Source organism: Myotis yumanensis, unplaced genomic scaffold (assembly GCF_028538775.1).
Source record: "Myotis yumanensis isolate MYYU_CA2020_CCGP unplaced genomic scaffold, mMyoYum1.0.hap1 SCAF_12, whole genome shotgun sequence".
NCBI classification, from domain to species: Eukaryota; Metazoa; Chordata; class Mammalia; order Chiroptera; family Vespertilionidae; genus Myotis; species Myotis yumanensis.
Window position 1 is genome coordinate 43312271 of NW_027223763.1, and position 230005 is coordinate 43542275.

At 44.9% G+C, this 230005-nt stretch overlaps 2 protein-coding genes and 1 pseudogene across 10 annotated transcripts; all 3 read right to left on the reverse strand.

Annotated features, from left to right (window-relative positions):
* Positions 1-3353: 3353 nt before the first annotated feature.
* Positions 3354-64643, reverse strand: ENTREP1 (endosomal transmembrane epsin interactor 1). Of its 4 annotated transcripts, none has more exons than XM_070431533.1 (11): positions 64161-64643; positions 50947-51003; positions 31283-31393; positions 23792-23920; positions 21971-22078; positions 21709-21842; positions 14291-14420; positions 14040-14124; positions 11593-11745; positions 8925-9217; positions 3354-3770 (listed from the first exon to the last, which is right to left on the reverse strand). In XM_070431533.1, the coding sequence occupies exons 1-11, from the start codon at positions 64557-64559 to the stop codon at positions 3717-3719; spliced, it is 1653 nt and encodes a 550-aa protein (XP_070287634.1). In that variant the 5' UTR covers positions 64560-64643; the 3' UTR covers positions 3354-3716. The 4 variants fall into 4 exon arrangements, with proteins under 4 accessions (XP_070287634.1, XP_070287632.1, XP_070287631.1 ...); XM_070431531.1 differs by lacking the exon at positions 3354-3770 and adding an exon at positions 5277-6183 and having other exon boundaries at positions 14040-14118; XM_070431530.1 differs by lacking the exon at positions 3354-3770 and adding an exon at positions 5277-6183.
* A 38317-nt stretch (positions 64644-102960) lies between these two features.
* On the reverse strand, positions 102961-215766 carry TJP2 (tight junction protein 2). 6 transcript variants are annotated; one of them, XM_070431539.1, is made up of 24 exons: positions 215569-215766; positions 187341-187461; positions 140097-140150; positions 137635-137759; positions 136398-136500; positions 133979-134663; positions 131222-131325; positions 130439-130586; positions 128379-128487; positions 127664-127791; positions 127042-127108; positions 126121-126271; positions 121490-121598; positions 120139-120349; positions 119296-119483; positions 118510-118605; positions 117756-117835; positions 117155-117365; positions 111426-111526; positions 110031-110243; positions 108765-108875; positions 107314-107646; positions 105391-105476; positions 102961-103939 (listed from the first exon to the last, which is right to left on the reverse strand). In XM_070431539.1, exons 3-24 carry the CDS (start codon positions 140139-140141, stop codon positions 103780-103782), a joined length of 3564 nt encoding a protein of 1187 aa, XP_070287640.1. In that variant the 5' UTR covers positions 140142-140150; positions 187341-187461; positions 215569-215766; the 3' UTR covers positions 102961-103779. The 6 variants fall into 6 exon arrangements, with proteins under 6 accessions (XP_070287640.1, XP_070287638.1, XP_070287639.1 ...); XM_070431537.1 differs by lacking the exons at positions 187341-187461; positions 215569-215766 and adding an exon at positions 172097-172243; XM_070431538.1 differs by lacking the exons at positions 187341-187461; positions 215569-215766 and adding an exon at positions 153688-153708.
* LOC139021205 (probable ATP-dependent RNA helicase DDX5 pseudogene) lies at positions 208947-211285 on the reverse strand (annotated as a pseudogene).
* Positions 215767-230005: the final 14239 nt, after the last annotated feature.

Consider the following 230005-nt stretch of genomic DNA (forward strand, 5'->3'; position numbering starts at 1 on the left):
TCCTCATCTACAAAACAAGGAGACAGGCCTCCGTGCCTTATGATTATTGTTGAAAACCTCCACCAAGCAGATACGGTGCAGTGGGAGAGAGAGCTCCTCCCAGAGCAGACGGCTTCCAGCAACTCTCTTTGCTCGTCCTTTCCTGCCTGGCATGTCTTTCCACCCGCATCATGAAATGCTCCTTTGGGACCAGAATTTACGCACAGTATGTAAAGATGCTGGAAAAGCCTGCCCACACCTGGGACCTACAGCCACCCTGCAAGAGAGGAACGATGACTCATTCTGAATTTTGGCCCTGGCTCTTTTGTTAGAGCAAAACACAGGGAATCCCGCCAGCTGTTGCAATAAAAAGAGCTTTCCTGCTGAGACCGTGACATGCCTGAGGCCCGGGACACAGTGTGGCAAGGGGTCCCCAGAAGAGGAGACGTTGCTCAGATTCTGACAAAGACGCTCTCCTTGATCAAACTTGAGACTGGCCCCTCTGAGTCCCTTTCTGACCAGGCCCTGTCCTTGGTCTGCTCAGTTCGATTTTAGCAAGATTCCTGCTGGGGTCAGCTTAGTGACAATCCCCCACCCTTCGTATCTGGTCACTTTTGTTAAGGAGCAAAATTCAACCAGATAAATTTGAAGATCTAATTGGCTTTACTAAGTGACTCACGAATCGGGCAGCACCCCATCTAGCAATAGAAGCATGCTCCGAGGGGTTGTACAAAATGAAAGGTTTCCATAGGCAGGAGGGAGATGGGACAAGAAATTGAAGAGTAGCAAGATCGCCTCACCTTAGGGGAAGGCGGGGTCCATCAGGCAGATACCTCACTAGAGCTGGCCAGAAAATTTCACTTGTTGGTCGAAAATTCCACTCCTGGGAGAGGCTGAAACTACAGTTAGGCTAGTTGCAAAGTTTTCGTTTGGCGACATGGTTTAGTAGCAGTGACTCCATTTTGGCCTGTTGTTTCTTTTTTTAATACCTGCAATATCTGAGCAAATTCTTCATCCCCCCCCCACCCCCCCACCCTTGGCCTGCCTTCAGCAAGAGTCTTGTTGAGTTGGTGAAGCAAGAATCCCCCTAGCCCTGATGTCTCCTCTTCATGATTTGCCATCCACTGACCCCAGACCCTGCTTCTTGGCTATAAACGTTCACTCGACCTTGTTGCACTGAGTTGAGCGCACTCTCTCTTCCCTACTGCAAACCCCACTGCAGTACTTCCTTACAGTCTCGGACAGGTGCCATGCCTACTCCTTCTTTAACAATCCCCAAGGTGGGCACCACCTGCTGCCACAAACCCAGGTCCGCAGAGCTTCTCCTCGGGCATCCCCACCAGGGCCTGTTTCACAGTCGGGTGAGGGGATCCTTCAAAGCAGCCCAGGCCCTTTGGTCTTCAAAGTTATCCAACACAGGATCTGGCTGCTTCGCCTGCTTGGGGCCTGGGAGCAGTTCAGCAGCGGCAAGAGAAATGGGACTTCGCATTTAATGTTTGTGCGGTTTTTGTCTGCTCCCCTCTCCCCGCTCAGCATTCTCTCCTCAGCACCTGGCCCTCCGCCTACTACTCTGTAGCTCAGTAAATAGCCACTGAATGAGAGGGTGAAGGTTCCTGCAGAGACGGAGCTGGAAGAGTTGTGGTGCCTTTGGCCCCAGACCTGGCTTCCCTGGCGGAGGCCCCAGGGAGGAGAACCTGGTAAACAAAGATGGCCTTGTCTGGGCCCCTCGCCTCCCCGTCCCCCTCATTGTTCTGTCCTGCATCCTGCCGCCTGGGGGAGGTGGCCATGTGCTCCTTTGTTCTGCTTCCTGATTTCCTCTCTGCTGGGTGGAGGTGCAGGTGCCTCTTCCCCCGGCCATGCTCCTCATCCCAAGGGACTCGCCAGAAAAAGCCAGTGAGGAGAGCCGTGGGTGCAGAGGAAAGCGTGTCTGTCCGTCTGTCCCTTCTCCCTCTCCCAGTCCTCCTCTCCATGTCACCAGGCCTAGCACACACAACGGGCTCCAGTGAAACTGGGACGCTCAGGCCGGAGTAGGTCCCCGACCATCAGCACTCGGAGTGTGGGTCCCAGACCTGGCGAAGGCCAAGTTCAGAGTAGGACGGGGCTCTGCCACAGTAACTTGATAGAGTACTGTTGTACTGTTATGCCTGTTGAATCCAATAATTTTCAAAGGGGTTTGAATGAACAATCAAGTCATGAAAAGACCTGGAGGAAACTTAAATGCATACACATTACAAAGTGAAAGAAACCAAGCTGAAAAGGGCACGTACTGCATGATGCTCACTACCACGTGGCATTCTGGTACGTGCAATCCCATGGACGCAGCAACAAGTCCAGTGGTTGCCAAGAGCGAGGGGGAAGGGAGGGAGGAATAGGCAGAGCACAGAGGACTTGGGGGGCAAAAAACTACTCTGTAAGATACTACAAGGATGGACACAGAGTATATAATTGTCCAAACCACTAGAATGTGCAGCACCCAGAGTGAACCCTAATGTAAACTTTCAGTGATAATGACATGTCAATGCAGTTTATCAATAGTAACTAATGTACCACTGTGGTGGGGGATGTTGATAGATGTTGATAGTTGGGGAGACCGTGCATGTGTGGGGGGTATATGGGAAATTTCTATGCTTTGTTTTGCTCTGAACTTAAAACTGCTCTAAAAATAAAATCTCTTTAATAATTATTACTACTGATATTATTACTAATATTTCATTTTCCTGGTAAATCAGTGCTATGCACCGAATGTTTATATCCACTTAAAATCCATATGTTAAAGCCCTAATCCCCAATGTGATGGTATCTGGCCAGTAGCCATGACATGCACTGACCACCAGGGGGTAGATGCTCAATGCAGGAGTGGAAACCACAGGCATGGAAACATGGAACAGACTGATGAATCTCAGAGGCAAGGGGGAAGGGGGAGGGCGGGAAGAGATTAACCAAAGATCTTACATGCATACCAGAGGCCTGGTGCACAGATTCATGTACCAGTGGGGTCCCTTGGCCTGGCCTGCAGGGATCAGGCTGAAACGGTTCTCTGATATCCCCTGAGGGGTTCCGGATTGCAAGAGGGCACAGACCAGGCTGAGGGATCCCATCGGTGCACGAATCCATGCACCAGGCCTCTAGTTATAATATATTGTCATATATATATATTAGAGGCCTGTTGCACGAAAAGATTCATGCAATAGGCCTTCCCTTCCCCTGGCTGCCAGCACCGGTTTTCCTCTGGCACCCGGGACCCAGGCCTTCGCTCCAGCTGGAGCCGCCTTCAAGCCTTCACTGCTCCGCTGGAGCTGCCTTCAGTCTTCGCTCCACCACTTCACGCCTACATATGAAAATTAACCGCCATCTTTGTGGCGGTTAATTTGCATATCGTTCTGATTAGCCAATGGTGGGCATGGCGAAGGTACGGTCAATTTGCATCTTTGTCTATTATTAGATAAGATTTTTAATTTTAATATTCCTTAAAGTCTGAGAAGCAAGACAGAAGTCAGTTTTCTGACTTCACCAATACCTTCAGAGGCTGGAATTAAGTGGACCATTTCCCTGGCTGCGAGGTCGAATCTTCAAATCCTCTTGCTATGGCTCAGCCTTTATGTTCTTTCCTCTTCTGGTTGTTGCTGGAAATTTCCCTTTTCTCGGGATGGCTGAGACCACCTCCATGACAGGCGCCCACCTGTCTTCCCTGAGCCTTCACAGAAAGTGGTGAGGTCTGTGTGGCAGCTGGAAGTGAGCTATAGAAGCTCAGAGGGAAGGTGGAAAGAGATGCAGCTGGGGAAAATGTCCTCCTGCAGTAAGAAAAAAACAGAAGCCTGGAAAGACCCAGCCTGGGTGGAGGAAGGCCAGTCCTTGTCTCATCCCTGGGGGAGGAACAAATTGGTGGGCTGAGAATTCCTGGCTTGACCCTGAGACACTAGGTCGGGGGCAACGAAGCAGCCATAATGGAGAAAAGCAACCAGCCTGGCTATGTGGGTGGTCTCTGGGTGTCAGAGAGCCTGGGTGAGACATGGGCTTGTAACACTGGAGAACCTCAGAGAGGTGGGGGCTTACCTCAGGGAGTGGGCCAGCCCCCAGCGGGCAGCCATGGTGCTGACAGTGGGGACTTCTAAAGAAATGGAGAGACTGTTTGCTTACGTGGAGAATTCAGTATGTGAGGGTAAGGGGGTGAGCACAGAGAGACTGTCATTCTGGGAAACCCCTGGGAACCTCCACAAACACAGCTCAGCCAGGGAGGTGGGCCGACCATGGGTGGTTTGCAGGCCCCCAGTCCCCTCATTTGCACACCTGCCTCCACAATCCACTCTCCACCCCAGCTCAGTGCCTCCAAACAGTCCTTCCCTTCTCATTTCTCAGTCCCCTGACCTCATGCCAATTCCCACTCTGCAAAGTTCGTGGGCTTGGAGCCCAGGGTGTCTGTGCTTCCATGAGCCCAGATCGAAGTCTTAGCGACCACTTTCTCAGAAAAACAAGAAATGGCAAACAGCTACTATTTGGGAGCCGGGAACCAGAGTGGTTTCTGGAGATGGACTCCTGGGGTGTGAAGGGCATCACTGCCACAGACCTTCTGCGTGACCTTGGGCAAGTCACTGAGCCTCGATTTCCTCGTCTGTGAAATGGGACACTCACAGCTCCCCCCTCTCAGGCTGTTGTGAGGGTGACAGGAGACCGTGTAAAATCTCCAGCACAGGACCTGGAGCACAGGATTCTTGTTCAGCTCCTCGCCTCCTTTACTCCATATCCCGACCTAAACTAGCCTCCACTTTGCATGGTGATCTCTTGAGATGTAAATGGAATCTGTTATTCCTGTTGAAAACTCTCTCATGGAACCTCACAGTTAGCATCAAGCCCAGCCTGAGCTCCCCCTACCTCTCCCCTCACTCAGGGCTGCTTCCACAGCAGCCTCTAGTGCTGGAGGCCTTTGCCTTGGCTGTTCCCTCTGCCTGGAACACCCTTCCCTGCCCCTCATAGTCAAGTCCAGTTTAAATGTCATTTCCGCAAAGAAGCCTTCTCCAGCCGCCTCCTTCCTTCTTAGCACTAATGCCCGATCTGTAATCACATCACTGATTTATTGCTCACAGTTCCACTACAAGGCAGCGCCATGAAGCCTTTTGGCCAGGTGCCCGCTGCATGAATAAAAGGACACATTGTTATGCACGAGGATCAGGTGCTTTGGAGATGAAACTGGCCTGGTGGCCTGCCCGAACCTGACCACCACTGCTCCAAGTTCCAGCACCTCCGTAAGGTAAGGTGTGGCCCCGTCCGCGTACACAAACGTCGTACACCAAGGCCAGAGGTCCAAAGTAAACATTTTATTCTCAGTTCTGCCTTAGCCATCTCTAGTTTTGCAAGCATGAGTAAATGGAATCAACAAGAATACTCCCCCTGAATGTCTTTCATTACGATTTGTCAGTGAAAAAGTTCCCTGTTTTTCCTAAAGAGAGTGATTGCAGGGCGATCTATGCAGGGACGTGATGATTAGAGCATGGGGGTTGATCATCCATGCTTCATGCCAGCCCGGCTGGCATGGCTCAGTGGTTGAGCGTCAGCCTATGAACCAGGAGGTCACGGTTCGATTCCCAGTCAGGGCACATGCCTGGGTTGCGGCCCATCCCACTGGGTGGCGGCCCATCCCACTGGGTGGCATGCCAATTCCTCTCTCATGGAGCAGTGCGTGGCCACAGCATCTATCAACAGCAGCCCAGCAGACCTGCCCCCAGTGACAGGGCTGGACGAGGAAGAGAGCCACAAGGTGGTGTGTGGGCAAAGATTCATTAACCTACTCCGGGGCAGGGCCAGCAGAGGGGGAGAGGGATGCTGCCTTCACAGCCTCCAATCTGATGCATCCAAACCCAAATGAGCCCGGAAGAACCTTAGGCCAGCAGAAAGGTGAGCCATAGAGTGAAGGGCCCCCCTTTTAGAGCAGTTCCCAGAGGGGGACCCCCACCCCCACCCTGGACACTGCATGGTGAGGAGGGGATCTTTCCTTCCTGCTTCTGAGGTTCACAGGACAGTCTCTCGAATGACACCGATGAGGCTGTGTGGCCGCTCAGCCGCCCGCCGGGGCCTCCTCTCGACTCTTGGCCTCCCGGCTGCCACGAAGGTGCTCAGGTCCCCGCAGCTCCACAGGTGCAGCACGCCGGGCTGTCTCCTCGAGGGCAGCAGGTGATCCCTGGGGGGGCTGTGCTGCAAGGGGGCCATTATCTTTGGGAGAGGGAAGAGGGTGGGGAGAGGTTAAGCTTCACCAGAGGTCCTGGGTCTGCCTCCTACCTCCATCAATGTGATGTTTAGTTGCCTTGAGGAAGAAAAGAGGGCTTTCTCCCAAAGTGGAACCCACGTGGAATTCCAGAGAGACTTAACATAGTGCCTCTTTTCTCAAGTTTCTAACACATTCCCCAAATGTCCTGTGGTTTCACAGGTAGCCCTGCCTCACTTCCCTGGCTCATCTATTGCAATGTCCTGCTTTATCCTGAACATTGCTCATCACTTTCCCCAATTTCGCTGTGGCCTCACAGGAAGGGACGGGAGCCTGTCAGAGACGCGGGTTCCCAGCTCCCCGCACACGTGAGTGAGGAGTGGGGCGCAAGCGCCTGTACTTGCAACAAGAACCCAGGCGACACTAATGTTCTCAAACATTTGGTACCTGTTATTTGGCATTGTGACCAGGTAAGGAGTTTATAAAATGTCAACCAAAACCAGTGATGCTTCTAACCAATCAAATAGCCCTTCAATAAACAACATAACAACTAATCCAGTTTATTTGTAAAAACTCCTAAGAATGGTTCTACTGCTAGCTCTATTTTTGGCCATGTGCCACATACATAACGTTAAGGACATCATAATATGACTTATTTTGTAAAAATGACAAAAGCATGATAAATTCCTCACCCAACTGGGATGGATGAGGGGAGAGCTGTCCAGGGCACAGGAATCTGTTACACTGCACAGCCCCGTCTCTGACCTACAACACTGTCAGTGCTTGGTTACCACCTACGTCACAGAACAATCGTTGGGATGATGTTTTGTTTAGTTTGTACCATTCAGAATTGTTTTTTACCCTCACCCAAGGACATGATTTTTTTTTTAATTGACTTTGAGAGAGACGGGTGAGAGAGAACATCGATTGGTTGCCTTCCATATGGGGATCGAACCCACAACCTAGGTATATGCCCTGACTGGGAATCAAACCCACAGCCTTCTGGTGCAGGGGACAGCACTCCAACCAACTGAGCCATTCAGCCAGGGCCCATTGTGAGACGTTAAGGTCACTAAAAAGTTAATCCCCCCCAAAGAGATGAGATGTCAGATTTGCCAACACTCCATGATTTTGTCTGTCTTTAGGGCCTGTCCTTGTTTCCTGAGTAAGAAGAAAATCCCAATATTCATAGCTATTGACTGTTGTTACGTGTAAGTTAGGAGAAGTGGTTTTGAATTGGTGAAACTTGAAGAGGATCTACAAATGCATCTTAATAATATAGAGAAAGTGAAAATGTGCAAACACGGGGAGACTCCAGCAGATGGCCCAGGTCGACTGCACCAGTCCCAGCACCTGGACTGTGATCCAGGCCCAGTGAATGCTGGTGGCGACAGCACCTGTTGTCTTTTACCCACAGTGATTTCCCAGCAAGCAGGGCTTGGCAGAAGGTCCAGACCGCCTGCGTGGCGGGTGCTCCGGCTCTTACCTCACCAGAGCTCGGCAGCCTTTCAGTGACGCCAAATGCTCGTTCCTGTTTAGTGGCTACTGAGGCTTCACAGGGGAAAGGAGGCAGGAAGTGACGTTTTGCACAGACCAGGGACTCCCGGACGTAAATGTCTCCCAACGTGGGATACTACCTAGAGCCTGACCCAGGGCCATGGGCCAACCACTCTTTCAGAAAGCAGGCAAGAGGGTCCATGGCCCGTGCACCTCTTCATGCGAGGAATCGGACTGCTCTCGTGCTCCCCTGAGGGGCTGGGAGAGACTCTGGCTGTGGCTTCTGTTAGAAGCGACCGGGAGGTAGAAAAGGGGAACAGAAAGGACAGTGAGAAGGGGATCGGGTCAAACTGCCTTGAAATTTTACCCAGGATCTCGGTGCTGGTAACGACCTGAGAATCAGCCCATCTCAACTCAGGAAGTGCCTGCTGGGCACTGGCTGCACGCAGCCAGGTAGCACCGCGGCCTTCGCCACCACCCCACGCCCCTGGAGCAGTGGAGTCAACGCCCCCAAGGTGACCGCTTTTAAAAAGAGGTGGGTAAGCAAAGATGCGGCCCATCCCCAGTTCTCATCAGAAGGGAAGTCCCTTCATTCAGAAACACAGGTGCAGGACCACCTCGTGCAGCCCTCCACTGTAACAACGTGAGAGACCGGACCCCTAAGAGGATCATTCACGCGCCCACTTGTATCTTTTCCCCTGTGGCTTCCACTCCGGGGATCGCCTGGTATGATTTAACCTGGAAAGAAAGGGTGTGTGTTCCATCCAGGCCTATCAGCTTCGATATCTTGCCAAGCATTTCACGGGAATGGGAACAGCTCCCAGAATCTTGCCCATATTAAAACTCAGGCATGTCCGTCATTGTCAAAGAGCTGAGAAAACATGCCGCATCCAGGGACACTTTCAACACAGGTCACAGCTGCGGCACGTGACCCCCACTGCCCAGGCCCCTGCTTTTGGCCCCAAGCTGCACCCTTCGCTTTTTCCAGGCATCCACAGCCCGGAAAAACGGGTTCCTTTTCCTTTGGGCCAAGAAGGCTGGGGAAAGTCACCACGCCTGAAAAGAGAGTGCTCTGGCTTCCTCTCCACTCCCCACCCCACCCCCCTTCGCACCCCCACAACCTCCGAACCACACTTCCCCTGACACAGCGACCACGGACTTATGGCGCCTGAGACAGGAACTCGGAGAGGCCATTCTGGCTGCTGTGGAAACAAGGGCTCTGACTCACACCGGATAATAAAATTAAAACTACCTGTTCGAGGAAGCTGGCACTCGTGATGGCCTCCTCCATGTGCTCCTCGTCGGACTTCAGAACCGACTTGATGTTTTCCACCAGTTCGTGGATGTCCGGCGTCATGGCGCAGGAGGACTGCTCCAGGAACCTGGCCACCAGCAGCTTGGTGTCGATGTACGACTTGTAGTCTATGAGAGACTGCGGCCTGCACCTGGCAGCTCTGGGTCGCAAACCCCGCCTCAGGGTCACCGCGGCCAGATCCGGTCTCCCCTCCGTCTGCGTGGCAGCTTCGCAGCTGAGCACGGGAGCGGCTGCGGGCAGACAAACAGCGCGGACCCATTGGCCGTGCCCCCGCGAACACGCGCCGCGTGTGGAACAGCACGGACCGCTGGACTCGGCGCAGGAAGCACAGGACAAATGCCAACAGCCATGCGCGTCTTGCTTTTCATGTTGCACAAGGAACAAAACACACAAAACCAACAACTATGACATGAACTTATTTCCTGATGTCGTTCCAACAGGATATGTCCCCAACACGTTTTATGGTGCCACGGAAAACACTGCCCCCACAGTAAAGACAGATGATGGGGAAGGGCATCCCGCATACAAACCATAGCGGAGCAGCGGTGTCATGGGGCGATGACCCATGTCTGGGGACGGGTGGGCAAGCAGACAAGCGTGGCTGGCTGATGGAGACACGTTCAAGGGGGAGGGTGAAGGAGCCGCTGAGAGGCAGGGGCTAGGGAAAGACAGGACCCGTGGGATGAGGGGAAGGCTCTGTGCACTGGGACGGTACCTTTGTCCTAAACATCCGCGAGGGCACTGCACTGACATGCGATCAGTGCTCGCACCGGGGCTGCAGCAGCGCTACAGCTGACGATTACAGAAAGAGAAATCTAAGTGCAGGAACACTAGGTCGTTCCAGAAGTCAGCAGTGGGCCTGGGAAACCCACCGCAGGCTCTCACGTCCACAATGACCTGCTTTAGCGAGCGTGTAAGGGTGCAGGACACGGCTGCACCTCAGGCGGGTGAAGTGGGAGGCGGGCCTGGCTCCCGCGTGTTCGGAAGCCGGCCAGCAGCCTTCAGCGCACGCGGCCCTGGAGGTTTCAGTCTGTGAAGGCCTGACAAGCAGGATCTGAGATAGTCAATGAGGAAAGGAAGCAGCGGGTGGAAGAGCAGGTGGAGGGAGGGGAGCACCCTTTTCCTCTGGAGAACGTAGGCATGAGGATCTGCAAACAGTGGTGAGCCGGAACCTCGCAGGAGCACTCCCTACAGACACCCAGGTGTGAGGACAGGGGCCTCACCAGTCCCTTGAAGGCAACCTGGTCCCTTCCACAATGGAGGGCTCAACAGGTAAACACAGGCCGCCCACCCTCCTGCAGCACTGCAGCATGGGAAGGGGTTCTGGAAAGACCTCTCTGAGCTGTGCAGACAGCAACTTTCCGTTGAAGCCCGCAGGTGGCCAGCTCGAGTCCTCAGCTTGCCAGGTAGAGCAGAGACAGCAGTGAGAAAGGGTCTGGGAGCGGAGGGCCGGCTGCCCGCCTGCTGAGGTGGCAGAGGCACTCAGTCCCAGGGGTGAGGGGGGGTGGTGGGTGGGGGGGAGAGGAGGGAGAGAGAGGGAGGTGGTGGGCTCCTCCCCATGCAAGAGCCCTGGTGAGACAAGAGGTGAGGAGTGCTTTCTGGCTCCCACACTGTCAGTCGAGACTGGGGCCAACAACACAGGCTGTCAGAGGGACAGAACTAGAATGAAGGGGTGACCCAGGCCCCGGAGAAGGCAAGGGGAGAGGAGGAGAGCGAGGGCACTGGTGAGAACAGGTCACCGAGAGAAGCCGGTGCGCACAGGATTACAGAGGTTTTCATTTTCTTCCTTTCGTTCCTTTATTTCTTACAATTTTCTACACTGAAGACACATTTGGAGATGTTCAGGTATTCAGATATTCAGATAACATCTAGACACAAACAAACTCAAAACAGAGAGGGAGGGGGATGAAGCGTGGGTTTCGCTCTATCCAAAGTTCTTAAAACAAGGTGGGATTTAAATAATTCAGTCCATTCATACGCAGTAAAAAAAGACAACTGATATTAAATTATAGAAGAGGGGATAAAACCAAGGCCACCCTTTGACTTTTCCTTGAGAATGTGTATTCCCACACGATCGCAAGCATGTAGAGATCAGGACGAGATTTGCATTGTTTTCTTCATGTAGTACCTATCACAGCATCGTCTGCAACCAAGTGCTTTTGATGACAAAGACTTAAAAAGAAAAACACCCTTGCCCGCCAGTGTGGCTCAGTGGTTGAGCATTAACCTATGAACCAGGAGGTCAGGGTTTGATTCCCAGTCAGGGCACATGCCCGGATTGCGGGCTCGATGACCAGTAGGGGGCGTGCAGGAGGCAGCCAATCAATGATTCTCTCTCATCATTGATGTTTCTATCTCTCTCTCCCTCTCCTTTCCTCTCCCAAATCAATAAAAATATATTTAAAAAACCAAACAAAAATAAAATAAAAACACCCACCAGCCTTAAACGATGGGGCAGATGTATATCCCTAATGTGCACATAGAATATCTTATTTTCTCAAGGCATCTCTTGAACTGCAGGGCCCTGGGTGGCCGGAGCCACCTGCTTTCACGTGGCACCTGGAGGCAAGCAAGTGCTCTGCGGGAGCCTGGGGGACGGCCTCACCTCGCTCTGCGGAAGGATGGAACACAGGGTCACTCTTCGACCTTGTCATCGTGGGCTGGAGGGCCCTCCGGCTTCTCCCGGGATGTGGCTGGTCTGAGTTGGCAACTGAAGTGGATGCGCTTTCTTCCCCAGGTGTGTTAGGAATGTTCCCATCTAAGTTTTTTTTTTTAAGAGGAGAAACAAAAATTATTTTGCCAGCTGCAGCCCTCAAAAATGTGGGCAGGAAACACCTGTGAGCCCAAACCTGCTGGGGCCAGGGCCATACAGTTGACAACATTTGCTCAGGCGGCTGGCCCCAGCAACTTTTATTTCCCGGCACTGTGGGAAACGCTGCCTCTCCCAGCCACCGCTCCAGGCCTTGGACAAACAAAACCTTCACTTCCAAATAACGAAGCCCTGCCAAAATGTCAGTGTTTCCGAAAGGTGCTTAGTGTCTTCTCCAGTGAAGCATCCCGGCGAGAGAGGGGACGTGCATTACCGCACCATCGCCTCGGCACGGGGGAGCTTCGGGACGGGCTTGGCGGGTGGGAAATAATACCCGCACAGGTGAGGTGCTGCCCTGTGGGCTGCAGACCACGTGCAGGCAGGGGGTGTCTGCAGGCTGGGCCATGAAACTTCTGTTGAGCCAAGTTAAAGAGCCAGTAGCCACTGAACGCATCAGTGAAACCACTCTGGGATTGGGTGACTTCTGCTCGGGGAAATGAAAATCACATCCTTTGTGAGCCCGAGCTGTGGGCTGGGAAACTTTTTTTAAGAAGTGAAAGAATGGGAGAACGTATTTGACAATGATACTTCTGATAAGGGTTAATATCCAAAATATATAGGGCACTCATACAACTTAACAAAAGGAAGACAAGCAATCTAATTAAAAAATGGGCAAAGGACCTAAATAGACACTTCTCCAAAGGGGACAGACAGATGGCCAAGAGACATATGAAAACATGCTCAAAGTCACTGATCATCAGCAAAATACAAATTAAAACAACACGATTATCACCTCACACCTGTCAGAATGGCTACCATCAGCAAATCAACAAATGACAGGTGCTGGAGAGGATGTGAAGAAAAGGGAACCCTTGTGCACTGCTGGTGGGAATGCAGACTGGTGCAGCCACTGTGGAAAACAGTATGGAGTTTCCTCAAAAAATTAAATATGGAACTGCCATTTGACCCAGTGAGCCTACTTCTAGGAATACATCCTAAGAAGCCCAAAATACCAATCAGAAAGGATGTATGCATCCCTATGTTCATAGCAGCAGAATTTATAATAGCTAAGATGTGGAAACAGCCCAAGTGCCCACCAGTACATGAGTGGATAAAAAAGCTGTGGTACATCTACACCATGGAACACTAGCAGCAGTAAAAAAGAAGGATCTCTTACCCTCTGAGACAGCATGGAGGGACCTGGAGAGTATTATGCTAAGCGAAATAAGCCAGTCAGAGAAAGACAAGTATCACACGATCTCAGTTATGTGTGGAATCTAATGAACAAAATAAATTGAAGAACAAAATAGACCCAGAGACACAGAAGCATAGTACAGACTGTGGAATCTCAGAGGGAAGACGGGGGTGGGTGGGTGGGTGGGAAGAGATCAACCAAAGAACTTGTATGTATATATCATAAGACAACAGGGAGGCAAATGCCTGGGGCAGGGGGCAGGGGGCAGGGGTGGGCTAGAAGGGGTCAATGAAGGAAAGGGGGGGACATATGTAATACTTTCAACAATAAAGATTTTTAAAAAGAAAAAAGAAATGGAAGAATTACAAACATACTCAGGAAGCAGAGCGCACTGTGTAATTCTACGTAAGACCGAAGGTGAACGGGACAGAAACCCAACTCCAGTGGTGCTGCTGAAAAACCACCTCTGTCTATCACAGCTAAAAGTTGATCCATTATTTATCACCAAGTGCAATTTTGTCCTGGTGGGCAATTTTCTGGGACACTTAAAACCTCTCCAAAGAGAGAACGCTGCAGCAATGTCCCCTTAAATGGCAAAGATAAATGCAAACCGACTCTAGTATTTAATGCAGGACTGGAAATCAAAATTCACTGCATGTTAAGGCAGCATGGCCTGAGCATGATCTCACAGCAAATCACCCTTGTAAGAAATGAAATGCTTTTTTTTCCTCTCTTCAAAACAGCTCATCTTATTTTAACAGCAGAAGAAAAAATCTTAGGTTGGAAAACACAGGAATGCCAAATTAAACTCCAATCTATGTCATAGGTCCCTGAGAATAGTCTGGTAACTCATAACAGATTCTAGAATTATCTGTATTTCTGTTCAATGTTATCTCCCACTTGTACGCCCTAAACGTTGATAGTTTTGCACCTGCAAAGGCTGTAGCTCCAAGAATATCTGACCTCCACCAAAGTACCATGGAGATCGTTATTTTAACACGTTTTAACTTACTGCCTCACAGGGGTGGGCAGTGACCGTGTGCATTACCTTGAGTCACCGGCACGCCGATCGGTTCCATTGGGCTGGTGGCGGCTTCTGATCCCTCTGATATTTGGAATGAAGATGTCTGCATCTCAGGAAAAGAGAGGAATATTGGTTGATATTCAACTCAAGCATCATCTGGGCTCCGTGAACTTAAAAAGATCTGCAGAGCAAACGGTCTCCCATGGCTGTCTGTACCCAGCGCGGCTTTCCCTACTTGTGGTCAACATACCAGAGCGAACCTGCACGGACAGTACCTGCTCCCGTTCTGTCTCGTTCACCACAGCTTCGTACGGAGGCGGCGGGTCCAGAGGACAGAACACCTCCACGCCTTTGATTCTCGCTCCATAGATATGCGGCAGTGGGATCACGTCGGGACCGACCATCCTAGGAAAAGCATCTTGGCATCAGGAAGCACGTCCTACAGACAGGCCAGCGGACCTGGGCGGCTCTGCATGCTGGCCTTCGCCTCTAGATCAGCCGTGGGCAAACTACGGCCCGCGGGCCGGATCCGGCCCATTTGAAATGAATAAAACTAAAAAAAAAAAAAAAAAAAGACCGTACCCTTTTATGTAATGATGTTTACTTTGAATTTATATTAGTTCACACAAACACTCCATCCATGCTTTTGTTCCGGCCCTCCGGTCCAGTTGAAGAACCCATTGTGGCCCTCGAGTCAAAAAGTTTGCCCACCCCTGCTAGATGCTTATCCTTAGGCAAGTGGCAACGGCATCGTGTGTGTGATACCATCGTTCCTTTAAAACCCACGAGGCGAAAAGCAAACAAGAATCCCTGAGAGACAGAAAGCAGATGAGCGGTTGCCAGGGGCTGGGGGGAAGGATGGAGTGGGGAGTGGCCGACTGATGGTTACAGAACTCCCTGGAGGTGAAAAAAAATGCTTCAGAACTAGATGGAGGTGATGGTTGCACGTGAATGTACTAAATGCCAATGAATTGTACATTTTCAAATGGTTAACTTCACCTCAATTAAAGAAAAGACAAAATTGGGGACACAGAGAAACTCAATTATTTCTGACACGACAACGTTCTTATCTGCGTTTCCCTAATGTCTGATTTGTGGTAGAAACTCACTACTTGTTAAATATATTTGAAAGGATAAGTACATTTTTAAAATAAAGCAACCATATCAGAGCTCAGAGACAAAGCAGCATACAGCAGAGGGAGGAGAGGGCCCCTTCCCGAGGGTGGCCATTCACCAACACTGATGGGCGCTTGCCGCATGCCAGGCACTGTGCATTTTGTCCTGCGGGTGAGGGACCCTTGACAGCAGAAAACAAAAACAAAAAATGCACAAGATTTCCTGCCAGCGTCCACAGAAAATCACACACACACACACACACCCCTACGTAACAAAGAACCTAAATTTTAAAATAACAGTTAATAGTTAAAAAACTGAACTACCAAGCAAAATAGAGACAGACTCATAGAGAACAGGCAGACAGCTCTGGTTGGGGAGGGGGAAGGGAAGGAGGATTGAGCAAAAAAGAATAAAAAGAGAGAGAGAACTCAGGACATGGACAACACCATGGTGATGGCAGGGGTTGGGGGTGGGGGTGGAAGAGGGCATAAAGGGGATAAATAGTGATGAGGAAAATAAAATATTTAAAAAATTAATTAAATAATAGTTAAAAATATGTGGAATTTTGTAACTTTTAAAAAATACTTTTAGGTTGATTTCAGAGAGAGAGGGAGAGAAACATCAATGATGAGAGAGAATCATTGGTCGGCCGCCTCCTACACGCCCCACACTGGGGATCAAGCCCGCAACCCGGGCATGTGCCCTGACTGGGAATCAAACCTTGACCTCCTGGTTCATAAGTCAACGCTCAACCACTGAGCCACGCCAGCCGAGCGGGAGTTTGTACCTTTTAATGAAACTCCCAGTTATAAAATAAGTCCTGGGGATATAATGAACAGCATGGCGACTATAGTTAATAATACTGAATTGTATTGGAAACTTGCTAAGACAGAAGGTCTTAAAAATTCCCCAGGATGCATCAGCTAACCAGACCTATGTGGAGATCATTTGCTATATATACAAATGTCAAATCATTATGTCGCACACCTGAATTTGTATCCAATTTCAATTGTATCTCAATTTTTAAAAATACAGAGAAGACCCCAAAAAACTATATTCAATACACGGAGTATTGGAGGATGAAAGAAATAGCTAACAGCAAAGTTTAACGTGTGCTCTTGAAACACAAACACGGACACACACTGAGGGAGACGGAGGAGGAGACGGCTCTGGAGCCACGAGCGCAGGGCACTGCTGCTCTGGACAGGGGCTCTCTGGATGTGTGGCCGATCCATGTTATGCCCGGTGCCCACTTTCAAAAACGCAATGGGTGGAGGAAAGGAAGTTGAAAAAGATGTAATGTTCTTTATTCCTCACAGTAAAACTTCTGGAATTCTGGGATGTAGAAGAATGAGACTTCTGCAGCCTGGATAAAATAAAAGAAAACAAAGCACAAAGCTCTCCCCTTTTCCCCTTGATCTTTGTTCAGAAGGAAGACTGCCATCCCTGCTTGACCTGAGAGGGAAGGGAGAAGGTGATATTTGACACCTGGTTGCATGGATAGGCGCAGCTCAGTACACAGCACATACTATGTTTGAAGAGAGGTGGCAGCCTGGAGGGTCTCTCCCAGGGGAGGGAAGGGTCCTGGGAGTTACCAAGAAAGGGAGATTAGATTCTCCCTCTGAGCAGGACTTGCCTATGATTCCTGCCCAACGCTCCAATGCAGCCGAAGCTGTTCAACAGCTATAAACACCAAGTAACTCCAGCATCCAGATCCTTCCGGGACCTGCCTGCAGGCGCTTTCCGGACCAATGCACACGGTGACCTGTCTACTCCAGGAGCCCGGGACACCCCTCCTGTCCTCTCCTCACGCCCTAACCCTAACCTCGTGAGCCATCTTCTAGCCCTTACAAACGTCTCCCCCCAGCCAACTCCAGCATTTCTTCACTGCTGTGCCCCGGCCTGGAAAGTGAACCCCTGTCTGTCTGTCAGCTCTGGTGGTCCTTGTTTTATATTTCCAGCCCAGTGGCTACCAATATAGCACATTCACAGAGAAGAAAGGGCTTCCACTTTAGACCCTAAACTACAGAAATTTCTTTAAGAAGAAAACTGACAGAGAAGAGGGGATGTACTTTATCTAAACTGACAAAAAAAAAAAAAAAAAAAAAAAAAAAAACGGCCTCTCTGGTTGTTATTAAAACGACCAGGAAAGCCGTGTTTTGATGGGAGATGCTGCTACTGCTGATGCAGAAGGGAAGTCCCTTCCTCTCAGGAGGCTTTTCTGCATTTATTTCCTTTCCCTCTGTGGGTAAATAGGATCTGTTTGTGGGGAATGGGTCTGCTCTCTCCTGGCAGGTTTCTTCCTGATCCTTCCTGGTTTTCACTGGGAGAGGTTTCCAAACCGTGGCTGCCCAGGCCTCCCCTCTAGAAGTTCTGCTCTAACTGCCAGTGGCGGGGTGGGGGGTGGTGGTAGGTATCTACAGGCTGTCAGTGCCCTCGGGCGACTCCAGGGCACAGCAGGATTGAGACCACCACCAAAGGAAACGGTGCCTGGTGGCTGAAATGAAACCCGTTGTATCTGGGAAAGATGATCAGATTTTTACTAAGAATGAGTGTCTTTAGAAAACTGCTACCTGATAAGGCAGAGGTGAGATTAAGGGCTAAATGTTTCTTACGAGCAAGGAACATGCCAAGGACGTTTTAAACAGGGCAACGAACAGGGACAGAGCACAGTGGAAGCTGTGCACTTTTGGAAGCTTTTTTTATGGCCATATTCTTGTAACAAGCCTCTCCGCAGCCCTGGACCACGACGGTGGATGAGGAGACTGGAACTCAGAAATGGTAGAAGAGCCGCCCAGGGTCACCCCTTCAGGAGACTCCAGAGCCTGGGCTCTTTTAAGTTCATCCCAGAGTCTCAAGGAAACCTTCTCTGGTTCGTGCTCCTGGGCCCTGAAGGTGAACAGGAAACCCAAACAGATTGTGCAGAACATGATCCTACAAATAGGCCTGGAGAACTCATCCGAGGGGGGTTGATATGCCCTTGACAAAGCGTGATCGGCCTCTGTGCACTGGGAAAGCTGTGTGCGCCCTTCTTCTGGGCACATGGTGGTAGCGTTGCTGCCCCTAACCCTGCCCAGCAGCTGAGCACTGGGTCAGCCTGAGGGTGGGTTTGGAATCTCATTAAGAAAGCAAATGGCCCAGCTGGTGTAGCTCAGTAGTTGAGTGTTGACCTATGAACCAGGAAGTCATGGTTCGATTCCCGGGTTGTAGACTCTGTCTCTAGTAGGGGGTGTAGAGGAGGCAGCCAGTCAATGATTTTCATCACTGATGTTTCTCTCTCTCTCCCTCTCCCGTCCTCTCTCTGAAATCAATAAAAACATAGATATTTCTTCCCTTTTAAGAAATGCCCGGGTCCACCTGCCTCCCACCCACTTCTGTAATTTTCTACAGCAGGTGACATCCCATGGTACAACCATGTCCATGTTCACAAAATATAGGGTGTCACAAAAATGTATATTTACACTTTGAATAATTATAAAGTCAGTGTTTATTACACTACATCTCCTTTTCAAAACTGAGCCATCAGCTGTTAAAGCATGGACACATTTTGGGGGACACCCTGTCATTTAGAGAGTCTCCTTTCTGACTCCTGGCTCCAGCTCATTTCCGAGAATGGGGACTCCCCGGGGTGGTGGCGACGGTGCACAGCCCCCTCCCGGACGGCGAATCGATTCACTCTGTAGATAACCGGCGCTTGGACAGCAGCCGGGACTGCAATCGGGCCTCTGTTTATGACAGTAACTTGAGAAGCCCTTTCTCAAGGAGAGACCAATGCATGAAGCGGTTGTATTTATAGAAGTTAAATAAATAAACCTCTTCGGAGAGGTCACCATACCCAGCAGGAAATGGGAAGCCTCTATTGTGTGAAAACACTTAACACCACTGGTTATGGAAATTTTTAAATAACATTCATCAATATTTTGCCTGCCTGCTTACAAGGAAAAAAAGTTACCAATTGGGGTTAAACATCTAGTGTCTATAAAGCTGATTTATACCGAGAATCTAGCAAAGTTGGTCAAACTTAAAAATATCCTGGAAAGAGTATGTATAGAGAGGTGAATAAACCTAGCCATTTTAAAAAGACAGTGGGCTGCACGCCGAGACGGTGGAATTTCAGAAATGGGGGTGTTTGCCCATGGAGGTGTGCTCTCGGGCTCCAGGTACAGGGTTCAGGCCGAGCAGTGTCTTCTTCTTCTCCGGTTTTGCTTTAACACCCTCTCCCCACATTCCTTCCAGAAAATTCTGAATAGCAATGCCCTTGATGAGAAGCTTGCCTGTCTTCCTCCAACCTACATTGGGCTAGGGGCTGTCTCGGGACTAAGAGGGACAAATCCAGAGATGTACATATACCCTCCTGCTAACCGTGACTGTGGAGGAACAGGGGAGAGGAAGGGAAGAAAGGGAGGAGAAGAGAGGGGAAGTGGGGGGAAAGAAGGGGGGGGATGCCCCACAGGCACAACTCCAAACCCAGGCCCACATGAGTCACTCGCCCTTTCTGCTGCTACAGGAAACTAAATCTGTCTGTTGCCTCCTCTTGGGTCAACCAAGTGCTCACCCACGGCCTCAAGGGCCAAGGAAGTCAGTCTTCTTGTTGAAGGGCTTTTCTCTCCCGAACCAGGAAACGCCAGGCAGTTTACCGCCTTCCCAGGAGCCCTCTGCACGCAGCCTGAGATCGGGCTAAGGTTTTTAGCAAACGTCCTAACGTACACAAAGAATATGGGTTTTGTGGCTGTCTCTATGGCCCCTGTAATTCTGGGCTCATTTCCTAAGAGACTAAGGAGGCTGTCTTGGCCCCTGAAGCTTCAAGCATTGAGTTCCTCAGCCACCCCAGCCCAACCGACCCGCCAGCAGCCTCCCCCTCTGGCTCTGTGGTCATCTCTACCTCCACCTAGGGGGGTGGCCAGGCGGGGGCCTGGAGGTGGGGTTTAGATATGACTCCAACACAAGGAAGACAGCATTAATATCATCTGGCAGTAGCTCCCCCTGGCGACCTGTTCCAGGGTCACGTATGGCTGCCCCAAGCATTAGAAAACGGATTTCCGCCCTGGCCGGTTTGGCTCAGTGGATGGAGCGTCGGCCTGTGGACTGAAGGGTCCCAGGTTCGATTCCAGCCAAGGGCACATGCCTGGGTTGTGGGCTTGATCCCCAGTAGGGGGCGTGCAGGAGGCAGCCGATCAATGATTCTCTCTCATCATTGATGTTTCTATCTCTATCCCTCTCCCTTCCTCTCTAAAAATCAATAAAAATATTTTTTTAAAAAATGGATTTCCAAAAACCATGCCTGGCACCAAATTTGACAACCTTCCACCTGTACCCCAGAGATTAAAAATTAAAAATTCCTGGGCCTCTGAATATCAAGCTAAAGACACTCATCTTTCTGTAGAATTCAGAGATTCTCTTTGGAAGCTTAAGTATAGTTTTGTTTATCCTCTAAGTTCCGTTTAGGATCACCTTGTCCAGGACGCCAACCCTGACTCTTCCTTCAAGCTCCCTGCGGCCCACCCAGGGCAGGGTCCTCCTCGGTGCACGTAAGCCCTCTCCTCTGAGCACTACTTCCTGGGTCCTAACCACACTCACTCCACAGGGCCTGGGCTGTGAGCTCCTCCATATGCAGAGGGGGTGGGTCTCACTCATTTTGAATCTCAATAACCCAGCACAGTGATTAGTTAGTAAGCAGCAGTGAAGGGATTAAATGTTTGTTGAATGAATAAAGTCATTTCTTAGAGAGTTACAATTCTAGCGCTTGGTAACAATCAGAGGAAGGTTTGCAGCATTTCATTCTTCAAATAACAATTCCTGAGAGTTAAGAAACAGATAATCAGCCCTAGCTGGTTTGGCTCAGTGGATAGAGGGTCAGTCTGTGGACCGAAGTTTCCCAGGTCAAGGGCACATACCTGGGTTGCAGGCTTCTCCCCGACCCGGGCCCTGGTTGGGTTGCGTGCAAGAGGCAACCAGTGTGCTTCTCTCACATTGATATTTCTCTCTATCTTTCCCTCTCTCTTCCACTCTCTCTAAAAATCAATGGAAAAATATTCTCGGGTGAGGATTTAAAAATATATATATATAAAATAAAATACAAAAGAAACAATCAAATTTGGAGCTAGAATTTGAAAACGATAGTAAGCCTAGTGTCTACGTTTTCTAGACCAGAGAGAAGTAATTAATAATTCACCATTTTTTAATGGCTGGGAAGAACTGCATGATTTGGGGGCCTGCTGATGGTGTTATAATGAACATCAATTTGGCCTAACTGAGGGCGTTTCCAGGGCAACGCAGCTCTCAATCATGTCAAATTACAGCTGTTATCTCCCTGGGTGTCAGTTTTCCTGGGAAGCTAATTGAAATTGAAAAAGTATATCCTTAGGTCAAGGTCTGACTTTTCTTTGGTTTCATGCAGTTTATCAGAGAGAGAGAGAGAGAGAGAGAGAGAGAGAAGGAAAGAAATTTTAAAATCCCCCCAAATAACACAATCTGCCCAGATTTAGGAGAAAAGTCCAGAGCTCCAGTCCTCAAAACTAAGAGCACCCCTCAGCGAACTGGGGGGGTGGGGGGGGTGGGAGGGGATTAGAAATGGCACCTGCGGTTCATCCGGGGTGTGCACGAGTAGAACGTGGCGAAATAGGAAGGGGGCGGCACTGGCGGCACGAAGTCATCAGGGTCTGGGATGCGTCCCTGTTCTTCCACTTCCTCGGCAGAAATCTGGGATTCTTCCTAATGAAGCAACACCGCGTCAGTCAGCCGCCTGCACCCCTGAGGCTCGGGAGAAAAGCAACCCGCACAGAGAAGGCCCGGGCGGTTCCGCAGAATCACCGTGGCGGTGCCACCTCGCGGGGACTTACGCTGCAGGACCTCCTGGCGGCAAAGATCTGGACGTAGCGCAGGGCGGCGGCCACCAAGCAGACGGTGGTGGTCAGGGCGTTCAGGGCACACAGGGCAAAAAGGACTTTCTGGGACAAGGAAACAGAGGCGTCACTGAGCACTTTAAAGCAGGTGACCAGAGTGCAATATAAAAACTTTTAAACATAACTAATAACACTGTCCTGTCCCGGTAAGATAATTCTCATGAGAAAAGTCATGTAAAGGAATTACACGGTGAAGGCCCCCCCCAAAATGCTAGTGATGCCCAGCCAGGTGGCTCAGTTGTTTGGAGCATTGCACACCCAAAACATTCTGGGTTCGATTTCCCAGTCAGGGCACATACCTAGGTTGCGGGTTTTATCCCCAGTAGGGATGGGTCCAGAGGAAACCAATCGATGTTTCTCTCTCTCTTCCTCTCTCTCTTTTCCTCTCTCTAAAACCAGTAAACATATCCTCAGGTGAGGATTTTTTTAATGCTGGTAATTGTGATGATTCACGCAATGGTGTGTACTTCTTAGTTTAAAAACTTATCTGAGAAGCTTCCTGTCCCAGAAAGACCAGATGCTGCACTATTTCTCTCTGCAAGCATCAGGACACTGCCTGGAAACATTCCCTCCAGGAGAGCAGCGAGTTTCTCTTCTGAAGTTGGAGTTTCCCGTGACATCAGTTCCCAGCCTCCCCCTCCCACAGCCTTGTGCCAGGACAGCCTGCTGCTGCATCTGTGGCCACTGATTCTATTTCAGGAACTACTGGCAGAGCTGCCCCAGGCACACAACTGGGACAAGGGAGGGGGCAGGCCGCCCGAGTGTAAACAGGGCTTCTCTCCTCTAAACACACATCTCAGAATAGCAGCAAAGGCGATTCCAAGTTTCTGCTGCCACAGTCCTGGCTCCTTAGTGGGGCTTTCCCTAAGCTAAGTCCTGGCTCAGGAAGTTTGGGGGTGACTCAGCTACCAAAACTCCAGAAGCCAAAGAAAGGAGCCGTTTTTACATCCTGCATAATCCAGAGAGCTGGCAGCTTCTTCCTCTGCTGGGAGATTCCTCCTCCCCCTGAAATAAACTCCAAACAAAGGCCTAACTAAAGAAAGCCATGAGAGGCAGACTATCCAAAAGCTAGCACCTCCCACTTCACCAACTGATGTTGTCACTCCCTGGGCGGATGGGCCTTCAGTCAGGACACCATTTTTATCCAACTCCCTAATAAAGGTTAATTTTGTATTTGTCTTCAACTGGGATCATTTGGTTTTAATCTCTTTTGCTTATTATAGTTGTTGCCTATGAAACGAGAGGTAAAGTGCTTGAATCTCTCCTGTGTCTTCTGGCCGGTATCTCTCCTAAGTGTGTGTCCCAGAACGATAGCACTCAACAGCCCACAAGACTCACTTACACCGACCTAGGAGCATCAGAACAATGGCAAATGGGCAAGCAATTTTAAGGGCTTGCTAAAAGCTATATCATATGTGTATATGTATATGCATATGTATATGTATATGTGTGTGTATATATATGCGCATATATACATACATACATACATACACACACACACACACACACACACTCCTTTACATTTTTTTTTACTATTTTATAATTCTTGAACACAAAGGAAGCCGTCCATACACAATGTAAGAGACACACAATAATATGTGACTCTTTCTGTGTTCAATTCTGTCTCCGAGTCACCGATGAGGGGTTGTTCACATAGCTTTCAGCAGCATAGCTATTTGAGGGAGGTAACAAGGAACTTTGCTTTTTTGGGGCTCCATAGTGTTTTCATTGCTGGGCTATGGAATTCATTCAAAATACCTTAAGTAGAAGGTGAACCGCACTACAAGGCTGAACCGGGAAGAGTTTCAAGACATTTTCTTTGTCTGTGCATTTGGCTGGTTGAAATTCTTCACAACAGAAGCAAATCTTGCCTTCACCTAAGTCCACCTTCGGGGGGGAAAAGGCAGAATAATAATTTCATTATTAATAAAAAAATACACAGGCGACACCATGGAGCACCAATCCTACAGAATGAGATTAGGCAGGGTATAGGGTCAGGCAGAGTCTGTATCAGTCAGGACAGGCTCTGGTGTGCTGTGTTAACAACCAGCCCCCAATTTCCAGTGGCTTAACCAAACAAGGTTATTTCTTAAATATGCTACATGTCCATTTAGGTCATCAGGGGACTCTGCTCATCAAATTAACTTAGAGACCCAGGTTGGTAGAGTATCTACCATCTCAGGATTAATCACTGCTGTGTCAGAGAAATGGAGGACACAAGATAAATTGCACATTGGCACTTAAAGTAGGGTTGTCATATAAAATGCAAGACACCCAGTTAAAATAGACCATTTTTTAGTATAAGTATGTCCCAAATATTGCATGAAACATGTTTATAGCATAAGCTATTAGCTGTTTATTTTAAATTCAAATGTAATTAATGTTCTGTCCTGTATTTTTATTTGCTAAATCTGGCAACCCTAGCATAAATCTTCCTCTTGGCAATGACACTCAACCCTTTACCTAATTTTTCCCCACCAAACTCCAAGACAGCAAGGAAGCTCAGTCTACCGTGTGCCTATAACAAGCAGATGGCACATTTTGGTGAACAGTAGCCCTAAACCATGTGTACTTAAAGAGATCTCTTAGTTCACATCTTCAATATTTTATTTATTTGAAGTGATAACTTCAATGATCAGAAAACAAAATTTTCTTATTAAGATTTTTACCCTCTAGCCATAGTAATAAATTTCATGGTAGTTTTGAAAATTAGGAAAAATTTGACTAGGAAGCTAAAGGAAAAATTCCACTACTGGATTACATTGCATTTTTTTGATTTGGTTATACTTTTTCTTTTTTTGAAAATTTATGTACACACAAAATTTGCATACACAAATGTTAAGCATACCATTCAAGGAATTTTGAGCAATGCATACACCTGAGACACCCAAACCCTATCAACATAGAGAACATGACCATGAGAGTACACCCCTTCCCCATCAATCCCTGCCCACACCCTTCTAAAGGCAACCAAGGTTTTCATTTTTTGCTACATAGATTAGTTTTGCTTCTTCCAGAACTCCATGGATTCCTTGTCCTTAAACTACATGGAAAGGATGCATTATTATATCAAACACTGATGCCCAGATTTTAACGTAAATGCTGCCTGTGATAAAAAGAATTACAACCAAAGTTACCTTGATGGACTCCATCATCTGTCCATTCATTCCCATTTGGTTTCTTTCCTTTCCTAGTTTGTCCACAGAGATTATCTCAGCAATGCCCTCACACCCAAGTCCACACCGCACCACACTCTCTCTCTCTCTCTCTCACACACACACACACACACACACACACACACACACACACAAGGCACTAAGCTGTCTGTATTTGAATTCTTCTTCCATCTCACATTGTTGAAGATGCATCCTAGATTCTTGCCTTCAAAGGGAAAAACCACTGTGGCTCTTCGGACAGGATTTCTCTAGGCTGGGTCTAGGTGGGTTGGAACTTTCCTTTCCTCTTGAGGATCGCTGGCTGTCTCTTGGCCCCTCTCCCATAATTAAATTCTGCAGGTAAATATTACTTCTCAATGGTCTTCCTCCTTTAAAGTCTCCAGCTGGTAGCTTCCTGTTTCAGTGCAGGCAGCACTGTTTAGTAGTAATAAACAAGCAGCCAACAGAGATGATACATTCTGTGCGCGTCTCCACTCTGCCCACGTACACAAGGCCCTTTCCTCCCCAAGCAGGACCCAAGCTCACTTTTTCCAACATGACACAGTGCAATTTTCATTTCTTGTACTTCTGTAATTCTCAAGATCTTATCGAAGGATTCTGCCTCCCTCAGGTAAGACGAGGTGTCATTTTATCAAGTACTCCCTTCCCACAAGTCCATCCTTGATATAAGGCATTCCGTTAAGAGAGAAACCAGGCCTGTGTGGGCTACGCACACGGCTGCATTATTCACACAACGCCCGACATTCAAATATACAGAAACCTTTGGGGTGAGCCAGTGTGGATGGTAAAATTTTCCAGATGTATGAAGGTTAATCCCTTTAAACAAGACTATTTGAAAGTTTAATCGTTCTGCAAATAATAATGAACATCAATGACTGTGCCCAGCTGATACAAGAAGCCCGATGGCTCTGTGCAAAATGATTCCAGACAACTGTGCATTTTGTGTTCTGTGTTCTCTCTGGTCCTGATCCTTCACCTCCCCTCCTAATCCCATGTCTGCCCAAGGGTTCTAAAATCGTACTCTAACTTCTCCTCAATCTCTTTAACCTGCACACAAACCTGGTCAAGTCTCCCCAAGCCTCAGTGAACAGCATTCATCCTTCAACCTCGACACCGGCTGTTAGATCTACTCCTTCCTCCCGCCATCACCCAGTACTGTGGTTCTCAGCCCTCCTGCACATCAGCATCTTCTGGGAAGATGACTAAAAAGTGGCGATGCATCTTCAGCAACTAAGGGACTGCCAACGAAAGTAAGGAGGAGATCTACTTCAGTCCCAGGAGACTGGCGGAAAATGAAAGACACTTGTTGCTGGAGGAGGGCCACTGGAGAAATGGGAGCTGAAGCCCTTTATTTCAGGAACTGCTATATATTTTAAATTAAAAATATTTATTTAGGAAGTTTTTTATGAAGTTAGACATACATTTATTTCATAACCCAGCAGTTCTACCTCTGTTTGTATATATATATATATACTCAAGAGAAATAAAATCAGGTCCCCAAAAAAAAACAACTAGACAAAAATATTTATAATAGCTTTGTTCATAATGCTCCCAACTGGAAACAACCCAAAGGTCCATCAACGGGAGAGAGGATAAAATTAGTTGTAGTGTTTTTATACAATGACATACTGCTCTGGGAAAATAAAGGATAAATCTCAAAATTTTTCATACTGAGCAAAATAACTCAGACACAAAAAGGCACATATTGTATGACTCCACTTATAGTAAGTTCCAGAACAGGCAAAACTAATCTGTGGAAGACACTGGAGCAATGGTTGCCTAAGAGAGAGTAGAGGCTGCCTGAGGAGACCACAGGACTTCCTGGGGCACTAAAATAAATGTTCTGGATCCTGATGGGGTGTATACACGAGCGTGTTTGTTAAGATGAGTATGTTTGCACTGATCAAAACCCAATGAACTGCACACATAAGATCTGTGCATTTCACTGTCTGTAAATTGTACCTCAATTTTAAAAAAATAGTGAATAAAGTCATCAAATGGTCATATGTGTAACAAAATATAAGACAAGCAGAACAACCGCTGTCCTGGGAACCTGCCCCACTCAGGAAAAGCCCACGGGGACAGGCAACACCGCTCCTAGTGGCCGAAGCCAGACCACCACAGACAAGAAAACAGTGACCTAACCTGCTCCTCTCTCCGTCTCCTATATCTTTAAGTGAGAGAAAAACAATATGCAGGCGAGTAGATACAATATATCCCATTTTTGAAAAGTAAATTTTGAATAACCCCACCCCATACATATGTATGCAATGGGCATGAGAACATGAAAGGGAACTTCCTGGCTTGTTGCCATGGACTTGGGGTGGCAGGTGTGGGTGGGGAGGGAAGGAGGAAGGAGAGCACCTCCCTCCCGGCAAAGCCTTCATCTGTCAAGTAGCCTCACTAATGAAAAACAACTATAAGTCTCCACTGATGGAAATTTGTGTGTTTTATGCATAGAATGATGGCAAAATAAAGTTATCAAGTAGTTCATTGTTCTATCCCCAAATAGTAAGATTTCAAATAATTTTTTTACATTCTGTCCTATACTTTTATGGCTTGTTCAACTTTTTATCTACACTAATAAAAGACAAAGATGCTAATTGACCATACCTTCGCTATGCTCATCAGCCAATCAGAAGAGTATGCAAATTAACCCAACAAAGATGGCCATTAAATTTGCATACTGCAGGCAGATCTCCCTGTGCTGCCCCGCCTGGGGCTGGAAGCAGTGAGATCCCAAGCCGTTGCCCACCCCAGCGCGGGATCCAAGCCTGCTGCATGCGGCCCGGGGCGGGGGGCGGGGGGGGGGCAAGCGGCAGCGTGATCCCCAGCCACTGCCCGCCCCAGCATGGGATCCAGGCCTGTTGTGTGCGACTGGGGGAGACGGGACAGGCACCGCGGGATTGGGCCTGCCACCAGGGGAGCGGGCCTAAGCCAGCAGGTGGTTATCTCCCAAGGGGTCCCAGACTGTGAGAGGGCACAGGTTGGGCTAAGGGACCCCCCCCCCCCCCGCCCCAGCCAGTGCACAAATTTTTGTGCACCGGGCTTCTAGTAATTATATAATCAGAATCAATCACAGAGTTGGTTTCGTGGTGAGAAAAATGCTTCAAATTAAACATACACTGAAAAGCTTTAAAAAAATACTCATGCCCAGGCTCCCACTCCAGGGCAACTGAGAATCTCTGGATGTGGGATCCAAGTTTGGGTGGGATTTTTTTAAAGTTCCCCCAGGTTATTCTACTGGGCCAGGTTCAAGAACCACAAAACTTCTTAGGAAAGTCAACAATCTATACTCTTAACCCCTACAACCTGGCTTCTGTTTTCTCCAGAGCTACCAGTGATGGAACCATGAGGCTGACTTCTCACCACTGTCCTCTCAACCTGGTTTCTACCCACTCCCTCTGTTGGTTCATTGTTCAAGGTCCATCTCAAATGTCTATACTCGGGTGGCCCTCCCCATCTTCCCATGGGTGCAAGCCCTTCTTTTGCATCCCCTAGAACCATGGTCGGCAAACTGTGGCTCGCAAGCCACATGCGGCTCTTTGGCCCCTTGAGTGTGGCTCTTCCACAAAATACCACGTGCGGGCACGCACGTACAGTGCAACTGAAACTTCGTGGCCCATGCGCAGAAGTCGGTTTTCGGCCTGGGAGAGTCTATTTTGAAGAAGTGGCATTAGAAGAAGTGGGGGTACGTTTGCTGAGGTCGACCCCTCAGATTTAGGACGTTTTTAGTAAAGGCCAGCTTAGGAGTACCCTAATTAAGTTAATAACAATGTACCTACCTATATAGTTTAAGTTTAAAAAATCTGGCTCTCAAAAGAAATTTCAATCGTTGTACTGTTGATATTTGGCTCTGTTGACTAATGAGTTTGCCGACCACTGATCTAGAAAGGTGTCTCACTGATGGCTGAACATCTACCCTGCTCTGCAGTTGGGCGTCTATTCATTCCCTCCATTAACACTGATCAAGCATTTGCACGCGAATCCTACTCCTCTTGCTTGTGATTAAATTCTAGGTCAGAAGCGATGTCTGCCTTTTCTTTCTACTCTCTGCAGCCTCTAATATGGTGTTTGGCATGTAACAGATGCTACAATCTTGCCCAATTGTCTTTTTAGATATTATGACTTTCCACTTCCAGCTTGTATCCACTCTGTTTTCCCCTTCTAATTTGCTGTGTGATTGATAATGAGAAAATTTAAGCTTTGTTCAAAAAATTTTTTTCTGGGAACCCTCAGTATCTAGAGGAATGTTTAGGAGGCTGCTGAAAACTCCCAAGGAAATAGAAAACCATGGAAATTCCCACTGGAAAAAGAGAGGAGACACGTGTATGAATATCTTTATCCCCCAAAAAGAAAAGAATACAAGTCTAGGAGTGTACAGCTAGGACATTCTGGAAGATGATCTTGTGGGGGGACCAGGGACTATTTCCTGAAGGAGAAAATCTTCGAATGAGGCTTTAGAAGACTGATGACACTTGGATGAACGGGGAAGTAAGGGGTAGGGAATTTGAGGGGGAGAGGCAGCATAGCTAGAAACAGGAAGTAGGGCAGGAGCCTGGGTAATGACCTGCAGGCTCTGGCTCAAGTATAGGGACTGAGCGGCTGCAGGGAGCAGGAAGGATGAGGGTGAATCGCAGAGGGCCATCAAAATCAGAAAAGGTTGTGAGCCTGCGATCCCAAAACTTAAGGTTATTGAGTAATTACATGACAAAGATCCAAAGGGCTGTTCAGCGGGAGCAGCAGGCTTGCAGTAGTGCCCAAGGAGCTTTCCTGTTTAGGAAGGTCGTGAATTTCCCTGCGAGGGACTAAGCACAGCCTTTGGAGGATGTGGCCCTTCTTTGCTTGTATCTGGCTGGTTTCAAAAGCATGAGAGGGTGAGACTGCCTGGTAACCAAGTTCCAAATAGATGAGATTTAATACAACTTCTAAAAAAGTCCTTGTATTTGCTTTGCTTCATGTCACAGGGAGACATTTGTTACTACAAAGTCCTTTTGAAAAGTTCAGAGATGACGAGCAATTTCACTTGTGGGTATAGACGCCAAAGAATTGAAGGCAGGGTTTCATACATATATTTGTCATCCTTTTTCCATAGCAACATTATTCACAATAGCCAAAAGGAGGAAGCAACCAAGTCATCCATCGATTAATGAGTAGATAACCAAAACGTGTTATACACGTAGAGTGGAACATTATTCACACTTAAAAAGAAAGAAAATTCTGACACACAGTAAGTACAATATGGATAAACTTTAAGATTACTGTGTTAAGTGAAATAAGCCAATCAAAAAATACTGTATGATTCCACTCCTATGAGGTACCTGAAGTAGTTAAATTCATAGAAAGTAGAATGGTGACTGCCAGGGGCTGGGAGTGGGGGCCAAGAAGAACGGGGAGTTACTGTTTCATGGGAAAAGTGCTTCAGTCTTGCAAGATGAAAAGAGTTCTGGAGATTAGCGGAACAACAGTGTAAATGTGCATAATACTACTGAGTGGTTAGGATGGTAAATTTTATGTTATGTGTATTTTACCACAATTAAAAGTTATAAAAAAAAAATTCAGAGATGGTATAGTTCCACAAACTCTTATACTCAATTCTGAAACCTTAAAAGTTTCTAGTACAGCCGCTGTCCCAGATTCCACTGGGGCGCTACAGAATAAATAGTCTATACATCACATTTATCTTCTAAAAACTGGGAAAACTCTGAAATCTGAAACACACCTGGCCTCCAAAGGTTGTGGATAAAGGCCTGCTGACTTGTATTCTTATAATACCCATTTTTCCTCTTTGGATGAGAGCAGATAGATACTGACAGTAGATACCTAATCCACCAGTTAACTAACGATGCACTCTATTACTGGGGTTTGGGGTTCTGCTGGCTGGCCCCTGCCTAGAACAGAATAACTGACAACCTGAGTAAAATAATTAGCAGACAGCTTCCTTTTACCAACCTTGGGTTTCACTTTAGGAGGCTGCCTGGTGCATCCATGTTGCCAGCTATACACTGGCACTCAATGTGAGCCAGACAGGCGGGGTCAGCCCAGTGAACAGTGGCGTTTCGGGACTGCTTACCAAATCACACCTGGGCACGCTGGACACGAACTGGGCCCCTTGGCAGCCCAGGATAAACCCAGCGAGATTTAAGAGGACACACACCACAGAGAGCAGCACGAAGAGGTTGACCTGAAATGACAAGAACATAGGTAGTTAGAAAAAGATGACAGCTAAGTTCAGAGAGGGTTTTATCTGAAGAAAACAAACTCACATTCTCTTCCTAGAGGAAGCATTTTCTTTAAAGTCAGAACCATGGCTTTAGTTTCAAAAACTTCCCCCCACTTTTTAGAATGTTTGAAATGTGCTCAGGAATGCCAGTACCTTTCAAATGTTCTCAACAATTCCATGTCCCAATCCCCCCGCCCCCCACCCACTTGTCAGATAAGGAAGTTCTGCCTCTATCTTTTATCTATACAGTGCAATAAGCAATAGTGATTTTCCCCTTGAGCCGTTATTTTTCCTGAGGTTTGCAGAATCAATGATAAGTAGACAAATGGAGAATTCTAGAATATAAATGGAACCCAGGGAAATCAAGACGCTCAGAGCCATTACTGGCCAGAAATTGTAGTATACAAGTGACAATAAAGATGAGCCCTTTTGCAGTTCTGTGTGACAGGCTGAGCCTCTCCTGATAAGATTGGAATTTCCTTCGGTTGCCCCTCAAACCCTTCACCCAATCAGTGGTCAGACAGAGCGGCACCAGTAACCACTGCTGTATCTACCGCAACATCAGATGCTTTGAAAAGAAAGCACACCACTAATCTTCATAACTAAGGCTTAGCAGCAGCAGATGTAAAATGGGTCCATCACCCAACGCTAGACCCCAAACTTCATCATTAAAATCATAAGTCCAGCTCATCAAATGACTCCATTAAAAAATTCAACAGGCAAGCCCCAGACTGGAAGAAAATATATCATGCATATGTTGAACAAAGAAGCTTTTCCAGAATATACAAATTACTCCTCAGCTCAAAACAGAAAGCAGACAACCCAAAGGGAAAATTGGGCAGGTGCTCTACCTCCCTGGAGCATGCCTTCCCCTTCCCCTTCCCTTCTCCTTCCCTGCCCCAGGCACTTTACCATTAGCTAAAACAAACAAACAAACAAACAAAACTGGGCAAAAGACTGGAACATGTATTTGACATAAGAAGATACAGGACTGGCCAATAAGAGCATGAAAAGGTGTCAACATCATTAATGATCATGAATGCAAATTAAAACTATAATGAGATACCACTTTACACCAACAAGAATGGTTAAAATAAAAAAGACGGACAACAGTAAGTATCGGTGAGAATGAGGAGCTCGTGGACACTCAGACATCGCCTGTCCGGGTATAAAAGGTACCACCGCTTTAGAAAACTGTTTTTCAATTGCTTAAGAATTAAATATAAATCTCCCATGCAGAGGAATTCCAAATAATTTATGGGGATACTCCACCCTCAACTCCCTACATGTGGGCTGAAAAGGATCCAGGGGAAGTAACTTTCACGGGGAGAAACCCGACAAACACAGTATCAACCCGGTGACCAGGGTTAACATCACTAATACGTCCTGTTGATGGTATGCACCCTTCATCTGATATGATGAAAATGGCATTCTACCTCTATAGTCTTCCTGCCCAGCATTCATAATAACCTCAGTCTGTTCATGAGAAAAACAGCAGACAATCTCAACTGAGGCACGTTCTACAAAGTGCCTGACAAGGACTCCTCAAAGCAGCGGAGAACATCGAAATCAAGGAAAGTCTAAGAAACGGTTGCAGACATGACAACGAAATGTAACAAGGCGTCCTGGGTGGGATCCTGGACAGAGAAAGGACACTAGGTATAAGCTAAGGACACCTGGAGAGTAAACATTTTAGTTGACAATGACGTACCAATATTGGTTCATTAATTGTGACTAATGTACCTTTAGTTCATTAATTGTGTCAATAATAGGGAAAACTAAAAAAGGGGGGAACATCTGTAATACTCTCAACAGTAAAGATTTAAAAAATAATAGGGGAAACTGGGATGAGGTTATAGGACCTCTCTGTACTATCTTTACAAAATTTCTGTAAATCTAAAACTATTCTAAAATATAATTTTAATTTTTAAAAATTCTGAATATATATACCTACCATATGACCTGCAATTCCACTCCTAGAAATAGACCCAGAGAAAAATATGCAACTGCCCACAAAAGGACTTACAGAAGCTATTAACAGCAGCTTTACTCATATTAGACGAAAAAATAAAAAGAACTCAAATATCCAACAACAGGAGAACAAACTGATAGTGGAATACTTCCAGCAATAACTTGAACCATAAGTATTTTATGATACTTATATATCAGGCAGCTTGATGCAAAAGGTATTATGTTCTTCAAGTCAGTATTTGGAATTCATCTCAAATCTGACCTTTTGCAATTGTGCCTTCTGTTCATTCCAGATTTCAATTAAATGACCCAATAAAAGAATATTTGTGGGGAGGGGAAAGAATATTTGTGGAGCCTGAGGCTATCAAGAAGAAACAACATTTTCAATTTGCCTATTCCTACCTGCTAAAAGTCCCTCATAATCCCCATCACATAATAGCCTTAAATAATTATGCCTGTAACTGCTTGGTATTATTCAATGTCTTTTATGAGACAAGATTTCATTCTCTAAATAGGTTGACCTTTCCCACTGCCCAGCACTTTTATTTTGCTTATTTCCCTAGTGCTCCAAGTCCAAGATGCAACTGAAACTCAACTATGCATATTTAAATTAATAAATTAGTCCAGTAATCACACGAAGATAGAGTAGTTAAAAAATAAATAGCTTTAAAATGATGCATTGAACATAAGCATTTAGTCCTACTAATTCCTGAAAGCACATTAAAATGGCAGTAAAGGGAAAATTTTAAATGCAGAAATCCATAAAAACAGAGCAAATGGGAAAACAGCAACAACATTTTAGAAACTAGAAAGCCATGAGCAAGTGCGAACTGACTCAACAGTCCTGAGAAAAGTGAATCATACAATATCAATGAGAAAAGCCAGAACTTAACAGGATTTACTCCTCAGAATCTCCAAATGTTCTTACAGCTGCATATACTTCTGGAAAAGAAAGTGAGCCTAAAAATAGGATTGTTCAAGAGCCTAAGAAGCAATTAGAAAATGATACAACCACTGTGGAAAACTATTGGCAGTTTCTAATGAAGTTAAACATACACCACCCTATACTCAAGACAAATCAATGTATATGTCCACAAGAAGATGCACAAGAATGTTTGCAGCAGTGGATTGGTTCATACTAACCAAAACTTGGAAACAATGCAAAGATCCAAGAATAGAATGGATGAACAGATTATAGTATATTCATAAATTGAATAAAACTCTGTGCTATGGCCTGAATGTTTGTATCCCCCCAAATTCATATGTTGAAATCCTAACCCCCAAGATGATGGTATTAGGAGGTGGGGCCTTTGGGAGATGAATGGGATTAGTGAATTTTGTGTGTGTGTGTGTGTGTGTGTGTGTGTGTTTCTATTTAAATATCAAAAGCTCATCAAATTCCTCATGAGGAAAAACTCAAAGACTTTGAATTTTAAAAACTCTAATACTTATTTTTATTCTTGACACATCTTTTTAATTGATTGGAGAGGGGAGAGATAGAGGTAGAGATAGAGATAGAGATAGAGATAGATAGAGATAGAGATAGAGATAGAGATAGAGAGAACAGGGAAGGAAAGGAGAGCGAGAGGGGGAGGGAGGGAGGGAGGAAGGGAGGGAGGGAGAGAGAGAGAGAGATTTGTTCCACTTATTCATGCATTCATTGGTTGCTTCTTGAATGTGCGGAGATCCAACCTGAAACCTTGGCATATCAGGATGATGCTCTAACCAACTGAGCTATCCGGACAACAGTATGGTGATTGTGGGAGCGGGCAGGGGTGGAGGGAAGTGGAGGAGGGTAGAGGGTGAATAAATGGTGATGGGCTGAGACTTGACGTGGGGTGGTGAAAGCACAATACAATGTACAGGTGATGTGTTGTGGACTGTGCACGTGAAACTTGTATAATTTTGTTAGCCAGTGTCACTCCAATAAATTCAATAAAAATTAAAGAAATGCTGCCTCAGAATTATTTTCTTTCACAATGTCATTCATTTTTTTTGTAATTTCCTAAGAAAATATCACTGGTACTCATTTAATCACTATGCCTTCTGCGCCCCCCCCCCCCCCCCCCCCCCCCCCGCCATGCAGTCTTTCATACTACTCAAAACAAATGTAAAACAATATACACTTTCTCCAGTGGGGCACAAAGTTTGAACCAAGGACCCTAAAACATAAGTGGTCTTAAATAATACTGAATGAATGAATGAATGAATGAATGAATCCAACAATCACTCAGTGAACAAATGACAGAAAAATGGATACTTTATGGTAAGTACTACATGGGGGTATCATGCGTTCTTACTAACATTCTGGAACATACACAGACAGGCCCTGAAAGGCAAGCACCGAATCCACTACCACTGCTTGCATGAAAATGGTCGCCACCTTTGCTCTGGTGGGAACTCACCACTTCCTGAGGAAGGAAGATGGGAAGGGCTGCAGGAGGGGGGGGGGGGGGTGGAGGAGGGGGGGGGGGGTACAAAGCAGCCCGTGCTTAGAATTCAGGTTACATTTTCCCTTGAAAACAAGAACGCCATGTGGCCTGGCTGGCATTTTAACATCTAGGTTCTTGGAGACATAGAGTCCAAGCTCCAAACCACTGATTAGTCACTGATAAGACAAATTCCATAGAACCCATGACAGTTCATATAACTGCTTATTTGACTCTTAACATTTAAAATTTTAATTTGGTTTGGGGAAGTATTTTAATACAAAGATGTAGAACCCTGAACAAAGCTATCTGAGCACAACACAATGACACCAGGGGCGGGGAGGGGGGAATGAGGACAGGACACCAAACTCAAACTTTTCTGAAGTAGTTTAGCAAAATGAATGTTTCTGATTGACCCCCCAGCACCATGGAAACCAACAAAACATAATAAATCACAGTCGCTCAAAAGCCCAGACTCTGGCTCCTCCGAACCTGTTTGGGGAGCTCACACAGGCACTGACTTGGTTTGTCTGTGTGGCTTTAATCCTCAGATCCCAAGAGAACTTACTCCCGTGACACCCCTGAAACGTCTCCCAGAAACTTGGCAGGCATATCACTAACATTCAGACTGCTTCTCCTTGCCAGCAAGCCAAACACAGGCCCACTGCTGCGGACAGAACCAGCTGTCTCTCTTTCCTCTCAAAGATGCTCAGTGTCAGATGTACTCAGGTTGTGCCTGTCCTGAAATTAAAGTGTTTAAAATATAGTAACATTTATTTCCAATTGCTTTTTCAATGGGAGCAGAAGGCTTCTTCCCCTCTCCACCAAAGTACGACACAAATGATCATCAGTTGGAGAACAGTTTCGAGATGAGTCACTAATTCTGGTGAAAATGTATAGGTCTCGGGTTACTTTCCCGTCTCCTTATGTGTGAAAGGGGAACTCTGTCCTACCAGGACTCTTCGCCCCGATCTTTTGCACCTCTCCCATCTTCCAGGGCTCCCTTTCGGTTCATCACCCCTCATTTCTTAGGAAAGTGACTTTTCTCATGAGCTAAGCAATCGGGGCGTAAGAAAAAAGGGGAGGTCCTTAGCATGTGTCTGGCTCTATAATTCCCCAGTACAGCTTAGTTCTGCCATCCCTAAATTAACATGTTCTTGTCAGGAATGCGACTGTGACCAGGGGACAAACATCTGAATGAGAATCTCAAAAGAAATCATCAGAGGGTGACATGACACATCAGATCTGCTATACAAATCAGGTGAAAGGGTCAGGAATGCGCTGACAGAAGTAAAGTTGGATTTGGAGATAAGAAAACAGAAAGTTAGGTTTAAACAAAACTGCTGATCTATGATTCTTGATACTCTCTTTACTCCATTATTCTTTTTTCCCCCTTTTCTTTGTACTTCTCTAATTTGTGCTCTGTTCTTGCTCCTGGCCTCTCTTCTGTTGCAGTTAGCTTCTCAAGACTTGACAGGTTAGAGTCAGACCTTATGATTCCCCAACAATGAAGATCACTGCTCTCGAGAACAATCTGCTACCCAGAGTCAAGTCTCTGAGGATGTCTGCCATGAAGTCCTTCCCTCTCTGTACTCACAAGCTGTTCACATTGTATGTGAAGTCCAATACATACAATGGCATATTCTCCAGCCTTAAAAAGGAAGCACTGGCACATACTACATCAGGAATGAACCTTGGGAACAGTATGCTAAATGAAATAAGCCAGACACTAAAGGATGATTATACTTATACTAGAGGCCCGGTGCACAAAATTCGTGCACCCGGGGGCCGGGGGGTCCCTCAGCCCAGATTGCAAGAGGGCACAGGCCAGGCTGAGGGACCCACCAATGCACGATCAGGGCTGGGGAGGGATGTGGAAGGTTGGCCAGCTGGGGAGGGACTGTGGGAGCGCTCCAGGACGTGTCCGGCCCGTCTCACTCAGTCCCGATTGGTCGGACCCCAGCAGCAAGCTAATCTACCGGTCAGAGCGTCTGCCCCCTGGCTATCAGTGCACGTCATAGCAACTGGTCGGCCAGTCGACTGTCTGCCCCCTGGTGGTCAGTGCATGTCCTAGCTAGCGGTTGAGTGGTCTTAGCATATCATTGGCATATTACGCTTTGATTGGTTGAATAGACGACCAGACGCTTAGCATATTAGGCTTTTATTATATAGGACTAGAGGCCCGGTGCACAAAAATTTGTGCACTCGGGGGGAAAGGGGGTTCCTCAGCCCATCCTGTGCCCTCTCCCAGTCTGGGACCCCTCGGGAGATAATGACCTGCTGGCTTAGGCCTGCTCCCGGGTGGCAGAGGGCAGGCCCAATCTCTGGATGCAGCCCCTGGTCGGGCTAAGAGCAGGGCCGATTGGGGAGTTGGGGCGCTGCCCCCTGACATGCACAGAGCAGGGCCCATCAGCGGGGTTGGGGCTCCATACCCTGTCACACACAGAGCAGGTCCCAACAGGAGGTTGAGGAGCTCCCCCCTCTCACTCACAGAGTAGGGCCAATAGGGGAGTTGGGGCACCGTCCCCTGTCACACACAGAGCAGGGCGGATCAGAGGGTTGGGGCGCTGCCCCCTGTCATGCACAGAGCAGGGTCCATCAGGGGGGTTGGGGGGTCCATACCCTATCACCCACAGAGCAGGGCCCATCAGGGGGTTGGGGAGCTCCCCCCTGTCACACACAGAGCAGGGACCATCAGGGGGTTGAGGAGCTCCCCTCTGTCACTCACAGAGTAGGGCCGATAGGGGAGTTGGGGCACCACCCCCTGTCACACACACAGCAGGGCAGATCAGGGGGGGTTGGGGCGCCGCCACTGTCACACTCAGGGCAGGGCCGATGGGGAGGTTATGGTTCTACCCTGTCACACACAGAGCAGGGCCCATGGGGTGGGGGGTGGGGGGAGTTGGGGCGCCACACCCTGTCACACACGGAGCAGGACCCGTGGGGGGGTGGGAGTTGGGGTGCCGCCCCCTGTCACACACAGAGCAGGGCCGATCAGGGGGTTGGGGCGCAGCCACTGTCACACTCAGGGCAGGGCTGATGGGGAGGTTATGGCTCTACCCTGTCACACACAGAGCAGGGCCCGTGGGGGGGGGGGGGGGGCGGTGGGTTGGGGCGCCGCACCCTGTCATACACAGAGCAGGGCCGATCAGGGGGTTTGGGCGCTGCCCCCCATCACGCTGATCCCGGTGCTGGGAGGCATATTACCCTTTTACTATATAGGACAGAGGCCTGGGGGCCAGCTGGTTTGCCCTGAAGGGTGTCCTGGATCAGGGTGGGGGTCCCCACTGGGGTGCCTGGCCAGCCTGGATGAGGGGATGATGGCTGTTTGCAGCTGGTCACACACCCTTCAGGGTGGGGGTCCCCACTGGGGTGCCTGGCCAGTCTGGGTGAGGGGCTGAGGGCTTCTTTCAGGCTGGCGGTTGTTGATTGAAGCTCCCAACGGCTCCTTTTTTTTCTTTTATTCTGGGCCAGCTTTAGCTCTGGCTCTAGCTCTGAGAGCAGGTATCTGGTTTGTTTCGGTTCTATAATCGAAACAATGTATAACTTCAGCTTTGAGATCCTGGCCTATATTTGTTAGAATGTTTCAGACTGCCAGCTCAGAGGCCGGCAAGTGAGGCGGGGAATGTTGGAGTCTGCAGTCACTGCAGCAAGCAAGCCTCATGTTCGCTTCCAGCTGCCTGGCTACCGGCCGCCATCTTGGCTGACAGTTAATTTGCATAAGGATATGCTGATTAGCCAATGGGAAGGGTAGCGGTCGTACGCCAATTACCATGTTTCTCTTTTATTAGTGTAGATGAGGTCAAATTTATAGAGACAGACAGTAGAATGGTGGTCAGTTGCTGAATGGGGACAGATTTTATTGGAGATAATATAAAAATGGATAGTGGTGATAGTTGTACAGCATTGTGAATGCACATAATGCCATTGAACTGTACACTCAAAATGGTAAAAATGGTCATTTTTATTTTATGTATATTTTATCAAAAATTTTAAAAATCATACATAAGATTAAACAAAAAAGAAAAGAAAGGAAAAGAGATGAAGTCCAATTTCTGCTTCCCTTCCCCCTTGATTGTAAGCTGGACTTAGGAACTTGTTTGATCTACAGAAAATGGTGCAAGTGACATTCTGGGACACACAAAGCTAGACTGTAAGCAGCCTGGGCCACTTGGGCGACCTGGGTCTCCTGGGCCACCTGGGCCTCCTGGAACACTCTTCTGAGACACTCCCTCTCAGGTCCTAACCACCATGCTGGGGGAATTACATGGGCAGGTCACATGTTCATGTTTTAGTCAACAGCCCTTACTGAGCACCCTGACATATCTTTTATGCATATATATTAAAATATTTAAGGATGAAGTGTTGTGAAGGCTGGGTTTTAATTCAAAACAACCCAATGGCAAGGGAAAAGAGAAATGGTTAGGGGTGTAGATGAGACAAATCTGATGATTATGTTAATGATTATAGTAGCTGAACAATGGGTACAAGGTATTTATTATGTTTCTCTCTGATTAGGAGTGCATTTGAAATTTACCATATCAAAAGAAGAAGGAAGAGGAGAAAATGGAAGAGAAGAAGGAAAGAAATGAGGAGGAAGAGAAGAAAGAGAAGAAGAGGGAAAGGAAAGGAGAGAGCAGAAGAAGAAATAAACCGATTTGACTTATCTCTTCATAAAAAAAAAAGGCAGGAAGAGTATTTTAGAACACAAAAGACTAAAGACACAATAATCAATGGAAATGACTGAACCTTGACTGGATCCTAGGTGGGGTTTTTTTTTTGTTTTAATGGAACTAGGTTACACAGGTGTATTCACTTTTTGATGATACATCAATCTGTACAGGTATGCATACAGAAATGCACACAAATCATACTTCAGTTAAAAAGCTTTTTGATTAAGAAAAAGTTATACAACATTTTGGAGTGACGAGAAATTTAAATAAGAGCTGAATATTAAATGACACTAGGAAATTACTGATCATTTTCTTAGCTGTCACACTGTTATTATGGTGACATAAAAGAATGTCTTATTTTTAGGAGAGAATGCCTCCTTAAGAATATAGGGGTAATGGTGGTTAAATGGAACTGTTGAAACCATTTTATAGTTGTGACGCACAATGTAACTTAAATAAGTGCTTCTATCAAAGTATTCCTTCAGTAAAATGTTTAGTCTACTGCCCATGATGAGCAGAAAAATAAACATTTATCATTGGGCTTATATGAATGATTAGAATGAGATTCAATGCCCATATCTTAAGAGTTCAGTTATCTCCAGTGCCAATTTCACCCTTTTAGAGTGAGGCATACACAGGGAGTGTGAACATCAGGGGTGGTTTATTATCCATTCTGCCTTACCCTTAATCTGTTCACAGATATTTATTAATGATTTTTTTTTCATAAGAGTTATAGGATAGGAAAATTAAGTTGTTTTTTTTTTTAACCTTTTATAAAAGTAACTCACAGAGGGAAAAAATCACGGTCCTACAGCAGTCAGACTTCTTGATTATATTGTGAACAACAGAAACCAAGTTGTGCTATGTGAGCAGAAAAGGAATTTCTTGCAAGGCTATCAGGCAGCTCACAGAATCCACAGGAACCAGGCTCAGAAGCCCAGGAAGGAGCCAAGGGAAGCTGGGTGCTGGGACCTCTCCCAAGGTCCCTGGTGGCCAGCCTCGGGCACCGGTTGCCTCTTGTCCCTAATGAATTCTCAGCTGCCTGATTACTGTCCATCAGTGGCTCCAGCTTCAGAGTCCTGGACAGGAAGTTCAGTGGTTGGAGGTCACGGGCACCCTGACCGCCGGCATTTAGAAGTGTAAGCATCTGGCCTCAGAAGCATCCACAGCTGGAGGTGGGGCCCTGCCCCTCACCCAGACTCACACAAAGGCAGATAGATCAACCCCAAGAAGAGAGCTCAGACATTGCAGACACCAATGGCCAAACCCAACTAAAGCAAGAAACTAAAACAGCCTCCTCTTTAGACAACACGTGTGCTCTGCAGGTATAAAGCAGAAAGGCAAAGTCTGCCTTGTTCCCATTCCCACTGCACTCAACAGTGGTGCCTACTAGAAACAGTTTCCTGTACGTACATCTTTTCAGAAATTTCCTGTGTAACTACAAAATGTATGTATAATCCCCCAGGTTTTTCTCACACACATACACACACACACACACACACACACACACACACACACACACGTACCATACATATTATCCTGCAACGTTTCACATGACAATGCATCTATTTTAAAATGTTCCCCCCATTGAAAACAGTTTCCCTTCTTGCTCCAAAGCATTCATTCATGATTCATGCAGTTTTCTCATAGTGTTATTCAGAACTTGATCACTACAGTCTGCAGGGCCCTTCAGCGACCAGATATTCACATATTACCAGAGTGTATCTGTAATGCACTTTGAAATACTTCAATATAGATGCTGTGATATCATGTACATAGAGGTTGGTCCAAGCTACACCCTCAGGACAATGAATAACTCCTGTGCCAGGACAGTCCGATAGCATTTATGAGAAAGGCTGTGCCCAGAAGCTGCCTCCTTTATGTCGATCTCTCAACAACATCCAGGTGACTTTGCTAAGTTGGCATAGTGACTATAGAAATGAGTTGTCTAATTCATGGAATTATTAGTTTGTTTAATCAGCACAATGGATGCTTAATACGTGTTCTCTGTGAAGTTGGTGGTGAGAGCTAAAGTCAACACAATTTCCTGTCCCTGCATTAATCAATTCTGGGACCGGCCATATATTTCTGACCCTATAGTAAACAATACTGAGAACAAGCAAAGAGAATTTAGCTACTTGCTCCAGGAAATACTTGCTCCACAAAGGTAAGACTGTGGACCAACAAAATAGTTTATTAAATCTAACAGCTTACTCACCAAATCTTGCTTCTATGCCCTCCCTTCCATTCGCCCACCAATCCAAAGCTCTTATCTCAGAGGTTCTGCCCAAACCCAATAAATTTCCCTATTTTGAAGGACTCGCCTGAGTCTCTCTTTGACTCACCCTTTCTCAGAACTACTGGCAAGGAAGTGTTTTATCTTATAGCCGCAGGTCCAATAAACTTAGCTGTGCTTGATCGGTGGAATTTCAGGTTGTCAGCCATGGTATTCAAGACAAATGGATGCAACAACAAAAAAACTAGAAGTAAAAAATTGTTCATACTGTGTTCTGTAAGCTCGATAAAAATCCCAGCTCTCTATCCTTTAAGCGTGCAAATCAGAGTGCATGAACAATTTTTGTTTGTTGGCTACTAAGAGTTTGCATATGTAGCAAAATTTGGCTTGAGACTCACTTTTATTGTAAACATCAACTTGGCAGGAAGGTTATTTCAAAGCTAAGGCAATTACCTGTTGCTACCAAATGAAACCTGCTGAGAGCATACCAAAATTGCTTAGGTAAGTTTGTAAACAAGGTACTGCTTAGGCCTTAATTCTGCCCAGAGATGAACATACAAGTACTTCCTATTTCTGAGGGTGCCAGGTTCTTACCTAATGCATAGCTCCTGGGAGCAAGTTATCAAAGGACAGAAATGAAAGCTCTACTACCAATGGGCTAAACCCACTGTGGTCACAGGTAAGCCTAAACCAAGTTCAGGGTGACTTCACGATGCCTGAGTGCATTTTTTGTTGCCATGGGTTAGTCAATGACCCATCAAACTGACAGATCTGCCCTCTTGGGGATTTTCTCAGTGGATGATGAAAAATACAGCATAATGTGCTTGCCAAACCTTAGGTCCCATTTTACATTTACAGTTTCATGTGCATTCACATCTTTTGCTCCTCACTACAGTCCTGAAGGATGGGTGCATTCACATATCTATAATAATAAAAGGGTAATATGCTAATTAGACCGAATGTCCTTCTGGACATCCTTCCAGATGACCTTCCGGACGAAACCGGGGCTGCCAGGGAAGCCCAGGTCCCGGGTGCCAGAGGGAAGCCAATGCCAGCAGCCATGGGAAGGAAGGCCTACACTTGCACGAATTTCGTGCATTGGACCTCTAGTATACTAATAAAAGCCTAGGTGGCCCTCGCGCGCAACATCGTCACAAGATGGCTGCCGTAAGATGGCACTCACAGCGGAGGTGGGGCCCAGTGGCCGCTCTGCATGGTGAGGCCGGGGGGTCCAGCGGCTCTGCGCAGCACGGAGGAGGTGGGTCCCGGCATAGGAGGCGGTTGCAGCAGAGGAAGGCAGTTGGGGGCAATCGGGCTGGCAGGGGAGCAGTTAGGGAGCGATCAGGCAGGCAGGCAGGCGAGTGGTTAGGAGCCAGTGGTCCCAGATTGTGAGAGGGATGTCCGACTGCCGGTTTAGGCCCGATCCCTATGGACATCCCCTGAGGGGTCCCAGATTGGAGAGGGTGCAAGCTGGGCTGAAGGACACCCCCCGCGATGCACAAATTTTGTTCACCAGGCTACCAGTCTATATACATAAAAGCCTAAGCAACTGGCTGACCGGCCATTAGGTATGATGCACACTAACCACCATCGGGCAGACGTTCAGCGACAGCAACTTTGTAGAGTCCCCTCTCACACTCCAGGACCCCTCAGGGGATATTGGACTGCCGGTTTTGGCCCGATCCCCACAGGCCAGGCCGAGGTCTTTTCTTACGCTGAGTCTGTGATTTCTAAACATTTTATTAGAATAAAAGGGGAATAATATCTAGAAGAAATAAAAACATTCTTTTAAAAATGGAAAATATTTGCTCTTGATGGAAAATACACAACCTAGAATACTCTGCATGCATGCACACACTACACATGCATAAATGCATGCACATGCACAGACACCCTAGCTCAATCCCAGTCATATTAAAAAGTAGCTACAAATATTTACAGACTATTTTCCAACAATCTTAATTTTGTTCTGGTCACATGAGTACTTTATCATTATAAGGAAGTGAACCCAATGAATGAGAGCCACTAATTCTGAGTTTCCATGAAAACTTGAGTTTGAAGGAACTAGGTCAAACTGACCCTCGTTTATTCAAAGCAGTATGAAACCTGAGGAATCACTGAAACAATTACAAAAGAGGGAGCACAAAGGTAAGTGGTTCTCAAAAGGAAGTAAGGATTCAAGTGTCCTCAGCTGGTGTGCACCCAACAACTCACACTGAGGACAGCTTGCCTCCCAAAGGGGCCTGAGAACACCAGCCAGCCCCCTCCGAACCTCCACCACCAATGTACTCCCTAACCACCCTGAAGTTAAAAGGGAACAATACAAAGCTCTAGAGAACAAAAGCAAGTGAGAGAAATGTAAGACAAAAGAAAAAGAGAATCTTTGAGAACTCACCTAGGACCTAAATTTCTTACTGACTCCCAAATCAACTCCACGGCCAACAATAATGTGTACTGAGCACATTGATCCTGTGGATACAGGATGAAGAAGATAGACAAGACCTTTGTCCTCACAGAGCTGACTATTTACTGGGGGAGACATACGGCCACTAGCAGTCGGACAGCACACAGGCTAATGGACAGGCTGTGAGGACAATATGCAGGGCTGGGCCCTGGGGAGGGGCAGGGTGGTCAGGGAAGGTCTCTTTCAGGAAGTGATGCTGAGCTGAGCCCCACAACAAAAGAAGCCAGCCAGGCAAACAGCTAGAGGAAGAAAGGTCCCAGGCTTACGTAAGACAGTCTGGCTGCGTTAGAGTCAGAAGGTGCTCCTGTGGGCAGAGTGTGGGACACAAAGGGAAGTTAGGGCTGAACTCTGACCAGCCATGCATGGGTCTATGAGAACAAAGATTAGGTGCCCACTGGCTTTTCTCATGGAGCACGGCCTCTCACAGAAAATGACAACAACAAACAAACAGAAAACCATCCATTGGTGTAGTCCCTAAACTCAGGAATGGGTGGGGGTGGACAAACACAAAAAGTATAGTATCGACAAAGGGGGGTGGGGGTGGGGGTGGTAGAGCCACCCCTTGGTGTCACAAGACTATCCCGTCTGTTCAGAACAGAAGACTTACACTAGGGAAAAATAAGTGGTTTGCACAGAGTTATACAGCCTTTGGGGGATGAGCTAGGACTCAAATGAGGTGTGTGTGACTGACATGTCCAGTTTCTTTCATTATATCACACAATCTTTTCATTTTTTAACATAAAAGCATTTGGCACAGGTTATATTATTAAGATTCACGTGGACTGAGGATTTTTCCATTTATGATATTGACTAAGGCTCAGATGATGTGCTGATATCCTCAGAAAGTTTTCCTGGGTTGAATTCCCGTCAATTAATTTATCTTCATTATAAATTTATGCTAATTATCATTTCAAAACAATTTCTGCATGACCAACAGGCTCATAACTGATGGTAATACAGAAATATGACAGAATGCTACTTAACAATTTTAAGTGCTAGGCATTGTAGACTCTTCATATGTGAAAACAGTATTTACTGATATTAACTTAATTAACTTACTATCCTATCTAATAATAGACAAACATGGTAATTAACTGTACCTCCGACACGCTTCCCATTGGCTAATGAGGGCGATATGCAAATTAACTGCCAACCAAGATGGCGGCCGGCAGCCAGGCAGCTGAAGCGAACAGGAGGCTTGCTTGCTCCAGTGATGAAGGAAGCCAAGGTTCCCCGCCTGCCTCTGCCGGCCTCTGAGCTGCACTCTAAGAAACAACGTTGCAATTATAGAAGCTAAACAAACCCCAGAAACCTGCTTTCAGCCAGCTGGGCCTCAGAGCTGGAGCTGCAACATTGTTTCAATTATAGAAGCCAAACAAACCCAGATACTTGCTTTCAGCAGCCGAGGTCTCAGAGCTGGAGCCGAGTCTCAGAGCTAAAGCCGGCTCTCAGCTCCAGTGACAGCCACAGAAGGTAAATAAATCCCAGAATAAATTTTTAAAAAAAGAAAAAAAGGAGAGGTTGGGAACTTCAGTCACCCGTCAGCCTGAAAACGGCCCTCAGCCCCTCACCCAGACTGGCCAGGCACCCCAGTGGGGACCCCCACCCTGAATGGGGTGTGACCAGCTGCAAACAGCCATCATCCTCTCATCCAGGCTGGCCAGGCACCCCAGTGGGGACCCCCACCCTGATCCAGGACACCCTTCAGGGCAAACCAGCTGGCCTCCACCCGTGCACCAGGCCTCTATCCTATATAGTAAAAGGGTAATATGCAAACTGACCCTAACAGCAGAAGGACTGGGAATGACTGGTCACTATGACACACACTGACCACCAGGCGGCAGACGCTCAATGCAGGAGCTGCCCTCTGGTGATCAGGGTGCTCTCACATGGGGAGCTCTGCTCAGCCACAAGCCAGGCTGACGGCTGCCAGTACAGCGGTGGTGGTGGGAGCCTCTCCCACCTCCTCAGCAGCGCTAAGGATGTCTGACCGCAGCTTAGGTCTGCTCCCTGCTGGCAAATGGACATCCCCCAAGGGCTGCCGGGCTGCCAGAGGGATGTCTGATTGCCATCTTAGGCCCAATCCCCCGGGGAGTGGGCCTAAGCTGGTAGGTGGTCATCCCCTGAGGGGTCCCAAACTGTGAGAGGGCACAGGCCGGGCTGAGGGATCCCCCCTTCCCCCCGAGTGCACAAATTTTTGTGCACCGGGCCTCTAGTCTCTATATATAAAAGCCTAAGCAACCGAACGACCGGTCGATCGGTTGCACTAACCACCAGGGGGCAGACACTCAATGCAGGAGCTGTCCCCTGGTGGTCAGTGCGCTCCCACAGCCAACCTCCCATGGCCGGCCAACCTCCCGCAGTGCCCCCCCCCCCTCCCCGCCCCCAGCAGCCGGCCAACCTCCTGCGGTCCTTCCTCCCCTGGCCGGCCAGTTCCCTCACATAGGCCTTGATCATTGGCCAGGCCGAGGGACCCTGTCCATGCACGAATTCGTGCACCGGGCTTCTGGTTAAACAGAAAAAGCAGAGCACAATATGGGATGTACAAACTGGTTACAACTTTGTGACCAAGTACATATAATTACCAAAAAAAATGAGAAATAATGTTTTAAGATGTAATTAAGAGTCCTAGCTGGTTTGGCTCAGTGGATAGAGAGTTGGCCCATGGACTGGAAGGTCATGGGTTTGATTCTGATCAAGGGCATGTACCTCTGTGGGAGGCAACCAATCAATATGTCTCTCTCACATGGATGTTTCCCTCTCTCTCTGTCTCTCCCTGTCCACTCTCTATAAAAATCAATGGAAAAATATTCTTGAGTGAGAATAAATAAATAAAATGTAATAAAGATACAGGAGTATTAAGGTCATTTTTATTTAAAGTTGCTTGAGCTCATATAATAAATGTATAGGACATCTTTCAAAAAGAAAACATTTTGGAAAAATCAATGTATTTAAAGGAGAGCTTTTTTGTTTGTTTACTTATTCTTTATTGTTGAAAGGATTACATATGTCCCCCTTTTCCCCACAATGATCCCCCCTCCAGCCCGCCCCACACCCTATCCCAGCCCTGACTGCCCATTGTCTGTGTCCATGGGCCATGCCTATATGCATAAAAGGTCCTTGGTTGGTTACCTCCAACCCACCTACCCACCCTCCCCTACCTTCCCTCCGAGATTCTGTACCCTGTTCTATGCTTCATGTCTCTGGAGCCACTCCATTCATCAGATTATATTGTTACTTAGGTAAAAGGAGGGCTTTCTTAATATCTCTCTGGAACACATACTCATACTCTCTTCACCAGTTGGAATTTTTAAAGTATAAATAGCACTAGAGATTTTCTGATTTTAATTTAATTTAAATACCTGAAGTTTCTATTACTGAGTGTTTCAATACTGACCCAAAGGAAAAAATGTTTCCTATAACCAAATATTAGTATAAACATTGAACACCATCCAAAATTCTTGTGCAGAGACTGTAAACCTAGGGAGCTGTTGCAAAACAAGCCTCAGGCACTCGTAACATCTGCCACAGAACTAATCCACAGCCTCGTTTTCACCCATCCTGATGACATATTAAAATGATGCCTTAGTAATTTACTCCTTCCAGAAATATTAGCATAGTTTCACTAAATGCAATAATTGATGGGCTGGTAAAATGTTGCCTAAATTGTCTTGTGGGCCTGAAAACTCTTTTTTTTTTAAATCCTCACCTGGGGATAATTTTTTTTTTTTAAGAGGGAGTGGAAGGTAGGGGGAGAGACAGAGAAAAAGATCCATGTGAGAAAGACACATTGATTGGTTGCCTCCTGATATGCCCCAACCAGGCCTGGGGATTGAGCCTGCAATGGAGGTATGTGCCCTTGACTAGAATCAAACCCATGACCCTTCAGTGCAAGGGCCAATGCTCTAACCACTGAGCAAACCAGCTAGTGTGGCCTGAAAACTAATTTTTCAGGACCATCAACACAATATAGGAATACATTTTTCTTTTTTTGCTTTAAAAATGTTTTTATTAATTTGAGCGAGAGGGAGAGAGACATCGATCTGCTGTTCCAATTATTCATACATTCATCAGTTGACCCTTTCATGTATCTGAATGGGGATCAAACCCAAAACTTTGGTGTATTGGGACAAGGCTCTAACCAACTGAGCCACCCAGCCAGGGCACAATCTATTTTTCTGATTGTATTTTATATTGTGCTTCTTCTCCTTATAGTATTTAAGGAGAAGTTAAATTAGTTTTGACTTTATTAAAACTCCCCAATATATGTCCATCTATATATATAAAAGCCTAGGCAACCATTACGACCGGCCAACCGGCTGGTAGCTATGATGCACACTAACCACAGGGGCAGACGCTCAATGCAGGAGCTGCCCCCTGGTGGTCAGTGCGCTGCCATAGTGGGAGTGCTGTTCAGCCAGAAGCTGGGCTCACAGCTGGCAAGCACAGTGGCGGTGGCGGGAGCCTCTCCCACCTCCACTACAGGCGGGTGGAAAGGAGTGAGGGGTCCCGGACTGCGAGAGGAATGTCTGACTGCCAGCTTAGGTCCGATCCCTAAGCTGGCAGGCAGACATCCCCTGAGGGGTCCCAGACTGCAAGAGGGTACAGGCCAGGCTGAGGGACTCCCTCCTGTTCCCCCCTCCAGTGCACAAATTTCATGCACCGGGCCTCTAGTATTATCATAAAAATATATTTGTGTGATAGAGAAAGAATATAGAAAATCTAAGCGACAAAATTCTGAGGTTGTCCAAGCAGAGCATTATAACAATAAAAAATTATGTATTTATGGTTAATATTGAGATTTGCTTCAAAAGAATATGGAGGGTTGGGGGGATGGGTCAAGCTCAACAAGACTAGCTAGGAGTTAATATGCAATTATTAAAGCTGGATGATTGGTAGAGAGAGTTTATTATATTATTCCCTCCACTTTTATATCTGTTAAAAAATATTCATATTGCCCTAACCGGTTTGGCTCAGTGGGTAGAGCGTCGGCCTGTGGACTGAAGGGTCCCAGGTTCGATCCCGGTTAAGGGCATGTACGTTGGTTGCGGGCACATCCCCAGTAGGAGGTGTGCAGGAGGCAGCTGATCGATGTTTCTCTCTCATCGATGTTTCTCTCTATCCCTCTCCCTTCCTCTCTGTAAAAAATCAATAAAATATATTTTAAAATATATATATTCATATTAAATGTTTTTTAAAAATTATATCCTTACAGTAGGTCTAATCCTGAAACAAGAAACACTTATTTAGCATTGGATACATAAGAAACTTAAAGTCAATCAGAAAACTGGCAAAATACTTTATTGTTACGAGAACATCTGAGCTCTAATATTGTCCATCATTAACTATTTTTTGTTATTGTTAATCCTTACTAGACGATATTTTTTCCATTGCCTTTTAGAAAGAGTAGAAGGGAGGGAGGGGGAGAGGAGAGAGAGAGAGAGAGAGAGAGAGAGAGAGAGAGAGAGACAGACAGACATTGATGTGAGAGAGACACAGAGATTGGTTGTCTCCCGCACATGCCTAGACCAACCAGGCAAGGGATGAACCTGCAACCCAGGTACGTGCCCTTGACTGGGAATCAAACCTGAGACCCTCTGGTGCGCAGGCACAAACTAAGGCATCATTAACTTCTTCTATGATGCACAAGGGAGCTTTAGCATTTCTTCAATGGCTTATTTAATAGACTTCATAAAGAGCACCCTTTACAAAGGATAAACATTTATAAGAACAGTACATACCAGGAGTATCATAGGCCGTTTCCAAGTTGTTAATCCTATGATTCCAGAGAGTATCACCTACAAAGATAAACAATATCATAAATCTAGAAAAGGGACCAATTCCAATAAACGAATACCCAGTCTCTAAAAGTATATATTTTTTTAAATGCTGACATTTCAAAGCCTCCTAACTCAAATATTTAATATTCCTGCTGATTATATGAGCTCTCATAGACCTCTTTGGTCTATCCTTCACGTTCAAGGCCCTGGAGCTTTTTTATTGACTGTGTAATTTTTTCTTAAGGTCAATTAAGAACACAAAAATTGGTCTATCCTCTGGTTGGTGAAGGGATCAGTTTTTCTGATCCAAGCTCCCTGCCCACAGTGGCACCTAATCTGTTGCCAGAGTCAGCCTCAAACGATGCACATCTCACCGTCACCCACTGTTCAGGTGGGTACCCATCTTCACAGAACAAGCAAACTCCTCTAGTCAACCAGGCCTTCAGGATCTTCCCCTGCCTACCTCTCAAACGCGGTTCCCATGTACCCGTGCCCCTTCCACCACACACCTTCCTTCCAGGCACATCTATCATTACTCCGACTGGCTTGGCTCTAGACATTCCCGGGCTTTGTGCTTCTTTTTGCTGCAATGTCCTCTCCTCCCAACTCCCCTTCAAGCTGCCTGAGAACTCCTATGCATCCTGCAAGGCCCCAAATAACAGTTACTTCCTCTGAGAAGCTTTCACTAATCCCACCACCCCACACCTAGAAACCCTCTACATACAATATTTTTTTCCTGCAAAAACCTCTGTATTGCATTTCTGTCTTGCCTACTAACTGTGAATTCTATCTTGTCTCTCTGAATCCCCTGCTCCTAGCACAGTGCCTGGCACATGACTGGTGACTAATAAATGTTCCTGAGCATTTATTGCACAAAGAGGGGGGACTACAGTGAGAAAGAATCTCATGTTTAAAATGACACTTCAATAAATAAAATAAAATCCTCGGTAAAGAGCCAGCATTTTGCAAAAATGTAAACTGGAAACCAACATCAGCCCTTTAAGTAACACAGTTCACTAAACAGAAAAGAATAGCCAGAGTAATTATTCACCCAGGACATTCTGATGCCATTTGAGCACATTTACCTGTGTGCAATAAGGCACATTGGCTGAATGCAATCATGAGGGAATTTTCTTTCAAGTGCATTTTATACCCAAATCACTCAAATGCACCATTTCACAATTACTACAAATCAGGAAGGATTTGGCAATGTTGCTTCAAATTCAAAGCTCACAGGCCTGCTTGCAATACTCTCTAGTCTCCATTTACTGACTGGGAGTAACTCATTCCACAATATCAAGTCAACCCACTAGTATCAAGGACCAAAACCCACACATGGTCAGATAAGCAACAATTTCTTTGTATCCTATCAATGTTCAAAGCTACTATCAGCTGTCTGCCCACCAAGCACTATATCCTTGTAATCATCTGAAATCCAATAGCATATTTTCTCACTCTAAAGGATTTCTACCTGGAGACATGCAGGGTGTGTGCGGCTCACCGAGAGGGTGTGGGCTGCATCTACTTCATAAATTGGGATTTGGTATCCATGACCTGGGGGTCCAGGTTTCCCACATGGCTTCCAATTAACTATGTGGCCTTGCCCAAGTCGTTTCACTTTTCGGGCCCTCACTTGCATTTCCCTAGAAATATGGTGAGTGACGGAAACCATCTCCAGGTCTCTTCTAACTCAAAAGGTTGACCCCACTGCGATGACAGGGATTTCTCAGGAACCTGTGATCCAGCATGGGCCCCACCCTGCAGGCCACATGTGGGCATGCATACTTGCACATGTGCTGCATGTGTATATGTGCATGCATAATTCCCAGGGTGCATGCATGAGTGTGTGTGCCTCCACATGCACACATGCTCCCTCCCTGCCTGCCCGCCCTGCTGCTTACTGGACTTTGCTGAGAAAATGCACTATTTTTGTGAGAACATCACTGAAAATAGGACTGCCCTTGAGGGGAACACAAACTGCCCACTTCACAGAAATATAAATATGATTTGATTTGAATCATCAGTTAGTCTCCATTAATTCAGAGCCCTGTGGATCAGCTTTCTGGAACACATTTTTTCCATTAAAACAGTATTATCAAAGTGAGATGTCCAGCCCAGCCCAAAAAAGCCTGTAAAAATAATGGTATGTTTCAACTATATTTCTGACTCACCCCCACCACATTAACAATTTAGCATGTTTACATTTTTACACATGTACATGTTTTCCTCTAAATTTTTATTTTTAAAAAATATTTTTTATTGATTTTAGAGAGAGGAAGGGTGAGGGAGAGATAGAAACATCAATGATGAGACAGAATCATTGATTGGCTGCCTTCTGCAACTGATGCTGGGGATCGAGCCTGCAACCTAGGCATGTGCCCATGACCAGAAATGAACACAGGACCCTTCAGTCCACAGGTTGACGCTTTATCCATTGAGCCAAACCAGCTAGGGCCGTGGTCGGCAAACTGCGGCTCGCGAGCCACATGCGGCTCTTTGGCCCCTTGAGTGTGGCTCTTCCACAAAATACCACGTGCGGGCGCGCAGGTACAGTGTGATTGAAACAGGGGTCCTCCGACCCTGGTGAGGTTGAAACCGCCCCCGTGAGGTAGGGACGACCCTGGTCAGGTCGAAACGGCCCCGGTGTGGTAGGGACAACCCGGTCAGGTTGAAACAGCCCCGGTGTGGTAGGGACAACCCCGGTGAGGTTTAAACAGCCCCCGTGAGGTAGGGACGACCCCGGTGAGGTTGAAACGGCCCCCGTGAGGTAGGGACGACCCCGGTCAGGTCGAAACAGCCCCGGTGTGGTAGGGACGACCCCGGTGAGGTTGAAACGGCCCCCGTGAAGTAGGGACGACCCTGGTCAGGTCGAAACGGCCCCGGTGTGGTAGGGACGACCCCGGTGAGGTTGAAACGGCCCCCGTGAGGTAGGGACGACCCTGGTCAGGTCGAAACGGCCCCGGTGTGGTAGGGACAACCCCGGTCAGGTTGGAACGGCCCCCGTGAGGTAGGGACGACCCCAGTCAGGTCGAAACGGCCCCGGTGTGGTAGGGACAACCCCGGTCAGGTTGAAACAGCCCCGGTGTGGTAGGGACAACCCGGGTGAGGTTCAATCGGCCCCGGTGAAGTCGGGACGGCCCCGGTGAGGTTGAAATGGCCCCCGTGAGGTAGGAACGACCCCGGTGAGGTTGAAACAGCCCCCGTGAGGTAGGGACGACCCCGGTCTGTAGGGACAACCCCGGTCAGGTCGAAACGGCCCCAGTGTGGTAGGGACAACCCCGGTCAGGTTGAAACAGCCCTGGTGTGGTAGGGACGACCCCGGTGAGGTTGAAACGGCCCCCGTGAGGTAGGGACGGCCCCGGTGAGGTTGAAACGGCCCCCGTGAGGTAGGGACGACCCCGGTGAGGTTGAAACGGCCCCCGTGAGGTAGGGACGGCCCCGGTGAGGTTGAAACGGCCCTGGTGAGGCTCAAACGGCCCTGGTGAGGTTGAGACTACTCCAGTGAGGTTGGGACAAATAAAGGGGACCAGTATGGACTGATGAACAGGGGTAGATACAGAAGCAGAGCAACATTGAACAGAATGTTAAGCTACAGTGGGAAGCGTGGGGAGGGTTGGGGGGCGGATTAAGAGACCAACTGAAGGACTTATATGCATGCATATAAGATTAACCAATGGACACAAGACACGGGGCGGGGGGGGGCGGGGGGGTAGGGGCGGGGGGAATGTCAAGGGGGGGAAAAAAGGAGACATATGTAATACTCTTTGTAATACTTTAAGAAATTAAAAAAAAAAAAGAAAAAAAAATAATCTAATAACTAGGCGTGATGCTGGATGTATGCAGGATTTATTGGGATGATCACTTATTAAGTTATGTAATGTCTGGTCACTGGGGTGAATACCTGAAATTAACATAATGATGTATTTCAACTGTAATTGAAAATTAAAAAATGATAGAAACAAAAAAAAAAAAAAAGAAAAAAGAAACAGGGGTCCTCAAACTACGGCCCGCGGGCCACAAGCAAATACAAATATTGTATTTGTTCTCGTTTTGTTTTTTTACTTCAAAATAAGATATGTGCAGTGTGCATAGGAATTTGTTCATAGTTTTTTTTTTAAAAACTATAGTCCGGCCCTCCAACGGTCTGAGGGACAGTGAACTGGCCCCCTGTTTAAAAAGTTTGAGGACCCCTGGAAACTTCATGGCCCATGCGCATAAGTCGGTATTTTGTGGAAGAGCCGGTATTTTGTGGAAGAGCCACACTCAAGGGGCCAAAGAGCCTCATGTGGCTTGTGAGGCACGGTTTGCCGAGCCACAGTTTGCCGACCACTGAGCTAGAGCCTCTAAATTCTTAACTAGACACATATGGGTAATGTGTATATATACAAATGCACCATGGTATGATTTTTACCAAAAAGAAATGGATCATGAAAGATACTTTTCCTCCTCTTCTTTTTCCCTCTCAATAAATACTTCATGGAAATTCTTCATGTTCACAGGAATAGCTCTCATTCATTTCCATTTAATGGCTACATAATATTCCTTTGTATGGCTGTACCTAATGTATTCAATCACTTCCATATTCATGAGTATCTACTCTATTTCCAGTGTTTTGCCCTCACAAACAATGCTGCAGCCAACATCTATGAACATATATCCTTAAAAACAATGTTTTTTATTTCTGTTGGATAAAGTCCCAGGAGTAGGTTGCTAAGCTGGAAGGGAGATTATATACATAATAGCTCATGACAGATACAACTGTCATTTCAAATGAAGGATCTCTGGGACAAAAGAACTAAGCCATCTTTATTTCTTTATTATCCCCCCCCCTTTTTTTTGGAGGGGGAAGGTTGCATATACGAGCAACAAACTAAACTTAAAACACAATTTTAAAAATATGTATAAAATGTACTCGACAAATAAGAAATATCAATCATCTAAAGATACTTAAGACCTCAGTAGGGAGACATATAAAGCTTATTAAGCAAGAAGAAGACTTAAATGAAGATTGAAATAAATCAAGATAAACATCATGTTCATGAATTGGAAGATGCCATTTCCATCGGAACTGTTTTATAGAGTCAACACACACTCATGTTAAATCCCAGCCTGATTTCTGTAAACCACCTTTCAGGGAGGCTTTAAAAAACTGCATGCATTCCAGTTGAACGTGGGAATTGTAGTGGCATCCCCCTCAGTCCTGAACCCTGCAACAAAGGCACACACTGACTTTTACTCAATTGTTCCAACTGTTAGAGCCAAATTAAGCCCTAAAACACTTGGGGAACCCTGTGAGTGGTGAGGTGGAGAGAGGAAACTGAGGAAGTAGGACTGGAATGGAGTAGAGAGTGCTGCAGTTGGGGATGAATCTTCTTAGGGCTCAAGACTTAGGGAATAGATGCTCACATGTCATCTGGGGGTGGTGGCAGAATTCGTGAATGAGGAGAGAGGCTGGAGAAGGGAGCAAAGAAGGGGACAGACTGCAAATTGATGCCGACACTAAGGAAAACAGTATGGATACTGCTGAAAAAACAACTGAAAATAGAGATACCATACAACCCAGCAATTCAACTTCTGGGTACTTACCTGAAGAAAAATAAAACACTAATTTGAAAAAATATATGCCTTCCTATGTTCATTGCAGCACTATTTACAATAAACAAGATATGGAAGCAGCCTAGATGTCCATCAATAGATGAATGGATAAAGAAGATGTGGTACACGGACTATTTGAGATCTTGCTCCTTGGCATATGTCGTCAGTTTGGCCCAAATAAACTCTTATTTAAAAAAAGAAGAAAAAGATGATGTGGTACATATATATAATGAATATTACTTGGCAAAAAAATGAATGAAATATTTCCATCTGCAACAATGTGGATGAACCTAGACGCTATTATGCTAAGTGAAATAAGTCAGATAGAGAAAGACGAATACCATATGGCTTCACTCATATGTGGAATACTTAAAAAAAATGAACAAATAACAAGTAAAAAAAAAATAGATTCATAGAAACGCAGACCAATGGGATGGTTACCAGAGGGGAGGCGGCTAGGGAATGAGTGGAAAGGTGAAGGGGAATATAGTAGACATATTGTGATAAGTTTGCACAGTGAGAGATGATTACTAGAATTAGTGGCACGATTACAAGGTAACATATAAAAATGTTGAATCACTATATTGTACACCTAAAACTAATGTAATTAATATAATATTGTACACCAACTGTAATTAAATATTTTTTAAAGACTGGAAAGAAGATGTTTCAACTGGGATTATGGCTGTTTTAGATTCTCTCTGAATTTCCCAACATTTCTACAATAAACATATTTCACTTCTATTTTTAAAAAAGGCAGAGTATGCTTTACCTCTACCTCCCTTGGCAGCAGTAGCAGCTGGAGCTCCAGAAGGGAGTCAAAAAAATCCCTTAACAATAACCATCCATGGCGCCCATCTATAATAATAAAATCATAATATACTAATTAGACCGGATGTCCTTCCAGACAACCTTCCGGATGACCTTCTGGACAAAGCCAGGGCTGCAAGGGAAGCCCAGGTCCTGGGTACTAGAGGAAAGCCAGTGCTGGCAGCTGGGGGGAAGGAAGGCCTACTCTTGCATGTATTTCATGCATCAGGCCTCTAGTTACACAATAATACTATTACTTGTTTAATTGGGTTTTATGCTCACTGGCAATCTCATGAGGTCTTAGATCTGTGAATAGTCACTTAAATACGTAAAGGGTCCTCAAGGCACTCAGTTATGGCAAGAGTCATGAATAAATGAATGGCTGATGAACAAATAAATAAATAAAGGTCAAAAATAGGAGACAAGCTTACTCAAAAATGACCATGGAAGCCTAAACACATTATTCACTTCTGTGCTTCCTAAAAGAGTAAATCAACAGCAAAAGGCAACTCCATCAGCATTCTTTCCTTGCAATGCAAGATGCAACTTGCTCTGAATGAACAGGCAAGAACCTATTTTCTGACATCAGATTATCTCTATATTGTTAGAGTGAGATTTATTACAATTTTGGTTTTACTCACTTGCAACCCATTCCTTATAGCTTTTAGGAAAAAGCAGATGTCTTTCTCTCTCTCTTTTTCTCTCAATGATTTTTGCAAAGAAGGATTCTGAGATACTCCAGACAGGAATCACTATTACCTGACAGATATGATTAATGTGTCTTAGTTTTCCAACTTAAAAATCAAATCATTAATATCAAAAGCATATAATTCTACTTTCCTATTTTTCTTTGTTAATCCACTAGCATGCCTTCGGGCAAAAATGTTCTGGATTGCTTATCAAAATTGTATATAAATATAGAGATAAAAAGAGCCATGTTGTTAATGTCCCATGCTTACCTTATAAATGAGCACACAATAATCAAACCTCTCATAACCTATCTTGTTATGACGTTTACACTAGCAATTTTAAAGAATGTGTGTGTGTCATTCTTCCTTACCTGTCCAGCATGACTCATTAAAAAAAAATTAAAGAAGCCTGGCCACGGTGGCTCAGTGGTTGAGTGTCGACCTATGAACCAGGAGTATCAGTTCGATTCCTGGTCAGGTCACATGCCCAGGTTGCGGGCTTGGTCCCCAGTGAGGAGCGTGTAGGAGGCAGCCCATTAATGATTCTCTCTCATCATTGATGTTTCAATCTTTCTCTCCCTCTCCCTTCCTCTCTGAAATCAATAAAAATATTTTTTAAAAAAAGAAAAAATTAAGGAAGTATGCAACAGGATATTTTAATGTATACATGATGGTTAGCAGAATGCCCCACAAAAAAAAACAAGTCTGTTCATCTTACTTTAATGAAATATTGCCTTGAAGTTTAAAAAACATTGATAGAAGTTCTAGTATATGCCAGGCCTGGTGCCATGCCCAACAGGGAACCACTGTCTTAAATGTTTTCTAATTACACGCTTACATAATCAATTTTGAGGTAAAAGTCATCCCACCCATTTTATACATGAGTAACTGGGGCTAAGAAGCTCAATAACTTGCTCAAAAACTTATTATTATTTTTTTTTGCTCAAAAACGTATAAATGTAACTCTGCTGTCTTATAAAATAAAGGACTAAATAAATCAATAAAACTCATCAAAAAATTATATTTAAAATGCTTCCTAACAATTAAAGTAGTATTTGATAGTTATGATTGAAAAAATGTATTTACCATTGTCTAACCATTAGAGACTTCAGAACTTTTGCATTAATTTCTCCTTTGGATCATTCATTTGTTTTATGTTTTGTCATTTCAATTTTTTTAAAGAAAAGGTTAACCTGAAGATTCACCAATGACTGTTTCTTTATAAAGAACTGGAATCTCACCCAAGAATCACAGACTCAAGGAGTGGGTGACCATGAGTAGAGGTCAGTGACTCCAAGCAGGGAGACATGAATGTATGCAGACAGGAAAGGAAATTAGGGCTCCCAGAGAAGGATCAAAAACAATAACCAACTTCTTACCACTTGCCTAAAATATCTCCCAAGGATCAAATATGTCATCAGAGTCCAGAATTCTGCTTTTTGAAGGAGGAGATATAAACCAACGCAAATCTCTACTCTTTCATTAAATCTAACACAGTGTGGTAGGCTGTCTCCGCTAATCCCAGTGGGATCTAAGGTTAACTAAACACTCCCCCAAATCAGGTGCCTGGACAGCGTGGCCTGAGCATGGACATGGAGATCGTTTCTCTGCCACCCACATGGAGTCAAACTTCATATTGTTTTTACAAGTGGCTAATCTCTTAGCTTCATGAACTTTGGTAATAATAATAGATTGAGTCATTAACCAAGAATACCAGGAAGAATGAAATGATCACAGGATGTTCAAAAACAATGAGTACATGGAAAACACTCCCTTCAACCTGCTGAAATTTTGAAAAAGAGTCTTTATAGGAACTGTTTATTCTTTTTTTGAAGAAGAAGAAATTTTTTTAAATCCTCATTGAAGGATATGCTTAGAGAGAGAAGAAAGAGAGAGAAGAGAGAAACATCCATCAGTTGCATCTGTACACGCCCGGTTATATACGTGCCTGGACTGGGGATCAAACCCACAATCCAGGCACGTGCCCTGACCAGAAATAGAACTGGCAACCCTTTGGTGCACAGGACAACACTCAACCTACTGAGCCACTCTATCAGGCTAATTCTTAAGTATATATTAAAATAGATAAAATACACCTTCAAGGTTCAGACAAGTGAAGGAAGCCTCCAAATCTCAGGCTCAATGTGAGAACACTTACAGAGGTGTATATGGAGCAAATACTCTTGAACTATGCCATGTTTAACAAAATAGACCTTTTAAATAAATATATTTGATTTAATTTTGTATCAAATATGCAAGCAAAATTTTTACTGAAGCCGAGAGATTTGTCCATTGAGATTGATACAGCAGATTATGGCACATAATGGTCATCCACAGCTTGAAATATGAGGATATCCTTCTACTGTGTTCCTACGTGGGTCTGAAGTAATCTTAGACTTAAGTTGGCACTGCTACTCAACTACCAAGTTTCACAGGCCAAAAAAACTTCTTAGTGACAAACAAAATGTGGTATATCCATATAACAGAATCCCATTTGGCAATAATCAGGAATGAAGTACTGACACATGTCACAATATGGATGAACCTTGAAAATATTATGCTAAGTGAAAGAAGCCAGTCACAAAGGATCACATGTTGTATGATTCCCTTTATGTTAAATGTCCAGAATAAGAAATCCATAGAGACAGAACATGATTAAACCACAGTTCTCTAGGAATAAGGGTGTCAGGGGAAATGGGAAATGACTACTAATAGGTTCCAGCTTTCTTTTTTTTATTACTAATTTGAGAGAGAGACAGAGAGAGAGAGAGAGAGAGAGAGAGACCAGTTCATTGTTCAACTTATTTATGCATTCATTAGTTGCTTCTTGAATGTGCCCTGACCAGAAATTGAACTGGCAATCTTGGCATATCGGGACAACACTCTAACCAACTGAGCTGCCAGGGCAGGGTTTATTTTTGGGGTGATGAAAATTTTCTAAAATTGATTGTGATGATGGTTGTACGATTCTGTGAATTTACTAAAAATCACTGAATTGCATACATTAAGTGGGTGAATCATACAGAATATGAATTGTATCCCAATGAAGTTGTGAGTTAAAAAAAAAAAAAACTTCTACAGTCTTCAAGTCATCATTTTTAAGCTTTCTGTCATAAAAACCTTAGTTCAGCTCTCTTTAAATTAGTTACGCTTTACTATTAAGTCCCTTTCTTTTGGAAATACATACAGAAGTATTTAATGGCTGAAATTATACCTGGGATTTGCCTTAAAGTAACCCAGTGGGTGTTAAGAAAGGGAAAAGGGGGTGGACAGCTACTGAAGCTGTGGGTGGTGGGTAAATGGAAGCTCATTAAACTATTTTTTCTATATTTGTTGAGATCTTAAAATTTCATAATAAAAGATTAAAATTGAGAGAGGTTCTTAAGATTTCCTGGTCACTTCTAGGCTGTCTCTCTATTCTGTTTATGTTTTCTATTTTAAAATAAACACCTCTTGAAATATTTACAGTTGAAACAATGCAACATCTGAGACTTGCTTCAAAACAATATAGGGAGTTAATCTGACAAATGGACTAGGAAGCACGATGGAGATAATCCCTCCCCTGCTTGGAAGACCCAGTCCCTGCAGTTATCAGAACACACAGACCCAGCAGCAGGTCCAGGAAGAGGCCCAGACCAAACAAGTGTTGGACCTGGGTGAGGATATACGACGGTTCATTGTGTAGTGCTTGAATAAATATAAAATTTTCCATAATGCAGAGTTTAGAAAACACCACCACCTCTCTCACATACATAAATTCAAAAGGTATACTACCGGTGAGGGTGAGACTTCTTTCCTAAAACACCTAGAGAGTCACGGTGCCCAATACCGTCCTCAGGCCGCTGTTCCGGAGATGCAGTATCTGTTGGTTCTGTTGTCATTTTGCAAATTCTGAGGTCAACCTCAGAAACAGGCCATACAAAGTAAGAATAATGAACAGTTGCAAGTTTGCGTGTAGAGTTGAGAGATAGGGGGTGGAAAACGTCCATATAGAAGAGAATTTAGTTCCAAATAACTGATTCTTTCCCTGATCTGGTTTCCTGGGTCGTGGAGACAAGGACATGCACAGCCAGCAGGCCCAGGGAAGAGCCTTCATCTTCTGGTTGATGGCCTTTTTTTAAAATATTTTTTTCTTTATTGATAAAGGTATTACATATGTGTCCTTATTGCCCCATTGGCCCCCCACCATCCCCCCCTACTCATGCCCTCACCCCCCTGGTGTCTGTGTCCATTGGTTATGCTTAAATGCATGCATACAAGTCCTTTGGTTGATCTCTCTCCCTTACCCCCACCCTCCCCTGCCTTCCCTCTGAGGTTTGACGGTCTGATCGATGCTTCTCTGTCTCTGTTTCTGTTCATCAGGTTATGTTGTTCATTATATTCCATAAATGAGTGAGATCATGGCCCTTTTTTTTTTAATACTTCATCAACTCCAACTGTGGCTTGAGTGACATCTAAGTACATTTGCCTCTAGAATAATTCACAATAGCACACCTGACTTCAGGTTTTTATTTTAGAAGGGAAAAAATAGTTTCCAATAATCCTAAACTAGCTATCTGAGAGGACAAGCGATTATGATTTTACTAAGAGCAAATCCCTAAAAAAAAAAAAATGGATGGATGCAGGTTTCATTTCTGGCCCATGGTATTTAGAGAAATGAAATGCACCCACCATTTGGCTGAAGTTAGTCTGACACATGGACTAAAAAGCATAATGGACCTAATCCCTCCTCCTGGAGTTTAAAGAGCACTCAGCAAGGCGTGGGATACTTTCTACCTGATGCACAGACTGTGACCTCGTTACCACAGCATGGGCTGTGCCACATCAGAGCGCCTAGCATCCAAGTATTTCAAAGGAGAGCAAACTGGCATCGGTTTGAGTATAAAACGTCAGGCCAGGCTCCAGGTACACAAGGTTCTTAATGTCCTTTTCAAACAATTATTTTGGGTTTAATGAGTTCTTCCTATACTCTTGGAATTTGGTCTTGAATCTGGGTATGGGTGGACTGCAAAAGGACAATTTTTATGCATTCGGAACACACATTCATGGCAGATCTTAGGCAAAACTACAGGCACTGCCAGACTTTCACATTTAGTTCGTTCATAAAAGGGTCATTTACTTTAAAACACTCATCTTCCACCATCTTCCCATGAAGACCTGTTTCCAAGTCTCTCCACCCCAAGCGAAGCTCAAGAGGTCAGAGGTCCTGCAAGCTGTGAAACTGCTATGAGGCAGGGAAGAGTAGCCACCCAGTGTCTACAGACTATGGAGGCGGCACCTTTGCCCCAGATCAGCCTTTCCCAGGAGGCAGGGCCAGGCCCCTGAGGGGGCAGACATCTCCAGCTCCTATGCCGGCTCCTGGGGCTTTGGCGAGCTCATGCGTAATGATGGTTCGGGGTCTGGAGAATTAGATTCTGCACAGCAGCCTGTGTGGCTCCGGGAACCGAGTGGGGGCTTAGGGCCCTCCTTTAATGAGCAGGTGCAAGCACGAGTTTACACACCTTGTCATTACGTTTGCACTCATCCCAACATGTTTCACATGTATCCCTGTCTTAAAGGAGAATAAAATAAGTGACCTGCCTCAGCCAACCTGTTACTTCATCCACACTACAAACACACCTAGTATGTGCCAGGCAGGCACTGTTGATACCTCAGTGAACAAAATGTCAAAATCCCTCCCCTCCTCTCACAGATGTGATCCGTGAAGTAAACACTCAGTGGCCGAAGAAGTTTAACCATTTTCCTCCCGCCTTCCTACCACCCACTCCCATCCTTCCACTTTCCCAGAGAGCTGGGAGTCCTCTGGCCTGCGAGGAATAGACACTGTCCGGGTTCAACCCAATTCATCCCTGAACTCCACGCTCTTGTAGGCTTTTCCCCCCAAAACTTCAACTCGCCTGCAAGAGGGCTGTGCTCCCCACCTGCAGTCCTGGACAGGAGCCATACGGTTTCACTCGTGGGTGGAATATAAAACAGAAAGCAAGCGACAAACAATCCTGGGACAGCGGAAGGAACCGGGCAGAGCCCCTCCATCCCTAGGTGGGCCCTGCCTGCGGAGGGAGAGGGGCGCGCGGCACTCACCGAGGAGCCGGCCCAGAACGGGCACGAGTTCTTCACCTGCGGGGAGCTGCTCAGCGACAGCGCCCCGAAGCTGAGTGCCACCATGCAGCACCCCAGGATCAGCTGCAGCAGCCCGAGCGACAGCAGTGGACGGCCGGGGAGCAGCGCGGAGCTCGGGGCGACGGCGGCGGCCCGGCGGGAGGAGAGCGCGGGCGGCACGGCCAGCACCCCGGCGGCGCTGGCCGAGCAGCGAGACCGCACCGGGGGCTGCAGCGCGGCCCGGGGCCAGCGTGGCCGCAAGGGAGGCAGCGGTGGCTCCTGGGCAGCGGTGGCCGTGGCGCCCGGGCCCCCGGCCTGCGGCCCGCCCGAGAGCCCGGCCACCGGGCAGCAGGAGCCGGGGAGCACCACGGGCAGGGACATGGGCAGGCGGGCGGGGAAGGGAGCGGCCCGTGGCTGCGGGGAGGCGCGCAGGACCGAGGAGCCGCGGGCGCCGCGCACTGGGCACCGCGGGCGGGCCGGGCCAAGGGGGAGGGAAGGAAATGCGCAGCCCAACCACTTGCTGCTGCCGCCACTGCCGCCGCGGCTGCCCTGCCGCTGCCCGGGCACCCGCCGGCCGCACCCACCTGCCACCAAGTGGGTCCGCCTCTGACCGGCCCGGGCAGGGCGCGCTCTCACGCTCACGCTCACCCCACACACCCAGCGCGCCCTGCACTGGGGCCGCGGGGCTGCTGCAACCTTTGGGTCGCGACCTAACCCTGGGTGCCTGCTCCCTGGGGTCCAAGTAAGGTGCTCAGCTCCGTGATTTTAAAACAGGTCCCGCGGGCTAGGAGAGTGCCACCTTGCAGCAGCCCCGGACAGCGTGCATTGGAGCCAGCAGCCCACAACCTGAGAGTCTGTCCCCACCCGCAGAAGCGCAGTGGCCCCCCGCCCTGTTCCGGTTCGGCCCAGAGAAGGACCCCGGCAGCCTTTAATGGGAAAGGTGTCCGGTTTGAACTTTCCCCACCAGGAGGTGAATGGCCGGATGGGGCTATAGTGGACGTGGTGGGGGAAATCGAAGCCTCTGGGCTTTGGGGAAGGACTGAGTAAGCAGAGCGAAGTCAACAGAACAGGGCAGGAACCATACAATGAAACTCGCGTGTGGAATATAAAACAGAAAGCAAGAAACAAACAAACAAAACAAACGCATAGACACAGACAACGGTATGGTGGTTATGAGAGGGGAAGGGGGCTGAGGGGAGGATGAAGAGAGTCAAGGGAGTCAAATCTACAGTGATGGAAGGAGACCAGACTGCGTGGTTAAGCACACACTGCACGATACTGATGAGGTAGTATGGTGTTGTACACTTGAAAGTTATCTACTGTAATTAACCAATGTCACCCCAATGATTTTAATTTAAAAAACATTATGCTAAGTAAAAGAAGCCAGTCACAAACGACGACATATTATATAATTCCACCTATATGAAACCTCCAGAATAGACAAATCAATAGAGACAGAGAGTAGATTAATGATTGCTTATGGTTGGGAGGATGGGGAGATTAAACGGGGGAAGGGTGATTGTTAAAGGGTATAGGGTGCTTTTTGAGGTGATAAAATGTTCTAAAATTGACGGTGATGATTGCACAACTCTGTGAATATATTAAACACCACTGAGCCCTAGCCAGTTTGCTCAGTGGATAGCGCATCTGCCCTCGGACTGAAGGGTCTGGGGTCCGATTCCTGTCAAGGGCACATACCTGGGTTGCAGGCTCCATCCGGCCCTGGTCAGGGTGTGTGCAGGAGGCAATCAATCGATGTGTCTCTCTCACATCGATGTTTCTCTCGTCTCTCCCCCTCCCTTCCACACTCCGTGAAAGTCAATGGAAAAATAGCTCGGGTGAGGATTAACAAAAATAAAGAAATAAAAACCACTGAATTGGACACTGTAAATGAGTGAATTAGATCTCAGTAAAGATACATGTGAATTATACTTCCAGAAAGCCCTTCACATAAAGTGAGGGAGCATGTGTGGGAGAACTGGCCCACCCTTCATTAATGTAGGCGAAAGTCCAGGGAAATAATAATTGTTAATGTACTGTTTCATGGGACCCAGCTGCCAGCTTTCCTCAAGATCAAAGCCAAACGTCAAGGAAAAATGTCCACCAACTCTTCCCTTCCCTGTACTTCCTTTTCTACCCTTCCCAGACAAAGCCCTTACTGCTCAGGAGTGTAGGCGCTTTCGCTCAGGTTCCCTCGGACAGACACCCTCTAACAAGCTCCAGTTCCTCCCACCCTTCCTCAGAAACCCAGCCTGCCTGCTGGTACAGGAGGTTATTCCCTCTTACAGGGGGAGCTGCTGCTGCATCGCCTTAAAGCATGCTCCCTGACAACCTGCCTCTAGTTCTTACAGTTCAGAAAGAGAATTGCTCCGAGTAAGGCACAGTGGACTCATTTAATACGGTGGCTTTGGAGCAGCTTTTCAAAGTGTGGCCCACGGACCACAGAACCATTAGGGGAGAGTGTCAGAACGCAGGTTCGCTGACTTCCCCCACACCCACCCCGACGCTCTGGATAAGGGGCCTGGGAACCTGCATTTTAACAGATTGCCCAAAATATTAATGGATGGAACCATTCAGACTCCAGAATTTTTATGTGGGAGTTTGTATGTGCAAGACGGCTAAGGGCAGCAAATTAGCTGGAAGGGGAAGGCAGATGATCTGGCCAAAACCAAATTTAGATGTACTAGTAATATGCTGGGGGTAGGGGCTCTGCTGGTCCCCAGCCAGGCACTGCTGTCTAGGTGATTTTTATGCACAGGATGGATTTACCCACTGGATTCTAATGGGAAGGGCACCATATTAGGAGCCAGACATCCTGGTTGCAGCCCCTCTCCTCTGTGATCTTGAGCCAGTTCCAAGTGTCTCTAGCCTCCATGCTGTCAGGTCCAAACTTATGATACTTCATCTGCTTGAGGCTGGGCCATGTGATCAGCTGGAGTCCTCAAGGCCTGTGATTTTGAAGTTCAGCTATTCTCATTGCCATGGCTTCTCAGATGACCAGCAAGAGAGCAGGAACCAAGAAAAGTGGGTGAATTTGGGTGTGGAATCATTAAACATGCAGACCCAAAATAACCAGGAGAAAACCGAAAACTGAAGCTGCAGGTTCCATGGTCTCATGGTTTCCCCTGAGGGGCTGTGTTGTATGAGGACTGTGTTGGGGATATGCAGTGGCAGCTTCAATTTTAACATTTCATTTTGCAGAGAAAGGACTGTGGAACTTTTTTTTTTTTTAACTAAGAGAGAGAATAAAAGAAAGAAAGCAACCCTGAGCATAGCTGGACAAACCACACACTCCATTTTTCTGAAATAACAGTGCAGAGGGATTGTTAAGGATATTTAAGGCAACTGGTCCCAAGACAGATTTATTTGTTAAACAGAAGGGCTGTAGCCATCCTTTTTTTTCTCTCACTATTGAAATTATATACTTAAAATGTCTTATAATTCAAATCCCACAAAATACAATTCAAGCCAACTGCCCTAAAAATTATTTCTGGCTTATGAATTTCTGGGAGCTGTATATCTTCTAAGTAGGTGAGTGTGTGAGAGTGTGTGTGTGTGTGTGTGTGTGTGTGTGTGTGTGTAACTTGTAATATCAGAGCTCCCAGCAGGTTCAAGTTTCTGTAGAAGTCAAAGCTGTAATTCACCTTTGAGCAGAGACCATTCCTTTGTTCTGGGGCAATTGCTGGAACAGCCTTTTAGTTATGCAAATGTGAAGCCTAGACCCTTCGGAAACAATTATGTTTAGGAAAAAGCTGAGGGATAAGAGGCTGTCTGCCTGGAGCAGGCGACTCAATAAAGGGCTCTTGGTCTGGGGTGCTTGTCATTCTTTCCAGATATATTTAATAGAAGCTCCCCAGAGGTTGGTGATGTCCTGGGAAGCTAGGTCTCAGAGACCAATATACCTTTCTCTGTGTGTGTGTGTGTGTGTGTGTAATGTGTGTGTGTGTAACGTGTAGTGTGTGTGTGTAGTGTGTGTGTATGTGTGTGTTGTTCCTTCCAGCAACTTTTCATAGAGAAGAGGTCCTCAAGCCCCCAAAGAGAGTCAGAGGATGGGTAGTCCTGTCCATCAAGCTGAAGGAGAAACAATAAGGAGGAACTTGGTCTGGGCTGGGGACAGCCCACATAGACTGAGCTGGAGATGTCCCCATAAATTGAGTTTTTCAAGACAGACAAACTCTGTGGAAAATGTACAATTTACTGGATTTAAAATGTCTTAGCCATTGACCTACTGAAGACCACAAAGCCACTGAGGGAGAGACAGGTGGATTCTTCCCCGCCCCCCCCCCACCCCCCCAAAAAAGGAGAGGTCACAACTGCTGTCCTGCGACAGGTGGAGGTCCTTCCTGGGACAGGAAATGACAAGTGAGGAAAGGGGAGCTTAGGATGCAGGGAGTGGAGCAGGCCCGTCCTTTCTCGGAGCCTCCTGCTAATACTAGCCACGGGTTTTGACAGGCTGCTATCAGGCTTTCTGTACATTATTTCTAACACAACATCTCTACCAAGTGGATCCTTGACGTAACTGGGCCAGAAAGGAAGAGAAAGAAATGGAAGGAAAGTATTCATCTTTGTGCCTCTTACACTCATAGTCCCTATTTGCCTTTCTACAGTCCATAAGGGATAAAAGAAAAATAGAGTTGATCTCCTTGCGATGGTATGATACTAAATCACTCTCTCAGCTCTGTGATGCCCCCAGATGGCTGCCCTTGGTAGCGGCTGTGAGTTCTGTGCATTTGAAAGCCTTTTATACAGTCCTGCTCCCACTTCCTGGATAATAAACTGGCATCCTGATATAGATAGGTCTTTTGTGCCAGGTTCATCTTTACTTTGGGGCTTGTAAACATGCTGTTCCCTCTGTCAAGGACACTGTTCCATGCTTACTCCTTTGGTCCCCAAATCACATACAAATGTTTCCTGGGACACTCCCTACTCAACCCTCAAGTACGGATTGGAGCTCCTTCCCTACAGAAAGTCACCTTCGACATCCCCACCAGCGGCCCCAGAGACCAGGTAAGGTATCCATGCTTCGTGCTTCCCATCAGTCTCTACTTCCCATCATAGTTTTCTCCACGCCATATTGTTATTGCCTGGTTTCTCGTCTAGACGTCCAGAATCCTATCTAGACTCTGCATGCAGGAGACACTCCATAAATGGTAGCCAGTGTTTTCTGTGGCGTGATCAAGACAGGATTTCTTTTGACACACTGAAGGACTCCTGTTTCTGTTCAGCCCTGGAAGTGATTGCTGCTGAGAGCATGGACTTCGTCCTACCAAATAAAGACCTAGCCGTGCATGCCCTCCTTGCCAGTTTGAATGAATGAATGAATGAATGAATGCTCACTTGCTGTGTAATCTTAGGCAAGTCACATCACTTCAATGAGCTTCCATATTTTCCATTAACGAGGGGAGGGATGGGGTGTGGAGGGAGGGGTTTAGACTAGCTTATGTGCATGGTTCTAACATCAAATCTAAATGCCAGCATTTAGAAATGCTCTCTCCTCAAGGTGCCTGGATCTCCTTTGAATAGGAATATCCTGATTATGAATCATCTCAATGGGAAAGCACAAAGATGTGTGTGTGTGTGTGTGTGTGTGTGTGTGTGTGTGTGTAAATGAAGCTGAAAGAGAACCCAGGGCCCCAAAACCCTGGTGTCAGGCTACCTGCCACCCGAATATCAGGTGTCCCGCTCACAGTGGCTATGTTATCTGTCAGCCTCAGGACTTAGCCAGAGACCAGGAGCTGTGCCCCTCTACAACCCAGAGGCTTTGCAGCTTAGGCTGTGACGAAGGATGAGCTTTCCGTGACACACCTCCAAGGGGACTGATGCAACTAACAGCCAAACCATCTTTGCTGGGAGTGGGTGGGTGAGTGGAAATTGGGGGATGAGGGGCAGTGGTGTATGGTTTTCAGTGTACTTGGAAGTGGTGGATGGATGCAGTCTGGGAAAAACCTCTGAGGATCCTGGAGGCCACTAACCATGAGCCTTGTAAACAGAAACCCCAAGGTCAACATGAAGTGGAGGATTAGGCAGTGAAAAATGCTGAGTGCATTTGACCAGAGTTCAATCTGAACCGGCGCCAAAAAGCAGTGGGCTATGGAGCAACCAACCATGCAGGATATCCAGAATCAGAGACTGTGAAGACAGATAATAGACACTTATATGTTTCATAATGTTTGTATTCATCCTTCAGGCACACTCTCTCATATAATACCACCAACAGCTATGCCAAGTAGTTAATTTTTTACTAATTTAAAGATGAAGAACACGAGGTTCAGAGATATAGAGCGACTTCCTCAAAGTCAAACTACAAAGCCAAAAGAAAAACCTAGGGCTTCTGCCTTCTAATTCGGTTTCTTTCCCAGCATACCACAGCAACATTTTGCACAACGTTACTCATCATTCAGGAACACACGGGAAAGGGCCCTCAAATGGCTAAAATAAAGAAGACATCTTCAATTTTGTCTCCGTCCCCATTTCTAGGAACTAACTACTCTTTGCCTTCTCCCAGCCATGTAGTCCCAGTCAGGACCGCCATCTTCTTCCCTGACTCCACCCCGTGTCTGGAGATTGGGCTCCAGGCAGGTGTCTGACCTTGGGGCCCTCCCAGCACCTTTTCTCCGGACCACAACTGCTTGGTCCATGTCAATAGAATGACTTCATAATTGTGACTGCAAGTCAGACAAATTCGTGTGAGATGCCCAAATCAAAAATTAGGATACTTCCTAAAAAGATGTTTGATCAATTTCAGCATCTATTTCTCCAAGTGAAAGAAGCCAGTAGAAAAAGACCGCATAGCATATGATTCCATTTACAGTAAATATCCAGAAAAGGCCAATTTATAGAAACAGAAAGTAGACTACTGATTATTTAGGATTGGGGGAGATGGGGGTACAGCTAAAGGGTATGGGGTTTCTTTTTGAGGTGATGAAAATATTCTAAAACTGACCACAGTGATGGTTGCACATATCTGTGAATATACTAAAAATTATTGAATAGTAAGCTTTAAATGGGTAAATTTTATAGTATGTGAACTATTTCTCAATAAAGCTGTTAGAAATCCATTTCTGACTTTTAAAACCTCTTAATAAAACAAATGACAATTTCTTAAGATTATATCTATCTCAAATCATTATCAAGAGCATAGAAAATAACTTCATTACATTTAGGAATAAATTAAGAATATATGTGTTCTCCATTTGAAATGTCATTCTAGGCTTTCCTATTTAGCTAAGGAAAGATAAATATTGAAAAAGAGAAAAATTATTATAATTTCAAATACATGGCATAACTGGAAAAAAGTACCATAACCTTCAATATCCAGAACATGAGAGAAAAAAATGAATCTAATTCAAATCTCTTTAAAGTTAAATGAAAAAAAAAGATTTAAATACCACAGGCTCCCATCAGTTTTGAAGTTGTATGGAAAAAAAAAGATAATTTACAAGCACTACAATCAGACAAGTGCAAATTCAATCAAGTGACCAGCTCCGGTGGGACTTCTGGGTTTCAGAATCAGGTGGAGACTCAACTTTTTGGATAAATTGAATCCAACTATGATCTACAAGAGCCATACTTCTTTTTTAAGTTTTCAAGTCATGTCACAGAAACCAAAAAAAACAATCTCAACAAGACAGTGGTGTCAGTGAGAAGAAATGCGCTGGGTGTCTATAGCACAGGTGTCACACCCAGCCTTAATTTCCAGTGTTAAGTGATGCCGTTAGCTAAGATGGTATCATATCTCATCTAATTGAACCGAATTTAAGACAGCATTATTTTATGTATCACTAAGAAAGACTAACTGCTGCCAATCAAGGTGCCATGAACTGACAGGTACGGCCCAATTTCAGAGATGTTAAAATGTGGGGTGGGGTGGGGTGGGGTGGGGTGTGAGGAATACATCTTAGAACAGATGACATTTACTTAGTAAATGAGCATCTTTTAATCCTGGACATATTTAGAGTTAAATATTCTGAACTCTTATGAATTCTACTAGTATTCAGGTTATTAGTGAATAGCAGATTTTAATACTGGGAGGATTTAAAATTATTAAAAAAATTTTAAGGAGTCAAAACCATGTATTAATACTTCGGTATTTAGAAAGATCCTGTAAATATTAGATATCCCATGTGTTTGTGATATTGAAAAAATTGTTGTATTAGAGTGAGAGCTTTCTAACTCCAGTTTAGAATACACATTTGAATAACCCAGACTTATGGTACTGTGCTGAAATCCTACTAAGTTCATACACAGGAACACCTATGAGAACTTTAGCTTTCGCTTATTTATAAGGTTAATATATTATATTTATAAGAATGAAGTCCTCAGGAACATTTACTTGTTTGGTCAAGCATTTAAAATACTTAAGAAGCATATTAAATATCTTAAATTGATAAACAATATTTGAAATGTTGAAGCAGTTTGAGTTTTGAAAAACCAAACAATATTTAAATGTCCCTTAAAAAGTAATTGTAACAACTGCTAGATTTATAAATAGAATAAAAAGTTCTGTAAGAACAAGAGCTATAATAAATTGAAAACAACTTGTTTAAACCAAAAGTAAATTTCTGAAGAGTCTTTTCTGCAAATAAAACCCACCCTCAATGTGGATTAACAGTCCAGAGAGGCACATGACCCCAGGTAGCCTATCAGAGATCTTGCCTAGAATCTTTCAAACTGGAGATGGGAATAAAAGTCTCTCTGGTGCCCCAGCAGGCTTGGCTCAGTGGATAGAGCATCAGCCTGCGGACTGAAGGGTCCCAGGTTCAATTCCAGCCAAGGGCACATGCCTGGGTTGCGGGCTTGAACCCCAGTGGGGGGCATACAGGAGGCAGCCAATCAATGATTCTCTCTCATCATTGATGTTTCTATCTCTCTCTCCTTTTCCCTTCCTCTCTGAAATCAATAAAGAAATGTTTTTAAAAAAAAGTCTCCCTTGTGGTGAGAGCTTGGAGTCCAGGGTCTTGAGAGGTATTTATAGTGGTCTTTGGCTATGTGGAGGTAACCAGGTTTCAGCCTGCATGGAAAGTGAAGCTTATGGGCAAAGAGGAAAGGAGGCAAGACCCAGAGAAGTGAGAGAGACAGAGGGAAGAAGGAAGGGAAGGGAAGGGAAGGGAAGGGAAGGGAAGGGGAGGGGAGGGGAGGGGAGGGGAGGGGAGGGGAGGGGAGGGGAGGGGAGGGGAGGGGAGGGGAGGGGAGGGGAGGGAAGGGAAGGGGAGGGAAGAGAAGGGAAGGGAAGGGAAGGGAAGGGAAGGGAAGGGAAGGGAAGGGAAGGGAAGGGAAGGGAAGGGAAGGGGAGGGGAGGGGAGGGGAGGGGAGGGGAGGGGAGGGGAAGGGAGGGGAGGAGAGGGGAGGGGAGAGAGAATGTGTCCTGGTGGCCTTCAAGTCCTAGTTGCAGTTGTTCCTCAGGTCCAGCTATACCTCAACCTTCCTGCCATCAGGCTATTCAATTCTTTCCTCAATTACATGAGATACCTCAATCTTTCCAACAAAATCCATTTTTCTGACTACTTTGATTTGGGTTTCTGACTCTGTCAACACAAAGATTTCTATATTTTTAGGTACTCTGATAAATTCAGGGGGGAATCCCCAGCTTACAGAGGAAGAGTTGTGTCATAGTTGATATCACCAAGTTGTCAATAATGAACAGCCTTGGGAAATTCTATGATAAAAAAACATGTTTAAAATGTGTGGTATTTATGGGATATTAAACTTACACAATACACAAAAATTAACTCATGAATGTATGAGAGCTAAAACTATAAAATCCCTGAAAGAAAAAAATAGGAGTAAATCTTCATGACTTTGAGTGAGGTAACCGTTTCTTAGATATAACACCAAAAGTGCAAGCAACAAAAGAAAAATAAATGAATTAGACTTCATCAAAATTAAAAACTTTTATGCTTCAAAGGACACCATGTAGAAAATTTAAAAATCCACAGAATGGGAGAAAATTTTTGCAAATAATATGTCTGATAAAGGACTTATATGCTAAAGAACTCTTACAGGTGAATAATAAAAATATAACTAACCCAATTTAAAAATGGGCAAATAATCAAAATAGATACTTCTCCAAAGAAGATAAATAAATGGCCAGTCAGTACCTGAAAAGATGTTCAACCTCATTAGTCACTAGGGGAAAATACCACAATGAGATATAACTTCACACAGAACAGGATGGCTAGAATGAAAAGGACAGACCATCACAGAGTTGGAGAGAATGTGGGGAAATTAGTGCTGTCACCCATGGCTAGTGGAAACATAGAATGGTGCAGCCCATGGAGCATTCTCCAAGAAAGATCGTACTTTGCCGCACAAAACCAATCCTAACAAATTTAAAAAGACTGAAATCATATTAAGTATCTTTTTCAACCAAAATGATATGAACTGGGAATCAAAAACAGGAGGAAATGCACAAATATGTGGAAATTAAACACACCCCTGAACAACCAATGAATCAAAGACGAAGTCAAAGGGGAAATAAAAAAGTAGTTTGTGACAAATGAAAACAGAAAACTAGATATGCACATGCTGAAGAATGAAATTGGACCCTTATCTTATACCCTACACAAAAAAATTAATGCAACATGGATTGAAGACTTAAATGTAAGACCTAAAACCATAAACCTACTAGAAGAAAACCTAAGGGAAAAGCTACTTGACATTGGTCTGAACAATGATTTTTTTTTGATATGTCACCAAAAGCAGATGTAACAAATGCAAGAATAGACAAATAGGATCACATCTAACTAAAAAGCTTCTGCACAACAAAGGAAATAACAGAACAAACAGGCTACCTATGAAATGAGAGAAAATATTTGAAAACCAAATATCTGATAGGGGGTTAATATCCAAAATACGTAAGGAATTCAGATAACTCAATAGTAAATAAAAAAAAACCTGATTTTTAAGGGAACAAAGGACTTGAACAGACATTTTTCAAAAGAAGATATACAAATGGCCAAGAGCTATATGAAAAGGTGCTCATCATCACTACTCATCTGAGACATGCAAATCAAAACCACAACTGATATCACCTCATACTCGTTAGGATAGCTATTATCAAAAAGAAAAAAGGTAACAGTGTTGGCAAGGATGCAGAGAAAAGGGAAGCCTTATACACTGCTGGTAGGAATGGAAATTAGTACAGCCTTTATGGGAAACAGTATGGAGGTTCTTCAAAAAAATTAAGAATAGAGCTACTGCCAAAACCAGCTTGGCTCAGTGGATAGAGCGTCGGCCTGCGGACTGAAAGGTTCCGGGTTCGATTCCGGTCAAGGGCATGTACCTGGGTTGCAGGCACATCCCCAGTAGGAGATGTGCAGGAGGCAGCTGGTCGATGTTTCTCTCTCATCGATGTTTCTAACTCTCTATCTCTCTCCCTTCCTCTCTGTAAAAAGTCAAGAAAATATATTTAAAAAAAAAAAAAGAATAGAGCTACCATATGACTCAGCAATCCCCCTTCTGGGTATCTGCCTGAAAATTTTGAAAATTTCTTTGTAAAGATATATGAACCCCTATGTTCACTGCAGCATTATTTATGGTAGCCAAGACATGGAAACAACCTAAGTGTCCTTCAATAGTTGATTGAATAAAGATGATGTGATATATATATATATATATATACACTAATAAAAGAGAAACATGGTAATTAGCGTAAGACCGCTACCCTTCCCATTGGCTAATCAGTGAGTATATGCAAATTAACTGTCAGCCAAGATGGCGGCCGGCAGCCAGGCAGCTGGAAGGGAACCTGAGGCTTGCTTGCTGCAGTGAAGGAGGACTCCAACGTTCCCCGCCTGCCGCTGCCGGCCTCTGAGCTGGCAGTTCGAAACTTTGTAACAAATACAGAAGCTAAACAAAACCCCGGGATCTCAGAGCTGGAGTTATACATTGTTTCGATTATAGAATGCAAACAAACCAGCAGAAGCCTCAGAGCTAGAGCCAGAGTTAAAGCTGGCCCAGAATAAAATTAAAAAAAGAGAAAAAAAAGGAGTGGTTGGGAGCTTCAGTCAACAACCGCCAGCCTGAAAGCAGCCCTCAGCCCTTCACCCAGACTGGCCAGGCACCCCAGTGGGGACCCCCACCCTGAAGGGTGTGTGACCAGCTGCAAACAGCCATCATCCCCTCATCCAGGCTGGCCAGGCACCCCAGTGGGGACCCCCACCCTGATCCAGGACACCCTTCAGGGCAAACCAGCCGGCCCCCAGGCCTCTATCCTATATAGTAAAAGGGTAATATGCCTCCCAACACCGGGATCAGCGGAGCCTCGAGGCCTCCTGGCACCGGATCAGCATGACAGGGGGCAGCGCCCAAACCCCCTGATCGCCCTGCGACTCTGTGTGTGACAGGGTGCGGCGTCCCAACCCCCTGATCAGCCCTGCTCTGTGACAGGGTGCGGCGCCCCAACCCCCCCCCCCCCGCCCCCCCCCCCCCCCCCCACACACACACACAGGCCCTGCTCTGTGTGTGACAGGGTAGAGCCATAACCTCCCCATCATCCCTGCCCTGAGTGTGACAGTGGTGGTGCCCCAACCCCCTGATCCGCCCTGCTCTGTGTGTGACAGGGGGCAGTGCCCCAACCCCCCAATCGGCCCTACCCTGAGCGTGACTGAGGGTGGCATCACAACCTCCCAATCCGCCCTTCTCTGAGCCCGACCAGGGGCTGCACCTAGGGATTGGGCCTGCCCTCTGCCACCCAGGAGCAGGCCTAAGCCAGCAAGTCGTTATCTCCCGAGGGGTCCCAGACTGCGAGAAGGCACAGGATGGGCTGAGGGACCCCCCCTCCTTCCCCCCCGAGTGCACAAATTTTTGTGCACCGGGCCTCTAGTATATATATATTACTCAACCATAAGAATGGATGAGATACTGCCATTTGTGACAACATGAATAAATCTTGAGAGTATTATACTAAGTGAAATAAGCCAGATGGAAAAGAACAAGAGCCATACAATTTCATTCATATGTGGAAATAAAACAGAAAGCAACAAACAAACAAAACTAGCAAACAAACTCACAGATACAGATAACAGTATGGTGGTTACCACAGGGGAGTAGGGGTAGTGGGAGGATGAAGAAGGTAAAGGGGCCAAATACATGGTGACAGGAGGCTGGACTTTGGGTGCTGAGCACACAATGCAACATATAGATGATGTATTATGGAATTGTACACCTGAAACTTATATAATGCTATTAACCAATGTCACCTCAATAAATCTAAGTTAAAAAAGAAAAGAAAAGGAAAGCTATGAAAGAGGCACATGGATTGAATGTATGCTATAGGTGCCACCTGATCTGGCATATTAAGAAGACAGAAAATAAATCATCCTCATCACCATCTAAATAATCCCATCCTTCTCTCTTTTATGTGAATAGCTTGCCCTGGAAGAATCCCAGAGCTAATCAGTTAGCCAGGTTGCTCTTTCTTTTTCCTTTTTTTTAACAAAAATTTTCAAAGTGGGTTGTATTGCCCATCCTATTGTTTGCTCCTTCCCTATAAATGACAAAATGTTTAATCACAGTCTGCTCTAAATTCCACTACCACCACTAACAAAATGAACACACAGAATTCACTGTCAAAATATTTCCTTCCTTACAGCCTCACTCTTCTTGAATTCTACATGTCTATTCAAGAGAATTATCCAGAGTGCATATTTGCTGAAAACGAGCTAACGACCAATCACCTTGCTTATCCAAAGAAGCCAGGCCCTGTTTGGTTTTTCCATTCCAAAAATAACATAGAAATTTTTAGAGACAGTCTCGTGGCAGGGAACCAAGAATTGGAATGCGAAGCCTTCCTGTCTCTTGTGGAAGGCCTCTTGATCCTGAAGTAGTTACATTCCAACATCACAAGGAAGCTTAAGGGGCAAATGCAGTGAAGAGCGTGTTAGAGGCAGCCCCGGCATTCCTCTCCTGGGAGATACCAAGTTTGGTCATGCCCTAGAGAAGTTAGGGCACCCTGCAAGGGGTGGACACCTCTGTAGTCAGTGAGGCGACCTGGAGAAAAATGATGTCTTCCTCAATTTCCTATTTGCTGTGTATGACCTCCTCAAACACCCACCTGGATGCCACCCGTTTTCTCCTCACCTCCTCCTCACTTCTTAGAATTCATGACAGCCCACTGTTGCTACTTCACCTAGTGGCAAAGATGCGGATCAATTTCTTCCATTCTCTTTCCCACCAGTCCTTGTTCCCCTTAAAAATGGAAAATGCACAGGTCGAATGCCTCCCTATTTTCTAACAGCATTTAACTAATTCCTCCTTGGGCAATCCTTCCCTCTTACCTATCAACATTTTTGTTCCAGTGTCCCTAAACCTGCCACAGCATATGACAATTATGTCATTAAAATCAATCTCTCTTTCTCTCTCTCTCTCCTGCCCTCTCCCCACCTCACCCCCATTTGTGAATAAAAAATAAATAAAAGTAAAAGCCCTTTCAACAAATGGTGATGGAGCAATTGGATATCCATGGGTGGCGGGGGGGGGGTGGCGGGGGGAAGAACATTGATCTAAACTTCACACCTTATACAAAAATTAATTCAAAATGGACCACAGACTTAAATGTACTATTAAAATTATAAATCTTTTAGAAAAAAAGAGAAAATCTTTTGACTCTAAGGCTAGGCAAAGGGTTATTAATTTTGACACCAATCATACACTATATGTAAGAAGAAAGTGAATCTCATCAATATTAAACTTTTGCTCTGTAAAAGTCCTGTGGAGAGGAGGAGAAGGCAAGCTATGGACTGAGAAAAAATTTGCAAATCATATGTTTGATAGAAGATTAGTATCTAGAATATATAAACAACCCTCAAAACTCAAAAATAAAAAGACAACAACCCAACTAGAAAAAGGGCATAAGTGACACTTGACTGAGAAGGGCATATATGTGACCAATAAACACATGAAAAGAAGTTCAGCCTAATTATCCCTCAGGGAAATGCAAATATCACTTCACAACTGTCAGAATGACTAACAAATAATAGTAACAACACCAAATCCTAGCAAGGATGCAGTTAACTGGATCGCTTATCCATGACTGGTAAAATGTAGAACAGTATGGCCACTATGGACAACAGTTTGATAGTTTCTGGAAAAACTAAACATGCAACTATTGTGCAATCTAAGCCCCTTCCCTGCTCCCCCTCCCCGCAACCAACCAACAGAAATGAAAGCATTTCTTCACACAAAATCCTATACATGAATGTTGTAGCAGTTTAATTTGTTATCCCCAAACTGGAAACAATCTGAATTTCCTTTAAATTAAACAAACAGTTGTACATTGATATTATAGGTGTAAAATCAGCAATAAAAAGGAATGAACTATTGATACACACAACTTGAATGACTATCCAGGAAATGACAGTGAGTGAAACAAGCTAATCGAATGATTCTATTTATGTAGCATTCTTAAAATGATGAAAAAATATAAACAGAGGGAAGATTCATGGTTGCCAGGGTTTAGGGGTGGGGAAGAGAATAGGTGTAGTTACAAAAGGGTAACAAAAGAGACCCTTGTAGTAATGGAACTATTTTGTATCTTGGCTGTGGTGGTGGTCACCAGAGTCTATACATGGGGTAAAACTACACAGAATAAAATACATACACACACACACAGTGTGCATGTAAAATAGTGGGATAAGATCTCAAGAAAGTGTATCGGATTGTACCAATGACAATTTCTTGGTTGCGATCATGTACTATAGTTACGCATGATGTTAGTATTGGGAGAATCCACCTAAAGGGTGTATGAATTCTCTGTGTAATATTTCTTATAACTGCATATAAATCTTAATCATCTCAAACTTAATGTAAAAACAAAAAAAACACGAGCCTACTCATGGCTGATAAGCATAGTTCAGGGTTAAGGAAACACCTAGATTAATGAAAGACCCTACGTTTCTGAGGAAAAACCAGCCTCACTGGATGGAAGAAGCCGGGAAGAAATGTCCAGAATGACCTCTGCCCCATGGAACAGAGCCCAGAGTTACCCTGTCTGGAAGTCCCTAGATTCTCACTTACAAATTACCTGCTTGAGAACAGGTCTAATGGTTGGTAACTTGTTCTGTCCTCCCCCGGGGAAGAGGAAATAAGAAACCTGCTCTGGAAGGACAGGTGTCACCCCAACAAGGCCCAGGAGCCGAGGCTGCCTCTCCTTCCTTGGACGGTGGTTCTGCTCCGTCTTCCCCAGGTTCCCTTAGCTCTGTCCCCTCACTTAGCTCCTCCAGCTCTGGGAGCCTGCACAGCTCCATGTGCTTCACGCTACACTGGAAGGAGGACTATCCCCAAGCTGGGCAGCTGGCCCCATACGTTCTCTCTGCCTCCCATCTTCCACCCCAGAGGAACCAAGGTATCCACTGCTGATATGAGAGGGAAAAGGCGGTCCGTCTCTCAGCCAGGGAAGCCAACTACGCACAACTTCAAAGAATGTCCTATCAGGTATTTCAGTCAGGCTCAGGCAACATAATTCAACCAACGTGAGCTTCAAGGTGATGATGCCCCTTTCTATGCTTTAACCTTCAGAAGTGCCAGGCTCAAGGAATGGGATGGAAAGTGGTGGAAGGATAGACAAAATGACCACAATATAAATTCCTAGGAGGTGTTTTTGCATCAGGGGAATGGATGGATTGGGAAGAAAGTGTCACGATATCTTAGGAAATTAAGTCCCGTATCAAAGAGGTGACACCAATGAGATGGCAGACGAAGAGGTCTCAGTCCCCATTCCCCCAGCAAACAATGATTTAGCAGTTTTTGTATATGATTTAAGTTATCAATTTGGTAGTAACTACAAGATATTTTATGGAGACTTCAGGATAACCACAAAGAAAAAAATCTATAACAGATACATGCATAAAAGATAAAAAGGGAATTATCAAAGCAAATCACTGCAAAAAATAAATAATAAAGGAAGACAGCAAAAGAGGAAGGGGGGGGGGGAAACAACTACAAAACAGATAGAAAACAATGACTAAAATGACATTAGTAAGTCTTCATCTATTAATAATTACTGTTTTTTTTTAATCCTCAGCTGAGAATATGTTTTTATTGATTTTTAGAGAGAGAGGAAGGGAGAGAGGAAGAGAGAAACATCAATCAGTTGCCTCCCACATGCACCCCTACTGGGGATCGAACCTGCAATTGAGGTATATTCCCTGACGGGGAATCCAGCCCACAACCTTTTGGTGTACAAGATGACACTCGAACCAACTGAGCCACTCAGCCAGTGCTATTAGTAATTATTTTTAATGTAAATGAATTATACTCCCCAGTCAAAAGGAATGGAAGGGATGAATTAATTTTTTAAAAGATTTAGTGATATACTGTGTACAAGAGGTTCATTTTAGATTTAAGGACACACATAGGCTGAAAGTGAAGAGATGAAAAGAGATATTCCATGCAAATAGTAACCAAAAAAAGCAGAGATGGCTACACTAATATCAGACAAAACAGACTTTTAAGTCAAAAATTGTGTATAGAAACTATGTCGTTTATTATACAATGATAAAAAGGTCAATTCAGCAGAAAAATATAACAATTATAAATACATATGCACCCAACATTATAATACCTAAATGTATAAAGCAAATATTGATAGATCTGACAGGAGAAATTGACAGCTATGGAAAGATAAGTGTTGGCAAGAGTGTGAAGAAAAAGGAACCCTTGTAAACTGTTGATGGGAATGTAAATTGTTACTACGATTATGGAAAATACTACAGAGGTGCCTCAAAATATTAAAATAGAACTACTTTATGATGCAGCAATCCTACTTCTGGGTATGTATCTAAAGTAAATGAAATCAGTATCTTGAAGATTTATCTACACTCCCATGTTCATTGAAACATTATTCACAATAGCCAAGATATGGAAATAACCTAAGTGTCTACTGACTGATGAATGAACACACTGTATATGCATTATCCATACACTACATATGTGTGTATGTATATGTATGTATATAGATACATTTACACACAATGGGAATTATATATATGTGTGCATACACACACACACAATGGAATGTTATTCAGCCTCAAAAATGAAGGAAATCCTGCTTCTTGTAACATGATGAACCTAGAGGCTAACTCAAGCAAGTCAAACTCGCGGCCTGCAGGCTGCATGCCTTGTTTATTTGGCCCGTGTTAGCTTTTGAGTTTGACATGCTTGGGCTAAGTAGTAAAATAAACCAGATACAAAAGGACAAATACTGCATGATCTCACTTATACATAGAATCTAAAATAATCAAATTCATAGCAACAGAGAGTAGAATGATGGTTTCCAGGGGCTAATAGGAGGGAGGATGGGAAAAAGTTGGCCAAGGGGTTTCATTACTGCAAGATGATTAAGTTCTAGAGATCTAACGTGCAGCAATGTGACTACAGTTAATAATACTGTCTTGTATACTTGAAATTTGATAAGAGGAGAGATCTTAAGGGATGGGTGCATGCAGAGAGGTGAGGAAAGTCCTGTACAGACCCATCTGTATGCCTCCTTCTGACTACCCCATCCCTCCCTCCTGAAGGACAAGGGGCAGGCCTGCATATGCCACTACTGTGGGAAGTGGGCTGAGAGGGGACCACACTCCTTGTGAGGGACTCTAAGTGAGACTATCACATTTCCTGGTAGCCAGCTGTGTGTTCATCAAATAGATCCAATATCTGTTGTGGGGAGACACCGCTCCCCTTTGAGACCCTCCTTCCAACTTTTGGAAATCCCAAAGACAAATTAATGCCTACTGATGAGTCTTCTCTGGGCTGGGCGATTTAAGATCCAGGAGAGAGGTCTTTTCAAGCAGATGATCCACATAGGTTGTCCCTGGCACTCAAGATCCTCCGAGTGACTGATGACATCTGGTCATTCTCCTCCTGGCCACTCAGAGCCCACATGGGACATGCAGGATCAGGCCCATAAACCCAGCACGTATGCAGGGCAGAACAAAATGCCCAAACTTGGCCCCACACTGAGCTTTTGTTAACAACTACTGATCCGTAAAACACTGATTAAACCAAAACTGAAAACAAACAATTGTTTCTCATCTGGATTTCACATGAAAATATTTTTGTTTCACTCAATGAAAGTGGTAGGTGAAAAAATTGCCATAGTTTTTCACTCCCATAAATACATCTGCCCTCGTCCCAGAATGCTTTTCTTCTATCACTTCCACAGCCAGGAAGATAACAAAGCCATTTAGAGCCTAGGAGAGGAAGTAGATTTGACCTTGGCACAAAAACCTTTATGTCAAGTCAAAAGATACAGAGGCTGAGCATACTCTGGACAGTGTCTTTGAATATCTGGTGGATAGAAGACCAGAACATTACAAGAGCCAGCCCCCCAGCTCAGAGGGTTCAGGGCATAAGGTGTGGGTGGGCCTGTGCCAATACAGTGTGCCAGAAAAAGAACCAGGTCACAAAAGCTACATGTATTGCTTTTGATACCCAGGGGAAGGGTCCAGACAAGGAGTAGGGACGAGTTTCATAGACAAGTCCCTGAGGTAATCAGATAGGCCTCTTGTTTGTTGTCCAATTTTTTTGTTAAATCTTCACCTGAGGATATGTTTTTATTGACTTTTAGAGAGAAAGAGACAGGGAGAAAGAGAAAACTATCAATGTGAGAAACATTGATTGGTTGCCTCCTATATGCACTCCAACCAGGGATTGAACCCACAACCTAGGCATGTGCCCTGAGTGTAATGGAACCACAACCTTTTCTTGGTGAACAGGATGACGCTCCAACCAACCGAGCCACTCGGCCCGGGGCTGTTGTCTAATCTGTGTCAATAATATTGCTCTGCCCTAACCGGTTTGGCTCAGTGGATGGAGCGTCGGCCTGTGGACTCAAGGGTCCCAGGTTCGATTCCGGTCAGGGGCATATGCCTTGGTTGCGGGCACATCCCCAGTGGGGAGTGTGCAGGAGGCAGCTGATCGATGTTTCTCTCTCATCGATGTTTCTAACTCTCTTTCCCTCTCCTTTCCTCTCTGTAAAAAATCAATAAAATATATTTTAAAAAAATAATATTGCTCTGGTAATAGCAGTCATGTGGCATTACACTATTTTCAGTCCACCTGATGGTCCAAAACATGGTCTTTCAATTACGTCTGGCCATCAGAGAGCTGTGCACCTGGACTTATTTCTTCAGGCCACGGCTGGAGAGTCCTTAATGGCATCTACCACCCTCCTTTCTCACCTTGAATGACATTCAGAAAAGAGCTCCTTGAAATGACCTATTGTTTTGAAAGGGCGATTGTGAGGATATTGTCTCTTACATCCCACAGGGCCCCCTGGGAATTGTAGGAAAGGAAGTTCCAGGAAAAGTGCTGGTGCTCCTGAACAGCAGGCTTATTTTTAACAATTGTGTGATTGTTATTGACAGCACTGCCCACTTTGCTTTGACTGCCAAGAAGTTCAGAGTCAACCTGTGCGGGCAAAGAGCACAGGACCCTGCGGCACCGCCGTGTATCCGAGTCCCCCCTGTGCCAAGCTCTTCTCCGGCACCAGGCTGTCCTCACCCATTTTTAATTAATCCTATTTTACTCTCGCATCTCTGCGAGCCATTTTAAACACTCTGGGAGGAGAGCCATGGAAGACACAAGTGAACAAACCAATCAGGTGGGTAACTGACAGAAACTACTTGTTTTAAAATAGTTTTACCCCTGTCTTTTTTGTAAACTTGCCTCGTCCGTCTTTAAATGGCCGTGTTTACATCGTCTGCCATTTGGGGTGGAGAATGTATCTTTAAACGACCGTTGATATTTGTTACTTTGATAGATGTGTTCCCACCATTGGACTTCTTCCAAACAATGTGCCATAAAGAGCATCTACTGAATCCCGAGAGCATCCTGGGAGCCTTTCAAAGACAGTACAGACTTCTAGGTCGTTCGGGGAGCACCGCCACACCTGGCAGCGGTGAAAGTCGGCGAGCTGAGAAGAAGAGCCCGGAGGTGTGAACTAACACATGCAGAGAATAGGAGCTGGACACACTTGTCTTTCCCTTCCCACGGCCTCCTTACGCTGGCCACAGTCAATGACCCGCCCTCCTCCTCTGGGCCTCGGGTTTCTCCTCAGAAGAATGAGGAGTTGCTTGGTGGTTAGGCCTGGTTATCGGGAGAGACGGGCAGGAGGAGCATGGAGCACTCTGAGTGGGCAGGCTTGGGACTGGGACCCCTGGGGGCGGTGAGAGGCGGTGAGAAGCAGGGCCATGATGGGCTCTCCACGGTTGGTCTGTGACCGGCTCAGTGAGGCACATCAGCTCCTGACTCTGAAGCACAGGGACTTTGGGGGAAGAAGGTCCAGGCAAGAGGGGAAACCAGAGAATCTGTTTAAGGAAATGATGCTGTGTGTGAAGACGGAAAGGATTACCGCAGGTCTTACAGATCAAGCAGTGCTTACCACACTCACATACACTTTGAGTTTTCCTCTCTCTCCTCTCTTCCCAGTACCATTTTTAAAAACAAGTATATTTCCAAAAAAAAATTTATTGTGGTAAGCTATACATAACGCTTACCATTTTATCCATTTTTACATGTACAACTCGTTGCCACTAAGCACATTCCCATTGTTGGGCAACCATCTCCAGAGGTTTTCTTCTCTCCACCCATCAAACAAAACGCCATTCCCCTCCAGGCCCTGGCAACCACAAGTCTACTCTCTGTCTCTTTGATCTGACTACTCTAGATACCTCTAATAAGCAGAATCATACAATTTAGCCTTTTGTCTGTGGCTTATTTCACTTAGCGTAATGTCTTCAAGGTTCATCCATGTTATAGCATGTGTCAGAATTTCTTTCCTTTTTAAGGCTCAATAATATTCCATTGTACATATATGATATGGTTTGCGTATCCATTCAACCATGAATGGACAGGTAGGTTGCTTTCTCTTTTTGGCTACTGTGAACAAGGCTGCTATGAACATGATGTACAAACAGACCTCTGCCCTCCATTCTTCGAGAGCACACATCTAGAAGTGGATCTGCTGAACCATAGACATCTCTTTTTTAAAACTGTTTTCATTATGGAAGATGTCTAACATCCACAAAAGTGGGCAGGACAGTATAAATATCCCCAACCATTACTGACCCCTGGCCAACCTTGTTGCATCCAAAAGCTCTACTCCCTTCACCAGTAGAGTACTTTAAAGTAAACCACAGACACCACGTTGTAATTCATAAATATTTCAGTCTACTTCTAGCAGAAATGATCTATATATTTCTTAGGGAGTAATGTACATTGTGAGCACCAACAATATGGGTAAATGCTCATTGAATATTAATCATTATTTGGAATGTTGTTTAAAAGTGGCAGCCTTTTAAAGAAATGTTTTATTATAAAAAATTTTCAAACATACAACAAACTAGAGAAAACTGAACAATGACTCCCCCTATCACCACCACCACCATGTGCAGATCACCCAGCTTCAATGACTATCAAAGAAGTACTTATTTTATTTTTTAATATGTTTTTGTTGATTTCAGATAGGAAGGGAGAGGGAGAAAGAGATAGAAACATCAATGATGAGAGAGACTCATTGACCAGTTGTCTCCTGCACACCACACTCTAGGAATTGAGCCCACAACCCAGACATATGCCCTGACCAGGAACCAAACCATGACCTCCTGATTCATAAGTCAACGCTCTACCACTGAGCCACACCAGCTGGGCAGTAGTACTCATTTTAAAAATCTACACATTAACCCTGGCTGGTGTTGTTCAGTTAGTTGAAGCATCATCCCATTCACTGAAGGGTCACTGGTTCCATTCCCAGTTGGGGCACAGGCCTGGATCTACGGTCTCTGGTTGGGGTAGAGAGGTGATCGACACTTCTCTCTGTCTCTCTCTCCCTCCCACCCTCCCTCTCCTCTCTTTCCCCCTGTCCCCTCCCTCTTCTTCTCTCTCTAAAGTCAGTGAACATATCCTCGGATAAGGATTTATTAAAAAAATCTAGGCATTACTTTATTCTGACACTTCAGTCCTCTGAAGGAGAGAACCAGAATGGAATGGAGCTGACAGCAGGAAGAACCCTTTTAATTCTGGAAAGGTTTACTATTCGTCACTAAAAGCACATACTTTAAAATGTCTGAATCTTTGTGACAAATGCTCATAAATATCAGTCTGAGTTCCCAGCCATCATGTGATTTGTGGTTTGTCGGAGCTCACTTGTCTCTCCTGCCTGGCTTAATCTTGGTGGCTTTCAGCTTTCCTAACCTACATGGTTACTTATAAAAAGAACAAGTGGGCAGGACAGTATAAATAAAGGCAATGGCTAAGAAGTGAGTATTTCTCCTTGTATCTTAAGCACAGAAAATGTGTGGTCAAGAATTGATGCTGTACAGATGTCTAACTTATTTAATGAGGTATTTGTATAATCTTAGAAACAGATGCACTTCCTGGTTATTGTTATAAATGATTGTATCACTAAGTCTTTCTTGCATAACAAGTCACCTCCAAAATTTAGTGGCTTAAAAACAACAGCCATCAAGATGGAAGGGTTTTCCCTATTAAGTATCCAAACATATTGTCATTGATTCTAAGACATATTTTACCTTTGAAATTAGGCTGCGAAGGTTTAACAATCCATGACATTGTGTGATTCCTCTTCACCAGGCAGCAGTAGGGACCTATTTATTGTTGCCTTTACAAAACTGAACTTGATCATGGCTATTCATATTATCACACTTCAGTTGGGTAGTGTCAACGTTGTACGCATGTGCTGAATTAAGCAATCTTTAAAAAGATTACACTAACCCTAGCTGGTTTGGCTCAGTGCTTAGAGTGTAAGACCACAATCTGAAGGGTCGTGGGTTTAAATTCCGGTCAAGGGCACGTACCTTGGTTGCAAGCTCGATCCCCAGCCCCCAGTTGGGGCACATGCGGGAGGCAACCAATTGATGTGTCTCCCTCGCATCAATGTTTCTCTCTGTAAAAATCAATGGAAAAAATACCCTCAGGTGAGGGTTAACAACAACAACAACAAAAGATGACACTATAATTCAGTATGGAAATGGGAAGTTTCTATGTATATAGAAAAGTGTGGAAACAGGCCAGTTGGGTAGAAAATTGATTTTAGTGAAACACATTTTCATTGTTGAAAAATACGACCGAGATGAGAGAGATATTTCCTTGTAGAGCTGGGCTTCGTGAGACCTAAGAAAGGATTAGATTACACTCTGTTATATTTTGTAACTGAAATGCATGCTAGAGAATGGCCTCTCACATACTAAGAAACTTTGCAAAAGTGTTAAGCCACTAAATTTGGGGGTGTCAGAAGCAGGACCAAAAAAATCCTATAATCAATAGTTAAGCGCTCCCTTAAGAACTGCTGCATCTTTAAAGGTGCTGGTGGCCCACAGAAAACCTAAAACACCATGGACTCAACAAGTTTGTTTCTCTGAGATATAAAGGAATTCCAGAGGAAGCCTGTAGGATTGGTAGACAGCATCACAAAGTTATCGGGGACATAGGTTTGTTTAATCTAGTATTCTACTGCTTTCTGCGCATGTTTCTTGTCTCAGGGTCTAATATAGTTGCCTCATATGCAGACATCATGTCCATATTCCAGCTAGCTGGTTGGAGGAAGAAATGAAAAGGGGCCAAAGGCAAGTGCCGGGTGACTTTCTAGAGTTTCCCAAAAGTTGCCACACAAAATTTATTGTATTTCATTAATCAGAACATAGTCATAGAGCCACTCCTAAGAAGCCATCCTTACTAATTATAAGGAACGCTAGTAAATGTCTTTTTTATAGCCATGCATCCAATTAAAAATCAGAGGTTCACCCAGCCAGGTGGCTCAGTGGTTGAGTGTTGACCCATGAACCAAGAGGTCACCAGTTTGATTCCCAGTCAGGATTTCCAGGCTTGATCCCCAGTAGGGGGCGTGCACGAGGCAGCCAATTGATGATGTTTCTCACTCATCAATATTCTTGTCTCTCTAGCCCTCTCCCTACCTCTCTCTCTAAAAATCAACAGGAAGAAAATAATAAAAAATAAAAATAGGAGGTTCCATTATTGAGGAAGAAGAGAAGAATGAATTTGGACAACTGGCAGTCTCTACCCCATTAAAGTTTTCTAATTTATTGGTGTGAAACTGTTTATAGATTCTCTTTTTATTTTTAAAATCTCAATTGTGCAATTATTTTCACTATTTTGATCTTAATATTTTATATTTGTCTTCATATCCTTTCTTGATCAGCCATGCCAGAACTTTTCTTCATGTTTTTTGTCAAAGTACCACTCTTTGGTACTGTTTCCAATTTTACTGATATATATTATTTTCTTCATTATTTCCTTTCATGTGCTTACTTTAGGTTGCTCTGTTATTCTTTTTCTGACCTCCAAATCCCCAGAGCCTGTGATTCCATCATTACCGGCAGGTGTGTGCATGGTAGGTAGGAAGTATATTCCACTTGGGTCTGGGCATGAAAGAGTGGGTGTGAGCAAGGTGTTTGATCCAAGGATCGAGGTGAGAGGCCTGACCCAGGAGAATACCTGGAAGAAGCTTGAGGAATGCTCCAAACCAGGCAAGAGCCCTGAGCAATTTGAGACTCTATTCTGCAACGTTCTACTTCCAGCCCCTGTGTCTCCGGAGGGAGGATATGTTGTTAAAGGAAAGGAGGAGTCTGTAAGTAAAGTCTGGATTTTTAGGAGAGAAGCACCCCTCCCCAGCTGGCCACTCTCATCTACTTTTAGGCTCGGAGTGGTATCAGCAGAAAGTTACCCGCGAGTCAGTACTGGGAAGCCAGAGGGCACTTTGTGTGAACTCCTAAGGGGTAGCCCAAAAGTCCCAGTAAAAGGAAGGGAGCAGAAGCTTCAGTCTCACTCTCCTCTCTTCCCTCTTCCTCAGGTCACCTCTCCCAACCCTGCTTCTCTCTCCTTCTCCCTTCCTTTGGTGAGCATTTTCCCCTCCAATGCTAGAGCCTTTTCAGGCCATGGAGTCAGTAAGACACAATCTTACCAAGAGCCAACATCCGGTGCCTACAGCCACTCAATAAATTCACTCAGAGTACGTGCACCTATGCAATTAATCGTGCTCCCTCCCAGCAGGGACTGAATTTCTAGTGGCGTCACCTCCAACTTTCGGTCCCCTTCCTGAGGAAATAGGATGAGTGAAGTCTCAAGGGTCCTATGCAGAGAGCTCCCCAGAGGTTTGCAAACTTTGTTCCACCTTTGGAATGTCCGTATGTTGACAGCACAAGCCCTCACTTAGGACACTCGGAATGTAACCCTGCTGGTCAAGCTGGAGACTCAATCTTTACTCTCACATCTTTGCAGACACCTAGCCCTATCCTTGGCCCCCAGTCCACACATGTTGCTGACGCTCTTTGAACACATCTTAAAACAAGGCCAACTTGGTCCTTCAAGTTTGTCAGAAAATTGAACTGTTTAAATTTAAGATCCCTATCTTGGGGCAGGATGTTCTGACATACCTGGTGACTGTTTTTTATCTAGGATCCTTCCTTGGGCCCTCCTTCTTCTTGACTTTCTTTTAGGAATCTTGCAGGGAAACTCAACCAAGCATTATCCTTGTTTACCATGGTGGAGCCAACCATTGCTCCTTCTCAACACCATCACCTTTTTTTCCCTATTTCAACTTATAATTATCCAGAGTCTTAGAAGCACCTTAAAATATTCCTTTAGTGGCCTGTATGCAATGTGGACACCTGTGTTTTTCAAAAACAATCACATAAAAATTTCCAGTCCCATGCTCTTCTAGAACCTTGCCTCTCTCTATCAAGAGGCAGATTCTAGTTAGTCTCCCCTTGAACCTGAGTAGGACTTGAGCTGCTTCCATGAATAGAATGCGGTGGAAATAATGATGCACAACTTGCAAGGCAAGTTCATAGGAGACATCACTTCCTCCTGGCTCCCTCGCTGGGAGCACTTGCCTTTAGAACTCAGCTGCCATGCTACGAGGAAGTCCAAACCAACTCTGACAGAGAAACCACGTGGGAAAGTTTGAGTGGAGAAGAACTGGGTCTCTGGTCAACAGCCAGCATCAGCTGCCAGACATGGGGGTGTAGGAGTCCTCAGAGGATTCTAGCCCCCAGCTTTCAAGACCTCCAGCGGAGGTCCCAGACCTCATGGAACAGAGACAAGCTGTCCCTGCTGCACCCTGGCAAAATTCCTGGCCCCTGGAATCCGTGAGCATTACAAATGGCCGTTTCCACCATTCAACTTTAAGGTAATTTGTTAGACAGCCATAGTAACGAGAACAGAAAACTAAGCACAAAATGTGAACTTTGCAAGACCCCTTCATTACCTTGGCATCTGCAGACTTTTACTCACCCTCACTGTGTCACAGAAGCAATGCTCTGAGAGTGGAGGAATAGCCACAGGAAGGGTTCTGCTGCCGGAGCCAGCTCAGCCAGGAGGGAAGCAAAGAAATGGGAAACAGGAAGGAGACGGGCAGAAGCATAAGAATACTAGGGAACTGACCGTAGAGTGTATAGAGTGTAATTTGCCCAACACTGACTGTTTCTAACCCTGATGTTATATCTGCTGGGACTTGACTTGTGGCATTTTATAGTCCTCCCTGCTTTTTTTTAAGAAAGAAGAAAAGGTATGTGGGGAATGAGGGTTTGAATCAGTACCTCCCCCTAGGCCTTGCTTTCCAGCTTCCTTCAAGGCCTCTCTTTCATTCATGCACATCTGCTCCTTATTGCTTAGCTTGCTAAAACCAGAATTGGGGGAATTTAATATCTAATAGTAGTGGCACCATCAGCAACCCTCACCATAATCTCAAATCAGCATAATTATTATCAATACTTTTCTAAATTTTGATATGACCAAACGATACAACCAAACTTAATCTTATAAAGAGCGTAACTGCAAATCACTCCCAAATAGTCTGCTGCTTTTATTCATTTGTAGCTCATCTCAGCCTGGGCTCCCCCACGCAGGCCCAAGACAAGGACCTGTGTGCAGGTGGTCTATGTGAGAGGTGACCCTATTCCTGGCTTGGGGTTCTTGGGTTCCCCAAGATGGAAATCAAGAAGAAACCCCAGAGAAATTTCCAGACTGATTTTTATGTTCGAGCACAAGGGAGGCAGCCCAGAGGAGAGGAAGATCCTCTGAATGGCTTGGGGGCTGGCTCTGCTGGGTGCTTTAATGAGCTGGGGACAGAGTGGGCTTGCGTGAAAAAGGCGGGCTTTCGCAATTTTCCATGTCAGGGTGGGGTGACTTCCTGTCCCAGCTGCACTGCCTGGTGACTATGCTGCTGCCTGTGCTGTGGGGACAAGATGGCAGGCTGCTTGCTACTGCCACCCACACAGGTCGTATAGCCATCAAACCTTGGTCAACTGTGCGGGCAGGGCAGCAGTTTCAATGTGTCGGCAATTAGAAGGGGGATAAAATCAGACACCTCTGCATTTTTGAGCAGGGAGTGGAGGGGTGATGGTATTTTTTCTATCAGCTTATCCAAATTTCCTTCTGACCACCTGGTCTTAACTTGGCTTCCTGCCCGCCCGGTATTTTCTGTTACGGAGCCCATGCCTCTATGCTCTCTCGATTCCAGGGAGCCAGAGAAGAGAGAAGGGGGACCTGGACGGCAGATAAACCAATACAAGGGAGCAGTTTTGAGGTTGCTACTCCAGACAGTGGAGCGTGATTCCATAGGACTTCCTGAGGAGCATGTGGAATTCCTCCCCTATAGGATGATACTGGCTAGTGTTCGTTGGGCACTGAGGGGCTATGCATTTCCAAACACTCATTTAGTCACCACCACAACACTGGGAGGCGGGTTTAAATACTCCCTTCCCCACCCCCCCATTTTACAAATGACAAAGCTGAGGCCTTAAAAACAAACTGTCCAAGGCTACCGAATTAAGCAGAATAGAGCCCCACCCTCTACCTTCAAAATCTTTTTGCCACTTTACAAGGGCATCCATGGTGCAAAGAGGGCAGTGTCATTCGTTGCTCTCAGAAGCTCTTGGAAAATACAAAAATTTGCATTTGCTAAAAAAAAAAAAAATGCAAAAATCCTTTTGGCCTCAAATCAAAAGCCTCTGAGGAAAAAGTCCCCACATTCACAATAATGATCTGGCAAACTCAGACCCAGGGCTTCCAGCTGGAAGGCCGGCTGAGAAGGAACATTCTCGGCACCTGTGATAAGCATCTCCAGCCCATATAAAGTGTGTGATTACGCGGCGGACAAGATCTCACAGACACACATGGAACAGCAAAACCACAGACCAGTGGCAAACCTCGGTGCAAAGAACAAAACTAAGTTTTAGGTCTTTAAGAAAGAATTGGCCGAGAACAGGGCTCCCCGTGGCCCCATTGCTGTCGCCTTCCCTCATCACTCAGAGCCCTATTCTTAGTTCGAGGTATCTCAGTTGTCACTGAAAAGAACTCTCAACTGGCTGAATAATTACAGGGGCCCAGAATAGATCATTTGAAGCGGGTAAGAGCAAGCCAGCAGGCGCTGCTAAATTGTTAAGGGAAACTGGGCGGGTAGGAGGGAGGGTCTGAGTATTCCCTGAGGATCCCAGAAACGCCTGTAACAGGGCCTTTCCTTTTACTTAGGGAAAAGACCAGAATAGCTGGTTTTGTTGCAGGAACAATGCTTTATGAAGGAGAAGCAAATTCAAAGTACAGAGTTGTTGTAAGTTTTTTTTAAAAAATTGTCTTTGTTCATTTTGCCAGATTAGAAAATTAGAAATAGCTTTGTTGTTGTCTTGTACTTTTAAAATTAATATATTCTCACTAGAGGCCCAGTGCATGATATTCGTGCACAGAGGAGGGAGGGGCCCTCAGCCCAGCCTGCACCCTCCTCAATCTGGGACCCCTCAGGGGATGTCGACTTAAATCATCGTAATGGAGAAGGCATGGCCCCTCAACCGATTTCCAGACATGAGACAGTTCACACACCCAGAGCTGCTTGAATGAGGGGAAGGCTGGGCCTACTGAGAAGGGAACTTGCCACACCATCAGAAATTTATACCTCCCGGCCTCCCTCAAGGTACCTGATGCCATTTACAGGTGACTGCGGATTGAATGGAAAAGGGGAAATAATCAGAATTTGTGGGGACTCCTAGTTATTGGCTTTGAACTGATAATACTTTCAGTAGATCCAAAATGCCATTGTTGCCCACCTGTCAGAGAGGCCTTATTTAGGTCAAGTGATCATGGGGTTCAGGTCTATCACATGGTGTTCCTGAACTCACCTATAGCTTTAGTTATTTCCCCATTTGGGGAATCCATAATTGGAACTGATCTAAGCAGCACCTGGAAGAATCCCCAAAGGGCTGTATCTATCTATATCTACACATTTCTATCTACCTATCTGTCTATCAATCGATCTATCTTACTTCTACTGCTTCTACTACTATAATTAATAATCAGAAAATATCAATCAAACAAGGCACTAATAATAATAATAATAATAACTCCTACCATCAATTGAATACTACTTGACACCTAAAGCCTTTATCTGGATTTACTCACTTATTCCTCATGACACAGACGTCCCTAGGAACGTGATCTCATTTTGCTCACTTCTGTGGTTCAAGTAGCCCGGCATTCAAAGAGTGCATGTTACAGGAAGGACCTGGTTTGTCTGGTTGTTGATCACACTCATTTGTGATCACCACGGGCCTGCAGCAACCCAGTAACACCTTTGTTTCCCACTTCCCCCAAAGTACCTGACACCCAACATGCAGGGAAGGAAGCTGTACTTGTCCTACAAAAGCATTTTAATCATTAACTTATTATTATTATTATTATTATTTTATCTTCACTTCCAAAAAAGAATCTAATAATTCTGGAATGTTAGCCAGAGGCATTTAGAGAGTAGTAATAATCAAAACAATGGCTTTTAAACCTCAAAATATTACGCCAATTGAAAGAAGCCAGACACAAAAGGACACATTTATGATTCCATTTATAGGAAATATCCAGAATAAGCAAATTTATAGAGACAGAAAGCAGACTACTGGTGTCCAGGGGCTGGGGTGAGGTGTATGAGAATAACTGCTTCATGGGTTCAGGTTTTTCTCTTGGGGTAATGGAAATGTCTCAGATCTAGAGAGATGTGATGCTTGCCCAACATTATGAATGTACTAGATGCCACTGAACTGTACACTTTAAAATAGTTAATTGTTAATTTTACATTATGTGAATTTTACTTCAAATTTTAAAATAATGATAAACTTTTTACAACTAGTTAAAAAAAAAAGGCAGAGGAACATATGTAATACTTTCAACAATAAAGAACTATAAAAAAAAAAAAGGAGAAGAAGAAAGGCTTACATTTGTTGTGCATCTACTATAGTTGACCCCTGAAAAACATGGGTTTGAACTGCATGGAGCCACTCACGCTTGGATTTTTTCAAATATACAGTTGGCCCTCTGTATCCACAAGTTTTACATCTGCAGATTCAACCAACCATGGATGGAAAAGGGTATTTAAATCTGTGGTTGGGAATTTGCAGATGCAGAGGACTATATCCATTTCTTTAAATATATTTTTTATTGATTTTAGAAAGGAAGGGAGGGGGAGAGAGATAGAAATATCAATGATGAGAGAAACATTGACCGGCTCCCTCCTGCACACCCCCTCCCCACTGGGGATCGAACCTGCAACCCAGGCATGTGCCCTGGCTGGGAATGGAACCATGACCTCCTGGTTCATAGGTCAACGCTCAACCACTAAGCTATACCGCTCCATCTGCCTCCATCTATCTATATATATAAAAGCCTAAGCAACCATTAGACTGTTTGACCAGTAGCTATGACATGCACTGACCACCAGGGGGCAGATACTCAACGCACAGGCATGGAAACATGGAACAGACTGATGACTCTCAAAGGGGAGGGGGAAAGGGGGAGGATGGGAAGAGATTAACCAAAGATCTTATATGCATACTAGAGGCCCGATGCATGAATTCGTGCACCAGTGGGGTCCCTCAGCCTGGCCTATGGGGATCAGGCCAAAACCGGCTCTCTGACATCCCCCACAGGGTTCCGGATTGTGAGAGGGCACAGGCCTGGCCAAGGGACCCCACCGATGCACTGGCCTCTAGTTTTATATAAGGGGCCTTAACATCCTCGGATTTTTGTATCTGCTGGGGGTCCTGGAACCAATCCTGTGAGTACCAAGGGGCTACTATAGTTAAATTTTGGGGGAGTCAAAAGTTATACTTGAATTTTTTATTGTGCATGGGGTTGGTGCCCCTAACCCCCAAGTTCTTTAAGGGTCAATTGTATAAGCCAGGCCACATGATGAGTGCTCACCTATATTACAGCATGTGGTCCTCACAATCAACCCTCTGAGATCTGTGCAGTTTTTATCTTAGTTTATAGATGAGGAAGCTGAGGCAATAACAAAGAAGTTACATAATTAGCCCAAGGTCACATAATCAGGAGTTTTCAGAGAGAGATTTAAACACAGGAAGTCTGCTCAGGGACCACTATTTGCAATCCCTGTGCTTTGTTAACTTATTGCCTTCAGAGGCATTCTACTTCCTACGCTCTATCAAAGAAGAAAGAAGCTCACATGTACTGGTGATGGGGTGGAGCTAATATTTCTGTAGTTCCTACTCTGGGTCAGTCACTTACATAGATTCCCCATTTAATTCTTAGAAGCACACTTTGCAGAAAGAACTACTGTTATGCCCACTTTACAGATGAGGAACCTGAGGCTTAGGAAGACCAGGCAACTTACCCAGGTCACAGGCCCAATGAATAGACTGCAGGCAGATCAGCTGAGATTCCCGCCCTTGCTCTAAGCTGAGGATGGAGGTCACTAGCTCTATGGGAGCCTCTCAGGCTGTCTTTGACAGGACCCCTTCCCTTGTTTAGCTCAATCTGTGCAGCAAACAAGAAGGGCTGTCTAGAGAGAAAGCACTCACCTCCCCTTCCTGGCCCACAGAATGAGCATTGCCATCCTTCCATGCGACCCCCCTTCTGCCCAGTTAGTCCAACTACAGAACACTGCAGAGTTGGTTTCCTTTCCCCTCTGTCATGTGCATATCTACTGATGGCTAAGTATTGACTTATTTATGAGATGTTAATTAATTTAGGCCTGAAGGGGAATACAGGCCCAGGGACAAGTCCTGCAGCTGGGCCTGAAACTATTACCAAATCTCCTGTTGAAGTACTAGACAACATTCCCTCTTGAGAGAATGTTTCAGACGGGGTCCACAATTCTGACCTCCCTAATAAAGATGGACTGCTGTTACCAGCATTCAGGTTCTGGGTTCCCTAAGAGGGACATGGAGAGAAAACACGAGAGAAAATTTCAGATGGACTTTTAAGCTTATGTTTGGGCACAAGGGAGGAAGCCCAGAGGAAAGGAAGGTCCTCTGCAGCAGCTGGGGGCTGGCTCTGCTTGGCCGCTTTTATAAGCTGGGGACAGAGTGGGCTTGCGTGAAAAAGGCGGGCTTTCGCAATTTTCCATTTCAGGGTGGGGCAACTTTCTTTCCCAGCTGCCCTGCCTGGTGACTATGTTGCTGCTTGTGCTGTGGGGATAAGATGTCAGACTACTCATTACTGACACCCCACAAAGGTCATATAGCCATCAAACCTTGGTCAACTGTGTGTACAGGTCAGCAGTTTCAACATCAGCAATCAGAAGGGAGATAAACTACCTCTGCATTTTTGAGTAGGGACTGGAGGGCTGGTGACATTTTTTGGGTCAGTTTATCTCAACTTGGTTCTGACCACCTGGTCTTAACTTGACTTCCTGGCCAGCAGGTATTTCCATTCCTGGCCCACGTCCCTGTGCCGTCTTGAAGTCCACACTCGGAAATCCCATTTGGTCCTTATTCAGCTGAGCTTCAGGAGGTAATTTTCTAAGCAACAAAAATATATCTGCCGTCCTTCCCCAAATATCTACTTATTCCAACCCATTTAAACTGTAGTAGCCTCAGAGCACAGGACCTGACAGGGTATTTCCCTCTAAGGCCAGGTGACATGTCTGGCCCATCTGGCAGAGTAAGTTGCAAACCTGCCACGGAGTTGAGTTCCTTCTGCAGGTTCAGAACCCTGGCGCCCCTTGCAGCTGCGCACATACTTGCACAGCACTAGGATCTGGAAGAGGAATGGGGAAGCAGGGGGGAGGTGAGCAAGGGTCTCGAACTCACTGCCTTCAGCCAGCATGAAGGCCACGTTAGTGAATGAGGCTGGTAAGTGCTGTCTGTTTGGGGCAGCTGCCACCCAGCTCTAGCCTACGGTTGTCGTGCAAAGATGTGGGTCCAGAACCGCCAACTATACCATTTTTTAAAGAAAAGCACCAAATCTGAATGTGTATGTAAAATCTGCCAATTTTTAAATAAATAAGTAAAAATTTTATGGCCCTGTGCAGGTCAAACAAAACGTATTTGTGAAAGGGTTCCATGGGTTCTGGCAATTTGCAGACTCAGTTCTAAAGTGCTACTTTTTAAAATTTTTAAATAAAAAAGTACACAAAATGATCAATTAACTATTTCGAGAGACCCAAAGATGGAACTTTTAGATGAAAAGGAGGAAGACTGGACTTGAAGCAGAAAACTTTGCTTTCAATCCAAATCATACTTGTGATTCATGAGCTGAAGGATTTGAGCAAGCTGCAGAACTAAGTTCTGGATTACTAAGAAAAGCAGTGTTGGCACTCCTGCCATGCTTACAATGCAGTGCTGTTACAAAGGACAAAGCAGACTATCAGTTCAGAAAATTCTCATGCAAATAAAGGAACTTACAATGTACAAACTTTTGGAAGGCAAACAATAGGTCACATTTAGCACACAGTGACTGTGCTTATCTGCACACAGACACAGTCAATACATATTTTTAATTGCCTTAGCTGGCCAGAATTCCTGCAGTAATCCAAATTTAGACAATTAATCTTTTTAATGCACTACAAAACAGGTCGTGTGACTATTAATCATAATAATTCATCTGATGACTAATTCGTGCTAAAACTATTGATTAAAGTTTTCTGACTCGGTAATTTACATGTTAATGTGTCAATTTTGATGTGGTAGAAATGCATATATGCAAATAATTTCTGTCTCATAGAAAAGATACCTACAAAGGTTATCATTTACTCTGCTGTAGATATTAACTAGTTTTGTATTTAACTTAGAATTTTTATTCTAATATCCTTTAACTAATTGCTTATATATAACTGGTTCCTCAAATGTTCTTTAAACAAGTCTTAACATCTTACTGGTTCTTTCATTAAGTAATGGGCCACATAAAAGCTTTGACATGTGTTTCTTTTATGTTTGCATCAGAATCATAATTTTATCTTTTTGCAAATTATACGTAATATTAGCCTGTCTTTTCCTAGCCAAACTAAGTTCTTAGCAGCTTTCCTCAACTGGTTTTACTAATATTCTCCCGTTTGTATCAACGGTATCAGTGTTAAAGTTTAAACTGAGCATGTCTTTTATCCCTGCCCTGCTTTTGTGATAAAAGACAGACATTGCATTCCAATTCATTTCTCCATTCATTCCACTTTTACAACAACATTTTTTAAATATATGGGTAAGGCAGGGGTGGGTGGGAAGGGAGGGATTAACCAGGGAATTTATATGCACATATTCTATTGATTTTTAGAGAGAGGGGGGAAGGGAGAAGGAGGAAAGAGAGAAGAGGGGAAGGGGGGGGGAGAGAAAAAGAGAGAACATCAATTTTTTGTTCCACTTATTTATGTATTCAATGGTTACTTCTTGTATGTGCCCAAACCCACAACCTTGACATATCAGGATGACACTCTAACTAACTGAGCTACCAGCCCAGGGCCACAGTCTTTATTTTAATCTCACTTATTTCACTGAATATTATTTTTAAATATCAAATAGTTTATTTTTATTGGGATTTCTCAACTGTAATTCTTGAATCTCTTATTTTTGTTTTCTTTTAATTTTTAAGATTTTTCTACTCGTTAAAATTAAATTTACTATTTAAAATAAAATATAAATATATAAATATGTAAAGTATATAAATGTATCATAAAATCTATACCTGTGTGTAAATATATGTAATTCTCCCTTCTTCTGGTAGGTTGGTTCATTCATTCATTCACACTTCAACACCGGACAAGAAGTAGGGCTGCAGTGATGGCCTATAAGGTAAAGGAGATGGGTATTGGGATGGTTGATTTTATTGTCCAGTTGTCTGGGGGAAGCCACAGGGAGCACGTTATTTCGTTAAATTTTATTCTGGATGTTTCTATAAGGGTGTTGTGGGGAATGAGGGTAACATCTGAATCAGTGGATTTGGAATAAAGCAGATTGTCCTCCATATGTGGATGCGCCTTATCCAATCCGTGAAAAGCCTGAATCAGAACCTTCCCGGAGCAGAGCAGGAAGGATCCTGTGGGCAGGCAGCCCTGCACTCAGACGGCGGCTTCCCTGGGCCTCAGCCTGCAGGCCGACCTGCAGATTTTGTATTTACCGAGCTCCAAAATCAAAGGAGGCAATCAATTCCTTAACACCCCCCCGCCCACACACACACACACACACCAAAGTCACTTGGGTTTCAGATTAAGTCACTCAGTAGGGGAAACATTTCTCCAGAAAACCCCACTAATATAGGTATGGAGGCTCCCCTGCCCTTCTCCCTGGGGATAATCCTCCGGCTCCTCTCACGCCTCTCCCAGCCCACGCTAGACCCGATACAGTAAAACCTCTCACCTTGGCGGCCTCGGTGGATGCACAGCCCATGCACCCTCAGTGTCAGGCCACCTTTGCCCTGGTCCTCAGCCTTGCACCGCGGGGGGCTCCGTCCAGCCTTCCAGCTGCCCGTCAGCGCTCTGCTTGAGGGAGGGTGGCCAGGACCCCCCTCCACCAACGCAGGCACGCATGCGCACACAGAGCCGCCTGAAGAGCCTGGGGCCAATTGGTGAGCGAATAGCCCAGCCCCCGCGGCCTGGGTGGGAAAGCTCGCAGGCACGTGTTTTACCCGGTTCACCTGCGCTTCTGGGCGGGACTGAATTCCGTCTTCCCGCAGTGGGTTTCCCTGACTTCCCTGCCTTCCACTCACAGCCTGGGCGACGGGTCAGCTACCCAGATGAAGACCTGCCCCAGCTCCCACGTGACTGCTGTTCATTCACCAAACAAAACCGGGTTGACGGAAACAGTAAACTGAAGGGTGGACGCAGAGTTGTGCACCGCTTCTCCCGCTGGCGGAGACCGAGCACTGGCCTTGAAGTGTGGCTACTGCGCAGGCTCCGGGAGCCTGGGCGCCGGGCAGGCGGGGATGTGGCCCGGAGACCTGCTGGGGGTGCAAAGCTTCAAGTGTCCCGTGTTCCGTCCTGCAGATCCGTGTGAGGTTTACCTTATGTTGCACGATCTACCCTGTATTACTACCACCCCACCCCCGCCGCCAATCTGATTTTTCCAGGATGATGGATACACGTTTCCCTTGGGGCTTCATGCATGTCGTATTGTTATTTGGGAGGCGTTTGGCCCTGGATCCTGTAGAACTGATCTCTGGGTTAGGTTAGGCCAGACTGCAGAGTGGTGTTTCCACACTTGCAGCTTTGGGTGCTTCTCTGGAACTTTTAATTTTTTAAAAAAATATATTTGTATTGATTTCAGAGAGGAAGGGAGAGGGTGAGCTAGAAACATGATGAGAGAGAGTTGTGCACGGGCTGCCTCGGGGGATCAAGCCCACAAGTTGAGCCTGTGTCCTGGCTGGGAATCTAACCGTGACCTCCTGGTTCATAGGTCGACGCTCAACCATGCCAGCCTCTCCCGAACTTTTACTGAGTGGCCCTTGGAATTGTGCTACTGCCTTACGTGGAAGGTCACGTAAAACACGGCCTCCACAATCATCCTTGCAAGTGCCCGTGACTGCATGATGCAACCTAAGGCCCCACGGAATAAAAATGAGGGATGCGAGGAAATGCTGGAGCAACTCCCCCTCAGGGACCTCCTGAACCAAGTTGCATACCAGCCGCGTCTTGTGCCACAGTAGCCTCGGGAAAGCAGAGGAACCCTGACAGCCTGCATAGTGAACACTACCCTCACTCATGGCTTTGTCTTTCTTATTTTGATATTTTCCCTTTCCTCATGCACCTAGCACCCTTTTTTTTTCTTTTAATTTTTTTAAAAAAAATATTTTTATTGATTTCAGAGGGAGATAAAAAAAAATGGATGATGAGAATCATTGATCAGCTGCCTCCTGCACTCCCCCACTGGGGATCCATCCTGATATCTGGGCATGTGACCTGACCAGGAATGGAACAGCGACCTCCTGGTTCATGGGTGGGGCCTCAACCACTGAGCCACACCAGCCAGGTGCATCCATTTTTTTTCTTAATTCTCCACATACACTACTTCAATCCTTCCCAGAACAAAGCAGAATATGAATTGGAAAGGGGTGGGGAAGGCACTAGCTGTCCATCGGGCACACTAGAGGACATTCTGGAATACAGGTCCTGGCTGTCTGCACCCCTGAAGGTATTGTAAAAAGTGCTGGAGCCAGATGACAGCCCAGCTCCTGCTGAAAAGTGCCTGGGTTTGCAAAAGGGCTCATTCCTGTAATTAAAGGGCATAAGCAAATTAAATCGTCATGTATTTAGTGTATTTTTTTTTTCTGTTGAAGAGGTGGCTTTTATGAAATAAGCAGATTTGAGTCAGTGCCCAAAGGACTGCTCAGAAATTCAAGGTACTGCACTCAGTGGTTTATGAGTTATAGCACCCATATTGATAGAGACACCACAATTATCTGAGGGATGGGATTATGGGTAATTTTTTATTTTTTATATGTCTCCATTTTCCAGTGTTCAGCAATGGGCATGTGCTCACTTTTATGATCATTAAGTCGCATTTAACAAAATGGGAATTAGTGCAGAAATCCACCATAAAGCAAGTTATTGATTGCAATGTCCTCCTTTTTATTAAATTACAAAACTGTTGTCAATACACACACTTTTGGGGGGAAAAATGTGTTTGTCTGAAGTATGTGCTTTTGTGGAGCACAAACAAAACATTTCTATACCATTTTCTTGGTCTTCAAGCTACTTACCACTGGTAGCCAAACAACCAAAAATAGCGATTATATACAGTCAGAATTTATGGAAAATACTAAAAAAGACAGATGCCTCAAAAAGAGGACACAGTGCAGAGAAAACCACAGCTCTTAAACTGGCATAAAAATTTAGTTACAACGTTTTAGTCCTTTATGGCTTTGCATAAAGCTTCAAAGGAAGAACATTTAAGACACTTCTCATCAAAGGCACTTAGCGTTGTAATAAAATACTTCTTTGAATTTAGTTGGAGTCCGACAGTATTTTTATTCCTTTTTTTGTTCGCATTCTGTCTGACTGAAACAGTCCTTGAATACAGCTATTAATGAAAAATAGTTATCACTTCTTAATATACATGTTAAAAATACACAAACACAATTAATACAGATTTTGGTCCACTGAAGCAGGGAACAGCATCAAATGTGGTTTCTCTTAATTCTGAGCAAAAGCCACAAACTCCCCCAGACCCAGTCCCACAGATAGAGCCTCCGCAGCTCTGAATCTGTGTGGGTTGTCCCCTGGGCTCCCCACGAGGAAGCGGGAGCTGGGGTCCCCCCGGCATCTCCACGGTGCGTGTTAGCTGGACAGAACCACCCATGGCTCTGCAGGAGTGTTGCCCTGAGGTGGCGACATCAGGGTACAGCAGAGCCAATCCGCTGACATCTATAATTCCGTGTCCCGGTATCGGGAGGGCTGGCCGTAGTAACCACGCTTTGAGTGTTCTGACAGCTGCTGGCGGTATTCTTCCTCCTCCACGTCACTGCCGTAGCTTCCTCTGGCATCCTGGTAGAGTGCGGAAGGACCCTTCTGTGGCACCAGGGGTCTGAAACCAAAACAGTGGGAGGGTTAAAGGCACAGCGGGCAGTCACCCAAGGTAGATGGCTTACCTCGGGGCCACACTCTGCGCTGACAAACCAGGGGCACTCCTGGCCCCGCTGCAGGTTCCGGAGTGGGGGTTGGGAGTAACAGGTCAAGGCTGATGCCCACCTGGGTAGGGGGAGAGGAAGCCATCCAGGTGCTCCTTGGCCTAATAATTCTCAGCTGGACCAAGGGGTGCCTTCCCCATCCCTAAGTTTATTGGCTACAAGTGCCACTGTTGGATTGGTAAAGAAATTTGCCCCTTGTTTTCTACTGCTGTAAATCTAGACTCTAGCTTCCTGTCAGAATAGCCACAAGAAACGTGATTTTTTTTTTTTTAGTGCCTATTCTCGGAAGCAGGAAATAATCCAGTGTAAAACCTCCATGGGAAGACACTGTGGTCATTCCTAGTGCTTATGTAGCACTTTTTAAATGCAGCATCTTAACCCCAGTCAATTGATTGTCATCTTCCCTTCAGACCACAGTTCAGCCGGGTGATGCAAAGGAACGAAGGAGCTTGGCTAACAGCCAGAAAACAGTGGCAACGAAATGGGTGAGGCCCCAGGAATTTGCTCACGGGCTATCCTAACATAGTTTAACATAGCTGTGCTCCAATGTGCCAAGGGAAACTGACTTGAAATGCCAATGGTTATGCTTTGTCAGAGAGTTTTAGCACACATGCAACATTACCACGAATAACTGACTCTGTAATCTTTACAATTAAATTTTTCTAAATAAGTATGGCAAATTTTTGATCAGGAGGGAAAACGTCTTCTTTGTACTTTGAAATGCAGGTGAAGAAAATTCTTCCCCAGCACAATTCACCATAGCTAAGATTTGGAAACAGCCTAAGTGCCCATCAGCAGATGAGTGGATTAAAAAACTATGGTACATCTACACAATGGAATACTACGCTGCGATAAAAAAGAAGGAATTCTTGCCATTTGCAACAGCATGGATGGAACTGGAGAGCATTATGCTAAGTGAAATAAGCCAGTCGGAGAAAGATAAACACCACATGATTTCACTCATTTGTGGAATATAGAGAACAACATAGACTGATGAACAGGAACAGATCCAAAGACAGAGAAACAGCGATCAGACTGTCAATCCCCAGAGGGAAAGTAGGGGAGGGTGGGGATAAGGGGAAGAGATCAACCAAAGGACTTGTATGCGTGCATATAAGCCAAACCAATGGACATGGACAACAGGGGGATGAGTGTGGGCGGGGGGGGGGGGGGGGGGGGGCGGGGGGGTGTTAATGGGGGAGGGGCAGAGGTGAGGACACACTTGTAATACCTTAACCAATAAAGAAATTAAACATAAAAAAAAAGAAAGAAAAGAAAATTCTTCCCCAGGAGTCCAAGTCCTAGGTCAGCCCCTCTTGCAGACCTAGACCTGCGGAGCAGCCCTTACCTTGTGAACTGGGGCGAGCCAGGCTCTGGCTTGTGGGTTTTGATTGGAACTGCATAAATATCAGGATGCTTCTGAGCAATTTCAATCTGTGGTGATTAAGAAAATAAAAAAAAAAAAGAGGGAAAGAATGAATCACTAGAGTCTAGTCACTAGACCAGTGGTTCTCAACCTTGGCTGCACATTAGAATCACCTGGGAATCTTTTTCAAATCCTGATTTCTGGGCCTCATCCTCCGGAAATTCTGTTTCTTTGTTACTAATGTTGTGGCCCCACCCCATAACAAAGAAACAGAATTTCTGGAGGATGAGGCCCAGAAATCAGGATTTTAAAAAGATTCCCAGGTGATTCTAATGTGCAGCCAAGGTTGAGAACCACTGCACTAGACAATCAGCTTGCTAATTTCCTGCTGGTCCCATTTTCCAATCCCACTTTAAGGAGAAGAGGAAAAATAGAAGCAACTTTAGTTTCCATGCTTTTGTATGATGCCTAGTGGTACAAATAGGAAAAACGTTTTAGGCAATGAAATCCTACCACGTGCTACAACATGAATGAACCTTGAGGACATTATACTAAGTGAAATAAGCCAGTCACAAAAGGCTGATTATATGATTCCACTTATGTGAGGTTGCCAGTGTAGTCAAAATCACGGGGTGGGGGGGGGGGGGGGGGGGGGGGGGGGGTAGAATGGTTACCGGGGGGATGGAGGTGTGTATGAAATGGGAAGTAACTGCTTAATAATTTAATAGGTACAGAGTTTCCGTTATGGAGGATGAAAAAGTTCTGGAGATGGATAGTGGAGATAGTTACACAAGAACATGAATGTACTTAATGTCAATGAACACTTAAAAATAATTCAAATGGTAAATATTATGTACAATTTATTTATTTTTAAATAAATAGTTTATTGATTTTTAAAAAGAGAGAGGAAGAGAGAGGGAGAGAAACATCAATGTGAAAAACATCAACTGGCTCCCCCACCCGCCTTGTCCCCCACCAGGGAGGGAGCCCACAACCCAGGCATGTGCCCCAACCTCAAATCGAACTGGTATGATGCCCAACCGAGCCACACTGGCCAGGGCTTTGTTATGTGTGCATTTTATCACAATAAAAGAAAAAGGCTAAGAAACCCTGCTGGTGTGGCTGACTTAAATGACAAGAACTCCCGTATCCACTGGGCTGAATATGCTCCACACACTTTTCCCTAAACTCTTCTTTAACTTTCAAAAGGTTATGTTTGCACATGGCACAAAAATACAAACAGTACCACAAAGTACAATCTGTGGGCCTATCCATTTTAGAACCCGGCGTTCGCTAGGTTTCTAAGGCAAATCTGGGAGCAAATGAAAACTCAGATACCAAACAAACAACAAATGCTTTAACAAAAAAGTAACTTCTGAGAGGCACTGATTCTCTTGTCACACTTTCACTCCCCAGAACCCAACATAAAGCTCTGAAATACAAAAAGCAGAATCTCATTCACCTATACCCCTGGTCGGCAAACCGCGGCTCGAGAGCCACATGCGGCTCTTTGGCCCCTTGAGTGTGGCTCTTCCACAAAATAACATGTGCTGGCGCGCATGTACAATGCGATTGAAACTTCATGGCCCATGCGCAGAAGTCAGTATTTTGTGGAAGATCCACACTGAAGGGGCCAAAGAGCCGCATGTGGCTCGCGAGCTGTGGTTTGCCGAGCCGCAGTTTGCCAACCACTGACCTATACCGTTAGGTTTTCTTTATTAGAAGAAAAAGGGATGCACAAATAGCTGCCAATTTGGAAATGACACACACCGAGTACCATGCACGTAAATATCCCCTTTGTGTTAGTGCCGTGGAAAAAGGACTGAAGCATTTTATTGAAATGAAACTCATTTAAAATTCCTATTGTTGGCATGCTGAAGGAACCCAGTGGTTCAAAACAATTACCCTTGCATTCTGCGCTTCCTGGAGCTCTTGCATTCTCTGGAGTCTCGCCTTGTGATCCATCTTCTCAAATATTTTTACTTTGCCCAGGACAGACTTGGACGCGTTATCTTGCTCCTCGCTGCCCTCTCCTGCCTCCTCACTCTCTGGGGGGAGGACTGGAGTGGAGGGCTTCAATATAGGTTTGCAGAAGGTAGGTTTTGCTGCAATAGGAGGAGGAGGGCCCTTGGCAGATGCCCCGGGAATTTCGTTACCGGCTACGGCTGGAGGGGAGTTTGGCATGTATTCATAGGATCTGGAGTAGTCAAAGGAGTCTTCTCTCTTCTGGGTCCTGGCCTGCGGAGAGCAATGACATACTCTTACCTTAGGCTTGCATTTTATTGTCACACCGATATTAGTGATTTAATACACTCCATTTCCTGATCAGTTTCCATAGATGGTCAACAAAGAATCAAATAGGGGAGGGCCAACGGCCACTGGTCGGGCATCCCGATCCCTTCCTCACTTCCTACCGAAGAGTATTAAGAGTTCTGCAAACCAAGAGGGTGCTGGGAAGTGCTGGGAGCCCTGCACATGCGAGGGGTAGATCAGACTTAATGTCACTCAAGAGAAGATTAAAATTTCGGAGAGGACCTCAGAACCAGTCAGACTTCAGGATCCAAGAGTGGATTCCTGAGTTCATGCCACATGGAGATACGTGCCCTGGCTCGGAGGTGAGGCCATGAATGAGACTGGTGTACGGAGTGGGGAAGACATATCATGTTGTGGCCACTTTCCCTTGATACGTGGATCCTAGGCCTGCCTGTAAGTTTCCATTGATATATTTTATGAGGTCATTAATTACTTCTGGTAGCTCACACGATCACATACTACTTTCTTCTCATCTAAACTATTGAGTGAAATAGACAAATGCCATTGGGGTATTAGGAAAAACCTATAGTCATAGCTTTGATTCGGAAAGAGATAAAGAATCATATGACATGGGTTCTTATATTGATTTTTTTTCCTGGATGATGTCTTACTTAAAAAATGAATTAAGCTGCCCTCCTAATAAGAGGCATTGTAAACAATGGTGGTGGTGGTTTTCTTTAGCAAATCATCAGTAAGGATTTTAATGGTGAATCTGAATCAGATTGTGGGCAGAAAAATAAAAACAGTCTGAGTTTGGTGATTCTGGGCATGCAGTATTTGGCAAACCTTTCTCTTTTTCCATCAATTAATTAATTTAAAAATACTGTTTTAAAACTGTACGTTCTCCTAAAACTTCCTTTCCCTCCTTCCTATCTTTTCTCCCTTCCCTCATTTTGGGGCTCGCCCGACAGGCCAAAAGGCAGGTTCTAATAGAGAAATAGTGAGTTAAAAACCCAATGCAACACCATCTCATTGTGTGTGCTCCTCCCTGGCTATGCAGGGAGCTCCTCTTCCTTCCCATCCTGGGCTTCCCACACACATACCTTGGGTGGCTCTGGTTTGAATGCCGGGGGTGGACTATTGTCCCTAAGTTGATCTCTGCTAGTAGCCCTCCTCGTCTGAGCTCGTGGCTCTGGGCTGGGCTTCCTTACGCTCTACAAGACACAAAGGTTCATTCACAACAAGAACGTTGCAGCAGAGAGAAAAGAGCTCTCGTCTGCTCTGCTGGCGTTCCAAGCGCTTGTGTGAGTTCAGAATGTGAGGTTCACACCTTCCATGAAAATCCCTCGCTTGCAGACGTGGAGACACTGACTCAGTGCTTCTGCACCGAAAAGGCAGAGACCAGGCATAGTCCCATGAGCAAATGGTTAAGATACGTTTTTTTTTAACTAGATGCGTCCACTGTAGGAGTCTCCCCTTTAAAGTACAAAAAGTCTAAAATCTCTTTTGTCCCCTAAAGCTTTTAGCATTTTTAAGCATTAGCTATCTGTAGCTATAGAGGGAGCTCATTTATTCTTTACAACTGGTCCAGCGTTATATACTACTGTTTTTGTCATGGTGGGTTTTATCCCCCCACCCTTCACCTTAATTTTTGGTACTTCTCTTTCATAAAGAATAAAATCACTCCCTGAAATGAGTGAAGTTGCTCATTGGAAGTCCATAGCCATCATTATCCAAAAGTATGGATAATCTCATCTCCAAAGTCATTATCCCAATGTTCTCTGAGATGCAACTAATAACCGCTCTGGTCCTAATTCAGTGCCTGTCGCTGTGAGTTCTAGGATCACTGAAGCTGTCTCTTCACTGGCCGGTGGATGCACAGTCCACGTGATCGTGTGTTTTGATCGTGAACTCAATTCAAAAATTAAAATACAGGAGAAGGAAACTGATGGGGAAACACTCAGGAGCTTTGGCAAGATCAGAAAGGTTAAAGGGAGGATGGAGAAGAAAAAGCAGGGATACATACCTAAGAGTACAGAGAGGCCTAATCAAAGGTTACAAGTAAATACAACAATATTGTCTTTTAAAAATCATGTTCCACCTGCAATTTGGACAGCGGCCCGTAAAGCTGCTCAGTTTGTCCATCACATCCAAGGCCCCTTAGTTCCTGTCCTGCTTCCCCCATGGACCACTATCACAACCACGAAGGCATTGCCTGGGAATGAGACTCCCTACGTCATCTGTTTCAACCCTCAGGAATACCTTCCACAGCACCCTGAGTCAACGGTTGTCCGGAAGAATTCCAGTGAAACACCAGAACCTCCATTTCCTGCCCGTGGCCTCGCAGCCCGGGGCCTGCCTCGCCTCACCTCCTCATGCTGCACCGGCTCTGAGGAGCGGGTGATGGAAGACACCAGCGGCTCCTCAGCTGGCTCATCCAGCTCATTGTCAGTGTAGGCGCCTCCTTCGCCGTCGGTGTCTTCAAAGTCACTGATGAGGCGGCTGTCGCAACTCAGATAGTCCGCGCCCATGGCGGTTAAGTAGGACATGCGGTCGTCAGCGTCATCATCCAGCCCTTCCATCTAGAGGAATTTGTTTTGGAGGGTCAGTGGGTGTGACATGGCCCCTGGGAGTGGGGACTCAAGACAGTGCCCAAGGGCACAGCCAAGTGACTGAAACCTTGATGGGTTCTAGACGGGGAAGTCAACTTTATTTTCCTGAAATCGCTTGGCTTGAAATGACTGGGTTCATTTTTTTTGTGCAGGGACTCGAATTAGGAACCCTCCACCCTATCTATCTTTGCCACCATCCATCTTATACAGCGCTACTGTGTCATGCCTCCTCAGACTGCTGGGCTGTGTCTTCCAGAACCGGGCTTCTCTTCAGCTTCTTCGGCTGGTACTTGTCTCCTAGCGAGAAATGCCTTGTGCTGCACACCTCTTCACGCAGCCACAAGATTCTCAAATCCTTGAGGGCAGAACCTCTGTCCTGCTCAATTTGTTGTCACCACCACAGAGCCTTAGCGGGCTGTACGGGCTCAGGAGATGCTAGACACTCTGACTACACGTGCAGTTCCCGAAGAGCAAGACTAGGGCTCAACAATCTCATGGGTAATGGACTCATTTCCACAACAAAATTGTCCCTCTCGGCTACCTCAATTCAGCTGGACTACAAAAGACTATCCCCGTAGGAACCACAGGAAATTCTATACTCTCTCTGCATCCTCCCTGCATAAAGCTGTGCATCAACATCGACCACAGAGTTTGAGAAACTAGCCAATTTCAGAAGCCTGCATAAGTTTCCTAATGCTCTCTTCTCGCCTACTCAAGTGCTGAGGGCCCGTTCTCTGCCAATCCTGAAGCAAATGATTCCCCTCCATTTGCTTTTCCTCTTTCTATTAATTTTTAAGCACCCCTCAACTTCATCTCTCCCCTCCACTCTGAGCTTCCCCCATCCTTAGTAAGCTGCGGAGCTCAGCTCGAGATCTTGTAAGCTCTGATTAGTGTGCTTGGAATATAATACTAGTTACTACGTTAAAAGGAAAAGGGAAGTGAATGTAGGGTTGCATGTATCACGTTCTGCTTTTCTTCTAAAAGCCACTTCACGTTATTACTTTTTAGGAGAGTTTAGAAAATTGCAAACCTGATTCGTGCATATGTTGGCATCCCTCGAAATGGGCATGGCTTTACTACATTCACTACCCTCTTGAGAAAAGATTCAAAACACGAACTCTCACCTCGCAGCAGAGTATCTATGCCACATACCTTTCCTTCAGAGACCCAAACTGCTTCTCCTTGCTGATGCTGAATTGTGTCCTTCAAGCTGCCAAACCAGCTATCGTTGGCTGCATTTAGGTCGATTGTTGCTATAGAGATGTACGCAAAAAGTTTTGCATCAATTTCCAAAGCAATGTTTACTTGAAAACTTATCCGACATCACTCATACTCATTTCTGTCATATCTGAACTGAAACGTTGGCAAACGCAAGAGGAAGTCTGCACATATTTGAATGTTAAATCCCTTTAGTTGAGTTTACATTATAGATGGATGCTAAAAATGGATGAATTTCATTTCAGATTGTCTATCTTTCAGGAAAGCTACCTTTAAACATGTTTTTTAAAGAGTATATTTTCAGGAGCAAAGAAAACACACCTAAAATAGATATAAAAGTACCGTATTTTAAAGACCATTACATAGACATGTATAATATAAAGAAGAAAACTGTACACTAGTATGCCGTTCGTTGGATATCTCCAATAAAATACTGAAGGTAATATTTAAATCTGTATCTTTTTGATAGGCTGAAACATTTTAGAATAGGCATAAAGATTCACCAAGATCTACAGGTATACATTCAAATAATATACAGTTTCTATTCAGAACAAAATGTATCTTACATAGTAGCACTTGCCATGGATTGACCACAAATTTTACAAATACCTGACATGGATAAGCTCATTTCATGTGTACACAAACCTTGTGAGGTAGGTATGCCGTCACCCCCATGTTACAGGAGAGAAACTGAGGCACAACAGTGAAACTAGCCCAAGGCCTCACACCGAATACTAGTAAGTGAATAAGTCTAGATACAAACTCAGAAGTCTGCTTTTAGAGCCTGTGGCCTTAGCCAGTGCAGGACACAGCCCACCTAAAAACATGAATTTAGAGCACCAAGAGAAAATACCAACCAAGTAAGCACATGCAAATCATTCTTCAGCAATAGGTATTTATGGGCCTAATGGAGATAAACCAGAGAAGCACATTGGTCCCAAATAATAAACTAAATTGGACCTAAACTGATCATACTATAGGGAAATTGGGATTTTTTTTTCCAGCTACAAGGTCATAGCCTTTTCTTAACTCCCAAAAGAAAACTGGGGCTTGTTGTAAAGTTGTTCGGCACCCTGCTCCCTCTGTCCCGAAGTCTGCGTGATTCTCTACAGACAGCCAAAAAAAGCAGCATTAAGCAAGTTCTGTAAGCAATTATGCTTCAAGCCTTCTTCCGGGTAACATATACCATTCTCTCATTTAAGAAGTTCTAGCACTGACCTTGGAAATTCCTGAGCGAGCTGACAATTTCCCTGGTCATTAATTATTTATAGCATTAGAATAAACTGATACATTGGACAACTCAAAAAAAAATTAACCTTGATTCCTTGGACTTCTGCATCCTTATCATGGTACTTTGCCAACATTACTGTGCTCTTGGGTAAGACATGATACCATAAGTACTAGTACTTGATAGAGAAGTAGGATTGCACACCCCAGAGACAAAATGTGTGATCTGCACTAAATGTATGCATGCTTTCTGAGCTTTAAGTTGGAGTTGTATGAAATGATTTAAGTCTGTATTGAAAACCTAGTTTAAAAGGACATTTATGCCCGGCCAGCATGGCTCAGTGGATGAGCATTGACCTATGAACCAGGAGGTCACATGCCTGGGCTGTGGGCTCCATTTCAATTGTTGGGGGGGGTGGGGGGGCGTGGATGGGACGTGCAGGAGACAGACGATCAGTGAATCTTTCTCATCATTGATGTTTCTATCTCTCTCTCTCCCTCTCCCTTCCTCTCTGAAATCAATAAAAATATATTTTTTTAAAAAGGCCATTTATGAAACACAGAATATATGTTCGTGTCCCCCGATAAAATGAAAAGGTCACAAAACCTTTTACTCAATTCACATTGAATCAAGTATCTGAAAAAGAAAAGAAAAAAAAGACTTCACTGTAGCTGATTTCCTAAGCCCCAGATACAGGTAACATCCACCTCATGCGCTGGACCTCTTTTTAATGGGTGTGTGCACAACTACGATGCCACCTTTCCTTTCTTTGGAATTAGAATTAATACCTTTGGTTTACTGTTGGCTTTTGCTCATTAGGTTTTTCAGATTCTTTGATTTCTAGCAGCATTCGTTAATTCTCGTTGCTCCCCACCTCTGGACCAGACGTATGTTCCTTTGAACAGGCTTAGTCCATTTGTCAAACTCAAGAAAGTGAAACAGTGAAAGGCTCATCAGTCAGCCTCTGTCTTGGCTGGGAGTCCTGGGATTCTGAGAGCATCGATTCCCAGCCCTAGCACGAGTGTGTTCACGACTCCCACCCCAGCCAAGGAGGTTAGGAAGTGCCAAGAGCAACAGCAAAAAGTGACACGTAAGGCTGGGGGTGGGGGTTGGGGGAAGAAACAGGGAACGACTGCTAATGGGTATGGGGTTTCCTTTGGGGATAATTACGATGCCCTAAAATTGATTGTGGTGATGGCTGTATAACTCTGTCCCACTGAATTTTTCATTCTAAATGAATGAATTGTAGGGTATGTGAATTAAATATCAATTAAGCTATTCATGTGGCAGAGACTCCCTCTAAATGGACAAGCACCAACTGAGGTGCCCAGCCAGACAGCACAGCCTCTTCCATCTGCGTCCTCTGCTCGCCGGTCTCTGCAATCCCCTGGGAAACCAAAAACTGCCTGCTGCGATCTGGGCTCTTTCAGCTGCCGCAAGACCCACTTTTCCCCCCAAGCCTTTTCAATGACTACATGATGACACAGGATTACCTTTTTATAATATGTAACATTGAAAAATAATAAAGCAAGCAAAAAGTAATATTACTAACAATGATCAGTAGCATTTATTCAGTACTTCCAAAGTCCTGGGGCTGAACTGTACAAAGGTGACATTAATGAGACCTGTGGAAGCTTATAAAAGCACCTAAATATCCTGTGGTACGTTAAAAATCCCGCAATTTCACATGAAGGGTGGCCCCGCTAGGGTCTCCAAGTCCACAATTCCGTTTCAGTGGTCCACAAACCATGAACTGGGTGCTTTAGAAAGCCCGAGAAAACATAATATTCAAACTTTATGTTTAAAAAAAATAACCTTGTTGACATATACATGCAAATGCATCCTACAATAATTTTTTTAATGGGGAGGCAGGAGGGGCAGCCTAACATTTTAACTCATGTTCACACATGAGTTAACTTGCTTTTGGGCAAATCTCAGAATAAAGCTTCCCTTGTCATCTCCGCTTAACTGAGGAGTGCCTTGAATTTGCAGGGGCAGCCACGTTAACACTGTCACAGTACTACTCATCTGTGGGACGGGATTTTCTTGTTACTTTCAACGAGGAAAAAGAAGGATATTGAGCCTAGTGACACTGCAGGCAACACAACCCTTGCTTTTGAAGGATATGTTCATCAAAGCAGCTCTACTATCCCTACGTATTAATTCATAAAAATGCCATAAATTTAAAATCATAAAAAGCCACAACACATACAATCTAGTCACAACGTGGTCAGGCCGAGTGAGACAGGGGGAATAGGAAGCGCTTAGTGGGACCATCCACGCAGCTCTGAAGAGTCAAATGGGAAGTTGGAACAACACTGCACAAGGCCCTGGGTAGAAATTGGGGCTGACTGGTAACAGTCATCCGGCACTCTGCTCCACCTACCCTTAAAGAGGCTGGGAACATCTGGTGAGGATGGGTCACTTCCAAGTTCTAGGTGAAACTAGATGTCCACAGTGTCTACGTTTCCATTCCAGCCTCTGACTTTAGTTACCCTAAGACCTTCAAATTCTTGATCAGCTTTTGCGAGAAATGGTTTGGTGTGCCAGAGGCAGTTCTAATTAGGTCACAGTTATGCCTTGTCCACTGGCTAAGCCCAGTGCTGGCCTTCAGCACACAGAGCTTCAAGGATCTCACAATCTATCAGTGGGGCTGAATCAGGCGTTGTTAAACCCTCCACATGTGGTCTCCTCCAGATCCTCGATCAGACCCATCCCGCTGTCGTGGCCTATGCTCCAAAGAGCAAATGATGCCGACTCCAAGGGAGAGAAAGGGAGTGTCCCAGAGCCACTGGCTCCTTCTTCTGCCCTGTCCTCTCCTTCATCCAGCCTCCCTCCGCCTGGTTCTTCCTCTACAACCCATTACGTCCCTTCCTGGTATCTTATATCCTCACATGAAGCCCAAATTCAACTCTCTGAGGGCCCGAGCCATTCAATGGACTTGAGTTTGAGTGACGAGGGGGAGTGGAGGGCGGGATGAAGTAGACAGAGGCTGAGCATGTCACAATCACATGGGCCTGTTAAATGGATGAATGACCTGTTCAATGGAGGAACTGCACTAGGTGACCCCTTTCAACATTAGAAAAATAAGCCTGTGCTGTAACATGTATAGAATATTGGACACATACTCAGACATGTTATAATTTCAGTGTGGGCTCAACCATATACTAAATATGTGACCTTGCAGAGTCGCCTGGCCTTTTTTACAGCCCAAAAAGGCAGGGCACAGGAAAGACTGAACCACTGTGAGCTGTCACTATAATAAAAATAGGAATAACAATTATTATTGTTATAATATTACTAGTAGTAGTAGCAGTAGTAAAAACAACAGAAGAAAGATTATGTATGAACTAGAGGCCCAGTGCATGAAATTCATGCACTCGGGGGCGGGGGGAGGGGGGGTCCCTCAGCCCAGCCTGCACCCTCTCACAGTCCAGGAGCCCTTGGGGGATGTCCGACTGATGGCTTAGGCCTGCTCCAGTGGGCCTAAGCTGTCAGTCAGACATCCTTAGTGCTGCTGCGGAGGCGGGAGAGGCTCCTGCCACCGCCGCTGAGCTCTCCAGCCGTGAGCCCAGCTCCTGGCTGAGCGGCACTCCCCATGGGAGTGCACTGACCACCAGGGGGCACCTCCTGCATTGAGGTCTGCCCCCTGGTGGTCAGTACACGTCATAGCGACCGGTCATTCTGCCATTCAGTTGATTTACATATTAGCCTTTTATTATATAGGATATATCAAAAGCACAAGCTCTAATGACTCTACACTCCGGTTTATGATGGACCACTCCATCCTTCGCATTTGGCTAAATTACCTCTCAGGTACAGCGTTTTGCCACAGTGGTAACTAGTGCAGCTCCCTCTTTAATAAGAAAAGCCAGTGACAGTAAAACAAGAGTCTGATGTGAGCACAGATTCAACCCCCCTCCCCTCACCCAGTGTCAGATATGCTGAATATGACAAAGGTTGCGGATATTACATCCAGACAGTCTCCTCACGCAGCTCCAAAACTTTATGTAACCCTTTTAAACCCTTAATTATACCATGTTCACAGAACTAGTCATTTATAAAGGTAATGCATATAATGTTACTAAAACATGTCACAGTCTTACATCATTTTACTTTCATGAGTAACAAAAGCAGTGGCCTTCATATCAAGAACTTTAAAAAAAAATTCTATTATGGAAAATTTAAACATATACAAAAGTAGAAAGTTTAATGAACTCTCGTGTTTATGACCATTTTTCAAAATTACATATACAAATGCCATGAGTCTAATACACCCATTTTATAGGATTAGCTACTTTTCAAGGAGTCATGAGTAGTATATTTCAGATTACTATTCTCTATTACTATTCAGATTATTTTCTTATTGCTTTCATCCTTCAATGCTCTAATTCTCACTTTGGAGCAAAGAGACTACATTTTAAATTTCACTTACCTGTAAAAAGATGTGCACACGTTTTCTTAAGCTTGTTGGCTTGATCATATAGCTTTCGAGAACTTTTGTTGGATGTTGGATCCAACCTCTGTCGCATGGTTTTGACACCTTGTCTAGAGTCTGGGTTGAAAAAAATCACAATCGGGAACCACTGAGTGTAATTCAACAGGTCCACAGCCTTAGGAGTCACATCCAATAGGGCATGCTTATCCTGTTAGAAATGGGGAAACGTGTGTAAATGGCATGTAAAGTCATACAGCATCGAAGAGTTGGCCTTAATCAGTAAAGGTGGCATCAATCAGGAAAACTTGCCAATTTAAATAATAAAGCAGATGACGGTTCTCTTCACATATGTCCACTTAATATTACCAATCTATTAGAATTTCTGAGGAAATGAGTTAACAGGTTATTTGGTACAATGCTGAGAACTCTGGAAAAAAACACATCACCACCACAGAATATCAAAGAAACATCTTGCATTTATACTCATTTTTTATCGTTAACATTTAATGATTATTAAAATACAGACTCCATTCTCAGAAAGACTGCAGCAAACTACTAGCTCTTTCTGACAACATGGCCTTCGGATTAATTTTCTCACCTGCTCGATAATTTGCCTCACGGTGTTTAACCGCACCACCCCGCTGGATTTCTCAGATCCTGCATCTTTCGGTTCCGATTCTGCAAAAGCAAAAACAAGGAGCTAAGTAATTTTTTTAGAAACCACTGGCGATCAAATACTCCAACCCAGCATTGGCAATGATGGGACATCGGACATAAGGTGCCACTTAATGAGAGGCAATGGGAGGGACCCACACAGGCTGTTAAGCCAAAATCTGATCACGAGAAACAGGCCACAAGTGAGACAAGTGGCTTGGACTCTTCACGATATCAATGTCACCAAATAATTTAGAAAAAAGGAGACTAGAGAGACATAAAAACCAAATGTGTTTCAGGGTCCTGGGTGGCATTTCGAATTTTAAAAAATAAGCCATAAAATATAAAATTGGGAAATTGAGAAAACCTGGAAAATAGACCACATACTAACTAATATCATTGAATCCGTGTTAAATTTCTGGCTGTGATCATGGAGATAATGTCTTTATTCTTAAGAGATTCACAGGGATAAAAAGTGTTATAATGTCTACAACTTCAACTTTCCAGTTGTCCAGCAGAAATTTTAAAAAGTGTGTAAGTGGTGTCGACGGTAGGTGGGGGGAGTGTATAGAGCAAAATGTTACCTTGTGTGGGGACTCCAGGTGATGTGTATGTGTTTATTACTTTTTCGTTTTTTCTGCACATTAGATATTTTCAAATTAAAATTTGGTGAGAAAAAATATCACTGACAGACTTACTAGCAATTTGGAACAGGTCAGGTAACACATGTGCCAACTTTTCCATGGCTATATCTGCGATGGGGCCAAATAAGACCACAGGCCTCTTGAAACCAGCTGAAATGAGACAAGAAAGGCAATGAAAACACATACACTTCCTTTGCCGTTAAAATAAGAAGCAAAAGTACTTTATAGGCTACTGATAACGTCTCAGTGAAAGAAACTGTATGTCCTCCCACCCCAATCCAGCCGAGCTCTCTTCTAAAGAACATGCCTTCATTCCCTTACTATTAAAGAGAAACTTCTCTATAGGTAATATGTAAAAACTATTGAATGGCAGTATTACAAACTAACTGAGGCTCTGGCTGGTTTGGCTCAGTGGATGGAGCATCGGACTGCGGTCTGGGGGGGTCCCGGGTTTGATTCCAGTCAAGGGCACATGCCCCGGTTGCGGGCTTGATCCCCGGTTGGAGGTGTGCAGGAGGCAGCCAATTGATGGTTCTCTCTCATCACTGATGTTTCTATCTCTCTCACCCTCTCCCTTCCTCTCTGAGGTCAATGAAAATATATTTAAAAAAACACAACACAAAAACAACTAACTGAGGTTGTGGATATGCTGCCATTTATGAGTTTGTGCAGCTCGCCTTGTTGTCTTTTTTAGTGTTTGGATACAAGTCCAACTCTATAACCTGGCTTTGGTCTCAGTGATATAGATACGTCTGACCTTGACAGTTACAATCTGACAATGAAAAAGGACGGGCTCCGAGCCCAGTTGGATCCCTTCCTAGCCCCGCTCGGCTCCCTCACCTTCTCGCAGCAAAACCCTCTCGTAGGCCGGGAACTTGGTGCTAACCGATACAGCAGCCGTGAGGTCTTCCCGGCTCTTCCGCAAGTTCTTCTTCAAGCCCGACCTCTGACCACGCATCCTCCAGAAGTCTGCCCTGTCCCCAGCGTTGTCTCTCTGGGCATTCTGGACGCTGGCCATCTGTTCAGCTCTGAGGGAAGAAACCGCAGGAAGTAAACCTCTAGGGCCAGGAATGTGCGAATGTGCGTGTCATTCACCAAGTCTACTTAGTATTTCTGATGGACCCGGGAAGATGCAGCTTGACAATGAAGAGGTCTCGCAGGTGGAAAATGTGGGACTCTCTCTTCCCGACGGAGGTGGATAAAGGCTTGGTCCCCATAAAATCCACCAGAAGTAGCCGAGTAATGAGCACAGTGAACGTGGCTCATTCTGACAGGCAGCTATACAGGCAACAGACCTGAAACCCTGGCCAAAATACAGGTGTTCCGGCTATTCTCCCCGGCGTCAGCAAACCAGTAAGAGTCCCCTGGGCTGAGGGTGAGGATGAGGGACACGCACTGGACAGAGGCAACACATCCCTAGGGGTGTGCTGGTTTCCTACAGCCACTCGGCATCTGCTTGCGTCCCACGCGAGGCAGCGGACATGCCTTAGGACATCATTCAAAGCCACAAACCAGCTGGCGGCTATTTCACAGTTCCAGGCCACTCCTCATAAACAGGAAGTAGAGGATGGGAGAGGCGATGAGGACAAATCATGAAGCCAAGTGGGGCTTCTTTTTGAGGAGGGCGGGACTGTGGTTTATTTGTGGGGGGACCGTGAAAGAGGCATGTGTGATCTCAGATACCTGCTTTTGTTGGGGATTAAGCCTTTCTCCAATTCGTTTCCGATCCTCACGGCCAGCCAGTGGCCCAGCTTGCCATCATACAGGGTATCCACAACGCGAAAGATCTCCCCCCTGGTGAAGGCCAGGCTCTGTGGCGTTTCCTTCTCACATTCGAAGTGGCTTCTTATAAAAAACGAGTCCCCTCTGCCACAAGCCAGAATCTCTCTGTACACTGAAAGGCAAAAGCATTGCTGTAGGCTGCGCTCTGCTTAGCGAGAGGTCTCTTCTTGAAGAGTCATCAGCTTCTCCTATTTCTGATCACCCCCTTGACCTTCTGTCCACTTAGCAAACTCAGTATACAGGCCCTACGGGAACCAGGGCTCAAATAGGAAGAAGAATAAAAAGCTAACTTTATGAGCTACTGTGATGATTACTTTTATGTGTCAATTTGACTGGTCCACAGGATGACCAGATATTTAGTCAAATGTTATTCTGGGTGTTTTGGGAAGAGATTAATGTTTAAACTGATAGACTAAGTAAAGCAGTTGCACTCCCTGATGGGGGTGGGCCTCAGCCAATCAGTTGAAGGCTTGCATAGAACAAAAAGATGAACCCCAACTTAGAGAAAACTAACTCTTCCCGCCTTCGAGTGGAATACCAGCTTTTTCCTGCCTTCATCCTCAGATAGAAACATCAGTTCCTTCTAGGCCTCAAACCTGCCAGCCTTTGGACTTGGAATAAAACTAAATTATCAGTTCTCTTGAGTCTCCAGCTTGCCATTTGCTCTATAGATTTTGGTATTTGCCAGCCTAGGTAATCATTAGGCCAATTCCTTATAATCAATCAACCAATCTCTCTCTCACACACACACACACACACACACACACACACACCCTATTGGTTCTGTTTCTCTGGAGAGCCCTGACCCCGCTGTCAATCAGCCCTCTGAAACAGACAGGAAAGACACTATCAACTCCCGTTCTATAGGTGAAAACAATGAGACCTGGTAAAGTGAAGCAACATGTCGGACTGGTAAGAGTTAATGTGGGAGCTGACCAGTAGGTAGGGCTCTTTGCATCCATCACATGAAAGACTCAACAATAACTCCAGGCAGTACTTAAGGATGGATCACTGTTCAGAAAGGCAGTTATATATTCCAAACGGACACAACCAGTGAAATTACTACTTTAGTGGGTGCATAGGAAACATTTCTACAGAAAGTTAAATGGTCCCCAAATGGTCTCCAAAGGTTAGGTGTTAGAATCCACTTCCATTTTTTAATACCCAAGTTTATCTCTTCTGGTCCCAAGACACTTCTCTCATCCTCCCCACAATCTCCCCCACCATTAAACACATGAACAGACTTGCTCACCATCAGCTCGGCTCTGAGCTAAAATGGTCACCATTTCACCTTTGGGGATTTCTAACAGGTAGAGAACAGCATCTTCCCGAACCATCCCTCTGAAATCCTGTGTGTTCACCTGATGGGAAGGGCAAACAGGAAAAACAAAAACACAAAAAAACAAGAAGTTGTTTATAAAAAGGTGCCGCCTTAGCTTTTTATCTGGGCCTTTTCATCAGGGTCTTCACAGAGCGAAACTCAGATGTAAAGAAGTCCTTCGTGCCCCTACTCAAGCCCTCCCAGCACCCTGCTACTGGCCTGGCCTGTGGGGGCATCACCACACCTTCCTGCCTCCCACCCTGCCAACTGCCCCTTAGGAAGACGCATCCTGTCCAAGACCTGCCAGTAGATCAGATTGGAACTTCTTGTGGTTGTGTTTGGTCTTCTTTGAGTCTCCCATGAGGGAGCCAGGGAGGTAATGCACAATCATGAAAGAGGAAACTATAATGCAGCAGGGCGTGGTGGGGTCTCCGGCAAACAAGCATGCTGGCCTAGCTGAAGGCATCAACTCTATTTTTAAATTAGTTCAAATAAAAGCCTGAAAATAAAAGTTCTGATCAATTCCGCCTTCCTCCTATAGCTTCTACCACCTGAAAGTCGTTTAATAGGAGTTTAGGAAATTGAAGAGCATTAGCCTTATATGGGAGGAAAATAGTCTAATAGACCGGCTTATGTATTTAAGCTTCTGACACACACTTATTTCTAGTAAGGAGACCACAACATTTACTCTCCTCGGATTCAAGAGGGGACACTGTAAGTAGCATTTGGAAGTTATAAAGCAAGTAAAACTGAAATGTGGGAGCGAAAGACATTTTCACATCTTTGTTTTGTGCTTTTCAAACCACATGACAAGAGAAAAATTACAAATAAGTAAAATACGAAAATTATTTTAAAGTCGCTAATATTTTAATAATGTATGACAGAAGTAAAAAGTACAGAATTCCTATGAAATATGCTCTTCAGTCATTGAGGATTGTAGAATCCTTTAAACAAAGAGCACTACTTTATTACGAAAAGCAGTTCATTCATTAATGTTAGAACGTATGATTTAATGAATGTTAGAATTTATAATTCAATGAAAACAGGCAGTAAACTAAAACTTACTTGGTACTTTTAAAATAAAATGATCTGCTAAAGCCGTGGTCAGCAAACAGCGGCTCGCGAGCCACATGCGGCTCTTTGGCCCCTTGAGTGTGGCTCTTCCACAAAATACCACGTGCGGGTGCGCACGTACAGTGCAATTGAAACTTCGTGGCCCATGCGCAGAAGTCGGTATTTTGTGGAAGAGCCGGTATTTTGTGGAAGAGCCACACTCAAGGGGCCAAAGAGCTGCATGTGGCTCGAGAGCCGTGGTTTGCCGAGCCGCAGTTTGCCGACCACTGTAAAGCAATCACATTAACTTTTCCTTTGAAACAACATTTAGCACTTAAGACAACTGTCATTCTCATCTCTCCATCCCCCAATTAGGGATCATTGATTGCACTTCGTCACTGATCCTTTCTTATGCCATTTGTAGATCTACATCTGTGTCTATAAATGGCCACATGTATCTTTTTATATGAATGTATATGCTTCTATTTGTTTACTTAAATAAGAGGGACATAAGCCTGGAGAAAACCCTAAAAGTCTCTCTGTCCATCTCTATGGCCACGTGAAACTGATCTTCCATTAAGCAAAAACACTTTTAATAGTCAAAATTTAAGCACACAGCGTAGCTACATTGTCAAATCCACATGGTTAATGTGCAAACTTAGAGGTGTTTTTTCCTCTTTTCCATCCCCTAAAAGTTTCTGAAAGGGAAATGACAACCCTACCAGACCAATCATAAGCAGAGAGACAGCCGGGCCTCGCCCCAGGGCATGTCTGTTTCTGTTATTTACAAGCCACACACTCGGTGGGCCGCAGCACAGCCCACTCCTGTTTCCTTTCCACAGGTCAGGCTGTCACCTGACAAAAGGAAGAGCCGCACGTAAAACCCCTGTGATACGAAAAAGTGGCTGTATATACACACAGTTCACCACGTAGATTCGATGTCACCACGTAAAGGAGCTCTGAAACCAATTAAAGTGAAAAAACAACAGGGCAGCGCGCTGACTCTTTGAAAGTTAGACTGTACAGTCCTCTCCAAGAAATATCCTCTTACTATCTATTTAGTAGCTTACAGGGTCTCCCGTGTCTGCTGGGAGCCCAAAGAGGAGTGTGTATCAGCCTCAGCTCATGCGGGTGGAGCGGCCTCCCTGCCCAGCAGGCGAGGTCCATCTTTCTCTCCCCTTTTGTGGTCCACAGAAAATTTATTCACAATCAGGAGCCAGGAAGCCAGTTCCCACGGTTTCTTCCTTGTCACCAAGTGAAAACAGGAAACAAGACACTTTCTTAAGTATAAACGCTGCATACCATGGCTTTTACCCATGGAAGTGGCTCTTCCATCTTTAGCCACTTACATTGAGGTCAACCTGCCAAGCCTCTCTGTGAATTCCTTTCTTTTTTCCCATGGAAAGTCAGAAAATCTTTTCCCCCTAAATAAAAATTTTTTTATCCTTGATCCTTCCTGAGCAAAAGCTTCCAAACTCCTCCCTGGCTTCCGATGGCCCCCATACTAGGTAGGAAACACATTTTCTCTTCTTTGGCATCGGCCCAAAAGTAAATTGGTATGAGCTGGCACTGGATGGGATTCTTATCAGCAGCACTTGGTAAGTGATGTTTCCTAGGATCATGTGGCACCACAAGGTTCACGCAGGTACACTTAGTTTCTAGGATCCTGACCAAAGCCAAGGCGGGTCTAGAATGTCACTGGAAAGCTTCAGCCAGGCTCACGATCAAGGTTTGCCCTTCATGTGCTCCAGAAACGAAAGCTGAACTACTGCAACGGGGCCAAGAGCCAAGAAGCAAGAGGGCTGCCCGCTTGGTGCTCTGCATCCTGCTTCCTCAGGAATTCCGCATTCACACCCCTCTCCTCTGAGCCCAGATGCTCTTACCAGACCCCCGAGTACCTCCCACAGAAGAGATGCAAGTTTACAGTAGCAGGAATTCCAGGGAAGCAGGTTCCCTAGCATTCTGTGTTTGTAATAGTCAAGAGGTACTTGGCATTCTTGAAGTTTATTCTGAAGTCACTGGGAAATACATTACACCTATCTCATAAAATGTCAAAGCTGAGTTGGTTACCATTTTTTAAAACCAAGAGCTTATTACAAACTCCTATATAGTAACTTTAAAAGTACTAATATTATATTAACCAAGAAACCCCCCTCCTGGGCAGCTTGAGATGTCAATAACATGTTCAGTGGTGACTTATCCTTTTCCAGTGGGTGAAGGAGGGACATGGACCTTCGTGCTCTGTGCCAGGAACTCCGCTAGGTGCCTGTGGTATCTACGCTCATCTTCCAGGGCCCCTGCACGGCAGGTGCTCTTATCCCCACTGAACAGAGACAGAAACCGGAGTCTCAGAGGTTGAGCCGGGGTCACAGAACTAATGAGAGCCTGGGACGGGATTCAAATCAGACAACCTGGTGCCAACACCCACCTCTGTTCAATTACAGCGCACTGCCTTGAGAGTGACAATCAGACAGGGGAATCGATGAAAGACAAAATTACAGCCCGGCTAGCATGGCTCTGTGGTTGACCGTCGACCTATGAACCAGGTGGTCACAGTTCGAATCCCGGTCAGGTGAGGGCATATGTCTGGGTTGTGAGCTTGGTCCCCAGTAGGGGGCGTGCAGGAGGCAGCTGATCAATGATTCTCTTTCATCATTGGTATTTCTCTATCTCTCTCCCTGTCCCTTCCTCTCGGAAATCAATAAATATATATATTTAAAAATAAACCCAAATTAGCAAGATTTTCTTGTTGTTAATCCTCACCCGAGGATATTTTTCCATTGACTTTTTTTAAAAATATATTTTATTGATTTTTGACAGAGAGGAAGAGAGAGGAATAGAGAGTTAGAAACATTGATGAGAGAGAAACATCGATCAGCTGCCTCTTGCATACCTCCTACTGGGGATGTGCCTGCAACCAAGGTATATGCCCTTGACTGGAATCGAACCTGGGACCTTTCAGTCCACAGGCTGATGCTCTATCCACTGAGCCAAACTGGTTAGGGCTCCATTGACTTTTTAGAGAGTGGAAGGGAAGGCAGAGACAAAGAGAAGGAAACATCAATATGATAGATACATATCGATTAGTTGCCTGCCACACTTGCCCCAACCAGGGCAGGAGGTATGTGCCCTTGACCAGAATTGAACCCGGGACCCTTCAGCCCACAGGCCAATGCTCTATCCACTGAGCCAAACCAGTTAGGGCAGCAAGATATTTTGAAAGATCTTCTTTCTAGTTACAGTCTTGATTTTTTTTGTTAATCAAGCTAATCCAAATCTTTGCAAGGGTCTTGAACATTATAAATTCCCACCCAGGAGTGACTTCTGGGTTCCAGAACTGAGAAAACAGGACCCATTTCAGGGAAACTGAGACCTTGATGCTGGGCATCAACAAACCTGCAGCCGACCTGTTTTCACAAGTTGGACCACTTCTCCCTCCCTTACGGAAGACTGCCAGAAACCCCACTCTTTCCCAGTAACTTCCAGGCACAGGACTGGGCTTTCCTTACCTTCAGAATTTGGTCGCCTTCTAGAAGGCCTTCTTGGTCTGCCGAGGTCCCCTCTTGAATGCCGCCCACAAATATCCCGACGTCATTGCCACCAGCCAACCGCAGGCCCACGCTGTCCCCCTTCCTGAACTTCACCATCTTGGTATTGGGGCTTCCATGGTTTCAGTTTCAGGGAGGAAAAATGAAAATTACTTTTGTAAAAGGGGACCAACATGAGCAGATGAGAGATTTAATTTCTTCTTTCTATAGAGTGATGTATAGTTTCATTTGCCTCCTATCATGTATAATTTTATCTTCCTTGGGACTGTAAGATGAATATAACAGGCCCACTTTACCAGTGTCAAAGTGGAAACATAGAATGTTTATGGGAGCTCACTCAAGATTTGAAAGCAAAGAAAGGGCAAGGTTAGGGTTAAAATCAAGGCCATACAAACTAATCAAGCCTGTCGCTGCGCCAGGGCTCCTGTCAAACAGACACACAGCCTGGGTTCAAGAAAGCCACCTCCGCATCCAGGAGCTGCTGCTCTTGAACACTGACCATGGTCAAGTGCATAGCATGGCGTCCCGTCCCTCCCCACCCTGGGACCCTCCTGTCTCTGCAGCCCCACAGAGGCACCTGGTAAGCAGCACGTCGCCTGTCTGTTGTTACCCAGCTGCCAACTCAAATATCCAGAATCACGTTCTGGAGACGTGGCCAGGTAAGCGACACAGCAGACCCAACTAACGTCACAAACTTCACCCGCTTCCACATTTTACTCTCCCACAAACGATTTCTCTTCCTCATGAACACTAGCAACAGGGGTTGGCTGATTACATGCAAAATCACCATCCGTCGCTAAAAAAACAGCATTCTTCTGGATTTCAGTGAAGGAGAAAGAGCTATGTGGAAGAAGAAAGGGAAAGAGAGACGGGAATACATACCCATATATCGCTTCGTCTTCAGGACTGGGACGAAGAAAAGACCTTGGTAATGCTTTCGGTTGAGGAGCTGTGGATTAGAAAGCACCTGTCATTATCGACTTGGACTAAAAGGAGTGTGTTTGTCTCAAAATATAAAGATCACAAAACCCACCAAAAATTCAACTCTATCCTTTATGTTACATATGTGTCATCACATTAAACAACAAATGTAAGTCTTTACAGTGAAGTTTAATTTTAAGATAGCAGGTGCCAATCCTTTCTAAGTAAGTGAGAAATGAACCTCTAAAATGCAAGGTGTCTCTTCCATATTTGAGAATGATTTTTCAAGTAATTTTTCTCTCTCCTTCCAGCCGTCCTCTGGATTTACCAAACAGAAACTTCTGAAAGGGACTATTTATTTATTTAAAATGAGTCTCACCCGCCCAGCTGGTATGGCTCAGTGGTTGAGCATCAACCTATGAATCAGGAGATCATGGTATGATTCCTGGTCAGGGCACATGCCCGGGTTGCAGGCTCAACCCCTGTGCAGGTGGCAGCCAATCAATGATTCTCTCTCATCACTGATGTTTCTATCTCTCTCTCCCTCTCCTTTCCTCTCTGAAAAAAATAAAATGAGCCTCACCTGGAGCTTCCTCTTGGTGTTTGGGCTCCTGGCTGGTCTCTGTAGCAGCTGCAATATCTCCCGCACACTTGAAGGGAGTGGGTGTGGAGCCCATCCGGGACCATCTGTTCTGGATGTCCTCCCTCGAACTTAAGCATACGGCATGTAAACATCTCATAACGAAATTCATGCACAGGGCGGGGGGGGGGGGGGGGGGGGGAGGGTTTCCTTCAGCCTGGCCTGCATCCTCTCCAATCTGTGACCCCTCTCACAATCCAGGACCACTGGCTCCTAACTGCTCACCTGCCTGCCTGCCTGATCGCCCCTAACCACTCTGCCTATCGGCCCCCCACACCGGTCTTCTTGGTCCCAACTGCACCCCCTTGCCAGCCTGCTTGCCCCCAACTGCCCGCCCCGCCCCGCCCCTCCCCCTCCCCCCCCCGCCGGCCTGATCGCTCCCAACTGCCCCTCCCTGTCAGCCTGTTCACCCCCTTGCCCCAATTGCCCCCCCTCCCCCGCTGGCCTGATCACCCCCAACTGCCCTCCCCTCCTGGCCTGATAACCCCTAACCACCTCTGCCTCAGCCCCGCCACCATGGCTATGTCCGGAAGGACATCCAGAAGGTCTCCCGGTCTAATTAGCATATTACCCTTTTATTAGTATAGATGTGACAGATTCACACATACCTATGTGTACACACAGAGGCGTGTGCGAGGGAAAATACACTTCGTCTTACCTGGGCTTTTCCTTCAGCTTTTCATTTGAGGAATGATAATCATAGTCAGAATACGGCTGCCGTCTCTCCTCTGGGGAAAATGATCGGTTTGACTCTATTTCCGAGATATCTGGTTTCAAAAATAAGAAAAGACTTTGTCATGAAATATTTAAGACCTGTACCAGAAATTATCCCTCTCTCTGGTTAGGAAACATGGGAAACGGAAGAAAGGCAGGTAGTAAATGTGCTATTAGTCTAATAGTCTTCCTGAGGTAAAAAAAAAATCTGATAAATTATGAACTGCTTGTACATACATTTTTCACTAATATGTTCTGTCAGAAGGGGAGGGCATTAATTAATAAAAAGAAAGCCAAATAAAGAATTTTAGGTCCCTCTTTCATCACACTTCCTATCAAAGCTGCTACTGAAGACTCAAAATTCCATTACTGGGTCACACGTATATGCTTCTCCAACATTAATGCACACACAAATCATCCGCACTCTTGTCTGGGGTGAGAATGCAGCTGTCCTGGGGTGAGGCCGGAGACGCTGCAAGTGTATCAAGCTCCTAGATGCTGCTGAGGCTGCCCGTGGGTTGGGGACCACACTTTGAAAAGCCAGGCCATATACTCTAGGCTCTCAGCATGCTGGGATGACTTCTCTGCACTGTTCATAGCAGTAACAACAGCTTAGACGTTGGATATAATGGAAATTAAACTAAGTTCTAGACAGCAATTCTTTTCAAAATCAACATCTGTTTTAAAACTTGAGAACCTGCCGAAACCGGTTTAGCTCAGTGGATAGAGCGTCGGCCTGCGGACTGGAGGGTCCCAGGTTCGATTCCGGTCAAGGGCATGTACCTGGGTTGCGGGCACATCCCCAGTAGGAGATGTGCAGGAGGCAGCTGGTCGATGTTTCTCTCTCATCGATGTTTCTAACTCTCTATCTCTCTCCCTTCCTCTCTGTAAAAAATCAATAAAATATATTTAAAAAAAACAAAAAACAAAAAAACTTGAGAACCTAATATTTTTTCTAAACTTTGCTACACAAAGGCAATGCGAGATGGTTAAGTAGGATATATCATGATTACTTATGTTTATTGGTAATTTGCAGATGGTTCAAGTATTATCCTGGGTATAATTCATATTTGATAAATGAATATAATGCCTTAAAAGAAAAGAGGTGGCCAAAACCGGTTTGGCTCAGTGGATAGAGCGTCGGCCTGCGGACTGAAAGGACCCAGGTTCAATTCCGGTCAAGGGCATGTACCTGGGTTGCAGGCACATCCCCAGTAGGAGATGTGCAGGAGGTGACTGATCGATGTTTCTCTCTCATCGATGTTTCTAACTCTCTATCTCTCTCCCTTCCTCTCTGTAAAAAATCAATAAAATATATTTAAAAAAAAAAAAAAGAGGTGACATGGATTGCTAATCACTGAATACACAATATAAGCCATTCTGAGTCTTAACATTACAGTGTCTACCAGTTTATGCTATCCTCCACATGGTCTTCTCTTTGTTGGACATATTAATAGCCACTTTAAAAAAACACACAGGAGCCCAGCTAGTGTGGCTCAGTGGTTGAGTGTCAACCCATGAACCAGACAGGGGCTCAATCCCCAGTAGGGGGCGTGCAGGAGGCAGCCGATCAATGACTCTCTCTCATCATTGATGTTTCTATCTCTCTCTCCCTCTCCCCTTCCTCTCTGAAGTCAATAAAAATATATTTAAAAAATATATTAAAAAAACACATGCAAGAATGAGCAGTTTACAAATGTATGTGGTTAGTTCTTTGAACTTCTCGTACATACATTTCTTACTAACATGTTTTGTACTCAGTGGCCTACTCCATGTCCACTGGGAGTTCACAAGTGCACCAGAATTTCGCATGGGAAACCTGATTTCAGCAGACACTTTAATAAGACAGTAACAACCGAACATTTCTCTTCTGGAATCTAAGCTTAACGGAGAGGCTTTCATTGGCAACCAAACTTCCCGTGGGACGGCTGGGCTAGACAGAGGTGAGGATGCAGAAGCGACAGCCTCCCTTGCTTCCGGCCTCGCTCACAGCCTCCTCTTTACCTTCCGAGTCGCTGTCATCTAACGCTGGGATGTGGATGAGCGTCTGCTTGCTGTCTCTCAGCACCACCAGCTGCAGTTTTCCTCTTGACTTTTCTATCAGTTTTCGAGCATCAGTTAAAGACATGTTCTCGGTTACAGTGCCATTTATCTGTGTTTATTCACGGCAAAAGAGAAAATTCACATTTTCCCCCACTAAAAATGTAAAAGACTTTGCTCATCTATTCAAACAGACCTGAGATTTTTTTGAAGGGATGAGTAAGGGGGGGGGGGGATGGCTGAATAAAAATGCATTATGCTTTAAATTAACTATAACCTGCATGCCTGGATCCCAAATACAGGCATGAGAGCGCTGTCGTATACTTAAGTTACTCTGCTAATTTATTTAACTTCCAAGCTCAAGACGATGGTTTGGCTTACTACCGGAAGGTGTCTCCTGACCAGAGAGGTTTACAAGAACTATTAAATATTCAGCATTCATATACCACCAACTCGCCCTCTCATCTTTCCTTCATTTAGGGAATAGGAGCTTAAACTTGAAACAAACAGGGGAGGGAAAAAAAAGTACTCAGTGATATATTTTTTAAAAACTGCTATTAAACTATGACAGCGCTCTCTCCAAGTCTGGTTTTTCTGATAAAATGACGTCACTGTGCTGCTCTTCCCAGTCTCTGTCTTACTACTGCGTCCCAGTGCGACAAAGTCCCACTGTGTTCGCACCTGGGTGCGGAAACGCAGACGAGGAGCCCAGCATGAAGCCGACCGTCCTCTACCCTGTCCACCCACCTTGAGGATGATGTCCCCTTCGTGCAGGTTGCCATCCTTGGTTGCCAGACCGGTGCTGGTCATCTCCTTTATGAAGATCTGACTCCCCAGGCGGAGGCCATACTCTAGAAGACAGAAGCAGACACCGACTTCATCAACTGGCTCAGGAAACTTAGTCTGGTTTTCAGGACGATTTAAAAATACTGATGAAAAATTAATTCTGCATGTGGGATATTCTGCAAGACAACTGGCCTGGAATCATCCAAAGAAGTCAATGTCACCCTGGCCGATCGATGTGGCTTACTAGGTTGAGTGTTGTCCTTTGCCCCAAAAGGTCATGGGCTCGATTCCCAGTCAGGGCACATGCCCAGGTTGCGGGTTTGATCCCTGGTTGGGGTGCTAACGGGAGGCAACCAATCAATGTTTCTCTCTCACATCAATGTTTCTCTCTCTCTCGCTTTCCCTTCTACTCTCTCTAAAAATCAATAAAATACATATTTTAAAAAGTCAATGTTATACAAAATAAAAGAGGCAGAGGGACTGTTCCAGATTAAGAGACATAAAAACTAAATGCAATGCAAGAACCTCCACCAGGATCCTTGGTCCAATGTGGGGAAGAGGTGGTAGGGTGGGGGGTGGGTTACATTATTTTAGAGCAACTGCAAAATAAACTGTACTGTAATTTATTAAAATGGGTATTAATGTTAACGTGATACAGGCATTACGGTTGTGTAGGAGCATGTTCTTAGCCTCAGGGGACACCTGCTGAAATATGTAAGGGTGAATTATGTGTACGTTGCCTGCAACTTACTTTCAAGGGGTTCCAGAACACCCCTGGGAGACAGGGGGTAGGGAGGGATGAGGGAGAGGGAAAAGGAGCAGGAGAGGGGGGGAAAGGGAAGGAGAATGAAAACAAATGTGGCAAAATGTTAACAACTGTTAAGTCTGTTAATGATGTCATAACGAGGTGAAGGCTCTGTATGAGTATTTGCTATAAAATGAACACTTTTCGAAATAAAACGTTGGGGAGATAAAAACCAACTCAGTACATCTTAACAGGCATATTCTGCTGGCAATGCAGTTGCCCACAGAAAAGCCTTCATCTGTAACAGCTTAGGTTGCGTGGGGTTTAGCACTGAAAATATTTCAGTGTGAAGAAAAGGGGTAAACAAACCAGGCAAAGCAATAAAGTATTTAACTAAAACCAGCATAGCTCTGAGGTTTTATGGACGTTGAATTGCTCTCAGAAGAAAAAACACTGTGCTTAGTACGGCTTTGCAATTCTTGTGGGTTGATGAATTAATGTCATTATAAATGGTTAGAAAAAGTCGATAGAATCCTTAAACCTCCTGAGACGCATATACCTCAGAGACAGGCTATTTAATGCAAATTTCCAACCTGGACAGCACCAAGTTTTTCACTTGGCTTCCTTTTTTTCCCTTTGGAAGGAGAACCATTAGAGAACAAGAGAAAAGATGTGTTTACAAGGACTGTAAAAAGTCAGAAGCCAAAAACCAAGGCAAGGAATATCACACCACCGGGCTCTATCGCTCTGTCCATTCACCTGCTTGTTTCCTCTCACCCATGGAAATCTGAGTTCTAGCTCCATCACCCACTGGCTTCAAGATGTGGGCCAGTTGCTTCCCCTCCGAGTTCCAGAATCTTCACCTAAACTGCAGGGGCCAGTAGCTTCCCTCGCTGCCCACAGGGTTTTAGTGAATCCTGGGTGTGACCGTGTATGAGTGCTCCAGGACGGAACGTGGGCCCGGCAGCCGGGCCTCGGCCTGCCTCGTGCATGGGCACGTTACCAGCGTTGGGGCTCTTGGGTTCCCAAGATAGAACGTAAGAGGAAACCCTAGAGGAATCGCCAGGCAGATTTTATTAAGCTTATGCTCAAGCACCAGCATAAGCTAAGGGAGACAACACAGAGGAAAGGAAGGTCCTCTGACCTGGCTGAGGGCCCGGCTCTGCTTAGGTGCTTTTATAAGCTGAGGACAATGCGGATTTGCACAAAGCGATGGCTTTTAGAAAAAGGTGGGCTTGTGGAATTTTCCATGTCAGGGTAGGAAAAGCAAGCGGTTAGAAGAAAGATAAAATTCTGCACTTTTTTTTTTGAGCTGGGAATGGAGGGGTGGTACATTCTTGTGGTCAGCTTATCTGGCCTTCCTTCTGGCCACCTGGCCATAACCTGGCTTCCTAGCCACTGGGTACTTCTCCATTCCTGAGGCCCAAGTCCCTGTGCTATCCTAGGCATGCCAAAAACTTCTCTGAAGTTTCAAATTCCAACCTACTACACAGCGTTGTAGGTCCTGGCATAGAGGAAAAATGCAACCAAAATGCTATTGTTCTCTCCTGTGGTCTCATTAGTGTGAGCTTCACCAGGCTCACCGGGGTGGGGGGGGGTGGGGGGGGGGAGCATTGTTAACAGATTCCACGTTCCCAGCCCAGTGCTTCCGAGTCAGTGGCAGGGGCGTGAGAATCTGCATGTCTAACACGTGCCCAGGTGATGCTGGTGCTGCTTTGAGAACCACTGGCCTAGTAATTTAAAGCCAGATTTCTGCAGCCCGTGCTAGTTCAGTGTGCACATCAATGAACTTTTCTGTGCCTCAGTTTTCTCGTCTATAAAATAAAGATGCCCTAACTCCTACATGAGGTAGTCATGAGGATGGAATGAGCTAGTCAGTGCAAAGCATGTAGGTCAGTGCCCGGCACCCAGTAAGGGCCATGGCAGAGCCAGCTGTTATTATACTAGTGCTTTTCTTCATCAAGCTGTGATACCTTCATTTGCTTTGCTTTTCGTCAGAAGGACTCCGATGGGCCTGTCACCTTCGTGGTCCTTCCGCCCTCTGGGCTCGGGGGTGGGGCTGCCCAAGCGGAGGTGCTCGCAGCTCCGGGACATCTTGTAGCGGGCGTCGGGCTGCCCCCGGTGCTTGTACTCCACCTCCGGGCTGTAGGCCCGGTCGTCGAACTGGTCAATGCTCCGGCCTCGCCCGTGGCTGCTATCTCGGCCTCGCCCATAGTCATGGTCCAGGCCCCGCTCCAGGCTCCGGCCGCGGCTCCGGTCTCGGGCTCCATCATAGTAATCTTGGTCCAGGCCCCGCTCCAGGCTCCGGCCGCGGCTCCGGTCTCGGGCTCTATCATAGTCATCACGATCCAGGCCCCGCTCCAGGCTCCGGCCACGGCTTCGGTCTCGGGCTCGGCCATAGTCACTGTGGTCCAGGCCGCGCTCCAGGCTCCGGCCGCGGTCCCGCTCCTGGCTGCGCGGACGGTCGTGGGGATGCCCCCTCTCCAGGCTGTTCTCCCAGCTGTGCAGCCGGCTCCTCTCACTGTACCGATCACTGTACCCGCTGCGGGCGCTTCTTCGGTCAAACTCATCCATCACCTCGAAAGCCCGGTCTTCCTCATTGAGCGGAAGGCCACTCTGCAGCGGGGCCAGCTGGACCTTCCGGGGCCTCTTGACCACCTGTTCACCAAAGCACAGAGGGGAGAAAGGACAATCACAAGTAAACGTAAGAGAATGTAATGGTTAAAAGCTCTGGTTCTCCTTCCAGTAAAACTGTGTCCCTAAGCCTCGGGTTCCTTATCTGGAAAACAGGGACAATAAAGACCTCATAGGATTGAGAATCAGGTCAGACAATGAGTGTAAAGGTCTCAAGACAATGCCTGCAAAATTGGCTTATACAGTGGGGCCTTCGTTAATTCAAATTACTCTATCAACTCAATGCAAAAAATCGGCCGAGAGACAGCTGGTATCTCAAAAAACTCGTCAGTAGGGACACTCGTAAGTCAAGTCCCCACTGTACTCAGAGTGTGAAAAGTACCAAGGGACTCTAAGTTGCTAAGTTACAAAAACGGAAATCCAGAAAGTGAGAGAGTTTATATACAACTGCCTAGATTCTTCTAAAAGTCAGCGTCATTAAAAAGGAGGGTGGGGGAAATTAGGGGAAGAGGTGGGAGAAAGAGAAATCCTTCTAGATCAGTGGTTCTCAACCTTCTGGCCCTTTAAATACAGTTCCTCATGTTGTGACCCAACCATAAAATTATTTTCGTTGCTACTTCTTAACTGTAATGTTGCTACTGTTATGAATCATAATGTAAATATCTGATATGCAGGATGGTCTTAGGCAACCCCTGTGAAAGGGTCGTTCGACCGCCCAAGGGGTCGAGACCCACAGGTTGAGAACTGCTGTTCTAGATTAAAAAGGACAAAAAAGACAAGGGCCAGGTGCAATGAATGAACTTTGATAGAATCCCTGGGGGAAGAAAAAAAAGTCTATCAAAGAAATCTTAGGATGTAGACTGGATAGTAGATGATATGGCAGAGTTGTTAATTTTCTTAGAGAGGATCATAGTGCAGTTATGTAGAGGAATGTCCTTATTTAGAAAAGACATATGCTGAAAGAGAACTGCAACTTCCCTTCAAATGGTTCACTAAAAATATGTATGTGTTTTTGTGAACAAATGAAGAAAAAGTAAGTAAATATGGCAGAATATTAACATGTAGAAGATATATGTGTTTATTACATTAATCTTTGGACTTTTTGTTTGAAAAATTTCGTAATATGAAGTTTAAAAAAATAAAATACCACATACCCAGTGCATCCCCTAGAGCTGCCCTTAAACTCACTACGCTCCACATTCTCGCTTTGTGTGTCCACGGGCCCCGCTAGAGTGGGGAAGACCTGCTCCAGGGCCAAGTGGCATCTGGCTCACTGGTGATTCTCAACCGATGTCTGCTACGTGAATGAGAGAGCAAATGAATGAATGCTACAGGTGTCCACCGTCTCCTAAGAAACTCCAGTTTATGAAGATGTAACAGATCTTGTTTGGGCCTTTACAAATGAGTTTTTTGAGCTAAAATGTATTTTCTAAAGGAATGCTCTTTTATCATTGTTCTCAATCTACTCAATTCTCATGGAGAATAATTGTCTATCCTGGCTCTGAAGGTGAAACTCACTCAGATGAAAGAATCATTGGTCGTACGAAGTTAGGAGAAAGACGAAAAAGAGGCAGGGAGACATTATTTACATACACCTCTCTCATCCACTGCATCGCCCTCCTAAAGTACAGAGGATATAAGAAGTCTCAGCCCCTAGATTATGTTGGTATGTCAAGTGCCTAAAGGTAAGGGGTCATTTTCTTCCAGGGATAAAAAGAAAATTCTACTGAGGCGAGAGGAAACAAATGCAGGACTTACGATGGCAGCGATCTTCCCACTTTTCCTCAGCTGCTGAACGGCGAATGAATGGAGTACCCCCTCCATGGGGGTGCCGTTAACCATGACCACCCTATCATTTTCTCTGCAAACAAAACATAAAAATGGGATTTGAAAAACTCCCATTCATTCGCTGTTAACTCTTTACAGAGACAGCAAATGGATGTGAAATACGTATTGAGGGGCTCCATGTCTGAGGACCCCCAAGGCTTCCTCAGCCGAGTCAGTGTGAGTTCTCCCAAGGCAGGAACCCAGGAGTCAGCAGCCCACTTCCAACTGTGACTACTGAGAACAGCGGGGGAGAAGGACCCAAACCGCAGGGGCCCCAGGAGCCACCGGACAATGGCGAGGTCTGAGCACCAAGGGCCTCCTGCACCGGCCTCCTCACCCCGGTGCACACAGGGCGTCAGGAAGTCTACACAGACCCTCAAAGAAGGTTTGTATCCACTTGTGCTCTGGATGGGAAGAAGTCAAGAGCGTGCCTCAGAGCCATAAAGAAATTTTGAGGTCACAGAACCCTCTTACTTGATCTCACCCCGAAAACTATTGCAAAATCCTACTCTGCTCTCTGAAACACTACAAACTTCGATAGGACCATGCAGAGACTTGGAATGCCAACAGAACCTACACTCTGGAGCTGTCTGGCCATGGCAGCCACGTGACTAACTCGCTTCTGCCCTGAGAAATGATGGTGAGGGGCTCAGACATGTATTCTTTCAAACAGCATTCTCTCTTCAGACCAGGCAAAGGGTGGCAGTTGGAAAACTTGTGTTTTCATGGAGTAAATGTTCCCAATTTCCACATCCCTCTTACAGAGCAGACAAGCATTAAGCCAGAGTATCCTCATTAAATTCTTAATGAACATAAATTAAAATAAACAGTGTTGGGTACGCTTTGGGGGGGCGGTGGGGAAGCAATGCCAATCTTCTATTCCATGTTCAGAAATGGCCCCTAAGCCCAGGAATGACAGCGCTGATAGATAGAACGACCTTCACAGGAACCACTGCTCTCCTTCCTCCATTTGGACATAGGACTGATGTGCTATGGCCCTAATTCTCATATAAATTCACATGTATGTATATAAAAACATGCACAAACATATATATAAAAAAATAGATGGTTTTTAAATATTATTTTATCATGCACACCACCCACAGCATCTTGTCTGGGGCCGACCCAGTGGGCTGCAGGGGCTGGGGCGGGAAGGGAGGCCACTCACTGAAGCAGCCCGTCGGCGGGCCCACCGGGAAGCACGTCAGAAATGACGATCGACGTTTCTCCATTTTCAAAGTGGGGGTTGTCTCTGCCTCCGGACACTGCAATTCCAAATCCTCTTTTGGAATCCTGTTCATTGAAGTGAAGAGAAAAATTTAAAAAAACAAACCAAAAAAAAAACCCACACACCTTCCATAAGTGGCTTTCAGGATTTATTACAAGCACTCAATAAAGTGAAGGGCAACCCAATCACCAGACCCGGTTCAGGAAGAGCGGCCTCACAGAAACAAAATAAAGCAGCATCCTGGTTAGCCGACAGGTGTATAAAGGGAAATTCCTTATCTAAAAGAAACAGCCCCGTGAAGGTTGGGGAAGATGGACAGCACTGACTAGCGTTATCCCTAGAAGCTGGCAGGGGATGGGAAATAACACTTTCTGTCCGAAGAGGGCCGTGCTATTTGAATAACCAACCCTACCCGTTCTCGTATCCCAGCCTGAGCTGGAGCAGCTGCAGGCACTGCTGAATCCGTGCTGAAACCGTATTTTGTAAAGTATTCCTTTCATTCCCAAGTTAGAGGAACTGGTGGGTCTATTTTAAATATGGGGTGAAAAATAAGTAAACGGATTTTAAAGATCAAGTCTGAAGATAAACTTAGTTTTGAGGTCTTATGAGACAGCAAAGCATTAAATTCTTTTCTACATGCACATAAAATGGGGATACAGATTAATTACCTCCATGGTCAAGAACTGTAACAGTGAGCCCAGATAACACAGAATCCTAATTCAGCTCAGTGTTCAGGAAAGCTAGGATGATATGGGTAGATATGACTATATTCCTAGAGCAGAGTTTGATTATGTAAAAATCTACTCAGAAAATAAAAAATTCCCCCTTAAGAAAAGTTCCCACATGGGGCCCACTAGGGGGATAAACAATCTCCAACACAAAACAGGCCGGGCTGCCCACAGCCAATCACACGGCTCTGGATGTGGCAGCCCCATCACTCGTGCCTGGTTTTACACAGAGGCAGCTCCATCCTCTATTCCGGGCCTAAGATGTCTCTCACCTTTGCCAGATTGGCATCCACAACTAAAGGGGCATGTGACATGCTGGTGGACAGGCACAGAGAAGAGACAGAACTGGAAAATGAGGCCTAAGGGGGGAACCCCTCCACTGATGAAACCATGGTTACTGGCCCGGAAGTTTCAGCACCTAAACACTGATTTGTGTGTGTTTTTCCCTACCTGGATTAATTTAATACATATTTACTCAGAAACCAAATTTTCATTGAAGACAGAAGTTAAAGAAGGAAGACTCCCGTTAATGAACTGACCATTCCCCTGAGAAGTGACAGAGACTGGAGGGATTCAGAGCAGGAGTAAGGCCCTCAGGGCCCAGGAAAATCACAGCGATGCTGACCAAGGCGGCTTGATGGAATGAGACTTGGGGACCATGAGTGTAGTTCTCGTCCAGCTCAGCTGCACAGAAATCACTCACACACTGTTGGTGGCTGTGCTGGTTTAGAGTGGGGTTATCACCTATCATGCCTACCTTGAAACCTGCTCAGAATAAAAAAGAATGGAGCTAACATTTATTAAGCCACGACTCCCTGCATTCGAAGCTGTTTGTATTACCTCACTTAATCAAGAGGAGCAATACCTCTGAAATTACTTTTAAAACTAAGTAAAATGGCCTTCGCAGGTGTTGCTCCATTGGTTGAGCATGTCCCAGGCACCAAAAGGTTGCTGGTTTGATTCTGGGTCAGAGCACATGCCTGGGTTGAGGGCTCAATCCCCAGCAGGGGGCGTGCAGGAGGCAGCTAATCAATGTTTCTCTTTCTCCCTCCCTCCCTTCCTGTATCTAAAATCAATCAATCAATAAAATCAATAAAAAATATTTAAATTTTTTAAAAATTAAGTACAATATATTCACATATATTACTTCTACCTTCAATACCACTGGATGAGGGGATATTATTTTATATCTAATTAACTCAACACCTCTTAATACAATAAGGAGTGAGAAAGGCAAACAACCCATGTCTTCTGATTGCTAAGACCATGTTTTAAATTTAGTTTAGACTTCCAGCTCACAGGAGTTAAAAGTTTTCTATATATTATAACCAAAATTATTAGAGTTGCAGAGGCTACTATCTCAATGTCCTTAAACAGTACAGGTTATTTCCATTCCTCCTCTCTTTTTCTCTATTTTTTCACAACCTGTTCTGTCTGGAAATAGATGAATGCACTAAATAACGTCTAGAATCTTCTATGTTATACAGACCTTAACCAAAACAATGTAATAGCGTGCAAACCTTTGTTAATGCGGTAATTACTGCCAGCTATTTCCCTACAATGCACTATCCACCTGACGGGGAAAAGCACTGTGTTTAGAACAAAATGAGCAAGACCTATGATCTGTAAACACGAGAACATGACCGTGGCCTGTACGGCACGTGTGGCACTCACCTTCTGCAGGGTCACCGTGTACTGCTCCCATATCACTTCCTCCATCCCTGGGGCCTGTGTAAAACAAGCAAAACCAATTTGATTAAAACCTCAAACATTTCAACGCTAGAAATGAAACCATAACTCAAAATAGCTCAATATAAAAAAGTCCAGCTTAGACTCTGAATATACCAAAAGTTGGTGTGTTTAGGAACATTATGCTGCCTATTTTCAAACACTCCTTCAATGAAATGGCATTCTTAATCCTGGAAAATTACTGAAATACATAATGAGATATATGCTCTAAAAAGAATAAAATATTCTATGTGGAGCCTTTTTATGATCACCACTCCAAAACACTGTCACTATAGAATACCTTAAAAAGAAAATTAGCCTGGGCAGTGTGGCTCAGCAGTTGAGTGATGACCCAGGAACCAAGAGGTCACCAGTTCAATTCCTGGTCAGGGCACATGCCTGAGTTGTGGGCTTGATCCCCAGTAGGGGACGTGCAGGAGGCAGACAATCAATGTTTCTATCTCTCTAACCCTTTCCCTCTAAAAAAAAAAAATCAATGAAAACATTTTTTTAAAGAATTAGATAGTTTCAAGCAGATATCGTTCATTCTTTTGCTTTTCCTTTTTAAATATATTTTTATTGATTTCAGATAGGAAGGGAGAGATAGAAACATCAATAATGAGAGGGAATCACTGATTGGCTGCCCCTTGTACGCCCCCTACTGGGGATCAAGCCCACAACCAGAGCATGTGCCCTTGACCGGAATCGAACCTGGGACCCTTTAGTCTGCAGGCTGACGCTCTATCCATTGAGCCAAACCAGCCAGGGCTTGCTTTTCTTTTTTTTAATATATTTTTTTATTGATTTTTTACAGAGAGGAAGGGAGAGGGATAGAGAGTTAGAAACATCAATGCGAGAGAAACATTGATCAGCTGCCTCCTGCACACCCCCTACTGGGGATGTGCCCGCAACGAAGGTACACGCCCTTGACCGGAATCGAACCTGGGACCCTGCAGTCCGTAGGCCGATCCTCTATCCACTGAGCCAAACCGGTTAGGGCTTGCTTTTCTTTTTAACCAGTCTCTGCTCTTCCTATCAAAGGCAATCTCCTAGGCAAGTTTCCTGCATTTTTATATCTAAAGGAATCCACGGTCTTATCACAAAAAGTGTTCAGTTGTGTAACCTGTGAAATCCCTTTTTTCCATCAGTATTGCTGGATGTGAAAAATGAAAATGCCTGCATATTCAGACCACTGGGGCTTCCGGTTCTAACAATATTCCAAAATAGATGTCTAGAAAAACCAGGAAATAGTGGGCATCGTTTAAAAAATAATAATAATGCATTAGTACAGACTGCCTTGAAGGGAAATCCTTAAAGGCTAGAAATGTCAAGACAGCTCAAAGCTGGAGAGATAAGCCAGCCCCGACACAGGCATTACAGGAGCTGCTGGGAAGAGAGATAAATTATAAGATCCAAACAGGATGGAGATGAGACCAAAGTAGATGTATTAGGGGGGAAAACCCAGGCAGAGAGAGATGGCATGGACACATCTCATCCTTGGTGCCGAGTAGAATGGAAATAACTAAAAACATCTCGCTGGAGAATTCCTATCAACAGAACTGTACTCACAAAGGTTTGGGACTGAAATTCATATTATGGATGTGAGCACACACGACCCAAACATTCCGGCCCAAAGTGGTTCTGTTCTGCTAGGACCCAGGTACCCAGAGGCAGATGCCAATTCTCTCCAAGGAACTCACTCAAGCACAGGCTTCCAAGAAGGCCCGAGCTACACATCTGAGGGACAACAGTTCACAATCTAAACATACACACCCAACAAGTTGCGTGGCTGAGCATTAAAAGAAACCAAAAGCTGCAGAATCAAATGTGGTCAATGCTGGACATACCAGTCACAGACGAAAAAAGAAGTATGTTAATATGGGCCATGTTTACCATAGGAAATTAAAAGGGGATACTGAAAGTATAATGAAAAAAACAAGAGACCATCAAGAATGACTAAAAGCAAATCTGAAAAAGGAAAAGCAAAATTTGTAGAAATGAAAAAATGTGGTGACTGAAATTAGATAAACAATGGATTAAACCACATACTAGTACTGCACACAGGTGAAGACACTCATCAATGAATTGGGAGACAGATGTGAAGAAATGAACCGGGATGCAGCACAAAGCATTTGAAAAGTGAAACATAGGACAGAGAAGAGTGACAAAGGATCACAGTGCGTCTAATTATATGTTCTGAAGGAGGTGTAAAAGTGGAGGAGAGATGCAATACCGGAAGAGATCATGGCTCTTCCAGAATTGAGGATGTTTCCGGTTCAGGAAGCCCCGGGCATGACAAGGAGGGCAAGTTTTTTAAAAAGAAAAGAGCCCTGACTGGTGTGGCTCAATTGGTTAAGCATCGTCCCAGGCACTGAAAGGTCGCCAGTTCTATTCCTGGTCCACCAGGGGGCGTGCAGGAGGCAGCCAATTGTTACGCTCTCAGATAAATGTTCCTCCTCCCTCTCCCTCTAAAAATCAATAGAAAAGAAAACACTTTTAAACACATGGAACTATCACGGCAGGAAAAGATACAGTGACTTGAGAGCAGCTAGACAGAAGAGATTACTACTAAGAGAACAACAATTAGAATGAAGGCCAACTTCTAAAGAGCAGTAATAGAAGCCTGAAGTCAGTACAGTAAGATCTTTAAAATACCTGTTGATTAACAGAGCAGAAAAGAATTTTTTAAAAACACAAAAACTAGCCATAGCTGATTTGGCTCAGGAAAAACTAACCAATACCACGGGAATCACCCCTAGGATTAAGCAATGCTATGAAAGTGAGTGTCCAAAAAGAGTGACATTTCAGTTAAATGAACCGACACATTGAAATGCCCGGGCATTGAAAAGAATTATTTAATTTCCATCAGTGTGTTTAAAAGTTTCTTCATCATGATGACTGTGTGTTCAATTAAAGAGAATTTTTCATTTTCTGGTCTGTCCACTGTTAGTGGAAGCAGTGGGAATATAAACCAGTACAAACCTTCCGGAAGGCAAATTACCCGTGTGTCCCACAATGTAAAATCTGCATATCCCTTGGTCAATCAATGCCACTTCTAGAAATTTACTCTACAGAAATATTTGCACAAGCACACAGAAACATACATATAAATTTGCTTATATCTGCTTATATTTTTTAAACAGATAATCACAAAATATCCAACAATTAGGAGAGTAGTTACATATATGTATACATAGAGCTCTATATTTAAATGTCTACTGTGGGGATCATGATACAAAACACCCATGTTTCCATTCCTGTTTTCATATAAGTGCTTCTAGGGAAAAGACTAGAAGAATAAATACCAAAAAATGTCAAACTTCCCCCAAGAGCTGTGGAATGGCAGAAAATATTTTTATATGAGCACATTACTTTTAGAATACATTTTTAATACACTGTATTGATTTTTTACAGAGAGGAAGGGAGAGGGATAGAGAGTTAGAAACATCAGTGAGAGAGAAACATCGATCAGCTGCCTCCTGCACACCCCCTACTGGGGATGTGCCCGCAACCAAGGTACATGCCCTTGACCTGAATCGAACCTGGGACCCTTCATTCCATAGGCTGGCGCTCTATCCACTGAGCCAAACCAGTTAGAGCTACATTTTTATTTTAAAAACAAAAACAACAAACTCCCTTTTCAAAGTTTTAGATTTACATATTTTTCATTGTTTAGGCAAATAAATGAATTGCTATAGTTTATTTTTAATGTTGCCCAAGTAGAGTAAGCCCGGATTTTGAAATTCACTGTTCTTCCATAATGAGAATATACTGTCTTGATTTCTGTGCTGCCTGCAGGGGTGATTTAAATTAGATTTGCCTGAGGTTTGCCGGATGGAGGGAGTGATTAGTGGGGTAAAGGGGAGGTGGCAGAAGTGGAAAAAAAAATTAGATTTTCCAGAGAGCAGGTTAATCACCTACCACTACCAATAGGACTAAGTCAAATTCTTAATCAATCAGACCTTACCAGGTGCCTAAAGGCCTCACCAACTTAAATATGACTCTCATCAAATTGTAAGGGTCTTCTTCTTATTTAGAGTTAAGAAACTGTGACATAGCGCATTCACTACTGAAACATAATATTAAAAGAATATATATTCTGCTAAACTAAGTGATAATTTTAAAATCTTAGAGGTAAGGTAATTGAAGAAAAATAAATTTTAATACCTCCTTTGAGCATTAAAAATATACAAGAACCATGTGTATGTATTTATCTAGTCCACGGAGCTGTGACCTTTTTGCAAAGGTCTCAGAGGAAACCCTTCATGGATTGAGAGCCTTCCTTCATTCATTCCCTCACTCACTCATTTGAAAATATTTATTAACACCCCCTATGCACCAAACAGGTGGTTCCTGGAACTTGAGATACATTGGTGAGCAAAACAGCCAAAGGCCATGTGGAGTTTACCACCAAGGTGTACCCCAAAAGCAAACCAGTGAGTGTCTTTCCTACCTCTTCTCTACACAGGATTGCCTGTTCAGAAGCACACAGCGCCCCCATAATCACAAACATCCCTCAGAACACCAGCTCTGCATGCATCCCTGGGGGCAGGCTGCCAGCGTGCAGCGGCACAGCTGAGAGCCGAGCTCATGCCTTTCCAATGGAACCCCGGGCCTTGGGTCCTACCCATCCTGTGCTGGGCTGTGCACAGATCAGAGAACCTCTACCAATACTCAGAATGTCTGTGTGAATGCCAGCGGGTGGCTGTTCAGCATTAGGCACTTTGCATGCAGGGCCATCAGGAGAGCACACGTGTCAGAGATAAAGATATTCCATATTCCATGACGCAGTGAAATGTATGAATGTGTGCACAAGGGTCCCCAAGAGGGTATTCTTAGCAGCAATGCCCTCAATAGCCAACGCCTAGAAACAAGCCAAATATCCACCAAAAGCAGACAGGACATAAAAATCATGATCTATTATTAAAATGCAATGTTATACAGCAACAAAGACACACTAGAGCCACACATACTACAACACATGCATCTCACACGTACCACTTGGTGAGAAACGTCTTAGAAGAATTTGTAGAGTGTGAGATCATTGTTCCCAACAACGTGAACATACGTAACTCTACTGTACTGGACTTGTAAGAATTTGGCTAAGACTGTAAATTCTAGGTTATGCCGTTTTTATCACAATGGCGGGGGGGGGGGAGCCAACGAAACTAATCTTTTAGGGATATTTTTTTTCTGTATGGATGTGTGTAGGGTAAAACTATAAAGAAAAAGCAAGGGAATGAGAAACATGAAATTCAGGATGAACTGGCTGAGGAATGAGGCGCAGTGAGATAGGGAAGGCTACCAAGGTCTGTGTCCTTCTTGGGGAAGGTTCATGGACACGCGTGCTGAGCTCACGGGGATTTGTGTTATAATTATGCTTTTGATTTAGATATAGGATTCTTTTATGTGTACCAACTATTTCGTGAGTTTAAAAATGGGGGAGCACATGAGCCAACATCATGGGCTACCTGATTCCTGGCCAAGATCCCTATACAAATAGTCTTTTTAAAAAAATCTTTATTGTTCAAAGTACTACATATGTTCCCTTTTTCCTCCACTGACCTCTTCTAGCTCACCCTGCCCTCCACCCCAGGCCTTCACCACCCTATTGTCCGTGTCCATGGGTTATACATATACGCACACAAATATTCTCTAATGCAGTACAGATTTTGCAAGGTGAAAGGGCAGAAGAAAGGGTGATCATTTCTACTGAAGGAAGGGCAAGGCAGGAGGCAGAAGCAGTAATGTGAGAGGGCGTATGAAGGCATGGCAGGGAATGAAAGGTGGAGAATGGGCCTAGCTCTGGGGGCTGCAAGGTGCAGGAGACCCCAAGCCTCCTTCTCACCCCAAGTCAACATTCCAGCGGCCCGGAATCCGTGTGCTTGTCCCCACTTTTTTCTCGTCACTTTCATTTTTCATGCAAGTAGTATGAATAACAAGCCCCGCGATATTAGAAGGAATCATTTCTAGAGGACATGGAAGGTTAAGAGAGCTCATTTTTATCTACCATAAATAGAAAAGCTTTGTGTTAACCGTAAGGTATTTCTGTGAAAAAAACAAAGAGAAAGAAACAAAGACAAATAGTTATTTGATCTGTCCTTTAACAATACCCTCCAGTTGTTATAAAGTTTCTTTCCTTTGGAAAAATCTTGGCCAAACAGGAAACATCCTGTATTTTATATAAAGAATATAGAAACATGTGGAAACCCAACCAAAAGGCAGATGCCCAAAGTCGTCGGTGCCCTGTGTCTCCCTCAACAGCCAAACTGCTGCTCCTGAGTGATGGAGGCCAAAGCCCAAGGTGAAGATAAGTTAAAATCGGCAAAAATCCCAAGCCACAAAAGTAAACACTCCTACATGTTAAGTACTACATTTGTCCAAACTACACAAAAAAAGGACATGAGAAAACCTTTTTTTTCTTCCCATTTAGAAGCCTAAGCATAGAATAAGAATGTAGATTTCTGCAGAATAAGGAAGCAAAAAGCTCTTCCCAAAACAACAAGACGTGCCCTGACCGGTTTGGCTCAGTGGATAGAGCGTCGGCCTGCGGACTGAAGGGTCCCAGGTTCGATTCCGGTCAAGGGCATGTACCTTGGTTGCAGGCACATCCCCAGTAGGGAGTGTGCAGGAGGCAGCTGGTCGATGTTTCTCTCTCATCGATGTTTCTAACTCTCTATCCTCTCCCTTCCTCTCTGTAAAAAATCAATAAAAATGTATATATATATAAAAAAAAACAACAACAAGACGTTCCGACACACCAACCTCTTCCACGAGGCCGTCTATGAAGTTTCCCCAGGAAGCACCACCGGCTCCCAGAGTCCCTGGGAAACAGCAGCCTTTGATTCATAAATCCCCGGAGCGGCCATGCGTTTCACAGAAGTCCGCTAAAAATGAGGCAAATAATTAAAAAGCCCACCACTGACTACCACCTGCATCTCCCAATTTGCTACGGAAAGCTGCCAGCACGAATAAACCCACGGAGAAAGGGCCCCGTGGGAGGGATTTTGCTGCCCCGCCCCAACCCCTCCTGAAAGGAAAGGTTGGGAAAGAAGAGGGGGTGAGAGCTGGCAAAGAGAGACTCACATGGCCTTTCCACAGCCCCAGCTTCCTACCGGCCTGGAGCCACATCCTCTGCAGGACCTGAGCCGTCTTCATGGTCACTTTGGGGAGTGACCAGCCAGGCCACTGCCCACACTCCAGGCTGCGCGCCCACTGCCATCCCCGCACGTGGTTACGTAAGGCCGATACAATAGTGGCCCACATTCCCAGCAAATCCTGCGGTCATCTCGCACAGCGGCACCCATCCATCAGGGACGCCAAACGCTCTGAAAAGCATCACTTGTGGGGGAGAAAGCAAGCAGCCTGGATGTGCATCACTGTCACAGCTTTCCGTTCCTCCCTCTCGCCCATGCGAGGGACCTAGAGAATCAGAGTAAATATTCCTCCTAGACCAGCCGTGGGCAAACTACGGCCCGTTTGAAATGAATAAAACTAAAAAAAAAGACTGTACCTTTTTATGTAATGATGTTTACTTTGAATTTGTATTAGTTCACACAAACACTCCATCCATGCTTTTGTTCCGGCCCTCTGGTCCAGTTTAAGAACTCATTGTGGCCCTCGAGTCAAAAAGTGTGCCCACCCCTGTCCTAGACATACAAAGGGATTCTGGGATCTAGGTAAAAATTAAGTAAGTAGGACATTTGAGAGCAATGCTATAGAAAGGAATATTTGCAGAAGTATTTATTTATATTCACACACACACACACACACTGTAAGCTGGCTAGAAGCTGTGAACATTTCAGGTGAACTGAAATGCTAACGTTACACAGAAATTAAAAGGCATGATGCTCAATGTTTCACATCTTGGAGATCATGAGGTCTGCTGGCCAGAGGAAGATAGGACTTGGGGAGTTGGTACAACTCGGAGCCCAGTCAAGGACAGAGTGCTCACTCAGCACTTCTCTCTTCCCTCCAACCTTTCCGTAAATGTAACGGATAGAAGAAAAACAAAGGGCCTCCTATCTGTTTCTTTCTTTGACTTTACTCCCCAGGGGGAAGGGAGGAGTCAGTGTTGGAAAGCACGTTGTAGGTCTCTGAACACTGAGGAAAGATGTTAAGGGGCGCCTGGGGTTTGAGGTCAAGACGTGGGGTTTTGGAAGCATGGTCTCCGGGAACCGGCAACCATTCTCACTACTGCATGTATGTTACTCCAGTGCACCTGGGCAGTTTGCAATGAGCAGTGTGTCATCCGATTTTTGAGGTAGAGATGTGAATAAATTTGGACCCTAGAGGACATAACCTGGACAGAGGCAAGAATGGGAGTGTTAATGACATAAAGTCTGGGGTGCAATCTCCATCTGATTTGTCACTTAGCTGTGAGCCGTGGATGGATAGCTGTCGCTTTCTTTATAAAATGGGGATCATACCACCCACACCTCAGAGGGCCAATGGCAACCTCTACCCAGCGTGCATGCTGAATTACTAATTTTACATGGGTATTCAACATGTTCGTGTCCTTCCCTTGGACTCTACAAGACTAAGTGTGTTTTTTTTAAATATATATATTTCTATTGATTTTTAGGGAGAAAGGAAGGGAGAGGGAGAGAGAGAAACATTGATGCAAGAGTGAAACATCAATAGGTTACCTTCGGCATGCCCCCTACTGGGGATCAAACCTGCAAACCGGGCATGTGCCCTGACCAGGAATGGAACCAGTGACCTTTTGGTGCACAGGACAATGCCCAACTAACTAAGCCACATAGGCCACGGCAAGAATAAGTTCTTCAAAAGTGTTGGAACAGAAGAACAGGACGGGAAATTAATGAAAGTTTGTTTCAAATCTTACACTGAAGAGTGCAGAGATTACAAAGTAACCCTACTGCCCTAGCCAGTTTGGCTCAATGGATAGAGTGTTGGCCTGGGGACCAAAGGGTCCCGGGTTTGATTCCGGTCAGGGGCACATTCCTTGGTTGCAGGGTCCTCCCCGGCCTGGGCCCTGGTGCAGGAGGCAACCAATCGATGTGTTTCTCTCACATCGATGTTTCTCTCTGTCTTTCCCTCTCTCTTCCACTCTCCCTGAAAATCAATGGAAAAATATCCTCGGGTGAGAATTAACGACAACAAAACACACACACACACACACACACACACACACACACACACACACAAGAAAAAAATAAATAAAGGAACCCTACTGGAGGAGGATCTTGGAAACTGAGGCTGCCTAGGACTCAACGCCAGCTGTGCAGGTGTAGGCAGGCTCCCTGCACCCCGGGCTCAGCCCTGGGTGCCAGGTGCAGAGAATCCAGGTGGAGGAAAAGAGGGCTTGCTTAAGGCAGCTCACGCCTACACTCTGACAGTCCTCAGGAAATCACTTGAGCTTCCCTGGTGAGGAAATAAATGCCTTTCCCTTAAATTCATGCATACTGCCCAGAAGTCAAAGGCATCCTACAATTTAAGAACTCCAGGTTTCCAGAAGTCACAGTTTCTTCCTGCACTATTTTTTTTTAATTGTGCTAAAAAAAAAAACACCCACGAAACACAACATAAAATCACAACCATTCCTCAGCGTGCAGCTCAGTAGCATTAGGTCCTTTCTCATTGTTGCACAATCTCCAGGTCTCTCATCTTACAAAACTGAAATTCTGTTCCCATTAAACAACTCCTTGCATCCCCCTCCTGGGAGCCCCTGGCAACCATTTCTATGAATTGGACTACTCTGGGTACCTCTGGTAAGTGGGATCATAAAGTATTTGACTTTTTTGTGTCTGGCTTATTTCACTTAGCACAATGTCAAGGTTCACCCTTGTAACATCTGTCAGAATTTCCTTCCTTTCTGGGGGGAATAATATTCCATTGTATGTACAGACCACATTTTGTTTATCTATCATCTGCCGATGGAGACACTTGGGTTACTTTCGCCTCTTGACTGCTGTGAAGAACGCTGCAACGAACATGGGTGTTGCAAATACGCTACCACTCATTCTGTAGTCATTCAACAAATGTTTACCAAGTGCAGCGTGCAAGGTCTGAGGATCAAATGAAGGTCAATCCATGTACAGCACAGCCCTCGGGAAGCTTGGCAAGAGCCAGCATCTGATGTAGTCAGAGTGGGTGGGGAGTGCAGGGTGTTCACCATGAGCAAAGGACACTGGGATGAGTTCTGAACAATGAACTCAATTGAGAGAAAGGGGGTGGGGGGAGAGAGAGGAGGGTTGGGGGAGAGAGAGAGAACACTCAGGGCCTAAAGAACAACACAGGGCCAAGACCCTGAAAAAGGCCAGAGAGAAAGGCCATCCAAACCCTGCAGCCTATTCTGACTAGCAGTTAGTAGTTCAAATGGACATTTTGTGGTGGATAGCTGCCTCCTTGAGAAGATCTCAAGAATTTAGGGATTTATGTCTCAAAGATTCCTCACTTCCATATTCACATATTCAAGCACATTTACTGAGCAGAAATTCACTGGCCCTGTGGATTGAAAGACAAAGTGGGACCATAAGCACAGCTCTGCAAAGACAACAGCGGACAGATAAATTTACAAGGCTCGTTCATGCAACCAACGTTCCCGGGACCCCTGGGATGTGTCAGACCCTGTTCTAGATTCTGGGGGGATAACAAGCCCAAATCCTTCCCTCACAGGGAGGAGTTGAAAGGAGGAACCAGACAATAGACAAGTGAACATATTATAATCTCAGGTAGCAGTAAGGGCCATGAGATGTGACAGTGGAAAGAACTAATGATAAGAAACTCTGGACAGACCTCTGGAGAGAGGGAACAGCAGAGGCAAAGGCCCTGAGGAGAAACAAGGTTATTATGTTCATGGAAGAAAAAGGGCCATGAGGGGCTGGAGGAAGGTGGGTGATGGGTAATGGCAAGGATGGAAACTGAAATCGATGGCATGGGTGGAAGTTATTCACTGGGGATGGGAGGTGTGGTGGAGGGGGATGTGCACCAGCCCCAGGGAAGGCCCACCCTCCCACTCAGGGCTCTACGGGAGCTCAGTGCTAGAGGGTGAATGACGTGTTGGGTGGGTGGACCTTTTAGAAAGAGGGAACAGCAAGGTCACAGCCAGGAGGAATAACCTTCAGGGTGCATTCAAGACGCTACAAGAACTCAGTGTGCCTGGGCAGTCAACTGTTTAGCACACATTCTCAGCATGGACAGAGATGTCAACATAACTTACTCTACAGCGTGGTGGTGTTAAAAGAACAGGAGATAAGAAGGTTATGAGAGCTGCAAAGACAGGAAGTCATTAACACGCAGCAGAGCACCATACCAAGGACCCTATACAACTGCTCACGGGATAATCCTGTGAGTTAGCTACCGCTGGCCACAGTCTGGAACCCTGACAACAAAGGCTGGTGAGGGTGTGGAGCAAAAAGAACTCTCATTCATGGCTGGCGGGCATGGAAAACGGTACAGCCACTTTGGAAAGCAGTCGGATGGGTTCTTACAAAACTAAACCTCACCACAGAACCCAGCAATTGTGCTCCTTGGTATTCACCCAAAGGGAACGAAAGTTCATGTCCACACAGAAACCTGCACACGGATGTTTAGAGCAGCTTTATTCAGAATTGCCAAAACTTGGAAGCAACCAAGACACCTTCCGATAGGTGGATGGATAAACGGTAGTACATCCAGACAATGGAACATTATTCAGAGCTGGAAAGAAACAAGCTATCAAGCCATGCAAAGACGTGGAGAACATTGAAATGCACATGATCAAGTGAAAGGAGCCCATCTGAAAAAGCTGCATCCTGTACGATTCCAACTCTGTCACATCTGAAAAAGGCAAAACTAGAAGACAATAAAGAGATCAGTGGTTGCCAGGGGTTAGGAGGTTAGAGGGAGGGAGAGCTAAGTAGGCGGGGCACGAAAGATTTTTAGGGCAGTGAAAATACTCTGTATGATACCATAATGATGGGATGCATGTCATTATACATTTGTCCAAACCCACATACAAGACCAAGAGTGAACTATAAGGTAAATGATGGGCTTTCGGTGATAATGACGTGTCAGTGTAGGTTCATTAACTGTAATAAATGTACCATTCCGGTGTGGGATGTTAATAATGGGGGAAGCTGTGCACGGGTAGGGCAGGGGGTATATGGGAAATCTCTGTACTCTTCTCTCAATTTTGCTGCAAACCCTAAACTGCTCTAGAAAAAATAAAGTCTTAATTTAAAATACATACACACATATGTATGGGATACATGTCATTATACATTATCCTATCCTACATAATAAAAGCCCAGCGACCGACCTGCGCAACGACCAGAACGACTGGTCGACCAGTCGCTATGATGTGCACTGACCACCAGGGGGCAGACACTCAACACAGGAGCCCAGGGCTCCTCCTCTTCGCTCTCTGCTGCCTCCTCCGGATGCCCGCAGGCCACGCAGCAGCGCCACCGCTGGGCTCACAGAGCTGACCCCGGAGGCTGGGAGGTGGGTTCTGGATGCCACTGGACTAAGGCCTACTCAATAGCACCGTCTCTCAGTGCTATTGTCCCTGGGCCCAGCCCGACCTGGTCCCCTGGAGAGGTGAGTGCTCCATGGAAGATGCCAGACCAGGGAGCAGCCACTCAAAGTGCCGGTCCACAGACCCTCGGCTGACCTGGATGAGCGGCGCTCCCATAGTGGACCTATCCCTACAGGCCACACCCCCCACCAGTGCACGAATTCCGTGCACCAGGCCTCTAGTATATATGTGTATGTATGTGTGTGTGTGTGTGTGTGTGTGTGTGTGTGTGTGTGTCTGAGATATTAATTAAGGAACTTGCAGTTGGCCCCAAAGCCACTAGGTGGCTAGTCACAATCTGAACCCAGACCTGCCCTGCATGAGTCCAATTTTAACAAGCTACGAGGCAAAGACACATCAGCAGATAACTACATTATATTTAAGGCCTCTGTGTTCACAGTTCTGGTACACTAACCAGTACGGTATAATTATCATTTAAACAGACCTTTCTTATTTGTAATTACAAATCCATTAATAAGCCCAAATGGAAGGTGCTAATTTGCCAACAGAGACACAGCCCTGTCTGCTTTATGATTTTCAACCTGACTAAGCCTGCGAAACATTAAAACATAGCTTCAGTTTAAAAAAACAAACAAACAAACCACCACCCCATGACAGGCACCAAGATAGAGAAAATTATTAACTGGCAAAAGGCAGGTTAGGAAAACAATGATTAGAGTCCGTGGGTAAGTCCTGCTGGCAGGGTTGGCCCTGTATGAGACACCCAAGGTAAACTGTCCCTCCCAGACCCAAGGCACAATGCTCCCGGCACTTACCAGTGTGCCTGCTCCATCCCCTGAGAGCCAGTACGCCCACCCGCAGCATCCAGAGCCTCAAAGGCATGCCTTTCCTCTCAGAATTGGGGAATAAAGGCAGGACCATGAAGACCCTCACCTTTAGAAACTGTATTGCCAGCACCTGGGAGCTTGTCAGAAAAGCACAATCTCAAATCCTGCCTAGGATCTGCGGGTAAGAAGGTGCACTTTACGGAGCCCCCGTGGGATTAACACGCACGTTAAAGCGGGAGAGGCCCTGGTCCTGCAGCTCTGCAGCAGAACTCTGCTCGGGGAGGCAACGTTCCGCAGCTGTAGGTCCAATAATTTGGCTACTGAGCACTTGAAATGTGGCTACTGCAATTAAGGAACCAAAGGCTTAACTTAATTTAAATTAAACTTGTAAACAGCCACATGTAGTAAACTTGAAATTCACCATATCCCTAGCAATTTTTCAACAGTTTCCAATTTTTTGCTACTATAATTAATACTAAGGCAAACATTGTTGTACATGGGGCATCCCACCCCTATTGTGTAGTGTGTATGTGGATTAACCAAATGTACTGACCCCACTACTTTTAAAAAGAAGTTCTAGCCCAGCCTGTGTCACTCAGTGGTGGAGCGTTGACTCAGGGACCAAGACGTCACCTGTTCAATTCCTGGTTGGGGCACATGCCCAGGTTGTGAGCTTGGTCCCCAGTGGGGAGCGTGCAGGAGGCAGCCAATCGATGATATTTCTCTCTCATCCATGTTTCTATCTCTCTATCCCTTCTCCCTTCCTTTCTCTCTAAAAATCAATAAAAACATTAAAAAAAAGAAGTTCTAGCAATAAACAGTTCTGTGTCAATGTGAATCTTTTTCAAATGCCATTTTGAGAAGGAAAAAGAAAAATACTATTTATTTACAGAAACAGTATTTGTTTCCATACTTCAGGGGTCATTTTGGTAATCTTTTAAAAAAATTTTTCAGCAAGAAAAGATTGTGTGTGTGCCCTAGCTGGTTTGGCATAATGAATAGAGCATTGGCCTGTGGACTGAAGGGTCCCAGGTTCGATTATGGTCAAGGACACATGCCTGGGTTGCAGGCTCGATCCCCAGTAGGGGGCATGCAGGAGGCAGCCTATCAATGATTCTCTCTCATCACTGATGTTTCTAGCTCCCTCTCCCTTCCTCTCTGAAATCAATAAAAAAATATTTTTTAAAGAAAGATGGGGGGGGGGGGAGTGCATGGGAGGGAGATTGTGAACTCTTTGTGGTTGATAAAATTGAGCAAATGACAGTTTGAAAACATGAATGTAAACGGCTCTCAGTAAATGGCATTTTATATTAAACTATTCATCTATGGATACGATTAAAGAGTTTACAATTTATGGCTTCAACTGCGTAAGTATTTGTTACATATTTAAAGCATCATAAACTTGATAATGGAACGTGTCCCTGCGTGGTGCATTTGGCACACTGCATGTCCACTGCATCTCATGGAAATTGAGGGAGAAAAACAAAAGAATTCTCAGTGGAACCATTAAGAGAGGAGGGGGCAATGAAGACCAGAGGCAGGAAGGGGAAAGAAAGGTGGAGTTTCCTGCATCCACCTCCCTCCCAGATGACAAGCTATTAAAAATAATGAAAATGCAAATCTACAAACTTTGCTAATGACTTTGACTTAATAATAAAACAGAGTAGATGGAACTGAAAAGCACGTTATACGAAAAATAGTTAGGCTTCTAAATTTTTTTTTATGACAAAATTTAAAGGAAAGAGAAGTTCAGATGTTTGAAACAGCCCTGTTTCCAAACTTAGAAATAAACTACTCATTCTTAGATCTAGTATCTTGTTTACCATTAATACAGAAACTGAGTTAAAACTGACAGTCCATGACAAAAATGTGTAGGACACACCCTTCTCCCAACTCACTGTTTTCCTTTGTCGGTAACATGGGACATTTCAGGCACGGGGCAACTTCTTTATTAAATCCTAAATTAAACAATGCTGAGCTCGTCTCAAAAAATCCATTTCTGCCTAGTGACAAACTGTGGGCAGAAATTGTATGCAGTCTTAAAGCATAAGAAAAGTTCCCAGCATTTCCCCTTTTTTTTGAATATACTATAATTATCAGGAAATCAGCAAAGGCCACTGCATAGTAAACAGACATAATCCACTAGGTGGCGCAATAATAAAAGGGGAGACACTGTTTCCCTTCAAACTTTAATCACAATAAAATCCCGCCATTATAGCTTTTGTAAGAGGCCGAGTAAATGTGCAAATAGTGAAGGGGGTGGCGATGACTAAAAGGGAACAATTATACTTTTAGTTGTCGTTCCTTAATATTAAATGGAAACACAAAAGCATATTCTAGTCAATCAACACCCTACAGTGTTTCTGACCCTGCTCTGGGCACTGCGGGATATTCAGAGGAATAACACTTTCCAACTGTTGATCTCTGGACCTAATTATAGGTGCGGAAGAACATCATTTTCCAGGAAAAAGTTACAGGAGTTAAAGTTTCACGTAGAAAGTGGAATCCATCCATCAGTTCATTCAATAAATATTTATTAAGCACCTCTTTCACACCAGGCTTTGTATGGAGCCCTGGAGACTCAAACAGTGAGGATAATGCACATGGGTCCTGCCTTCCCAGGCATAAATCAAGGGGCCAGCAAGCAACTATAGAAAGAGGGGGGTCGGGGGGGGGGGGGGGGGGGACCAGGGTCTCGGGAAGGATCTTGGCCTCATTAATGAACAAAATGGTCTTGGGAAGGATCTTGGCCTCATTAATGAACAAAATGGTCTTGGGAAGGATCTTGGCCTCATTAATGAGCAAAAATAAGTAAAAAGTCTGAGGTAGGATCAGTGGATTTGTATTTTTAGCAATTTGAGTCCAAATTGCTCATCTTACTAGGAAGCAGGGAAGAAATGTAAGCTAGGTGGGCAGCCCCAGCAGGATACAGGAGCTGGGGAGGAGGTAAGGGAGACCTGGCACAGGGTCCGTGTGCAGCTGAGGCATGCTGCCCAGTCCCGGCTTAGGCACAGCCAAGATCTTCTACTGTGAGAAAAGACTGAGGAACTACCATTTCTAAGGCAGGTTCCAAAGACACCTTTGCGGCACATTACTTAAGGGTGGACAGGAAACCGCTATCAGGGCATGTAACAAAGATTTCCTAGGCATTCTGATAAATGGGCGCGCACACCAGATGAAGTCAAAGGACCAAGGGAACAAACTGCGCCATCCAGAGTGTCCATCTGCCCGGGTCCGTAAGGCTCAGCTGATTGGGCGGCATCCATGCACTGAAAGGTCGCCAGTTCAATTCCCAGTCATGCCTGGGTTGTGTGCTGAACCCCCAGTAGGGGGCGTGCAGGAGGCAGCCAATCGATGCTTCACTCTCACACAGATGTTTCTCTCTCTCCCTCTCTCCTTCTCTCTCTCTCTCTCTCAAACAAATCCTAAAAACAAAATGCACTTTGCAGCATACTTCCTCCACATTTTTACTGATGTTACTGCTTCGCCTGGAAGAAGTCTATACTCAGCACTTCCCAACTGGCCCCAGTTATCAGTCTGTGACCTGCCTCAACTGACAGCCCTTTGGCACGCCCATCCAACCCCTTCTCCCCCTCGCTTTACCACAGAAAAGAGGGACCTCGGACAAGAGCATCCCCATGAAGCCAGAATCTTTCGCAGGTCAGCATCCTGACATGACTATTCCATGATGTCAAAAGAACATGCGAGAAATTCTAGGAGTTTTGAACCAGGGGCCAACCAACATTTCCTTAAAGGGCCACATAGTTGATATATTTTAGCATTATACAGATACTGACATTGCCATTTAAAATGTAATCATTATAAAATGTAAGAACAATCCTTAGTTAGTGGGCAGAAAAACAAACAAACAAGACGAACCAAACAGGCAGCCGGCTGTAGTTGCCAATCCCTAGTTTCAACTTATGCAAAATTTAGTGACAGGTGACTGATGTGCAGGTGTCTGTTCCCCCAGACCTGGTCCTTTCCTGCAAGGTGCTCACACTGGTGCCGAGGGAGGTGCACACACTTTCTGTTATTTGCTTTCCTTCCTCACTTCTACCTTCAACAAGCCTAGGACTGTCCTGAGCAGCCGGTCCCTATTGGGGGATAATTCTGTTTTGTTTGCCTGTGTATTTCTTTTTCTTTTTAAATTAATAATGAGTAGGTTCTTAGCGGGGACATAATCCAAAAGTCAGGTCAATTCAAAGGGCACTAACCTTGGTTTCGGTAACAATGGAACTTCCCTGGTGGTATTTTCCCTAATCTAAAATCTGAACTTGTCCACCATTTCCAATCCCGGTCTGAGGGGGAAGCTGGCCGGAGATCAAAATCTTGCTTCAGATTTTCCTCAAAGTAGATGATTAACTACATGTGTGAGTATTATCAACACACGCACTGGGCAAGACTCTGCTAAGAAATGTGATGGACACAGAGGAGGGAAAACCTTGGCTCCTGATCTCGGGTGGGGATGCTATCTGGGCACCTCACAGAAAGACCACAAGGATGCGGCCCCACGGCCCTAGGCAAGCCCCGTGTTAGAAGAAACTTGTTAAAGAGCAAGACTGTAAGTTTCCACTACCCACCATGAAGTCTGACTCAATCTGATCAAAATTATATATCCTGCATTTGTCCTGGCTGAGCATACAACCAAGAATCGGCATGCCATACAGTGTCAGCCTTATCACGCTGTCCGTGGGAGCACATCTCACTCATCCATGCTGGGTCCTGGGGGAGAAAGCCATGCAGGAGTAGGTGAGGAAGAGACAAAAGCACCCTTAATAGCAGGAAGGAACAGGAAAGAAATAACTTCTAGAGATTTCTTGAGATTTCCTTGCTCTTTCTACCCCTTGGGCTGGTTGCTCTGGTTTTCGATGTTCTCCTACCCCACCCATCCAAAGGCAAACACCTGGCACTCCATAATGGCTTGGTCCATCACCAAAATGTTCCGGCTCCAAAATTCCCCCTCACTTGTAGCCCCATTCAAAAGCCTCACTTGCCCGGCTGGTGTGGCTCAGTGGTTGAGCATCATTTCGATTCCCGGTCAGGGCATGTGCCTCCATTGCAGGTCTCGGTCCCCAGTAGGGAACATGCAGGAGGCAGCCAATTGATCAATGATGTTTCTCTCTCATCTTTCTATCCCTCTCCCTTTCTCTCTCTCTAAAAAAAATCAATAAAAACATTTTAAAGTTCCTACTCTATCCATGCACACGGTGTCGGGTACATATCAGAATAATCTGACTGTCCTATGTCACACTAAAGTGTGAGTGTCTGGTAGCCTAAACCTCTTGGAGGTATTTCCTATTTTAAAAGATGTACTTTGACCCTCAGGGAACTTGTGGTGGAATTCTGACCTTTAACAGGCAAGTTCCCAAACACAGCATATCTAAGATGCTCTTTCTAATTCCACTACCCATGTGCTCTACAGCCATTCATGTAACCACTGCTTTTTGTGGGGAGAGTGGATGGAATGACACAGTCTTTTCTAACTGGAGACTGTGAACTTGAAAAAAGTAGACTTTCACTTGACAAGACATATTCTTAATATTTCTGTAATAAAACTGTGATTTTTAGCTAGTTGTCTCTGTAATCTACTTCCCCATGAGGCCGTGTCTTGCTCATCTGATAGGGTCTTTGGGGCCTCACACAGTGGTGGACACACAGAGGTCACTGAAGAAGGTATCAATCCATCTCTTAACATTGGCATATTATTGTCACTCGCGATTCCTGGGCAGGCAGAGGGGAGAGGGTCCTCTACACATTCAATGATAATATTTAAACTCCTAACCATCAACAGAGGGATGCTGTCTGTTGCATCTCCCCCTATTTCTTTGCGCAACTGATTCTGAAAAGCAGAGGCTGGCGCAACTGCAAAAACCTGCAGGTTTCAAATGAGTCACATGGACCTTGGCTCAGATTCCCTCCCGGTCACAGGAGCTGTGTGACCTCGGGCAAGTTACTTAACATTTCTGAGCCTCAGTGTCTTCCCCTATAAAAGTGAGTTTTAACACCTGCCCCCAATTGATTGGGACTATTCAACGAGACCTGTACCAAGGGTCTAACAGGACATCAACCGCATGGCTTCCTTCCCCCACTTCACAAGAGAAACGTGACATCTCAGGGCACAGAGCAAAACCAGCTGCATCAGCCTGTGCCCTGGGCTCCCTCATGAGCGGGCGTTTCACACAAACCTCAGGAGTCAGCTGGAGGGAGCCTGCCCTGACACACCCATAACATTTATAGAAAACAAGCGCACAGCCCAGAGCTGTTTTACAAGCTCCATCAATGCACATTTTCGACTTGTCAGTCCAATAATGCAAAGTTTTTCAGGTTCCAATAGTCTCCAAGCCGCCTGCCAAGTGCTTTCTTGGGAGGTAGAGAATCTAGGGAGAAAGGGGAGAGAATGCACACCCGCGCCGCCCACATTTCAGTCCTTTGGGGCCCGCCTTCTCCTTTCTCCTTCCTTCATTTACTGAGCAGCCATTCTCTGCTAAGAATGCAAAGAGCCAGAGCTGCCCTCCACGTGAAACTGAGCCCCCTCCTCACTCCAGGGAGGACCCAGGCCTCACTGAAAACACACGCTCTTCCGAAAGGACGGACACACGCAGGGAAGTTTATGTCTTATTGGGGACATTTTACAGAGTTCGGTGTCTCCAAGCATTCGTTTTGATGCAATTCATCCCAACCAGAAAGCTATGTTGGCCCTAGCTGGTTTGGCTCAGTAGATAGAGCGTTGGCCTGTGGACTGAAGGGTCCCAGGTTCAATTCTGGTCAAGGTCACATGCCTGGGTTGCAGGCACATCCCCAGTAGGGGATGTGCAGGAGGCAGCCGATCATTGATTCTGTCTCATCATTGAAGTTTCTATCTCTCTCTCCCTCTCTCCTCTTCTCTAAAATCAATAAAAATATGTATATTTTTAAAAAGCTTACGCGTTGCTTCCCATGAAGATAATGGACTGTCCATGTAGCAGGCGACACATCGAGCCAATACACCCAAGCGGGAACAAAAGAGAGACTGAGAGACACCACATGCCCCAGTTTTTATGACACTTCACTGCAGAAATCATTATCCCACATATAAAGCCCAAAGAACAAGTCTGGTGGAATGATATGCTACTGCTGTTTTTTCAGGACAGTTCATTGTTGGGATAGAATCCAATCAGGTCAACATTTATATTTAATCATCTAATCACACTCAGCAACTCAGAACAACAATGCAATTGTTGGCTGGAGCTTACTAAGCCCAATGAGCTCTTCCCTCACTGTGACATGGGCATTCCCCTTTGCGCCTCTTCTATTAATAGGGGAGAGACCGTCTCCGCAGTGCCTGCCGGCTGCAGATATCCCTGGTCAGAAATAGCAAAGGCATCGCTGATGTGTATTCCGGACAAAGTAAATGACAAACACGAAACTTCGATATTTAGCAGTGGCTCAACTAATTTTTATTTTTAACCCAGTTCGGGTTCCCCACATTTCACAGAGAAAAGGCCCACAAAGAATTTCATCTTTGAAAAGTGGGTGACTGCCCTGACCGGTTTGGCTCAGTGGATAGAGCGTCAGCCTGCGGACTCAAGGGTCCCGGGTTCGATTCCGGTCAAAGGCATTGTTATAGGTTTCAGGCACATCCTCAGTAAGGAGTGTGCAGGAGGCAGCTGATCGATGTTTCTTTCTCATCAATGTTTCTAACTCTCTATCCCTCTCCCTTCCTCTCTGTAAAAAAAATCAATAAAATATATTTTTAAAAAAAAAAGAAAGAAAGAAAAGTGGGTGACTAACCCATTCCCGCCAGTGAGGAGGTTTTCTGGGACCCAGACGGGTGGTAATGCAGTTTCTGCTGCTTTTCTCAATCCCCCACCTTTGGTGGAATATCAGTTCATGGCAGAACTTTACTTGGGCTTTTTAAAAAATTGTTTAAGGATATTATCACATAGAAATAAAGGCCGTACTTCACAAAAATACACAAAGCAGCACACCACGGGCTTCCTCTCCAGGCGTTGACACCGCCAGCTGTAACACTGGTAGACAGGGCAGACATATATATTTAAAACCAATCATCTCTGTCGAAGGAGTGAATTAGGTCAATGCCCGTAAGAAGCTCCCCTTCAGCTCCTCGTTCCACTCTCCAAACAGTGAAGCCCTTTGTCCATTGTATCAGCCGCTGTGAACTGTTTGGACATCCACTGTCAGCCCTGGCCGACAGGGTAAGTCTGGCGAAGAAGAGATGAAACGGGGGGTTCTGTCAATGTATTTCTAGCACATTCAAATTTAAGGAAGCTTTTGCAAAGGAGCCGGGCCTGCGAAACCAGTGGCTAAAACGAAGTTGCCGATCATGCTTATCTGGGAACTTCAAATCCTCCTTGCTTTCCTTATCGCTTTAAATTTCTCTGCAAGGAGCCTTCAGAAATAACACTACAGAAATAAGCCTAAAATAAGGCATTAATCGATAAATCACTTGGTCCCTCTGTTTCTAGCTAACCACCTTTTCAAAACAGTAACAGTAAGGTCCTCAAAAAGGTAGCATCGGTCAGAGTTATAAGGAAGATTATGTGAATGAGAGAAGATTCAGACATTAGAAAAACTCAGTTCTTTCCACATGTGCCATTGTTATAGGGAGGATTTTGCCAAAATTGATTCAAGATTTTTAAATGTCTCAAGAGCAATACATTAAGTAACCAATGTCACCCCAATAAATGTAATAAAAACAAAAGAGCAGTACATTATAGCTCCTATTTCATAATATAAGCTAGAAAGAAGACAGCCACTGTTGCCCATGTTTTGGAGCAGGGGTCCTCAAACTTTTTAAACAGGGGGCCAGTCATTGTCCCTCAGACCACTGGAGGGCCGGACTATAGTTTTAAAAAAAACACACACTATGAACAAATTCCTATGCACACTGCACATATCTCATTTTGAAGTAAAAAAACAAATGTTTTCGGCGGGCCGCATGTAGCCCGCGGGCCGTAGTTTGAGGACCCCTGTTTTGGAGGATGCTGTCAGCACAAAATAATCTCCATTTCACTTGTCAAAAGATAAACTTAAAGACGGGGGGGGGGGGGGGGGGGGGGGTGAATATCCTCTTTAGCCCATCTATAAACCAGATTTATAGATCACCTTTTACTTACTCTATTAGAAGCTAACAAGTCAGATTGACTTAAAAAAGAAAACACTCATTAAGTTCCATTAAGTTATACATCAAAGCAGCAGGTCTTAGAATTAAGTCACCTTTCAGTTTCTGCATTAATTTGTAGTCTTGCAAATTATAATTTCTCAAGCAATCTCATAAAAAAAAACTCTCAAGAATCACAGAGTAGCCAGCCGGTATGACTCAGTGGTTGAGCATCAATCTATAAACCAGGAGGTCACAGTTCGATTCCGGGTCAGGGCACATGCCTGGAGTGCAGGCCAGACCCCCAGGGGATGTTCAGGAGGCAGCTGATCAATGATTCTCTCTCATCATTGATGTTTCTATCTCCCTCTCCCTTCCCCTCTCTCTCTAAAACCAATAAAAACACATTTAAAAAAGAAATTACAGTATGAAAGTTAAACATGTCCCCAAGCCATGAAGCAGCAATTCTACTCCTAGGAATTTACACAAGGGAACTATGTGCTTACTAGTAAGTCCACAAAACAAGGTGTAGGTGATGTTCATAGCAGCTTTATTCATAATAGAAAAAAAAAAAAGTTGGCAATAAACCCCAATACCTACCAACAAAAGAATGCCTAAACAGACTACGATAAATTCCTATCAGTGCAATGCTATTCAGCAATAAGACAGAACTGTGGAACCACCTTCAACACAGAGGCATCTCACAAAGGTCATGTGAGCAAAAGAAGCCACACACAAAATCTTGATTTCATGCACATGGATCAAGGCCAAGCAAAACTATTCCTTGCAGGTGGGGTGCTAACAGTCGGAAAAGTGGCCAGAGAACCTTCTAGGGGGATGGAAAGTTCTTATTTTTGATCTAGGTGGTAACCACACAGGTGAATGCACTCATGTATAGACTCATCCAGCTCTGGAACTAGTGGCTGCACAACATGATAAATGAATTCAATGCCACTGAACTGTTGACTTTAAAATGGCTGATTTCATGTTACGTGTATTTTACCACAATTATAAAAAAAAAAAAAAATTTACCAAGCTCTCCAGTTGAGATTTGTGCATTTTACTGTATGAAAATTATACTTTAAGGAAACACCATAAAAATAATAATGTAGAGAAAGCTTCAGGGTGAGTGAGCAGGCTCGGGAGAACAGACTCTGGACACCACTGTTTCCATGGGAGATTTTTTTCCCCCATTTCAGACCAATATTTTTAACCTCAGTTCTTCGGTAAATTGAGTCAACCTTTCCTGCCTCTTCCTGCCTCTTGAGTAAAGGCATCTGCACACTGTGCGCCTAAGCAGTTATCAGTAGACTAAAAATTTCTCCCGGACCTTTGATTAAAATCCGAATTTAGGTACTGCGAGAAAGAAGGCCACTGATAATCAAAATGAACTCAGAGCCTCTTCATTGCCATGTGTCGCCACTTGCCTGTTTTTAGTCTCTAACAATAACACCAGACGGAAAAGCACAAATGCTTCCAGTTCCATTTCTGGGAAATGTCAATGGGTGTCTAAGATGCCACAAATCCCTCTCCCCTCTTAAAACTCACCCAGACACTAAACAGGCCGGCCCAAGGGAGGCAGAAAAACTCAGGGGTGTCTGAAGGGACGCTGAGACTCGGAGGACAGCGAGAGAGTTTACGCTAGTGAACAGGGAGGTCTCGCAAGAGTACCCAGTAGGCTCATCCTCAGCGCCTCGCGAGGAACACATCCGAGAGGCCTCCCAGCTGCAGGCCTGCCTTACCGTCCACCCTCATGCCACAGCAATGGGGTCCCTGGGGGAGACGCCCATGGGAAAGGAGGGGGTGCTGGAGTCTCCCCGTATGCTGCTTTTACTGGGAAGGGTGGAGGGGAAGGGGAAGGAGAAAATGATGGTTTTGTTTGCTTGCCTGGGCTGCAGAGTAAGGAAAAGAATCCAGCACGCACCGGGCTGGTACATTATTTAAGCTGCAACTGAATAATAGATCCTTCCATCACTTCATGAGCTAAACAACTATAGCCACTCAGGTTCCCAGTTTGTCTTCGAGACCAATGCCTTTCAGAGAGAACCCACTGGATATCTTTTTATTTTATTTTTTAACAGTTTATTGCCTTTTTTTGGGGGGGGGGGGGGGCGGGGTAAGAGAAAAGGGGGGGGGGAGAGGGAAAGAGAGAGAGAGATACCAATGTGAGAGCATAACACCAATCGGCTGCCTCCTGCCACCAGCTATGAAGGACCAAGCCTGCAACCTGGGCATGTGCCCTGATCCAGGAGTGGAACCAGCAACGTTTCAGTACACGGAACAACACCCAACCAACTGAGCCACACGGGCCTCTTTTTAAAAGACAAAAAAAAATAAAGAAACAGAAAAGTTGTTATGGAGCCTAGAAACACTTTATGATGACAAGAGTTAATAGAAATTATTTAAAATGTTCTCTCTCCAGGCTTTACACCCAAACACTTAGAACCCTCAGAAACTTAAACACCGAAAAGACTTCACAGACCATCAACCGTAACAGCTCATTTCTCTACAAAGAGACTGAGAACCAGAACTGCTTGCCTGGCTGAAATCACCCAGCTGATTAGTGGCAGAGCTGATATGCCCCCACAAAAATGGTCTGTAAGTAATTCTACACTTTTTTCCCTTACGAGCTATCATCTCCTCACTGTAGAAATGCCAGGAATCCACTCTTCTAACTTCTCCATGCATCTTCAATTCTCACTTGTGTATGCAACAGGCCCTCCCCAAATCAAGGCAGTTGGATGTGGTACTTAGTCATGTGCCTGGTGCCCTGTCTCCTGGGGTTTGCAAGATGACTCAGGCCAGGGAGGGGTTCCCGGCTGACCTGAAGGAAGTGACTGGCCCTGCCAGACGTGATAAGAGCTCTAATAAATACTAGCATGTGCACACTAACCAATCACAGGCGAGAAGGCGGCTGATTCAGCCTGAGCGAAGAAGGTAGGGAGGAAAGGGCTCCCAAGAATGAGCTCACCAGGAAGTTTCTTCTAAAGGACTGCTCTTTTCAAAGCCAGAAACGGTTAGTTTTACTTAATTAATTCCCTCAAGTAAGTTCATTCTGCTTTGCCAGATGTACTTGGCCACAGTCTTCCCAGGATTGGGAATGGGCTGCTGGTTTCTCACAGCACACATTCCCCTGCTCCCCATCGTCAAGTTCATTCCACCCAGGGGCACCCTGCTATATAAGCATAAAAGACATTCCACAACCTCGAACAGGAACCACTTCCTTTCAGACTGTGATTACAAATGGTTCTCAATGAATGAAAACAGGCAGCTAAATGCGGAACTTTATTTCCTCCTAGGAAGAACAAAAGTCCTAGAAGCTGCATGTAGTAGAAGACTTCATTAATTCCTATTGATGACGAGAAAGCATTATTTCCCCTGCTCACCTTCCACTCGGGTACCTGCTGTATTCTCTCATCTCTACCAAAGCTTTCTTTACTACAATGGCAAAGATATAACTGGCTCTTAATCATTATCTATTCATTGCAGCTTAGTAACTGTTACTTACCAACAACTATCCCAATAATTCTCTCCCACAATGTGTTATATACATTCCCTCCAAATACCTCTGACGTGTGACTAACAATACTGTCACATACTGTTAATAAATAGTTACAGTATATATTTAGTCTCATGCTTACACAGGGTATCTATCGGATGAGGCACACTATAATTAAAGTTTCAAGAGGTGATGCCATTTTTTTCTTGCAAACATAATGTTTATATTTCATATGAATGATTAAAGTCCACAATAGAAATAGTAATCACCATATTAATGAATTCTAAATCCATGATTACATATGCACAGAGGTAAAGTTTAGTGAACATCTGTATCCTTTGCCATGATTTATGGTATAACTTGAAATTTTCTGGTTTATCCAGCTTCCTAAAATACAAACATGTATTTTAGTCATGAAGATCTACCAAGAATATGCTTTCTCCACCAGTACCATTCGTGCAACCCCAAATCTCACGACCCCCGCCACGCCCCCCCCCCCCCCACACACACACACAATGTTGGGGGAAAAGAAACATAAATTAAAACTCTAATCCATGAATATTATAATTAGGCTAAGTATTAAGTCTGAAAGTTACAATAAACATTACAAAAATGTACCTTGCTCTGGTCTGCCACTTACAATGGTGTGCAAGTGATGCCGGAAGGTTTGGTTATCTTTTTAAGGTTAAAGACCTGACTTAACTTTAACTGCCTGGCAGAGGCACTAAACAAATATCTGTGCTGATTTAAAATGAGTAAAGTACAAGTTACTAATTGAAGGCTTAGGGTTTTTCAAAAATGGTGTGCGTGAACAAACACAAGCAGGGATTTTGGTGACCCAAACAAAGCCTGTTCTATCCTGGTTTTATTTACCTACGTCAGTTTCACATCTCTCATGTCTCTAGGTCAGCGGTTCTCAACCTGTGGGTCACGACCCCTTTGTCGGTCGAACGACCCTTTCACAGGGGTCGCTTAAGACCATCCTGCATATCAGATATTTACATTACGATTCATAACAGTAGCAACATTACAGTTATGAAGTAGCAACGAAAATAATTTTATGGTTGGGTCACAACATGAGGAACTGTATTTAAAGGGCCAGAAGGTTGACAACCAACCACTGCTCTAGGTCAAGGATTCTTTACGACAATCCTTGTTAAAGCTCACTTCACAGACCAATGGAAACTACACTTTTCAAGTTAAATGCATTTACACCTGAGACCGGCTCTCTCCATTCTTGGGCACTGATGGATGGCAAAGGAGATGCACTTGATCACAGGGTGACTTCCCTCAGGAGTGGCCTTTTCATTCTACCCTGTAAACGCCATACCGACAAACCTTAAACTCTGCTCACACGAGGGCTTATAGGAAGCTGAGAAAGGAAGGAGAATTGGGCAAGACATTAAAGAGCTTCACAAAGTCTTCAATAACAGTAAGAGAGCTCCGTGGACAAGAAGAGCAAGAAGAGCACATGTTAAGACATAAAATCTGTCAAGTTCAACCTTCCTGGCTTTTCTGGGCCATTCTGTGCCCAACTTTCCTGAAGGTGACGTCAAGGTATAGCTAGCTCTCCATAAACGTCACAGTATTTCCCACGTCTTGGATTTGAAGGACGACCTTCATGATTTCTGACTTAGTCTCATACCACTCATCCTGATAACTTACTGTTTTTCTTAAACTGAACTGTTACTTAACACTTATTTTTGCCTCATTCTAAGTAACCTAATCCATTAAATAAGTTAGTTAGGTAGCTGGCTTTATGTTTTTTTTATTCTTCAAGCACAATATTCATGCACAGTAATGGAAAGACAGGGTATGTCCCTCTCAGCAAGAAAGTCTGTCTGTAAAGCACACTTTGGAAAACACAGTTTGGGGGACAGCAAACGAGGCAGAGAAAACGCTTAACCAAACTCTTAGGTATTTTTTCAATATGCCAGTCCCTAGACTCTCTGCTGAGCTCACAGGTTATCGAGGCTGATGAAGCTTTGGGTGCAATGCCTGGCTGGATGATGGAGGCGCCAATCGTTTGAAACCCAAAATGACACCGGCACCTTCGCTGGAAGGCCTCTGCAGGCCTGTGGGGCTCCAGTAGTCAATCGCCAAGTTCAGCAGTCAGTCACCACGTGCTATTCTGAGAAGCGCATTTCCTAATCAAGTTAAGAAAGTGGGAGCAGGCACTTTCCAACTCAGAACTCCGCCTCTCCTGCAATATAACATGGGCAGTGTACAAGCTTCATCACTGCTTCCCTCGGTAACCTTCCAGCCTGGACCCAGCTACCATCAACGCTGGATGTTGGGAGTGAGTACCTGGTAACTTTTCCCATTGCTGTTTCACGGCCTTTTAAAAAAATGTTTAATGGAAATACCACCCCAGACCCTCACAAAATTTTTTTGGGACTTTTTTTTTTTATTGCTTAAAGTATTACAAAGAGTATTACATAGATTACATAGGTCTCCTTTTTTTTTCTCCCCTTGACATTCCCCCGGACTCCCTTACCCCCCAGTGTCTTATGTCCATTGGTTATGCTTATATGCATGCATACAAGTCCTTCGGTTGATCTCTTACCCTCCCCTCCTGCCCCCCAACCCTCCCTGGCCTTCCCGCTGTAGTTTGACAGTCTGTTCGATGCTGCTCTGCCTCTGTATCTATTTTTGCTCATCAATTTATAATGGTCTTTATTATCCATAAATGAGTGAGATCATGTGGTATTTTTCTTTCATTGACTGGCTTATTTCACTTAGCATAATGCTCTCCAGTTCCATCCATGCTGTTGCAAATGGTAAGAACTCCCTCTTTTTTACAGCAGCATAGTATTCCATCGTGTAGATGTACCACAGTTTTCTAATCCATTCATCTGCTGATGGGCACTTAGGCTGTTTCCAGATATTAGCTATGGTGAATTGTGCTGCTATGAACATATGGGTGCATACATCCTTTCTGATTGATGTTTCTGTTTTCTTGGGATATATTCCTAGCAGTGGGATCACTGGGTCAAATGGGAGTTCCATTTTTAACTTTTTGAGGAAACTCCATACTGTCTTCCATAGTGGTTGCACCAGTCTGCATTCCCACCAGCAGTGCACGAGTGTTCCTTTTTCTCCACATCCTCTCCAGCACTTGTCGTTTGATTTGTTGATGATAGCCATTCTGACAGGTGTGAGATGCAGACCCTCACAAATTTGCTAGCTATTTAGGCGTCCAATAAGAAGGGTCATGACAAAAATTCTTGTGGGGGTGAAGTAGGTCCGAAGTAGCTTTAGGGATGATTTCTTTTTTAATCTTAAAAAAGGTCACATAAACACTGAAGTTCTTAACTCATAAATAGGTGTTAATTCTGACCTGGGTCTTTGTTTCTGAGCCTTATATACCCTTGGATTGAGGATCAAGAAACTTACTCAGTAAAACACCTGAGATAATCGTTTTGCCCCACTCACCCAATTGTCCAGGAAAAATGCCTCTCAACACCAAGGCTGGCTGGCCCAAGGCCATCCTGGCCAGCAAATTTCAGCCCCCTGATAATTGCTTAGGGTCTAATTCATCAATGAGGCATGTTATAGGAAGTAAGCTCCCAACCTAGACAATTTAATCTGAAGCCACAACTCGTTACTGGGATTTGTTTCAGGGATTAGGCAAAAAAATAATTCCCAGATGGCTCACATTCTTGTTAGAAGTATGTTGAAAGTTTCAGCAGTGATTACTAACCCTTCCTACCTCTTCACCCCACCCCAGGCACGCCTACACTTCATGCCACTCCCAAACCAAATCTGCATGACTTTTTAAACTACAATTTCAAGAACGTATCAGCCTCCTAAAAAAAAAAAAAAAAAAAAAAAAAAACCACCACCATCACCACAACAAAAAAACCTTCAGGAGAGAAAACCTTGCAAATTCAAAAGTCACTGTAGGAATGTTATCACCTCCCTTGCATTCCCAGGCACTTCTGCAGAAGATAAATGGTTGGCCTGTGACCTTTTGTCAATGTACAAAAAACTAAATCAAAAGTTAAACAAATGTAGGGAGAAGTCCTAGCAAATGGTATTCCCAGGGGGTGATATAAAAAATGCATTGGTCTTAAGCATATGCGTGCCTCAAAAATAGTAATATTTCCCTGTGTAGGGACTGGGGTGGAGTATTTACTGGGAACTTGGTTCACTTCTGTGTATAAACAGTCAAGTCATTAACACAACAGGGATTTCTATCACTTCTCCTCCAATCCCCTCACCCAACCCCCCTTAAAGTTCTCTTACTGGCATTCAAGGCCTTTCAAGAGAGTGTAACCAACGCTTCCTCTTTTCGCTAGACACCCACCAGGAACCTCCTGTCTATACTTCTAGATCCCACATCCCTTCTCAGCCTTGGAACCAACACTTACATAGTGGGAGTTCTTCATGGTTCCTATTACTAGCTGCCATTTACGCAGCACCCACTACATGCCAGGCCCCCTACATTATTTCATCCAGTCCTCACTCAACCCTATTCGCCCCATCTTCCTATACGTACTGGTTTACGTTGTAAGGTATCTGTTCAAATGCCACCCTTTCTTCCCAGCCAGAATCCCTGAAGGGAGCGCACACAGGACATCTCTCTGTGCTGCACACTCCCTGCCCCAGCCTCAGGTACCCCAGCAACGTGCGTTGCAGAAACACAGTGCTCAATTTTCAGGTCTAGCAGAGACACTTCGAGGCAGAATTTGAGTGTGGCTCATCCAGAAACCACGCGCGGTGGTGAGCACAGGAGGTGCTCACTACGTGATTAGCTGCCCCGTCCTGGAAAAAAAAGTTACAGGCAGTATTTCAGAGAAGAAAATTCCCCTTCATCAATGTCTGGCAGCCGCTCTGGCAAAGCTCAAGAAACACATCCAAAGCCACTGCCGCCTTAGGAAACACCCACCCCTCAGCTTCCCCAAAAGGAAAGCTGAAGCACCAGGTCCGTATTTCTCACTGGAACCCATCAGTCTGAGTTATTTGCATGCTGCCCCGACAAGAATGTGGTAGAGGTGCCCTCTTATCATTTGTATTCCCCACACCGAAGCAAAGTGGTTTGTGAAAAGGTATTGAATAAACAAACTTCATTCCCGTGGCACTTTGCTACAAATGCAATCACTCCTACTAACTTCTCACTTAAAACATCTCCTTCCCAGGTGTGTGCATCTCCTCTCGGAGGGGTCCTGACAAAGAGGGCCCTGTTCTCCCAGAGTGACCACGGACAGACCTGAAGAGGGCCTCTTTCCCTCTCTGCTGGGGTTCCCTGGGCGGAGGAAAGAGAGTGTGTGGTGGGAGGGCAGTTTCCAGGATGGTAAGAATCTGCTGGGAACTGCAGGGAAACCACAGCCATTACTCAGGGCACACAGCTGCCAGGGAAGCCGCGCTGCCCGAGAACTGAGGCTAAAATAGAGGTGGGAGGCGTATTCCATTACTAAGCTCTGGAGTATTCACTGTCAAAACCCGGCAGTCAAAACCCTGATTATTTATAACTTCAGCTACTGTGTAAGAGCGGAAACCTGACAAATGAAGACATAAAAGAGAAGGAACTAATGACAGGTGAGATAATGCCAGAGTAGAAAGCATTCAGCGCTCCCTTGTTGTGGTTTCTTCTGAAGCTCCATCTCCATTCCCCGCCGAGAACAAGCTGATTCCAAGGGAGAAATGAAGAGCCTGGTTTCTACGGAGTTGTCAGTCTGCCTCAAGCACACAAGCACCAGTAACTTTGGTCAAGCACAGAGTGGAGTTTGAAACAGAGAGGGAAAGCACAAAGCCACACAGCAGGTGACAGACCGGCTCCAGAGATGCCTCCAAGGTAGCAGGGATCCCAGACAGAGTTCAAGACAGTCTCCCCTACTCTGTGACTTCATCTGAAACCCGAGAAGAGAACCCAGGAGCCCCGGAGGCCCCCAGCCTAGCCCCTGCCCTCAGCCCTCCCCAGCGGGGAGAGAATCCCAGCTCCCCACAGCACATCTGGGAAGCCCACTCTGCGCTCCCAGGTTCACCCTCGGCGACCCTTCTCCCCACCAATGAGCGCAAGAGGGCACTTACATGGTGCCAACATGACAGCTCCCTCCGGGGTGGAAACCCGCGATCTCCTCGCACCAGCATCTCGGGCGCGGGTCCCGCGTGGGCCCCGCTCCTCCTCCTTCTCCGCGCCGTGGGTCAGTCCTCCGACTTGTGGCCTGGGTGCGGGCCAGCGGGGACCCACCCCTTTGTCCCTCCTCCCGCAGCGCCGGCGTAGGTCCGCCCCCCGCCCGAGCGCAGCGCCTCTGTGTTGGCCCAGAGGCCCGGGAAACTCTCAAATGGGCCGCTACCACCCCCTGCACGACCGGAGGGGAGGACTCACGGGCGCCCCGCCCTCGAGGCCCCCGCAGCAGGATGAGTCACGCGCGACTCCCGGCTGGGAGCCGGAGTCGGCGGCAGCAGCAAGGGGATCCCGTGGCCGTAGCGTCCCGCCGCCCCCACGGCCGCACCAGCACCTCCCCCGGCCGGCCCGATGGTTCGCTCCGCGGCGCACACTGGGGCCAGCAGGTCTCGCTCCAAGCAGCGCGCGCCCGGGAAGCACTGTGAGTTGCGAGTAGTGCTGCGCTGTGAGCTGGGGGCTGGCCTGCTAACCTTGCGATCGCGTGCGCATCCAGCACGAACACTTTTTGGAGAGGTTTGCTGAGCCTCTTTAACTCTCTTCCGATAGGAAGAGCCGGGGAAACTCCAAAGTTTTCTGTCCAGCCTAGAGGCCTGCCTGGCCAGCTAACACCTTTCTCTGCTCCACAACTGATTACCCGAATTCCAGGGGTATAAGATGTTGGTGTTAAATAAAACATGACTTTTGAGGTTATCTCTTTGACACGTTTCCAACAACTCCAAACAAAGAGAAAAACTCCCTCCCATCATATCAGCTTGTAGAAGGCTTCCTACCAGCAGGTCACATATACTTAATGGCAAGATTCATCTAGTTCAACTCAGTACATTTACTCGTATTAGAGAACTCTATGGACAAAGAATTGTGCGAGGTAAAAAGCTTCCTTCCTTTAAGGGCATACAAATTATGTGGAGAATCAAAACAGCACAATGATTACAAATATGACTTTGGATTTGAAATCCAAGGAAACCACCTTGTAAGAGAAAAAAGCTGCAGCCCACCCTGCTCTTCTCTTACATTGAAAAGCAAAACTCCACCTAGACTCACAAGTAGAAGGTAAAAGGTAAAAGGTCTGATAGGACACACACGTTGGGCTCGTTCCCTGAAAAGTTGCTTCACTTCCTGCCTAATGAAAACAAGTTTGGCAGTTCCCGTGGAAAAACAAGTCCGGCAGATGCCTCTCGGAAAGTGTCAGGCTCCTGGCCTCCTTCGCAGTCGCTAAGTGCTTGCCTCTGAATAAGAAGCACAGGGAGTAACATTGCCCAGTTCCCTTCAGGTCCTCAGAATTGGAGGTTTCGGTTCTATTCCTGATGTAAGGTGTTACTCTCCCGACCTGAGCACCACTTAAAAAATGTTTCCCAAATTAGGTGGTGCTGACTAATAATAACAATGCCAGCCTTTGTGAACCGGCCACACCTTAGTGATGAGCTTACACCACCAGCATTTAGAAAGGAAGAAAGGAATCCAGAATGTGGCAATTACATCTGCCCCATTATTCCTTTTCTCTCTCTAGAGTTATGCTGTCCAAAATGATAACCACTTGAAACATGTGGATTTTTAATATTAAAAATTTAGTTATTTAGTTATTTTTAAATTAACTAAAATTAAAGGAAGTGAAAAATTCTGTTTCTGAATCAAACTAGTCACATTTCCAGTGCTCGTAGTAGCTGAGGGCTACAATACATGACAGCGTAGATACAGAATATTCCTGTGATCTCAGAGAGTCCTAATGGACTACACTGCTCCACATGATGAAATACTCATATAGTAGAAAGACCAATATTCTGGCACAATAAATAGTTCTGATTCAGATAATGGTTGAAAACACATGATTCAATCGATAGAGTAGCATTGCTAGCAGCAGTAAAAAATCAATGTAAATCTTTGGAGAAGTAATTTATAGTCTATACTAGAGGTCCAGTGTACAAATTTGTGCATGGGTGGGGTCCCTCCAGCCCTGCCCCAATTGGTGTGTGGAGGGCTGATCAGGGCAGGGCCAACCTGGGGGAGGGGCCGCGGGCCAATAGGGGAGGGGGTGCCCATCGGGGGCGGGGCCGGCCGGGGGAAGGGGTTGCAGGAGGTTGGCAGACCAGGAACCCCCTATTGGGGGGGGGGATGGGGGAGGCGATCAGGGGTGGGGCTAGCTGGGAGGAGGGGCCCAGGGAGGTTGGCCAGCCCCACCCCTGATTGGGCCGGTTAGCTGCCTGCCATTGGCGTCATAGCAACCGGTTGTTCCAGTCATTATGGTGTTCCGGTTGTTATGGCGTTCCAGTCGCTGGCTTTTTATATATAGAGATTTTCCATATGTTAAATAATTTCCAACAAGAAATTATTTAACACCTTCTATGAAGCCAGACCCTCCTGATAAAAGACTTATTAGGCTCTTACCTATGGAAGCTCAGTCTATTGTAGCAATCAGTAAATAATAAGAAAAGGAAGGAAGAAGGAAGGAAGGGAGGGAGGGAGGACCTGTGTAAATTCTGAGATTCCTGGCAGACTCAGGGTGGTGTGAGAGCTTTCAGAAGAGGTTCCTCACCCAGACTAAGGGGATGGGGATTAGAGAAGGCTTTCCAGAGATGGGGTTACTTACATATTCCAAAGGATGGGCAGGAATGAGTTTGCAAGACAAAAAGAGGGGGGAGAGCTTTCCAAATAAAGGGAATAAATAAGAAAAGTATCAAGGAATGAAGAGACCACCCAGGCTGTGGTATTTTGTTACAGCAGCCTGTGCTAAGACTGCCTCTAAAGCCTACCTTCTAGGATGAGTTGACCCTGCTCCCTTCTCCACTCTCCCAAGCTTACTTCCTGGAGCCACACTGGCCTTCCCTTGTGGCTGCTGCTTTTGAGACCTTACCAAGCCCACTCCTGCTCCAGAGCCCTTGTTCAAGCTTCTCTGCCTGAACTGCAGAGCCAGCTCCTCCTTAGATTTCTCTTTTCATCTGAAGTAGGAAGCACCCCCTTGAGGTGGCTACCAGAAAGCCATGCACCCCAGAGAGAGCCAAGTTTAAGTTAAAGCAAAGAGGTGGAGGCCAGCTGAGTATTTTGCTGACTGTGAAACAAATGTTTGAGAGCATAGAGCTGTGGACAAAAAGGGGCCACACGCTAACCTGACTAGCTCAGGGAAGGCCTGCATGGCAGCCTTGCAAACTCAAGAGACCTAAAGTAACCACAAAGGATGGTCTGAAATTAAATTTTTTTAAACTAAAATGTAGTTTATGGTGGGTAGTCATGCCCTAGGCCAGTATCTTCCCTGACCAAAGTCAATCTTTACCTTAAACCTAGCCTATCTATTGGTCTTGTTGCATCTACAATAACATGTCACTGGAATGTCGAAGTAATTGTCCTTTTTGCCGGACCTCTCAAAGCACAGGCACTGCTCTGTGGAGACCTCAAATCTCCTCATTGTTATTGAGTTCATTGTTGACTGTTAACTATCCTGCATCCACCTAAGTAAAAGAAGTATGTGTCTTATCATTTGACTTTTTACCCCATCCCAGGGGCTTCTCTTCCCCGCCCTTTGCTTTCTCCCGCCTCCCTAATCATCTGTCACCAATGATTTCATGTAACCCACTGACACCTCCTCTTTCGATTCTAATGTATAAAACAAGGTGAAAAACTGCCATTCTCTGGAGCACTATCTCAATCCTTTGAGATTCTGCTTCCGGCATTTGTCAACAGTTTGGCTCAAATAAAAGCACAAATTTTCTTCACAGGTTTGAATGTTTCTTACATTAACAGTGCAAAGGTATGAAAAGATGGGGGCAGTGGGTGGTCTGCTTAAGGTAAGAGAAGCCTGCAGAGGATGACAGCAGAAAGGGAGAGTACCCCAAACAATGAAATGAGCCTGTTATCCACAGCTCTCCCTTTTTAACTTCATCATCATCATCATCATTATTATTATTATTATTATTACTGGTGGTAGCACATTGCATGGCTGCTATTATCACTATAATGAAAAGATGGTAGAGCAAGTGCAAAAGTGATGAAAACAAAGCAGTCAGACTTGCAGGGAGAGAAGGTTCTCAATGGATGGTGCCTTCCATTCACCCTCTCCCTACTCGTGGCACAAAGACCCAGCATCCTCCCCATGGTGTTTCTGGGCATAGGGTGGGTTTAGCTGGCCACAAAGTTGGGGAAAAAAAATTAGCTGTGCAATTCAGAGTCAGCAGTGAGCTCGATAAATTATGAGCCCTGGACTGGTGTGGGGAGTTCTGGTTGGAAGGAGATTGTTGTCTGGGCTGGCCTCCTGGTACCAGGCTGCCCATGTGCAGACTCTGACGGGACTTATGAGGCTGGTCTGGGAGTGCTCAGCATGGCAGGCAGAGGTCAAGGTCAGCTTAGCCAGGGCTAAGGCAGAGCACGATTCAATTCTAAGCCTGGAGATCCAACCTAGAAGCACCTTCTGGAGCACAGTCTGGCTAGACAGGCCCTGCTAGGGTGAGAGCTCCGCACAGAGCAGGGCTCCTCCCCTCCTGCCGGCTGCCCTGGGTCCTCAGAGCACTGTGCTCGTGTTTCCTTGGCTTCTACTATTATTCTCCTGTTTACAGTACGTTGCAGGTATATGAAACCCATACTCTTCCAGGGACAGATGCCACTTCTTAACTCTCCGTGAAGAAATAAAATGCTGATAGACAATGATCAATTACTGGTAAATGAATATTATGTGCCAAAAGCTTCCAAACACTCTTTTTTTAAAACATACGTTTATTCGGCCCCGGTGTGGTAGGGACAACCCCGGTCAGGTTGAAACAGCCCCGGTGTGGTAGGGACAACCCCGGTCAGGTTGAAACGGCCCCTGTGAGGTAGGGACGACCCCGGTCAGGTCGAAACGGCCCCGGTGTGGTAGGGACAACCCCGGTCAGGTTGAAACGGCCCCCGTGAGGTAGGGACGACCCCGGTGAGGTTGAAACGGCCCCCGTGAGGTAGGGACGACCCCAGTCAGGTCGAAACGGCCCCCGTGTGGTAGGGACAACCCCGGTCAGGTTGAAACGGCCCCGGTGTGGTAGGGACGACCCCGGTGAGGTTGAAACGGCCCCCGTGAGGTAGGGACGGCCCCGGTGAGGTTGAAACGGCCCTGGTGAGGCTCAGACGGCCATGGTGAGGTTGAGACTACTCCAGTGAGGTTGGGACAAATAAAGGGGACCAGTATGGACTGATGAACAGGGGTAGATACAGAAGCAGAGCAACATTGAACAGAATGTTAAACTACAGTGGGAAGCCTGGGGAGGGTTGGGGGGGGGGGGGATTAAGAGACCAACTGCAGGACTTATATGCATGCATGTAAGATTAACCAATGGACACAAGACACGGGGCGGGGGGGGGGGGGGGGGGGCGGGGGGTAGGGGCCGGGGGAATGTCAAGGGGGGGGAAAAAGGAGACATATGTAATACTCTTTGTAATACTTTAAGAAATAAAAATTATTAAAATAAAAAATAAAAAAATAAAAAAAATAAAACATACGTTTATTGATTTCAGAGATGAAGTGGGGGAGAGAGATAGAAACATCAATGATGAGAATCATTGATCAGCTACCTCCTACACGCCCCCCACCAGGAACTGAGCCCACAATCCAGGCATGTGCCCTGATCTGGAATCGAACCATGACCTCCTAGTTCATAGGTCGATGCTCAACCACTGAGCCATGCCGGCTGGCTGGGCCAAACACTCGTTTAGCTCATTCGATGTAAATCCTCACAGCGTCCCTGCATCCTTGCCATTACTGCCCCCTTTAGAGATGAGGAAACTGCGCTGCAGAGAGGAAAAGCAGAGAGATCATCTCTGCGCAGGTGGTGGGTGAGAATCCCAGCTGGAGTCTGTCAGATCCAAAGCCCCTTCCCATCCCAACAGGAAAAAGGTAAGTGCCACCAGTGCCATCTGGCTCCAGCCCATAAGCTAGTAAATTAGAACCTTTGATTCAAATGTATTTCTAGTGTCTAAGTGGATTTCAGAGCTCCCCCTCCCTAAGTAAGTACCTGTTAAAAAACACATCAGTAAGTTAGCCTTTTCACTCAGTAAAAAGGCCCGCATGTCACAGGCGAGGGAGGGCATCTGAGGTGAGAGAGGCTCAGGGGACTGTCTGTATGAGGCACACAGGGCTTCCAGGGAAACCAGAGGGCCTCTGGCAACACCTGAATTGCTTAAAAAAAATTATCACTAGAATCGTCTAACCCTAAGAATGCAGTATCCCTGATGGACACAGATTAAAGTTGTTGAAGAGCCTCCTACATTTTCAAAGAAGTCTCAGACCTGAAAGGGGCCTTAGAAAAAGGCTGCAAACAGAGAGTTTTCCAGGGCAGCCATGCAAATTAGCACAGCCTCTTAAAACAAAGGCAACTGGCCTGGCCTGGGCGCTTCCAGGAGGCATTCAATAAAAATGGAAAATGTGGCCGCTAACATTTCTGTTCCTATAGCACAGAGTCCGAAATGCCTCTGATGATAAGAATCTCCTGACGCATCCAAGACCTGTCTCGAGAGATTCTGATTCAGTCAGTCTGAAAAGGGCCTGGGAAATTGATATTTTTAGCATTCAGCCTCAGGTGAGTCTCATGGTGAGGGAGGTTTGGGAAATTCTGCGAAAGGGACAGTGTTGTGGTTCTAAAACATGTTGCAGGTCAGAAAAAAAATTTCTCTTTGCAAAATGTTGTCTTTGGTCTACAAAAGAAAAGGTCTAGTCCTCCGATTCTTTTTGTTATGTTTATTTACATATGTGTTTGTATGCAGACATAATCTAGATTTCGATCATTTTTATATAACTGATACTTGTTTATTTACCCAAACCATACAGGTCCTAAAAATGTAGCACCATGCAATTAAAATGTCACTATCCAGCCCTAGGTGGTTTGGCTCAGTGGATAGAGCATCGGCCTACACACCAAAGGGTTCCAGGTTCAATTCTGGTCAAGGGCAGGTACCTTAGTTGCAGGCTCCTCCCCGGCCTGAGCCCTGATAAGGGCTCATGCAGGAGGCAACCAATCAATGTGTTTCTCTCACATTGATGTTTCTCTTTCTCTCTGTCTTTTTTTCTCTCTTCCACTCTCCCTAAAAATTAGTGGAAAAAATATCCTCAGGTGAGGATTAACCAAAAACAAACAAACAAACAAAAGTCCCTATCCAGAGCAAACTACTGTTAGTGACAGGAGGAGCATCCTTCCGGGTACCTCTCTGACCAGGTAAGCATGCAGATATACGAAAGCTCTTACACCTGGGCTATGCCAGACATGCTCTTCTGCTACCTGTTATTCCACATAAGAATATTGCTGACCTATTTTTTCATGGCGATATCATCATTTTTTATCTGCATAATATTCCATTTGTATGAATATAGTGCTATAATCTGCTAAATAAATTCTTCTATTTAAAGTTATTTTAAAAACTGGTATAGAGGACAGGAGAAAAACCAGATGGATGAAACTCCTAAGGTTTATTTTGCAGTGATAATGAGGAAGCAAGTAGCTAGTGAGACTCAGGCAGAATTCATAAGATGTGTCTAGTGTCGATAGTAAGTTAGTAACTGTAAGATGTATTAAAAGATAAACAGAATAACTGTTGTGTTAAATGTAGGTGAAAAGAATGAAACAAATAAGAGTTACTTGTTAATAGAAGGGGATGGAAGGACAAAGCAAATCTTAAATAGTAATTATATTTCATAAAATATATTAATAAATTTAATAAATAGCTTATATATAATTATAGATATAATATAAAGTATTGTGTAACTTTGAATTTTTATTGTTAATAAGTATCTCCTATTTAATAAAATATTAATAATATGTAAAGCTCATCTCATATTACCTCTTGATTGACAGCTATGTCATCCCTAAATTGATCACCATTGGTGACACCCAATATGTCCAATTCTAGCCTCAAGTATATTCTGTGCCGAAACACAGATAAAACACAGACCTGGTGAGCTACAGCTACTGGCCAGGCATTCTTGCCCTGCATTCCTCCAATAGAGCAAGCATGAGTTGGCTTCAGATACTTTCCATGTACTGAGACCCTTGTTCAATCTCAACTCTGTTCTTTGTGACCACACATCATGTAGGAAAGCAGACACCGCAGGGAGAACAGGACGTATGGACAGTGTGAGCACAGGGTTCCACAAGTGTGGACCCTTTACCCTATTTGTATCCCAACCTAGTTATGTTAATGTGGTCTCATCTCTTTCCCCTTGCTTCTTGCTGTGTGTTTCCAAGTTGAATAAATTGAATAAATGGTGTGAGCAGGACAGCTGACTCTGGTCTGAGCCTTTGTGTCCCGTGATCTCTGGTAAAGCTTGCCTGGTGGTATTCTTAGCAAGACTGCATCAAGCTAATTTCCACCACTCCCAGAGCACTGAAGAGAAGCAAGCAGGCTGGGGAGCCACCATGAACCAAGTCAGGCTTACCGAAGGTGCATCAAATTCCTTGCTAACCTGGGACGTGAGACGGACATTAACACTAGAGTGAAATCTCCCATTCAGTTTCAGGAATGTATGGGGCATTCAGCTTTTCCTGTCTCTAAAGTTATTAACTAAGTTTTTAAACAAACCAATCAAGATTTATTTCCAAGAGATTTAGCGCTCTCTGAGATTTACATTCTGTATAAAGTGTTTTTCTATTATTTTTCAGAAGCAATCCTAGTTATTATTCCCAATGACACTTTAATTTTTACCTATCTTCTCTCTTCTTGATCTAGTTCTGCCTCTAGAACCATCCACCAGTGGCTAAAATGTTTTGATTCTTGGGAAAGCATCCCTCTTTCTTACTATATGTATTCTACTGAGCTAAAATTATCAGAAGAGACAAATTTAACTTTAGCATACTATGAAACCTCTTTCAAAGTGGGTTGGTAGAGTTATTTTACTAACCAGACAACATCTGAATTAAAAGTAATCTTATATATAATTATGTTTATTGTTTTAAATGTCAATAATTATAATACCAATATCAAATATTAATAATAGCCCAGCTAGTGTGGCTCAGTAGTTGAGCATCAACCTGTGAACCAGGAAGTCACAGTTTGATTCCTGGTCAGGGCACCTGCCCAGGTTGCAGGCTAGATCCCCAGTCGGGGGTGTGCAGGAGGCAGTCAATCAGTGATTCTCTCATCACTGATGTTTCTATCCCTCTCTGAAATCAGTAAAAATGTATTTTTTAAAAAATATGTTAATAATAATAATTACATTTTCAAAAACCCATAATTATTTCAAATATCAACATAATTATGATGAGGTGAGGAAATCCTGTCCAGGATGTTTTATCTAATCTCACTATACAACTGGATTATCTCTACACAAATCAAAAATTTGGCTGAATTGAAAACTGCTGTCACCAACCACTGAACTGATGGAAATGTGATATAATGCCAAAATCAGGGCTCCAATAATGACACCCCTCCCAACCAGAAGCTAGTTGCAAATTCTTTACCTCAATTTCATCAGGTTACATGGGAATCATAAAATAAGCTGCCCCCAGGCTTTCCCATGCAACCACAGCACCAGGGGCCCCAACACAGGGGCCCCACACAGGCAGCCGCTCAGCACTGTGACTGCTGATTGCCAATTAGACGGCAACTCCCAGCCAGGGAGGAGCTGGACACCATGAAAATGTCCCCAAGCAGTGCAGGGCCTAGCCCACAGGGTACCTGACACCAGGTACTAGCCAGCCGTGGGCAAACCACGGCCCGCGGGCCGGATCCGGCCCGTTTGAAATGAATAAAACTTAAAAAAAAAAAAAGACCGTACCCTTTTATGTAATGATGTTTACTTTGAATTTATATTAGTTCACACAAACACTCCATCCATGTTTTTGTTCCGGCCTTCCGGTCCAGTTTAAGAACCCATTGTGGCCCTCGAGTCAAAAAGTTTGCCCACCCCTGTTAGACCCAGAATTGGCTAGAATAGGCGGAGGAGAAAGTGTTGGAAAGAAGGGTAGGTGGTGGTAAGGAAAATAAGCAGGAAGAATTCTTTTAAGAAATGTGACGGTGTGGCCCTGGCTGGTGTGGCTCAGTTGGTTGAGGGTCATCCACTGCACCGAAAGGTCGCTGGGTAGATTCCAGGTCAGGGCACATACCTAGGTTGTGGTTACAATCCCTGGTTGAAGTGTGTGCAGGTAGCAACCGATTGAAGTTTCTCTCTCTCTGTCTGTCTGTCTCTCTCTCTCTCTCTGTCTTTCTCTCTCTCTCTCACTCCCATCACCCTCTCTCTCTCTCTCTCTCTCTCTCTCTCAAAATCAAATAAAAACATATTTTTAAAAAAGAAAAACAGAAATGTGGCTGTGAAAGATAGAGAGATAGCTCTGGGTTTGCAATTCCCTTGTCATCGTTTAATTCTTGGGTTCTGGATTGTATTCAACAAGCAGGAGTATAATTAACATTTTATGTTTCAGAAGCTAGCTTCTGAGTATTACTCATCTGTGTGCTACACTGAAAATGTCCAGACAGCTCAGATTTCCAGAGATAGGCCAGGTGGCCAGCACTTGTCTTACTGATTTCATGGGTAAGCCATGCACTCTAACTTTTGTTTGGAAAACATGTAAGACTATAACAAGAACACTCAAAAGCAAGAATAAACCCATCTTATTTTTACTTTTCTTCCATTTAAATGGTAGACCAATTTCTCATGATGAACATCTGCTGAAATTGCTAAAATGACAAAGTCTTTATAGACAAGTATTTGAAGCAATGCTCTTTTACTTGAAATACTTAGAGAGGAAAACATGGAATTATTGTGACAAAACCACTTGTCTAAAGCCCTATGACTACAAATTAAGTGGCTTGAAATCCATGAACGCTGAACTAATTCCAAGTAAATGTACTTGTAATACAAGTGTAAGGCTAACTCATTGTTTATGAACCTTTAGGCTGGTTTGAGAAGGAAATTAAGAATAGGGCATCTATACACAGCCTGTGTATTTACAGGAATTTTAACATTTTAATAGCAAAACAGCACATCATCTCGAAAAATATAGCCCATTTCTTTCATGAATGTTAAGTGTTTCATAATTTCCCATGGTCTTCTTAAACAGGTAAGATAGAAAACTGTAATATAAGAGTATTTTACTCAGAAACTCCAGAGCCTCAAACTAACAAGCTGGCGGCTTGGTACCCTATCTCCATCCACATCATTGCTTTTCCCAGGAAATAGGAGGAAACATAGCAGAAACAAAGAAAATGCTAGAAGCCAGGAAAGCACTGGGTGACAGAGCACAACTATGAAGTCAGACAGACCTGTGTTTCAACAAGCCCCAGCTCTGCTACTTCTTGGGTTTAACCTAAAACATTGCCTCTATTGGACTGTCTGTGACCTATAAAAACGGCCCGTTCACATGGTTCAGGCTAAAGGCGGTGTGACGGGCAGCTCATCTAAACTCCCTAAGCTCCCATTTCTTCTTCTGTAAAATGGTGGTATGTTAGTATTGTGACCCCTCAAAATTTTACATGTTGAAGTCCTAACCCCTGGTACCTCAGAATGTGACCTTATTTGGGGGTAGGTCTTTACAGAGGCCATCAAGTGGAAGAGATGCCTTTAGGGTAGCCAATTCTCCAATATGACTGGTGTCTCTATACAAAGGAGAAATTCAGACACAGTGAGACACGCAGAGGGAAGACGGCCATCTACCCTCCAAGGACAGAGCGCGAGGAAAGGTCCTCCCCTCCTAAGTCTCAGAAGGAACCAACCCTGCCAACAGCCTGATCTCAGACTTCTAGCCTCCAGAACGGAGACAATAAATGTCTATTGTTTAAGGTACCCAGTTTTTTACTGCAGTTCGAGGAAACGAACACAAATCGGGATTATAGTTGGACCGACACCTTAGAACGTGGGTATGGGAAATGAGTGAAGACAATGCAGGTAAAACACTTGGCACAGCACCAACTATACTACCAAAGCACCCAAATCATCATAAAGCTCTCCCTGTCACCACTGCAGGTTGACACTTCACGTCATACTGGAATTACAATGGAAGTCTCACCACACACACACCGCTCTTCTTCCAGCTTCCTGCAGCACCTCTAGGCCCTTTGATGTAGCCTCTGCTCTCGAGCTGCTTCTCCCTCTTTTCTTTTTTAAGTATATTTTATTGATTTTTTACAGAGAGGAAGGGAGAGGGATAGAGAGTTAGAAACATCGATGAGCGAGAAACATCGATCAGTTGCCTCCTGCACACCCTCTACTGGAGATGTGCCCGCAACCAAGGTACATGCCCTTGACTGGAATCGAACCTGAGACCCTTCAGTCCGCAGGGATGCTTTATCCACTGAGCCAAACCAGTTAGGGCTCTTCTCCCCTCTTTGCATACCTGGCCAAGAACGTTTCATCCTCAAGTTTCCTCTCAGATATCACCTCCCAAGGGGAGGGGTCCCCACTCCTTCTTCCCTCCGCCCCCCAACTTAGTCACTGCCTCAGCCTTCTGCTCTCACGCCCTCACAGGGGTGAGTGCGGCCCTTCCCACACAGCAGTGCAATTACTGATTCCAAACTAGATCCCCTGTCCCCCAGGACAAGCCTTCTATGCCTCTGGATTTCCCTCAGGCAGTGCTGTGAGGTACTCATTGATTGTTGAGGAAGAATCTCTTCACCACGCGCGCAGGGAAACTGGCCATACCCACTGTGCCCAAGCAAGCCCACGTTCTAAAGCAGCTGCCACAAGTACTTTCCAGGTGGATGGTTCTGAAAGTGTGGTCCAGCACCAGAAGTATCAGCCAGTTGAGGACTTGTTAGAAATGCCAATTCCTGGACCTCGCCCCAGGCTGACTGAAGCAGAACCTCTGGAGTTGGGACCCAAGAATCTGTTTTGTTAATGAGCCCTTCAAGTGATTCTGATGCAGCTCGAGTTTCAGAACAGCTGTTCTGGGTTTATCCAGTTCAGTAGGTAGGGCTTTGGCTGCTGGTGTGAGCTCCCCCAGCACAGTATTACTATAGACTCAGGAGCCCCTAAGGGCGGGAGGACTGCAGAGGGGCCTTCACTTACAACTCACTTTTTCTAAGCCCACACTATGGGGTGAGTTGGTAATAGCTCTAAGATACCCAGACTGCCTAACAATGAGAATCCATGTCTAGGAAAGTGAGTCTCTGCCCAAATTCTTAACATCCTTTCTAAAAGCAAAGAAGTGAAGATGATTTTGCCATGTCAGAAACGTGATCACCAAAGCCCCTGGTGAAGTATCAAGCAACAAACACCAGGCAAACAGTGCTCTCCAGACTCCAAGACTGAAAAGGAGGGCAGAACAGGTAGTGGCCGATGATCAAAAACCCCAGGTCAAAGGCAGGTTCTCCAGGCACCTTCCTCTCCCCATGCCAGGCATTGCTAGTGGATCCCAACATTCTTGCCCAACACACTTGCCTATGAATCCTTCCTCTAGGCAGCCACTACCAGTTGATCAGAACTGGCCCTTGAGAAAAAGCTGTTTACTATCTGAGTTTATGTGTTCAGGCTTCAAGCTCTGTAGAGCTAGTATGGAAACCAGCTGGTATTCTAGGAATCTCGCTGCATTTGGAAGCCAGGGGCTGTACATCTTGAGGAAATCATTTAAAATCACTGAATCTCGGTTTCCTTCTTTGCAAAAGAGAGCTAGGAATACCTTCCTCTTAGGTTGTTCTGAGGATAATAAAAGGCTCTTAATGAATACTTGCCGGATCTGAAACTAGATCCATGTGGATGCTGCGGGGAAAATCCTCACCCCAAGCTTGCCAGCCGCTGGAAGGGCACCCTTCAGTGCCCATACATAAAGGAGCTTTGGAGAAAGGCACTGCCTTGGGAAACCAAACTGATGTGGTTACAGGAAATCAGAACCAGGGAGGTATTTATCAGGCGGAACTGTGTTTAAGTCAGAAAAATCCTTCCCTCCGACGATGTCAGCTTCAAACCGCCCCCCACCCCCACCCCGCCATATTCCATGCTGTCCCAACTCATTTGACTCGATCGATAGATCCAACCTAGAAATTTTTCAGGACAACTATTTCTGGAGTCTAGGCAAGTATGTCTTCTTACGTTGGAAGCTTTAAGAACTCTTCATCTCATAAACAACCCCACCCCGGCCTGTTGGGGCAGTGGAAACTGAGGACTTCCCCATTCTAGTGTTTCCATTTGGACAACTGGACTCCAAGCAAGGCCTTGGTATGTGCCCAGTGCTCGCTATATGTTAACACATTTAGCTTCATGTTAACATTCCCTTTTTATAGACGAAGATCTGAGACTCCAAGAAATGGAGACATGTGCCCGAGATCACACAATTAGAAGGCAGAAGCGCTGGGAAATGAACAGCTGTATGCTATTCACACGCCTCTAAACTCCAGCGCTGACGTGTAGCTGGAATCCACCCCAGCAGGGGCTGCGAGTTTAAACAGACAGGAATGACGAAACAAGCGCATAAAAAAAAAAAAATTCTAGCCCCATTCCAGCCAGCCATCATAGACCGGTCTATAATCAGGGGTTAAAGTGTAACTAAGAATACATCACAGCATCTGTCAAAATACAGTTTAATACCTTGTAAATCCCATTTAATTCATACTTAAAGTTGAATCAGTAAATAGATAATACTCACTCTTCATCTTCCACTAAAAGCATGTACATAATTAATCTTTAGAGGCCGGTCTTTTATATAATTCTTCTACCTCAAAGATAATGGGAGAAAGGTGACCTGCCAGAATGACCTACAACCACAGACACCAAAACACCTTGCTAGGCATTTATCCTGAAGCATGGGAGTTGAACTTACATGCTTTAGCCAGGAAGAACCTCAATTAACATAAAGCCAAAGTTATACCTATCAATTCAGACCATAAACGCAGGCAAGATGATTCTGTTTTTTAGTAAATAGGATGTTAACATTGAAAATGGTGGCCTTGACTACCTCGAGGACATGAAATAATTTATATCAAACTTTGGTGGAGGAGAACCAGTAACTAGGTTGATGAGAGACAAAGAAAGCAAGTACCGCCCTCGCTGGTTTTGATCAGGGGATAGAGTGTCAGCCTGCGAGACTGAAGGAGCCTGGGTTCGATTCCAGTCAAGGGCACATGCCTGGATTTCGGGCTCAATCCCCAGAAAGGGGCATGCAGAAGGCAGCCAATCAATGATTCTCTCTCATCACTGATGTTTCTCTCTCTCTCTCCCTTCCTCTCTGAAATCAATAAAAATGTTTTGTTTGTTTGTTTTAAGAAGAAAGCAAGTACCTGGTGAAGCAGGCTGTGCAGAGGCAGGAGTCTGTGTTTCGTGGAGCACCTGTGACCGGAGGTACAGCTGGGGTGCCAGTCCCACTCACAGGGAGATGATAACAATGTGGTACTTTGTGCCCTGAAAAAGAAAGGGTTGTTAAAAACCCAGCATGGTCATTGCCAGCACGGTGAGATCTTGGGAAATGCACCTACTGTATGATTCACCCATTTATAGTTTGGTTTTTAGTATATTCACAGAGTGGTACAACCATCACCACAATCCATTTTAGAACAGTTGTCACTATTTCAAAAAAAGAAACCCCTTGGACATTACCCATCATCCTCTAATTCCCTCTCCTCATCACACCCTGGCCCTAGGCACCACCAGTCTAATTTGTATCCCTATACATCTACCTCTTCTGGAGATTTCATACAAATCAACTCAGACAATATGTGACCTTTTGTGACTGGCTTCTTTGACTTAACATAATATTTTCAAGTTTCATCCATGTTGTAGCAGTATCAGAACTCCATTCCATTTTATGGCCAAATACAATTCTATTGTTTAGTTAGATCATATTTCACTCATCTCTTCATCAGCTGGTGGACATCTGGGTTGTTTCCACTATTTGGCTGTTGTGAACACAAGAATGTATGTGGCCCTGACTGGTTTGGCTCAGTGGATAGAGCGTCAGCCTGCAGACTGAAGGGTCCCGGGTTCGATTCCAGTCAAGGGCATGTACCTTGGTTGTGGGCACATCCCCAGTAGGGGGTGTGCAGGAGGCAGCTGATGGATATTTCTCTCTCATCAATGTTTCTAACTCTCTATTCCTCTCCCTCTCTGTAAAAAATCAATAAAATATCTATTAAAAAAAAAGAATGTAAATGGACGTTTTAATTTTTCTCGGATCTATATCTAAGAATGGAATTGCTGCCCCTAATGTTTTCAGTCTTCAAAAATTGGAGAAAATCATCTTGGCTGGGTAGCTCAGTTGGTTAGAGCATCATCCCAATACACCAAGACTGCGGGTTCAATCCCCAGTCAGGATAGCAACTAATGAATGCATAAATAATTGGACCAACAAATTGATCTTCCCTCCTTCCTTCCTTCCTTCCTTCCTTCCTTCCTTCCTTCCTTTCTTTCTTCCTTTCTTCCTCTCTCTCTCTCTCTAATAATTTTTTTTTAATTGGAGAAAATGACTACCCGTGTAAAATTTCGCATCATCAATCTACCTGAAGGTCATCCTGAAGGACAAGATCTTATAAGAATTTGAGATTACAAACATACTCAGCAGGGAAAAATATTAAGAGAAAACTTTTTTCTTAATGGTGGTAAAATACACTCAACATAAAATTTACCATTTTAAAGTATACAATAGAGAAAAACATTTAAAACTAAACGGGAATTCATTTTCCACTGCATTTATACCGGTTCATCTTTATGTGTGCGGTTTGCCCACAAGCAGAAAAGATGGCAAGTACTTTTTCTTTTTTTACGCCTTATCCTTAGAAAATCCAAGAAATAGCCCTTCCGAACAGTTTTATCAATCCCGAATGTGCCTTTCAAACAGCACAAGGAAGCATGCTCACTTCAGGGCTGGGCCTGGGCCTGGACACAGAGAACTGCGCCAGTGGGAGGAAGAATGTGGCTTCTCACCAGTTCTGGACACACTCTCCTGTTTACCAGACAAAGTGAGACTGTGGCGTGTGTGCAAAACATTCCCCACACAATGAAAAAGAAATAAAAGATAGTGTTGATTTTATTTGTACAGGCAGGGGACACATTTCCCTTCTCCAAGGATCAGCAGGAAATGTAGGCACTGGCTAAAGCAAGGCCATCTGGACAACCTACAAAGCAAGCAACAGGATTAGAGCCTGCCCCATACATGGTTTCTTTTATTACTTCCAAAGATAAATAAACTGCCAGCCAACCAAGATGGGCTTGGCTATGCTTTTGGCCTTAATATGAAATGTTTCTACAGGTATCAGCTCCAAAGAGAACTTGCTTCTTTTATTAAACTGGTTTGCCTTTCAATTAAATCTGGTTTCTGCCCTTCTAGGACACCCTCATTTTCACTTTCTTTCATAACATTCCTGAAGTTTTTGACCTGTGTAGGAACCACCACGAACAAGCAGCCATTTCTGAAGTACACCATTATTGACTAGGGCTGCCTTTCAATTAAGAGAAAACTTGGCCGGAAGAACTCAATTATATTCTTGGTTTGCAACAGTATTAACAAATATTTAAAATTATTCTCAGGTAACCTGAGCGAGAGCTAGAAAACTACAAAATGTTACAAGGAAAATCCATGGGTGGCTTGGTATTTTTGTGTTTGGGTGTCAATTTCTTTTATATGTCCTCTTTTCTTCATTTGTGACTATACTAAAACTGAGTAAGCATGGGCAAATATTTGCTGAGCACCTACTATGTGCCAGGTGATGGGGTAAATATGCGCATGTTTACAAGTCCTCCGATCTGCATTTCAGCGACCTTGCAACATTCAGCCGATTGGTTGGTAGCTGGTGGTTTGGGCTTATCATGTGACTATACTGTTTACAGAGTAGAATGCCAAAGAGCACAGCCCTGTTAACAGACAAGAAAAAGTACAAAAAGGACGGAGTTGGTACTGAATGAATTCCAGGACATTTTGAAAGCTGAATCATGACCTGGCTTCCAATTATGTTTTAAAATGCAAAAGCAGCTGCTTTTTTTTTTTCCTTTTTGTTTTAGTAAACACATATTGGGTCCGGCCAGCGTGGCTCTGTGGTTGAGCATTGACCTATGAACCAGGAGGTCATGGTTCGATTCCCGGTCAGGGCACATGCCCAGGTTGTGGGCTCGATCCCCAGTGTGGGGTGTGTAGGGCACAGCAATCAATGATTCTCACTCATCACTAATGTTTCTATCTCTCTCTCCTTCTCCTCTCTGAAATCAATCAAAATATATTAAAAAAGAAAACACATATTGGAGTTTTATTCTCTTATAAGAGGAATTTATCCAAATATTTCACCAGAGGGTGCCAACATTGCAGCTTCTTAGCGTATTTAAAATGTACAAACATTGATTCATGAGCAATTTTTTGAAACACTTATTTGTCTAGTCAATTGCATATTTTTATTGCCATACATTTTTAAATTTTATTTTATTGCTGAGAGTGTTACCAATGTCCTGCATGTTCCCCCCTTGAATACTATGCAGCATTACAAGGCCATCAGGTCCTCGAGCAATGTCATTTCTTTCAACCTGGTTTCATTATAATGTTGATTAAAAGATAACATTGATTCCCAGTGGAGGCCACTGTTTGCTGGAGTTGCATGTTCTCACCGTGTCCACATGTGTTTTCTCCGGGACTCAGGTTTCCTTCCATTTCCTCCCACATCCCACAGGTATGCACCCAAGGTGAATGGCGTGTCCAATTGTGCCAGTCTGAGTGAGTGCGGGTGTGGGTGTGGGTGTGGGTGTGGGTGTGGGTGGCCCTGCGATGAAGGGTGTCCTGTCCAAGGTGGTTCCCACCTTGCACCCTGGGCAGCTGAGATTCGCTGTGGTCACCAGTGACCCTGAACTAGAACCAGCAGTTTGGAAAGGAATTATCTTGTTTTTAGAAATCTCTCCTAAACGTCTGTATAGCTCACATTTATTTCTAACATGTTTAAGATGAAACGTGTTTTGGGCTTATTTTGGGTGATGTTTTTATGACCAGAAATATACTATAGGAACTTAACTCTTGTTTATATCAATTAGCCTATGGTAATATTGGTTTCATTATACATCATTTCACTTAAAATTGCAATTTCCAAAAACCTATCCATGACATTAAGTGAGGACTTACCATATTGTAGTAATCAGAATACTTCTTGAAAAGAATGAAAGAGACAGAATTCTTGGAAGAAATATTGTCTTCACTATTCAGTCCACCAGCCCAATTAGAAATCTCCAGTCAGAAAGCTCATGGGCAGATTTCCCTCCACAGAAGCACAGCCAACCACCTAACTTCTCACCAGTGCAGTGAGGGGACGTATTGGGACTCAAAGTCCTTAGGAAGATCAGAAAGTTCGAGGTCAAGAAAGAACAAGTAGGCTGTGATAAAAAGCACTTCTCTAGCTGCTTGCTCCTCCAAGTGTGGTTCCTGGGCTGAACCATTAGCATCATTTGGACCGTCCATTGGGCTCACCTGAACTGGCAGCATCACCTGGAAGCTTATTAAAATGCAGACTCCCAGGCCCCGCCATGACTGCAAAATTAAAATCTGCACTTTAACAGAGTGATTCTTATGCACATTAAAGCTTCAGAAATGAGACACTGAGGTGCTGCTGAAATATTTAGAATTATTAATAAAATGAAAGTAGAAGATAACCCATCCTTAGTGAAGGATAATACTATGTCCAAAGGAAGGCTGTGTCAGGTAGCAAGGGAGTCTAACAAAAAAATGGGGATCAGCAAAACAGTACTTTGTCCATGTGTATTCAAAGTATTACAGATACAAGACCTTGCTGTCCTGTGCCCAGTGCTACTTTCACCAGGCCTAAGGGAATGTCTCTTTAAGAAAAAAATGAAAGAACATTCACCTTCCTTTAATAGGATTATGATGGAATGAATAATTTGACTTCTGTTTCACTTGTTTGGGGGAATGAGGAGAAGCAGAGCTGGTTCTACTGAAGGTACTTATTCCAACTGCTGGAAAAGAAACGAATAGCCCTGGCTGGTATGGCTCAGTTAGTTAGAGCGCATCCTGGGCACTGAAAGGTTTGAGAGTTCGATTCCCAGTCAGGGTACATGCCCAGGTTGCGGGCTCCATCCCTCATGGGGGTGCATGTGGGAGGCGCCAATTGATGTTTCTCTCTCTCTCTCCCTTCCCTTCCTCTCTCTCTCTCTCAAAGCAATAAAAACATTAAAAAAAAAAAGAAATTAGTAATAATTTGGCAATCAATTCACACATCTGCATCATGTGAGTTTGTGTAGGATGAATCCCTTCATGAATGACCCTGACCCAGAAACTGAGAGCATCCAGTTGCTGTCTGAGGGCCAAGCCCAATGATGACTCAAATGAGGCTGAGTTTCATGCTTGTAAAATGTGAAGGCTAAATGAAAATTGAGGAATGATAAATATGCAGGCCGTGTTGCAGCTCTCCAATTCTCCAATTATACATCCAGAACAAACATCCCTCAACAATTGCGATAGTCCTTCCCTGCTTAAGCCCGGACTTGACTTCGGGGTCCTCCCTAACTTGACTCTCTGAGCAGCCTACACATCAGCTGGCTCTGGCGTGCCATATGAAACCTATTTACCTCCCTGACAAACGTTCCTCCAACTCTAATCGTCCATCATTCTCTGGCAGAGGTCCAGGGTTACAGCATGTCCAATCTCTAGGGGCCACGTGAAGATTCACAGTTTGACCATTATAACATGTTTTCCATACCCCCCAGGAAAGAACATTAACCCACACGGACTCTCCTCGAGTCACCTCCATACATATAAACACTCCTTTTACGTTTTAAGAGAACAGTAACATGATAATAACAACATACAAGAATAAGTAATAAGAATAATGCTGTCTCAGGGTTCCATTCTAAAGCATCCCTAAAATTTCGGAGAGAATTATCTCATCTATTTCTAATAAAAACTACCTTTGACAGATGGGAAGAAAATCTACCTCCATCACACATCTCAACAGCAGCACTACTGACATCTGGGCTGGGTAATTCTTTGTTGTGGGGACTGGCCTGTCCATTTTAAGACCTCTGGCCTCTACTTAGTACACACTAGTAGCACCGCCCCCTGAGCTATAACAAAAATGTGCCCAGAGATTGCCAAACGTCCCTGGGGGGCAAATGACTCCACCACCACCGTGCACCACTCCCACCCCAATTGAGAACCTAAATAATTATAGTAATTTTCCTAGGGAGATGAGACTATGTGTGATTCTTCTCCCGTGTTTTTATGCATTTTCCAAATCTTCCATAATAAATGTAATTTGTTTATATGATTTTTTTTTAAAAGACAGTGACTTTCTACTTTTTAAAAAGAAATATTATCAGGCCTTGGCCAGTGTGGTTCAGGTGGTTCAGTGTCGTACCTTGCAACGAAAGGTCTCAAGTTGGATTCCTGGTCAGGGCACATGCAGAGGTTGCTGGCTCAATCCTCAGCTGGGTGCATGTGGAAGGCAGCCAGCCGGGCTCTGTCTCTCTTTCTCTTTCTCTCTCTCTCTCCTCTTTTCCTCTCTCTCTAAAAAGCAATAAAAACATATTTAAAAAAAAAAAGAAATGTTACACAGATTCCTTGAGTTGATCCTGGGGTGAGTTCTAATGTGTGGCTCATTCAGTTTTGAAAATTAAATCCATTCCCTAAAAATACCACCATACAGACACCTTAAACTAAGTTTCTCATCGGGACGTCAGGGGGAAAAGTAAGGATTGAGGCCTCTAACCATTCAGAAAAGCATGTCTAACCCCTTCTTCAACAGGGAAAATCATTGGGGCTTCAGAAAAAGATGTGAAATAAAAAAACTGCTGTTTCAAGAAAAGTATTTGCCTGAAACAGTCTGTACATGCTCCTCAGTCAGAGAAGCACTTGCATTGTAGAAAAACAATAAGACACTTTTACTCCGTCTTTAAGGATTGCTATATTGCTAGACCATGAAAATATTTTCAAAATCAGGAAACGAAAATATCTAGATGTAAAATTCTACTTTAGACTTCATCTTCATCTTCTCGGCTGTTACACCCGGAATTTCCTAGAGTATCATTACCGTTAATTTCACTACTGACTATTTTTAAATCCGTATGGGAGGCCACATCCGCCAAGTTCTCAATGAAGAATTCCACATTTATTGCCCTTATCACAGAGATAATAACCCTTTTCTCCACCTAGGCCCCCACGCACCCACCCAGCATCCTCTGGCCTCCCCTGCTTACCCCGGGTGCTGCCAAAGGTTCACGTGTCTTCTGCTCTCGGGTAGAAGTTCTCTTTTGTTAAGAGGGGTGATACCAACTGCTGCTTCCAGAATAGCCATGTATTTTTTATACCTCATCTTGCCTCTCTCTCTCTCACTACTAGGTCTTGCAGATTTCACTCGCTGTTCAACTGAAGTAATCCACAATACTGGGAGCGGGAAGCCGCTGTGCTTTTGGATGCTTGGTGATCCCCAGCCAGAACTATTACACTCTCGGCGGGGGGGCGGGGGGGGGGGGGGCGTGCCGCAGGCTGAGGCCAAACCCCAGATAAATAATGAAGAGGCTCACTCAGATTTCCCTGCAACGTCAGTATTATGTAAGGCAACAGAATTTTGAATAAAGCACTAATGAAAATGATTTGCAGGATGACCGTGATTCTAAACACAGCAATCTACTACGGTACACTCCCAATTAATCCGAACATAAATCTTTGAGGCAGATAATCCTTCAAGTACTAATGGCGTAGGAGGTGACTTATCTCGAGGTCTGATAATAATTGGTCCAAAAAGCCTGTGTGCCCCTGGGTGAACTAAAATCAGAAGCAGATTTGGCTCACTCTACAGAAACCTCTAAAAGGCTGCACTCTGACAAATGAAGGAGGTCCAGTCGTCGTGTTAGAGCAATGCGTTTCTAAATGCTTGAGTCAACAGCAAAGATTAATTCATTGAGAATCAACTCTCTTTTGGATTGTTTTTTGTTTTAAATACCTCTAGAACCCAACATGGGTGAGCTCTGCTAGCATGAAAATAGTACATTGTTGGAGGTGTTCAGAAACTACTACCCCCCTCCCTTTTTTTCTTTTTTTTTTTTTTGGTAAGTATCTCCCCTCAGCTTTGAGGACCTTTCTGGACAGCTTTCCATGGGGGTAAGGTTGGATCGCCCCTCATAGGGGCCCACCTAGTGGATCATAGTACACATGACCTAGACGGGGTCTACCAGTCTTACCGGGGACGAAAATATGACATTCAGAGAAAAATGCCCTCTTGTTGGAGTTGCTAGCCAGGGCTGGTAGGAAGTTAGGGTTGTTGGTGGTCATGTTTTCCATCATGTAGAGAAGCCTTATCATTAGTAGCTGAAAAGAACAGTACCAATGGCAACATGACGTCATCGAGTTTCTGGGTCCAGCTATACCTAAAGGCCACTGTCATCCCAGGAGACCGAAGGTACCCTTTAATTAAGCTAATAAACTGGCATTTGTGAAATTTAGTTTTAGTTGAATTTCTGTCACTCTGAAGGAGTTCTCACTTATACACCTCCCTCACCAACTTCTCAAGCTTTTTCCCCCTATTTAATATGCTATAGGAATTGTGCTGCTCCTTGTCTAAATATATATATATAGACAAGGAGCAGCACAATATATTACACACTATATATATATATATATACATATATATATATATATACACACACACACACACACACACATACATACACACACACATATACACAAAGGAACTAAAATAGAACAGGGAGTCATTATGTAGTAATTCTGATTAACTTAGATACCCACAATGAAAAAGTTTCTCAGACCTGCCCCCAGGCTCCCAAATCTTTTTTTTTGTTTGTTTTATATATTTTTATTGATTTTAGAGAGAAAGGGGGAGGGAGAAAGGGATAGAAACATCAATGATGACAAAGAATCATTGATCAGCTGCCTCCTGCATGCTCCGGGCATGTGCCCTGACTGGGAATCGAACCGTAATGGGTCAACACTCAACACTCAACCACTGAGTCACACTGGCTGGGCTCAGCCCCCAAAATCTTGAACCTTCTTCTACAGATTCTCTCTTTCCTCAATCCCAAGTTTCTTCTCCCGCCCGCCCCTTTTAAATATTCATATGTACTTTGAAAACTAATATATTAAATTACATTAAGGTGTACCATTTATAAATTAATATACTCATATACATGGTCGAGTTCAGATTGGAGTGTATGAGCAAAATAGTTTAAAGGCTCTATTCCAGTAGCTCAGTTGGTTAGAGCATTATCCCGATACACCAAGGTTGCGGGTTTGATCCCGGGTCAGGGCACATACAAGAATCAACCAATGACTGTATAAATATGTAGAACAACAAATAGATCTCTCTCTCATCAATTTTTTTAAAAGTTTAAAGGTCAGTAACTTAAATAACCCTTCAATTGCTCCCTAAGCCTCAATTTAGCTTCTAACAACAAAAGACTAAGAGCTCCCACTTCACTTGGCCTGGTTGTACAAATAATCTAACCACAATAAAGTGGTGAAAACAAGGGACAAACCATTTGGATTTGGAATATTCCATTTCCATAGTATTCATGAATATTACTCCCACTGGTTGTTCTACAAACAATTAGTACCAGTTAGTCACAGGAATTCTTGGTTGGCTACAGCTGCCACGGCTGAAAAAACCCTCCAATACAGCCCTCATTTAATCATACAGGAAGATGTAATTAGGATTACACAACAGGCTTTGTTCTAACAAATTGTATTTGTAATGACGCATGATAAAAATTACTATACAACCCTCAAATAAGAAATAAAGCCTGAGCTAAAAAAAAAAAAAAAAAAAAGCCAGTTAAACTTGTTATCCATTGGAAGCTGTTTTACTACAGTGAAAGTGACACTTTATAAATGGCATGTTTTAAAGTTCCATTTTCTATAGGAATGTTTTATGATTTAACACACAACTCTTACAAAGTGACTCTTATCTATGATGATCTCATACAAAATTAAAATTGGGTCTTTCATTAGGAAAAGAATTCTGCCTTAGCAAATAATTACAAAGAATCTGCTTTTCTCCCATAAATGAGACTGTTCGTTCAGTTTTCTTATTTATGTATTCATTTTTTTAAGTTGTCATCTTTGTAAGAACTCCTTCATAATAGTATGTAAGGACATAACATAGGGGAGAAAAATCTAGTCAAAATACCCCATCCAGATATGTGGCATTTTCTTTTTAATTCTAGAAATTCCTTAGAAATGTGCATTAATTTGATTAATTCTAGAAATTCTTTACAACAGCAACTCTCTGATTAAAAATCACTTATCCTCTTTTTTTCAATTAATATACATGGCTCAAAATGTCTTTCTTGCCAGAATGCTCAAGATCTGTTTCTGAATGATTCAACTTGAACATAAAAATTCACAGGCCAGACTGACGTTCCCTTTGAATGGGTTATTTCTACTTTATTTCTGCTGGAGAAAACACAATGGGCAGCCTTCTCCACTGGGGATTTTAACTGCTCCTGTGCTCTAGAAGTATAAAAATGGAAATGAACTAATGCCACAAACAGGCTGTTTTGCAGGGTGTGGTCTGCTTTTCAGGGAGCTGGAAAAGCCTTACTAAAAGTAGGAGAGCCAGGGAAGCAGCTCTTCCTCATTCTTCCTTTTTTTTTTAAGTTCTATTACAAATACCAGATAACTTTAGGCAAGTCTTTTCATTTCCCTGCTTGATATCGTCATGCATAGTCTATATTTACATATTTGCGACTCTGGTGACCAGAGCACTTAAAAAACCAACAAACAGGCTACATTATATAAAAGAATTATTAAAGAGTTCAAGAAGATTAGTTGTGGCTCTCCTGGATTCAAGCCCCATAGCCCAAACTACCCCTTCTCTTCACAGTCATCCTCCAAACGCATTCACTATTGGGTTTAAACTATTACCTTGAATGTGACACCCCAAGCCTCTCATCCCACAATAGCTCTCTGAAAAGACTCACTGCCCGGCCCCAGCAGCAGACGCCTCTTGCCTTTTCCTGTTTCTTGCATCCTCCTTCTAGTTCTCCTGGCACGAGACCTTGAAGCCACCCTCACCCATTATGGTGGTGCCCGATCATACCAACTCCATGCATGACATAAGGAAAGACAAATGGAAGGCTTGATTTGAATCCTACTGCTGCTGCTTAAAACCTTGTGACTTTGAACAAGTATCTTGCCCCTTCAGAACCTATTTCATCCTCCGTACAACTGGAATAAGACCACACCACTTGGGTGATTTTAATAATAAATGAGATGATGTATATGCATCAATGGATGTCATTTCCTCATCTCTTCCCTCCCTTCCACCTCTCCCACCTGTCCTTCTGTTCCCAATACCTCTTCAAGAATTCTTCCTCAATCCTCACTTCTCTACAGGCAAGAACAAGGTGCACTTACAAACTTAACTCTCCTTTGCTGCTACAACTTCCTTTAACACAGTAAAAGAACCAGACAAGTCCAATGCTGAGTGGTTTTGCAGGAAAAACAAAGATTGGAAAACAGACTGACTGAAGGGTAGAGAGACCCAAGGGGCGAGAGTGACTGACAGAAACCTCTAAAAAGAGGGGAACATAGAATCTTGGGACTCAGTTCAGGTGGTACCCACCAACTGGGGATATTCTCCCTTACAATTTTCCCAGATTTTAACCTCTGTTACAGAATAATTAAAAGCAAAAATTATTGCCGAAACCGGTTTGGCTCAGTGGATAGAGCGTCGGCCTGCGGACTGAAAGGTCCCGGGTTCGATTCCGGTCAAGGGCATGTACCTTGGTTGCAGGCACATCCCCAGTGGGGGGTGTGCAGGAGGCAGCTGATCGTTGCTTCTCTCTCATCTATGTTTCTGACTCTCTATCCCTCTCCCTTCCTCTCTGTAGAAAATCAATAAAATATATTTAAAAAAAACAAAACAGACTTATATTTTTGATATTTATTTTATATATTTAAATGCCATTTAACAAAGAAAAATCAACCAAAAAAATGAGTTCGCGTGTCACAGGTTCGCCATCACCATATCAGATAAGGGTTAATATCCAAATTTATAAAGATCTCAAGCCCAGCTGGTGTAGCTCGGTGGATTGAGCATCATCCCATTGACCAAGAGGTCCCGGGTTTAATTCCTGGTCAAGTCATATGCCCGGGTTGAAGGCTCAATCTGCACTAGGGGACATGCAGGAGGCAGCCGATTGATGTTTCTCTCTCATCAATGTTTCCATATCTCTCTCCCTCTCCCTTCCTCTCTGAAATCAATAAAAAAATATATTTTTTAAAAAAAACTCCTACAACTCAACACCAAAAAAACAAACAATCCAAATAAAAAATGGGCAAAAGACCTGAACAGACACTTCTCCAAAGAGGACATACAGATGGCCAATAGACTTATGAAAATATGCTTAACATCACTAATCATCAGAGAAATACAAATTAAAACTACATCACCTTACACCTGTCAACATGGCTATCATGAATAAATGCACAAATGACAAGTATTGGCAAGAATGTGGAGAAAAGGGAACCCTCGTGCAATGTTGGTGGGAATACAGATTAGACAGCTACTGTGGAAAATAGTATGTAGGACCTTCCAAAAATTAAAAATGGAACTACATTATGACCCAGCTGTGGGAAACCGCCTATTGTCTTCACTAGCAGAGAGGTGTGGACAAGGAGCCCGGAATGCTGGTGACCCTTGAACACTGGCAAAGGTCAGGGCTATGCACCCATTGTTTAGTCCAGACAATGGTAGCTGAAGCAACTTCCCCACCAGAGAGTCATGTAAATCCTTACTGATAAGATAGTCTGTCTTTTACTGGAACTTGCCTGCCTAAGGGCTATAGGTATATCCCAAACTGAATAAAAAGATGGCGAGGCCTGAGCACAAGTGGAGTCCATCCTCTTGGGATGGGCTCTCGCCTGGCCCCCCAATTTCCAAATTATTATTTCTTGTCTCGTCTCTTTCATTTGTGTGTGGCCCCTCTTCCAGAGCCCGTACCCTGACCCACTCGGGATGTGGGTCACTTCACACCCAGCAAGTCCACTTCTAGGTATATATCCAAAGAAACCCCAAACACTAATTCAAAAGAATATATGCACTCCTATGTTCATTACAACATTATTTACATATGGAAACAACCTAAATGTCCATCAATAGATAAATGGATAAAGAAGAAGTGGTCCATATATACACTGGAATATGATTTACCCATAAAAAAAAAAAATGAGATCTTGCCATTTGCAACAACATGGATGGCCCTAGAGTGAAATAAGTCAGTCAGAGAAAGACAAATACCATATGATTTCACTTGTATGTGGAATCTAAAGAAGATAATAAAACAACCAAAACAGAAACAGGCTCATAAATACAGCTCAGCAAGGCTTCTTCTGGGAAGCCCAAGCCTCTGCTAGCCACACCCAGGACTTCTTTAAACTAACCAATGACAATCAAGGAAAGTCACCATAGATATGACCACATCCTGTGTAACAAGACACCGACTTGCGCCTGGCCAATCGGCAGGGCCCACAGTCCTTTCTCCTCCCCTTACTCCAACCCCCCTATAAAACCTCTCTCCACACAGAGTTCGCTCTCTCTGCTTCCTGCAGCTGTGTCGGCGAGGTGGGGGAGCCGAGCTAGCTCGAATAAAAGATTCTCTGCTTTTGCATCGGACTCGGCTGGCTCCCTGGGATGGTCTAATGGGGATCTTGAAATCTGGGCATAACAACAACGAGTAACCGAAAGAGCAATGACACTCGAGCCGCACCAATTCAGAGAGAAGGCAACAGGCATGACCCCTTTTTACAAGGAGGAAACGAAGGCTCAGAGTTGAGAAGCCTGCCCCAGATCATACAGCCCCTGAGCGGCAGAGTCAATATTCAAGCTACGATGCTGTTCTAGTGCCTTCCAGAGTGAGTGCTCCTGCATCTGATGACCCACACAGAGCATTTCCTCCCTGATCCTTGGGCAGGGGGTGTTGCTTCCTCTGAGACAGGAGATGTCATATCCCTACCCTCAGACCCCCTCCTCCTGGCTGCAGGCTTTCTCTTCCTTCTCCTCCTGGCTCCCAAATCTGCTGTTTTCAGTGGGTCCAAATGTGGAGTTTGTGGAAAAAGATTCTTTCTCCAGGAGGCCCTACCACTACCATCACCCAGCTGGCTTCCCACCAATGGGTCACTGTCCTTCTATCTTCCCCCTCATAGGCTGGGTTTTTCCCTCGACACTCCCATCCAGAAAATGAAAGTGAGTTACCTCCGGGAGTCCCTGAACTTCCTCATGACCCTAATGGTCAAGGTCCTGAAATGTCACAGGTGTTTAAGTCATTTTGTTTTACATTCTCTTATAAAATATTTCTAAATTATCTATATTTATTTTCAGTTTAAAAAATTCTGTTTTATATAAATGGTTCTACTTTTTCTCAAAGTACATCTTGATAGTATTATATATTTTAGGACACCTGTTACCATCACTTATTCTCATTCTATTATGAACTCATAAAAATATATAGTAAATTTTAACTTAATGAGTCAGCCCACTAGTTCCTAAACAATATATTTTTTTGTGAGCACTTCAGCCACCAGACACATTTGAAATAGCAAACACTTCCCTCTGCCAATGGTTCAATACACTATAGTTAAAAGAAAGGTAAAGAGAGTTTCTTGTTAGTCTCAATCAATTTTAACTGACTTCAAAAAATCATGTTTTTACAGATCTGTCTCCCTCGGTATTCTTTGATGACCTAAATGGTAGGTATGATGTCATATTTATCTTTGTATTTCTAGTGTCTCTCCTGGCTCAGGGACCAGCATATAATAGACACCCAATAATATTAGGGTTTGCTTCATAATTAAATCAGCAAGGTGGCTAAGCTCCTGCACTCCAGAATCAGACGCCTGCATCTGAATCCCAGCTCCACACTTACTCAGCTGTGTGACCTGGGCAAGGCTTTTAATCTCACCAGGGCCTCAGTCTCCTCATCAGTAAACAGGGGGTGATAATAGCACCTACTTGTTAAGGTTGTGGGAGAATCAAAATAATGAGTATATGCAAAACCCCAGAGTCCCATGCTCCCAAGTGGACCACTTTGACCTTCCAAGTGTCCACTTAGATCTCCTCGTGGTCCGTGCCCTTTGGCAACTGAGGTATGGTAACCTTTGATCCGCCTTCCTAGCCCCACCTGGAGGATTTCTGGTGTGGCTTCCCGCCTGCCCAGTCCTTCCAGCCTCCAGAAGATAACCGCACACTGTCCAGGGCATCGACATTTGAACCTTCCATGTCTCTCTGTTCCAGCTCCCCTTGTACCTGCTGCTGGACCAGACTGTCTTCCTTGAGTCACTTCTCAGTATCTAATTATATGTTTATGTTTAGCTATTTAGCACCTATCTTCCTCTCTAGACTGTAAGCACTGTTCTGAAGGCAGAGGCCTCTTCTGCTGACACTGCATCCATTTCCTGTTCACTTTTCTTTCTACTCCAACTTCACACTCATCCATTCCTCCCCTCCCTGGACAACCACTGAGCTCCTCCCTATCAAGCACCCTGACTGACATTGGACATACAAGTAATACAAACCATCTCTGCCCAAGAGAATCACCCCGTCTAAGGGAGTGACAGCTAACTGCAACCCAGCATAGAGATGTGAGTGACTATGGAACAGGAATGTGACCAAGGAGAGAGAGGACAATTCTGTGTGAGGATCTTAGCATGGAAAAGCCTTCAGAGAGGAGGCACTTGGGTTAGGTCTCAATAATATGAATAAACATTCCCTAGGCTGACAAAAGGATCTGAGGCCTCTCAGGAAGAGGGAAACGTATTGTTAAGACCCCAAAAAGCGAAAACAGCGAACAGCGTTCTGGGACCAGTAAGCAGAGCTAGCTGGCAGGAAGGCAGTGCAGGGCCGGAGGGAGGCAGGGATGCCTTGTGACATTAGGCTCTGCACAGAGCGGGAGGTGTGGCAGATGTCGTTCCCTCTGGCTAACACACCCTTCCTAGATGTCACCAAACCATTATTTAGTGAACATGCCCACTGTGCCAGCCACTGAGGTAAGCGTTCTACACGCGTTACCTTCTTTAGTTCTCACATTAAGCTTACGAAATGGATGTAAATTCTCCCTGTTTTCAGATGAGGAAACTCAGGCACCAAGTAACTAAGGTATTCTGCTTGGGGCCACACAGGTAACAAGTAGTGGAGGTATGATTCCTACCCAGGTTACGAAATTCATGCCTGCTCGTACCTGCTAAGCCTGGTGCCCTGTGGCCCTTAGCATGCGGTCATCACAGTGAAGTGTAATTGCCTCTTTACTTATTTGTCTCCCTGGAGAACGTGGGTCTCGTGAGGGCAGAGACTTTGCTCTGCTCACCACTGCATCCCTAGCACCTGGCACGGTGCCTGGCAGGGTACAGGCATCCACAGTGCATGAATGCATGAATGAGCAGGCCTTTGAACTCTGCTGACGTGTACTCTCGCCCTTCTTCTCTGTCCCTGTAGTAAAGGAAAGCCACTCATCCTGAAACCAAGATCTATCTGAGTGCCAAACCCAAGGTATGTCTGCCCTCTCCAGCTTTGGTCAGAGGGCAGAAAACTGAAGCAACAGCCTCACTTCCTATCCCCCTCCCCATCCCCATCTGTGCACACACACAAAAATAACATCCTTTGGAAGGCCTGCTTACAAGGTTGGCTGGCATCTGGGAATTTGGATTTGGAGAAGGTTCCCACCATTCTCAGGACTGATAAGTGTGGCTCACTGACCCTAAACTATTTGCACAAATAATGTAGTTTATGATAAACACCTGCTTTCGTCCTGGGAGTCTGAACTTTTGTAACATACTATGCAGAGGATGCCAAAGTAGTAAGTCCCCAGAACAAACCCTAAACACTGAGTCTTCATGAACTTCCCTGGTTGACAACATTTCACACACGTCATAACGCGTTGCTGTTGGAATTAAGCAGGCCCTATAGGACTCCACTAGGGGAGGACGCTGGGAGCTTGCGCCTGGTCTCCTCGGATTTCATTCAGTGTGCTTTTCCCTTTGCTGAATTCACCGTGATAATCACAGTGGTGAGTACAAACTTCATGCTAAGTCCTGCGGGTCCCCCTAGCAGTGGTTCTCAACCTGTGGGTCGCGACCCCTGAAAATACATCCTGCATATCAGATATTTACATTACGATTCATAACAGTAGCAAAATTATAGTTATGAAGTAGCAACGAAAATAATTTTATGGTTGGGGGTCACCACAACATGAGAAACTGTATTAAAGGGTTGCAGCATTAGGAAGGTTGAGAATCCCTGGAGAATCATCGAAACTGAGGGTGGTGTTAGGGCTCCCAGACACTGTGTCTCCATAGAAGCAGGATGCTGAAACACTGCTTGTCTGTCCAATCCTGTCCAATAACCAGAGTCTCACTCCCAGGGCCTGCAGGGGCCAGGCAGGAATGGAAAAGTATGCAACCAGCAGAGAGGGATTGGGGACAATAGGAGAGTCTAAAGTAGCCAGCCACAGCCTGGCCAGTGTGGCTCAGTGGTTGAGAGTCAACTCTTGAACCAAGAGGACACTAGTTCGGTTTGAAGTCGGTCAGGGCACATGCCTGGGTTGCGGGCTCCATCCCCAGTAGGAGGCATGCATGATGTTTCTCTCTCATCGATGTTTCTATCTCTTTATCCCTCTCCCTTCCTCTCTGAAATAAATAAAAACATATTTAAACATATTTAAAGTAGGCAGTGGCTCCTCAGCTCCTGACACCAGCAAGTCCCAGGCAGAGCCGGGCAATTAGTTGACAACTGCAGGTATTAAACCCTTTCCCTCTGCTAAATAACAGGTGCCCCCAAAGACTAACAGAGAACACCCGGGGGCAGGCTTTGCCCTTTCTCCAAAACCCAGAGAAATGCCTTACATCCTCAGGTACAATGGGGATTCCTCTGAAATAGAATATACAATAAAATGTGGGGCTGTTTGCTCCAACTTTGTGAAACCACACCAAGCGTGAAATAAACTTCAGAGGTCCCAACAGCAGGGGGCCACCGCCCTCCTTGGATTTCTTTTCTGTAGCAAACCTGACCTTCATAACTGTCAGCACCCACTCTCGGAATCGGCTTATACAAGTTATGCTAAGGAGACTAGACACGGGGACAGCACAGATATTAAAGCTATTAAGCCAGGCTGGCAACCGCGGGAGAGGAGGAAAACTAAAACTCGGCGGTCACTGCTTGCACAAAGGGCTCTGGCTTCTGGTTTACAAAGCTCGGCTTGGCTCCAGGTTGGTGATGATTAGCAGTGACAGGCAAGAGGAGCAGAGTGGTCAGTCAGGACTCCAGGACTGTGGCCTCGGACTGTCTTATGAAGGAAAGTCCACACGTGACCCCTTGGCCCCAAACTGCACATCCCAGAACCTGGTAATGTGACCTCTGTGAGTGATGGGAAGGTGAGGCCTGCACAGCTAGCAAACTGAAATAAATCTCAAAAGAGCAATGGACTCAATTTACATATTTAGTATTCTTCTAAAGCACTGGAACAAGGGACTCTATTCGAAACTGATTTCCTCTTTATCTAGTCTTTTCCTTAGAAAAGAATTTTTAAAAATCAACACAGAATGGCCTAATAAATAAGCACATGAAAAAAATGTTCAACATCAGTAGCCATCAGAGAAGTATGACTCAAAATCACTTCACACCAACTAGGATGGCTAAAATAAAAACAGACAGGAAGTACTGATGAGAATGTGGAGAAATTGGAAACTTCATACTTGCTGGTGGGACTGTAAACTGGTACAGCCACTTTGGAAAACAGTCTGGCAGTTCCTGAAAATGTTATAGAGTCATCATATGGTTTCCACCTGTAGGCATGTACCCAAAAGAAATGAAAACATATGTCCACATAGCTTGTACATGAATGTTCACACAAGGGCCAATCATAATAGCCAAAAAATAGAAACAACCCAAATGTCCATCAAGAGGTGAATTAAAAAAATGTGATACACACACACACACACACACACAATGGAATATTATTGGATTGAAAAAAAAGAATAAAGCACAGATACATGCAACAATATAGATAAACCTTGAAAATATTATGTGAAGTTAAAGAAGCCAGACATACAGGACTACATGTTGTATAATTCCATTTATAGGATACTAGAGGCCCAGTGCATGAAATTTGTGCACTCTGGGGCGGGGTCCCTTGGCCCGGATTGCAAGAGGGCACCGGTCAGGCCGAAGGAACCCACTGGTACACGATCAGGGCCAGGGAGGGACGTGGGAGGTTGGCCAGCTGGGGAGGGGCCCCGGGAGGGCTCCAGGGCGTGTGTGGCCCATCTCACTCAGTCCCAATAGGCCAGACCCCAGCAGCAAGCTAACTTACCGGCTGAAGCATCTGCCCCCTGGTGGTCAGTGCACGTCATAGCGAGCGATTGAGTGGCCTTAGTATAGCATTAGCATATTATGCTTTGATTGGTTGAACGGCCCACTGGGTGACTGAACACTTAGCATATTAGTCTTTTATTATATAGGATGTCCAGGATAGGCAAATCTATGGACAGAAAGTAAATTGGTGGTTGTTTAGGGTGGGGGATGCAGGAAATAGGGATTTGCCAGCCAAATGATGGAAGGGGTTTATGAAGGAGTTCTGTTCTTTTTAGGACAATAAAGATGTCCTAAAATTGATTGTGGTAATGACTGCACAACTCTGTAAATATACTCAAAACCAGGGGTCCTCAAACTACGGCCCGCAGGCCACACGCGGCCCTCCGAAAACATTTATCTGGCCCACCAGGTGTTTTTGCCGCCGCTGCCTATCCTGCTTAGCAGCCGACTCGTCCTGGGCCCGCAGTGCGCATGTGTGGAATGTCTGAGGGACAGTGAACTGGCCCCCCTGTTTAAAAAGTTTGAGGACCTCTGCTCAAAACCAATACATTGTACACTTTAAATAGGTAAATTGCATGGTATGTGAACTACATCTCAATACCATTGTGTTTCTAGTTTTTCTAATCCTCACACGAGGATATTTTCCATTGATTTTTAGAGAGAGTGGAAAGGAGGGGGAGAGACAGAGAGAAACACTGATGTGAGAGAGACACATCGACTGGCTGCCTCCCATACCCACCTAGGTATATTCCCTTGACCAGAATCAAAACCGGAACCCTTCAGTCTATGGAACAACGTTCTAAACACTGAGCCAAACCAGCAAGGCCAATTGTGTGTTTCTTTAAAGGGCCTAAATCTAGAAGAGAATTGCAAACAAATTCAGTTAACTAAAAAGTGTTAGGAAACTCAAATTGGGAGTTTTTCTGTCTCCTTTTGCACTGTAAATTTCTCCCAAATGATGATAAAGATAGCTTTTTATTATCACTTGACAATTTACTAGCACTTTTACAAATAAGGTCCTTTTGAGTCCTTGATATAATCTTAGAGGAAGATAATTATCTTCCCCTAATTTTATACTCCGGGTTGTGGTAGCTCCACGTTTATGAGGTTTACTCCCTCTCTCAGTTGGCTGGTCAGGGTAGATGTCAGTTCTTCCTGTGCCCTTACTTCTACATTGCATAGCATCTCAGGGTGCCACGTAGATACTATCAAGCCAATATGCAGAAATGGCACAGCCAACCAATCACAATGCGGAGAATGCCTTATTTTTCTAGGAGATGGACATTTATGTTACATTCAAGCCAAGTATAATCTAACTGAACACTCATTACAAATCTTGTGGTAACAGGGAAAGAACTCTTTGTTCTTTTGGAATTTCAGTTTGGGCTCGTCTTCTTATGTGCCTCAGGGCCTAGTGCATGCAGTATGTGATATTTTAAAAGATATTAATGAATACATAGATTCTCAGGCATCAATCAGTAGGCAGAGACTTACTGGTAATATTCTACATGGAAAGAACCATGGTCTAAAGTAGGAAGACGCAGGTTGGCATCAGTTTTCTCATCTGTAAAATGAGGGGGGAAAGAAATGCTTCTTCCACTGTTCGTAAAAATTTAATCAGAATATATCTGAAAATACTCAATTCACAATAGGCATTCAACAAATGTTTGTGGGTGCTAAAATGAAATAGCCTGATACCTTGATCTCTCCTTTGGAGACCAGGGGGTTCTTCCGGGAATTCTAAACCTCAGATCTCCAGAATGGTATTGACTGGATTTGCCAAACTGTTGGGGTCCCCAAAGGTGTGGATGGAGTCTGCGAAGAAGGAATGACACAGAGGCAGTATTCAGGTGAACAGCAGCCTAGCCAGGATCTCTAGCCAGGTTCTGTCTTTATTGTCCTGCAAATTCCCCCATTTTTATTTATTTTAAATATATTTTTATTGAATTTTTACAGAGAGGAAGGGAGAGGGATAGAGAGTTAGACACATTGACCAGCTGCCTCCTGCACACCTCCTACTGGGGATGTGCCTGCAACCAAGGTACATACCCTTGAGCGGAATTGAACCTGGGACCTTTCAGTCCACAGGCTGACGCTCTATCCACTGAGCCAAACTGGTTTGGCCCATTTTTATTTTTTAAATAACATCGTGTGTAAATCAGCAGCCACCTCTCAGATTGGGTTGTTTAAGACTCAGAAGAAGACTTGTTTGTAACTTTCCAACAGGTCAGTCCGAGGCTTAACCCTATATCGGCTCCCCATATCTCACCCTTCTTTTATTTTTTAAGCTACTGAACAAAAAGCTACCATAATGAGAGTAAAGCTTAAGCATCAAGAACAAAATGAAAGTAAAACTTAAGCATCAAGAACAAAAAGCTACCATAATGAAAATAAAACTTAAGTATCAAGAACAAAACTCTGGGTATTAAAAGAATAACAAGACAATGCCAATGCAAAACCCAAAACATTTTAAAACTAAGAATAATAAAACAATGGCAATGCAAAACAGCAATAAGTGAGTTTCTGCTAAAGAAAGTTTCTTTTGCTGATTTACTCAGAGTCCTCGGACTTGGCTGAGAGAGTAGCTTCCACTTCTTGCTTTTCTACCATCTGCTGGGCCTCAGTTGTTTAACTTCTTCAGCTGACCCCATGTTGGCACCTCAGTCCCTTGCATAGCCTAAACTCTTGTCTGGTTCTTTTTCTTTAGACTTTTTTTTTTCAGTCTTCAAATATTTGTTATTGGAAGGCCATGCATTGCCTTCATTCATTGTATTTCAAATCACTGTAGATTTACTTTGTGAAAACACTGCCTGCATTTTCTAGTAAAAACACCTAAAAATTGTTTCAGGAATGTAGAGAAATATCCAACTTAAATAGCGAAAAAGTGCACCATAATTACTGCTGCACTGCAGTCATTTCTGCATTTCCTATGTTTCTTAAATAACTATCTTGTCTGATAACACACAATATAAAGAGCAATTATGAAAAACAGACATTTACATATACTTCTAAAGTCTTATTGAGAATATCCTGTTGGCATTGGATAACCAATCATAGGTGCAGCTGCAGTAGCAGGATATGTATATGCCTGTTGGTTCATACCATTGTGCATATTTGGAACATTACTTCCATATTGCTGAGTGCTATCATAACCAGTCTGGTAAGTCCCTGTTGGATTACCAGTCCTGAAACTGGTCTGTATACCAGCAGACACAAAATTACTTTCAAAGCTCCCATTGGTGTAATTTGTAGCACTGTAAACACCATTCTGGGTCTTTGCCCCCAAATCTGTCTTAAGCAGACTAGAGTAACCTCTGTCATAATTTTCCCTGTCTCTAAAGGTATTAAATCCACCCCTTTTGCCTGCAGAGTATCTGTCCCGACGGTCATCCTTCATGCCTCCTCTACCCCTGGAACGACCTGAACGGAGGACTTCAACCAACTGAAGCAACTTGGGATTGACTGCTTGATTAGCTTCACGAAGCACAGAGATAAGGTCGCTCGCTTGCTTTATATTATTAGGTGTAAAGAAAGTGTATGCTGTGCCTGTTTTGGTACTGCGAGCAGTTCTTCCAATTCGATGAATATAATCCTCTGAGGAGTTAGGGTAGTCACAATTGATGACAAATTTCACATCTTCCACATCTAGCCCTCTGGAAGCCACATCCGTAGCAATCAGAATAGGAGCTTTTCCACGTTTGAATTCACTTAGAACCCAATCACGTTCCTGTTGACTCTTGTCACCATGAATACCCATGGCAGGCCACCCGTCTCTCCTCATTTTTCTAGTAAGTTCATCACATCTTCTTTTGGTTTCAACAAAGACAATGGTTTTACTCTCCTTCTCACTCATGATCTCTTCCATCAGACGAATAAGTTTTTCATCCTTTTCTACATCATGACACACATCCACAATCTGAAGAATGTTGTGGTTTGCACTCAGTTCCAGTGCACCAACGTTTATATGAATATAGTCTTTCAGGAAATCTTCAGCAAGCTGTCTTACTTCTTTTGGCCAAGTTGCACTCCACATTAGGGTTTGCCTGTCAGGCCTTATCTGGTCCACAATCTTTCTTATTTGGGGTTCGAAGCCCATATCAAGCATTCTATCTGCTTCATCAAGGACAAGGTAGGTGGTTCGTCTCAGATTTGTTTTTCCACACTCTAAAAAGTCAATCAGTCTTCCAGGTGTTGCAATACAGATTTCCACACCTCTCTCCAAATCTCGTATTTGTGGTCCCTTGGGAGCACCACCATAGATGCAAGTAGACTTCAATCGGCATGCTCTACAGTATTCAGCAGCCACTTGCTGCACCTGCTGGGCCAGTTCCCGAGTTGGTGCCAGCACCAAGCAAATAGGTCCATCACCTCTCTCTAGGAACGGCTGATGATTGATGTGGACAATGGCAGGCAGCAAATAAGACAATGTTTTCCCAGATCCAGTCTGTGCTACTCCAACCATATCCAATCCACTTAGGGCAACCGGCCATCCCTGAGCTTGAATAGCAGTGGGTTCAGTAAAGTTCTGTCTTGCAATCGCATCCATGATGTTTGCAGGGAAGTTTGCTTCATAAAAATTCAGAACGGGCTTTGGGCAGTTGTGTCCTCTAACTGTAATTTCCTTGCTTCTTCTGTATGTTTCGACCTCTTGCACTGTGCGCCTGGCCAAATCAGGGTGTTCTTGGTAAAAATTCTTCTCAAATTTGGGCAGCTCATCAAGATTCCACTGCTTTTTAACTAGTTTCTCCCCAGGGTTTCCAAACTTCTTTCCTGATAGAGGCCCTGCCCTACTTCCTCCAAATCGAGGTGCACCAAACCCTCGATCCCGGCCTCGGTCTCGGTCACTCGAATAGCCCGACATGGCGTCAATGATTGCGGTTGGCGGGGAACGAAGTGGAGAGAATCAGATGCAACGAGTCACTGGTGGAGCCTTGTGGGGGCTGGGGCAGGAGTCGGGGCGGCGGAGAGACGGCGATGATAGGAGCCTGAGTTGCTCACCTACAGGCCAGTGGGCGCCCTCTGTTGGGGTCCTGTCCCAGCAGGTCCAGGGGTTCCCAGAGGTGTGGATGGAGTCGGCAAAGAAGGAAGGATACGGGGACAGCGTTCAGTTGATCAGCAGCCTAACCAGGTGCTCTAGGCAGGTTCTGGCCAGGATCTCCAGCCAGGTTCTGTCTTTATTGTCCTGTTACATCTGTATTTATACCAGTTGATTTTAATCCTATCCATTCTATTCCAAAGGTTAGGGCGTTTCTTATCTCCATTCCAAGGTTACTCTATTGTTCTATTAAGCTACAAGGAACTGAAGGAGATTATCCTAAGTAAAGATTATATAGCTTAAGCGTGATTGTTCTTGGTTAAAGTGATTAACTACCTGCCTGGCACTTAATTAAGTGGTTTTATGGATTTATTCCCTTCTTAGTCCTGTTCATCCCTATCTTGGGGAAACAACCTTTCTCCGGGAGGTGGTCCTGTTTAAAACACATAGCGCTAAGCTGGGGGGGGGGGGGTGCAAACATATGTATACGCCAGGTCCCTTGAAACATAAGCTGTGCAGATGTTTCTTCCCTGCAGCGACTATGCCAAGCAGCAAGGGTGGACCGGCTTCTGGCAAATTCTCCCATTTTTATTTATTTATTTATTTAAAATATATTTTTATTGAATTTTTACAGAGAGGAAGGGAGAGGGATAGAGAGTTAGAAACATCAATGAGAGAGAAACATCGATCAGCTGCGAACCTGGGACCTTTCAGTCTGCAGGCTGACGCTCTATCCCAGGGGTGGGCAAAGTTTTTGACTCGAGGGCCACAATGGGTTCTTAAACTGGACCGGAGGGCCGGAACAAAAGCATGGATGGAGTGTTTGTGTGAACTAGTATAAATTCAAAGTAAACATCATTACATAAAAGGGTACGGTCTTTTTTTTTTTTAGTTTTATTCATTTCAAATGGGCCTGATCCGGCCTGAGGGCCGTAGTTTGCCCACGGCTGCTCTATCCACTGAGCCAAACCGGTTTGGCCCATTTTTATATTTTAAATGACAGCGCGTGTAAATCAGCAGCCACCTCTCAGATTGGGTTGTTTAAGACTCAGAAGACTTGTTTGTAACTTTCCAACAGGTCAGTCCGAGGCTTAACCCTATATCGGCTCCCCACACCAAACCTGAAACAATGACCACCTGATTTTAAGAAAGACTTCATTATTAATTTATTTCAGATTTAATATAAAAGTGTGTTCTCTTGTATCTCCAGATTAATCTTCCAGTATCTTAGTTGAGTGTGTGTGAATGAGTGTGTATTTGTTCACCAAATGAAACACTGAACGAGATTGCTATTTCGAAAGCTACAGGACGAGGGGAAATCTTTTCTCTTTTGCCTTATTAGAATGAAAAGGAAATAACAATCCGAAATTCTGGGAATGCAAGAATCTCCCAAAATGGGAGAATTTTCTGCCAAGTCTTGCCAATTTGAATGACCTTCATTCATCGTTCAAAGTGCCTTTTCAATCAAAGGAAACTAGGTTCCTTCCTACAAGCTGATAGGCTCACTGTGAAGGAAGTCGTACTACAAGAAAAGTCCAGGGTCTTAGAGAAAAAATAATCCGGGAACAATCTGAAGAATCGGCCACTATTTGGCCATTTGTTAGATCTTTCCAATATCCCTGGATAGTTTATGGATTCCAAACCGCATTCTTGATCTGTAACAATGACTCTCTTGGATCCTAAAACCAACCATCTTTATTAGTTCACCCACTCACATTCATGGTCTCACCAAAAAGCATGTCCTCAAACCACAAAGCTGGACAATTTTAAGCAGATGCAAGCAGATGACTTTCATTATTACAAGGTTTTTCTAATTTATACAAACAGTTTTTACAACGAGAAATAATGCGGTTGGACCATTAGACTAATTTACCATTAAAGCAGAAACAAAATAGTCTGGGGGATTTTAGACAATTATTTCAAATCTTCCTGAAGTCTTGCTATCCCTCCTCCAATATACCAAGCAACAATGTTTTTTCTTAAGGTTTATTCTGACTGCTTTCAAAAATGAGTTTTGTTATTAAAATAACAAAACAAAACAAAACAAAAAAACTAAACCTAATATAAACAGGCCAAATATAGCCAGTTAAAAGCTTAGTGCCATTTCAACCCTGGGTTGCTCCAGTCCTTTCCAGACAAACCAAAAAGGAAACCCTCATGGTCAGGGCTGTCACTATTCAAAGAAAGCACATGCACTCTAAGAACCTGGAACCAGCTGCCTTGCCCAGGCCAGTGACGAAGGGATCGCCAAATGTGTGTTTATATTCTCTGTGAACATGATTTTACTTTTGCTTTACAGTCCTAATCAACCTTTTCTGTACCCTACGAAAAATATCAGCAGTCTCCAGAAGCTCAGGGGCTGGGGAGAAGGGGGCATGGGGTGTTGTTTAACCGGGACAGAGTTTCTCCTTGTCTTGATGCAAAAGTTCTGAAAACGGACAGTGGTGATGGTTGCTCAACATTGTGAATGTACTTAGGGCCACTGAACTGTACACTTCAAAATGGTTAAAATGGTAACTTTTATGTTGTGTATATTTTATCCTAACCATACCAGAAAAAAAACAATAAAAATATTGAGAAACAAAAAACTCCCAAGCTAGTATGCTAACCACAGGTCCAAATACTGCAAGGAGCCGGAAGGACTGTGACCCACCAGCTGTAATGTGTTTGTCCTGGTCTGGCAACAAGGTTCAAATGCAGGACTGGATGAAATGCATTGTAAAAGCACTTCCTTACCCCGACAGAAAACTCAGACTGGAGCTTCTGAAACATGAACATGCCAACGATCCCGTATGGATCTTGATTCAGCAGGTCAGGGTGGGGCCTCGGAGCCTGTGTTTTAGCAGGTCCTCAGATAATGCCGCTGCTGGGCTGCGGGCCTCACTGGAAGCAGCAGGTCCCGGGGCATGCCACCCTATCAGTCTAAATCTAGCACCAGGTCCTCTCACAGGGAAGCACAGATCTTTCAAGCCAATTGGCTAAAGACTTAACTTACCAACCAATCACCGTTCGTAAAAATGCGTTGAGAAACTTGGCTAGAAGACCTGACTGAAGAGGGCTCCCAAGAGTACCCACCCACCCACCCACCCACCCGGAGACTAGGAAGCAGCTACGGGCGATAAGAAGTGACTGAGGAGCGAGCAGCTCCGCAGAAAGCCCTCCAGCCGACTTCAAAACAGTCTTGAAAATGCCCTTCCCCAGCTCGAAGTATGCCTGGAATTCAGTGGCCTTTATCCAACATAAAGACTTGCAACTCCGTTTGGACTGAGTTCCCTATAGCAGAACCTTGCAATGCAGCCCTAGAAAACGGACAACGCCCAGCGTGTGGACAAACTCGGCCCCTCCCTTACAAATGAGTCAGAAAGTGCAAATAAACAAATAAATAAAGGAAACAGGTTCTCCAAAGTTCTGCGGGGCAGGGGGCACAGACCCCGGCCCGCCGGCGGCGCGGGCCCGCGAGGCGGCCGGGGCTGCAGAGGGACTCCCAGGTGCGCAGTGCCCCAGCCCCGCGGGCTGGCAGCTCAGGCGGCCTTACCTGCTTCCAACTAACCCTGGCCCCCCCTAAATCCAAGGCACCCGCTCCTGCCCCTTCCAGATAACACCGCAAAGGCTGGCAGTGCCAACAGAAACTCAGAGGCCTTTAAACGGGGTTCCAGAGAAGCTCAACAGGAAGCGAGACCGCTCCCATCCCTTGGAGATGGCGCGAGGCCAGGTAGGAAACAGAAAGTGGCCCCAGGTACTTGTCGCCTCAGGTACGTGCTCAAACCCACTTCCAAACGGCTCCCCAGACAAACCCTATAATACGCCGTCGTCCCCCGGGGGCATGGGGACGCAGAAGTCAGCCAAGCAACCCCCCAGGAAGGAAAAAATCACTCCTCCATCAAGAAGAGCTCAAGGAAATGGGAGTGGGGAGAGGACGGGTGGGCATGAACTCGCATTCACTCGCGCTGCCCCTTACCTCCGTCCACACGACGGATCAAGAGTGCAAGCGCCCCGCCACAGCCCGCAAACCCCTCCTCCACCGAAGCTGGGGCAGGAGGAAGGTCCCCCAGCGTCGCCAGAGCCCGGGCTGCGGCGCCTGGGGCAGGTCTTTGCCCGCCGCGCGGCGGGCGCCACCGGGACGCGCTGCGGGCGCTCGGGGCCGGGGAAGGAGAGGGAGGAGGGCGCAGTACTCGCCTGCAGGCGTCTGGCGTCCGCGGGCGGCAGAGTCGGGCGCGGGATGCGGGTGGCTCCCGTCTGCGCTGGGGCGCGCTCCCACGCGGCGCCGGCTGCTGGGCTGCTGTCCCCTGCGCTCCGCGCGCGTCGCTGGTGGCGCCTCGCCCGAGCCCGAGAGCAGGAGGCTGCCCCGGGAATGGGCGGGCGCAGTTGGCCTCCGCGGCCGCTCCTGTGTATTATTGTGACTCAAGCTATTTCCTGTTTGGAGGTTTGGGAGAAATAAAAATATATATCCAAGTTGGGGGGCAGAGGGAGTTGGGCAGCGGCGAGCCAGAGAGCGGCGGTTCAGAGGGGACGAGGGTGGGCAGTGTCTGGCACCTGCTTCCCCGAGACACGGAGGGAGGAGACGCAGGGGTTTTTTTTTTTGTTTTTTTTTTTGCAGCGTTACTTTGGGGTGTCTGGAAGGACGGGGATGCGGGGCTCCCACACGCCACCCAGCGGTGGGGCAGGGGCCGAGGCTGCAAGGATCGCCTTGTCACTCCAGCCAGCGCAACGCACTGCCCTACCTCTTCCCTTCTCTGCAAAACCGCCCTGAGCTTTCCTCCCGCCCAGGGCAAGCGGAACGCGCTGTACTGCTTTCTTAATTCCTGCCCAGGTCGGCTTTCCAGCCCTCCGCAGGGCTGTGCTTTTGGAAGAGGCTAGCTCCGGCCATTGTGTGTGTGTTGGGTGGCACTGGGGTCTTTGTTTTGTTGGCGGGCGTGAGTGGGAAGCAGGTTAATGAGGTCGGTGGAAAGTTAACTTTTGTGATCAGCTTCCGTTCCCCTCCCCCACCGGCCTCACCCTTAGCCAGGATCACAGGGTCTGAGGCCCCAATCCGGAAATACCGGTTCCTCCCGCTGGGACAATAGGTGAGGGCGGGAGCGCTAACCCCAGAGTCCGCTTAGTCACAACCGGAATCCCTGCCCAGCCGGGAGAGCAGAATCTGCCTAGTGTCCAAGCCTGCCCCTGGCGAGCAGGTGCTCCTTTCACTTCATCTTGTTTAGAATCCTGGGGAGGTGCCCTGGCCGGTGCACCAAAAGGTTGCTGGTTCGATTCCCGGCGGGGGCACAAGTCAGGGTAGCCGGCTGGTCCCGGGTGTGGGGCGTATGAGGTTCCCTCTCCCTCTCCCCATCCCCCTACTGAATTGTATGCTTAAAACGTGATTAAAATGGTTAATTTTATGTGATGCATATTTTACCACAATAACAAAAATTCCTGGGAAGGTCATGCCCTCTCATTCATTCCAGACTGCCCAAACCTCCTTCCCTCTCCCTACAGGAACCTTTGCCAGAAGTAAGGGAATGCATAACTGCTTCTCAGAAAACTCAGGTTCATTTACTTTAAACTTTTGGAGGTACCTATCAACAAATTATTCCAAGAAATGGGTAGATTGAGCCTAGAAGACAGTACAGTTTTTAAAAAGATGAACAGTAGTTTGTCAGAAACAAAGTGCTAGCAAGATGAATAAAGGTGTATGTAGTACGCCACTGTTCACCTAAGAAAGCAGGAACATACATGTGTTTGCTTTTTTTTTTAAATATATTTTATTGATTTTTTACAGAGAGGAAGGGAGAGAGATAGAGAGTTAGAAACATCGATGAGAGAGGAACATCGATCAGCCGCCTCCTGCACATCCCCTACTGGGGATGTGCCCGCAACCCAGGTACATGCCCTTGACCGGAATCGAACCCGGGACCCCTCAGTCCGCAGGCCGACGCTCTATCCACTGAGCAAAACTGGTTTCGGTGTGTTTGCTTTTTTTAATGGAAGGGTAAATAAATGGCTACCTACTTGAGAGAGAGGGAAAAAATGGAAAGCACAGGCATAGAAGCTAGAGTTCCCCGACTATAACTTGTTCTGTAGATTTGACTTTGGAATGATTAAATTTTACATAATTCTGAAAAAATTAAATCAAACATTTAAAAAGCAAAATGCAACAAATGAATGTAGTTGCCAATTTGGTGGCTTACCCATGTAAAGGGAAATTATGTCAGGTGACTTCAAAACACAAGTATTTGACTCTACATCCCTTAGGTATGTACTCTAAGGACGAAAAAATGTTTTTTAAAAAATACAATAACAACAAAAAACAGACTGCTTTTCAGCAATCATAATGTTAGCAGTAAGTAATTGTGTTCATGTCCTTAAGAATTAACATTGTTCAGTTTAAAAGATATAAATATAAAAATCAAAGAAGTTAAGCAATATTAGATTGGAATTATCACTTAGAACTCATGATATGTTTTTCTTGGAAAAAGATTCCAAGGTCTGTTTACTCAAAATGCCCATCCAACAATGGCCAACCTGGTGAGTGGTCACTGCTACAAGTTCTAGGTGACCTCTGTCCAACCTCATGCAGGAATGTCCCAAAAGAGCCTGCTCTCCTACCTCCCACCCCAGTGCTTCTCTGTTATTGCCAATGTGGGATCCATGGAAACTTAGGTGTCCGTACACCACCACCCCGAAGTGTCTGTGAATTAATGCTTCATGTTCTAACCTACCAGTCGGGGATAGAAGCTCATAAATATTCCTCCCTTTCCCCCAGGATGAACTATCCTGGGACTCAGCCCCTATCACTTCTCAGAAATCAAATCACAAGAATCAGCCAATCGGGTGCCTGAAGCAGCAGCTTACTGGCTGAGGCGCCCTTGGATTGGCTCTCTCTGCTTCCCAGTACCTCATTCCTTCCCTAGGACCATGCTTCTGAATAAAGCCTCAAGGCTCTGCTTCCTTGGAAACCCAAGCTAAGACCTGTCAAATCGTATCTCAGCATAACTAGTTGGTGAGAAAATTATTCTAGCCAATAAATAAGGGGGTGACAAAATTAGAATATCGGCACTTTCCAAAACCCTATAAAACAATTGAGCAAATCAGAAAAGATCACCAGACATTTTAGGAATTATTGAAATAGAAAAATGTGTTAAACAACATTGCTACCTGGGTATAATCAACAAAATCCAGAACTAAAAAAGACAAACAATCCACTTTCTTCAACAAGCAGCAATGCATTAAAAATGATGGGGAGTGGGGAGGGAACCTATAGATTCAAAGTCTTAAGTAATGTCAGTGAAATACAATGTGTAATCTTTATTTCGGTCCTGGTTCAAACCAACCAATCCCTAAAAAAAAAAAAAAAAAATGATAAGGTATTTGGGGAAACTTGATATTCCCTAAGGTAGTAAAAAATTAGGAAAAGTTAAAAAATGTTTTAATCCGTGCCACTGATTTAATCTAGTATGGAGTTGATGTTGCTACTTGCATGTGTTTGGGTGGCATATTTATTTTATGTACAAGGTGGGCAAAAGTAGGTTTACATTTATTCATATGGAAATGAACACAATAATTAATTAATAATAAAGAATAAACTGTGTTTCGCATACTCACAACTATAAACCTACTTTTGCCCCACCTTATATCTACAAACGTTTGTATGCATACACCCACAAAATAAACCAACCATCTGCTTAATCTCTTTCTTTGTGTGAAATGAACATTTCAAAGAAGGCTTGGTTCGGGGTTTTCTTTGAATGTGTTCAGGTAGGAAGAAAGGGACTCTGGCTGGCATCGCTGGTATCTGACATTATCTTTGTTTTTCCCACCCACCCTTTTCCTTCTGGGTACATGCTGTATGTATTCCTTTGTCTGTGCCGTCCTGTACCCAGCAACACAGCATTTTCAGTAACTAATAAACATTTCCATTCTGAAGACTAAACATTTCAAAATCCGCTCAGAAAACTAAAAAGAGACGCCTCCATGGGCCGCAGGGGCAGTGCTGAGGAAAATGGGGCAAGAACTCCGAGTTCTGACTTAGAGCCCAGCGGAGGTTCTCCCCTGCCCCTGGCACCAGGGCAGTCCCAGAGAAACCACCTTCCCTTCCCCGGAGACAAAGCCCTATTCTGCTGCCTCTGTGACAGCAGCTCTTGTGTTCTGTGTCCTGAGGTTCTGAAACTGATACTGTGCTTTGCCTGCAGGCTGGACAGACAAGATGGGGAAAGGGTCAAATCACAGTTTAAAGTGGGGCACTTGCCTTGGTAAGACGGGTGTTTGCTTTGCTGGTAATAGGTGCACCACAGAGGCCCAGAAAGAGCTTTGTTTCCAGTCTGGACTTCGCTGCCTGCGTGGTCCTTGAATTTTACAGTTAACTCCTCTGAGTCTCAACTTCAGTCTCCTCACTCTTTGACCCCGCTGTTGGTGGTGGAAATGGGGTGTCCACTGGTGGAAATGGGGGATCCCTTTCCCCACTGAATACTGGGGGTTGGGTCCTTATGATATCTCCAAAAAAGGAATTTTCTGAGACTCGCATGGAATTACATCCCTAGGTTTGCAAAGTCCCATTTCCCTTAATCCGGTCCTGGAAAATGTGCAGCCGGGGATTCAGCAGAGCTAAAAGCAAAGCCAGAGTTCACAGTGTCTGTCCCATGAGGGAGCTGGGTCCAGTACAGCATTAGGCTAGTCATTGTGTGGGGTCCGCGTGGCTGCGGGCCATGTGGGCAGAATACAGGGAGGTGAGAGCTGGCTCCTTGAAACAAGTGTCCCAAGAGAGAGAACTCCTTCCTTTAGGAGCTTAAGTATTTTAAATTTTCCCGTGCTGGCAGTGGCCACACCTACTCTGGCCAATGACCTGTTCCCAGGTGTGACTGACAGGGAAGTACCTTCCCTATGTCACCCAGACCTGACTGGGCAGTCATTTATTCTTCCTTTGTCAGTCCCTTCCCCCAGGATCTGTGGGGAACAGATCTGGAAAGTGATAAACTGCAGCTTCCTAGCACACACGGCATGCTTATATTATCTGGCCTTCCCTTGCTCCTTTCCTGTTATTAACAACTGGGTTTATTACAATGGTATCACAGCAACTCTGTTTCTAGGTATCTATCTCCCCTCCCCCAATCCTCACACAAGTATTGAAAGAAATATGCTCAAGAATTCCTCTCTGTTTAAATAGGAAAAAAAATTTTTTAATTAATTGACTTAAGAAGAATGGCTGAATAAACAATAGTGCCACCATACAATGTGCTAACTGTATTTTCGTCCTGCCGCACAATAATCAATAAAACATTACCATTGCTTCTGATGAAGCCACATGTTTCCAAATCCTAACCCTCCCCCATATTTGTGTTGAGGTTATCACTACTTTAAATTATGCAGTCATTTTTTTTAAAGTTTTACCAAAATATGCAATCTTTCTAAAACAATATATTGTTTGGAGTTGCTTCTTTGAGCTTTGTAGAAATAGACTCACACAGTATGTAGTTTTCTGCAACCAGCTCTTTTCATTGCAAATTCTATTTCTCAGATTTATTCAGGTAATGTTGAGTATAGCTATATTTCACCCAATTTTACTACTATGTAATATCTCCTTTCCATGCTTGATTCTAAGTTTTCCTTTGGATAAAAAGATGCCCACCCTCTAGGCAGACATTTACTTTCTTGGCGAACATTAGAGAAAAGATGTCAGATCATTGGAAGATCAGAATTTGTAGCCAACAGGAATGATTCTTATTTCCACTCACCCAAGAAATACATTTATCATCCCATGTCCTTTGGGGGTTTTGACTTCTAAGAATGTTTTAAGTTGTTCGCTGTACTAGTCTGTCCACTATTTTGTATGTTTTAAATCTTTCTATATAAAAGTAAGGAGGGGCCTGGCTGGTGTGGGCTCAGTGGTTGAGCATTGACCCGGGAACCAAGAGGTACTGGTTCAATTCCCAGGCTCCATCCCCGAGTGTGCAGAAGGCAGCTGATGATTCGCTCTCATCATTGATATTGCTCTCTCTCTCTCTCCCTCTCCCTTCATCTCTCTCTAAAAATCAATAAGAACGTATTTTTTAAAAAATGGTATGGGGGATTGCATTGAAATGACATCTGGATGTTTTCTTGGCTTTGTTTGATTTGGGAATCACAGCTTTTTAAGGTATGTCTGACTGACTGAGGAATGCTCTCCATCAGTTAAAAACAGTGAGGTATTCTACATGAACCAATGTGTAAAATTCTCCAAGACATGTTGCTAAGCAAAAAGACAAGTTGCAGGACAATACATATTGTGTGAACCTGCTTATACATTAAATACACACACATATTTGCAACTGAGTAGAAAAAGAGCTGGAAGGATGCACAGCATCTTGGCAGCGGTGCTTAACGAAAAGGTGAGTGGGAAAGGCTGTGATTTAGGGGCATGGGGAACAGTGGAGAAGACTGACCTGCACTTTTGGGGTCCTGTTTTGAATTTCATTGAAAGCAAAAGTAAAAGAAATGCATGGGGTGGACTAGAAGATCTGCCAGGTATTATCTGGTTGACACTTGCAGCGGTCCTAATGGGATGGAGAACATCTGTCTCAATGGGGACCTGGTGAGAGGTCTTGGTCCCAGTGCCCTGGTGCTCCCTGAAGATTGAATGGGGACAGCTGCAGCTCTCGGGAACAGGCTGGCTGTGAGTGCACGGGGCACGTGACTGCTGAGAGCTGCTAAAACACTCTTTACCCTGGCCTCATCCCTAGTCACACCCGTCCATTGGAGATCCCCCAATAAGCATGCTAATTGATAAAGGATTCTTCCACTTAAATCCCAGGTCCCTCCTCCGTGATGCCAAGGCAGGCAGCAGCCCCACCCTCTCCCCAAGCAGAAATGGGGCAGGTAAGCGCCTCCCCTATAGCTACCACTCAATGTGAGAAGGAGGGCAAGAGGAGTAGCCAAAGATGCTTCCTTCTTATTCAGCCATCACTGGGGTAATTCATTTGATCCCCTGTAAAGCTTTATAGCCCATCTACTTTGGCGTGATGCCTTAATTCGTGTCATTTACAACTCCCTGGGTAGAGCCAAGGGCTACCTCTAAAGTCATTGCTTCTGTGGCCAAAGCTTTGGAAGTCTTGCTAAGAATCTGTCCGTTCAAGTAAGTGTCACACTGCCGGCTTTATGTCATTCAACAGCATTACTTGTGTGGACTTTGACAAACAGCTCATAAAGAAATCGTACTTTGTATTGATCACTTGTTAACTGTCCAAAGATCACTGTAGTTTTAGTCAAGCCTCTGGTGAACATTAATTTTAAACACCATGAAAAGTATGCTTTCCCTGGACCTGGGATTGCCTATGAATTTCCAGGGAGAAACATGGAGATAGAAATATAGGTATGGATAGAGATAAAGTCATTGTACAACTTTGAAGAAAACAAGGATATGTTAGAGTGCTTAATGTGAGAATCATTTTTCTCATTGTGATTCTTACAAAGTTCTGAACAATAAATTAATAGTTCCGTAATAATTACAACTAATATTGTAGAGGCCGAGATGTGGGGCCACTCATAGTAATGAGAGGCTGAGATACAGTTGAATTACACCTGTGCTTATTATTCGCTGGGTAATTAATAGTGGGGGCTTTGGAGACATGACCAAAATAATGGGCTTACATTTAATGGGCACGTATTAGTATATGCCTGTGACACTAAACTGAGGTTGTACAAACATGCTCATTGATTAGGGATTCTTCCACTTAAATCAATAGCAACAATTTAAAAACACAACCAAAACCAAGATAGGTGAGGGTGTGGTGCAATTGCTACATCGGTATTGCCATTGTAAATTGCTCCTGCCTTTCCAAATGCATTTTCATAAAATGCATCAAGACTTGTAGAAAATGCCCAATTCATTTGACCCTGTCATTTTACCCTGGGGCCCCCATCTTAAGACAATAGCACAAATGCGGAGAAAAATAAATGCACAAAAATTTTCATCAACACATTTTAACAAGAGGAAAATAAAAGGAAAACAATGAAAATATCCCACAATTAAGGGAAAGTTAAGTAAATTAAGTCATACTCATTAAAAGGAACATTATGTGGGCATATTCATGTTAACTATGAAGTATATAGCAATATTTATTCAGCCAACAAATATTTATTGAGCCATCTTTACTATATCATGCTAAGCACAGGTGATACAATGATGAACCAAAAAAATGGAGATTTTTGCTTTCTTAGAGCTTTTGGATAATACTTATAGTGTAATATGCTTTGATTATTACTGCAAAAATGAGATGCATAGCCAAACTAAATTTTATCTGGGGTCGTAATAGCACAGATTGATTCCCACCCCCATTCGTCATCATTTTACAGACTGCATTCAGTATTTGTTTAATTGATTTTAAACAGAGGAAGTATGTGTGTGGGAGGGAGAGAGAGAGAGAGAGAGAGAGAGAGAGAGAGAGATTGATTTTATTTATGCATTCATTGGTTGCTTCTTGTATATGCCCTGACTAGGAATTGAACCCACAACCCTGGAGTATTGGGATAATGCTCTAACCAACCAACTGAGCTATCCAGCCAGGGCTGATTCACTATTTTTTAAATTGAAAATATTATTCAACATACATTGCTGGTGGGAATGTAAAATGATACATACATTCTGGATAACAGTTTATTTCTTTTTAAGAATAATACTAAAACAAACATGCAAGTACCATACAACCCAGAAATTCACTCTCGGTAATTTATTCCAAACAACTGGAAATTTATGTTTATAGAGAAACCTGTACCTGAATGTTCATAACAGCTTTATTCATAATAGTCCAAAAGTAGAAACAATCCAGATTCCATCCCCAGTCAGGGCTTGTACAGAAGGCAACCGATTGATGTTTCTCTCGCACATCGATGTCTCTCTCTCCCCCTCTCCCTCTCCTCCTTCCTCTCTCTGTAAAAACAAATAAAAACATATCCTCCAGTGAGGGTTAAAAAAGAAGTACTATTGTTAGCTGAAAAGGCAGAATAATGAGTAGTCTGCATAGAAGAGCTACAGCTCTGCAAGCAGATGAACGGGGTCTGAAATAAATTTGTGCAAAAAGGAAAGCACTATGAAAAGCAGTAGGATCTGAGCCAACGCATTTTTCTTTTCAACAAATTCTTGTTAATGCTGTTGGTTCAAGGTCTTGTAGCAACGTGTACTTTTAAAAGAGACTTGGAGGAGTCTCTTCTGCCAAGTCCAAGAACTCCGGAGAGAGGCATGTGGTACAGGAGAAAGAGCATGGGCCTTGGGGTCCCACAGACCCAGTGACTGAGGCGAGCTCGCTGGATCTGCTTGAACCTGTTTTCCCTTTTAAAAATGAGGATAATATTACCTGCCTCATAGATCGTTGTTAGTGTTAGAAATTATATACCTATTTACACAGAGAAAAAAATCTAGAAGGATACTGTATCAGGATTATGGTCAGCTACAAAGAACAGAATCTCAACCACAGTGGCCAAACAAGATAGGCCTTCCTTTTATTTCATATCACAAATATTTGGAGGCAGACAGTCCAGTTTTCGTATCACAGTTCCAAGACTAAAGCAGGGGATGTGGCTTTTCCAGTTTTTCTCCCCTACCAGTTCTACCTGTGTGTTTTTTGTTTCTTTTAAAAAAATATTTTGATTGATTTCAGAGACGAAGGGAGAGGAAGAGAGAAATAGAAACATCAGTGATGAAAGAGAATCATCAATCGGCTGCCTCCTACACGCCCCACAACGGGGATTGAGCCCGCAACCTGGGCATATGCCCTGACCAGGAATCAAACTGTGACCTCCTGGTTCACAGGTCGATGCTCAACCACTGAGCCAGGCTGGTCGGGCCTGCCTGTGGTTTTGATTCTCACAGATCCAACATGGTCCCTCCACCTTGAGGCATCTAGTGGATAGTGTAGGCAAAAGCCCGCGCCAGCTAAGTCTGCCTGTAAGTTTCCTATAAGCTTTTCTGCTTACATTAGTCAAAAGTTACACATTCAACATACACCCTCACAACATATTCTAGTTTCTAAATTCTTCGCAGATAGAGCTTACATCTGGCACAGTGACACATAATATGTGCACAGCAAATATATGTTGAATTGAATTATCTCCTCATCAAGGTATGACTTCCTATATGAATAAGTCAAAAGTAAAATATTAATTTCTTGACTTGATATGACTAAATGCTCCTGTCAAGAAAGTTCTGTCTGTTGCTTCACTATTAAACACCCACCGCGAGGAAAAAATGAAAAGCAACTTCCTACCTGGCTCCCAAGTCATCCTATGAACCACATTGTCTGGTTGGCTTTGCCTTGCAGTTGCTAATCTGAAAGCCAGGAGACAGAAGCCAGGGGTAGTCCAGTGTGTGGCCTGTTGGGAGAGCATGGTCCATGCACTCCCTCCGAGATGGAGCAGCCGCAGGGGCCAGGTTAAAACTTCCAGAAGAACTGTGTCTCGAGGGTGGGCCTGACAACTGTCAGGCAGCCATGAATGTGAGAAACTGTATCGAGAACTGAAACGGCACTAAAATGAGGAGCTCAGTTAATTAGCCTCACCTGTGGTTCCCAAGGCAACAAGGCAACAACCCCCTTAGGATCCTGGGTAATACGATCCTTTCAAACTCACTTGGGAGCTATCGTTTGTCTGTTGCACCTGCCTTGCTGGATATGATGCATAGGGTTTTTACCTTCTGGGGAGCCAGGTAAAAGCATCCAGCAAATGCACATTAGTTCTTAGGTGTTTTCAGGTCCCACAGATGTACACTAAATATCCCCCAACAAAGTTCCTCCTATTACAGATCCACCCACTGTGTGTGGAAGGAGGTGATGCTGAGCAATTCGTTCCTGCTCAGATTCATAGCATCATAGTTGCTCATGAGATTGGTTCAAGCAATAGCCTGCTTTTTGGAGGTTATTTAGGTCCACGAGTCCTTAGCCGTAATTCTGGAATTTCAGAATTTTGTCTCTGAAACCAAAAGCTTGGTGCTTAAACTAATTTGGCAGCAAAATCTGACCTGAACTACCTTAACTGGTTTGGCTCAGTGGATAAAGCGTTGACCTGCAGACTGAAGGGTCCCAGGTTTGATTCCGGTCAAGGGATGTTTCTAACTCTCTATCCCTCTCCCTTCCTCTCTGTGAAAAAATCAATAAAGTATATATTTTTTAAAAATCTGACCTGACCTGATGATGTAAGTGTATTTATGGTCCTTCATACATTTCACTGGGGATATATCCATGGGTTTCTTTATGGGAGACCTCCCTAGTCTCTGCTGGAAGCATTACATCATGCTATACAGCAGGGGTCCTCAAACTTTTTAAAGAGGGGGCCAGTTCACTATCCCTCAGACCGTTGGAGGGCCAGAGTATAGTTTTAAAAAAAACTATGAGCAAATTCCTATGCACACTGCATATATCTTATTTTGAAGTAAAAAAACAAAACGGGAACAAATACAATATTTGTATTTGCATGTGGCCCGCGGGCCATAGTTTGAGGACCCCTGCTATACAGTATATATGCCATATTTCTGAAAAAACTCGGAGTCCCAAAACATCTGGCCCAAGGATTTCGGATAAAGGCTTGTGTCCCTGTAAAATTAAACCTCAGGGAGATGAGCAGTGATTGATGGGTTGCTTATTCAGCATGTCAAATTGTACTCGGAGCACCGTGATAAACTGTAGAGTCTCTGCTTTCCCTGCCCAAACATACAATATATCTCAGCCTAACTACTGCATGTTCGACCAGCCTCGCAGACATTTTTGCAGACTCATTATTACTACCCCCCCCCCCCCCCCCCCCCCGCCCAAGTCTTACACTAGGAGTTTGCACTGACTCTGCCTATATGGACAAGGAAGAGCAACTCCACTCCTCTTCCTGCTTTTCATAGCGTAAGAAAACAAGCAACCACCTAAGGCAAAAAACGCCAGTTTCTCTGCACGTTTCCAGCGAAGGCAAACGAGAAGAACACCTACAAGGAGAACACTTTTTCCCCCTTTGTGCTTTGCCTAATTTCCTTTACATAGGACTTGGTTTTGTGACTGCTATACGTGTTACCACAGCAAACTCACTTTTCAAATATCCAAAATAAGTCAGGAGCATGATTGGGATCTTTCATTGAGCAGGAGTCAGGCACAGACTGCAGGCACATGAAGGTTTCATGGGGGATAAGATTATTAGAGTGGATGAATGGATTAAGGTCTAAAGGTATTTCTGTTGCCCTTATAGAGGAGAGAGTATGGATATTTCCTTGTTGTCCTCTGTCCCCAGACAAAGGAATGTACTTAATAAATGTATGACTAATTGCTTCTCTCAGGGCGAAACACATACCAACAGGCCAAAGGGCATTCCAAAGAAACTCAGGAGTCCTTCCCCCTCTCTGACGGAAGAGAGTCCTCTAACTCAAAAAGGAAACTCAGTAGACTTCACAACCTCATAATTCTGCATTCACAGCCACCATGTCCTCTTTGGTGCAGGATCCCGGGACAGATGCGAAATCCTCGCCACAATTAAGATCTTGTACTTAGCCCTGAACTGTCAGGGCACATGCCTGTGTTTCAGGCTTGATTCCCAGTAGGGGGTGTGCTGTAGGCAGCCAATCAATGATTCTCTTTCATCATTTATGTTTCTCTCTCTCCCTCTCCCTTCCTCTCTGAAATCAATGGAAAAAAAATATATATATATATATATATATGTATATATATATATATATTTAAAAAGAGTTCACCAAACAAATTCTGGAGATGGATGGTGCTCATGGTCATACAACAGGAATGTACTTAATGCCATTGAATTGTACACTTAAACAATTTTATGTTGTGTATATTTCACCACAATAATAATTTTACAAAAGAGCAAGAGCTGCACCCAGCATTCTCTACCCTTCTCACTTGCTTCCTTTTCCTTCTTAGCACTTATCAATCCCAGATGCTGTAGATTCACATGTCTACTGTCTGCATTCCCCCAGAAGAAAGGACACACAGGAGAGTGGGTGTTTCCTTTGTTCTCTCCACTCTCACATTTGCAATGCCCAGAACAGTGTCTGGTACGCTGTAAATACTCCTAAAGATTTTCTGAGGGAATAAATGGAAACAAGCAAGTAAGCTAGGTCTCCAACTAGTATTCGCACCTGTAATTCCTCTCCATCTAACCCACTTCATCCTAAAAACATTGACCCTAGAGTTATCTGGGTTACCTTTTTAAGACATAGAACTGATATCATTCCCATACTCCACAGAATGTTACATACATAGATTAACTATGACAAATGACTTCCTAATTTCTTGGCATGCCAAAGTCTCATATAAAATTTAATATAATGATCATAAACCAACACTATGAGTACAACAACAACAAATTCCTCAAAGTAGCAGTGGCTTTTTTTTTAATCCTCATCTGAGAATATGCTTTATTGATTTTAGAGAGGAAGGGAGAAAGAAAGAGAAAGAAACGTTGATCAGTTGCCTCCCATACGCATCCTGACTGGGGATCAAACCCACAACCTAGGTGTGTGCCCTGACCGGGGATTGAACCCACAATCTTTCATGGTGTGAGGGATGATGCTCCAACCAACTGAGCCACCCGGCCAGGGCAGTAGCTGTGGCTTTTTACATATTGTATGTGATCCACAGTCTTCCTCTGCTCAGATCCCTCCCTCATCCAGAAGGCCCCTACTCTCTCCACAGCTCACCCGCTCAGGAGTGCCTTCATCCTCCACCCTCTCCACCAGCTGCTAGCTATTGTACTCATCCCTCAGGCCTTCTCCTCCAATCTTCTCCTGAATCAAAAGCTATTGCTGCCCTAGCCGGTTTGGCTCAGTGGATAGAGCGTTGGCCTGTGGACTGAAGGGTCCCAGGTTTGATTCCGGTCAAGGGTACATACCTTGGTTGCAGGCTCAATTCCCTGTCCTGGTTGGGGCTCATGTGGGAGGCAACCAATCCACGTGTCTCTCTCACATCAATGTTTCTCTCTGTCTCTCCTTCTCCCTTCCTCTCTCCCTAAAAATCAATGGAAAAATATCCTCCAGTGAGGATTAACAAACAAACCAACCAACAAACAAAAGCCATTGCTAATTTGTTTGAGCTCCTACGGTACTTTATTTTAAGCCTCCGTTCCAGCACTACTTGGAGTTTTAGGTCATAGTCATGTAAGCCTCTGCCTCTCTTCCCAACTATCAACGTTGAGAGGAGCGTGGTGGTGTCGGAATTGATTCCTTGTTATGTGTGCCTCCAGGGCATTACACTCAACATGTTTAGACACTCTGTCGAGGCTCTCGGTGTGGGTGCTGGTGGCGGTCGTGCCAGAACACAGCGGTGCCAACTGTGACTTCATGGCAGGTGGCCGTAGACGGAGAGAAGAGGGGCCCCGTGTTGTCCTCCTGACTGGGCCGTAGGCCTGGGGAATTCCCGAGGGAGGTGACCAGGCAGGTGTTTACTGTGTGTCATCACCTGGAAAGAGGGCTCCTGATAACCGCGTCCTGAAAGTGGGGAAGGTGGAGCTTTGTCAATGTTTGCCTCTGAGTCAGTGTGGAGAGAGAAATCAGTTTTGACCCCAGGAGGCCCCCTCACCACAGGCATCTGTCTGTCATGGAAGGATCCTAGCAGTGGTTCCTAGCGAGGGATCGGATGGAGATAAAGCAGAGACTCCATGTGCAAGCTGCACTTTCTCACACACAGAC

Bases quoted from the DNA above. Each gene is read 5' to 3' on its own strand.
- ENTREP1 (XM_070431530.1), bottom strand. From the start codon at position 64,559: ATGTCCCTGCCCGTGGTGCTCCCCGGCTCCTGCTGCCCGGTGGCCGGG. The intron at 22,079-23,791 runs GTATTTTGAATG...TCCTTGTCCCAG, and splicing joins CGGTTCACCTTCTACTTAAG to AAAGTCCTTTTTGCCCTGTG. The intron at 21,843-21,970 runs GTAAGTCCCCGC...TTGCTTCATTAG, and splicing joins CCGCCAGGAGGTCCTGCAGC to GAAGAATCCCAGATTTCTGC.
- TJP2 (XM_070431536.1), bottom strand. From the start codon at position 147,308: ATGAAGACGGCTCAGGTCCTGCAGAGGATGTGGCTCCAGGCCGGTAGG. The intron at 127,792-128,378 runs GTAAGACGAAGT...CGTATGCTTAAG, and splicing joins AAGCTGAAGGAAAAGCCCAG to TTCGAGGGAGGACATCCAGA. The intron at 117,366-117,755 runs GTGAGAAAATTA...CATTTCTAACAG, and splicing joins TGAGGCAAATTATCGAGCAG to GATAAGCATGCCCTATTGGA.